Raw genomic sequence first — 252,718 nt, forward strand, 5'->3', positions numbered from 1 at the left:
TTGGCATCCACCTACACCTGCGGGCCATGTGGGGAGAGGTTTCAACAGAGGAACAATGGCGGCTGTCCTACCAGCCCTTGCCCTGAAGCCACACAACTCAGTTTCTCCCCATATGCGTCTGGTGCATTTTGAGCTGTTTCCCTTCGCTGGAGTTAAGAGAGAGTGTTTGTGAGCAGGTAAGTCTGTGTGCGGGCACTTTAAGAGGATGCCTGGGTTTCCAGCAGTCCTCTGTCTCACAGGGAGAAAATCCCCACTGATTTTCACAGCCAGATATTGTGGAGTCTACTCTTCCAGTCATTGGTGCTCTGAGCTGGGGAGCCCAGTGTGGGGTGGAGACCCCTTGTTCCTCACGGGGGACCTCTACAGCTGATATATCCCTCCCAATTCTTAACCACCACATGTGGGTGCGGGACCAGCTTGTTTTGCATCTCCATCCCTCCTACCAGTCTCAACATGGCTTCTTCTTTTTATCTTTAGTTATAGGAATTCTGTTCAGCTGGTCTTCAGGTGGTTCTCCAGGTTGATTGTTCTATAATTTAGTTGTAATGTTGATGTGGTCCTGGGAGGAGGAGAGCATAGTGTTTACCTATTCTGCCATCTTGATTTGAACCTTTAAATCGTTTCACTATTATGTATAGAACTTGTATATTATAGACACACTACCTTTGTCACTTACCTGTTTTGCAGATATTTTTCCAGTCTATGGCCCGCCTTTTCATTTTTTTATTGCTGTCTTTAGAAGAGCATAAATTTTCATTTTTGATAGAGTTTAATTATAAATTTTTCTTTTGTGATTTTTATGTTCTGTGTCCCATGTAAAAAAAATCCTTCCCAAACCATGAAGATTTTTTCCTGTGTTTCTTTCTAGATGTGTTGGCCTTTATATTTGGGACTAGAGTTTTATGGTTGGGTTAACTTTTATAAGTAGTATGAAGTAAGAGTCAAGGTTTATATTTTTACAAATGGATATACAGTACCAATTGTTGGAAAGAAAATTCTTTTAAATAGCCTTTATATCTTTGCCAAAAATCTGTTGACCTTGTGGAGTGGGTTTCTTTCTAGACTCTATTCTGTCTCATTGATCTTATACCAATACCACATTGTCTTACCACTGTAGCTTTATATTGTTTTGAAAGCAGATAATTAAGTTCTACAATTGTGTTATTTTCTTCAATATTGTTATGAATATTATGTTATGGGTGCAATTCTAGGTCCTTTTATTTCCATATACATTTAAGAATCAGCTTGCAAGTTTCTAAAAACATAAACTATTTGAGATTTGGTTGGTATTGCATTAACTATACAGATCAATTTGAGGAGAAACGATATCTTCACAACCCTGAGTCTTCAAATATATGAACATGGTATATCTCTCTATTTTTTTAAAGGTCTGCTTTAATTTCTCTCAGGGATATTATGTAGTTTTCAGAGTACAGGACTTCTATACATTTTGCTAAATTTGTCTAATTATTTTACGTTTTGATGGTTGTGTATATTTAAAATTTCATTTTCCAACTACTGTGGTTATATAGAAAGATAATTGATTTTTATATAATTTTTTTACACTGCATCTTTACTAAATTTATTTGTTCTAGTAGCTTTCCTGAAGATTTAGAACACATAATCATGTCAGAATGTTATCTAACTTGTCAAATTTATTTCATAAATTTGTTCATAATATTACTGGCAGTTTTATTATTCTTTTTTACTCTTTCGATATTTGTAGAATTTATAGTGATGTTCTCTTTTTTTATTCATATTAGTAATTTCTATTTTCTCTTTTTTCTTAATCACCTATTTCTCTGCTTCTTAAAGGTAATCCTCAGAAGCATTAGATCACATATAAACGTATTAGACATGAACATTCTTGGGCCTTACCCCACACCTACTGAATTAGAAACTCTGTGGTTGGAGTCCAGCAATCTGTGTTTTAACAAGCAGTCTGATGCGATTCTAATGCACACTAAGGTTTAGACAGCCACTGCTTTAAGTAGAAATTTATCAACTGCATGAATCTTAACATTTTTTAAAAATCGAATTTCCCTATCATTTATCCATTTTCTATTTCATTGGTTTCTTCTTTAATCATTCTTTCTTTCTACTTGTGTTTAATTTACTCTTCTTCTTCTGTTTTCTTAAGAGATAAGCTATGATAATTTTAGAGCTCTGTTCCTTTCCAATGTAAACATTGTAAATTTCTTTCTAACCACTGCTTTAACTATGTTCCATAATTTTTGATATGATTTGTTTGCATTTTTATTTAATTCAAAATATTTTATAAGTTAATTTATTCATTGGTCCTGATACTGTTTAATTTTCATAGATTTTGAGATTAATTTTCCATAAATCTTTGTTACTGATTTCTAACTTAAGTCCTCTTTTGGTCACATAGTATGATTTTTATGGTTTCAGTCCTTTTAAATTTGTTCAGAATATTTTAATGGTTAAGTATATGGTCTATAACGGTGAATTTTTCTTAGGCTGTTGAAATGAATTTTTACTCTGCTATTGTTGGATAAAGTGTTCTATAAATGTCAATTAAGTCAAGTTGTTTGATATGATCGCACATATTATTTTCTGGTTCCATATTTTTTTAATTATTGAGAGAGCAGCATTGAAATCTCTGACTATAATTGTAGATTTGTCTATCTTTTTATATCAGATTTTGCTTCATTTATTTTAAATCTTTTTAATTATGAGTATGCACTGTTAGGATTGTTATGTCTGTTGAACACATTGATTCTGTTTATCATTATGAAACTATTCTTACTCTTGATAATATTCTTTATTCTATAGCCTACTTTGTCCAATATTTATAGTCATTTTAGTTTTCTCTTTATTAGAATTTCCATTATGTACTTATTTCCATCATTTTACTTTTACTTTTCTATATAATTACGGCTTAAGTGAATTTCTAGACGGTATTTGCATTTTTTTCTGACAATCTGCCACTTAATTGGAGTGTTTCAATCATTCATATTTAAAGTAATTATCAATAAGGTTGCATCGATATTTACCAACTATTTATTTTATACTTTACTCATTTATCCTATTTTTGTTTCTTCCTTTTTCCTGTTTACTCTTTGATTGAGTGGTTTTCTTTGTATTCCATTTAGTTTTCTTCATTGGCTTTTACTTCTTTATTTTATTTTAAGGCTTACCATATGCTTTTTAAAAGTCTACCTTTAAATATATCATCCCACTTCACAAAAAAGACTCACAACAGTCTATTTCTGGTTCCCCCCTCACATGCTTTGTGCTGTTGTTGTCGCAAATTTTAATTTTGCTCCTACATATGTTTAAACCCAAAGAATTTTTTTTTTTACTTTAAACAGTAAATTATCTTTTAAATAACTTAAAAATGAGAAAAATTAATTTATATTTATTCATACATTTTTCATTTCTGGTATTTCTCATTTCTTTGTGTAATTCCAAGTATCTAGCAGGCTTTAAAGGGGATAGTTTTAAGAGTGGGCCTTTAGGAAGGATTGATAGTAAATTAGGTGAAAGAGGTCTGAGGAAACCAGATCCAGGAAGGTCTGCAGTGCCATTTTACAGACTTTAAACTTTACCTGAAAGCAATGCAGGTTACACAATCAAATTTGGATTACAGGAAGATCACTCTTGCATCAGTGGAAAAATTTATTTGAGGAGTTCTTAGCTGCCTATTGCAGTAGATCAGGTGACACTGCAATAAATCTGAGAGAGTGATGCCGATGTGGAGTGATGTCACCTCCATGGAGGTGCAGAAGAGAGGAGTGACCCAGGAGAAATTCAGGAACTAAAATCGACAGCACTAGGTGGGTGACTTGATGTTGGAGGAGAAGGCCATGGAGAAGTGGAGGCAACTCTCAGGTTTTTAGCGTGGGTGACCAAACTGATAGTTACGACACCAGCTGAGATGGCACAGAAGAGCTAATTTGAGGAGAGAGGTGGTGAGTTCAGCATCGAAGGCACTGTGTTAGTGCGTTTGTGGAAGACCTAAGTGAAGATAAATAAACACATAACTCTGAGAAGAGGTCAGAATTGGGTCTTTAAAATATAAAATAATATCTGTAAGTATATGTCAAATTAGACTTTTTACCTAAGGTGGAATTTGTCAAGGTACGTGGTCATGGCACACCTGCATCTGATTCACCTGCTGTGTCGAATGAAGTTGGATTCTCAGGCTCTCAGAGGGACCAAGGACATCCATTAACAAGTTCCACAGTTGATTCTTATCAGGTTAAAAAAACCCACCCTGATTTAAAGAGTAAGAAGAAATTGGATATACAAGGCTTCCCTCTTATATTTTTCTCTCACATACAAAAGCTGTGTGAAATCTTGAGAATTCAAATTGGGAATTGCCTGACGCCTGGTGTTAAATGTCAAGCGGAGGGTCCCCAATACAGTTAGTACATAGATCTGTAAAATGGAATGAGAGAAGGAGTTTGTAGTAGAAATAGGTTTTTATCCTCGAGCTTCAAGAAAATCATGTAGGCGGCAGTGGTAGTAATTTAAGAAATGATTGGAGGAGGTGACAAAACAGATAATTTTAAATATTAGGATGATTAATGTAAGAAAGCAGCAGTGAAGCTGTCTTTCCTAATAACAAATAATCACATCAAATAAGAACACAAGGACCGCCCATCTGGATTAAACCCGTTGTCATTCAGCATCCTGTCTCTCACAGTGGGGCAGAGGATGGATTTTTGGGACTCCATGAGGTCCTTTTTGAAGTTAACCCACAAGGTTAGAGTTTCACCTTCTTTAAGCTCTCTTTGTCTCCATTTATTGTGACTCTATCTGCTTATATACAGATTTTTATAAGTACTTATGTTACCACTTACATAAAGATAAACAGAGGAAGATGCTAAATTGAACTGATAGAGTGTGTTGGGCATGAAGAGATTGACCTTATTTATGAAACATAAAGAAAGAAGCTATCGTGTTCACATGACTTAGTATCAGTTAGGGATTTCTCTTTGAAATATTTTTGGGGGTTTCAGAAAGATGGAAACCATGTTTAACACATGAAACAATAATTCAAGTGTAGTTAAATAAAAAAGTATAAGCTATGGTTACTTTTTAGTGCCTATAAGATTTATGAGATATTAAAAACAATATTATTGAACATGTTCAATGCACTGTTTTAAATGTTTTACATATAGTAATTCCTATAAACTTCCTGAAAGCTCTACTGGAGGTAGGTACTGTCATGATCCTATTTTATAGATTAGACAGCTGAGGTAAAGAGATCACCCTGGGTTGCAAGCTGGCATTTAAATCAGAAATGTGATATAGAAACGTGCGCGCAATAATGCTGAATAAGAGAATAAAAAATAGAAACAAGATAGGATCATCAAGAAAAGAATAAAGCTAAAGAATTGAAAAAATGCTTCAAATAAATATTTTTGTCCAATAGGAAATTCCACAAGTAGCAGAGGTTAAAAGATAAATTAGAACAATATATAGCTTACATTAGAAATGAAAAGACTTATAATACAGCTGATGTGTAAGGTCCCTCACTGGAATTCTACGATCTGATACCAATAACCAAATTGTGAGGCAATCTATGTCTTGTGAGTAATCTGACATACATCATCCCCCGTGACCACTCACCGACGTTTTACCTGTAGACACACACAAGAACATGACAAGAAATAGAGAGCCAATTGTTTTAATTGGTTGAAACAACTGAGGACAAAAATTAGATGTCAAGATCACAGCGAAATAAAAATGAGAATAAGGGCGATAAAGTTTCTCAGAAAACGGGACTCAGAAAGGCATGGGGAAGTCTCTGGGGTCTCTTAAACTGTTTCTGACAATGGGAGAAACGAAGGTTTACTGAGAAACCAGCACCTGGATGGCTGAAAGCTACTGAAGACTGCTCGCTCCTGGACCAGACAGGCATGCTGCCCGGTGCTAGGAAGGCGCACTTTGTGAAAGAATTTTAATGAGATTTGGAGAAAAGGGGAAATGACAAAGTCTGTAATAAAACAAGTATTGCCCACTTTATTTAGGAAAATACTGCAGGCTCTTTTACTGCAATGGATTTAGACTAGAAAAATATTTGCAAGCATTTATTGCCCTCTAACCAGGAAGGCTAGCTGGCAGAGAGAAGCACAAGGCCCAGGGAAGCAATAAATGAATGGGGGAAGGTAGGCTGCTGGGGAACCTTCTTTAGAGAACTGGCAGTTGCCACATAGGGGTTGGAGTTGCCCTGTGCCCTCATCTGGCTGAATGGAGAACAGGGGTAGGCAACTTGGGGGCCACTGTGAAGGTGGGTGAGCTTACACCTGCATTTGTGAGTCTGGCTTTTGACTTGAAGGTTTAAGAAAGGAAACTGGGGTCATATCAGAGAAAGGCCAGGTCTCCAGTGTAGTCACTAGCAAAAGATAATAGGCATATTGAAAACTGATGTGGCGGTCACCTATAACGCTAACTACAGTGAAATACAGATTTACATTCCAGAGCGATGTAGACATATTCAATATAATCTAGCACAGAGCAACTGAGTAATTTGGAGAGCCAAATGGTAAAAAAATGTTAGAAGACATCAAGGTATACGAAAGACCCGTAAAAAGGCTAGTAGAAAAGTCGAATGGTAAAAGAGATGAAAGAAAGAAAAGAAGAATGGAGAGTTTCTGAATGTGGTCAGTTTTAATAGAGCTATACGCAAATGATGCCAGCTGGTTACGTGGCATCTTTGTTGAAGACTTTAAAAAATTTGTTTTTGTAGCAGTAGGGGTAATCTGATTCAAGGACAGATGATATTCACATTTCCTAAGGAGTAAAGAGTAATGCCTTTAAAATGCATTTTAGTAAGAAGATTGGGGAATGATAAATAAGGGACATTTAATTTGTTAGGGAGGTAGATTTTTACGAGTCATTCTCAACACATGATTCAGCGTCACAGACAAGGAGGTACTTCATAGATGTCTGTACAAATAAATATTTGAATGAGAAATATCTCAACTGTTAATGCAGGAAGACACAAGAATATTTGAATGTGTTATTTTTATTTTAAAAATCAGAAGAAAATAGAATAAAAAATGTTAAGGCATGTTTGTATAGTTCTCAAATAAAATGGGAAAGCTTGAGTAAATAGAATTATCAATATGACAATTCAGTAAAGAAAAGCATTGAAGTGAGTTTATTCAAAGCCAAAAAACTAAATATGATTTTAAATTTTATTAGAATTTCGAATTTGAAGACATTGTGCTTGAACAGATTGGAAATTTGGGCTAAATGTGCAGCAATGGAAGCATCCATCAGTTCCCCTAGTTCCTGCCCCAGCTCCACCCGGCTCCAGCTATGACGGGGCATCAGCCTGTCCAGTCTGAACCACTGCGAATCTGGCTTGGACTGTGTTAATATCTTCTTTATTAAGAATGAGGTTGCAGAGCAGGGGTTAGACAGTAAATTCTATAAATTTAAAAATAGTCTCCTATTCTATCCTTTGTCATGATGCCTACACTAGCTCTGGGTTCTCCAGTCTACCTACCCCCACCCCACCCCAACACACACACACACACTTTGGGTCAGTCTGTCCTGAAGTCTCTTCTCCATGCTTCTGGGTTTTTCTTCAGTTCTGAACAGAACCCTCAAATGGGCCCCTCAAGTCATCCCGTGAGGCACTGCTTATGAGTAGACCCAGCTTCCAGGGCTCTGACCCTGACTTATGTGGACCTTCCAGTCTCTAACTAGGACACATCTTGAAAGTCCCACCACTGTCACTCCTATGTCCCCAGACAGATGCCAACGCAGGTCAAAGTGATTTTTCATGGACTGCTGGCCTTTCTCTGCTGGTGGCTATTCCTGTCTCCCTTACTCATTTCTGGATTTCCAAGTGAGCCTTATATCAGTGCTTGTGAGTAGCTTTGGACTATCTTATAATAGAAAAATAAGTCATTCTAATTCTTTGGGAATTGATCATTTCACTGACAGAAAAACCTTTTTACCAAGGTTCTAGAGTTATGGCTGTATTAAAATCTGTATCAGTCATGGCTCTCCAGAGAAAGAGAACCAATTGGACAGTGTGTGTGTGTGTAAATGTAATATAGGGGCTGGCAAGTCTAAAATCTGGTCAGGCCAGGAGAGTGAGCTATGGCTGAAATTCAGTTGATAAACCAGATACAATGCCTTTATCGTCCCATATTCAATAGGTGGCTTGTAAGAGATAAACGCAAAGGCAACTGCTTACAATCAGATATCAAAAATATTTCTTTCATAAAAAATGTACTTTTTTTTTTTAAAAAGAACATTCTAGAGAATATATTCTCTCGGACCTCCTAATATGTCTCAAACTCGATACAAGGAATAGTACTGACGGAAAGAAAATCCATCAAACTGAAACAGGAAAATGCATTAAATTATTCATATAAAATTTATTTGATTGGAAGCTCTACAAAGCGAAATTGAAATGTTTATATAAATGAGAATATTCTGTAGATTGAGTTAGGCGAACTGGAATGTACTAAATATGCAGATTGAGAAGAATGTGTGTGAGTCAGTGAGGTACATGAAGATATAGGCTAGGAAAAGACAAAGGCTGTCAGGATTCTTTGTTATAAAGATCACAGGGTGCAAGTGAGTCAAGAATTGGGTTTGAGTCAGAACAAGCGGTCCGAGGTCTCAATTAAAAACCAGACAATGTCGGAATTACTCTTTCCTGCTCAGGAATGAAGTTCTTTCCTTAAGCTAATGACTTCTAATGAGCAGAGCCACCTGCAAATGAATGACAGGGTAGTTAGAAACGAAGCAACAATACACAAGTTTTCATTCTAGAGATAAGAGTTTGGGCGAATCTAGAAGGATTTTGAGAAGAGATGATGGAGACCATCTTGGGCATGGGGTGTGACTGCTCTTCATCACCAACACAGACAAGCCCAGTAGATTCCTGGCTTGTCTGGCACTCTCTTCTGATGGAAAAGGATCTGAGAGGATTAAATAAGATTAGGGGTATTAGGCCTGTGCTATAATGTTATTTCAGGGAGAAAGATCTCTAAGGAGGGGTTTATGGCATTCGGAATAGTTGAGGAGCATGGATTGATGTGGCTACACAGACAGCCTTGGAACGCAATCATACTTAAGGAGCACTGGTTTGAGAAGTAGATAGAGCAACCAGAACGTGGGGAGACTAAGCCAGGAGACCAAAGCTCAGAACTAGCTGAGGTCAGAGTAAATGAGTGAAGACAGAAGGTGTGCTCAGGGCCAACAGAGTGGACGAAGCCCAGTTGCTAGGGAAGGATGATGAGACTCCACGTGACAGCAAAGAAAAGGGAATGATACTCTTCTCCGACAAGAAGAATGGTAGTAAAACCGGTTTGTTCTGTAATCTCATCAGAAGATGGTGAGAAAACTTGAATGTAACTGGGGAAATAGTAAGAGCATTTAGGGATTTCAGATGACTTTATTTTCTAAGGGCAAAAGTGAACAAAGCTATATGTACGCTCAGAGTCACTCTCGGGAATCTTTGAGCCATCTGACCCTGGAGAATGAAAACAGGGCCAGAAGATGAGTGATGAAAAAAATGCTCTCCCAGTTGTGAAAAAGAGAGGGATCCTGCAAACTACACACTGGCAAATCTGATTTTATTCCAGAGAAAGCTTCTAAAATAGATTATTAAACAGATGGCTTGTGAGCGCAGAGGAGAGGAAGCAGTGACTCACTAGGCAAAGCCATGCCAAACTCATAATCATCCTCTTTCTAAATTACACTCTTAGATTGGTGGAACAGGAAACATTGGGGAAACCTTTAGAAAAGCCTGCATTTGATTCAAAAGACCATTTGCCAAAGATTCTCATAATAGCTTGGTAAACACAATAATGACCTATTAGATGGATGTTGGGACAGTCAGGTGAAATTGTGGATGATTGAACAGGAACTTTCAAAAAGTGTTGGTTAATAGGTTGGTGTCAACTGGAGGAGATGTTAAAGAGAAATGTCACATGGCTTGGTTCTTGGCCGATTTCCACATTTCATCAATTGCTTGGCTAAGGACACAGAAGGCCCCATCAATTTTGCAGATAGAAAGCTGAGTGACAAAAAGAGCTCATATGACAGATACAAAAATTGAGATCCAAAATTACTTTGACATCTAGCTCTCTAGGAAGAAACCGATGAGATAAAAATTTTTACATGGACAAATGTAAAATTCTGTACTTGAACTTTATGGACACAGAATGTTAGTGACCCGCCTAAGTTTCAGACCCCTCAGGCTGTAACTCTGACTGCAGAATCAGATGTCCCTGCTCGTTTGCTCCACTGGCATGCCCCCTTGAATTTCCCCAGACTTCCGTTGGAATGTAAGAATTCTTTTATCAGTATTTTCAGCCATAGCTCTGAAGTTATTATTACGATCTTTACTTCTACACAATGTTCACCATAACTGAACTCCTCCCTGTCATCCCATGTTCCACGGACTTGATCTCCAGTCTGTCTCTGGCTGTGGCCCTGACTCAGCTTCTCAACATTTACCCATTTGGATCTTCATGATAGTTGACAAGATGGAACTCAGCGAACCCCCTACACTGGCCCTGATTGAAAAACCATCCTTTCTCTTGGGTTCTGCTTGGACTTTTGTTTGTAGTACATAACTTCTAAGTCTGAGTGCACCTTAAGCTCTTTGCTCCCACAGCCTGGCTGGAAATATAAATGTAGGTAGAAAATATGGAAGAGATCTGCTAGGTTGAGGATGAAACCAAAGATGGACTATGATGGCCAAGGAAGCAAGCATAAACAAAGAAAAGAGCTAAGAACTGAAGTCTGAGGGAAAAGAAGGGAGTTGTGGTTAGAGGAAGGAGCGCCTGCAAAACAAACGGAAATAGGCCGGCCAGAATGATGGGAAGTAATCTAAGAAAGTTAGCAAGACAGAAGGCAGAGGTTGGACAATTTTCAGGAGAGGAGACTGATTGATAGTGCTAAGTACCGCCAAGGGGTCAAACAGGATGAAAGACTTAACATATTTCAATTGAATTTAGCAAACGCTAGATCACCGATGACACTTGCAAACGCTGCTTCTGGGGAGAGAAATGGAGGAAAAGGTTAATTACCAAAGGTTAAGAGGAAAGAGGTTTGGAGAAATGGAGATGGTGAGGATCACCTTCATAGTTGGATAAGGGCAAGAGAATAATAAGGCAGTAGCTAGAAAAGGGTAAAGAGTCAGTAGAGAGAAGGGTGTGTGTGTGTGTGTGTGTGTGTGTGTGTGTGTGTGTGTGCATGCATGCACATTCCTTGTTTTTATATGTGGCAGGAAACATGTCATTAGAGGGAGAAATAGAACTTTAATAAAATGTGTTTTTGATGTAGGAAAAGGCCGTACAGATCCAATATCTTCCTGTTTCCTCCCCTTTTTTCCTTTTTAAATCCCACTTAGCCTTCCTTCCTCTCTCAGACATTCTGTTCCTCTCTACGTCCCTTCTCTTTGGAGGTCAGGGACTACGCTTCACGTTTTTCTGTATTCACACCACTGTCGTCTCTGTCTGTTTTCTTGACTGGGCTCAGCGATGTGGCATGGCTGAATGGAGGCGTGAGCTAACATGGAATAGGGGCTGCTCAAAACACAGTAGCAACAGAATCCTGTGACCTTGTCGCTGTTCTTTGCTAAGCCTAGAAAGTGCTCGGTCTACCTTATTTCCCTTCCCAATGTTAGTTCAGAATTCTATCGCACCCTTTACTCAATACGCTTCTGAACCTCTGACCCACGCAGTGTAATCAGTGTAAACATTTGCAGGCAAGACAGAGAATCTGACTGCACATATGAGTAATCTAGTCATTTCTCTTTTTGGTGGGGGAAGAAAGCCAGTTTTCCAGTTCACTTCCCCAACTGGCATTTACAACTCTGCTGCTCTCGTGATCCTTGGGGGTAAATGTTGCAAAATATATATATATATATTTTCAAGTTCTGCAAATTTTTGTGCTTAAAGAAATTGCTTTCTAATTTTTTTTTTTTTCAGCAACCAAGACTTCAGCCAAACCCATCTCTACTGGGCTGGATGCCACAAACAAGTATCTGTGTGAGAAAAATCATTAAAAGTAGGTGTAATTTCTATGGATAGATGACTCACCTAGTGTCTTTTCCAGGTGCATATTGGTCTGCTCATTTCTTATGTTTCCTATTACTCTTACCAAATTAATCAAGAGTCATCTTTAATTTTCTGATTTCACTGTTTTGTATTGTAATAGTCATTGATCAGACGTTCTCAAAGTATCAATTTACTAGTTTTAGTAAAAGCACATTCAGTAGAATAATCAAATAGAGGCACCTGATGTGCTATGATGCTATCATGAAGATGAAGAAATTACACCCATTGAAATAAATCTTACTTTCCTTGCAAAAATTTGATGACACAAGGGAAAGAAATGACTGGATATTTGTTTCTCTTCACCATCATTCTCTTCAACCTCCGAGAGGATGGTGACAGCAATCTGAAGCATTAAAACACTGTGCATGAACTTTCTACATCTGAGAAAAGACTCACGGCAGCCAAATCAAATTAAAAACATTGAAAAGCAGATTACTGTATATCCAATGATTCTCGCTAAGGAGGGAAAACTAATCAAAAGATGTCTCGGGCATGTCTGATTCGGTCCTTTCTACCCTTGCACTTATGAGCCATGTGGGCCATTTATGTGGGACACAGAGGCAAACAGGAGTGAGAATTATCTAAGTTTGGTTTAAGCTGGTGGATATTGAAGGCCAGTGGGCCCAGTTACTAATGTCACCAACCCCTATCCGTGATCTACCTCCTAGGAGACTGTTTCTGACTTACTAGAAGAAATAAAGCCCAAATGATGCAGAAACCATCACAATTACATTTATCTGTCCATGTATAATTCTTTTTTTGTGCTTTTGCTTATAGAAATGTGAAGATTAGTCACAAAACTATCTTATAGGTGACATTTGACTTGAGTGACTTCTTTCTCTGTCACTGCAATTTAGAGGCGCCACCCAAAGTATAAACATTAGTCAGAATTCCAGTTTCCTTGTATTTGGGTATTTACTAACATAAAGCATATACACATAATGTCTTTGTAACATCGCTAAAAGTTAAATACATAGAATGTACCTTCTAAATTGATGTATTATACCCTTTACGAAAATTTAACAAAGTAAATGAATAGCGTGGACTCTCTGTTTTATTTCTAATCATTAAATATTGCCTCCTTTGTCACCGTGAACTTTCACAGGGATCGGGTCAATTACAATCGTACACAGGCCAGACTGGCTTGAAATTTCTCTCCTTGACTCTGTTTTGGTCCCTGTTTCTGGTTTCCATCTCCTTGCAGCATAATCTCTGATTGTCTACTCCATTTTGCTAAATCAGAGAATGTGCATTTTTGACTTCTTTTTTCTTTTGTTAGAAAGATTAAGTTTTTTAATTTTTTTATTTCTTTTTTGTTTTGTTTTTTTCTTAGCCCAGGTCTCCCTTCAGGTATCGAATTAGGCCTGATTCTAGGAGGCGAAGTCTGAGGGGTTGATTGGAACTTTAAAAATATTTACGAAATTATGTTACGTAAATTCATTCATAAAGAGCCACTGTGAAGAGTTGCTGATGGCTGTTACAATCATTGGGTTGTTGTTTTACTTAAGCTAAACTGAAGAGACTTCATCTAAATGAGAACTAATTCAAAATCTCTTTTTTTGGTCCTGCTTTTCAGAATACTCAAAATAAAGATTATAAAGACTAAATATCTTATCACTGCCTTTAAAGGATATGGTTTAAATATTTAATGAAGGCAGAGAGAAGTTTATATATGCAGAATTCTAGGCGTACTTAAAAAAATTGGTTTTTATTTCATTTGATCTTCATAATGACAAAGATATTCTGGTCTTTGCTGGAATCCAGTGGATTGGTCAATGACACACAGAATTTCTCATGTGGATAAATTACCTGTTTATTATAACCAGGCAATATATTAATGCGACCGACCCATAAATGATATTTCAAACACTTTTTTGGGGGAGAAAAATCTATTTGAATTTCAGCATTGTAGATTTTAGTTGATGATACTGGATTCTTTTAACTTCTTGTATGATGTTACGGATCGAATTGTGTCATTTTTCCCAACTTCACATGTTAATAACCTAACCTCCAGTACCTTAGAATGTAACTATATTTGGAGATAGGGTCTTTGCAGGGGTATTTAAGTTATAATGAATTAGATTGGACCCTAATTCAATCTGACTGGTATCCTTAAAAGAAGAGGAGATTAGAACACACAGAGAGACACCAGAGATGTGTGAGCACAGAAGAAAGATCACTTGAGGGCGCAGAGAGAAAACAGCCATTTGCAAGCCAAAAAGAGAGGCCTCAGAAAGAATCAAACTGCTAACACTTTGATCTAGGGCTTCTAACTGTGAGAAGATACATTTCTGCTTAAGCCACCCAGTTTGTGCTATTTTACCATGGCAGTCCTGGCAAACAAATACACTGATCATATCAGCTGTTGATTGATCCTATCCGTAAAGGAGGTTGTGTTGGATTATGATTAGTGTGCAGCAAATTTAGACCAAGTTGAATTTCCACACCTAGAAGGAACTAAAACATTTTGGAGTAGTCATTTTATTTCTTCTAAGCAATCCATGAAAGCTTATTCTGTCATATGACAGCAATCAAGATTCTTATTTTCAGTGAAGCAAACCTCCAACTCCACGCCTATATTTTTCCTTTTATGAAGAACCAAAGTTCTTTGTTTAAAGCCAGGAATGTTTGCTGTTAGTAACATGAGCAGTCTGGAGCTCTAGCATTTCTTGTATGTAGAGAGTTTACTGTGTGCACACCTGCTATCGGTCAGCTTCCTGCTTAGCACTTTTATTAGCCAGAGAGTCCACTGTGTGAAGTGTCCTGGTCCAGAGTGGCTGAGACGTGCCGTCGCAAGCCATCAGTGTGGCGAGTGGGCATGAAGAGGACAGGGGGGGCATCCATGCATCCAGCCACTGCTTCCGCCCTTTCGTCTCCATAGTTAAGTGCTAGGTTGGAGTTTATCTGTGCTGCAAGTAAATGGCAACATTTATTTTTAGTCTCTGATTTTTATTTTGATGTAACATGTGTCTAAAGGAGAATGAAGCCTGAAGAAATTTCTCTGCTGCTGTCAATCATTTGCAGGTTTGGTGAGATCAGGCTCCATCTCCAGCACTTAGTCATCTAACAACACACGTGACCCTGAACTTCTGAAACGGCTCCCTCTGCCAATTAACTCCACGCTCATCCTGACTTTATCTATATACTGTAGTGTATTGATATCGTCCAGAATATATATGAATAAAGTATCACCAAGTGTTTCTGAAATCCTTAACTACTTAACTCCCTTATTGCCATTAGAGCTTTTTAATGCAAGCAACAGATAGGTGCTCTGGCTAAACGAATGTACAGACACACATACACGCAGTGGGGAGGCCACAAGATTAAACAACAACCACCAAACCAAACCAAACCAAACCAAACCAAACTAAATATAGCAGCATCAATAACCAACTACTAAGGAACTAGATCCAAAAAAAAGAGAGAGAAAACAGGCAACTCCAAAGAGTCGTGATAGTAGGAACGATTTGAGTTTTGTCGGGCTTTGCTACTAAAGTTAATCAGCTTCCCAGCTTCAGTGACTTCATCACTCTTATAGGATTCTCGTTCTAGGAACAGATTAGGCTCCTGACTTGAATGGGGTCACCTGTCCACTCCTCGGCTAGAGAGGGCACAGCACCTTGAGTAACAATTTCATCCACTGTGTTCAGTGAGGCAAAGCCCACTCATGAAATGAAAATGAGAATGTAAATTTCAGAAGATGGCGGAGAGGAAGAGTACCAGCTGAAAGGCGACCAAACCCCACCTTGAACTTCTTTTTCCCTGGGGAGTTGCATTTGAGCATCACAGTTTGAGTTTGCGCACACTTCAGCTGGTGCATGTCCCCTACAGTGTTTCTAGATGCTCCTTTCTAGATGCCAGCTGGTGGCTGGCCCGCTCCCACCATCCTATGGCCGGAAAGCATCCTTTCTGCTGTGTTCTCTCTATGAGGTATCAGTTGGCTGCTCTCAGAGACAACTCTGGATGCTCCACTTCAGTTCGTTTGGCCCCACATTTGTGGCAGGCTGGTTCTAAAGTGCTTTGAGATCTTTTGGCACAATGGAAGTCTTGCTCATGTAAATATTATTATTAATAGTCGTTATCAGAAACAAGGAACATCTTGATAGCATGAGAAAAAGAGGAACCAGCTCTGGTTGGGAGCCAAGCAGAGCAGCTGTGCGGAGCAGACACAGCTCTGAGCTGCCAGACCTGCTGGAGAAGTGCTCCATTGCTCCTCTCTGTTGTTTAGATTTTTAGCAGAGTTTCTGGGGAGATGACATGACAGTGGCCCTGGGAGGTTCTAAGTGCTGGAACATGAATCCATGAACTTTAGGGCATGGCAAACTTTTCCCTTAGGATGATTGTGTTTGCAAATCTCCAGAGGACGCTGGTGACCACATTCTGTTCCCTGAGCCTTCTAAAGGAGCATGTGTGCTCCTGTGGCAGAATATTTCAGCCTCCTTGGGTCTAGAGGCAGGAGCCCATTTGTGTCTCCTCCTTCTGCTACCCAAAGATCCAGAGAGTTGGGTACCAATGGAAGGAAGCCCTCCTGTGAGTGAGAATCATCCAAAGTCACAACAAAGTGACCTTTTCTATTGTGAATATACACATCACAGAATCGAGCCAAAAATCTTTTAAAACGACACCTCCTTATTTATTATACTGTTGCATGGTTTTTAAAGCATCTAACTCTAGAAGAAGAAATGCAGTTATATCGAGTGCAATGGCATGAAACGAAGCCATATCCTCAGTGTGGTATTCATGGTGGTTTAACCCTCTCTCTACTGAAGACATTGTCAGTGGAACCAAGAGCTTCATGGCTGGGCTCCCGGAGATGGTGGACTTGGCAGAGGGAGGTGTCGCTGGGAGTTTCATGTAGCACTGGTGTCACTTCCTGCCTCCATGAGATGGAAGGGACGAGGACTGAGAGCAGGGAACCACGGAAGAAAATCACGGAGTGCCTCCTGGGAGAGTATGCTCTTCTCTGCTGTAACCACCAGGAAAGAGCAGAGCGGAGTGGAGTGCAATCTGGGCACCGGGGCGATGCATCTGGGGCGTGTCTGAGGAGTCAGACAGTTTATAGGGCAGAGCCCTGGGCCAGCTGGCAGGACTGCGATTTTGCTTCCTGAAGTACTATCCAAGGCAAAGTTCGGGGTGGAAATCAAGAAAAGGAAATTTCCTATTGTCTGACCCTTTCTCTGTGCCCCCCGCCACCCCCTGCCCCAGAGCTTGATTGACTTTAACTACAGAGAATGTCTGATGAGATTTCCAGTTGGTGTTTATTGTTTTTGAGTCCAAAAGCGAGTAGGAAATCTTACTTTCTTAGAAGGGCAATATCGGCTCCCTCCACCCTCCCTGCCCCACCCAAACATCTGCTTTGTGTCGGGTGAAAATTTTAATAAGGGAGAGAAACTCCTCCACCACTACTCCCCTGAAAAACAACAGCAAAGAGGTGTGATTCTGTAATACAAAGACGTTCAAGGGATATCTAAAGGGCTGAGCCCTTAAACTATAAGGCTGCTTTTCCTCCCTGAGTTGGGAGGGCTGGAGCTCAGAATCAGAGAGAGAGCTCAGAATCATAGGATTTTGTCCAGAGTGATGGTGATAAGGGTGGATAGAGAGTCGAAGTGGAATGACTCTGAGAGGAAGCGTTCAGAGGAAGCCAAGAAATGTCTAATGGAGAATATTATTATATGTTGTTTCTAATTCCCATCTCTTGGCCCAATTTTCAGTAGAATCGAAATGACTTCCAATGTACTGTGTGGTTGGATCTGTTTGGAAGGTGGGGCAATGGGCCGTTGGTCTCGTGTTGTTGGTGATGGTGGTACTACCTGTGTGTGTGTGTGCATGTGCAAATGTGTGAGCGTGTGTGTGGGGGAGGAGTGGGGAAGCCAAAGCCACTCAAGAGAGACCTGTCACAACTGATAACACCATTTTAGCCAGCCTCTACTCTGAGCCTACCACCATGCTCAGCTCTTCATGCATATTATCTCATTTAATCCTCATACCGATCCAATAAAGCACTAGTGTGCTTTCTGTTAAGTCTGTATCAGTAGCTTTCTTCTTCAAGAGGTTGTGAGCATCTTGCAACAGATTATGTTTTATTTATCTTTGAATCCCTATTGTCCATTTTGGAGTCTGGCACATAGAGGGTACTCTGAACATTTGTTCAAGGGAACTGAATAAAGAAGGAGACATGATTGAAGATGTAGACTGAGGCTAGATTGATTGGCAGGTCAAGTTTGGATTCAGTCTTAATTGTTGGGGTGACGAGACACATGATAGGGTGGACCACCAACACGGAAGATTTTTTGATCAAAGAGGTTTATTCTTTGTCTCGGCCTGTAAGCCTCCAGCAGGTAAGACTTACATCGTAAAGCTCAAGTTGATTCCGTACTATACATTTCTCGAAGACGTTATTTTTCTTGACACGTTACCTTTGATGATTGATTATAATGTCAAGGATCAGTCAAAGGTGAGCCCGCAAGGTATCTAGAAGCTAAAGTTTCTCTCTGAGGTGTCTTTTGGTTTGTAAAAGAGGTGAATGTGACAAAGCTTATTAAAACTCCGAGGAAAGTTATTTTTAACATTGAACTTCCTACAGAAAAATATTGGTTGATGACTGATAATAAGATTATTATTTTGACCATAACAAGAAGAGAATGGCTTAATATATCTCTTTACAGTTCCTCCCCACTTCAAGAAAACACCATTTGTTTACCTTGCCCAATTTGGCAGGAAGAGAAGAATCACAGAACTGCACAAGTTACTACTGGAGCAAGAAACACGATAACTCTCCCCAAATCTCCCGACTTCAGATGCTGCCTACATGGTAACTGGAGTCCATAAGCTTATTTCGGTTTTTTAAAGAACTTAACAGAAACCATATATTTTCTTAGGATAAGACCATGCGGGCTAACTTACATAAGCTTATTTACTTGTGGCAAATATTTTAGCAACTTGATGTGCTAATCCTCCTATTCATCTCTTGCTGACGATAAGCTCTGATTAACAGTCATATGCGTCTTTGAACAAAGAAATGAGAAGAAAATTGAAGTTATTTTATAAGTCATCCTTCTGGTGGTAAAAATATTTTCAAATACATATTCTTCAAGAAACATGCAAATAAAAATGACCTTTGGAAAGAATTGCTGGAAAGCAATTTCATTCACTCCCCTCCCTTTCACTGATGGGGAAATTGAGGTCAGAGTATTAAGTTGGCCCCAAGGCCAGTAGCCCATCATCTCTCTCACCCTCTAGAATGTCACAGATCTTTCGTTAAGATGGTTGAAAATGTATCTCCCCACGTATGTTTGTTCAATATAAGGAATATATCGTCTCCAAATTCTATCCTGGCGTTCGGCCCCTTGCAGTTTCTGGGGAATCTCAGGAAATGCAAACCCTTTATTTTCAGCACTGTAGGACGGAGATGAAAGGATACTGGTTACAAGAAACTGTGACCATGTAGTTAAGGTGACAGCAAAAGGAAGCCCCTAAATGTTTGCCAGGAACCTGGTGAAATGTGCTTTAAAGAATCACCCGTGAGTCTTTGAAGAGCTTGGTGTGCTTCTTCTCATCTCGCTTTCTCACGTGCCATTGTCCTTGCTCTCTGTGAGCCCTGCTGCTTCTTTCTGAGAACTCGGGACCTGAAACCAGAGTCTTTGCTAACACATCAGCCTGGGAAGAGCGACCTCAAGCCACTTTTAAATGTTCTTTTAACTAGTAGTTCTCCAGTGCAGTGAGAGAAAATCTTATGCTTCTTAAAAGAAACAAATTGCTGGTATTTGAATCAAAGGAATTTACACAACCAGCCTGCCTTTCAGCAAGACAGGTCGCATGGGAATTGCAGCTAATTCTAGAACATGGCATGCAAGACACGCATTACCAGTATCTGAAGGGAAGGAATGACATGTGTAAAATATTGGCCTTTTGGACAATGAAATAGAAAATGTGAAAACTCTTGAGAGTTTGATTTCAAGTTATTTGCTTCTGTTTTCATTGAAAGAAACTCAGGGCTGAGAAGTGAAACAAAGATTTTAAAAAAGCTGAAGTAAGTGAAATACAATGGAAATGACATCCTTGTATTTATTTATGTATTTAATCTAAATTTATTTAAAAATCAGCGTAGAAGCCTTTTGCAAAAGAGAGAACATGCAGAACAATGTCACCTGCAGAACCTAGTGTGTGAAACGAAAAGAGACCTCCCCACTTAGTTCATCTTAGTTACACCCCAAGCTCTGGTGGTACTGTCACATTTCAGCCAAGTCTTGTGACATTGACGGGTGATTTGGCCAGAGCAGAGCTTTACATCTTCTTTTCTTACTTGGCTTTTTCGCTTGGGATAGGAAGTTCATTTTTCAAAATAATGGTTCAGTGCAATTTAGGAAGGTTGAGGTCAGCCAGCTTCGTCTGCTCGTGGAAAGTAAGTGGAGGGATTCTCCCCAGAGGTCCCGTGAAGCACTGGTCAGTGGTGATGGAAGGACTCAGTACCCTTCCCTCCTGAGCATTTCTGTGTATTTCCGTACACACCCCTTAAGAAGCTGCAAACCGGCCTTTGGAGTCCATCTGGTCTACGTGGAATTCCTGTCTGAAATTAGGGCTGGAAATATCTGCCTCAAAGTGTCTTCGGGAAGATTTTTGAGGAGACGTATGCAAATTACGTCAGACAAAGTCTTCTGAAAGTTTCCACCTCTACCTTCTCACTTCTTCTGCCTCCCCAGTTTCTTTGCACAAGGTCTGATTTAGAAATCTCAGAGTGAAGAAAAGCTAATATAAGAAGGTTAGAAATGGAAGCTTTTGGAAGCTTCCACAATACTATTTTTAGTAAATCCAATGTGAAACATTACTGTAAATTTTTTCCCGTAATATGTTTATTTTCATTTTCTTTACCTCTTCATCAGGAAAATAATTTTTCCATAATACACTTCCCCTATCACTCTGGGAATTATTTTAATGACTCTTTTTCACCTTGAAACTCACTGGGATAGAACTAAAAGCATAGGTAATAATTCTTTGCTTAACTAAGGGGTTAATTTTTTACTATGAGAATGGCTTTGAAATCAATCAATCTATCCATCCATCCATCTATCCATCCATCCATCATATACAAGAAAGTGTGTGTAAGGTGTATCTTCCATTGGAATTTATCTGATTCATTCCATTCATTTCCATTTATCTATCATCTGACTATCATCTATCTACCTTCTCCTTTCTCTCTCTTCTCTCTCTCTCTCTTTCTCTCTCTCTCTCTCTTCTGCAGTAAATACAGGTGGCAGTGACACTGTAATCAGGTGGCATTCTGGTAGGAATTATATGCAATGGTGTGTTTGGAATTAGCTCATTCTGGGGAGGCCTATTGGAACTAATACTACCAATTCCTGCAGCCTAACACCGTGTTTTCAGTAACCAAGGAGGAGTCCTTGTTTGATGGGATGAGGTTTCCTGTTTTAATATCTCCTCTATCTTATACCAACATATTAGAATATAAAACAACATCTAATCCCACTCTTCTTTCCCTTCCCCCCCATCCCAAAGGCAAATCACACAGATATTCTGACTCTAAAAATAGATTTGAATGATCGTGAAAAAATATGAAACAGGCATGGCTGGGTCTTAAAGAATTCCATTAGTGTTATTGATGGACCACATTATACACTTTTAATGGGATCATTAGCCAAAGATGAGAATAATAAAATTTGAAAACTGGAACAAAGCTGTGGTATACTCATACAAATTATTTACTTTACAGATGAGAGAAATCAGACTAGGAGAGGTGAAGTGACTTCCTCAAAGTCACACAGTGGCAAGGCTGGGGTGAGTACCTAGTCCTGGGCTCGGCACACATCGGTATCCGCATAGATGTTTAAAGACCTTAATTAAGCTTTTCTACATTTCATGATGACATCACAGAGTTCTGATGATCTAGGGAGCAAAGATGTTTATGAATTTATGAATTCATGTGAAATATAGAAAAAAGCAAGGGCTCTCTTGTTATATACTCTTGCCATCATTAATGAGCGTTTTGGGAAAAAAAAAATTCTCAAAATTATGGCATGATGAATATCAGCCCTGAAGCTTAATATTGAAAAGCTCAGTAACTCACTAGGGACTAAAGCTGTAGCGATGTTGCCATGATGTCCCTTAATTCAATGCAGTGCTGTACGATCTGACTTTCAATTGCACTGGAAATTAGATGCCAGAAAAGGGAAGATGGAGAAGCTGACCAACTATAGGGAGCCCAAGAGAAGCAAGAGTGACAGCTGAGTGTCACACTCCTAGTGGGGACCTACTGGGGACATGCACGTGGTGCTCCAAGTTTATGTATCATCAGTGAGCGAGATCGTGACCTTAAAAATATTCAGAATTGTAAAAGTTATGGAACATTGTGTTTACTTACATCGATTTGTGCATTTGCAGATGTACTAGGAATGTTTCTACGGTTTTTTCCTCTGGTGAGTTTTTGGAGTCATAGCTGAACCCAGGTCCGTCTGACTCAGGCCCCTGAGTTCTTACTGCAAGAGAAAGTTGAGAAAATTATAGAACAAGTGAGAGGCAAAATTAAAAATCACCTACAGAACCATCATCTAGAGATAGCTGTTCTCAACAATTTGGTAGAGTTCCTTCTTTTGTTATTTTTTCTCTTACTTAAAGAAACTTTTTTTTTTGGCTTTCTCTGAATCGCTATCTCGATTCTTATCCTTGCTCTTATGTAATTTTTTTTAAAAACCATGGATATAAAACAAAGCTGGGAAATAGAAAAGGCTGGTGTGTGTGTGGTGTGTGTGTGTGTGTGTGTGTGTGTGTGTGTTGTCAGGGTGTAGGAAGCAGGGGACCTGGAGGACAATGAGGATCTCTGACAGACTCGACACTCTTTTGAAAGTGTTGCTTTTTGACGGTTGCGTAGGCTGTGGCGGGGGGAACGTTAGCGACTTATTTCCTGACGCACAGTAAGAATACAGTTTGCATCATGGCGTGTTATGTACACACATAAGCTCGCAAGCGTGCACGCTCGTGCACACACACACACAGAGGCGAAACAGATGTCTCGTGAGGCAATACTCACCTTCATTACGTGTGGCATGCTCTCATATTTTCTCTTCTTCCCTTTCCTATCCTGCTTAATTTCTTACAATGCCGATCGTGACTCACTAAGCCGATTTCACAGCCTACGAAAAATGAGTTAAAAACCCCGAGTTAGGGGAAGTCGAGAAACCTAAGAGGTCAGATAGAAAGAGGGTAGTGAAACTGCCCTCATTTTGTCTTTTCTGAATGACAGGGGCGGAGGACAAGCCCTCTCCCAGCAGCCAGAACGGCGCTATGTTTCTGACCTTAATGGAGATCCCACGGTGGGTTCAGTTTTGTTTTTTACTTTTTTCCCACGTCGAATGTGATCTTTAGTTTCAGCTCTAAGAAATAAACACAGAAACATTTGGGAGAAGATAGGAAGAATGATATTGGGAAAATATTAGTCTAAGCTAAAATTCTGGCAGTGTGTTTGTCCGTGGCCCAAGACGTCCAGAAGCGAACCGTGATGCCTGGAGCAGGGCTGTGCTTGGACCTCGGGGTGAGCTCTGTGAGCGGAGTGACTGTTCAACTGACCCGTACACGCTCACCCTCTGTGACACTTCAGCTGAAGAGAACTGACACATGTGTAGCACGTAGCATCAAGGGGAAAGGACAGGCTTCAAAATTGCATGTGTAGTATAATCTAAACCATAAAAATATTTACATGAATCATTTTTCTGTTTAACTATCCAAACGCCTAAAAAAAGACACCAAAATGTTAAAAAAAAAAAAAAGGCTTCTTTGATTGATTGGATTATGTGAAATCATTATTTTCTTCCCAGTAATATTTTGCATTTTCCAACTTTTATAAATTCTACATGTATGACTGTTTATAATCAGAAACAAAACGTTTTTTTATTTTTCCTAATGACTTTTTAGATGCTAGTGCTTCCTTGCTCTTGCGATTTATAAAACGAGTAAATCCTCCGTGAATCTTAAAGGCATCTTTTCATATCTCTGAGTGTCCATACTGGTAACAGGTCGAGAGGGGCAGCTCCTGTCCAGCCTTCTGCATTCATAAAAAACAGTCTATTCCCTCAGGACCCTGCTGCCATGGTCCCAGGCAGCATGGGTCCTGAGGGAATGGTGCGGCCACGGTCCCAGGGCCCCATGAATTAGCTCATGCCACAGCTGGATTGGGGCCATTTCTCAGTGTGATTGGACAGCGTTCTCACAATTTTTCTGCTTATCTCAAGAGCGAGCACCGGAGAGGTTGTCTTTTATCACCAGAATCTACACAGCTGTATGTGTGCACATGGTCTCAGAAACGTTCCTGTGACGTGGTGACCGTCCCCGCCGTCCCATCATCTGTTATCGGTACGAACCCCTTGCTGTCTATTTCCTTTACTGATTCCTTTAAAAAAAAAAAACCTTGGAAATGAATGTCTTTCATTGTAATTAAACAACTCAGGTGTTTCCCGCCATTAAAAAAAAAAAGGTATAAATAGAGTTGAAAACACAAAACAAGATAATGTTAGAGGCACATCATTGTAAAAAATGTAAATTTCTCAAAGCTTCCAGAAATATCCTCTGTGAAGTGTCGAACTGGAACCTGGGTGCTGTTTGGTGTGCGTGGAGCGGGGCAGGGAGGGAGAGAGAATCGTGCGGGAGGGGCCGTGGTGAGACTAACCCAGCAGTGAGGAGTCATGCGTATGTAGCGGAGCAAGAGGAAAGCCTTTCCACTCAGTCTGCCTTCTTTTACTCTTCTATAATGTCAAGGTCACCTCGCATCTCAGGTCAGGTTCTCTGGTGGACAAACTCTGAAGCCGAGACTTATGTGCAGGAGGTTTAATGGGCCGTTCTCTAGGGCATTGCACCTGGCAGGGGTGGAAGCAGGCCTGGGCCAAGGAAAGGGCTGAATGGCAACGGTGTTGTCACAGCATCTTGGCTGACCTGGAGGGAACTCTGGAGGTGGGGTGGCTCTTCAGGGGTGCCCCTCACTGAGACAAGCCTTTGTAGCCCTGCATCAACTAGTCATCATATAGGGACTGTCCCCAGGGAAGACAAGTCAGCTTCCTTCAGCCAAGGGACGAGCTCGGGGTGGGAGTTGGTTGTAAGCTATCGACAGTCAACACTCATAGCTGAAGGAGCAACATGGAGGCGTCTGTGTTCACAGCATCCGCCATGGTCCACCACCCCTTGCATGGCTCAGCTCCACTTCATGCAGCAAGGCCGCCCCATTGGGGACCGCGTCTCTGGGTTTCTGATTGGTCTCTTTCCTTGAAGGAGCTTAGCCGCAGTCAAGGCTCAAATGATGATACTCTTCACCCTCCTCTCTCCCACCTAGTCTAGATTCCACGCAGCCTGGGCTGATGACTCAGCCAGTCTTAGTGGCTTACTTGGTGAGAGGACCCAGACCCTCATACCTGAGAGAATCTTAAGTCCTGATCACCATGTTCTTCTCAGGCCGTGGCTGCTGCCTTTATGTGTTTACTGTTAAAAGTAGGCAGAAGAGTTCTAACGGATGCCACAGTGTATTGCACGGGTGTCAAAATGTGTCCCTCTCTGCCCCCAGGAGCAAGAGCAGCCCGCTGTCCTCTTGACAATGCAAGTTTGTCATTTCTGTAGCAGGGAAAATCCTTCCCTGAGATCTGATCTCGTGGCACGTGGAATCATAAGTAATTGGGCAGTTGCTCTCCCTTAAATTAAAACAAAAACAAACAGAAAAAACTCTTTTGAGGTATAATTTGCACAGAATTAAATGCATGTAGTTTGATGAGTTTTGACTCATCACCATCACAATCAAGAAACAGAATATATATATCTCATGCCAGACAGTTCCCTCATATGCATTTGATTTCAATGACTGCCCGCTTCCCCACCCCCAACACGATGAAACTGCTCATCTTCTTTCCATCACTCTATGTCTATAGATAAGCTTTGCTTTTCTGGAATTTAACTTAAGTAGAATTATATAACATATAGTGTTTTGTGTGTCTGGCTTCTTTTGCTCAGCAGAATGTTTTCAAGATCCATCCATGTTGTCGCCTGTCCCAATAGTTTGTTCTCTGTTGCTGCTGAAAAGTATTCTTTTCGCAATGTGTCTAACCATTGACCTGTTGATTGATATTTGGGTCATTTTCGGTTTGGCCTGCGATGCATACAAGTGCCATGAACGCTTGTGTACAAGTCTTTGTGCGGACATATGTCCTCATTTGTTTTGGGTATGTACCTAGGAGTAGAATCTCTGGGTCATGTAACAAGTGTATGTTCAACTTTATAAGAATCTGACAACCCTTTTTCTGAGATGGTTGTGCTAGTTTATACCCCAAGTAGCACTGTGGAAATCTCAGTTGTCTCACTCTTTTTTCCTAGATTCTTAAGGTTGAAGCTTAGATATTTGAATATAGACATCTTTTCTTTTCTAAATATAAGCGTTTAAAACTATAAATTACCCTCTAAAGGCTGCTTTAGCTACAGGCAACAGTTTTGATAGACTGATGTCTATTATCATTTAATTAACATATTTTAAAATTTCCTTGGTGATTTCTTCCTTGATCCATGGGTTATTTAACAATGTGTTGTTCAATTTATAAATAAATATGAATTTTCTAGGCATTTCTATGTTATTGACTTCTCAGTTAATTTTGATGTGGTCAGAGAGCATATTCTGTATGATTTCATTTTTTTTTCCTATTTCATTGTTTTTTCTTTTACTATTTATTTACTTTCCAATTAGAGTTGACCTTCAACATTATTTTATATTAGTCTCAGGTGTACGGCATAGTGGTCAGACATTTACGTAATTTCCAAAGTGATTTCTCTGATTAGTCTAGTACCCACCTGGCACCATACAGCGTTATTACAATATTATTGATGATATCCCCTATGCTGTACTTTACATCCCTGTGACTATTCTGTAATTGCCAATTGTATTTCTTACTCTCTTCACCTTTTTACTCAAATATCCACAGCCCCCTACCCCAATCTGGCAACCATCAGCTTGTTCCCGGCATCTATGAGACTGTTTCTGTTTTGTTTGTTCGTTGATATTGTTCTTTAGATTACACATGTAAGTGAAATCACACGGTATTTGTTTTTCTCTGTCCGACTTACTTGACTTAGCATAACACCCTCTAGGTCCATCCATGTTGTTGTAAATGGTAAGATTTCATTTTTTTTTTTTTTTTATGGCCGAGTAATATTCCATAGTCTATACTTCTCTTGGTTCAGAGGGGTCACTGAATCTGGGAATTCAAGATTCCCAAGGGCGATCGGTCTGTGTTCCCAGCTCAAGCCTCAGGGTCTCACTCCTTCCCCTCAGGGTCCCGAACTGGACCCAGCACTTTCTGGAGTGGAAAATTCAATCTTCTCTGGAGTTCCGGTCCACGTATGTCTAACTCCAGGGCTGATCCTCAGCTTTCTCCATCACGTAAACGCAGGAGATGTGAGTCTCTCTGTATGCTGGGAAGGAGGCCCCTGGCTTTCTCATCTTGCTGTGGTCGCCAGCTGAATTGCTTTCTCTTTCTCCAATGAATCCACAGCACTCAGCAGTAGCCATCTGATTCCATAATCCTTGTAATTACTATTTTCCCTAAACCTCTCTAAGCCCGAGACACTGCACCCATCAGCGCATTCCCTTCTATTTGTATCCCATTTCAGTTCATCGCCAGCGAGTTTTAAAAATTGCCCTGCTACAGTGTTCCAGAACGATCATCAGTACCCTGTCTACTGCCTGCCACCCAGTGGGTGGTCTGGCTCCCAAATTCCCACATGAGAATCTGCAAGAAGGTCAGGGAAGCAGGTTTGGATAAGAAGAGAAAGTGAACTGTGAGGCGGCTGCAACGAAAGTTTTGTAGGGAGCCTCGAGCTGTGGTGGCCCTGGCAAAACTGTCTTCCATTGAGGCATTTGCACCTCACATCGACCGAGCATTGGAAATGGGCTGTGTCCAGGGAGAGAGCATAACCTTGAGCAAGTCAGCTCCCTTTGGCTGAAGGCAATGCTGAGAGAGGCTTTTGTGAGAAATCAGCTCAGGGGAAACGTGAAGAGGTGGGAAGAGAGCATAAGGTGTGGCGTGGCACCGGCCCTGGTGAGGATGCATTTGGGCTCATGTGGCTAAACCCTTAGTCGGAGCTATGAGGGCAACAAGGACCCTCAGAAACCAGTCCACAAAGAGCACTGAGTCTGGACTCAATGGGTGAAAGCAGACACAAGCTCCACCTTCCATTCTGGTCTCACTTCTCCAGGCTCTCGTTAGAAGAGGACCTGGGTTTATCCATCTGAAAGAATGGGCAGCATGACGTTTACAAAGACAGTGTCTCAGAGAGAATGAGAAAGGCTGCGAAAGAGCAGGTAACCTCATGTTCACTGCAAATCGTGCTCGAAAAACACCTACCTTGATCTTAGACACCTGAAGCACAGCTCACACCTCATCTTCCTTTCCAAAAGACTTACTTGAAAACTGGGCAGGCATGAGTCGGAAGCACGCTTCACACTGGGGCAGAGGTGGGCATGAGGGAAGCAGGAGGAAGTAAACCAGCAAAGGGGAAATGAGTGTGTTAGTGTTAAACTTCATTTTGGTGCCAACTCTGATAAACCATTCGTTAGGAAATCTTGAGAGGGATGTGAGATTTAGTGAGAAAGATCGACATTTAGCGATGTTTTCCCGATCAGTTACCTAGCACTACCTCACATGCTAGCCCCAAACTTAGAGATTCCAAAACGACCATGTTATTTGCTCATTATTCTGTGGGTTAGCAATTTGAGTTGGTCTCAGCTGAGTGGCTCTTCTGCGGGTCTCATCTAGGGTCCCCGTGTGGCTGCCATCTTCTAGTCATGTGACTGAGCTGAGTATTCGATGATGAGCTCACTCACATGCTACCTGTCAGCCACGCCTTCCTCCACATGGTCTTCATCTCAGCCGAAGAGCCTAGTCTAGCTTCTTCCCGTGGTGATCTCAGGTTCCAGTAAGATGCAAGGTGGAAGACGCACGGTCGTTTGTGGCCCAAACTTGGAACTTCTGCAATGTCACAAGTGTTTCATTGTATTGATTTTAGCAAGTCACACATCTATTGGAGAAGATCATGCAGGGGATGTGACTGCTCTTGATCCTGGAGCTGGACCCAGGCAATAGGAGGCCCCTTACCCACTCTTGTGTCTTTGGATGTACACTCTGCCCATTGTTCCCACAGTGGGAGCTATTTTCAAAGACAACCTTGAGAGATCAATGTGCTATTGAGACCACCTGGACTGAATACATGACTGAACCTAGTTAAGACCTCCATATGCACTTTTAAGATTCTGGCATGTGGGTGCAGAGATCTCCTTGTCCTGCCCGAGACAAGCCTCGTATGTAAGTTCCCTTGCTTATTACACCTGTCACCTACCCATCTGGAGTGATCTGCCTCTCTCTTCCATCTTTCCTTTTCCTCTCTGGGTGGGGGCCAGTTTACAAACCAACAATGTCCAGCACAGATTCAAAAGGTGCAGAGAAAATCTATCTCATGATGAGAGAAGTAGGCAAGGGCACGTCCTCTGGGGAAGGAGGCCATCTTCGAAATTAAGTCACTGCATTTCCAAGGTTGATGAGGACTGGAGCAAATTTTGAGTAGGAGAATGACGATACATCTCCTAGGTGTTAATCGGTCCTGTGCCATCTGCCTTTTAACCAAGTTTGCAGATGAACCGCGAAGATTTCATTTTAAGGGAGTAAAGGGCAATCTTAATACCTAATAAACACCTAACACTCACTGTATAGGGACAGGAACCAGTGGCTCTGTCACTACAGAAAGGTTTAAATGGTTTCATGAATTTTCAGACTTTTGTATATTGCTTATCCATAGCTGTTTTGGTGATTTTGAAATCAGGTTAATGATACCATAAGAAGGACTTTCCAATACTTGTTCTGGTAAATATACAACCATAATAAATTTTTCTGGTCAATTTAATTAGACTAGAAAGGTAAACAAACTTAAATATGGCTTATCACTTTAGTCTGAGAAACGAAATCCACAAATATTCCAAATGGAAATGACTCGACCACAGGAAACATGGACCATTTTGTGAGACTTTGATCATTTCAATAGTAAAAAGGGGGAGAAAAGTAACAGGATGAAAACTAATGCTTTCTGTATACCTGTATGAGCACGTTACACATGCGTGCTCATTCCCACCTCCCGATAATTCCAAGTATTAAGTAATGTTATCACTCCTTTTTACAGATGAAAAATCTGAGGTTCTGAAAGCAAACGACGGGCCGAAAGTCATTGCGAGATAGTTCGAAGTCTAGGATTCAACCCATGTCTCCCCCTTGTCCTAGCTCCCTATCAATTTTTATTGAGATTAATACATATTTTTACATGTATTCAATTTATGCACATTTTAGTCTACTTTTAAAAATCTATAATTACACCCTAAGCAGTTTTTTCAACTGCAAGAGAACTTCACAATTATCCTCCTTAATAGCTGCATAATATTTAATATTTCTTTGATATGTTGGACCATGATTTAATTCACCATTCTCCTGATTTAGGCATCTAGGGCTCAGAATCATGAACTAGATTTAATCTGGCTTACGACAATTTGCAGGGATGGTTGTAATTTTTTTCTGGGACCAAACATTATTTTTATAACTCATCTGGGCCTTGTCAATCTTTTCTATTTTTTATTTTTTGTCATTTACCTTGAAATGATATTTATTAAAACAAGACTTGCTCCAATGATTATGGGGGATTAAGTAGATGAAATTACACACATATTTATGTGCCTAATATTTCTACTCATTGCATCCCGACAACCTCCTGCTTATTTCAAGAATGATTCCTTGCTCAGAACGAATCTGTTTAGTTTGTGGAGCAGAACCTTCAGACTCACCAGGAGGCTGAGGTGGTGGTGGTCTCCGAAGCAGAACTGGGAGAGATCAGAATGTACATCCCGCCTCCAGCCAGTAGATGTCTCTGTTTCACTCACCCTCTATTGCAGGCTCCTCCTGAATGGGAAGGTTTGGGAGCAAAACTGATGGGTGGGAGATTGTCCCATCCCTTTTGTCACCTTCCACGTGCCTCCACCTCCACTGTCACTGCCCCGCCTCCACTGCCCTGTTTCCGTGGCACTAAGGTAATTGAAACAGGAGTGTCGTTTGAGTTTAAACACTTTACCAAATCTGTTTGCAGTAGGACTGGTAACTGGAAGCAGTCTCTACAGAGCTGAGGACTTTTCTCTTTAAATAGCATCGTACTCCCAACTAAAAGCTGTATTACTGAGTCATAACAATTAATTACACTCGGAGGTGAGAAGACAGGATTTAACGCTCTAATGTGATGTGATTTTAGGCTGCTATCTCATTCCACTGCTATTTAAAACAAAATCACTTTTCCACGGAGGCATCTGCAACTAAGGAAGGTTTCAATGCTTAAGTCTGAAGACAAGTGAATATTCCTGTTTTAGCTTCCTGAGAGGTTTAATATGCACATTTGGATTTTCCAGATTTTCGTTATGAAATCATCTTTTTTTCTGCTTTGAGATTTGATAAAAGAGATCTGGGAGGCCGAGAAGGTACATTACTCTTATCGAGAATTTTCGAGGTGTGGGAGGTGTGCAGCATGAGTTATTGGAAAAGTAAAAATATCTCAAAACAGAGACCACATGACCAAGCATCTGAGATGTGTTTCCACGTAGGGCTGACACGCCAACACCTCATCACACGAGATTTACTGCTAGGTCTAGAGCAAGTGGCGGGGACTGGAGAAGGAGCTGAGAAAGTGAGTACTCATGATCTCCGGGGCGGGGAGGTGTTTGGGGGCAATTGGAGGGGAGACCTGCGGTCATCTGGGGAGACAGAGACCAGCCTCTCAGAAGCATTTCTGTGGCATTCCATAGGCTCCCAGGGCACCAGGGGGTCCTGGGCCTGGGCGGGTGGTCAGGAAGGAGCTGCCTGGGCCTCGAGAAAGAACATGGTGAGGGGCCAGAGCCCTGGGTCGGAATCGCCTCTGGGTGACTCCCTTTGGGTTACTTCATGGATCTCGTGATCCCCAAGCCTTGGGAGATATGGATTGTGTCCCCCAGAGAGCTTCCGGGAGGAGCTGACGCCCTGAGCGCTGGATTCTGGTTTGCTTTGCTGTCATCTCTGGGAATCCCTCCACCTACACAGGATCATGGACCGATTCTTCTGGACGCGGGGCGTTAATTTTGACAAGGCACAGGCTGCGCAGATGTCCCAGCGTGGTGTGTGGTCAGGACCCTTCTCCCACCAGCCGGGAGGCCCAGGGCCCCACCCCTCATGGGTCGTGGCGCCCACGCGCACGCTGTTCTCTTTCCCCTCTCCCACACCCTTCACCAGCCCCCCAGCAGCAGCTGGGCATCCCTATCCTGCCATGTTTCCCCTACCTCCAGCCCCAGATGGCTGCTCTTTTTCCAGGCGTTTCCATGGTCAGAGCAGTTAGAGATGCGTGATATCGGAGCGTGCGCTCTTTAAGCCACTCACAGTGTGACCTGAACAGTGACCTAAACTCCACAAGCCTTATTTGTCCTATCTGTAGATGGGAATAGTAATACTTATCTTGCTCAGCTGTTAAGAGGATGCGAAGGGCCAGGTCATTTTAAGAAAAATAGTTATTTCAGAGAGCAGGGTAACACCAGTTTCCCCATCCCCCCCCTCCCGGGAGCTCAGGGTGGTCCCTGGCTTATCTCTGGGTTCGCAGAGCCTCCTGCAGCACCTGGCAGAGCACAGGGGTGAAGCACCGGGGACCCTGTGTGGTCCTCCTCATGCATCCACAGGCGCCCCGTCTCTGCCACCGTGTCATTCCGCACCAGGCCCATCTTTCTGGTCTTCCTCCAGACGTTCCCAGAGCTCTCGTCCCCCTTCTTCGCTATCAGCCTTGACTCATTTTCTTCCCAATGCTTATAACCCCCTGACCTAGCACTTGGTCCTGTGTTTTCTTGGTTGTTGACCGTCTCCTCAGCTAGAATGGAAGCTCAGGGGAGGAGGGACATTGTCTCATCTTCTATCCTACGCCACTCTATGCTTAGAACCCAGCACAGGGACTGGAGCCTAATAGGTGCTCAGTGAGCTCTGTGGGCAGAATGAATGAAAGTTTGCCGTCCAGCAAGTGCCAGGCAAAGTCACAGGCGACTCAGAGATCCCTGCTGGCCAGAAGCCTGGGACCCCCCGTGAGGCAGAGGGGGTTACGGTGTCTTTCTTTGGGAAGCTCAACTCTCCAGGCCCTTCCTTGCCCGGCCAGTCTGTTCCGTCTCCCAGACCCCATCCCACCCCGGGTTCCTGCGGGGAGCAGGGCCGGGGTTCTGGCCGGGATCTAGGGGCCGCCACCGCCGCGCCCCCCGAGCCCCGCCGCGCGGGGGTGCCGGCTGCCGCGAGGGCGCCCGCCTCGGGCATGCTCAGAGCGCAGGGCCGGGGCGGCGGTGGTGGGGGGAGGAGGAGGGAGCGGTCGCCGCCGCCGCCGCCGCCGCCGCCGCCGCCGTGCGCTCGCGGCCCGGGCGGAGCTGCGCAGTCCTCTCGCAGCTGCGCCAGGACAGCCGGCGCGCGGCCGTGCCCACAAGTTGCCGGCAGCCGAGCGCGGCGCCGCCTCCTCCTGCGCGCAGCCCCTCGCGCCTACCCCGCGGCGGTGGCCGGCTCCGGGACGCTCACCCCGCTCACCCCGCCGACGCCAACCCCAGATGTAAAGCGGGGCCGCAGCCCCTCGCCCCCAGGCGCAGTCGACGGAGTCTCCTAGCGTCTCCTCTGCCAGACCCAGCGGCTGGAAGATGTGGCAGCCGGCCACAGAGCGTCTGCAGGTAAGGGGTACCCCGGCGACCGGGAGCCAGCCTGGAGGAAGAGGTGCCCGGGCCGGAGGAGCCGAGGTGGCGCCTCTGCCCACTTGCAGAGATTTTTATCCAAAACGATCCTGTGAGACGCACAGATAGGAGCATGATGCTGGCGGCTTAACCCAGCGCCGGGCGCCTGGCCGGGGCTAGGTGGTGGCAAAATCGAGGCAGGCATCGCTTCGGGCGTCACAACTTTTGGTTTGGGGCTGCTTGTGTGCGTGCTGGAATATATAAGGTTGGACTTTCTGACCAGCAGTTTCAGATCGCATTCCACTGACACAGTTTTACTGGTCTGGGGTTAGGGTTTTTGCATCCAGATTTTTTTTTTTTTCTTTTTGTCTCCAGGAAAGACAGAACAAATGATTTGTGAAAGCATCCATTTGCCAATGATTTGGAAATGTCAAGCTTGGCTTGGCTTGCTCATGGTATGCTACTTATTTTATTTTTCCTATTCGCTGGTGCTCTCCCTTCAGCTCCCCTGAACCTAAGTGCCCCCAGATGTTTGACCATCAAAAGTTCAGCTGAGGCAGGAATGATTATGTCCCGCATCGTCCATCAAAGTTTTTCACGTGCCGCCTGCTGAAATCCCTTTCATCGAAATTCTGAAGCCATGGACTTGGGAAGCCCCAGGATCAAAGTGAGAAAGAGCTGCGTTTTCAGAGGGGACACTTGGGGACCCTGGAATCGCCCGACTTGAGGTTTGATGTCGGCCTTTTGCCTGCCTCTGTTCTCAGGAGGCAGGGTAGCTACTCTGCCAGATAACATCCACTGAGTCCCACACTTAGACATTTGGCAGGCTCCGGGCCACAGTGTTCAGTGTAAACTTTGAGGAAGTGTTTAAGTGGTAGAATACAGCACAATTGGAGGCTGAGTGCTCTGAAGGGATAGGACCCTAAAGGCCAGGGGCCCTAGCTAGCTAGGGAGGTTTCTCAATGAAAACCCAAAGCTCCAGACTGTCCGTCAGATGCTGGAGGAAGCTAACCTGTGAGTTCTCATGCTCAGGATTAAGCTGCTTAGGGCATTGCATTTAGCAGAGGCAAATGCCCTGAGCCCCTGTCCACGCCTCTCCGGGCCTTAGGTTTGTTCGGAGTGGGTTCACATTAACAGAACCCTCAGACCAATCCGCCAGGGTCTCAAACAGACTAAATGAGAAAAGAGACCTTTAGTCTTGGAGACAGGGTGCTGGGTGAGTAGCCTCTAACCACATCCTTATGTTACTCGGGGAATATCGATATGGAGCTCTAGGTGATTGGCCAAAGGTGATGCACATGTGTTTCGTTTGGCAGTGGCACCGGTTATCGGTTGTGCATTTGAATTTCCCCTTCAGTTTGGGGCATGGATTCTGTCCTAGGGGAGATGGTAGCCCGGGTTGGGGGTGGAGGGTCTCCATCCAGCGAGGAAGGCAGCTCCTGGAAGTCCTTAGAATGCTGAGGCCCGAGTTCCTTAAGGTGGCTCTTGTGGCCTGGTGACCTGTGCCTTAGCAGAGTTTGTGCGTTTTGTTTCTTAAGTTATTTCTACCGGCTTGTTCCCTCCAGGGACACCTGCGTGACCCTTGGCAGGAAAGTACTCCAGCTTATGTCTGGCGTGGCGATCGCTCTTTGCTAGAAAGATCTTCCCGGCTCTTCTGTGAGATGTACACATATGCATCTGGCAAGAGTCTAGTTTATTGCAGTTCGTGTTCGCAAGGCGTTTATTTCATTTTGAGGCGTCACGTTGAAAGAGCCCAGGTTTGGCTTTTGAAAGCTCAGGTAAGCGAGGCTTATCATGAACTCAGATCGAGTCAGTGTTGGAAGGTGCTTATCCACATGGGCTCGAGCTCCTGCTCCCCAAGTTTAAATTAGCCCCGGGCTCTTTTCAAAGTACCTCTCAAGCCTCGTGATTATCAAAGTGAGCCGAATGGAGAGAAAATTTCACATTCATGGCTTTTCCCAAAGGGCAGCTTGAAGCTTCTTTCAAACACACGCTTTGCATGCTTTTGTTTTTTTGCTCTGGGGGAGGGAGTTGCCGAATGTGAGGTGATGAGTGAGCTGCTTATAATAATATTTCATTTACATTCCTTGTGGTTGTCTTTGTCACGGTCTCTGCTGTCTGGGACTTTTTTCTTCCTCTTTTTTTGCCCTCAAGGCACCGCCACATCGGAACATGGGTTTCCGAGTCCTCACTGAACGGGGCGCCTCAGCTCGCCCAAATTCTGTGTCCGTGGACGGACGTGGGCATGGAAATCGTGTTCGATGGGGGAGGTCAATGAGCCCCGCCCTCCTTACACCAGTCTTTCTGACCTTCTCCTACAATCTCATTAACTTTTTTTCCTCGTTAATTTTTAATGCAAACATTCTAATTCAGATGAGCCGGAGTGGACGCTTTCCCAGAGATTTCTATTAGGACTAAGGAGTCAATTTATTGTACAAATACCTAGAGACTAATTGGGGTGGGAAGAAGGGAATGACATCTTTTCTTAGCCGATCTGATGAGCCGATGTTACATGATGCCCATTCAGAGGGTCCGCGGCCCAGAGCGTGTGGCAGACCCTCGCCGAGGCCAGTCACCCTGCAACTAATTTGAGTCGAGCAGATGGCATCTTTGGTCCTGTTGGATGACCGTGTCCATACCCACTTCTTTGCCAAACGAAACGATGCTGATGTTTTCTGATTTGAGGTTTTGCTGTTTGACCCAGATCCAATACCGGCGAAGCGACCTGTTGCCCCGAGCGGGCCCGAGCCGAGGGATTTCTCATTCAGACGCACAGACAGCAGCGACTTCATTTGCTCCCTTGAATGTTAAAACTTTTGCATTGCGTCCCGCTGGAGCCCTCCTTGCTGAGAGCTTCTGCCGTGAGAAATACAGCAGGATCGAAAGGGATGCGCAGGTTTAAATTTCCACTCCAGATTTTAAAAATGAATAAATCCGAGTTCTATTCACCTTCTCCACTGAGCAGCGGACCTTTTTTCCTTGGAAGGACTTGGGGAAGTTTTATACATTTTTAAGGAGGCAGATTTGAAACAGAGACGTAAAGGGGACTTTTCAGTAGGAAAAGGCTAAGTATTTATCTATCTATCTATCTATCTATCTATCTATCTATCTATCTATCTATCATCTATCTTATTTACTATCTATTCATCTATCTATCTAATTCATCTATCTATCTATCCATCTATCTTCATCTTATCCATTCATTCATTCATCTATTCATTCATCTATTCATTCATTCATTCATTCATTTCTCCATCTTATTTATTTATCCATTCATTCATCTATCTATCTATTCATCTATCTATCTATCTATCTATCTATCTATCTATTTAAATAGAAGTGAGATTACACTGGGCCTCGAGATTTAAAATTTGCATGAATTTCCCGATTGCCTTAATTAGTGGGCCGGGCGGATTCATTAGAAGTGACAGAGTCATCCACGCCAGCCCATGGCCTCCCTTAGACACAGGACACTTTATGTCCCTGAGCATGTCTTCAGTGAGCTGCCAGGTACATTTTCCCGGAAGTCGGGGATGGGGGAGAGCTGGAGAAGGATGGGTGGAGACTGAGTTCAAAATGAGAGGGGCCGGCACGTCCTTGCCCTGTGGCGTGGATGGGACAGGAAGAACATTTGGGAAACGAGTTCTAGCAAATTCTAATTAGGGATCTGTGTGTAACCGTGTTCTCATGAGGCATTCCGTAAAGGTTCCGGCTTAATCGTTTTCCTGTCTCCCCTGAGATTAAAATTTCTCCAGGGCATATCCCCACGTCGCAGAACTAGGTTGTGGCTTCTCAGCCTGGGGCCATTTTCTCTTCCCCACGGCTGTCTCGTCAGGCTTGTTTCGGCCAGGGGCTCTGCTTGAGCATTTCTGTCAGAGAAAAGAGAAAGTATAGGGAGAAAACCAGAGTCTAAAGAACTTCTCTTTTGCTTTTGACTGGTAGAAAGGTTGAAGCCTTTAACTAAATAATATTTGGAGATTTTTTAGGAAGACACAGTCTTTTTTTCCCCCAGGATTGTTCTGCCCCTTCTCTTCTTTGTCATACCTGGTAGATCTCACCTTGGCTTGGAGTGTGGATTGTTCTAGATTTATTTCTCTATTATTATGCCACTTCCACTTTTCCCCTTGGGAGTGAGACAGAAGAACCCTGTAAAACATCAGCTGGAGACCTGGGCCACCAGGCAGAGAGAAAACCTGGGTGCATGTGACACATTTCTAGGCAGAATGATCTGTCAGAAGGAACACGGAGCAAGAAAGATAATGACAACAGCCCGCTTTCGTGGAGCAGGCGCCGTGCGTGTGGCACTGAACTGAGGAATTTCATTTGAATTATCCAGCGCGTTTATCTGCCACCACCACATTTATCCCCATTTTAGAGATAAAGAAACTGAAGGCTAGAGAATTCAAATGATTTGGCCAGGGTTGGACAGCGAGAAATGAGGCCGTTGTCGTTAATAAGCGGAATCGGAACAGTGGTGGTCTCACTGGCTCGGAGAGCCCGCTCTCATACTTCTCGTTGAAGCCGTGTGGGGCCCCCAATTGCTGTAGGAAGTAAGCTGCCATGTCATTCTTAAGCTGAAACTCCCAAGCGCCATTTAAGACTGGCGTTCGTTCAAACTAGAGACCTTGAAAGCTGGTACTCAAGCCTGATCATCTCTGCAGCCACTCCACGGTTAGACCAAGAATGGCAGGGGTGGCATGGGCTGGGAAGGAGGAAGTTGGGCCATTTAGGAGCAGTTGCTTAGGAATAATAACTACTCATGCAGAGGCACAGGTTTCCCGCTCAGGCTGTCCTAGATTTTGCTGTTTGTTTCACCTCTCATAGTCGAGTAAGCACAAAGCGCTGGGTCTTATCGCCAAAGGAGACCTGGAGTTAGCATGCATTTGAGGTCTCTCAGAAGGAAAATTCCATGGTACGTCATCGAGTCTTTCTCTGAGTTTGTCGGCAAAATCTCAAACAAGTGACTTGCAAACTGCTAGCCTTGGAAAAAACTTTCCGCCCCTTGGTTACCCATTGCCTGATGGGGCTGTTTCATGTTGACTGCTGGGTTATCTTGGGATGTTAGGCGACTTTTGCATTTTGTCGAAAGTTCCAGATTCGCTCTCTCCTCCCTCTTCCCTCTCCACTGACTCCAATCCACCATGTGAATCAGTCCTATAAATTGGATCCTGGAAGGGTCAGCCCTGGACAGCCCCAAGGCTATTGGAGACCAGGCTCCCTCCCTCCACAGGGCTGTTTTACTCCTCGAATAGCAGCAGTTTAGGGACTCGTTAGTGGTCAGCAAATAAAACTCGTCCAGAAATGCTCAAAGACTATAGTGTGCTTTGCTCAGCCCCCTTGGGCACAAATCTAAATGGAGGCTTTGTTTAAGTAGAGCACGAAGAAATCATTGAGATGTTTGTCCACAGACCTCCTTAGAGATCTAGTGGAATTAGTTACTATCATTTTATGTTCACTTAAAAAAAAAGTGTTGATCCCAATTTAGCTGCTAACCAGTGATAAAACATCAGCATATTCACCAGGTCCGAGCCCACAGGCCGAGACCTGGACAGGATGGGATCAGGGATGAGGCACAGACTTGCTTTGTGCCTTTGGCATATTTTGATGCTGCCAACGTCTCAGTGAGCTTCCTCACTTCATGCTGATGGCACTCATCTTTCCAAGGGCCCTTTCTCGTGCCTGATGATGGCCCAGGCCTCCTCTCTCTTCCCTCACCTGTGGCAACTGAGGTGTTATTTTGATAAGGGAAGTTACCGTAGTGAGAAAAATACCACTTCCTTTCCCTCGTCGAAGCCTCTGCATTGTTAGTTGGGTCTTTTAACACTTGCACCTTCGGCATTCTTAGCTGACATGGCTACTAAGGGACTAAAATTCAGATTCGAACCCTGGTCTCCATGTCCTCCTCATTGTCGTGGGTTGAGTTGAGTCCCCTCCCCCCAGATCTGTCGAAGTCCTCACCTCATCCGTCACCCGCGAATGTAGCTTTTTTGGAAATGGAGTCTGTGCAGATGTAATCGAGTTAAGAGGCGGTCACGCTGGGTTAGGGCGAGCCCTAAAGTCAGTGACCGGTGACCTTATAAGGAGAGATTTGAAACCACAGAGGAGACACAAGACAGAAGCCCATGTGAAGATAGAGGCAGAGAATAGAATTATGCTCCCACAAGCCAAGGAGTGTCAAGGATTCCTGGCAACCACCAGAAGTGAGAAGAATCACTGCGCATTCTTCCCCAGAGCCTTTGGAGGGAGCACGAGCCTGCCAACAGCTTGATTTTGGACTTCCAGTCTCCAGAGCTGTGAGACAATAAATTTCTGTTGTTTTAAGCCACCCCATCTGTGGTCATCTGTTACAGCAGCCCCAGGAAGCCAACACACTAATGAAACCACACGGCCTTTTTGCTGTGTTCTGTCTGCGTATTCCCACACTTGACCGCCACACGTGGGACAAAACCAATTTGTCTGTATAGCGCGCCCTTTCTATGCTGTGTGAATTTATTTATGGTGGATTTGAAAAAAATGAGAACAGACATTAGAGAATAATTACAGTATTCTCTCTCTCTCTTCTACTTCTGATCGATGTCCTAGGAAAAGGTGCAAGCGCTGAGTGTGGCAGAGGCTGTGTTGCTCGTGAGGGGGCTTTTGGAAAAATATGGTAAATTTGCTCCAAGAGATAGTTAACTTTGGTAATTAAAATTCTGGGCCGGGATGTGACAGCTAGTCACTCTTAGGCAGATCTCAGTGGCACTGTTCCAGATAGGCGGAGCCTCAAGGAGGGTTTGGTTCTCTGGCCATCCCACTGAGTCTTGCAGGTTCTTGGGGTAGCCGGCCTCTGGGGTTCGCTTTTCTCGACCAGGAAAACGCACAGGTTGCTTCAGAGTCTGTCTTAGATCGGCCTCCAGGCCAGCCTCAGAGTATGTCTGGTCGATCATTTGTATCTGGTTGAATATTTTGTTTTGTTTCCGTTTTCACTTGGTAACGGTATAAAGTGTTTTCATGAAGAACCTGTTCCTTTCCTCAAACTCACTTGTAAGACAAAAAAACAAATGTCCCGAGGAGTCGGAACACGTGCTGTCCTGAGCTAGCTCCTCTCTTCAACGCAGGAGCCACGGTGGCCCAGAAGGTTCCAGGGGCCTGGGTTACTGCAGGGCTGGCCTTGGGTTTGCATTTCGTAGTGTGAAGTCGCTCCCGTTTGAAAAGGCTGTTTGACTTTTCATTCTCCTCCTCGGTAGGGAGTGAACACTGCGCGCGTGCCTGGGAGGAGAGAGGGAGGGATGGAGGGAGACCTGCCACGAGAGAGGAGGCTTCTTAATTGTCATCCTTCCTCAGGAATAGATCCGTCCTAATCCTTTTATGACAAGTCTTTCCTCGTAGTTTCTTCATAATCGTGGGTCTGAGGATCGACACACGGATGCCGAAGCCCCTTTTGCCACCATGTGCTTCGATGCCTTCACCTCAGGATGCGCCAGCTTGTCCTCAGGTGTGTGTGTGTGTGTGTGGCAGCCTGGTGTACAAGCAACCTGTAATGCGGGGTAGTGGAAACTGCTGTTTCCTTTCGAATTCTGAGGATATTCCCTGGACGCTGAGGGGGGCTGTGGGACCCTGGTACTGATGGGTGGCTCTTTTGCTTGTGACTTAACTTCTCGGTAGCTCAGTATATTAGTTTCCCAGTGTTGCCAAAACAAAGGGCCACGAAACTGGGTGGCTTAAGCAACAGAAATTTATCGTCTCACAGTCTGGAGGCTGAATGTCTGAAATAGAGCTGTTGGCAGGGTTGGTTCCTTCTGAGGCTGTGAGGGAGAAGCTTTTCCATGCCTCGCTCCTGGCTTCTGGTCGTTTGCTGGCCATCTTCGGCATTCCTTGGCTTGTGACAGTCCTCCCATGGCGCCCTCCTGTGCGTGTGTCTGTGTGACCCAATTTCCCCTTTTTATGGTAAATACACCGGTCACATTGGATTAGGAGCCCATCCTAAGCCAGTATGATCTTATTTCTTTTAATTTAACTAATTTCATCTCTAACATTTCCAATAAGGTCACATTCTGAAGTCCTGGGGCGTTAGGATGTCTGCACTTGACTTATGAGTGATACAGTTCAACCCGTCACACTTAGTGTGAAATTTTATTTTGAGTGTCCTCTATTCACTTATATATTTCTCCCTATTTGAACTAACCATCAAAAATGGCAATGAGAATTTTTTTCAAGCGGTGGTACACATGTGACATGTCATGACTCCTATTTTAGGTCTTTTTCAGTGAAATGACACTAGAACAAGTGGATATTCATATGCAAAGCAACAACAACAACAAAAACACAACAGCATCAACAACAAACCCCCAAACTTCAATCTGTACCTCATCCATACTGTGTACAGAAATTCACTCAATATGCATCGTAGATGTACATGTAAAGCCTAAAACCATAAAACTTCTAGACAAAAACAGCAGAAAGTCTGTGACTTTGTATACGTCTGTGTAAACAATCTAGATAATGAACAGATCCACCGCACCCAAAAGCTTCTTTGGTTCGAGCAAAGATTTTTTAGAACAATAACAAAAACACACTCAATAAATAAAAGAAAAATGGGATAAATTGGACTTCATCAAAATTAAAAAGTTCTGCTCTCTAAAACGTGTTTATAAAAAAACGAAGAGATAAGACACAGACTGGGAGGAAATACTTGCAAATCATGTATCTACAATAAAGGACTTGTGCGTGGGGTATATGAAGAACTCTCAAAACTCAATAATAAGATAACCTGATTTTTTTTTTTTTTTTCGAAATGAGCAGGTGATTTGAACTAGGAAGTTCTATGGTTAGGAAGTAAACATATGAAAAGATGTTCCACGTCATTAGATTAGGGAAACACACATTAAACCGGTAATGAGATACCACTGCGCAACCACAGAATAGCTAAAATTAAAAAAGCTTCGACTGTCCCAAGTGTTGGCGAGAAGACAGGGAGAGTGGAACTCATTCACTGCTGGAGGGGATGGAAAATGATCGAAAACAGACTAATAGTTGTCTGGGGTTGGGATGAGAGGAAGGGATTCGAAAAGGGTTTACAGAAGCTTTTGGGGGTGATGGGTATCTTCAACACGTGATGATGGCGACGGTTTTATGAACTGATACATAAGTCAAACTCTCAAATTGTGCAGTTTGTTATATGTCAACTATATCTACATAAAACTGTTAACGTGTGTGGCACAGCCATCGTATGTCAGGCGCAGTGCTGGGTACTGAGGAAACTGAACATTGCATAGTTTCTACTCTCCCATCTGTGAATTCTCTGTAGCTTTCATTTTCTTTTTCACTGGAAATTAAAATTCTAATCCAGAATGTAAAGAATCAAGTCTATATTTTTCTTAGAGAGTTCCGGTCTCCCTTTTTCAAACATTTCTTCATTGAGTTCTTGAAATGACATTTTCATCGGTCTCAGCTTGCCTAAGGATCTTAGTGAAACTACTTGACCACGAAAAGGAATACAGGCCAGTGTGCGGAGAGCTGGCACCTAGTTGATCCCTCCTCCATCCGAATGCCCCCTTTCTTGTTCATACTGCCAGTGGTGCTTTTCCCTTCGCTTTCTAATGTGTTGGTTTTCCAGCTGACTTGCAGCTGGAGCAGCCTCCGAGGCCTTTTTCGGCCTTGTGTCCTAGCACCTACCTCTGGCCCAAGTGGCCGGCAGACTCGGGAGATTTTGCTGTTGAGAAGGAGAATTTCTGGGATTGTGGCCTGTGTTGGGCTGAACCACCTTCTGGCCATTCCTCCTCCCGTGATAGAAAATGTGGAATTTACCATATGAAACCACGTGTGGGTCTTGATTCCAGTGTGTGGATGTCACAGGCCTAGCAGATATAGGGGCTGCATTTTGTATGGAACAAATCTTTTTCTCAAGAATATGGCAACTGAAATAGTTAGATAGGATGCACCAACTTTATCGATGGCCGTTGAACCTTAATAAAGAGCTACTGAGATGCATTCACGAAAATAACTTCAATTTAGTTTAAAAACGTTTTTCCCCCTCAAGGAGGAAAACTTGAGGTATTTAACTCAAGCTCTTAAAGTAAAGGGTGCGGGGTATAAGACTTTGTTCAATTAGTATATACAGAGATCACGTGGCCTAGTGTCCAATCGGAGGTCAGTTGGGGTGACGGGGGCACCATTAGAAATGAACCAGAACAGCGGCATGAACCGGGAGTCCCCTGGCAAACCAGGGTACGTGGTCACCCCTAAATGTGGCAGGTAAGAGTCTAGACTTCTCCTTCTGACTGTATTTACTTCGGAGGTGGAAGACAGCAATGGAATAGCTCAGGGAGGGACGGCAGATGGCAAGAGAGTCGGGAAGAGGGGACATTGGGGAGTCGAGGGGTTAAAGGCTATGCAGACAAAAAGCGAGGAAGACATGGAAGGGTGGAGCAGGTCACGCAGGCACTCGGCACCGTCCCCGGCACGTGCACAGGCCCCACCGACGTGAGCTGTCTGTCCCACGTTCGGAGCCGTCGTCGGCTCTGATGCGTTCACGGTTCCTTGGAGCAACGGCGTCAGATGCGCTCAGCCCGCCCAGTGGTTCCCAGTGCCATGGGGGATGATCTGGTCTCTTAGAAAACAGTGTTTTTCAGATGAAGAGCCTGGAAACTTTGAGGGGAAGAATAAAGCATCTCCAAAGCCATGGGGATGGGCAGGTTAGGGGGAAAAGGAGGCGATGAGAGAATATTTCTTGGGGCTGGACGTCAGGCTCCCTGTGGCCCACACGGGTTACGGGACAGTGGGGACACCACGCGGGCTATAGTCAGGTACCGACGGGTATAAATCCTGGCTGTTCCACTTCTTAGGGCTTGCTTCAGGCCTCTGGTCTGGGTTTTCTCAGCTTTGAAATGGGAATAACAACATTTAGCTCCCGACTGTTAAATACAAAGGGCTAGGCACGGTCTTAGGCACATTACTGGGAAGCAGTAAATACTGATTTCTCCTCCAAGTTCAGATCCAAGGGTAGACTAGGAGTAGCAGCATAGCCTTGCAGAGCCAGGCGGGTAAGAGAACTTTGGTGTTTCCCAAAGTGTGTTCCATGGAGCACGTGTTCAGCGAACTGCTCGTGTGACTCAGTCTTCAGATAGGTTTGGAGAGCACCGGGTGAAGCAAAGGGAGTCTGCTTTACTGCAGCATGTCTCCCAGCCTTAAGATGCCAGTGCCTCGTGAATTTCCACGTGACAGGGGAGGATGATCCCAGTCCACTTCTCCCCCTGTCCAAGGCACTTCAATACAGAACTCACTCACACTCCTTTAAGTTGACAAACCATGGGCCTGAGGCTTGGCTCTCGCTTACAAAAATGTTTCCTTTGGCCCCTCCAGTGTATATAAAAAACTTTACAAATTAGTCTCCAAGATTGAAAAATTAGAGGAATTTATAAGAAAATCTGAACTTTCTGATTCTCTCAAAAGATGGGAGGGTCAAAGCACTGTGGGCCTAGATTCGCACGTAGCGGCCACCGACCAGCGCTGCTCCATTTGGACGGGTTCTGGCCTCCAGCTTGTCCCAGCACCTCTGGTTAATTCACATGACAGGGTGGGTGCTGGGGGTACTGGAGTCTATGACGTCGGTCTAGTTCAGCTCCTTCATTTGCCTGATGGGAGAACCGAATCTCAAGTTCATATAGCGCTGGATCCTCAGTCTCCTGACTCTTAAAGGCTAAAGTGATAAATAATTCTGTGACTAAGTTCATTTGTTCAGCACCATTCACTGCCCTCCAGGCACAAGTCTGGTCACTTGCCTTTGGCTGCCTGGGGCCCAGTTTCTCTCTCTTCTTTTTTTTTTGAGGAACTGTGTGTTGGAGTTTGTGGGGCTAGAGTGGGGAGATGCCATCGCCCCTTCTTTTCTGGGCTGATAGATGCACAGGAACCACAAGTGTCATTTCTCATTCTGTTTTCTGATCTTGAGCATCCGGGAGGGCTTCCAGGCAGAAGTGGGAGGCTTCGCCGACTTTTCTCTAAATACAGATCTGTTTCTTGCATATCCCATGCCTGGCAACTGAATTTTCTCATTGTTATGGTATTGGCTCATTTGTGGATTTTTTACTGCCAAACATTGGGACAGATGGCTTCCAAAAAAAGGGAGAATTTAGAGGATGGGGAGCAGTTTTTAATTTAATGGATTTCAACATTTTCCTCACAGATTATCAGCCTGAAAGAACCATTCGAATGCTGTTTCAGGAAGCCCAAATTGAAAGACATCTGTCATGGTGGCAACACCATTATATTTAAGAGTAGCCTTTCCACAAAAAAACGAAAAAACAAACAACAAACAAACAAAAACACTCAAAAGCACTTTGCAGATGCTTCTTGATCATCTTAGCAGACCTGTTGCTGTGTTCACTTACCTTCCCAGATGTGACACTGTTCTACTTAACTCTGCCCATTTCCTGCAGAGTTATGGGATGATGTACATGGAATTAGCCAGAAAGTGGCTTGAGCTATAAAACAATGAATGAGACCTCCCATCCTCAACCAATCTGCTTGGTTCACTTCCTGGTTCCCCAGCTCTGCATCATCCCTCTGTTAGGCTGTCTAGATGATAGGTTTGAGAAAGTTGTCTATCACTTGTGTATTTGACTGCCCCCTTCCTATAACAGTTTATCAACTTTATTGATAACACTTCTAAAAATTATTGCGCCCTGCAATCAGACGTGCCGTTAGGTCCGTCTATTGCTCATCTATCTTTTTATCCTTCTATTTAACCTGATCTAGTCTAACTTACCTTTCTTATAGTACCTCTTAAAATCAGAAATTCATCTGAGATCGTTTCCAGCACACAAAGTTACTCTGCAGTAGCATAAAAGGAGCGATGATGCTGGCTGCGGAATACGAGGACCTGGCCAATCTAAAAGCTCAGAAAACATAATTATGCATGAAATCCTTACATAGCTCTGAGAAGTTGGCTTTTGGTTGGTAAGGGAAAAAATTCAAATGCTTTTGAAGTGCTTTCCATAAAAGATAGAAATACTACTGAAACACTAAAACAAGATTGAAATAAAACCCCTCAAATAACAGTCATATCATGAAGGGAGGGATTCAATCTTACCTGAAAAAAAACCTAAACTAAGGATAGCTACTCTAACTGAGCCTGAAACTGAAACTTTTAGCTTTGAGCTTCCTAGCAGCCTAAATAAGAAAAGAAACACGATGAGTTACTTAGTTCTTCTTTGCTAGTAGAAGGAGGTATAGTCGCTTATCTGGAGCCTCAGACTTTTTCCTAATTTGAAGACCCTGGAAGTTATCATGTGGTTCTTTATAAGGGACATCATAACGCAGACTATTGGGCAAGAGCGTCAGTTGTACTTTTTGCCAAACTGCCCCCAGAAACTGAAAAAATAAACAATTCTGTAGGAATGCTAAGAGTGTTTATATAGGAGTAGAGTGGGCATCTGTGTTTTTCTCTTGCCCAGCTTCATGCTTGGTCTTCTGGTCATAGCACCCTGATTTCACTTTTGGGGACTACTCTTTCCCCCCTCCAGTGGGGGCACTTTATTCAGTTTAAAGGTGGGGGACTGTCATTTATTGTGCCCTCCTGTAGCTATGGGGTCGATGCGTGCCCCAAATGCCTAGATTAATCACATATTTTTCCAGAAGTTGGATTCCTGAGCAGGGTGACGGTAAGGCTGAAAGTAGCCCTGACTCATGGTTTTGCCCGTCACGGTCTGAAGCAACTCTGTGGTCCTGCTATGTGGACCCCAGGAGCAGTTTGATCTCCGTCCTTTCCGAGCTGTCGTTCTGCCCTCCTTTCAATCCAATGTCACTGCAATAATTTATTTTTTCTGCTCGGCTGAGCCAGGGTTGGTGTCAGTTGCTTGTGACCACAAACTCTGATGGATTTACAGGTAGAATTTTCCGTGAACCCATTGACGTTCGGTCTTCAAATTCTGTTTTACAAAATGTGATGTGTGGAGCAGAGCGTGTGTGGCCAGAAGTGAGGGAATCGTGCTCGAAGGATCTCCAAGATAACCGGAAACCCACGGGAGCATCCATGTCTCTTTTTGTGGGTCTACTTTCCTTGTAAAAAGGGTACGTGCTTAACTGCAGAAGAAGAAAGAATGCAAACATTTTTTTTCCCCTTGGAATTTTTTCTGCACATACACATATTAGTAAGCGCCACTCATCAAAAACAATTCTAGTTATCCTATAGTCCTGGCCCACAGCTTCCATGTTCTGGCCCATCATTGGAGAAAGATTTTTGTCTTCCTTGTTTATAAGGGTGTAGCCCTGCTTTGGCATCTGCTATAAGTCTTAAGGTTTTTATAACTTGGATGTTACTCTCACCTTCCTGCCAAATTTCTGTACTGAAAAAGCAAGAGTGTCATTTTAAGTAATGATGCTTTTACTGCATCCAAGATAAATAAAGTCATTTTGGTACACATTATAAAATGAATCCCTCTTGTCTCTGAGTCTGGGGTAGAAATGGTGTCAGGGATGCAAACAGCTGTTTTGGTTAAAAGAGCCGAAAGGACAGTCTCAGGCTGTCTGAGCCTCAGTTCTTGAGAAACATTTGTAGTTGTTGGTTAAAAATGTGAATGGCTCCTTAAGTTCAGCCTAGGACAATGTGGGTTCTTTAGCCCAGAAAGTTAAATACTCCAGCTTTGGCAGTCCTGACCTTCTGGGTAGAGAATGTAGTTTCTCCAGTTCGTCTTCAAGACCTGCTTTGCCACTTCGATTTAATACAAGGCGGAAATCTTCGAAACAAATCTCTGGATCCAGGGAGGGTTCATCTGGCATGGGTTAGCTTGGGCATCCCCCTCCCCTCCCTCACTCCACCCTCTGTCTTTTCTCCAGGAGCTTGATGCTTTGTAGAAAATGAATGGCTTTGCAAATTTGGGACCGTGTTGTACAACCAAAGAAAATTCAAATTAGTATTTCCCCCCCGTGGGAATCCTCTAGGGGAAATTGAAATAATATTTAAATATTCACGTGTCGAGGACAGCCAATATCTGTTTTAGGATGTTGACAGCCGTCTGAATGATGCAGTTCAATGGTTTTCTGGAAGTAAGGCGGTCTAGGGAATGAAGAAAACACAGTCTAAAAATCTGCTAATTGGTGTTTCCTTCTCTCGGCTGTGTTAATGGTAAACAGCACAGACTCAATGCCGATCGCATCGCTCCTTGGCCCAGAGAACTGGCGTTTTTCTTCATAATGTAATTTAATGCCCTTGTTGAACAGAGGCTGACCCGTGAGATAGGTGTGGGCTCTGAAGAGGCAGGGACATGTGCTGGCAGGGTACCTGGGAGCAGGGCAAGCATTCGATGAACACTTGGAGGGAGTCTTTTGAAAATAAAACTTAAGTTGCAAGGATCGCAACTCTACATTTAAGGTAGGCTTCCTCAGTGGTTTGGGGCAATACCTGTGTTTTCTCTCTCCACACCCCTCCTCCTTTTTCTTGGACCCTCTTCCTTTGTTGCTTTTCTCCTCCTTCTTTCCTCACAATGAATGGGAGTGAAGTCCCTTCCATTCCTGAATTTCTTTGAACTCTCTTGCTAAGTGCTGAGTCTTTTAGGCATTTTTTATAGCTTTCCCAAGGGGCGATCTCCACCTCTCCTTTTTCCCATCTTCCTTTTCAGCGGCTGTGGCTCTTCGTGGGCTGGAAGTCACAGCTGAATTGGACAAAGACAAATTTGGCTCTTGCTTCAAAGCCATTGCTTTTTTGGGGGCTTTTAAAAAAATTCTTTCTTTTCTTTCTTTTTTTGGCTTACGGTCAAGAGGGCATTTATCTTTACATTAGATGATCATCAAAACTCATTTCTTGGGTTGTAGGTGAGAGAACAAATGGATTCATTTTAATCCAAGAACTGGAAGAAATTGATATATTGTTGATTTCGTGTAAAATAGACTTTAAAAAGTCTGTCTTGGAACTTATCAAATGCCTGTTCTCAGTATGTTAAGGACCAAATGCTATTTCTCTTTTTTATTTCCATCAATGGCCCCTCTAAGTGAGACATTTAACTTTGATTTGAAGCTATTAATGTCTACTGGTAAATAAAAAATGTGTGATAGAATAAATTATTTTTCCTGTCTTGCATTTCTATGGGCATCTCAAGCTCAGGAGAATTTTTATGTAGCATAACAATTTCATAAGTGTTAACATGTTTTTTTTTTTTTAAGCTTCACAGCATAAATAGGAGCAGAAGCCTGCATCAGAAATTTAAAACTACATTAAAGTTGGGCAAAGCAGAAGGCAAACTCATAGTTCAGTTACAACTCACTTCCTTGGGGTTCTGGGTAGTGGGCTGACCGTGGAATAGACCCAACTAAGATGCTGTTATTATGGGTTAATAATTCTTGACTATAGATCTTGGAACTCAAGAGGGTCATGGAATTATATCGAGACATTTGTGAACCCTATGTGCATTAAATGTACATTTCTTATAGACCAGAAACATATACCTTGCAAATGTATCAACTACTTTTCAAAACCTTGAAACTGACCTCTGCGTATCATCCGCATCGCCACCATCCAAGTCTAAACGATCATCATGTCTCCAGAAACACAGCCAAAGCCATCTCACCCTTGTCTCGTGGCTGTCAGTGAGAGACACACCCTTGAGTGTTTTATTAACTGCTTATTTAAATTCGTTTTATTGATTCATAGTAGTTTTTGGACTCTGTGCATATTTTCAATTAATGAGTGAGTACTACATGTGAATCAGCAGCATTTTGGATTTGAAGGGGATCATGATATTTGAGAGTGTTGGGCGCTATAGATTTGATTAATGCTGAAATACACTGACTTTGGTTGAGATTGGTCCAGCTTCTTCTCCTCATATCCTTTTCTCACGGGCTTTACTTTCAACAAATGTTTATTGATCTTTTATTTTTGGATGAGGAGCCGAACGAAATTATAAGGTGCGTCCAAAGAAGTGGTTATAAGAAGCCTACCAGCTCAGGAAGGTTTTCACGAGTTAAATATAGAGGGACTGTTACCGTGGAGGAGACTTTCATCTGAAGACGCTGTGAATGGCAAAAGATCATCTGTCCCTTTTTATTAAGAACATGAAAGCTTTCTCTCAAGTCCTACCCAGGAGGATTCTAACACCCCAGGGACAAGGACTATGCTGCATGGGCATATATTGCTTGAGAGAGTAAGTATTTTAACTGGGCACATTTTCACCCCAAACTGAGTCAGATTTCTCTTAGTAAAGCCAAAGGGAAAAATGGCAGGCATCGCATCCTCTCTGTCACAGGTGCTAAATTTACAATAATGGCAGAAGTAGACGATGAGGTTATATAACCCCGGACCCTGTGATTTACTTTATTTGCTTTGGAACCTTTGTGCGTTTCCCCTGTGGTTTGCTGCAATCACATCGAAATCGACACAGTCCTCTGATATGAGCAATCAGTCGATTCTGGTCTGATATGGTATCAGAGGGTCCTCTAGCCCATCTTTCAATAAAAGCATTTCATCCAACAGCATATGTTGAAAATTGCCAAGAGTACTGAAAAAAGGAGACTTTGTAGTTAAAATAAAAATTGCATCTGAGGGTTCAGAAGTTTGGAATTTTTATGTTTGTTTGTACAGATGTTATTTGGCAAATTTCTTATTTGGGAAAATGTTCCTTAGTTTATATCTCTTTTTTTTCCCCCTCCCTCTTTCTGCAGTCTTTTGCACATTGGATGTGAGAAGGTTGTATGGAAGAAAGCCAATGAATTAAAATGTTGGTGATTAGGAAGAACCTGTCTTTCCTCCCCTTTGTGGCCAGTGTTTATAAAGAAGTGACCTTAGCAGATGCTAAAGGTTGCTTTGGTGCTTGAGTTCAAACCCATATACCATCTTCATCTCTCTCTTTGCGTGCACCCTGGACTATTTTCCATACTTTTGTGTTTCAATGTTTGTTTCCTTTGTTTGAAATGTTCTTCATCATCCCCCATACACTCTGCCCATCTGCCCAGGGGACCATACTCCTGCCATAGCAGATGAAACTGCCTTTCTTCTTCCTTTCCTGATCTCCAGTTGCAATCAATCATCCCTTTCTTCTGGGTGTCTATAGTTTGTTTTTATGTTATAATTACATCACTTAGCTCATTTCAGTTTTTCTGTTTATTAGAATTATTTGTGGACTTCCATCTCATAAAAGTCTCTAAGCCCCAGAGGATGGGGGTCTTTATTCCTCATCATATGTCGCATTGCACTTGGCATACTACTTGGAATCTAAAGCTGGGAACATGGTACAAGCCCAATAAATATATTTATTTATATAGTGCTTCAGTAAACTAATGATATTTTATAGTTTATTTGCCATCTGTCTTAATTTCTGTGGGAGAAAATGTGAGAGGTAGTATGGCATGCATACCTTTGGAAATCAGTGAGGATGCTGAGTAGAGGTTGACTTTTGTATTCTGTATGTGGGGGTGTGTGTGTGTGTGTGTGGTGTGTTTGTGTGTGTGTGTGTGTGTGTGTGTGTGTGTGTGTGGAGAGAGAGAGAGAGAGAGAGAGAGAGAGAGAGAGAGAGAGAGAGAGAGAAGTTCTTGTATTACCTTTAGAGCCAGCTATTAATGGAGATGCACATAATTCTTGCGTCCATGTTAAGCTCTTTGGAACATGTCCTGGATGTCCTGACATTCGTATTTATCTTGTACCTAAATTATTGCCTGCTTAAGTAGAGATATCATCTTTGTTATATTTAATATCAGGAATGCAAGTGAGGTCAACAGTCATAGCTATTATAAAGTATATTTATATTGTAAATATAATTATAAAGTATAATTAATTAAAATACAAAATACGAAATGTGTCTTGTTTAGAGTAGCTTCTGTTTTTTTCTGTAATTGATTATAGTGGAGTTTTAGATAGAAGGAATTTTTAGATTGCTTTTCTTTATGTAAGATCAACTGAACTCCAGTTGGGCATCATCGAGAAACTGGGAGGGCTCCAGAGTTGCTAACCACATTATTTGTGCTATAAAACAAGGGAGTTATCAAAAAAAAAATTGTTTTAAAAGGACACAGAAGCCAGCTTGGCTTCCATTGGCCAAATACGGCACATGTTATGCCTCAGAATAAATATCCTATTGTGGATTATAGCCCATTGAATAAAATAAGAATCTATGAGGCCATACTGTTATAAACTGATATAAACAAATAAATAAATAGGAGGAAAGAAAACTCTTCCTTCTTCTACAGTGCAACAATGCAACTAACAAATAAGGCAATAATAATAATAATAATAATAATAATAATAATAATAATTGGTCTAGGCAAGGATCATTAATGAATGCTTGATGTAGAATAGGACATTTACATCACCTTAAAGTATCTCCCCACAAATTATCAACTGAAAAAGGGAAAACAGCAACTTTTCAGTGGAGAAATCAAGTGGGCGTCACTTTAAACAAATAATAAAACGTTAGCATCACCCAGAATGGGGCAAACCATTTTCATGTGCCTCCTGATGTGGTACCCTGAGAAGGACCATTTGCAAACTATTCCTGTCCCAAGAGCACATAGTCTTCAAAATAACTGGCTCGTGCTCTTTAAAAAATATCAACACCAAGAAAGATGAAGAAAGGCCAAGGTCCTCTTCCAGGCATGACAGTCAAATGCAGTGCACGATCTTGAATTGGATTCTGGACCAGGAAAATGATTGCTATAAAATAAGACTTCCCGGAGATGGTAGGTGACATAATTTTACTACGGTTATGTAAAAATCTTCTTGTTCTTGGGAGATATATACTGAAGTTTTTGGGCATGAAGGGGGAACGGCATCTGTTTTCTTAAATGCATTTGAGGAAAGGAGAGAGGAAATGAGGAGAAAGGGGAAGGAAAGAGAGCAAGATGGAGGGCGGAAGGGAGAGGTGGAAAGAGAGACGGGCGGTAGAGAGGAAGGAGAAAGGAGAAAGGAAGGAGGGAGAAAGTGAATGAATGAGAACGAGAATATATTACAAAAGCAAACGTGGTTGTGTGTTGATGGTTGGTAGTTCTGGTAAAGGATGCAACTAGTCTTGCTATGTTTTGGTAAATTTGAAATTATTTCAAAATAAAATGTTAAAGGAAAACACGTTCTGTATACATGTTCACAAATGTCATTTCTAGTGGTTTTGGCGAGCAGTGGTCACTGAAGTCACAGACTGTTCTATTTTGTCCCTCGTCACGCCCCCAGCACAGAGCCCAGTGCCTGGCAAAAGTAAGCAGATCTGAAATATCTGGTTCATGGCTGCACGGACGCCAGAGCCTTGAAGTCCCTTAGCCACGGAATAGCGATCTTTACAGAACTGCCAATGCCGATCATTGGTTCACATTTTGGCATTTTCAGGTTCCCTTGCAGCTAGTTATGGCCGTGTAATGAGATGGTTGTAGCCAATGGGATCTTAAAGGGAGGAGACCAGCTCCTCTGTCCCTTCCTCCTCTGTCCTGGTGGGAATGTGAAGGTAATGGCCGAAGGTCGAGAGGTCCTTATAGCCCATCTCGGGGAAGCTCTGTGCTGAGGACGATGGGACAGGAAGATAGGTGGTTGGGACATGGACGCAGGAAGGTGCCACGCTAGCCCTAGGCTGCTTCACTAGACTCTGTTTATGTGAGAAAAAAAAATCAATGTCTGTCTTCTTTAAACCACCATTACTTTGCCTTTTCTTTCACTTGGAACAGAAGCTAATCCTCAACGATAGACTGTATTTTCTAAAAATCATCGCTATTTAAGTTTTGTTCCTTTCTGAGCTTTGTGTTCAGCTCATTAACTATAGAAATTCTCTGGCCTTTACAACATTTTTTTTTTCTTCCTTTCTTCTTTCTGTTTTCCCGGAGGAGACTTGTTCTTATTGGCATAAAGATTCTGTTTCTGTCCTTTAGTTGGCGGGTCATTATCTGTGTTATCAGCACGAAAAGCACCCTCCTGTCGCCCGTGTCACCGCAAACCTTCTCCATTTTGCAAATGGCTAAACCGGTCTGAAAAGATTGTGAGAACTGACTCTCCCTGGGAAAGTTCTTGTCCTGACAGACCCCGCTGGAGACCGGATATGCAGAGGTCAGCACTTGGAATACCCAGAAAATAGGAAATTTTCACTATTTCCAGTGGTCAAAAACATTTCACTCCAGTTGAAGGACTCGGAGCAGTTTTTTTAAAAGTGCTCCTTCTGCCTGCTGAGTTTTGTTCAGCAAATCTTTGCACTTTTTTTGGAATCCACTCATGTTTTCACTTGTTCAGAGGATGGTTCTTCTTTTGGAACTATTTATTGCCACTAAGGTTTGCGGTGCATTCGGTGCCACAGATAATAAACAGGTGTGTGTGCCCACAGCACAGCATAAATAGAGGAAGTGACTCCCACCTCGTTTATTGTGAGACTGGGAAGTAAGCAGCGGGCTTAACACACAATTACGTGTGTATGTGTTTCTGTTCAGTGAAATTCGGAAACTCTGTAATGGACCTTGTGAGGTATTGTACAGTGTTCAGTTATTTCCTTTAGCATATTTATTTTTTTAAGTGTTCCATGAATGAAGATTGCATTGAGTTGCATAATTCCCATACTCCTGTCGCTCTGTGATCTGACAGCTCTGTAGTTGGAAGCACACTTTCCTCCTGCTAGGCTGCGTTGACCGCTGGTGCCCTGGCTGATATGAATCTGAAAGATAACCAATAATCACTTGAATGTAAAGGATTGTGTTTGGAATTGCCGTGGGTGTGGTCTTGCAGCTCTTTCAACTCCAACTAGCTGGAAAGGAATCAGGGATTGCTGTCGTATACAAATTTTGATTTTATTTGATTTTATTCCTACAGAAAAGGGAACAAATAACTTATTTGTTTAGGGTCGACTGAAGAAGTCCAGATCATACTTTTGTCTGCAAAAAAAAAATAAAATAAAATAAATATAGTAAATAAACAAAACATCAAAGGAAGCTAACAATCAAACAGACTGAAATCAGACTGTAGGGGGATGCCTGGTAAAAATGACTTAAATATTCTCCTGTCTTGAGTGAGCCTGCTATAATGGGAACGGGGCAGAACTAAGAATCAGGAAATTTTCATTAAGTTTCAACCTCACTAGTTACGCCCTGTATGACCTTGGGCAACTTACACAAAACTCTGAGCTTCAGTTTCCCTGTATAGTAAAATGAGCCTAGTGACAGAGTCCTTCTGAATGTGGAACGAAACCATATATGTCAAAGTGATTTCTAAACTGCAAAGTATGTTCGTATATTTTTTAGCAGTCAGCTAGTTCAAGGAGTGAGGTGCCCACCCCCAGACCACCCATGCTGATTTTCCTGGTGTGGAGCACTGTAGTTTGTGTTCTAGGTAATAGTAATTGTTAAGGATTCGTTAGAATTTTTCTATAATGTGCCAAAATTGATTCTGATTAGAACGAATAACGTTTCCGTACGCTCAGGATTATTGATTGCTATTCGTAAAAGCTAACGAGAGAGAAATCAGGCAGAGTGAAACAGGTTGCCTTTCTCCCTTGCACGTGAGTGTACGCAGACAACTGTGGCATTTACCAGGAGGCTTGGATGTTACAAGAAGCATCCTTTTCAACTTGGCCCTGCTTGGAGTAGACAGGCTTGTATCCAAGAGAGAAACTGTATGGGTTCTGTGCTCCCAGACAACACAGAGAAAAGTGGAGTGTAAGAGATTTAATCATGCAAAGGAGTTTTGAACAACAGGTGGGTTTTTAAGTGAGAAGATGCGAATGCTATCATTACGCTGAACAGCTCTTTGAAATGTAAAGAAAAACACACCTACTGGCAGAGATGGGCTTTGTTACAGGACAGACTACATGTGGGATTTTGTTCTCAGACCACTGAAAAGCGAATAATGTTCCATTTATATTACCTGAAATTTCTGGTTATGGAGCTCAGCGTTTTCCATGATGGTTTCTCTATTTCCCTGAGCGCCAAAGTGGTTAATGACATGGCAGATGTCATACCATGGCGGGTGTCATACCTAATACTGCCGAAAGCAAAGCATGGGTTAGGGAGGATTGTGTAGGAATCTTCTGGTGGGAATTTGGAGAGCCGAGTCTGGGAAATAAAGCTCTCAGGAAGAAGTGAGAAAGGAAGAGTACAAGGCTTTACTTTTAAAAGAATAGAGAACCGCTTTTTCTGGTGAGACGACATGTTGAGATGATGGGGATGAAAGAGATAGTTTGCTTTTGTAATTAATACATTATATGGGGGAATATGAAATACAAACCAAAAGGAGGAGAAGATAAGCCATCTTCTTAGGGGCGGTTACATAATTTTAGTTGAGTGAAAATGAAGACAAATGAAAAGATTTTGAAGGATCGATTTAAAAAAGATTTTAATGAGGTGGTCTGCAGGATTGGAATTTCGGGAAAGAGGGTCGTGAATATCTGTTGATGAAGATGGTCGCCCTCGGGAGCTTTGTGGGGACTCCCTGCAGACAGACTTGGTTCCGTTTTCGTTTTCACAGCTGGTTGCAGTTGCTGGGGTGACGATAAGAATCGGGGATACTTGGTTCTGTGTTTGGAAAAAATGATGCTAGACTGCTTAGAAATGTGACTGGATACTGTGTACTTGAAACTAATAATAAAACAAAATAAAATGCTTAATAAAATGTGACCGGAAAAAGGCTCCTGAGTATGAGGTTCTTCTGGACTCAGCTTTGTGCTTAACAAGGAACCCTGGCTTCTCTGCCTTACATTAAAATCCCGAGTCTCATGGAAATAGTGGTTAAATGAGGTTGCACTAATTTTCTGTTGCAAACCAAAAAGTAACATATTTTGTTTACACAATGCTGGTTTTTGCTTTATTCTCATGTTTGTATTAGAAACGAGTAATTTAGTTCCAGAGAAAGTACACGTGGGGCTTTCTGCCAAGACCCAGTGCCAACATTGGTTTTGTGATTAAAGTATCCAATATTAATCTTTCCTTGACAAAAACCAAATTAAGGTGGGTTTTTTAAAAACTGTCCATCTTCTGAAAAGAAAACATTCTGACTAAAACGTCTGAGAGCTAGGAAAAGTTGAGAGTTACTAAATCAGGCTCTGACCAGTATAGATATGACCTTGATCTCATCAAAAGAAAAGATTTTCATTCCTCTTGGTATTGGAGAAATGCAGATAAAGATGACTGCGATTCATACAAAGCCCCCTTGTTTCTCGTTTTCTTTGATGATTGTCCTCGGGTCGTGGGATTTGCTGGGAGGCAAATATTGTGTTCCATTCTTTTCCATCTCTGGGCTTTAATATTCAAATGCCACAAAGCAGTAGAATGTTAGCTACAGAAATGGCAAGGCGGTACTCATTTATTAATTCAACACATATTTGTTGAGTACCTACTGTGAGCCAAATACTATGATGGGCTTTTTTTTTTTTTTTTGTCTTCTGGGAGTTCATAGTCTTGATAAATAGATGCAATAGACATATCAATGTGCCATGACAGTCCAGTGGACTAAGTGCTGTAATAAAAATAGAGAGGGGCGATTATGAACCCTGTCCTAGATGGGAACCCTTTACAGAGGAAGGGATGTCAGCTATGAAAGGATGAGTAGGCACTTGCTAGATGGCATGGTTAAGAGCATGCGTGGCAATGTGAATTCAGGCTTTTCAAAACAAGGTTGAGTGCACCACTCGGGAGAGGCACTGGGGTGAAAGAATGGAAAAGCTAAACATAGATGAGGCATGATTGGGAAGGGTCTTGTATGGGATATTTTTGAACATGGACTTCATCTTTTAGGCATTGGGAAGCCACTGACCGCTTATAGAAGACAAAGGACTCAGATATATTGGTCTTGAAAATATCATTCTGGTGGTAGCACAGAAAATGAATTAAAAGCAGTGAAACGAGGAGGCTGTTGGAAATGGTGCAGACAGAAGTGGGTGAAGATACCATTTAAAGCGGGGACTGCCAGTGGGGAGGAGGTGGCAGAGGGTTTGAGTGAGTTAAGAGGCAGAATGGATTGATAGCAGATTAGGTGGGAGAGGTCACATGGAGGGCAATGTTGAGGTCCCTGGTCTGGGCAGCTGGTGGAACGTTATGCTTCACAGGGAGTCAGCTATATTTCGTCATAGAAGAAGCAGATTTCAGGTGGCTTTAACTTGTGGGAATACAGTTCTAGTTGGTATGCGGAGTACGCTGAGTCATAGCAAGTGGTGTGAGTTTTGATTTTAGCTGGCTTCTAATTAGGCAGAACAGGAAAACTATATTTTAGTTGTTGGATTAAATTTTTTCTACCTCATGATCTGAAGGCAGAAATCTCTGTCTTTAAAAATAACTATTTACTGAGCAATAGCTCTGGACCTGCTGTTGTGTTTAAGAGGTATCTGTTATTCCAGATATTTTACAGGGAGGAAACAGATGCTTATAGAAGTTAAGAAATTTGACAAAAGTGGTGAAGATGAAATTAAATCAAGTCTGCATTTGATGCAAGCATATTCTTATATTTGATTCTTGAAAATGATAACTTTTATGGAAAAATGATTGAAAAAGTAAAAACCATTCTATTTTAACAGTAGTGGCTGAGCTGTAAGGTATTTTGGTTATTATTTGGTCATTTAAGCTGGTCATTAAAACTTTTCTGCCCATGTGGAGAAAACAAAGCTTTATTTATGCACGCTCTGGTTTTTGTAGTACTTATAAGCTCACCAACACTTCAGGAAAAAATGTGATTTGGGTATCTGTCAGAATTATAGTGGAAGAATTAGATTCCTTGAAAATCTGTGCTCACATAAAGAATGCTTTTTCCTCCTGTTTTATTTGTGCAATGCTCAGATTTTCTGTGGCTAGGTAAACAATCTTTGGCAGGCTTTTCTTCTGGGTAAAATAAAATTTTCTCTGGACTAACGGCAAATTCGAATATACCCATCTTACCAAAGTGTAAAAACCAAGCCTCTGTAAGTTCAAGGTCATTAACCAGTAACTTAACTGCTTTTAAAGCAAAATCAACATTCCTCTTACCATAGAATGACAGTAGAATCCAGAGTCCTAAAATGTATCGTCCACCATGATCAGTGTTAAAAATTTTTTTTCTGGCAGGAAATGTAACATATAGCCAAGAGAAAGAGGAATCAATAAAAACAGACCCTAAGAGGACATAGATGGAGCAGAAAAAGACTTTGAAGCAGCTATGATGTGTTTAAGGAACTGAAGTTTATGCTGTAAGGCGTGAGCAAATGGAGAATCTCAATAGAAAAATGGAAACTATACAAAAGAACCCAATGAGCATTCTAGAACTGAAAAGTAAAATATATAAAATAAAATAAAAAATTGCTATGTGGAATTAACAGCAAATTGAAGAAAGAAGAACAGGCCAGTGAAACTTGAAAACAGATTAATAGAAAATCCAATTGAAGAACACAGAAGAAAAAAAAAAAGATTGAAAAAAATTAACAGAGCATCAAGCAGTATGAGAGACTGGGGCAGAAAAAAAATCGACAATATTTAAAATTTTCCCAAATTTAGTAACAAATGTCAGCGTAGAGGTCTGAGAACCTTAGCAAAATTCAAACAGGAGAAACCCAAAGAAAACTACACTTAGGCAAATTGTAGTCAAAATGCCGAAAATCAAAAATAATGACAAAAATAGTCAGAGGGACACAATCTTTTTCCTATTGAGGAAGAGTGATGGTGACATGAATTATCAGCACGTCTCATCGGAAAGTGATGGATAGTGGGAGACAACAGGAACGACTTCTCTTAAGTGCTGGAAGGCAAGAATAATATGTCAACCCAGAGCTCTGTGTCCAGAGGGGATGTGCCACATACCTGAGAACAAGATGTTCTCCTTACTTAGTTTGGGAATCTCTGAATTAAACGAAGTTAAACAGGTTTCTGTACTGCATGAATTCTTGGTAAAGTGAGCAGTTCTACGAGGGTATCGTACATCATAGTCACTGATTTCCAAGCTTTTTTTCCCTCCCTTCTTTTTACCATGAATCATTTCTTCACACAATGTCTCAGGGGATTAGTTTTATTTGTAAAACACTTCTGGAAATATTAAACTCCAGTAATGAGATTTGATAGTGTATATTATTCATTTTTACGTTCATGATCTTGCAGGATGAAGTGATTTTGGAAATAATCGGCGGGATATCTGTTTGTATCTGTGATAATGACAATGTAAATGACATTTTACTTACATTGCATTTTCTTCCTTCTAAAGTGAAAGGTTTTCGGTTGCTGCCAGGTGAAATATTTTCCAGCAGGGCTAAATTGTTCGGTGTTGCCTCTTTAGTCTGCTTAGATATAGATGAAAATAGAACTCCCACCTAGAGTTCTCAATGCATATTTTATGAGTATAGTAGTGCCAGGAACATAGGTTTAGCTGGGTTACAATGAAATCATTATCATTTGTGTTTGTGTCTTATGAGTATTTATGTATACTCCTATGCAGAGTTTAAACATGAAGTGTTGTGAATTAATGTTGCAACAATAAGTTGTAAAGATAGTCCAAAGCTATATTGTAAATGACTTAAGCCATCTAGTTAAAATAAAATTTCAACTTCTTGAACTAATTCGGTGAAGGATTAAGTCACTTAAATTTCATTGCTGCTGAATAACGACCTTCTATTTGAGTGTATTAGAGAATGGAGCTTACGAGGTCATCATTCAAAAGGTTTGCTTTGAATTTGTTCATTGTCCTCATTTCCGGTTCCTAAGTCCAGTTACAGCTCCCCTGGACGTCTATCATGTGCTTTTTCCACAGCTGACTTTGAACTCTCCACAAGGACCACATCGAGGTTCCTATTGCATTAACATTGATTGACAGGTGAGATGGTGCTTGTCTTCTTGAGGTTGTTAGATTTCTGATGGAAATTTGTCTCTCTCTGTCTCTCTCTCTCATTTCCTTTAGGAATTTGCAAGCGTCAGTCTCTTCCCCCTCTACATCAAAGATTACTAACGAAAGGCTATAAACTTCTTATATTAAGTGGTTCTCTAATTGGTGATCCCAAGACCTTCAGCATTAATTACTTGGAAACTTGTTAGAATTGTAGATTATCGGCCTCTCCCACTGACATACTGAATCTGAAACTCTGCTTGGGGAGGCAGCAATCTGTTCTTTAACAAACTCTCCTGATGATTCTGAGCCTCACTCAAGTTGGAGAACCACTACCCTAGAATAAGGACATGCTTTTGAATAGTTTTTCCATCCTTCTGGTTATTCAACAACAAAGGTAAAGAAGAACCCAAGAGTCCTTGGTGGTGATAATGGCAGAGTGTTGAATGAGTACTTGTCAAACCAAATGAAAAGTTTAAAATAATAACAATAACAATAATAAATGCTAATCATAAAGAAATAATAGAACCTGAAATTTAGAGTATGTTCATCTGTGGGCCAAGCCCTTTACATGTCTTATCTCGATTAGTTCTCATAATATCCCTGAGGTCAGTACTAATATGATTGCTGTTTCATGGTGAGGAAACGGGTTTAGGGAAGATGTTGGCCAAGGTCAGTATGTTTAGTAGGACAGCCAGGATTATGATGCTGGTCAGACTTGTAGTAGCAGCAATGTCATGACCCATAAGGCTATAGGAGACTTCAGACAGTCCTATCTCCTTACATCCCTGCCCTTATCTCCCCTGTGAAGCTAAAGACTTATTTGTAAATTCAGAAAGTGGAGCCAAAGTTCATGTCTTTAAAGATAAGCTTGTGTCCTACTTGCTCATTTGTGACTTGCCCACTCTCCCAAAGTAAGATATCAAGGAGAGTGAATCTCATACTTTATGCCCTGTGCAAACAAATTTTTATAGCCTGTTTTCTTTCAAAAGTTTACCTCATTCTGGAAGTAACCAATTCAGGGACCTTTTATCTTTGGGCTCTAGTTTGTGGTTTTTGAAGCTTTCCAAGATCAACTGAACAATGATGTGTTTTGGCATTTTAAACAGTTAATACAGTATCGAGCTGGATGATTTTGAAAGTAATTAATGCTTGAATGAAGTCCTTATCCTACTGAGTTATGGTCTCTCCCTTAAAAAAAAAAAAAAAGCTTTATTGGATGATTAGAGGCAGGCTTTCAAATTCCATTCCTGGTAATTGAGGGATTTATTTTACCTCCAAGATATTTTTGTTTTCTTGACCAATAAGGAAATAGAACATTTTAAAGAAGTAAGATAAACCAAATTAAATGGAAAGAAAAAGGCTCTCTAAATTGAAATTTAATGTCATCATTTTTAACATGAGAGTAAAAACTTAAATGAACCTTCAAAGTTACTAATTAATTTGATGCTAACCCCACCCTTCCCAACATGTAGATTCCATTTAGTAGAGTGGTCTAAAAGAAGGACATTAATTAAAATTGGAATGATTAATTTTATTATGTGTAAGTCAGAATAAATTAATTCCAATGCCAGTATACATTAACTCCAGGGTAATAACTCCGTAAACCTCCTTTCCCTGGTTTGCTCCAGTAATTGAGAGTTTATCAGACATTCCTAAGAATTCAGAAAAAGCCTCTGTGTATTTGGGGAGTAATAAAGGGTGAACAGCATAAAAATGTACACTTATTTAAGAAATGTCACTTATACTCCGAATTCTTATTTCTGTTAGGGTAGCCTAGAGTTTTAAGCAACATATCTATTTATAATAATAAAAGTTTTTTCTTCTCCTTCTCCTTCTTCATCTCCCACTGTACCTATGTTTATTTCCCTCTCTTTCCCTCACACGCCACATACAGGTGGAAAGCAATGAACAACCTTTCACTTACCTGAGATTCGAACTGTTCTTTTTTTTTGCCGTGGCACAAAGTGGGTTATTGCAAATTATTGGTTCATCTCCAATCAAAACTATGTGCTAAGTAGGGAACGATGTTTGTTAAGTCAGTTTGGTATGGCACTATTTTTCGGGGATACTCTTAAATGAATAAAGTGATAGGCAGGGGTGTTCATATGGCATTGGTTTACTTGCTTTTCACCCAAGTAATTTGGAACCATAGTGCTCTTTTTATGGGTTGACTGTTCACTCTGCGACACTCAGGAGTGTTGATGACTGCATATTTTCTCCCAAGTTCTTTAATGCGTTCATGGAATGAATAAAAGTTTGACTTGAGTTTCTATTATTACTCTCTGTATGTAAAGGGATTTCTTAGTTCCCAAAGTGAATAATTTTCTGACATGTGACCTACCTACCGAGTTCTTCTATTCATTTTAATTTATTCACAATAGGCTGAGATTTTTTCGTTTTTGAAGAAATGCCTGTCTAGTCCTCCTATCCTTCCGCCCCTGCCTCCCTCCCGCCACCAACAGCAAAAGAGGCTGTTGTCACCTGAGTCAGCTCACATTCATTCTCTCAAAACTCTCCAGGGATCCATGGCTCACTGAGTAAATTCTGTCCCCATCTTTCTGGGGCTCTGCCGCCCTTGATCTTGTCCCAACAGACCGGGACCACGATGACCCGCCTACAAGCCCTGTGTGACCTGGTCCTGGTTCCCTATCTACCTTCACCTCCCAGTACATTCATGGCCTTGCTGACAACTCACACCGCCTGCCACAGGGCCTTTGCACTTGCTGTTCCTGCTGGATGTCCCCAGGGCTCGCTCCCTCACTTGGTTTAGCATGCGTGCACACACACACAAAGGGCTAGGCAGTAAATATTTTAGGCTTGTGGAACATTCTCTGCCATAACTCTACTCTGATGTAGTGTGAAAACAGCCGTAGATGATATGTAAAGTAATGGACATGACTGTGTTTCAATAAAACTTTATGTATAAAACAAATGGGTTGATTTGGCCCGGGCTGTAGTTTGCTGAGCCCTGCTTGGCATTAATAGCTGTGGAGTAATCTGTCCTCCATCCCTTGCCTTCCTCCATTTCAACCTATTGACCCGTTTCTTCTTGAAAAGGATCATGTGTTTTCCTTCTTCCCCATCTTTGCTCAAATGTTCCTCCTACCTTAGAATTCATCCTTCTCTGTTCAAGAGGAATGCTGCTCCTTGGAGGCTCCTAAGATGTGAGGGATACCTGGCTGCACCTCTGTTCTCAGCTGCTAACCAGGGCTTATTTGGTTGGTCTGACCGTCTAGACTGGGCTTCTCCTTTCTCCTTCACCATTCCAGGAAGGTCCCTCCTGAAGTTGAACTCTAAGCAGACAAGTGTGACCTTCTCAGATAAAGGAGGCTGTTTCTTGGTAAGGGGAGAAATAGGGCTTATGGGAGAACCATCTCCATGATGCTCCAACTGCCACTCTGTCTAAAAATGGCTTCCTTCCCCCCGTGCAAACCCCCTTGAAGTTTTCATACCGACCGCCATGAGGTGCCTCCTGCTTCTTCCTCTTCTTCCTTCTATTACTTGCTTTTCTTTGGGGTGACTTTATGTTAAGAGAAACTGTGTTCTTAAAAAAGGGCCTCTTTCTTTCGAAAGTTTATACTTGAATTGACTCTTTCAGTGACTGTCTCCACGTACATCGTTTTCTCAAAAGCCGACTCTCATTACTGATATGGTCATGGAGTAGATTGTTTACAGCCTGGTACAGGTCATCTTTGGGGTGATGTGTTGTCACCAACTCTCATGGAATGTTGTTCCAGGATGGTATTCATACCCTTTTCTCCAAGATATAGGCTTTGGTTTTCCACTCCATTAAAGAACTATTGAAGAAGAAGTGTCTTGTGTTTGCCAGCTTTGCTGGAACCTCCTTCTTGTGTCCAGCTAACCATGAGTCCCACCTGGAAGCCATCACGATGCGTCTTTTTTCAGGGAGACCCTTCTGGTTGATATTTTCTCAATTCAAATGAATAGCTATTATCCACTTTCCTTGAATGATTTTAATCTCTTGTCCTTCCAGCCCCTCCATTTGAAGTACCTAATAGGTTTACAGGGTCACTGTCGTGACCTATTCCCTTGCTCAAGAGCAACAATGATACTAGTCATTTATCGCAAAAGTAGAGGAAAATGACGACGTGCCAAGATTCCAGGGTTAATATGAGCATTAAAAAAAAAAAAAGTTGTTCAAAAGTCAGGAAAAATCAGTGAAAATAATCTTAAACTTCAAACAGAAAGAAAAAAAAAAAACAACGTTGGAAAACATCCATCCAGTCGCTGTGGGCTCTGCTGCCCGCTTCCCTCCTGCCATGTCTCCCTGGCAGCCTCTGCCTCGGCTGTCTTGGTCAGCCCACTGCAGGACTCCCTGCTGTTTCTCTCCCCTGAGTGTAACTTTCAGAACCACAACCTCTGGGCAGCTCCTCTGCTCTGCGTGCTGCTCTGGGTAGAGTTCCGTTCGTTTTGATTGATTTCTCCTCCTGAACCCGGTCTTACTTTTCTTTTCCTCTAGTGGAGAGATTCATTGCATCCAAGGGCTCCTCCCACCACAGGTGTCAACCTTTTGAGGATGAGGGGTCGGGAGTGGAGAACTGAAGCTGTAGGAGCTGCGTGGTGAAAAGGAGCGGAGAAAGCTTGGAGGGAGGGTGTTGAGGATGAGAGGGAGGAGGAAAGCCTCGAGAGGCCTGGGATGGTGGGGGAAGCTATTGATCTGAGTATGAAATAATAGTATCACAACGGACATTTCAATACTGAAAATAAAGCATGGTGTACCGATGACCAGGATGCAGAAAACTGGACTTCGCAGTCACTAATAATGTATAAATAACAGGTAATATTTATTGTCATAAGTCAGACACCATGCTAGGTACTCGAAATACCTAATCTGTTATAATAATGGCCTTTCAAAGTAGGTCTTTGTTTGACGGTACCATGGCCATCAGAAATTCCAGGCTTGCCTACCTGGTCCTGTTAGTTTGCTACTTGGTGAAAGAGATGAGCACACACCTGTGGTAGCCCAGATGGCCCCCAGAGATGTCTACATTCTAATACCAGAAGCTTAATTAAGAATGTTATATATGGTAGTTTCCTCTTACTGCTGCAATAAATCATCATGCATTTAGTGGCTTAAAATAACACGGAGTTATTATCTTATTGTTCTGGAGATCAGAAGTCCAAAATAGGTCTCATTGGGCTCAAATTAAGATGTTCGTAGGGCTGAATTCATTTGGCGGCTCCAGGGGAGAATCTATTCCCTTGGCTTTTCCAGCTTCTAGACACTGCCCTCTTTTCTCGGCTCGTGACTCCTTTTTATCTTCAAAGCTGATGGAGTCTTTCTCACCTGTATCCATCTGATCCTGAGTCTCCTGCTTCCCGCTTTCCCTTCTAAGGAACCCTGTGCTTAGATTGGGCCCAATGGGTGATCCAGGCGACTTTCCCCATTAAGGTTGTGATTGGCAACCTTACATTGCAACATGACCTATCGACAGCTTCCCAGGATGAGGATGTAGACATCTTTGGGAGCTGTTACACTGCCTACCACATTACATAGCAAAGGGGAACTTTGCAGATATGATTAAGGTCGTGAACCTTAAAATAGGGAGATTATTCTGGATCATCCAGATGGAACCAAGTGATCAAATGAGCCCTTAGAAGCAGAGAACTTTCTCTGGCTGGAGTCACAGAGATGTGGCAGCAGGGAAGGCGTTAATTGGTTCAACCTGTTCAACATTGCTGGATGCATCTCTCTGGATTTGCTTTTATTCCGTCTCATTTTTGCCTGAGGACCACAGTGACTCTCTTTTGTCCCTCTTGCAAACCCAAAGTCCTGCTTCAAAATCTAGCAGTCAGAGCACCTCTGTTCGGCTTTGGGTCCTGTGCCTGCAGCCTGGCTGGTCTCCTTGTGTTTCTGTTTCTGTCAGGGCCCTCCGAGGCCGTGTGTCCTGTATTCTCTGCCTTGATGATCTGCCTTGCCTCAATGTCTCCAATTCCTCGTCATCTTTCAAAGTTAAATTCAAGTCACACCTTATCCATGAAGCTCTAGTTAGTAACTCTGGTCAGTACGCCAATTTTTCTCTATACCATTTTTAATCTTTAATGGGTAGGATTCAACTTATTTATTAGGCATCATACATTGTTTACTGGCTGTTTCTTGCATAAGTCTTAGCCGTCCAAGGTATATGCTTCTTGAGAGTAAAGACATTTTCCCTGGATCTTCCAATATGATTTGCCATAGTTAATACTCAGCAAATGTTTACTGATTGGCTAACTGAAAGTGATTCTATAAAAATAAGTGAGACATACTTTGGTAGTAGAGGTTTTCTCAATGCATAGTAGCCATGAAAAATCTCACACACTGGAGTCTTTTGGTTGTTGGAGCATTAAGACCTTCTATTTCTATAACTCTTTCTTTTCTTCCCCTTCCCCACTATACTTTTCTATTTATTTATTTATTTATCAATTATTTTAAAAATTTATTTATTTATTTTTTTATGGTGACATTGGTTAACAAAATCCCGTTTCAGCTGTCCATTTTAACGGTAAGGCATATATGTATTTACATTGTGTATTCACCCTCCCATAGTTAGATTTCTTTGTGTCACCACACATTTGACTCCCTTTACCCCGTCTCCCTCCCCACCCGCTCTGGTAACCACTAGTCTGTTGTCCATGTCCGTGAGCCTCTGTTTGTCTGTTCTGTTCATTTGTTGCTTGTAGGTTTATATCCCACATATAAGTGATATCATGTGATTTTCGACTTTTTCTGTCTGGCTTATCTCGCTTAGCATGATCATCTCGAGGTCCATCCATGTCGTCGCAAATGGCAGGATCTCATCTCTTCTTATGGCTTGTAACTCTTTTTCTTATCTTCATCCCCACACCCACCCTGCCACGTACATCTAGAACCAAGAAGTGGTTCAGGAGTTCTTGCGATGTCACCCTGTGAAAGTTCTCATCTTACAAAATTTATTATTCTCATCCTCTCGCTCTTCCCTGCACATCGAAATCCTCTCATTTCAGCTTTGAAAAGTAATCGGATTAAAATAATTTACATTACATTATGAAAAACGGATAGGAAACTTTAACCATTCTGTTTTTTGTTTTGTAACAAAATCTTCTTTAAAAAAATTTCAACTGAGGGATTGTGTGTGATTTGTGAGGAAGTCTTCCGCTTTCTCGTCGTGCCCTTCCTGTTTATAAGAGCATCCTGGCACTTCCCGTCTGAACACTCACAGCTCAGCTTTATTGATGAACGGAACACACAATGGTTTTAGTGGCCATCTGATGATATGGAAGAGCAGACTTAGTAAACACATCCTCCACTCTCAATGCAGAGTGTTTTTCCGCTGCGTTTCACATTTAGTTTGCGTTTTACATTTCACATACATTTTCCAGCAGTTTCTTTCTTACAAGTGTGAGTTTGGGTAGATACACAAATATGTGAATAGATATATGCACATGTATATATTTCTGGCAGGATGTGGATGGGTGAGATTGAGTATGGGTGGGCGAGGTTCCCATCTCTGTGCCTAGGTGAGGAGGTTAAAGAAGGGGTGTAGTAAATGGGTAATATAAAATGACATCTCACATCTGGAATACTAAGAGGCGTCAGTGGCAATACACATTATTAAGATGTGGTTATGGAAGAGAACTGACACATTTTGGGAACTTTGGTACAGCTGAGAGTATACTGCTCTGCAACCACACGCATTTGGGTTGACTTCTGGCTTTGCCGCTCGATCCTCTGTGTGACATTAGGCAGGTTTCTAAGAGTGCTTGAGCTCTATTGTCCTCATCTGTAACAGGAGACTAGCAATACTGGCCTTGAAGTATAAGGGTTAGAGTGTAGATTAAATATCTGGGGCATGGTAGATACTAAGTAATCGGTAGACATTGTTTTGTCTGAAAGCTGGGATGACTCATGCGTGTGATCGTGTATCCCAGGATGACTTACTGTGCAAAGGGACCACTTTAAAGAGGGCCCCTTATTTTTACACAGAAGGCCACATTTGGGGCTTGGAGGGTAGTTCCCCATAGACCAAAGGCACAGTATGGGTCTGTTAATTGGATTAAGGGCTGTGTGCTTTACTTGAACTAGACCCCATCTGCTCATGGCTTGGCCTCACCGGATGCTGGTAGACTGAGAGTTTGCCCTCGAATGTGCTTTCTAGCCAGACAGATGGGCCCAGGTGTAGACCTTCTACATTGTTCCTGTTGCTTGGTGGGTGGCTTTCTGCTAGAACACTGGTTGAGCGGGGTGAGAACTCAGAGCCTCACATGGCTGTGGTTTCCCCATTGCTGGTTGGCCCCTTGTTAAAAAGTTAAGAGTCATTTGCTGATTTTCATGATTGTCTCGTGAGGAGTATTGAGGAGACTTTTCAGTTTAATAAACATTGCCCAGTGTTATGTGAAACAAAGAAAAATGAGTCAAGAGAAATGATAGTATAGTCTGTATGTGTATATACCCAAGAAGGTGCACATATATAGTTATGTGTATGTTATGTGTGTAAAATAAATCCTTTTGGAGATTATAGTGTGTTATGTTTTGAAAAGAAGACTGTGATTCGATATAAAAAATGAAAATATGAACTTTTTTCCATCCTCAGTAACTCACACAAGGCTTCACAAGCAGATATTACAAAGCCCCAAAGGCAGCAATAAATTCCTCTTGTTGATTTAAATCCCATTAGGGTTCAAGCTTGTGAAACAAATGTTGAAATCGAACAGCTGACAAATCAGACGACTTAAGGGGGCTTTGTACCAAAGGGGCTTATGAAGTTATTCACAGAAAAACTTCCAATTGTGAAAGAGATAAGCAGGCTTTGGATCTGAGTGGTGTTTAATCTGAGCGTGCAGAAAGGCCAAGAAAGGTTCAGATTGTAAAATGCAGGATTTACTAAAGAATTTCAGCACTTTAAAACCCTAGTGGTCTCTGCTTCACTGACCAAGTTTATTATTTTTTCTTTCTCCCTCTCTCCTGTTGACATAAGAAACATCCAAACCTGTAGAGAATTGTCATGCATTTATTTGAGTCAAACTGATGACTATCACTGGGAAGCAAAATCTCAGTGGATTGAGAAAATGCTCTGAAGAATGACACTTCTGCAGCTTATTTTATATATTAGAATCAAAGGAGGAGACCTAAGGAAGATTACATAAAATCCATTGGTGGTAGATTAAGGGGGCGGGAGAAGGCAAAACGGGGAAATCTCTGGGATTGGATAAAAAGTAAAACGGAGAGACACATACTTTTTTTTTTTTTTTTTTGCATTGGTGGGTACAGGATACCTAACATTTATAGCTCATAGAGATGGTACGTGGGGACAAGGTAACCATGAGGGGTTCTGTGGTCTTGTGCTCTGGTGTGTGGTTGTGCCTTTGATGGGTCTGGAAAGGAAGATTACTCTAACATGTCATAGTTGTGTTATCTGAGATGCAAAAAGACACAGACAGGCTCATTTAAGGTGAAGATTGACCTTTGCCAAGGAACCTACAGGCCTGGGAGGTGACTACCCACCAAGATCTGCTTTCAGTTAGGAATTTTTATGTTCTAACCCTCCTATGTGGTTACTTTCTGTCTCTGAGTTTGTAGGGCCACCATGTGGGCCTCTCCTGAGCTTGTCAGGTTTAGCATGTGGCCCTTTTTCTTGTCTTCACTCCTCCCCTTTTTTTTCTGATGGTGGAGTGCAATGTGGTACCCGATTTTGGCATGAAATTACAATTCCAAACACCTTTACTTTGCCGGTGGATACATCTAAAGATTCCTTGACCATATATTAGAAATAGTTACTCTGTTTTAGATTGGCACCCTTTCTCAGTCCAAGGGTAAACATTGCACTTACTCAGAGAAGCATATCAGTAATGAATTATAATGACAGAAAAATACCAAGTTATTGGGTGCAATGAGACAATTGTTTTACTTCATAGAATCTCAGCTGAGCTTTCTCCCAGCATGCCTTGTGTCTTTATAAAAGTCTTAATATGTACCATATGTGTAAATAGAAGAGCTAAATAAAACTTAATAGATCACCTGGGTGAAGTTATTGAATAAAACATCTGCTTTAAGCCAAGTTCAGATGTGCTCTTTGTAGAATCAGCATGTCATGATGTAGGCTCCATGAAGCAAAGAGGGCTTCTTATTTATGAAATCTCAAAGGTAGAATGTAGCTCCACCGTGAAAGAGGCTCATATGGGTGAAGTCGGGAGGTATATACGAGATGCCCACCTGGAAATCTGTGGATGTCCTACATTTGAGTTGTCTGTCTGGTGGAACATTTTGATATGTGGAAAATTATATAACAATGCATTTATCACCATAAACTGACCGTAACATCACCTTTAAACATTCCCTTTGTTTGGGACAATGCAAGGACATCTAATCATCTTGCAAGTTGGGATAGAAATAACCATGATGCATTTCAGAAAATGCATGGCTGTGTGAAGTCTAGGACGCTACAGTGGCTTCAGAGTTAGTTTGCTGCTAGAATTCTGAGATGAGAAAGTACGTGGTCCAGAGTGAAGGGTGGGTTCCATGAATGGTCATTCATTTATTTACTCATGAATTGTTATTCAGCTCCCACTGTAAGTCACAGTCTAAACATAAAAACTAAGTGATGACCCCAGGCTATACTAGATGACATTGGGTCTAGGTCGAAGAGGGAAGTCAGTAGACCATTTCTCCATTATTCCACGTTGATGAGACTCCAAGCTATTGCCCTCTAGAAGGACATTTGTTTCTTTGAGAAAGGTGTATTTCTCACATCGAATAATGTAAAGAACCAGCAAGAGGTATGTTTTCTCTCCAAGGAGAGTGACATTTTTAACAGGCTTCAAAACTCCCATTTTGCTAAAGTCAAAGATACTTTTTCTGGTGAGATTTCAGACACCAACAAATGGTATTTCTGTACATAAAAAGATCTTTCCATTAATCTTTAAGATCATTTCAGGAAAATGACCTACCAACATGGTTTTTGCAGATGTCTTTTGCTTAAATATGAAAGAATTTGAAAACTCCGATCCACATACATTTCCCGAGTGTTTATAAATTGCATATATATATATGTATGTGTCTGTGTAAATATATATATACACACACATATACATATATACATATATACATATGTGTGTATGTATATATACACACACACATATACATATATACATTTGTACATATTTATATACACACACATACACAAAAGGAGTATGTGCTCATTAAGGAACATTTTTAAAGCAGAAAACTTATCCCTATGTTTGCACTAAAAGATGTTTGTTAAAACTCTTTGGGATATTGCCATTTAATCTATAATTTCTCATCATACTTCTGAAAAATATGTTTATATATTTGTAATATATATGCACATGTTAAATAGTAAGTGTAAAATTTAATTTTTTTTGTGATTATGTTATCTGCTTAAATATATGTGAGCCTTGATATGAAAGTAAACAAATTCTCATTAGTGGCTGGATTGTCTTGCACTTAATGACACCAATGACTTGGGTTATGCTAGAATTTAAGACACTTAATTTGCAGACTTTACCATTGTAGATTGAGGATTATAACAGGGATACGACTGCTTCGAACGGAAACACTTCTAACAGTGATTTAAATGAATAGAGATAGAATTCCTCATGTAACAAGGGTAGAGAGGTGTGGCTGCTGGTAGTAGTTTGATTAGCTCCTCAGGTGTGCCATCAAAATGGCAGGTTCTTTCTGTCTTTCTATGCTATCGAATTCGGTGAGTTGACCTTCATCCTCATGCTCTTGCCTTTTGGTTACAAGATGGTTGCCGCAACTCTGGTCATTATATTTATTTTCAAAGATGAAGAATGAATAAGGGATGGTACCTTTATGAGGAACATAAAAGTTCTTGCAGGAGTTCCCCGTAGAGTTCTATGTACATCTTACTGGCTGGCATTGGGTCATAAGCCCAGCAAGCCTGTTGAGCATTTCCAGCCTCTGAAGAGAAAGACTGAGGTAAAGGGGGAGGGATGACAGATGCTCCCTACGAGCTCTGCAACATTAACATGTTGTAATGGCTGCTTCTGCTCTGCCATCAGTGAAAATGTCGCTGGGCATGGTGCGTAGAGCAAGGTGGTTCGGCCCAGTGATGTCCAAGAGAGCTTCCTGTGATGTCGAAAATGCTCTGTGCTGTCCAGCGCGGTAACTATTGGCCACATGTGGCTATTGAGCACTTGCAATGTGCTATTTTGATGTTTAAATTGTATTTAACTTTAATGAATTGAAATTTAAATTGTCATATGTGGAAAGGTTAAGGTCTTTCATACTGGGCAATACAAATTTGACCATTAAACCTATCTGAATAATTTTGGGGAGCAATGTTGACATCGTGTTTAAGTGTGATTTTATAAAAAAATATATGTTGCAAAATGGTTATCTCCTTATTTGTACATCTTTATTTGGTATTTATTTATTTTTGCTTTATGAAGCCAGCACAGAGATCAGTTTCTCTGATCGAGCGCAGATTTCTTAGAAAGGAAATTTCCATTCTGGAGATTGCTCTTTTATAGTTAAGAAAACATGACACCATTGCAAATTACAAAAATAATTTCTAAACACCTTGTTTTTGTCCACATCAGCACTGTGGTAGTGACAGTTTAGCTCCCTGTTTTCTGCTGTTGTACAGTCTGTAAACACATTTTTCCCCCATGCAATGGTCCCGACTTACAAGATGCGTGCATTTACCTTGGTTTTAATTTTTTATGCCTAGCAAGTTTCATGAGAGAGAAATCTTGGAGAAGACTGGGGAGTTTTCGGTCCTGGCTCTGATTTCCTTGGCCACGTGGGTGCTGGTGAACATTCTGGCAGGGCTCTCTGGCCAAAACTCTGATGAAATGAAGATGCCCACACTGGAACAGTGCAGACCTCAAATGTGCTAATGGGAAACATCGCTGAGCTTGGAGGTCTAGAATCTTCGGTGGCGTCACGTGGAATGGGGAGTTGTCATCTTGGGCTAAGTTTTGTCAGGCGATAGGACAGCAATGAGTCTATTTATCCTCCCAGTTAGAAAGTTTGTGTTACTTTTAGGTTCAACAGTGATATGTCCTTTGCTTTCGGTGACAATCCAGAACGAAAGTATCGACATTCTCTGATGTGAAATTCTATGCCCTTAAACCTGTTCTAGAAAGTTGCGACAAATGTTTACTTTTTGCCTTGGCCGCAGACCTAGGTGGGATGTGGACACTGCCACCTAAATGTCAGACCTAGAATACTTGAAGAATTGTGACAAATTTGCTTGTCCATTAAAACAAGAACTAAGATTTGTATCAGTGCCTCGGCTGAAAAGCAGCTGGCATATTAAAAGAGTCAACTGAGGCGACTTTAAGAACAGACTGTCTACGGAGTGGAGCCAGTATTAAGGGTAGCATAGGAGATAACGAAGCATGAGAGGTCAGCTGTTATGTCCTCTAGCTCCAAAAAGAGCCCAGTAGAGCCCGGGCCTCAGGAGAGAGGCCACCAAATAGAAGCTTTGTCCCTGGGCGAGGGAGAGTAGCCACTGCAGAGTAAGAGAAAAGGTTGCACCTTTACAGCGCTCTCCAGTTGCTTCTCATTTCCTTCCTCTGCCCGCCATTGCCGGCCACCTCTCAGAGCCTGAGGGCCAGTGAAGGACACAATCCACAGAGGGTGGAGAATGGCTCAGGTTGTTAAATACTTAGACACACGGTAGCCAGCTTCGTCCTCGCTACAGTGTCCATTTTACTAACGAGAAGACTAAAGCTCAGGGACGTTAGGAAGATTTTCTCAACCCCAACAGTTGGTCAGGGACCAAGTCAGGAGTCTGAATTGTTTTCAGCCTCTGGCACCAAGTTCTTAACTTCTGTCCTGTGAGAGGGACTGTGGAGATGTGTTGGAAGTTGAGGAAATATGGAAACCAAACCTTGTGGTAACAACCATCCTCCTAATAATAGGAAGAACATCCCTGCCTTAGGTTTCTAGACATTATCGCGCTAGAGCCTCACAATATTCTTGGGGTTCAACATGGTTAGGTATTATTATCTTCACTTAGCTAACAAAAAAAAAGCAAAGTTGCAGGCCAAATGACTTGCTACAAAACAGCATCTCAGAGCTGACGTTTGAATACAGGTTTTTGGATTGATAAGGCAAGCGTGACACATCGCTAATGAGAAAATGCTGGCAACAGAACAGTTTAATTGAATTAAGCCAAAAAAATAAAAAAACCTACAAAACAAATCAAAAACCATGTTAAACAGATATTCTGCTTAAATATCAGTCTCTCTTTTGCTTTATGGACTAATGTTTCATTTTGCCCACGTTGAAAAACCCACAACCAGTAACGGCCCATCAGAGAAGAGGTGGATAAATAACGCATGAATCAGAAACAAGAAGAAAGAAAATCATGGTTGAATAAATGAGTCTCAATTTCTAAAGAAAAGATTTTAATTTAAAATATATCAAACACCAAAATTAATTCCAACAGGCTCCAGAGAGACGTAAAAGCTGGTGTACGGAGAGACGGCCAGGGGACCATGTGATGGGAACGTGGAATGTCGCCGAGCATTAGGCTTACGCGCCAGATGCCATGTTAGGGTTTTAAAAGGGTTTTCTCATCTGGGTCTCCCCACAGCCTGGTGCTGGAGATTGCTCCCCACTTCACAGATGAGAAAACTGAGGCCCAGGAGCCCACTCGTGGCCCCGTGGCAGACAGTGGTGCAGCCCAGAGCCGTCAGTTTTCTGACTCCAGATTCAGTGCTGTTGACCTTGGTGGGACCTGAGGGTCATTCCCATGCTGACAATCAGGACACCATGAAGGAAGAAATTAGCAGTTAATTTTCTAGAAAACCTGTTAGATCCCCATAAAATGAACCGTTCTGTAGCTGAATGCAAATGGTAAAACAAACTGGGGAAATATTTGCATTAAATATGACAAAGGGTTAAATTTTATGACAGATACTTTAACTGATATGTGTAGGAAACATCATGTAGATAAATGGGTAAGGGGTCTGAGTATACATTAGAATATGCTTCGTAAACATTTGAAAAAATTAAGCTTATTCATAATAAAAGTAGTGCAAATTAATATAATAATGAGCGGGTGTTTTATATGTTTCAAATGAATAATAGTTTCTTTCATTTGTTTGTTTCTTTTTTAAGACCAAGGCTAGGAAAACAGGGAGGTCGTTGGTGTGGTGGCAGTGGGGTTTGTATGGCCTTTTTGGAAAAGCAATTTGGCAACAGCGATGAAGAATCATAAAATTTCCACACCCTTTGACCCAGCAGTCCCACTCCAGGGAATTTATCCTGAAGCAATTATTAAAAAGACAACGAAAGCCATGTGTAAGAAAACAGTCACTGCAGTCATGTTTATAATACTAAAAAATTGGAAGCCACCTAAAGGTCCCACAACAGGGAAATGACTCAGTAAATTAAGGGTCTGTATAGCCATCAGATTAATTATGGAAGTTATATGATACTATAAGGGTATCAATGGTGCTAATCGAAGAAGGAATGAAAAATTATATTTATACTGTGCCTTTAACTGCAGAAAAAGTCCACTGAGGGATCAGCATTGAGAGTAAACACAGAAAAATGAAAATGATGGGTGTAACACGATGAGGAGGTTGGTGGCTCGTCTGAGACCTGTGAACGCGTGGGGTGTGGGTGGCACACAGAGTTCTGGTTGTGTGAAAGGACATGTGTCTCCAAGAATAGGCTGAATAAGTCATTGAAGCTGAGTTGCAGAAAGTTTCGGGGACTGTCTCAAAGAGGTTGACCTTTGTCCTTAGAGGCATTGGACAGCCGTTGAAACTGTCATAGCGAAATTTCTGATTGAGGAATCTGACAGCACTGAAGAGCCTTAGGGTAAGAAGAAAGGACTTTTAAAGGCCTTGGCAGGACTTGGTGAGCGCCCCAGTCAGGCCTGGTGTGGCGGAGATGGCTGGAGAGGGAGAGGAGAAGAGAAAATGACCTGAGAAAAATGTCGGAGGCGGAATCACCAGCGTTTGTTGACCGTCAGATGTGGGAACATTTAAGAAGAGGGAGTGGACAGGGGAGCTGAACAGGGTTGCAGATCCAAAAGGCTGAAGTCCCGTAGGAGGCCTTTAGTTAAGTCACTGGACCTTGGATGATACTGGTTACATGGAGCATGGAGTGGGCAGGAGGGGGACAGAACCCAGATGGCTACGGGGTGAGAAGCTAAAGGGAAGTGGCGAGGCAGCACTTGACTCTAAAATACTCAAGACTGTAAGAAGCACAAAGATAGAGCCACCAGCTGTCCCGGTTTGCCTGGGGCTTGGGGACATTCCAGGGATGCAGAACTTTCAATGCCCCAATCAGGAAAGTCCTGGGCCAACCGAGACAGGTTGTTCACTCTACTTACACAAACAACGCGTAAGCTAACATTTCTGTTCTCTAGGACAGGTGAGAGCTGAACGAGGGTGGCAGATGTGTGTACACAACGCAGTCCAGGAGCAGGCAAAGGAGCAAGTCCACGCCGAGCTGCCACTTCAGTGGGACAGAGCGCTGGGGAATATTTTTGAAAATATTTTCTGGTTGTAGCAATCTGGTGAAATTTGGAGGAAAAAAAAGTTGTTTTTCTTTTAAATTTTTAGTTAAAAAAAAAAATCAAGTCATGGTGGCATAATAAAACCGTAGGAGGTAAAGCACCTGGTGTAAACAGTGACAGTTTTAAAGGAGATGGCTTCCTTATTTGAGTTTTCCAATTGCTGTGTTATTTATTTAGTTTTAGTTTTATACCAAGGGAATAAAAAGCCTGTAATGACACCTCAGTAATCTGCATGAATGGAGAAGGGCTGTGCTGATTGGTTGGTGAAAGGGTTGAGTTTATAGACATTGACGCTAACAGATTCTTGGCCATAGGAAGGATGCTGGTTATTGGTGGAGCCAGTGATTCCTATGGACTCAGTGTCTGCCTGGGCGCTGACTGCCACCACCTTCTGCTGTTAGGCCTCCAGACCCCGGTCTGGCCACCCACCCTCACGGCCTGTGGGTTCACTGGAGAATGGGGGCCACGGGGCTCCTGACTTCCGACTCTCTGTGACTAATTTTCTTCATTGGTCATGCAATCCTTTTGTTAGAATTAAATACAATGTTTGTGAAGCAAAGATGTCCCTTTGTCTGTCCTCTGGCTCCTTGCCACTTGCTGGTGCAAGTCACCCAATATTTCTGGGGCTTAGTTTTCCTATAAAAGAGGCATCAAGACCTTGTGGGGTTTAAAGTCGATACCACATGTAGAATAATCAGCTCAGTGTCTGTCCTACATTTTTATTCTCGTTAGCTGTGGCCCAGTCACTTATTGGCCACGTGACCTTAGACGAGTCCCTCACAATCCATTTTTTTCCAAGATCGGATGAGATTGGGCGCATTCAGGGTGGTATGGCCATAGACTCCATCCATTTTCTTATCTAGAAAAAATGATTTGAATTAGATATCTCTAGGGACCTGTCCAGTTCTTGAATAATGCATTTTCTCTAGAGCCTGAAGCTTGGACTGAGGATTAATATTTGTGTGTTTATGTGGTGATTTGAGAGATTGACTTCAAGAGAAGATTTCAGCCGAACACATCCTGACGTTTGAAAATGAGCATTGAATTGAGGAAGAAGGACTTTAAGAAGGCTACGCAGAAGGGACTGTGGATCAAGATAAGTTAACCCGGCTCTGCCGAGGTGCAGATAGAGAGCGTCTGTTCAGCTAATCAGCCAATGGGCATTGTGTGCCAGTGTCCCTGCCGCCCACCTTTCTATTTGTTACTGGAGCTCCTTCTCTCCCACTTCTGCATCTTGCCCATGCCTTTGGACCTCGGCCATCTGTTCACTCCTGTCTTCTCTCTGAGTCCCAGGGCATCTGTGTGTGTGGAATCTGCTTCCAGACTGGGCCTGTCCACTCTCCTGGATTTTCACGCTGTCTGCTCACCTGTCCTCCCGGACTTGCCCGCGCCGTCCTGCCTCTGGCTAACGTTTCTGCCTTCCGGGTAATTGTTGACCCCGATCTTGGCCTCTGCCCTGCCCTGTTCTGTCACTGCTGAAGCTGTAAAGTGGTTCCATTCTTGATTTCTAAAGTATGGACAGCAAGAGTTAGCACGTGATTACAGCTTGTGTAACTTGACAGTGTGTGGACGTGGGATAAACAGGAGCAAAAAGGAAATGAAACGGGAGAAGATTGTTGGTGACTTTGCTATTTTCTATTTCTTTTATCGTCATGATGTTTTTCTCTTTTCGCTCAGGAAAAAAAAATTGTGGAGAAGTTCATTTCAAGTATAAGCAAGTCATCGGAAAATTTGTATCAGTCTATGTCATGAAGTTTTATATTAATATTTGTTTTTTCAAGTGCCTGCTATGTTCCAGGCATGATCTCGGGCCCCCTTTGGGCCATGGAGAAGGAACTGGTACTTAGTGCAGAAGAAAATAATAATCGGATAATGAAAATAAAGGGCTATTGTAGAGGTATGTACAGAGGCTTTGGGATGCACGGCGAGGGGGCCAATCAGTTGTCTGCAGTGGGGTTTGGGAAATATTCCCAGAGGAGTGACATTTAGGTCGAAATTTGAAAGACATTCCAGGTTGAGAAAACGACATAATCAAAAGCTTGGTGGAGTGAACATCTGCCTGGTATGTTTAGAAAAGGTACAGGTTTGGGGTGACTGGTGGGTTTATAAGGAGAAGCTGTAGAGATGGGGCTGGGGCCATGTTTAGAAGGACCTGGGAATGCTGGGATAAGGAGATCGTCTCACGGTGATAGGGAATTATTGCAAAACCTAAATGGGTTAAGTCTAAAGTAATGAGATTCGACTGCGAGGAACTTGGGAAATAACTGTTGGTAGTTTCACGTTGGTGTCTCGGTATTGAAGCTTTCTAATTTAGAAGACCAGTAATCCAGGCTCCACTCCATGGAAGCCAGTTGTGTGTTGCTCTTCTCCAAGAGGAGATGGGCCACCTCCTGGGGCCCATCTTTCCTTTGTCAGACCCCCAATCTTCCGGTGGAGCCACCTGCCCACCTGTGCCTCCTCCTGCTTCTCTGATTCCAAGGGAGATTAACGAATCTTCTTCACTTTGGAGCCAGAGCCAAAGGAGAGGCTTTGACTAGGTTTTTTTCTGACTGTACTCCGTCCATGTGCTGTTTTCTCTCCAGAAAGGCACTATTGTTAATTAAAGCACCAACCAACAAAGCAAATCCTAAACAGCTGAGCTTCATATTTTCGAAGACCCATAAGCCTCATCAGCATAAAATAAATTGAATTTGGAGCTTACCTAGTGCAGACGTTCATTTTGATGGAGTGTCTTAAGCTTTGCTTTACTGTCTGGAAGGGAGTTTTCTGTAGTCATTCCAGAGCTCTGGTGGGTCTTCCCTGTAGATCTGGGACAGGAATGGGCTTTGTCCCCAGGAGGCTGCTCCAGCAGAGAGACTAATGGGAAGTAATGGACACTTGTGGCCTGCCTTTCCTAGGAGGCTGGAATATGGACCTCTGGGCCATGGTCATATTGTGCTTTTCTCTATTTATCTACTTAAAAGTTGAATCTGTTTGCACTTGACATCTGTACATTGCACTTTGTAAGTTACAACTCAATAAAAATTCTAGGTAAAGAATGATTTATTTAAAAAACTTTCTTTTTTATTTTAAATGAGAGCTTCTAGATGCCTTTTTTCCGGGAGAGGATTTTGAAAATCAAAGAAACGATGACAATAATAATATCATTTGTAGCTTTGAGTCAGTTACTTCTGTTTTCTGTGTATCAGTTTTCTCATTTGAAAAGTAGTATGCTAAGTTTTTGGTTTTACATCTGAGTTGTTTATTTGCCTCCATCGTAGAATCATATTTAGTAAATACTTTGCAAAATACAGTTTAAGATGTCAACAGCAGCAAGAGTTATTTACTTTTTTAGAACTTGACAGCTTGAGGATTACCCCTACATTTTTTGAGAGACCAGAATCGAAGACTTTCATCTATCGACTCCATAATTCATAGCTTCTCCAACAGTTTTCTGAACTCTTCGCTGGGTCGTGTGATTATTTAGATGCTGGCCATCTTGGTGGTGGGATATTCTTTTTGAGTCCCTGTGCTGCTTTCTTGCCCCATCATTTTGGGAGCTGAAACCACAAAGATGCTGGATATTGGGCTTGAGAAGCAGACTGGCAGTATCACACCGTGAACTTGGAGGAGAAACCTTCAGTTGACCATGAGTGTCTGCTTCTCCTACACAGCTGCCTGCACTTGTGGTCTAGGGGTATGTTGGGGGAGCATGTGACAGGCAGCATATTTGCTGTTAGTCTTTTTAAAAAGCTATCTTTGCATTTTGTTATTTGCTGCCTGGGATCCTGCAATCAGGGTCACAAGGCCAAGTTTTAATGATTTCATCTTTTGAGAGGTCTTCTTCTCAAAGCCAGTGTCCAGCTGTTGAAACTGAAAAAAGACGGACCAGTGAGGGCACATTCTTTTTCACAGGAAAAGTGGTGTCTGTTGGCTTCTTCCTAGTGGCTAGCAATGTCCACACCACATTCAGCAAAGGTAATTCGGGTGTCCTACAAGACACCTGATTTGGTTTATATATTTAAAGTGTATTTGGGTTATATATTTAAAGTGTATTTCTCCTGCTTAGAAACCATTATAGTGAGGCAGTACAAATGGCTGACCGTATTACAGGTTTCATTTTAACAAGTTGGAGACGACCAGTCCATTCATTGGAGCCCATGAGGACAAGTTGTGTTTTTAATTTAATTTGCCAATTTTACGATAAAAATTTCCCCGTCATGTCTATACACATATTTGGACTTACGATGAAATGTGTTCCTGACTAGAAGTTAGCTCTACAGCGTTTGTTTTTGAATTCAAGCCTGTACCTGTTTATATACATAACCTTGTCATGAGAACAGCCGTGATGGAGTGCGCAGTCGAAAGCAAGGAGGATCCAGGTACACCTGCTTAGTCTGTGCTCTGCTCATGGGCAAGTGGTTTTGTGAGAATAAAGAAGCATGCTGTAACCTGGTATATTTGATTAAGTAGCACTTAAAACTTTAAGGCAGAGTTACCAAAAGATAAATGACACACGGAGAAAATGTAGTGTAAAACATTTGACCAATGAAGGGTCTATTTTGCTAACATTCAAAGCACTTTTATAATCAATAAGAAAAAGACAAGTGATCCAGTAGAAAAATAGGGAAAAGACTTAGATAAATTGAGCCACAGAAAGAAAGTACAAATTTCCAGTGAGCATGCTAAAAAATGTTCAGCCTCATTCAGTTAAAGAACTGAAAACAATTTAGTAATAGTAACTCACCCTTCCACCCCCAACTGTCAGGTGGGTGGGGGTTACAAAGCGAGGTGAAGCCCAGTGCCATTGGAGTTAGGGATGATGATCGCTTTCATACCTTATTGTTATCGGTAGGAATGTAAATTGCTTTTTTTTTTTTTATAAAGAGTTGGGGTGATATGTGCTAAGAAAAATAAGGCACACTATTGATCCAAGTTCCCCCTCTGTAAATTCATTTCACAGTTGCCCCAAATAAGTGTTTTCTATGTTGTTTGTAAGAATAACAATCGTATACCCAAACTGCTAGAAACAACCTAAATATCCATACATGTTTAGCGAAATTATGTTATCGTGGTTCACTGCAGCAGTGTTGAGCTTAGAGAAGAGAAAGTGAGCGGGCAGAGAGGAGAGAATGACAGAGCGAGAGTGTGATTCGATGTTCTGTGTGCTGCTGTTTGGGAAAAAATGTTTAACATATAGTATGAGAAAAGAGTAAGCTGTAAAAATGTAATTTGGTGTGATCACATTTATATTACGAAAAGGAAACAGGAAAGAAAAGTCTCCTTACGCTTGTAACTTCACTGAAAATTGAAGGAAAGAGGTGCAAAAGAAGAAAAAAAGTAAACCAGCAACAAAAACCTGCTGCTGGTGATTGAATCTGGCATTTGACGTTGCAATTCAGAGCATTTTATATTACATTTCACTACCTTTGCTTCCGTGTTCTTCAATTTTTTTTTTTTTTTTTGACACTGGCATGTGGATCTTTAGTGATAGGGAAACTGTTTAATAAAACAGCCCTCGTGCGGTCATTCTCTGGTCATGCCCTAATCATTCTCCATATGTGAGTCTAGAATTCTATTTTTTAAAAATCTAAATACTTGTAGATTTCTTTTTAATTGACCAAGGCTTCCGCAGCCTTTGAATATACTTACTTAAGAGGTAATTACATTTTGACTGTCTTGTCCTGATGGCTCACTGGAGTCTCGGCAGCAGGAAGGGTCAGGGGACAGTAACCCCGGGGTTGTTCCCAGTCTGGGAATCCACACCGCAGGTTCTCGGTCAGGAGAAATGGTCATGACGGTGGCCTCCGGGGTCACATGACTTGGGTTTAAGTCTTGGCTCTACGAGCTGTTGGAGTCACGCCGACAGGCAGATCACCCAGCCTGTCTCAGCCTCTGTTCTGCATCTGTAAAATGGGGTTCTTACCAGCACCCGCTGCACTGGGTTGTGTGAATGAAAATGTCATAGAAGGGAATCTGGAACACAGTTCTAGTCACTCAGATATTATTCTTTCATTTTCTGTTCATGGGCATGATCACCTCGCCCTTCATGACTTCTTTTCTTACCTTTAAGACAGTTACACAAGATAAAATGGAAAGTCTCTTCCAGTTCGAAATGTAATGATTTAATAACTATTTCTGGCACACTCTTCATTAAGTCCTACATGGCTTAAGATGGTACCTAGTTGCACACTCTTCATTAAGTCCTACATGGCTTAAGATGGTACCTAGTGGTGTTTGATCGTGAATGTATTGGCTTGATTTTGAGATCGAGGTTTCCTTGGCAAGCTTGAGTGACACATTACGTGATTTACGGGGATTTTTTTTTCATTGACAAAAATCAGATATGTTCCATACCTAGCAGTGTCAAGTACTTATTGTGCTGAGGACTGAGAACGGAAAGGAGACTTAATGTCCATCCTTGAGAGGCACATGGGCATGTTGCTAGAATTCGGGGGAGGTGCTGCCCATCAAATGGACCCTGTCAGTCAACGTGATACTGAGACCATGGTGAGGGGAACATCGTGAGCAATCTGTTGTTCTCGCGAGGGGCCCCGGAGCTTCAGATGTGCAAATCGCCCTTTCCTGAATCAACCTTTCTGGATTCTAGGTTTTGCCTTTGTGTTTGGCTCAGGTCCTCTGAATTTAATGTCCCTAACTGAAAAAGGCCAACCCTGAGGTGGACAGATGGTGTGGACAGACGTATCCCTTGAAAGAAGTGGCACTGTAAATGCCCGGAGAGCCTGATGAGTTGAGTTGAATGATAAGTTGGGTCAAGTGTTGAGGCTTGGGGCCCCCAGTTTGCCTTGTTTATCTCACTTAACTCTCGCAGACACCCTATAAGGAGGCCATGTTAGCCACGAAGAAGGGAGGCCCTGGGGGTTAATTTCCTCATTCACTCGGCAAAAGTTACGAAGTTGGTAAGTCGCAGAGCCTGGATTGGATGGAGCCCCGGTCTGACTTACTCCTTAACCCCTGTATTTTTTTCTTCCTCGCTCTAGGCTCCTTGGTTAATGTCGTTTTATTTCATAAACCCAAGGGCGTATACTTAATCCCATCTCCTGACGTCATTAATTTGTGTTGTTGGTCACAAAGGGGATTAGATTTGAAAGAAGTTTGGAAAAGGAGTCTCAGATCATGGGGTTAGGGTGGGGTAACTGTATGGTGGGTCCGCTGGGACACACCTACGACTCAGTTTTCTCATATGTAAAAAGGAATCATATTACCTGTCTGGCAGGGTTTGTGTGAAATGTAAATGTCAAAAGCCTGTAGTATGCCCCACGTAGATTCTGGCCAAGTTCACTGTCTCTGCTCTGCTTTGTAAACCTTCGGATGGCAGCAACGAGCATGAGGTCCAGTCCTTGAAAAAGAAACCTCCTGGGATATATTTGTGGCCTGTTCTTATTAGCATTTTTACAAGGATATCTCTGCATGGCAATCGACTGAAAATGGCTCATTGGAAAGGACACTTCTCCAAATTTAGCCTCCTTGCCAGCTCTAGGGAGGACACAGAGATCTGCTAAAGACTTGTCTTCAATTCTTAGCAACATTCTCCACTGACATTCTCGTAGGAGGTTCCTCTTTCTGCTCCATGGGAACCTGGGCTGTGTGTCTTTTGTCAGAGGAGGGAAAAATAAGGAAATCACATACCATGTGACAGCGATAGCACATCTTTCTGTGATGGCTTCCTGCTTAATTTTCAGCTAAATTTCAAAAAGTTGTCCTTTGAAAAGGAATTATAAATTTCTCCAGAAGAGACTTTTGGACACTTGATTCAAGAGCATGGGGGACAAATCTATTTTAAACATGGCCCAGGAGACACCCTGTTTCAGGAAAAAAGAAACCAAGTAGGTAGAACTCTTAACCAGGTATTTCTTCTTTGTTTTCTATTTTTGTCCCCAGAAAATGCAAATCCTAAGGAAAAGAGGCCATAATAAAGGTCTGACTGGAAAGCACAAACTTAGCAGGTCAGGGGATGATTATACAGGGAGCCAGCATGACACCGTGGATGTTCGAGAAATTATAAAACTAAAATTGACTTCCAAAGCGTGACCTTGAGACACACTACGTTTCTTATTCATGAAGAAATCTTCAGATCCTTCAAGAATTTTATTCAACCTCAAGTTGACTAAAATACAGTTTCCTTAAAATTCTGATTAGCCAAAATTTGGTGATAATGCCAAACATTTTTCTGTGTTGCCGTTGGATGGTACGCCTAATGTTGCTTTCTTTCTTGAAAAGTTACTTTTTGACAACCTCATCCATCCAGAACACAACTAGAGTCTGGCCAGAAGCCAGTGAGAAATCCTCCTGGGATTCAGACAGCTGCCACAATGCCTGTGCGTTATGTTCTGCGAATATGACAGAGGGCTCACCAATGTATATTGAAAATCTAGCGTGGCATTGTTTGGCTTAGATACAGAGAATCGTACGTTTCTCAAAGGCCCATGGGAGCATTTCTCCATTTAAGCCCAGTAATATAATTCACGTTCACATCGAGAGTAAACGTGGTCATTAAACAGCTACATTTTACACACTCTAAGAAAATCAAAGTATGCAAATCAAGATTTTTTTTGTTCATCATAGTCCACTAAAGATCTGGCACTGGGAGATGTCAGCTTGGTATTTAGACCACTGTCCCCCAAACAGTTCTCCCTATAAATGTGCTGAATGGATAAATAAGTTAAAGGCAGAAGGAATGTAGACATTAGATTATACAGAACACGTCATTTTTCAGTTCTTGCCTACACGAAGTGTTATTGTAATTACGAATCCAGCAAAGGCTCCTTTTCTAAACCCTCCGATTTATTGATAACTTCTCCTCCCAACCAGCCTCCCATTTTTTCACAAATATTGTTGTAAAATCTTTTACATAATTGTTTCACTGGCCCCCTTCCATCTCCTCCCACTTTTGAGGAGAGAATACAACATCACCACAATAAATATTTCTTTTTTATAAGGCAGCTTTGTTTGGAAAGGGGCTTTAGAAAATACTAGTTAATGAAATTTTCAGCACAGGCTGTCTGCAGCCACAAAAAGTGTGATTAAATTTTAATTAAAGTGTACTTAATTAAATCCTATTGGCTGAAAGTAAATGGAAAAAGTGATTAACCCTCTTTAACTGTTTTTGCCAAGCTTTCAGGTGCCCTGCCTGGAGGAACAACTGCCGCTGGCAGATACAAAGGCCTGTCTGGAGGGATGGGTCTTATTCCCGACCTGCCATGGTTCACTTCCAGCTTCTAGCGCCATATTGGCACATGGTGTTTGGTCTCTTTTCTCACTTTTCCAACAAATGATCTGCCCATAAAGAAATAACATTAGAAGACAAAAATCTACATTCTTTGAATTTTATGTTAGGAACAGTTTTTGGGAAAAGTGTGTTTAAGTCACCTGACTTCTCCCACTCTGGGTTTTTGTGGCAAACACTTCCTTCTGCTCTAGAATGTCCATCCTTCCAATGTCTTTCCATATTTTAACCATTTTTTACAAGTTAATTTATTCCCTGTATGATACTAAACCTTCTGAGAGGTCATCTCAACTGGAAGAAAGAGTGATAAGCAAAGATTTAGGGAAGGGGACTCTATAAAAAGTAATCACCTTGTTTTAGGATATATTTTGTGATTTGAAAAAAAGTGATTATATGAGGATCTTCGACATTTGTTCATTTTTTCTTATAGTAAGTTTCCCTTTATAGAAATGTCATGATAATTCTGTTTCTGAATCTGATCATAAGTGCCTTTCTGAGTACTCTTGAAAAATCATAATTTCATCAATGGATAAATAAAAACTAAACTTACCTGTATAGGCATAGAGGACCTATTGTAAGCAGAATTAAAGATAGACATGTATAAGAGAGAAAAATGAAAGTATTCCATTCACATTTGAAGTAAGGACATCTCAAAGATGGTGAAGGATCAATTTTTTTTTAGAGCCAAAGGTGAGACATCCTAGGGACTATATTAAGTCAGGCTAGGTTGCGGTAACTAATAGGCCCTAAAATATGAAATGCATAAAACACTATGGATGTTTCCTTTTCCAAGTCTTGACACAAAGCCGTGTTCCTAGACAGTGGGTGTCTCTCTTCCATGTGGTGATTCAGGGACCTAGGCTACTACCCTGCCGTGGTTCCACGGCCCCTGTAAGCTCAGTGTTGTTCGTATAAGTGGAAAGGTGATCTGAAGAGGCACAGCTGCTTCTTTAAATTCTTTGCTTATAAGAGACAATTTATCTTTCTGCTCATATTCTATTAGCTAGAACTTAGTCATCAGTTCATACTTAATTTCAAGGAAGGTGGAAAAATGTGGTCCCGTGGAGAGCCCAGGAAGGAAGAGAAACAGATTCTAGTGACTATCCAGTATCCCTGCCAGAGAGACTATCTAGGTGAAGGTTTGCAAGTGGCTGGCCAGCAAGCAACAGTAGGCTTGCTCATACATTTCCTTTGGCTAACACTGTGCTTGTCAAATTTAAAAATTGTAGCAAGAGATTTGACGTAGGTGGTAAACATACAATGCAATAGACAAACAATATATTATTGAATTGTGCTCTTAAAAACTGCATAATTTTATCATAATTTTATTAACTAATGTCACCCCAAAAAACTTAATAAAAAAATTGTAGCGAATACTGAAAGACCAGGAGATTTTGTATAAGTATCTGGCCTTCTAGCTTCTCGAAAAATTTGACTTTCTGGTAGTGTTTATCTCATATTCTTGCTTGCCACTCTTGCCTAGAGTTGAGCAGCAGCTCCATGGTTAGTGTGGGCATGTGTACTTCTCTTTGCCATAGTTCTGGCCGCTCCCTGTCATCCCCCAAGAAGGCCAGGCTTTGGTTGCCACTTATCATCTCGCAGGGAGCCAGCTTTACTGCATTACTCCAGGACTAGAAACCAGAGTACTGATTCACAGCCATGATATCTTGCCCCTTTTCTCGTTTCTTCCTCTTCCTCTTCATCGCTCTATGTCTATCTCAATCTCTATTTTTGTCTCTATTTCTCTCATTATAGTAGAGGGGGTTATAGGGGACACTCACCTATAACTTAGATAGGTCTAAGAAATACTATTCTGGTTGCTTTGGAAGGGTTTTAGCCACTGTGCGTTAACCCTTGAGCTTTTCTATGAAGGGAGTAATGATTTCACAGTCATATATCACAGACTTATATCCGGTAGCACTTTGCCGTTTACTAAGCCCTGTGTAAGGACCTCAGTAGTAGGTGCTCAGGCGTCGCTGCCATACTTGAAGTGTCTGAGGCTCTAAAGATGTAGAGAGTGGTTTCCAGTTCTCACCGCAGATCAGAATCACGAGGCAAGTATTTAATAATACAGACTGCAAGTTTCCATCTCTGACCTGTTGTGTGAGAACAGCTCTGCCTAGCCGGCAGGCAGAGAAATTTGAATTTTTATGAAGTGATTATTACACGTCCAACTTGGCGTGGGTCTGAAAGTTCACGTTTGAGAAATACTGGGTGAAGTGATTTGCCTAAGGATAGATAGCAGAGCCAGGTCCAAACCCAGCTGCGTCTTCTACTCCACATTGGGTTCATTCGGCTGGAGCCAGGGTGAGACAGTTCCATAACAGAGATGGCGAGAAGAGCAGCTCATATTTGTTGAGGACCTCCTGGGCCAAAGCATTACTCACATGCTTTTATTTCATCCTGTGCTAATACCACGAACTGAGTATTTTCTATTCTCATTTTGCAGGTAAAAACACTGAGACCAGGAGTTCAGTACATCATTCATGGCCCCAAGGTTTTGTTTAATGGAAGAGTAAAATCAGATTGAAATCCAGGTTATCGGTAGGGCAGCCATACCAATGCCATGCAAGTATTTCTCTACATTTCTGCACTTTCAATCTTACTGTAAATTATGTAAAACATGGCTTTAACTTTTATGTTTATCAATTTGTTAATAATTATATTTGTAATAAGGACAGCAAAACTAAACAGAAGAATTTTTATTTCGTGCCTAATCATAACACACTTTTGACCTACCAAGCCCTAATCCAAATATGACCATCACCCACTTTGCTTCTCAAAGTGCGGGCCAAGGAGTGAAGGATCAGCATCACCCAAGAGCTTGATAGAAATGCAGACGATTAAGTGTCACCCCACACTCATTAACCCAGAATCTGGATTTTAACAAAATTCCCACATAATTCCCATACACATAAAATTCAGGAAGCATTGCACTACCCAGCAGCTGTTGGAAGCCAGATACCTCATGAAGAAATAAATAGGTTCATAGCCTCATCTCTGCCAGTGCTAACTTGTGAAGTAATGGTTGATAGAGTAGAGTTAGGGGTCCCGGTATGGAAAAGAAAATGTATGATTTGGTTGCGTTGGTAGAGTCGTCAGCATATTTAACTTATGATGTCGGGGCAAAAGAGCTAGAATTGCAACCATTGAAATTAGAACATAAAAACATACAGCAAAATATTATGTACGGATGAGTATCCAATACTTTTTAATCAGGAAGAGGTCATTGTTGCAGTTCTGCTGGGGGAGTTATAAACTACAGAGACTTGTCAAACTGAAGAGACTTGTCACATCATAGAGTCTATTTAATTCAAGTAAGTTTCTTATACTCTGACTAATACTGCTCTTTCTCAGATCTTTTTCCTGATAACTCTTAGGCGGAACATCATGAACATGGAATAAAAAGCCATATTAGTAATTGTTCGTTATAGTTTGGATCTTTCGTAGTTATACTAACGATTACATAGTAGTGATGATTATTTTTTAAATGATAATTTTTAATTTGCTTTTACGAGGCACATCGCCAGAGTGGGGCTTACCGATGAATCTGAGCAACAAAATCACTTTAGCAAATGGTTTTGTACATACTTGTATTTTTTGGTCCGAGTAAGAAAAATCTACATTTCACCCAAAGCACACAGGATCTATTTCGGTATCAGCCTGATAATGAGACAGTAATTGGTGTGTAAGCCGTTCATTCTCCGAGTTTTCTCATGGGGCATAATTTGTCTCTTGTTTGTCAGGGCTGGGTCCTGGGAAACAGCACTCTCATTCATGGCGGGCAGAGCGAATGCACCAAAACATTATCATAGCTGGGATTAGCGGTCCACTATGGATTTATGTCAGGAATGTTAATGATTTGTTTATGAATAAGTGGGCCTGTCGCATGGTGAAACAGTAGCCTGCAGAATTGCTGAATGGACAGTTTGCTTGCAGAGGATTCTTGGAGGAAATAAATACCCTTGCCAGGCTTTTTGCATCTCTTAAATCGCTACTGTGAATTGACTTGGGGACTTGAAATGGTGGCATTTACCTTAGAAAATCCTGTGCTTGCTGCTGTTGGTCTTGTAACTCTAAATTGTCTTGATATAATTTGGAGAAAGAAGATATATTTAGGAATGAATCTAATTTTTTTTGTAGAAGAGTGTGAGAAAATAATAATTTAATTAAATCTCCCATTGAGCGAATCCCTGCCCCCCGGCCCAGACTGTGTGTTCTTTTTAGAAGTACATGCAAATCTGTAAGAAGACATGAATTTTCAGTAGGTTTTAATTGCTAGATAAAAGTCAACTATTGCCAGGTAGCGTATAAGAGATGCAAAATAAATTAAGTGATGTAATGATTCATATTCACGTTCATAGGTTGATGTACACATATGTGTGTATAGGATGTGTGATGTACATATCTGTGCGTATAGGATGTATGTGTGACGTGTATGTGTGGCTTGTAGTGTAAATGTTTATGATAGAATTTAATGATATGTATTTTAGCTCCTTCTTAAACATTCACCTTTTTATGAATGATGATGTTGGCGTTCTTTTAAGTAATTTAAAGTTAAATGTTATTCTGTTTATGTAAAGAATATTAACTTCTTTTTGCTTTGGGATAGAATTAATATAGTTAAGTTTTTCTTGACTTACATTCAAAAGGTCTTAATAACTTAAACACCAAAGTAAGTTTCTATAAAGTTCTAAGTGTAATCTGAGAATTTTTTTACTGTACATATGAATTAAAGAGTATTAACATCTAGGCTCCTATATAATCAGAAACATGTACAAGATTTATTTAGTAAAAGTGACATCTGCGTTTACTAGCCAAAGAATGCCTGTAATTTGCTTGATTCTTACTGCAGTCCTGGCTGTCCTACAGTTATAAAGTCTTTGAGTCAAGCTTCAAATCAGGACCTTTTGCGTCCAGCTCTTATGTTCTTTCCATTGTACGGTATCACAGGGTGAAAGCCCACACGACCTCGTCCCTCGTGTCCTTTTCCCTCCTCCATATTGCCATCATCATTGCCCAGTAAGTGGATGAACTTCCTGAATGATGTTGAAACAAATGGTGGGCTCAGATGGCCCTCCAGGGATCAGAGAACTCCTGGACACAGTGTGAAAATCTTGAGTAAATCTTATGTTCCTTGGGCTTTATCTGATTCTTCAAGGGGTCCAAGATGTCACAAAAGGTCATTTTTCCATATGTCAAATTATTAACTCAATGTATGTCTAATCCGACTGGAGTGAATGAACATGTGTTTTTTTTTTTCATCATTATCATCATTATTATTGTTTTTTTTTGTATATAAACATGATTCTGTGGTTAAGAAACTGACCTTCCTAAGTACTCATTTACAAGCTGTACTCATTCCTGGCTCATCGTACTTTATGAAAGCTCTACCCCACTCCAACTGGCAGCTCTAGCAATAAGTGACAGGTATATAGACTTGACCTCTGACCATTCTAAAATTCATTGCCTTAGAAGGGACGGAGTACAGTCAAGTGTGTATTGATCAGGGCTCTTCCAGAATGAAGAGAAGAGTAAGTATGGCTTGTTAAATTTGTAACTTTATTAAATTTCATTTTAATACTGTAATGGACCTCAGTAAAGTCTGTTATCATTAGCTAAGTTTTTGGATTTAGAATAGAGTTGTTAGCAGACACAGATTAAATCTAAAGAGTATGTGTTGAGCGTCCACCATGGACAACAGCTTATTCTCCGTGCTTGGGGATAAGAAGGTGTATGAGGCCTGGGCAGGATGCTCGAGGAGCTGACTGTGTCCGCCCATGTGTAGATTGTAATCGTGCTCCTCTGTGTGCGCGGCTCCTTATTCCACTGCTCACATTTCCAACTCTTAAATGTTAGCACACTAAACATTTCAAGGTAAGAACATTTTACTGGAAATGTTAAATTATATTGGTATAGCATACTGTCTATGGCTTAGAATGAATATTTAGTTATTTACTTATGAATATGTAGTTATATTATTTATTTTTCTTATATTCATATATCTCAGTTTTTGGGTTTCTTTCTTCTACCCCCTCCATAGATGTGGTTATAATAAGATTGATTCTGCAGAGAGCTAAAAACCCATCCCTTCATTCTGTAACCCTACCTTTTGTATCAGGAGTTTTTCGCTTGGCTCTATTAACCTTAAAGTCTGTTGCCCTCAAGGATACTGGATCTCAAGTACTGGTGTTCGTTAGGATCACCAGGGGCTTTTGTTAAAAATGGAGATGGCTGTCTCCTACTCAGGAATCCTCTGTTGTAACCAGCACCCCAAAGGGTTCTGATGCAGACGAGTCTCTGTACAAGAACTTTACAGAGGACTGACCCCTGAAACTGTTTCTCAACTTGGCTTCTGCTCATCTTTCTAGAGACACAATCTCTTGTTTTATTTAGGTTCTCAAAGGGGTCCGAAGCCAAAAATGAGTTTATGAGCTACTGTTCCTGTGTCTGGAATGTAACCATACACCTGTTACTTTTTGAGCTGGGGAGGTAAATGGATTGAATTCACAGGCAGTGTGATGAAATCCCATTGTAATTCCAACACTATTAGAATAAATCACTTTTACTTTCAAAATAAAAAAAAAGTATACCTTTGGAACACCATTTTATGTACTTTGTCAATAGCACTTAAAAGGTAACAATAGTTGATGACCAGTTGACATTTACGGAAAGAGTAAGTGATGTTATAGATGCAGAAGTAGATTACACATACCTTACCTGAGCCAGGTGCGGTAGAATGTGCAGACACCTTATATTCTTTTAGTAGAACTGGAAACCTGAAAACCCTTCCAGACAATTCACCATCCCAGCCCAGTACCCCTGGAAGTTTTCCCTCATGCCAAACCCATCATTTACTGTTCGTTTTCATAGGAATAGAATGGTAAGGAGACATTAATAACTCAGGGCAGACAGGGTACTAGTAGAGATGAAATAATCATGTTATCAAAATAATTGACTTGAATTCCAAAAACAACTCTACTTTGAGGTTCAAAGAGAGAAATGGATAATAGCCGACTGATGCCTGCCCTGGATTCATAACCTCATCATTTCTCTAAAATTTCTTGGTAATGAAGACTTTTTGCAGAGTAGTGATAAAAACCTCGTTTTCTTCAGACATGTTTTCTATGCTTCTAGACAGTCAAATTAATAGGTAGTTTTTCTTTAGGGATTAGGTACGCTTTTCTCTTTTAAAAATATTTGACAATTGTTCCCTGGAATTGTCAGGGTACTCTCTGTGAGTGAAGATACAAATAATTTAAGTACGAACTTCGTTTCTATGTCTTTTCACATGATAGCAGGTGGCAGAGAGGGAAATACAGGTCTAAAAATACTGTGGGAGCTGCAGTAATATGGCTTCGGCTGGTTAAGACGGGAAATATTTTTCATCTCAGAATCAGGAAAAAGTGCCATAGAAGCACAAATGAATATGATTTATCATTAGGGAAATGCAAATCAAAACTACAATGAGACACCTACTACCTCACGCCCATTAGGATGGCTTTTATAAAAAAAAAAAAAAATACAACAATAAAAATCCCAAACAGAGAATAAGTGTCGACGAGGAGGGGGAGAAATTGGAATCCTTGTGCACAGTTGGTGGGAATGTAAAATGATAAGATACAGATACTGTGGAAGACAGTATGGCAGTTCCTCAAAAAATTAAAAATAGAATTACGTATCATCCACTTCTGGGTATATACCAAAAAAATTCAAAGTAGAGTCATGAAGAGATATTTGTGTATCCATTTTTATTGCTGCATTATTTACAATAGCTAAAATGTGGAAACAGCCCAAGTGTCCATTGATGGATGGATGGATGAACAAAATGTGGCATGTATATGGAATGTTATTCAGCTTTAAAAAGGATAGAAATTCTGACACATGCTACAATGTGGATGGACCTTGAGGATGTCATGCTAAGTGAAGTAAATCAGTCACAAAAAGACAAATATTATGTGATTCCACTTATATCAGGTACTTAGAATAGTCAAAGCTAGATGCTGGAGAATAGAAAAATGAGGAGTTCGTGTTTAATGGGGACAGAGTTTCAGTTTTGCGGGACACAAAGAGTTCTGGAGATGGACAGTGACGAAGGTTGCACAATGACAGGAATATACTTGCTATCACTGAACTAGACACTTAAGCATGACCAACAGGGTACATTTTATGTTATGTGTATTTTACTGCGATAAAAATATTTGGAAATAAAGAAAATGATTTAAAGGTGTTTTCACACAGTTAAAAAAATCATCAGAGTTCTCTGTCTCTTGTGGGCCAAATGCTCCTTTGAAAAGAGAACACAGAGAGCAGAGATTCAGGTCGGACCAGGGTCTGCCAGCGAAGACGCCTCAGTGAGCATTCGACACCGGGAAATGGTCACTGTATTTATTGAACAACTATTGTTCAGTGTCCTTCCACACAGGGTGTTGGCTAGAATGTGGATGGAGTTTGGATGGGGTTGGGCTAAAAGCCAGATGCATTTCTTCTTCTTTTTGAACCTGATAGTTCTACCAGGTTAAAGATGCTTTTTGTCCAAATAATTGTAATAGTCTTAGTTTTGGTTTTTTTTGACAACAGTGGTATTTTCATAGTAAGAGATTTCATGGTTTCAAGAGATATGGAAAAGAAAGCAAAACTCAATAAGGCTCTGCTGTTAATACTTTGACATCTATTCTACAGTCTGTGTATATATTTCGGCACACACATTCATTTACAAAACAGGATAGGTGACGATTTCTGCTTTGTGACCTACTTGTTTGGTTAAATATATGTCATTTGACATCATTTCGTGATAATGTGATTCGTTCTTTATTTGCATTTTTAATGGCTGGGAAGAAATTTAAGAGATTGTTAGATGTTTTAGTGAACATCATAACATTCTAATGGTGGAGGTAAATTGAGTCATGGAAAAGAAGCAGTGTGGTTGAAATGCAAGGAGATGGGGGTACTAGACAGATGCAGCAGAGTGTGAGCTTTGTGGTGGATGTTGGAGCTCAAACTGGTAGCAGAGGCAGAGGCTGCAGCGGCTGATAAGTATGGGAAGTCTAGAGACAGGAGACCTAGCAGAGACCTTGTATTCTTCTTGGATGCTGAGCCTTGTTGGAAAGTCTGGTTTTGAATTGTCTATTCACTTGACAAGCAAGCCTTGAGTGCCTACCGTGTGCTAAGCAGTATGCTATTTCTGATAATGCTGGGTTGAAAAGACGACCTCCTCACTCCGCCCCCAGAAGAGCTGCTAGTGTAGTGGGGGAGGTAGATGCAGTCACTCATAATTATGCTATGGTGGGATATATGATATACAGAGATTTGGACCACCTTTTCAACAACTAACTCAACAGATATAGGCCTGAGACAGGGAAGGGTTTCTTTATAGTGTCTATATGGTACAGGGCCCATATTGATGTTAATTCAGTCATCTACTATTTTCTCAGTGCCTTTTTGGTAGAAATAAAGAAAAAAACCTTTGGGATAAACTTCCCTGAAACAGCTTTTCGTGTATGTTCACTAGATTATTTGGCCCCTGTAAAGATGGGAGGTGCAGGCAGTTGTGCTTATGTGAGGAGGAATTATAGTAACTTCGTAGATGGCCATAGCCTTCCTTCCTGGACCCTGGATTAGTTGGGGGAGTGAAGTAGCAGAGTTAGCACTTAGCTAAATAGCTTCACAAATGAACTAGATTTCTTCCTCCACATTCTTCTTATTGGTGGAATCTGTGCCACCTGTCAGGACGAGGAGAAGTGGGCCTGAATTTTAAGTTGACCTAAAAGTGCTGATAACAGTATGATTCCCTTAAAATTATATGTATATAACGTATGTAGAATCATTTTGCTATTTGGTATCCAAATTAAATTTCTTTGATACATGATGTGTGTTTCATTATATATGCAAGCTGTAATTTACAGGATATTGAAATATTGTTGGAACACTCTTAGAATTGATTGGCTTTGATGAAAAATATCCTTTTTTATATTTTCTTATTTTTAATTAGAAATTTCCCATTCATTTTAAAGAGATATCTTCTACGGGACATTAAGCCAATTTCTTTAAATTCAGCCACGGAGTTAGTTTGTAGATTTCATAAATCTCAAAACTGCCTGCTTAAGAAAGCATACCTTCATTAACCTTAGTTTTTACTTTGTTATTTGAAAATTTTAATTTTGTTGTTTTATGATAGTCAGCCCCCCAAATTCATATTTTTTAAAAGTCTGCCGTGAGCCAGGCACTGCTGTAGGTACCCGAACAATGATTCTAATACAGTTGTGATGGAGAGTCCTGCTCTCCAGGGCCGATATTCCCATGTCAGGAGACATACAATAAATATACCAATAAAAATGGAAAAATGTAGTAGAATTATATAATGTAACCTAACCCCGGGTAACACTAGTACTGTGTAGAAGAGAAAAATGAGGTCACGTGATATTTGGTGCCGGGCTGCTTTAGCTTGGAGGGAAAAGCAAGGCCTCTTCAAAGGTGCCCTTTGAAACTTGAATAATGAAAAGGTGGTTGTCTCATGAATATTTAGGAGAGGTACACTGTAGGTAGGAGGAAAAGGACCAGCAAGGACGTTAAGTTGAGAACAAGCCTAGTCACAATGTCTAGAATACTTGGAGAGAACAGGGCAGAAGAGGAAAATGAGGTGGGGAAAGTAGCCAGGAGTTAGACCTTGTCAGTCATGGTAGGGAGTTTAGATTTTTAGCCTGTGAGTGATGGGGAACTGGTGTGGGTCTTAAACAGAGAGTTGATGTATGATCTTTCCTTCAAAAATAACATAGACTCTTGTTTTGGAGGATGGATTGGAACATACAAAAGTGGAGGCAAGGAGGCCAGTTATGAGGCTGTTGCATTGTCTAGGGTAGAGGTGATGCTCTGTCAGAGGAGATGGTGAGTAATGGTTGAACTGGGAATCTATTTCGAGTATAGATCCAACAGAATTATCCATAGATAAGGAGTGGACTGTCAGAGAAAGAGAGACATCGAGTGTCTCCTGGGATTTTAGCTCAAAGGAAGAGGTGAATGGTGGGTTCCGTTCACTGAGATGAGGAGTTCCCGGGAGGAGACGGTGGCTATATTTTAGAGAAAGAACTCTGTATTCTGTTTTGGCCATATTAAATTTAAGGTACTAATTCAGTCATCAAATTAAAGATACCGAGAAGGCAAGTATGCATGTAAGTCTAGATCATAGGGGAGAGGTCTTGTCTAGGCATATGTGTTTGAGAATTGTTGGAATATAGCTGGGATTTAAAACCACAGAGCAGAGTGAGATGACTCAGGAGAGAGGGTGGGTGAGACATGAAGACCACAGCTCCTTTGCTGGCTACACCTGTACTAAACCTTGAAACGTCGTACTACCATATCGACTGCCGCTGAGGACAGATGTTGAGGCTAGATTATTGCCTTAGTCTTTGTGAACTTTTGAAAGCTATTTATGCTGCACATATAAATCCCTAATAAATTATGAAATCTTTATGCAAAAACTTCATATGTTTTATTTTGTATCTTCCTAGTACAATGGGAGTGATAATAAATTTGGGAAGGATTTGTACGTATAGTTTCCAGGAAATATTTGTTTGAAAAACTGGGATTGCTTTCTCAGCATGGCAATATTTTATAGACTTCTGTTACCATAAATCTGAAAGGTATCAGGGTTTTTATTTGTAGTTCGTTGGATTTGTACCAAAGACTCCGAAAATTTCATTCCAGTTGCCTGGTGCTACCCTCACTTTATAACTTTGGATTTTGAGCCATCATACAAGATGTAGAATTGAGTTTTTCAGAGTTGTCTTTTTGTTTTTAATAAAAGAACAGAATGCATTTTAAATGGTTGCAAAACAGTCATAAAAGGAAAATTGGTGATTTGATAAATAGCAACATTCCATTGTTTGAAGAATAACAAAGAAAGTGTACAGCTTGGCAGGCGTTGGTGTCCTTATCCCAACACTCTGTGAATCTCAGAAATAAAAGCAATAGACACACACACATATCTTTAGACTAACCTTGATGTTTGTTTTAGTGATCAGTCCTTCTATAGCACATCTTTACTGTCCTTGGGTTCTTAATTTTAGTACTTCACTCTGCTTGCATTTTTTAGTGTATTTATAAGAAGAGAAAGAAATACATTCTAAGTACTTGCTGTCTATATACATAACCCCTTGGATGGATTTTTATTGTTTTATCAAAACTCTGCAATGCTGTAGATTAAAATATAAAAAAGACATAACCCCAGGACTATTTTTTGCAATACTGCATTAGAAAAAGCCTGGGACTTTCTTAAAATCCATAAGGTAGGGACCAGTTTAATAAACTAGGGAGCACCCATCCTCCGAATACTTTGCAGTCAGGAGAAGAAATTAAGAATGATCTCTAGGGCATATTGCCAAATTAAAAATATCCAAAGTGGGGAAGATTGTGTATAGTATTCTATTGTTTAAGAAAGGAATGGAGAAATATAAGTATATGTGTGTATATGTTTAGTAGTATGTGTGTTTGCATACATATACATGTGTGTAGACGTGTGTATATATGTATGTATTGTGTGTATATATGTATTGTGTGTACATATGTAGAATGTGTGTACATATGTACTAACACACACATATATGATAAATCAAAGAACTATAAAAATAGAGTTACTGTGGTAGAAGGAGGAACAGGTAGAGGGGCCGGGGGTAGAAACTAGAAATTTTGAAATATAGAAAAAATGTGTGGAACCATGTAACTATTTCTATGTAATTATAGATAAAATTAAAGCCACACAAAATGTGTGATCTCTAAAAATTGAAAGCAAAATTTAAACAAGGAAAATTTAAACTTTGTATCATGTTGGTGATTTAACCTCATGGAGAATTATTCGAGATGATTGTAAAGCACATTCATCTGACTGTCCATCACGAGTGAGATATAACTAAAAAACAAAGAAAAACATCTGCAAAGGTAACTTAAAATATTTTTAGTAATCATTTGCTATACTGATTTTTTATAGTAATGATATTGACATTGTTATTCTGAGCTCATTCAAGTATATATATGTGTGTGTGTGTGTGTGTATAATATTTATCTGTGTATATGCATAGTATATATATATATGCATATGTTCATAATACATATGCAAATGATCAATTTTTTATTCTAATATATCCTATTGTACAATATGTTACCCTCTATGACTCATTTGTTTTATCCTATGTGTTTATATACTCATACTCACACATACTAACAGATACATGGTAGGATATATATTACATTCTATTATGTATATTCTGTATACATTATAAAACAAAGCAAATTAATGATTATGTTAATGTCACTAAAGGACTAAGATTTTAGTAAATACACATTTCAAGTATTAAATGTAAATCTTGTACTTCTAAATTTGAATTGGAACTATCTCTGTATTTAATATAATTCTATTGTCATTTTATTTTAATTCATGTTTGTTCTTAGTTTTTAAATTCTGTTTCTTAGAGGTGGTGTCATCTTATATACTACTGAATTTGCAAAATGGTTTTCTAAAATTTTTTTCGTTTCTACAGTAAACAACACGTGAAAGCCTGCCTCTTCATCTAAGCGTTTAGAATGACATTCTCTTTTTCTTGTTCCAAGATATTTTTTAAAAGTTCTCTGTCGGTTTCTTCTTCTTCTTTTTTTTAAACAGAAATGCCTAAGTTCATAAAATTGAGCTAGTAATAAATTAGGTCTTCTGCTGCTTTAATCCAATTACTTAGTTTTTTTTTTTATGTGTTATTTTTTCCCTTCTTCTGATCTTGACATTAACTAGCCATTTTGAAATTGTTTTCCAAAACTCAGAAAGTTCAGTATACCCTTGGAATAGCTACGGGTCTGCTCTAAGCCCAGAACAACAAATTAAATTTAATTCCCTCCTAGAATTTTCATTAGGTTTTCTGGACCATCACTTGGTGGCAAGGGACTGAGGATTATTCTCTTTGTGCATGGAGGTAACACATCTTCTTTGATGATGCCTTTCCATTCCACAACTTCTGTGTGTCTTCACGGTGTTGCCTGCTCTCTTGGGAAGCCATTTTGAAAATAACATATGACTTCCCTTTCATTTTTGTGAATCCAGTGTTTAATTTGGCCAGGAGCAAATTATCCTTGACATCAATTGTAACTCGTTTTTATTTCTGGAAAAACTACTCCAAAAGACTATTTTCCAATAAGGCTAAAATATAATTTTATTAAGTGCATACTATTTATTATATGTTTATGAAGTTCCTCATACACACACTCACACATGATATGACAAATAACAAAACACAGCACTTTTCTGTAATACTCCAGAGACTTGACTTACAAGGGCGCCAGAATTATCACTTGTGTTTATGTGGGGTCTGTTTGGTAGACTAATCATGGCTGCAAATGTGTTGCTACTTTGTCCATTGGGAGATGGAGTCTAAATCCACCCCCCTTGAATCTGGGTGGGCTTTAACAATTTGACCAACAACAGGATCTGGCAGAAGTGACTTTCTGAGATTCTGAGGCTGTGTCAGATGTCTTATAACAGGCAGCATCTGCCCAAGCGTTTTGAAACATGCTCTCTGGGAGCTCTGAGTCAGCAGGTAGGAAATCTCACTACCCTGAGTTCATCCTGGAGAAGACATATGCAAGAATTGTAGCGAAAAGTCCCACTTGAACCCAACACTTTATCTTTCTTTGCCAAGACAGACACCAGATGTGAATCAAGCCAGCCCGTCCAGCCGCGGGATGTCACTGAGTCATCCTAGTTTGTATCTTCTAGAATACAACCATCACCCAGCTGAGCTCTGCCCAAATTCCTGATTAACTAAATTGTGAAATTTAGTAAAAAAAAGATCTTGTTTTTAAGTCACTAAATTTTGCAGTAATTTGTTTTACAGTAAGAGATAACCAGAACAGGATATGTTCATGATCTCTTAAATGAGGTTTGAATATGGTGACTACATGACACATTAAGGAAGCAGCATTGAGTGAGGAGCTGGATAATGTAGGTTAAAGTTCCAGTTTTGTTTTTAATAACCTCTGTGGTTGTCAGCAAATTACTTGACCTCTTTAAATTTTGTTTTTTAAGAGATAAAACAAGAGAATTGAATTGCAACAGAAACAAGAATAAAAATGATATATCTCAATATAATAAAAATAAATATTGAATGCAATTGTGCAAGGCACCAAACTGAGTGTTTTATTTACCAGGCATACCAGCCTGGTAAAGTCTAGATGGAATTATTATTATTATTATTATTATTATTATTATTATTATTATTATATACCATTTTACAGATGGGGAAATAGGCTTAGAGAAATAAGGGACCTGCCCATATATGCTCTATAGAATATTTTTTAACCTCTAGTCTTCTATATTCAGTTTCTAAGATTCTTCAAATTATTGCTTGTGAATTAGTTTCCTATTTGTGATAGTTTGAGAATTCTTTTTATTGTGCAAAAAGAAATTTCATAGTTACAAAGTAGTACAAATCTGTCATGCAAAGAGACTACGAGTCTTCGATGCAATTTATTCTGATACTGTTGGTCTATTGGGACAGTAGACAGAACCAGAAACATTAAATGTTCTTCTGGTCTTCAGTCGTATTGTAAGGAAGTCACACTACAAAGTGTGGGACACACCTTATAAACGGAAATGTATTAGTTATAGCAGTTGACACAGAGTCCATAGAAATGGATCTTGGCAGAAAGTATAATAAAGTGCACGAAGGACAACTGGTGAACTGTTTTATGTTCTCCGACATTTTTTACTATTTTTCCTGTTTTGATTTCATTTTCCTTATTTTCTTCTAATCGTTTTTCTCTGTATATTTATAGCTATAAAGATTGTGTGTCATGTTCACTTGGAGGAAGAAAGGAAGGAGGGAAAAAAGGAAGGAAGGAAGGAAGGAGGGAAAAAAGGAAGAAAGGAAGAAAAGAAGGAAGGAAATCAGGAACACCACTAATATTTATTGGGTAATTTTAATTTGTCAGACATTCTCCTAGGTGCTAGCACTTGCTATTAGCATAACACATGCTATTTCAGGTTTAAATTTTAAAGCATTAACGTTTCAGTTTTTGAGACCGATTTGGTTTTCCAAAGCTACATGGCTAGTAAAAGGTGGAACTAGATTTTGAATCTAAAGCCCTGTTTCTGACACACAATATACTTGACTATCTCTCATAAGCCTGCTCTTTAGTTGATGAGATTTATTTTACATCTGACTTACCAGTTCTTTAAAAAATTTCAATCCAATTTAAGAGTACTGATTCACATATTGCATAGCATTCCCTGGTGCTCTGAACCTATTAATTTCGGTTGAAGTATTAAGAGTGTCTAAATATAAGCTCATGAATGAACTTGCTGAGTGAATAGAAAAATACCCCTAAGCCTTTTAGGTCTTAGTTTCGGGGTGTGTCTTAGTTTTGAACTCCCATTTATTCATAGTGAAGATCTCTTTGAGACACTGATGGGTGTATTATTTCCGGTGATTTAGTGGGGATTGCCTTCTACGCTGTGGAGCTGGACTCTGTACCGTTCCCAGTGAGCCCTGGGAGAGGAGCCTGGTTAGTTAAGAATTTCCTTCGGTTCTCTTGAGACTGGATGTTCTCATCCTTGGATGCTCCCTCTTCTCAGAGTGCTGGGACACTCGGCTGAGTTCCTGGCCACCTTCATGGGATACCTGTAAAGAGTATCCTCTGGCCCAGTTCTCGAATGGGGGCAGTTTTGCCCTCCTCCCAGGAGATATTTGACAACGTCTGGAGACAATTGAGAGATGCAAATGTTGTCTAGTGGGTAGATGCCGAGAATGCTGCCAAACTCCTAACACTACAGGACAGCCTCACGACAGAGAATGATGGGGCCCAAATGGCAATAGTACCGAGGCTGAGAAACCCCACTCTGTGTTCTCAACCTTTTTTTTTTTTTTTTTTAATAATACTCTCAAAGAGCCATTTTAGACATCCCCGCACTCCCAATAATATCCTTCCTGGTGAATTTTAATATATTACAATGTATCATGGTTTATGTACTGCATTACATCTGTGTTTTGTACATAAAAATTTTAAGACTTTTTTTGGCCACTAAAACCCTTTTTTGCCTCTTTGGGGGTGAGATGCCCTTCCCCCTCTCCCATTGAGAGTATATGTCCTGGTGGGCCACCTTGAGAAGTGAGAGGCTTGTAAAGAACCCAGTCCACAGTAATTCCTTGCACAAGACAGAACACACACACATACACACACACACACATAGCAAGAAGAGCTGATATGTCTTGGGAGCACTTGGGAGTATAATGTCAGCTCACTGAAGCATCGTCATCAGTCAGGTAGGAGCTGTAGATAAGTTGATAAAAAAGATTTTCGCATTCTTTTTCTCCTTCCTCTTGAAAGAAAAAGAAGAAGCCTCCAAATTCTGCCTCCACATGTCCTCTCTCTATGTCCCCATCTCCCCCGTAGCTAGTCAATGAGCGAGTGTCTGTTTTCGTGAATTCACTTCGACAGTACTTAGTGACATCTGTCGTATGTCTGGCGTGCGCCACTGGGGTAGCAGACGTAGACCTGCCCCTCCTGCAGCCTGTGCTGAAGCCCAGTGCTGGTCCAACTCCAGTCGTCTGCATAATAACAACCAACGGCATTTTGACACCTATGCTGCCTTCACAGTTTTTACATAACCGTGGGCTAACTGAATTACTTACTCTACTGCCAAATCGGCACACCTTATTAGGTAATACATTTATTTAAAAAGAAATATTTATGTCATTGGGAAACCAATGTCACTTGCCATAAATACAAGGAAACAATAAAAATAAAGTGAGAAAAAGTACATGAGCTATTATTGCTTTCCGAAGCCTCTGAGCTTTAGCCCTTTGGGCTAAAAAGGAATATTAGTGTATAAGAAAGTTGTTCAAGACATGCTGGGACTTTCTCTCTGACATTATTTGAAAGAGAATTCAAGTGAGCATACTGGTTCTCACGAGGTGATTGAATACTATGCAATGCTGTAACTGTGCGCAACCTAAAATGACCTCATAGACCCCAGGGGTCGCTCCCACATTTTGGGATGCTTGTCAGGCTAAGCCCAGTTAACTCTGTGCTTCCCTTTCCGGCCCCTCGGCTGTCTGCCCCACATGACATCATCAAGAGTCAACTACCACCGTTTGAGATTTCTCATTTTCCTTTGTGTTCCCCGTGTCACCTGCTGTGCCTGACACAGAGCAGCAGCTAAGCTCACTGTTTACCTCTCACTTGCATGATGGAAATAAGACGTGTCTTTACGGACCATGTGCGGCCCCAGGCAGGTGATAGGTGATGGTGTGATTTAGGGCTGGCCGCAACTCCGTGGAAGCATGCTTGGTGAGTGGAGCTGTGGGGGGTTATCAGCCTCCACCAGCCATCGGCTGAGGGACACCCTTGTGCAAGAGCAGCTACACAGACACCCTGGCTGCTCTGCATAAACGTGGAGGAGATGAGGGTTGATAGGCAGGGAGAGGACTTTTGCAGGTCCTCCTCATGATTTAGAGTGAGTGGAGCAGCTCCATGTTCTTGGGTCTGCGTTCGATCCAGTCTTCATTCTGAGGAGCACTGAGGAGCAGTTACCAGTAACTGTCATTGAGATTAATATAGAAGGAACATAGACTTTACATAAATGTTTAAAAGCATGCTTACTGAAGGCCAAGGAGATTTAAGAATCAATTATTTTATATAATCATCTCATTATAGGGTAAGGATATAAAAATCAGTATTTCTTTAGCCACTGTCCTGAGTGGAACTGCCTCCTTCTTTTTCTTCTTTCCTTTCTTTCTTTATTATTCTCTTATTCCTTCCCAGCTCTTCCCTTCCTTCCCCTCTCCTTCCCTCTTTCCCTTTCCCTCTCTTTCTCTTTTCTTTCTTTCGGGGGAGAAGTAGATGTAGCCCAAAGTCTGCAGTCATGTTTTCCTACAGGACAGACTCTGGTAGACCGTGGCCGACCACCAGGAAAAGAATGGAAATCATTCACAGAAAGTGAAAGCAGAAACGGTTCAGAGTCAACTCTTAACGTTTCTGTTTTACAGATAAAGAAATGTAGAGAGAATGAATGAATGACTTAACCTCAGTCACACAGCTAGTGTGGTTGTGATCGTGTGTATTTTGTCACGTGTAATTTGTGGCGTGTATCATGATTGATGAGTTTTAAAAGCCAATAGGCATGGTAGGCATAGAAACGTGAAGGGTCAGAATAGTCCCAGGGCTGGAACAGTACCGGTTTGTTATTCAGCAAATATTTTGTGAGCCAGTTTAGTGCCATGAGGGGGCAAAAGCCTGATTAGAGTGCGTTTAAGAGAGAGTGGAACTGGAAAAAAGAGTAAACAAAACTTAGAAAACTGAGTTTTGCCGTAGAGGGGATGAGAGAAATGGAGAAGTAGCTGCTGAGTGAGGGGTTAGGTCACGGGCAATAGGTGCTGGACGAATGGGCTGAAGTCCCTGTCTGGTCGAAGATGGTGGGAATCCAAGATATTCCGGGGAGTGAGCTGGGGATAGTGGAGATTTTGGTTTAAGAGTCGGATGCTTCAAATGGAGCTGACAACTAATGGCCTCTACGTACCTAAGATTTAAAATAAATTTCCTAAAATCATTCCACTGTTGTTCTAGGGCGCCTCTTTTATTACTTTTAATTATGACGTTCAATCTCCTTGCTCTAGGCAAATTCGGTGGGTTATTAATTTTCATTACAAAACAGTGATCTTTTTATCCTGGTGATGCTGGCTCTGTTTCTTGCCTGTATCGTTTAGGGGAGTGTCAGCTCTAGTAATATTTACAGAGAGAAATACACCAGAATGTCATTTCTGAGATGCACTATTGCAATCCAATGGTGTGTGACTTCTAAATGTAAAATTAAGATGCTAAAGATAGTGTCGTTATGAATCGGAATCCTTTGATTAACGCTGAAGACTCTTTCCTTGGAGGAATATTTGGAAATAAATGTAACTTCCTGGCTTCCTCGTCATCTTTTGTTATTTATAATGCGGTAGCAAATCTGATTTCTGAAGATATTTACTGACAGATGACACTGATCGTGTCATGTCTTGTCCTCCAATTCTTCGCAACTTTCCATGGCCTGCAGAATATAGAATAGTCTTTCCTGACCTGACCCATATTTGTTTTTTTCCCATCATCGTCTTCTGCTGTTCACCTTTCTGTATGCTGTATTTCACCCAAACTAGACTACCTGCTGGTTTCCAAGTAATAAGGTTTCCTTCTTGCTGCTGGATTTTACTTCTTCCCTTCCTTGTCCTTGTCTATTAACATCCTGTTATCTCAGCTGATCATCAAGGCCGTGATCAAGGGGGATACCTTTTTAAGAGACTTCTCTTTAGTCTTGTGATTCTCGAACATTAGCACATATCAGAACCACCCAGAGGGGCTGCTAGGGCCCCAGAGTTTCTGATTTTGCAGTTTCTGAGTTGGAGCCTGAAAACCTGCAGTTCCAGTGAGGTCCCGGTCTGGAATCCAGCCTTTGAGAACTACCATGCTAGAGGGTTAAAGTCTTTCTCAGTTATATTGACACTTTTGAGACTTTTTTTCCCTTAAAGCTTCATTCCATTAAACTGCAAACATAATATTAGCAAATAGTTATTATGCAATAGTTATTTATCTAATGCCTTCTGTATGCACACAGATTATCTACGTTGGATGGATTACTCATGCCAAATAAACCACAATATTTAGAACACTTGAAATTGTATTGAACAATTTGTCTTTTAATCTTGGATGAGTCAATAGGCACCTCAGTTCTATGCGTTGTCTAAGGAGTATCATTATGAATGTCAATCACAATTTTATGGCACTCTAGAAAAAATTAGGTCATATGAACTCTCTGCAAAAGCTGATAAAGCGGAGATTTAAAAGACAGAGACTTCAGACTTGGAACTTGTATATAAAATGCATGTGGATGTAATTATTGGCATTTAATGGAACTACAGGAGATTCAGGCAGTCCTTTGGACCCGGCGCTTGTGTTTGGTGCAGATATGGGCTTGTGCTGGATGGGGGCATGTCTTCAGAGGGACTCTGCTGAGGAGAAGAGGGACAGGGTGAGTCTGGGCAGATTGAGCTGTTTCTGAGCAAAGGTCCTTATGGTCAAGAAGGGTCCAGCCTCTTGTGGCTTTCTGCTGTTCCATTTAGGGCTAAATCCAGGACAAACAAATGACCTACCCACAGCTGCCTTTGCTTAAATCAGCTGAGCAGACTGTGTTCTCATAAGCCAGATAAAATCTGGCATTTGCTTTGTATCTAGCGACCTTTGCTTTTAGGAGAACTAAAAAGCTGGGAATCTTGCATGATTGAGTTTTATAATAATGTTGCATTAAAGGGAAAATCCAATTTCCGATAGATTAATAATTGAGAATGGTTCAGTTTTTTAAAAGGGATCTATCATCTCTATGTAAATGGTATAAAAATGTAAAGATGTATTTTACTGAAAACTTCCTTTTGAGTCGCTTCTCTCCTCCAACTTCTGTGTCTTTGGTGTTTCCTGTTCATCATTCCATTTGAACAGTTTGACTTTACAGCTTTGAAAAAGAAGCATTTTCCTAATGGGGCACAAGACCAGCAGCTAGCAGAGCCCAAACCTTAGAAGAGGTGGAAGTGAATTAACTCCATTTCTGAAGGTGCAATGGAGGCTGATAGGAGCTGTGGGGGTCCCCAGTCTGCAGGCTCTGTCTTCTAGAACCAACCATTCTCTGGAACCAACTTCTCTTCCCTTTCGCCTTGGCTTGTAGGAAAGGCAAGACTTGTAAACCTTCCCTGTGTGAATATGGTGGGGCACAGAGTCTCAAGCTGAAGAGAAGCAGAGTTGAGCTCATGGGTGGCGAGGGTTGCTGAAGGTCTTGGGACCAAATAGGGAGTGAATTTCCACCCTCTCCAAACCTGTGCAAACCAGAGGGGTGAATGTGGGAACGAGCCGGTGGTTAAAGGGATCACACGTACTTTCTTTGGACAGAGTTTTGTATCTGACCTTCAACAGAGAAAGTCTAGCTTGGGTTGGGGCCTTAGTCTCTGTTAAGTCAAACTGAACTTCACCTTGAGTTGTCTTGGCTCTTTGTGTGGTCAGAGCACATGTCCTGCCATCCCTCCCCCTCCTGACTTGTGCCCAGTGCTCATGGACAGTCCCATTTCCTCTTTCATACCTTTTTCTGATGCCTCCATGCCACGAGAGACCCTTCCTTCCTCAGGATATTTAGACAGGCACAGTCTCAAGCCTATAGTTTGGCTCTGTGTAGTTGAAACTGAAGTGGTAAAAATTAATTTCAATTTGGGCAATTCAAATGTCTTTATTAATAATAAAATACGTTTAATTGAATATAATTAATAAACATTTACAAGAAATGAACATAATGTTTTTATCATGGCCAATTGTAGAAAATGAACCATGGAATTTAAGCAATGATTTCAAAGAGGATTTAAATAAGTGAGAAAGATGGATACACAATAAAAAGTAAAGATGAAAAGACAGAATAATCACCAACTGAAGACTTATTACCAGTATTTTTTCTTTAAAAAAACTAACTGAAGCAGATGTGCTCAAACCTTTATATACAACTGTTTAATGAAGATGCCTTTTGAGATCATTAGCTCACTGGTTTGGGCCAGATGAGGACTAATGACCATTAGGAGAGGCATGGCACAGAGGTGGCCTTCCTCACTGTGGTGTTTGGTTCTGTTGTGGTCACTCTCTGAGGATGGAGAACCCTGAGAGGGGAATCATGACAAAAATTTGTGATCACCTCAAGTAAGAGAGGTTCTACCTTTTCCCCTTAGCTTTTGATAATATCAAAACATAGTGGTGGAAGGATCTGACAAAAAGAATTGGTTGAATATTTTGATTCAGTAGATATGCAGTTTAAGAAAGAAGGAGAAGGAAAAATGCAGCCTAGCCTCTGAGTTGGACCTGTACATTGATACTGAAGCTGAGGTGGGCACCCTGAGGACAGAAGAAGTTCTTAGGGAGGGGCCTGGAGAAGACAAATAGCTCAGTTTGTGGCATTTTGACTTTGGGCTGCATGTGGGCTAATTTATTTCACCACGTTGTTCCTCAGTTTTGAGCTCTGCAAAGTGGGTTTAGTTATTGTTTCTTCTTCAGAAGTTTGTTTTCAGCATTTTCCAGAGTCATTACGCCTAAAATAGTCCCTAAGACACAGTTCAATAAATGTTAGTCAAGATAATGGTGATGATGATGGTGATGGTGATGATGATGGTAATGGTGATGGTGGTGATGATGATGATGATGATGATGATGATGATGGTGGTGATGATGATGATGGTGGTATAGTAAGATGTCAGGGGTTTAACTGGGTATCATTCTCCCTTATCTGTCTGATCAGCATCTTTTCATGTTAATCCTTTCTTTATCAGAAGTCAAAAACTGCGGTCTGTAGAATTCACCCATCAATATATTTATTGACCAGTCTCTAATGGAAACTGATCACTTGATGTTTCTCAGAGAGATGAAAAGAAGAAATATTGAAATCAGTGTTTAGTAAGGAAGGGAAGAATAGTAATGTGATAGCTAATTGAGAGAATGAGAAAAGCAAGAGCAAAAAACAAAACGAAATGAAACAATAATCAAAGGAAGAAAAGGAGAAAATAACAATCTTAGTAATGAAAGCCATTAATTAAGTGTAATGGTTTGCATTACGATTATGGTTAACATCCCAGCTCTTGCCCCTTGTCAGGACCTGTGCTAGCTGCTCTGCCTGTTTCACCCAGTTAATCCTCATGCAGCCGTATGAAGTGTAGGTACTAGACTATCTACAGATGAGCAAACTGCAGATTGGGAGGTTAAATGAGCTACCAAGTTCATGCATATAGTAAGAGGTGGAACCAGGATTCCGATTCAAGGAACTCTTGCTGTTGTGGAAGAAGCAAAGCTTCTTAAAAGCATTCTTAACCTACTGGTGGGGTCTTCCTGGACTACAGTAGCTAATTTCGCTTCTTTTTGTTAATTACATGATGAGGAAGAAAGCACATGAAAATGTCTGTCTTAGGAAGGAAATATCTAGGTGCTTAGGGATTATATAATTCCTTCACCTTTTTCATGGTAGGGTTGAATAAAACATTAATGGGAACAGATGACATGGAAGATAGAGACTTCCATCAAGAATTACTGAAGTCAGGTATAGCTCATCTGCCAACTGAATGTTGTAGGAAAAGGTCTTGTATTATTTAGTAAGTGTCATCAGAGCTATCAGCGTCAACTGGAGTTTTCTAAACTTGATGGAATATAGGCTTTTGAATCTGGGGGCCTAGCTATCTAATAAAAACAATGTATAGCTCATGCAGTATTGGGAATGTGTGCTGAATCTAAGAACTAAAACATCATATGCCCCCAGGGCAGAGTTGGCTGGGTGTGTGACTGTGAGCTCAGGCAAGAGAGGGAGCTCTGAGCCAAATGGAACCAATTAATGCACGCCTGGATGCGGACTTGAGGTTGTTTACCAAGCCCATTCGCTGGTGGGGAGTCAAGTTTCTTCACCCTTCTTGTCTGTAATTTAATTTGCTAATTGTCTTTAAAAAAAGAAAAAGGTTGCAGGAACTTGGGACTAAGCTGCAAAAATTCAGATTTTATGAGGCCGTTGAATGCAACTAAGGAAATATAAAGTTGTTCTAAATTTACGTGCTAAACCTGCACCTGTTTTGAATTTGTAACTCTGATTGATATTCCTTTATGGAGTCAGTTCAGGGAGCCTGTGTCAGGCTTGGGGCAGATGATGGAAGGCGTGAGGCATGGGGATGGCGAAAGCCATCCCAAGCAAATACAGAACTCCCACCTGAAAGTCCGGTTCGCCTCTGTAGGAGATTTTATGAAGGAAATTGTACCCAACTTTCCCAACTTAACCTTTGTGGCGGCAAGTACGGGAAAGCCCAGTTAGGTCTGTTTCCTGGGAGGGGAAATGAATAAACTGTGTGTCCTTTGTATCATGCAGTTGCAATAACCACAGTTATTCATGCCAGTACGGTAAAAATTTCTCTTCTGATTATCTCTGAGTCATAATATTCAGTGGCCCATGTTTAGGTCAATATTTGACTGAAGGCAGTGATTGGAAGCAATGATAAGAAATGATCTTGTTTTATATCAAAAGGTAATTTGTTTAAGACCGATGGTTCTCCTAGAGGGCGTGGAGTAGTGTGGGTGTGGGAGTGGATTATAACCCCTTGTTTACTCCTTTCCTTCATTCCTCATTCTTTTGTCCTCTAGGATGGGGGCAGGATCAGTTTGTCCACCGCGTGTAGTTGACATATTTTCCACTTGGTTCATTTCTGTTCTGAGCTACTCTTTTAGGGCTGGCTGTTTATTTTCTTTATTTGGAAGTATTTATTATGTGTCTTCCTGCTTCTTGGAAATACAGTACTGTTGTTGTTTGCCTAGAGACTGGTGATAGATTTTATTGACAAGCTAATTGACTCATAAACAAGAACAGCCTTACTTAAAATTTAAAAAAATATATATATTTGACAAGCAAAGTATGACCTATGACCCTAATAATGAATCAGTCCCTTAAGAACTACTTGTGTGCCCAACTTTTCTTATGTTTCTTAGTGTGCAACACAGTCAAAAGCAACAAATAAAGCCTGGTGTGCATCTGTGGTGACTTTGCTGTGAGATTTTATAGTTTTGAGTACTATCTATAAACATTATTTCTGGTTATTTATTACTGTATAACAAATCACCTCCAAAATTAGCTATGTAAAACAATAGCAATCACTTATTTTGTTCACACATCTGCAGTTCAGATAGAGCTCTGTGGGGTCAGCTCAGACAGCTTTGCTGGGGCTGAAGGATCCACTTCGAGATGGCTTGTTCACGTAGCCAGCAGCTTGGTGTGGGTTGTTGACTAGGAGCTGAGCTGGGTTGTCCTGTTTCTTCTCACGTGCACCTCTCCTTGGAGTTGTTTGAACTTCCTCACAGCATGGTGGCTGGATCCCAGGACTTAGTGTTGCAAGGAACAGCAGTTGGAAGCTGCCAGTTTCTTAAAGGTTGAATTAGGAGACACATAGACTCTGCCTCTTGAGGTGAGGGTTATCAGAAACCGGCAGCCATCTTTAATCTATCACAAACTAAGTTGGAGTGTTTACCTTTGCCTCTGCAAACTGTTCATTTTCATACCTTTTGGCATTTCTCAAGATATTTCTTTACTTTTATTGACTGCTCTTTTATTAATTCATGCATTTTCACTGGAGGCAAAAATTGGTTCTTGGAGAGGGAGGCAAAAAATCTTAGAAATTACTATTTTCACTGGGGGCAAAAATTAGTTCTCGGAGAGGGAGGCAAAAAATCTTAGAAATTACAACAGAACTAGCTATGTCACTGAATTTAAACATATACACAACATATCTGTGATATCAAAATTTCATGGTGATGGGAAAGGCAGTCCAAAAAGTCTAAAAAGGCTCCTTGGGGACAATATTGTAAAAAATTTTAAGAAACACAACTTTACTTCCAGCTAAGGTCTGTAATCTTCCCTTCCATAAAGCCTGCCCCGACCCAGCCCCGGCAAACTTAATTGTTCCCTTTTTATCCGCTTGCAGCCATTTCATTTGTACACATTAAAGCTGGTTGCAAGATGCCACTCTCTCCCTCACCTGACTGTGAGCTTCTTACGTGTGTATACCATGGACCTGGAGAGTGCCTGTCATCAGTATTTAGCCAACTAAATTAAAATGGACTTAGGGGAAATTAGGTTTTATCTTAGTTTGGGTTCTTCCAGAAATAGACCTTGGATAAGGATGTATGTACAGGCAGCCTTTTGGAATGTGCAGGTAATGCTGGTGCAGAGCAGGGAGGTGGGGCAGGGGAGCAGAGAGAGCTGACAGAAGGGGTGCTGTTGAACCAGCCGCCACATGTGAGGGGAGCTTAATCCTGTGGGGAAATTCTCAGAAATATAGAAAACCCGAACCAACACCAAACCAAACCAAAACATCCCAGCAACTCAGAGTTAAACCACTTGGGGAGACAGAGAGAAGCAGGTACTGATGGGGCACCCAGACGTGGGGAGACCGAGGGCCTTCCTTAGAACGTTATGACTAACACAGTTCGAAGAAAAGTGATGAATGGTCTTTGTTTGAAATGGGGGGACTCTTACTTCTCAATGTCAGTCTTGCTGACATGGAAGTTCAACTCCATGAAGACAGGAAACATGCCTGTCAACACTGTCCACCCAACAGAGTTCCTGACTCAACAAATAAGAGGATTAATGAGTAAGTGGTGAATAAACCAGCACTAGGATTTAAGAGGTGTGTTTTTCTATTGTGTTCTCATTTCAGGGAGGGTAAGACACCGCTGGTAATGAAAGCTGACAAGTGTCAGGTGCTATTTTCCTTCAGGGACTCTTAGGAGACAAACAAACTAACCACAAGGTAGATTTGTTCCTGGTAGTGGCCTCACTGCTTGCTGAACCATGAACATATTTGTGACTGAGTGGCATGGTGAGGTTCAGACAGACCTAGGCCAGGTCCTGCCCACTCACTTTGGTGTCTAGTCCTGAGGTATCACCCTGAGTCCAGGTGCAGTGAAGACAGGTAATATTGATTGAGGTGGCCAGTGAAATGGAAGGTCTACACAGTAAGTACCTTCTCTTTCTGTTATGGGCTGAATTTTGCCCTCCCCCCAGCCCCAAAGTATGCTGAAGTCCTAACTCCCAGTCCCTAGAATGTTACATTATTTATAAATAGGGTCTTGGCAGAGGTAATTATGTTAAAATGAAGTTATCCGTACAAAAAAGGGAAATTTGGACTCAGAGACAGATATACCCAGAGGAAGGATGACATGAAGACACATGGAAGAAGAAAACCATGTGTGCCTATTGATACATCTACGAGCCAAGGACTACCAAAGATCGTCTGGAGAAACCAGAAGCTGCAAGAGGCAAGAGAGGTTCTCCCCTGGCGTTGTCAAGGAGAGCATGGCTCTTCTGACCCCGTGAGTTTGGACTTCTAGATGCCATAACTGTTAGACAATAAGTTTCTGTTGTTTTCAGCCACCCAGTTTTGGTTCTTTGTCATGGCGGCCCTAGGAAAGCAGTACACTTTCTCCTCCTCCCCTTCCACTCCATCCTGTCTTTCTCCTCCTTCCTCTCCTCCTTCTTCTTCTTCATAAAGACTTTTCCAGTTGGTTTCCTTCATCCTCCCTCTTCCTACCTTTTGCTTGCTTTCTTATGTATGCTATATTGATTAATATTTGATACTTACCTACAGGTTCCCTCAGATAAGGACATTCTATTCTTAAGCCATTGGAGGAAAGCCGAGAAGTCCTTCAGATGTTGGGACCTTTTGGCTGTTACTCGCAAGGCAATCATCATTCTCACTGAGATGGTTTGCCACGTCTGCCGGGGTCCAGTGGGAATGAGCCTTTCCGCTGTTGTGGTTGGGAGAGACTGACCTAGGAGGCGGCCTGCTCTGCCTACATGTGGCTTCCCATGCTGCAGGCCCAGAGCCCTTCCTTTCCAAGGGAAAGTGTATGATTTCAGTGAACTGAAGTGAAGCCACTAGTCATGGTCTCTGTGGCTAAGGGTCATCAGCATCCTACTAGTGAGGCTGGATATCTGTCTGGCTTGACCTTCGGCCAGAGCTCATTGCCAAGGTGATTGTCAGAATGGAGCGGTCTAGTTGATGCTGGTCAGTCGTGGCACATGGAAGGGAGTAAAGGAAGATGAGAACAGTGTGACTCAGGCCTGTGTTTATTTTGAAGGCATTGTTTTCTTCATTCCATTAATGTTGCTTTCCTTCATTTACTCAATCATTTGTTTATTCCTTAAACATTCATTTAGTGACTATTCTGTGTCAGGGGCTTTGCCCGAGACAAGGGATGCAAAGAAGAGACAACATATAGACAGAACATTCAGGTTATTATTGGTGGTATGAAAATACTGATTATTGTCCAGGGTACTGTTCAGGCAAAAAGCAGACAGAGGTGGGAGCGAGGAGTTTCAGAAAAGTCTTCGTGGGTGTGACCGTAATTGAGAGGGACGTCAACAAAATATCAGAGTTGCTGTCTCCAGGTGACTTTTTTTTCTCTCTCTTTAAAAAAAGCCTCCTAAAGGTATTGTGTATAGCAAATGAATTCTCCGTCCTCTGTGGATGACTTTGCAAAACAGAGCACGCCACTGAGCCCTGATCAGAGCAAACTCTGGCTTGCCAAAGCTCTGGCATGTCACCTTCCTGACCGCTTGAAGCCTGGGGACAAAATTATTTTTAGTTTCCTTCCAACCTGCCAAGATAATGTTCAGTCCTGTATCAACCAAAACACAGTCCTGCAGAGGAATTTTGTGTAGCAAAAACAAAGTGAAAATAAAACCAAATGTGTATGTACGTAAATACGTGTATGTTTATAACGTATCTGCTGATAAACTGGATATTTACTGATACTATAAATTGGAACTTGAAGGTGTTCTAGGGGTTGACCTCAGGGACTGAATGAAGTCCCTTGGGAGAATATGAGAAACAGCCTTTGGAATCTTAAATTCATAACATTTGGTTTGGTTTCCAAATCTTACATTGTTTTGTCTGACTTCTTTTCATTCTTTTAAAAGTGTGTTTACGCTGTTCAGTTTTTATTCTCTGCTCTGTGGCCTCATTTATTGCTTAGAGGAAGATAGGAACTCAGGGGTGTTTCTTGCTGTTCACTACCTTTGATAGTCAGCTTTTTAATAGCTGCCTTGTGTTTCACTCATGTACGCGTGTGCATCGAAGAATGGCATGGATAGGCATCCACTTGAGCTATGCCTCATGTACTATTTAATTACAAGTAACATACATTAAACTTGACATAAAATTATTAGAATTTAGCTTTTTAAGTGGTATAAAATACAAATTAGCAAAAAGAAAGAGGACAAAGGGAAGGAAAAATTACATGCAATTCAATTTCCTGGAAACGGCTAATGTTCACGCTTTTGTATGCATACTTCCAGACATTTCAAAATGATCGTCTAAATTTAAATGACATAAAATGTGGAGGGAAAAGAATAAAGAAACTTTGTGTGTGTGTGTGTCTGTGTGTCTGTGTGTACACATGTGTCAGTTACTCTTCTAGGTATTTAATATACATTGTGAATAGAAAAGTTGGATGTGAGAGAATCTGAGCTTCGACATTAGAATGTCTTAGAGTGAATTGTCCTTGTTTTGTTTTTGTTTTTGTTTTTGTTTTTTTAGAATCTTACTGGAAGATAGATGGGATAATCCTTGTAAAGTATCTGGCACTCGATGAGAGCTGTGGATCTCTCTCTCTCTCTCTCTCTCTCTCTCTCTCCTCTCTCTCTGTCTCTCTCTCTGTCTCTGTCTCTCTCTCTCTCTCTCTCTCTCACACACACCAATTACTGGTTATGTTTTAGGGTAAGTCACATATTTAGACTAATGATCGAACCTAGGATTTTCTGATTCTAAAGCCTTCCATTTCATTATGTGCCTTATACTATTTATTGCAAAATTAGTTCCTTTGCAGTTCTAAAAGATGATATAGTAGCTACTTTATTGGCTCTAGATAGGGGTACAAAAATGATTTGGAATGGCATGCTGGGATGAGAATTGAACCTGGGTCAGCAGATGGCAGGGCTTCTGTGCCTGGTTGTCTTTGATGCCGGTAGTTTGAGGTGACCTTGGACAAATTTCTTCACTTTTCTGGGCTTCAGTTTCTTCATCTGTGAAATGTGAGAGTTGGTCTGGGTCATCTGGAAGGTCGTTTCTATTCTTAATGGTCTGTATTTTCTGGTAGTTACTTCTAAAGAGAGTTTCAGGGTTCATGTTTCCACATTTATTTGTGAAGAAGGATGAAGCCAATATATCTGCAAGAGGAGGTATCTGAGAAGGCAAATGGGAAGCTGACCACAACCAGACAGCAGGCAGCATCCACGAAGACATAAATATCTGAGCTGGAAAGAAACAGGGTTTGGGAGAAAGGACCTTTGTGAATTCTAGACAATGCTAATATGAACTTTATAATATTTTATGTATATCTTTCAAACACAAAGCATTCTTTAGTGCACGTAGTTTTTAACCGATTAAGAATATGAATTTGACTTCTGGCTTCTGCATAGGTTACACACAACCGGAAAGAGCCATCAGTTTTGTCGTATCAACAAACAAAAAGCCAGATAATTTACTAAATCAGAACTTCTCTTGACCCCGTCAAGACCCAGGGTCATAGTTCATCCGGCTAGCCTGAAATATATAAAATCAAGACCTCTAAAAAGAGACCACATATGAGTTAGGGCAGAGCATGGAAGGAAGATGACCTGCAATATAAGAGGGCAAGAAAAGTTTAGCTAAAATTATTAACAAATCTCAAAGGTCGAAGGTGGGCCAGTGTTAGAGTACAGAACCCTTGGTTGCTGTATATCCAAAAAGAATTCACATCAATTCATAGGCTCTTCTAAACAGACCACCGCAGGGGCTCAAGGGAAAGATTGAGAGCCAGGCTGCAGGCCAGAGCAAGCCTGGAGGAGGGGCATGCTCGCCACACATAAAGCCCTACCTGGACCTTTCTCCCCTAAGGAATACAAGACTTCTTAGCTAAGGTCCAGCGACAAATCCTGTGGCTCTTAGGGCATAGGTGAAGACACACTGTAACTGTGGAGCAGAAAAGAAAAGAAAAAAATTCTTTACATCTGGCAGTAAGTGACAAATGCTATAAGGTGGGGCTAAGTCAAGATCACTGAGAAAGCCTGACTTTTGAGAGGAAAAGACACAGGACCCTCCTGAGACTGAAATAGAACAAGAGAGAAGAACCTTTCCCTCCCCTCCCCACTGCCCTACTCCCAGACTAGAAAGCACTAGAAGGAAGCAGTTGCAGTCAACCTCTGGGGCAGGGAGACAGTGTTGGGAGAGACCCTCTTTGAGTCCCACGTGTACAGAGAAGTCTGAAATCTGAGAGTGGAGCAGGAACATTGAGACAGGTTCAGGAAACCTAAAGACAAGGTAATTTTAGAGGAATCGAAATCTGTGATACAGCAATAAAACCCAAACCCAGACCAATTCTAGACCCGACTGACTTGACACACCACATGAACCCCACATGAACAGAAGAAGGGACTTAGTCACTTTCAGGTATAAATGCTATTTGTGTCAGACTCGACTGTACACGATGTCCAGAATTCAATAGAAAATATGAGAGACACAAAAGATCAAGAGAAAGACAATCCATTGTGAGGAGACAAAGCCAGTAACACAAGCAGACTCAGAGATGACTCAGGTATGGAATTTAAAATAATTGTGATTAATATATTATAGGCTCTAGTGGAAAAATTGGAGAGCATGCACGGACATTTCATTGAAGAGAAACAAGGAAAGAATGAAATGAAACTGCTAGGGAGAAAAAGAACAAGAACAGCAAAAACAGAATAAGAGAGGTGAAGACCACCTTTAATTGGGTCATCAGTAGACTCAACACAACTAAAAGAAGAATAAGTGAACTTGAAGATAATAGATCATTGTTTTGATTGTGTTGATTTTCTGTGTTATATTTTATTAATTTCTCCTCTGATCTTTATTATTTGGTTTCTTCTACTCACCTTGGGTTTCATTTCTTCTTCTTCTTTTTTTTTAAAGTTGAAGCTGAGTTTATTAAATAATTTTCTTCTAATACTGGCATTTTGTGCTATAAAATTTCTCTTAAGCACTGTTTAAGTGACATCCATTTTTGACATGTTGCATTATCATTTTTCATTTATTTCAAAATACTTTCTATTTTACTTTTTGGTTTATTCTTTCATCTATATTTAGAAGTATGTTATTTATTTTCTATATGTTTCAAAAATTTAAAGAGATTTTTTCTGTTACTACTTTGTATAACTCGAATACTAAATTTACTGAGTTTTAATTTTTTTTCCATGGCCCAAAATTTGGTCTATCTTCGTAAATGTTTTACGTACATTTGAATTCTGTTGTTTTTGGGTGAAGTGATCTATAAATGTTGATTTGTCAAGGTAGTTTTGGTGTTATTCAAACCTTTCTCCTTGCCGATTTTCTGTCTACTCATCCTATCAGTTTTGCAGGGAGTGATATTGAATTCTCCAACAATATCTGTAGTTTTTGTCTGTTTATCCTTGTGGCCTATTAATTTTTCTTGAGTTCTTTATATTTGAAATAAATTTCTTATAGGCAGCATAGAGTTGGGTCTTGTTTTAAACAAATATCACTGTATCTGCCTTTCATTAGGACTATTTTTAATACCTTTCTTAGATTAATTTTATAGGTTTTAAATCCATCGTTTTATTATTTGCTTTCTATTTGTCTCATCTTTTTTGTTTTAATTCTTTTCTCTCTTTCTGCCTTTTTTTTATGACTTCATTTTATCTTTGTTAGTATATATCTCTTTGGTTTGTCATTTTGGTTATTGCTTTATGATTTATAGTATACACCTTTAACTTATCACAATATACCACTAATGATATTAAGTCATGTGACATATACTGTTAGATCCTACTGTTATACAATAGTATAGTTCCATTTCACCTTTTCTGACCTCTGTACTAGTGGTACAATACATCTTATTTTTGTATATGCTAAAATCCCTACCATGTCGTTATTATTTTTAATAATTTTTTAAAGTAGTCAATTACCTTTCAATTAATTTTAAATAATAAGAAAAAGTCATATTTGTCCATGTAGTTACCCTTTTATGTGCTCTTCATTCCCTTGTGTGGATTTGTATTTTCATCTTTTCTTTCTGCCTGATTGACTTTCTTTAACATTTCTGATAGAAAGGGTCTGTGATTGTGAATTGTTTCAAGTTTCATATGTCCTGAAAAGTCTTTATTTCACCTTTATTCTATATTCAGAATCCTGGCTATAGAATTCTAGGTTCACATTTTTAATTTTCTTTTAATATATTAAAGGTGTTCTACTGTCTTCTCACTTGCATTATTTTCAATGATAAGTCAACTATCACATTTATCTTTGTTGCTTGGATTATATTATGGAATTTTATTATGATGTGCCTTGGTGTAATTTTCTTCATATTTCTGTGCTTAGGACTTGTTGAGATTCTTGTGTATGTGGGTTTATAATTTTTTCAAATTTGGGAAAATTCTATCCATTATTTCCTCAACTACTTTTTCTGTTTATCCCTACTTCTCCTCTGGGATTCTAGTTATACATATATTAGACTATTTGAAGTCGTTCCTTAGCTCAATGATTCCCCCCTGCCTCATCTCTCTGTTTTATTTTGAATAGTTTCTATTTTTTGTCTTCAAGTTTACCATTTACTTTTTTGCTGCAATGAAATCTATTATTAATCATACCTAATGTACTTTGCATATTTGACAGTGTAGTTTTTATCTTCAGGAGTTAGATGTGGATCTTTTTGAATCTTCAGTATCTCGACTTACCTTTTGGAATATATGACATATAGTTTTAATGCCACTGCCTGGCATTAAACATTATAATATTGACATCAGTTCTGGGTAGATTTTGAATAATTTATTCATTATGGGTTCTGTTGTCCTGCTCTTTTGCATGTCTAGGGACTTTTGATTGGATGCAAGACATTTTGACTTTTACTTTGTTGGCTGCTGGATATTTTTGTTTTCCTGTAAATATTCTTCAAGTTTTTTGTGTGTGGAATTCTGTTAAATTTCAAAGCACTTTGATCCTTTTAGATGTTCTTTTAAGGATTTGCAGGTAGAACCAGAGTGGCACTTAGTCTAGTGCTAATTTTTCCCCACTAGACTAGTAACTGCCTTATTCAAAAGAGTTCCAGTTTAATTTTAAAAGCCTACTGGGACTAGACTTTCTTGAGTATGCTACCCAGTGCTTAAGACTCATGAGTTTTTCCAATCTGGCTGGTGGGAAGAGGCAGTGTTATTAGTCCTATGAGATCCAGCACTCTCATCTCTAATCATTCCACTGGTTCTTTTCTAGCCCCAGTTGGTTTCCTGTCATGAATACTCTGATTAAGGCTCAGCTGAATATTTAAGGAGACCCTCTTCAGATTTCCATGGTTCTCTCTCTGTGCAGATTTCTCCTTTTTCTTTACCTCCTCGGGCTTTCATCTCTGTCTCCTTAACTCTGGGACTCTTCTGGGACATTTCTGTACTTTTCTTTCCTTCAATGCAGCCTGCAAACTCTTTCAAGGTCATAAGCCGGACAGTAGTACAGTTTACCTCATTTATTTCAGGGATCACTGTCCTTCATTGCTTGATATCCAGTGTCTCACGAACTGTTGTTTCATAATTTTTTTCCAGTTTATTTGGTTGTTGTAAGGATCAATTTGGTCCCTGTTTCTCAATCTTGATCGAAAGCAGAAGTCAAAACTATTGATCTTTAGCAGTTTAATTATATTCGTGCATTGAGATTCGCTACCAGGGGCATGTGGGAATACTTTGCACAGAGAATAGGTTCCTAATTTCTGGCCCATACTCATTGTGTGGAATGACAGAAAGACATGTTGGCCCATTTATATGATAACTTCTCTCTATCAGTCACTCACACTCTCTTAGTTGAATTTTCATAATTTAAATATAGATATGACTTAGTTCAGTCGTATGTAACTTTTTTTCATGAGTGAGTGATATTTTTGTTCTGTGATCCTTAGCGTTTGCCATTTTACACCAGGGATTGCAAATTCAAATGCCTATAAAGATCAAACAATACTGTATAGGAGTGAAGTTGGTAATATGTAAAATGACTATAAAAATAGTCACTTATGTTTAGCATAGAAGAGAATGCTGGCAATGGGAGAAAGAGAGACACTGGCCAATGGCAAAGGAAAAATACCTAAGTAGATAAATAAGGGCAGTTGCAACAACCATATGGAGCTAATTTTTTTGCCATGAGGATGCAAGTTGCTTTTATAGATCTTCTGATCTTTCAAGAGAAGTGAGAATGCAAATTTTAATCGTATGTGCCTCAGTGCTGAGTACTACTTCAAATTTAAGTGAATCGAATAAAACATACCTACAGGCCAAATGTGCCTTTGAGCTGAGACCTTGCAATCTGTGTTTTATAATAGTTTAACTGTTAACATATAGAGAAATAGTTCAGAAGATGACAGCACGTGTGTATATGTGTATATTTCAGATCAGTAACAAAATAAATAAATGACTATATATACATATGTGTACACACACACACACACACACACACACACACACACACACACACCCTGAGGGAGCCTTTCACAAGTCTTGGGGTTTTTTTTTTTGCATACTCTGTGGGCATGGAGTTATTTTTGTGCCCCTCCCACATAATCTCTTGAGAGAATCTGTGATATTCAACAGAAATGCTTCCATAATTGAAACTTCATGAATAAATATGGGTGTGTGAACATGAATATTTTCAGTTTAATAATAGCTATCATTTTAATAGATATAGACAGCCTTTTAAATTTATAAGTATTTGGATGTAGGCTTTAAAAATTAAACTGGAACTTTTTTGAATAAGGCAGTTACTAGGATAATTTGCAGTAAGAAGGTAAATGCCAAGTTGGTATAGGACTTTCTCTTCTTGAAATACGTGATCAACATAAACTTTATTAAAAAATTAATCCTTGAAATCAAACAGCGTGATTTTGTATATGCCTGCTAGATTTTGGGAGACTATAGATCCCTGTTTTACTTTTAAAAAGGACAAAACAAACAAACAAACAAAACTCTTTGCATTAAAACATTTAAATAAGAGTTGAATTTAATTAAGTAAATTTCTTTTTATTCACTCAATAGATTACTCTTAATCAGATAACACATCTTTTGCTGTTTATTTAACAGGAAAATATTTTTCTTTTATTTTTTTTCTTGTGTGAAAATGCTAAAATAAGTATTTAAAAGCAGAAATCTAAGAATTTACATTAAAAAGAATAAGCAAAATATCTTATTAAGTGCCACAAAAGAGTATCACCATTGTTCCTTTTCTCATATTTGGGGCCTGAATATACCTTTTTCAAAAAATAAGTACTATAAAAATATAAGGAAAATACAACTGAGTGAATTTGGAGTAAGAAAATGAAGTGTGATTATGAACGAATGTCCAGGCCCTACTGATTTTTTACACTTGTACAGATTAGCCGTTGTGTAGTGTACTTGAAGTTTTCCATTAATTTGGTTCACCCATTTGTTCCTTGTGGCTCTCTTAAAAAGAACATTTGCAATATTTTTGAAGCTTGATTAGAGCATTCCTGACTCACTAATTAGCAAGTTAAAACTGACCATTGTAACCAGGCTTCAAAATGCAAAGATGAACCAAGGATTAAAACCTTAAAGCCACCCCCCTAATTTGAGTGAGGATAGTGGTCCAGTTACCTTAGAAAAAGAGGAAGTGGCATTTGTCTTCCAAAGATGCTTTATGTTTTAGATACAGAATAAATACAAAGGTGAGATCCACACGATTTGAATTGGTAAAATATGTAAATCCTCGCCTGCTAAACTGTCAGAGATTAATGTCTGAATAAGAGTAGGATGCACCAACTGTAAAATTATACAGAGCACGGCAGCGATTACCCCATCGCATAATGGGGCTTGATTTAGAGCCTCTATTTTAGGATCACACATAAAGCACCAAATGCAGAAATCCCAGCTTTGTTTAATTCGTCTGGGGCAGTGCGCTAATTTTCTACAACCCCATTCACTTCTTTTCTTTAAGAATGAATAACGCATCTTCTTTATGGAACTCTGTGCATCTTTCGCTTGGGAGAGGTCGCTTTTCCAGACTCCTCTATTCGGTGCCTCTTTTGTTGCCTTTTTCTAATGCAGCTGGGTTATGACATTTTAAGTTGTTTGTCTTTATTGCACTTGCTCGTCCGTGCAAAGAACAAGCAACATTTTCGACGTGATATAACATGTCAAAAGTTGATGAGAAAACTGAGGCCCACGTGGTTTTGACAGAGCTGGTTATAGCTCTGGGTCTTTGCTACTCAGGAGAGCTTGTCACCCAAATTGGGTGTCACTGCAGGTACACTGTATGACTCTCTCTTGAGACTTGGATGTTATCTCATTTTGACAGTGGCTCCGAGGGCTTTATCATAGACATGAATCACTTGGGGACTATAATACCTTCTTCAGATTATTATTCAGAGCTTTATCATTAAGGCTCAGCCTATTCAAATAACTAAGTGCAAGATTCACTTTTTTTTTTTTTAAAGATAATGTTGCTATTCATTTCTGCAGTTTAACATTTATGAAGTCTTCTTAAAAATTTCATTAGTGGCTTCATTTTATTTTCACAGATGACCTTCCATTAAAAAGTAATTTGTATTGGTGAGACTCTTTTAGTTGTAAGGATAGGACACCTAGCACAAGCTTGCTAAAGCATAAAAGGGAATGCATTGGTTCACAGTGTCAGGAAGACCACGGTTGGATCTGAGTCAGATGCAACTGGACCCGGGTGCTCGGTGATGTCAAGTCTCTGACTCTCCATTCCTCAGCTCTTCCTGTGTCTGTGTGGTCTCACAGATCGGAAGGTCAGCAGCAGCTCTGGACTCACATCACCCCGATCTAGTGACCCTATAGGTCAATCTCCGAGAAGAGTGCGTTCAGCCAATCTTGAGTTTCCTCTGAACCAATGCCTTTGACTCGGGACATGTAGTACTCAGATGGTCAAACTATGTCACATATCCGTTCCCAGTGTCAGGGGACGGACCACCTTCTTTCACAAAGCAGCGTAGAGGAGAAGTTTCCCCAAGGAAGAGGGCAGAAGAGTGTTCTGTGCACATAAGAAACGTCCGAACTTGTGGAGAATTTTTATGAGTTTATTTGAGCCAAATTGATGACAACGGACTGAGAAAATGCTCTAGAGAATGGCAGTTTTGCAGCTTATTTTCACATTAGAATCAAAGGAGGAGATGTAAGAAGGGTTACATGAAATCCATTGGTGGTAGGTTGAGGGGGTGGGAGAAAACAAAGTGGGGGTAATCTCTGGGGTTGGATTAAAAGGATACAATTATTTTACATTAGTGGGTACAGGAGAGTTAATAATCAGCGTTCACAGCACATAGAGATGGTATGTGGGCAACACCATGACAATGAGAGGTTCTGTGGTTTGTCCTCCGGTGCTGTGGCTGTCCCCTGAGGGGTCTAGAAAAGGAGATCACTCTGACATTTCAAAGGTGTGTGATCTTAGATGTACAAAGATGATAGACAGGCTCACTTAAGGTAAAGACTGACCTTTGCCAAGAAAACTACAGGGCTAGGACATGACTACCCGCCACGATCTACTTTTAGTTAGGAATTTTTATGTTCAGACCTTCCTGTGTGGTTACTTTTGGTCTCTGAGTTTGTAGAACCCACCAGGTTGGCCTCCGCTGAGCTCGTCTGGTTTAGCATGTGGCCCCGTCTTCATCCACAAGTCTTATTGGAAACAGCTGTAGCCATCACACTTCGACCACTTGAGATTTGCAAGAGCAACTCACAGTTACACAAGAATGTTAATTTTGTCTAAAAAAGGTGTGTTATTGTAGACTCAGTGATTCATCAAGTAATTCACATTGTATTTCCCTGCTTACCTTCATCCTTTCACAGTGGGCAAAAAAGGATAAGATCATTAAAAGAAAAAAAAAACACACACATTATTATTTTTGTTTTTTTTGAAAAAGGAATCATTTTCTCTATTTCACTTACAAACATTGTCTCATCCTCTCTCTTTAGTTTTTCTAACAATCTATGTCACTTGTCACATAGATTTGCAGTTGTCATTTGATTTAACAGTCTCCACCTACTGTGAGAAACCCTTTCAAAAGGAGACTAATATTTTATTTCTGTTCCAGCCATGCCTACACAGTGTCTGCATGTAGGTGTTCAGTAAAGGTGTGTAGAATGAATGGGTGAGCAAACACACCTGCCTGGCTGGAGATACCAAGGCTTTAAAGAGTTAAATACCTGAGGTTATACGACTCATTGTGTTGAAGTCGGAACTTGAACTCCGTTATCTTCCTATCCTTAACTTTGGGTTTTAAAAATGTTTGTTTATTTCTTTTACTTGGCTCCCCAACCAAGTAATCGAGGGGTCCGAATGTGTGCCAGTCTGCAACTCTCAGTCTCTCTGTGTGCTTGGAGACTGAACCAATCCAGTTAGGACACTGGATCCCACAGTAGGGACAAGAAGAAAATCTCAAAACTTCTGGGCAGTGTGGTTGTCCAAACATCTGTGAGGATAGAGTCGTTTCTAGTGCTATCGTCAAGGACTTGCTGTATAGCGGAAGTCAGGCTGAGTTGAACTGTGTTGTCATGTACCTCTCAGAGAGCCCCAGCAAAACGGCAGACAGGGAAAGGTGTCCCCACTTGCTCATGACCTCATCTTCTGAGTCGCTCTCCCCTCATCCTCCTCATCCCGTGGCCTCCACCCTTTCCCACAGAGGCAAAACAGCCTTGGCGCTCATGCTCGGCGATCCATGTTTTCCCTCCCAGACCACTTTGCATCCCCAAACCCCACACCCTCTTGGAATGGAATCAATAAAGAACAAAGACAGAAACTTTTGGATGAATATGAAAACTTGCTCTACGTAAAAAATATATATAAATCAATACTCACTGGGAAACATAAGGGCAAGTCCATTTAAAAAAATATTAGGACTGGTGACTTTGTAACTTGAAAGGTAGCTGTATCAGTCAGGGTCAAATCAGAGAGACAGAACTAGTAGGAGATATATAGTGAGATTTACTTGAGGAATTGGCTTGTGCAGTTGTCGTGGCTGGCAGGGCAGTGCTAGAATCCATAGGGTGTGCTTTCAGGAGGGGCGGGCTGAATGCTCGGGAATGAGCTGAAGCTGCTGTCTAAAGGTGGAATGTCTTCTTCAGGAAAGCCTCAGCTTACCTGTGAAGGTTGTTCAGTTGATTGAGTCAAGCCCACCCTGATTATCTAAGGTGACCTCTCTTACTTCAGTTCAACTGATTATGGACTTGAATCCCACCTGCAAAATACTTTCACAGCAACAGCAAGGTTATTATTTGATTGAATAATAGTAGCTTAGCCAAGCTGACACATAAAACCGACCATCTGAATGGCCTTTAGAGTTCCAGTAGATTCTGTGTGGGCCGTTAATGGTTGTAAGCCCTTGGGATACTTCATGGAATAAAATAGGTTTTGCTCCTATGGCATTCATATTCTAGTGGAAGATGACAGACAATAAAATAAACAACATAACTATATATGTTTATAGTGGTGATATGTAGTGGTAAGAATAATAAATCGGGAAGGGAATAAACAGCAAGGAGTATATGTGTGCAGAGCTAGCCAGCCTGCAACTCTCAGTCTCTCTGCGGGGCCCAGTGAGAAATGAAAATTCAGTGTCCCCTATTCAAAAAGTAGAAAAAAGGTGTTTTAAAAGGTACTAAAACTGAAAGCATTTTCTTTCTTTCTGTTTGTTTCTTTGTTTCTACTTAACGCTGTTCTAAGTAGAGAAAAATTAAAAGCTTAGATTGTTAACATGAATTTACCATTCATCGTTATCTTGTGAAATACCCACTGTCCCTACAAATATAAGAGCTGAATCATGGAAATGACACCATTTGCATTTCCTGCATTTTGTTCTGATGAGAGCAGTGGAAACACTCCACAGAACAAACTCACCTGTTTTAGTTTTACTTCTAATATGTGCATATTTTGTCAACACTTTACCTTTGGTTTACTGGTTAGCGAGGAGGGATTGGCAGGAGGGGGAGCTGTGACAGCCGTGCCTGTCCCTTTCCTTCTATGTAATCATTTTCAGCAAAAACGTTTGCCTAGTATAGGAAAGTCATACATATGAAAATGATATGATAGGGTTCCTTGAGCATCCATGTTTCTTAGAAGACGACTGACTTCTTTCTGCATTTGAAGCGAGTTCTAGTTCTCAAGCGTGGCCTCTTGAGGCTGTCAGTGCACCTGTGTACTGAGTCAGAGCCTTAACGTGCTTACCTTGCTCTCGCTTTGCATCTTGCTGAATTCCATACAACTGGGGATGCACATATTGTGTGTATCTCCTCTACTCACGAAATACTGCACCGTTCCATCCGACTTAGCTTACGGAACACATGCTCAAAGATAAAGTTACTAAGGATTTCAAGATAGTGACATCAAACTAAGAGCATTAAACCAAGCATAGAGCCATCCTAAGCATGGGAGAGACCCTGTGCAATTGCACAGGTTGCATGCCCATGAAGCCAGCTATGTGTATGTATATTGATGTGTATGTAAGCTATTTTAGATAATGAAGCCAAGGAAGGATTGTCTCATAAGATAACATTTGATCAGAGTCCCCAAGTAGGGAAGGAAACAAGGTTTGCAGTTACCTAGGACAAGAATAGCATATTTAAAGGTTTAAGGTACATGTCTTTGGCTTATTCTCAGAAAGTGAAGAGGTCACTGAGAGAGTTAGATCAGAGAGACAACAGGTCCCTGGATCATGCCTGGGCTCGGAGGCCAAGCGAGGACTCGGAGTTTCTCTATGAGGAAATGGGAATACTTGAAACAGCTTAGCAGAGGGATGACTTGCCATAATTAGATTTTAGAAGGATCGCTGTGTGACAAGACTCTTTACAGGGCAGGGCCAGAAGTGGTGGGACCAATTTGGAAGCTGCTACGCCAAACACAGATAGGGCTTGGACTGGGTGTTAATCACTATCTAGCAGTGATTAAATATGCTTGGATTCTCTGCATATTTCAGAACTAGCACCAATAGGAGTTGCTTATAGGATGACTCTTTAGAATCCTGAGACAGCAGATGACATGGTTCATTAAGTAGTGAATTTCCCGAAGAACTGAGGAGGCAGAGAACAGGTTTTTTCACAGTTCTTCTTTTCTATCATCTCTAGACTTTCCCCTCAGTTGCTCCTATAACATCCTCTTTTGAAAAATCTTCATTTCTTTCGCTGAATTCAGCAGGAACACATCTCTAGGATTTCTTCTGTGTCTATCACCTCGGAAGAACCTCTCAGAACAAGATTGTGGTAACTCCGCCACTATCCCACTTTTCTATGATGTCTGCGTAGGGACTGGCTGTCTCTACGGTTTCACTTTAGTAGTGTCCCAACAGATTTTTCCCTGCCCTTCGTTTCACTAAACATCTCTTGGCCTCCTCTATTAAGGCAGAGTTAATAAAACAAAGATTTGCCACTAGGTTTGATGTACAATTGCATCATGTACAATTCCAAGTGATTTAACTCAATTCAGCTTATATAATTTTCCTGTTTTTTTTTTTTTTTTTTTAGCACTTTCAGACCATGCTGAAGTCTAAACTGAATGTCCTGACACTGAAAAAGGAACCGCTTCCAGCAGTCATTTTCCACGAGCCGGAGGCCATCGAGCTGTGTACCACTGCGCCCCTGATGAAGACCAGGACTCACAGTGGCTGCAAGGTATGTGACGCATGGCCCTCTTGGTGGAACAAAAAGACATGTAGCCTTAGGACACTTCTTTCACAATGGTAACATGTTTTAAAAAATGGAAATATAAAATGACTAACAAAATAAGCTCGTCGAGAGATGGTGGTGTGATGCTTTATTTTTCTTAATGATGTGGCATCCTTCATCATTTGGGATTACGCACTGAAGTTGTACTCTGTGAGTCTTTTGGGGGGCAATTGTTGTGCATTTTTGTATTGCCTCTGCTCTCAAAATTTATACTAATATTTATGCCTCAGAATCCACTAAAAACATTTGTCATTTATGTAAACTGTAATGCCGACATATAAAGAAATCTAGACATGTATAATTTTGGTAAGCTTTTGGGTTCTTTCTCACAAGATACTCCTTTTACATGAGTTAATAAATATAGAAGTTGGTTTAGAGGGACCAGAAAATCTTTTATGCCTATTTGTCATCAGAAATGTGTTTTGAGTCACGAAAATAGAATGAGGGGCAGGAAATGGATGTTCGCCTGTGGATTTCTCTGATCACCTTGGAGATGCACCCCTTTCCTCACTGCCTTCCAGGCCAGGGAAGCAAAGGTCCACTGCTCTTTCTCCTCAGCGTTCGGTCCCCTCCCCTGTTCTCGCACGGCTGTGGTGAGATTGGGGCCTATGGCGATCTCGAGTGATGGCGGTGCGCACAGAACCTCATACACGTCCGTTCATTCCACAAATACTCGTCGGGTGCTCACTGTCTGCCCGACACTGGGGGCGGTCGTGGGCAAGATCCACCAGTGTCTTTATGGGACTTACCTGCTGGTTGGAAGAGGTGGGAGGAGAAAATACAGGTAAATGAGCATCGGCTGGTGAGAGAGCCAGTCTGTGAAGAACTTGTGGAAGAATGTTCTGGGCGGAAGGGCCAGGGAAGGCTAATTCTCGGAGGTGGATGTGGTCTTGTGTGTTTTAGAGTGGGAAGCGATGGGCCCGTGTAGCTGGGACGCTGAGAAGGTAGTAGTGAGCGATGGGGTCGGGCAGGGATCTGGGTATAAGGAGTTCACTGTCATGCCCAGTAGTTTAGATTTTTTTCCTGATTATTACAGGGAAGTGTCAGAGGGATTTAGTCAAGTTACATGACTCTATTTAAAAAAGACATTCTAAATGCTAACATTATGAAGGTGAACTTCCAACTTCCCAAGAGCAGTTGGCAGCGGCCGTGCTTGAACCAAAGAGAGTGGATCCACGGAACTTGCCTTAGGTCTCAGGGTGTGCAATGCTTTTGGTGAACTGATGATATAAAGGAGTTATAAAAATATTCACTAAATTTAAAAGTGATATGCGATCAAATGGGTTAGACTTCCTTTGGAGATTTCCTAAAGTCATTTTGAATTCTGTTCCAGTTGGGGGAAATGGTCCCTCAAAGGAAGATAAAGCCAGTAGGGACGAGTACAGGAAGAGTTTAGCTTGATAAAGTCTACAGAGTATGTTTTAATGGAAGAGAAAAAAAATGCAGTTATAAGAGTAAAAAGACTTAGCAGTCCAATCCAGATATGAAAGAGGGGTGTGCGTGTGTGTGTGTGTGTGTGTGTGCACGCGTGTATCTATATCTATATCTATGTCTCTATATGTCTCTGTCTGTCTGTCTATCTCTCTATTCGTCATCTATCATCTATCTATCATCATCTATCTAAGACATACTTGCTAAGAGAATAAAAGCCACCATTTTCCTGAAAAGGAATATAGGCTTGAGGATTCATGGCATAATTTTTTTTTCTATGTACTGCCTTAGGTCATGTTCATTTATTTTACTTCTAAAACGAAGTCGAAAAAAATAGGCATTCAGAAGAGCATGCCAAAGAGAGCGGGGGCTGCCCCTGCGTCAGCCTTTGGGGCTCGCTAAGCAAAGGGGAATCGGCCATGATTTCAGCTGGACATAGGGAAGAACCTCTGCCTTCAAGGCAAAAAGCACATTCCGCCGGGCTGTAAAATATTTGTGAACTCTCTATCCCTAGAAATCTTGAAGAGGAGATTCCAAGCATAGATCATTGTAACCTGGAATTGGGGATCTGGGCCGACACCTCTTGAGGTACTTTCCAGCTTTATGATTCTAGTTGAAGGGAGAAAACCTCCAAAGTATCATTCTTCAAATCGTATACTGTAATACACTTTATACATTTAAATTTTAACTGCAAACACACTGGGGTTACGGCCTTTAATTCTCCGGGACAATATCGCAATTGTGTTCAGTGTCATAATCTTTTGTTTAAAAAGCACAAGAAGGTTAGATTATTTTAGTCTTGATATTTCTGTTTAAAATCTCCAGATCTCCCCCTTTCCTCCCCCCTCCCCCCATCATCCCCTGGAACAAAGTGCAGTGTTTCCTCTCTGATTCTTGCGAATAACTTAGCTCACAAAATGCCAGCTGCAGAAGAGACTCTCTCCCGGGCTCACGCCTGCCAGGAATAATGAGCTCCGTGTAGCCTGAGCCCAGCCACCGGGCCAGCACCCGGGACCCTGATCTTCACACAGTGCTAGTTCTTTTTGCTTAAAGGCTCTTAAGTTGCGCTTGTATAACTGTAGATTTTGGAGAAGGGAGAGAGGCAGGAGGAAGCAAAGGGAAGAAGGAGAGTTGAAAATGGACGATGGTGAGCAGCGTCCAGGTCGCGGCCCATCTCAGAGGCCCCGTTTTTCTCTGATCTGTATTCTCCCCAGGTCCTGATGGGGTTGCCCTGCCAGGCTATTCATGTTGCGGGCAGCTGGGTCTTTGTGTGCTCTCCTCTATTGCTGCCACTTTTTTCTTTTTTTTTTTTCCTGGAGTGGAGTTCTTTTTCTGTATAACCCACTGCATACCATTAGGACGCTCCCGTCGGTACCCTCGCTGGAGCCGTTTGCAGTATCAGATGCTGTGTCTGGTTTTGCAGTGGCAGCGATGGCTTGCCATTCCTGTCTTCTGCCTAGCACAGTGGAATCCTAGGTGGCTTCGGCTCATTAGCAAACATTTATTTAATTAAAAGTTACTGAAGACCTACTGTGTACATGGAATTATGAAGAAAGGAATCAAACGGGTGTTGTCGGTGATACGACTTATAGCCAAGTAGAAGCAATAAGGTGAGAGAACCACCAAGAGCCGCAAGGACTTTTGATACTCGCGTATGTGTTCGAAATCCTGGAATTTCTGGGCCTTCTTTCCAGGGGTTTTGATTCATGCTGTCAGCTTAGACAGCAGCTTGCACTTAAAAACAGACCGTGTAATTTACATGAAGCGGTGCCTGGACCATGCTTTGAGCTCGAGGGCTTGAACCACAGGATGGAGTGTTAGGGGCAATGCAAGTGACATAAACGAGTACGTCCCCTATTAGGTGGCTGATGGGGTGAGAAATGGTAAGTAGGGGTGGCCGCACCTTGTAGGGTCAGAATGGGTTTGCCACAGGGTTGACCAAGAAGAGGCCACAGTCTAAGAAAGGGCTGAAGGGCCTGTTCTCACCTAGGATGCTCTGGTTTCTAAATCTGGCTCCTTCCCGAGTGAGGCGTTTGGCCTGGCATCCCGTGAAGCTGCGTCTCAGGCCCCTGACGTCTCCTTCCCATTTGCGAGAGGAGAAACCATGGAACAATCTAGTTTCCAATCGGGAGTTCGTGATTCTTAAACCATCACAATTTGTATATTACTCCTCTCGAGATTCTTTGCATTCGGGATCGGCAGCGATAGTCCCTTAGCTCTCAGAAAGGATGTGGCTGATTTACAGTTTCATGGGTTGGAGAAGTTTCTGAGCTGAAGGCTTGGCAGGCAATCCTCAGATCCTACCATTTCATGCACATGTCAAATGGGCAGTTTAGAAGTGAGTGCCAGAAATCCCATTTACCTTATAACATGAGCTCCTGATTTGGATTTCAATATGTTGAGAATTAGCATCACATGTATCAATTTTCTACACTTACATCTTTGTGTTTATTTGATCAGTTATGTATTTCATTAGAAATATAGTTATGTTTTCTCTTTTTTTTTTCTCATTTTAGTCATAGCCTCCGTGTTATGCTCCACAGAAGGGAGAAACATTAATTATATCATTTTGTCATTGTCATCGAACACATCTTTGCAGCCCTTCCTTGGTGTAGGTCATTGTTGGCATTGTGTGAATCCAGTTATGCTAAGTAAATATACTTTCCTCCTGCAAAATAAGTTTTTCATTTCAACATCAAGACAGAATACAAATAAAAAAGAATGATAATATATAAAGTAAGATTCAGGCCCGTGGTCTTTATTGGTTATTTTCCTCTAAATTCACAGTAGATGATAATTAATTCTTATTAATTTTCTCTTCATTCTTTCTCAGACTTCTTTGTAAACATCAGAGCATATCACGTCTGCTTGTCTTCCAACTATAGGAAGGTGAAAGTTGATATGAACTAACACCTATTGTTTAAGAGACAACCTTTTATTTTTCTGCATTTTTTACTTTGTCAACTTATAAATTTTCTCTCTCTCCTTCCATCCCTTCTTTTCTTCCTAATTTACTTCTTTCATTTCTTTCTTCATCCACAAGAATATATTATACATGTTCAGGATCGTCCAGATGTTGATAGGGACACAAAGATAAACAATGGTTTTGGATCCTTTGGGTTGAAATAGCAGAAAAACCTAACTCGAATCGACTTAAACATTGAAGTTCATTTCTTTTCAGATCTGCAAATTCAACAAGAGGGATGAGGGCAAGAGATGCTAGAGAGGCAGCAAAGGAATGTCCACTACCAAAAGAGACAGGCTTAGTGAGCCGGAAAGAGACAAGTCCACCTTGTAGGAAGAGCAGTGGCAGGAAGGGAAAATGCAGGGCTCTCAGCCTGCCGCGTGAAGTGTGCCCTTCCCTTCCATGTCATAGCCCAGCCCGTTTCCCCTGATCCTTGTGGAGGATGTTATTGCATAGATGAGATGAGCCTCAGTTTGAGGACAGGCTACTTACTCTCCCAGGGCCCCTGCACAGGTGGTTTTGGATGACTCTCAGGGGCCATGTGGTTTGACCTTCTGCATTTAGGGGCTTTTATCTTACTGGTGTGTGGGATGCTCTCATCCATTGGAGAAATCCTGAACCTCTCTCCATTCGGGCTTTCTACTCCATGTTTCTAATTTGGCAGTCCATTTTTCAAGGTTAGGATATAGAGAGAAGCACAATTTCAGAAGGGATGATGAATTGAAGCTCACAAAAGTTGAGGTATGTGTGGGACCACCACTGGGCGACACCCAAAAAGGGTGTCTTGCTATGTGAACTGGAGTTTCATGATGACCGGTCCCTCAGGGAGAATGGGCTGTGAGAAGAAGGAAGAGTGAGACAGGGAGGAACACACACAAATTTACACATTCAAACATGCACCTACCTCTAATATTTAAGGACCAGAGGGAGAAAAAAGAATTGTTGCAAAAGGAGCATTCTGAGAACCAGAAGTGCCTCCTTGCGACAGGCACTAAAACTATCCTTAGCCTTGTCTTTCTCCTTTGTCCTGCTCACAGTGCCCACTCTCCTGAACACTTTGTTCTGGTCCCAGAGGCTAGTCAAGCAGAGAAAATGGGTTCAACTCCAGAGACAGCTGACGTCCCAATATTATTGTTTTAGGATTGGTCTTGGCATATGTGTTCAAGATGCAGACTGCTTGTGCTACTGCTGTGGAACCTAGCATGGAAGGATATTTTGTTTATGGTTTGAATGTCAACTTCTTGGCCATGAGTCCCAACCTTTGACTTTGAATTCTGTACTTTGGCCTACTCACTGATAGCCGTGGTGGCGTCCACACAATTCTTTATCCTTCATGAGCTCACTTTTGTAATTTGATGACTAAAAATATTTTCGTCCTGAAAGTGTCTTTATTTCAACTGACAAAAGTATTTAGAATGTAGATTATTATCCTACCTGAATGCTTGTTGAGTAGGAGTGCCAACTTCTTTAGAGGGTCCCCCTTTCCTGTGATTGAAGGGCACAGGAGAGCTATTTTCTCCTCCGAGGTATTATCTGGGGATCCCCGACACCTTCAAACTGCTTATTTCCTGGTGCCTCCCATGCTGTGAAGGCTGTGGCTGAAAATGGCCATTTCACTCTAGGGACCAGGATTTGGCATTGAAGCTTAAGCTTTGGACTAATGTCAAAGATGATGTCTTTCAGAATCTTCAAATTTGTGATGGATGTCACTGCCTACTTGAGTCTACTTCTCACCTTTAAAAATTCTTGAGACATCAGCAAAAATTTATTGGTGAAAAATGGGAAAACAATCTAAATGTCTTCAAGAGATTTAAACCTTTGCTCCACAATACTGTGGAAAACAGGCAGTCATTAAAAATTCTGTTGTAGAAATTATACTAATGTGGAAAATGTTCATAATATATTACATGAATAACGATGAGTGCAAAATGTTATTAGAATTCGATTTTTGTAAAATAAAATAAGAGAAGGCTCATACTAACATATGAACAAAAGTAATCATTAGATAGAATTACTGGTAAAACTTTATTTTCTTAATTTTTTGCATCTTCTATATTTTCATAAATGAATGAAACTACTTTGTAATTTGTTTGTAAAAGTAATTATTAAAGAAAAATATTTTCTTTGGGTAAGAAGTTTGCCTTGAAAGATGTCTGTAAGAAACTCCATTCTAAATGGAGCATTTTGGAAAAATTTTGTTTGGCTGGAGTACATATTCAAGAAGTAAAAATTGTTTCTTGTTTGTCTGAAAATTTCCGTATTCTATTCTCATTTTTTTGAAAGTTTGACTTGGTATAGAAGTACAGATTGGAAGTAATTTCTACTTAAAATTATAAAGGTACTGCGCATTGACTTCTGTGTCTTCTGTGTCTTGGTGTGAATGTTTCCCAGAGTTCATCCAGTTGGAAGGTGGATTTGGAGGCTCTTATTTCTTGGTATCTTAGGAAACCTTAAGTAAAATTCCTATGTTCCCTCTGATTTTGGAACTGTTTGAGAAATAAGAAACGCATACAGAAGTACAGATGATTAGGTAAAAATGTCAGTTTTTTAGAACTTGCCTTGGAGGATGTGGCTTAGATATGTACACTCACTGGGTTTCCTAAAGCTCCCAGATCTTTGTTGAAACCTCTAGTATGTCAGTGTCCCCTTTTTCATTCATTTTGTCCTTTCGTACTTATGATTTGCAAATGTTCATTATGATCAGTTTAGTGGTGTTTGGAGAAGAGACAAATATTTAAGGTCAATTTGCCATCTCTATCCAGAAACCTTCTCTAAACTGCTAATTTTAGCTGTTTGAACTTTCCTTGTTTTATATCTTTATCTAATAAGGAAACAGTGATCCTTAACTTACCTTCAAGTTTAAAGAGATATTTATAAAGTACTCTGAACTTTTTGCAGGAACAGAGCTGGATAATAAAATACTCTCGTTATTCAAATATAGCTTCACTTGGTTTGAATGGAAAGGCCAATGAACTATAGACAAAGTGGTAGCAAATGAAGTGTAGATGTTAAAGTGGCAATAAATACCCCATATCATTAAAAGGTCATAAACTTTTCTCTTAAATATAAATAACTATTCTTATTACATTTCTGAGTATTTCAGCTCCTGACTCCCCAGCAAGTAAATTATGAAAAACACTTTGACAGCAGGTGCAGATGTGTTCCTTGGTATGCTGGCTGTTCATTTCTTTGTTTTTACTGAAAATATTGTACATTCATTTCTTGGCAAGAGAAATGGCGTCTGGGCTTCTGTGCGTACTGAGTTCTCTAAATGAGACATTAGTCAGATTGGCATTTATGAGTCACCAGCCATCTTCATAAGCCAAATCCAAGAATTATAAAATAATTTACTCAGGAAGTAATTGGAATAAATGAAATTTATCATCTGGGGAAATAGGAAAGCTACCTTGGGGGCTAAAGATCCTACTGAAATTAGGTTTCACCGTCACACTGATGAATTAACGCATTCACTTTAAAACTTGTTTTTGTGACACTTATGAAGAGTGCTAGAATTTTCATATGTCACCATCTAGCTATGCCTATAATATTCGTTAGGGCAGGAAAAGTGCTGTTCATTGTCACAAAGACATTTTCCTTTTAGTCTATTCATAGGATGATGTAAAACAGGTGCTTGCTTTTCTCCTTAGAGAGCTCGCCAGTTCGTTCAGAGGCCCCCACTGTTGTGTGGAAAAGCCCCTTCCCCTCTGTTCCCTCTTCCTCGTTCTCATTCCAAAGGTTTCTTAAAGTCCTTTTGCTCCTTGGCTCTTCCTTGCAGTCCCATCTTGCAGGGGTCCTGGCTGATCAGGAGTATCTGCTTCAGGAGTAGGGGAAGTGACAGAGGGCTTCAGGGCCCTCCATGTAAATCCAGAAGGCAAACACATTTTTTATCTCGATGGTAAAAGTGGAGGTCTTTCCATAGCAAAAATCTGGTTCATTCAACAGAATCTCGATTTTATTTCTCCTTCTTGGCAAAGGTTAACTCTCAGAAAATTGGAAAGAACAGGGAGGGAGGTAACTTATCCTGCCGTATGTATACTGGAGTCATTCTGAGAAAAAGGGTCGAAAGAAGGGAATTTAGAGACCCATTAGAACAAGTAAAACATGAATTTATTCATTCCTGGTCATTAAAATCCCCTACTAGGGACTTTATGCATTTTTTTTTCTTTTAAAATTACACATTTTTAAACAAAATAAATATTACCGATAACTATAAATTTACTAATGTATAGGTTATATTTGTATACTGGATACTAATATATTGTAGATATTTTAAATTTGTATAAAATGGAAACCTATAATGAGCTAACTCTGAAATAAGTAATATTGTAGGTATATATCGTCAATTATGATGGCTTCACATTATCATTAGTTTCAGCAAGGTTCTTTTTTTTAAAATAATAGTAGATAAAATATTAAGTGGCTTTGATAATTTCAGTATCATTTAGCTGATCCTGTCAGATCCAATAGAATCATCAATTTTCACCCCAGAATGAGATAGAAAAGACCATGTGCCAGAGCAGGAGGTCTGCCATTTTCTCATTGTCTACTTGTGTGGACATTTCTTTTTCTTACCTTAATTCTGTCATGTATCTGTAAGAATCTTGGCCGGGTTTTGTTAAAACCAGATCACGTGACCCGTACATCCACTGAGAGGGGCAAAGATGAACAGTAACGTTCTGGGCAATCGTGTGAGTGAGGTGCCCCTGCCAACTCTTTTCTACCACACAACTCATGCCTTGCAAGACTTATAGTTCTGTAAGGAGCATCTGACACATGGACTGGCTGAGGGCGCCAGTGTCAGTCTGTAGATAAGGAATGCTGAATTTATTTCTTACTTAAAGATAAAAGTAACTATAAATAGAAATTCGAACACATTCAGTCCCTAACCAGGGGATTATCTTGTGGAGTATACATAGTATACTTTGGAGACGAGCAGAAGACCTTGAAGTGGCTTCTGGGCTTTGCAGAAGAGCGTGCCAAGATCATTCATTAATGTGTGTTGTTGTTCCATGGAGAGAAAGTGATGGGCTGGCGTCCAGTATTTAGATCTAGACCAAATTCCTCTCCTGGATCCCATGAGGTAGACAAGAAAACCTAGACCTGTCAGGCAGAATGATGTTAACAAATGGATGGAAAATCGGAATTCCCATTTAGCTTTCTTCATTTCTGGACCAATCCTCCAGCGACACCACTCTTTCTTATTATATCATGGGACAGATAAGGAAAGAAATCGTAATCACTAGTGTGGATGTTAAAGAGATCAAAATGAAATGAAGCTTGTCTGGCTTTGGCCAAACACTGAGATTTATGGGCAGCTAGCAGCCAGTTATTGGTTCATTAGCTAGGACAAATGCCATCGATCTCAAAGTTTCTTTGCAGGAAGTACAGACTTTCTCAATGCTAGAATATTTAGACTTACGTGATCTTGTTTTTATTTTTTATCTTATTTTTGTTCAATAGGTCACAGCATACATTCCTGGAAGAGAAAGATACTAAGATCAGCACTACCCGAAATATGGAAAATTCTATGAAAGGAGCAGAATGATATTGTCGTTGCATTTGTGGGATAAATAGGGTCTTCGCATAGCTCATCAATCCTTAGAGGTTTGACTTTAGGCTTTAGCATTTGACTCATTAACTAATGGTTATGCCATCCTGTGAAGGAGGTGGTGTTTGGGACACTGCATCCCTTTTCCTTTCTTTTAAGTGTAGCTAAATATAGGCGGAGTGTGTTGACAATGATGTTGCAGCAAGATTAAGACGATAAGCATTCCAAGGGAGGGCTTGCTATGGGAAAGCGGCATTTTCCCCTCCCCCACTTCCTTTTCTTGCCCTTCTTCCTCTGTTTTATCTTAATCTCACCCTCCCCTTCAGTCTCCTTTTCTCTTTTCTTGCCTTCCCCTTTCTTCCCTTTCCTATTATTCTCTTTTACCATGTTCTCTCCCCACTGGCTGTTTCCTGTCCTGCTCCTGTGTCCTGGCCCTGGATCTTATCTATTCAACAAAAGCATGAAGATCCTCTGATTCGCTAGGATTAGGTCACCTGCCCAGCCTAAGCAAATCGTTTGGGCCCAGGGGAAGTCTGTGCTAGCCCGGAAGCTTTTCCTGTGGTGGAGCTGGGCCTGGGGCAGCTTATTCAGAACTATCTGAGGGAAATCAGATGTGTTGGGATGGCTGAAGGGAAAAATGGACCCCACAGAACAACAGCAAAATGTCGACAGCAAATAGCCCCTTTGTTTTGCACAATTATATGCTGTGAGATGACGATGTGGAACATTAGATTTTAGGCCACTGGGTGTCTTGTCTCCTCTCCAGTTTTGGTTCAATGATCACCTAATAGTCATGTGGGTATTTTAGTGAATGCAGAGACGATATGCAGGGAAGTCTACAGCACGCTCCTGGAACCCGTGGAGAAGAGTAGAGATTTAAGTTGGGTTTGGGTGATGGACAGGTAGAGGAGGAAGACGGCATGAGGAATCTTGAGAAATTTGTGACAATATGGATGGACTCGGGGGACTTTATATACTAAGTGAAATCAGCCAGATGCACAAAAAACAGATATCATATGATCTCACTTACAAGTGGAATCAAAAATAGTCAAAATCATCAAAGCAGAGAGTAGAATGGTGCTTGCCAAGGGCTGGCGGGGGGTGGGGGGCAGTGGGAAAAATGGAGATGTCGGTCAGAGGGTCCAGAGTTCCACTTCTGCAAGATGAGTAAGTTCTAGGGTTCTAATGCACAGCATGGTGACTATGCATGACATTGTCGTATTCATACTTGAAATTCGCTAGGGAGGCAGCTCTTGTGTTCTCAGCATAGCACCTGAGAAGGTCACCTCTGAGAGGTGATGAATATGGCAATTGGCATTGTCGTGGTGATCATTTCACGTGTGCCTTAAATATGTACGATTTTTATTTGTCACTTATACCTCAGTAAAGCTCAAATGCAGTTTAATAACATTTTTGCGAGCGCCGAGGCTGTTTAGAAGACAGCTTGTACACCAGTTGCTCTAGTCTGCATGTGCCGACGTGAATGTCATCACAATTCCCTCCCTCTTCTAGAGGGTCCAGGGACAGGGCAGGGGCGTTTTCTGTGCAGATTTGACAATGGAGGCAGCAGGCCATTTGCTGTCACTTATCCTCTAGGGCTTTGAGAACTTTTTTGCCTCTCTCCAGGCACGAGGCTTCTCACTTCTACTGGCTGCGGGTCCAGTGAATTCTGTGGAGTGGAGTGTGAGGGAGCCCCCGCCCCCTGGTTTGCGTCTGGCACTCTTCAGATGTTGGCACAAAAGAAAAGCTTTGTCTGCTCCAAGTAGTGCACTGCCGGCGTGTTTACCTTGTGCTCCAGCAAAGTCTCTCCCATGCTTTATTCGTTTCTCAAACAGAACGATGGGGGAACCCATCCAGTGGCCTTGATGTACATATGTATATTAATTAACCAAACAACGTGCTTCGTTTATAGAAAGCATAACTGTTCTTGCTGGTTTCTAGAGCTTCGATTACCTGCATAATTGAGGCTGATGCATTAGACATAAACCCATCTATTTTACCCATTCCCGCATGGAGGTGTCTGCTTGCCTTTATTGTTACTTTGTTTATTTTTGTCTTTTAGCCCTGGAAGATTGATTACAGTGTATTGAGTTCAAGACTTTGTTCATTTCTCTGCCTCTCCATTCGGAAAATATTATATTTAAACCATTAGCATCCAGTTAGAAACATCAGACTGAATTTAGTATCCTTGATTTGAAATTTAGTTTTTTTGGTAAGAGCTAAATGTCATCTCTTCGGTTAGAAATGAATTTAAATATGGTTTATGGTAATGATAAAAAGATACCATGATAATTTATTTTCCATGCACTTAGGACCCCTGTTTTTATTTATTTTTTCTTAAAACACATATGTCACAAGTCAGCTACTTAACTCATACAAATATGCATAGCTTAATTGACAGAAATCATTCTATTCTTGCTGCTCTTTTGTTCCTGGGGCTTCCTCAAATGTATTAAATAGAGCAAGTTTTTAATGAAGAATCAGAAAAGGGCATTGCCTTTGCAGTTTATTTTACCTGAAATTGATGACATATGCAAAGGTTCGTGATAAAAAAAAGGGTCACGAACTTAATTTATTAAAGCTCCGAGCTCCGACATGTAAAAAAAAAAAAATATTTCTCTTCTTCTCTTTGCATTTTTCCTTCATTGTCATGAGCAAAGCTTAGTAGGAGGAAATACCCATTTGCCTTAAGGGAGTTGAATTTTTCTGCTGCATAGGCTTTAGTTTACGGCTCATTTCTCCAAGAGAAACATGTTTACCATTAAGATCTGTGCTGAGCTCTGGAACAGGATGTATGAACCTGCTACTTAATGTTTTCCATCACGGCAGTGTTCTCCGTTACCACAGCATGTAGTTTTAGGCTGAGAATTTTGAGGGCCCGTTTGTCTGAATTTTCTCAGGGCATCAAATGGTACTAATAGTTTCCTTAGTCGAGTTATGTCCCTGAAGTTCAGCATAGCCAGCCAATAGATTTAAATCAAAGAGAGAAAGTGCCGATCTTTAATTGATTTTTTTTTTTTAATGGAGGATAAACAGTCCATTATCCTTAATTCACATAAAGAGGCAGAAGAAGCTATTTTTACATATAGGAAAATTGTTTAGAGGCATTAATCTATGGCTCAGTCCGTGAGGGAGAAATATTAAGCGTCTGAAATCATTCTTTTTATTAACCAGTGAAATATCGGAAAACTCCGTCGTACTAGTGATCTATTGCTGCATAAAAATTAGCCCCAAATTAGTGACTTAAAGCAACAAACATTGCTTCCTATCTCACAGTTTCCGTGGGTCAGGAGTCTGAGTGCAGCTTGGCTGTCTGCCTCTGCCTCGGGGTCTCTCCTGTGGTCAAGACTTTGGCCGGGACTGCATTTTCTTCTGAACACTCAACTGAGAGGGGTTCTTCTACCCAGCTCACTCAGGTGGCTGATGGCACCTTTCAGTTCCTTACAGGTGGTTGGACCGTGGGCCTCAGTTCCTCTCTGGCTGTCTGCCGGAAATGTCCTCAATTCTTGTCGCTAAGAGTCTCTCTGTTGGGCAGCTGTCCACATGGCAGCTAGCTCCCTTAGAAGAAGCAAAGGAGGGAGCAAGAGATAATGAGCAGGATGGAAGACAGAGGCTTTTTGTAGCTTAAACTTGGAAGTGGCGTCTCAGAAGCCAGTCGTAACAAGGTCCAGCCCACACTCGAGGGGAAAGGATTATACAAGGGCCTGGGTAGGTACCAGGAGGTGAAGCTAGTTGGGGGCCATTTTAGAAACTGCCTTCCACATTTGCTGACCACTTTTTCAGATCTCGTTTCATTAATGAAGCAACAAGCATAAACTGAGCTTGCTGTTTACAGTCTAATAATCTGAGTTGTATGTTTTACTCAATTCCTCTTCTTCTTCCTTAAAACACACCCATCCTCAGCTTCAGGTCTTCCTTGCAGCTCTGAAGTTCCGTTTTGATTCAATAAGATGCTTTCATACCATGCACCACTGCGCCCACCCCCACTCTAGTTTAGTGTTGTACTGAGTAGCTGGACATGCTAGAAACTGGTCATTCTATAGCCCTAGGTTTTGCTCTCATTATATCCTAAGCATTTTGTAGAGTACTTTTGCATCAGTTACCACCAGGGAGGATGTCACTCCTTCATAAGATTGCCTGTTCGGGTATAAATTTGCAGAACACACAGCTCACATGTACCATTGTTTTTCTGTATGCGGAGCTCCCATTATTCCCATCAGGGTTGGAAGGAGGTGCTAGTGTAATTTATGATTGACTGAGCCCAACAGGAACTACGTTAGAGAGCCCTGTCCAGGTCATGAGAAGTAGATATTGGTGTATGTATAACTAGGGAGTCAATGCTGGTGGCATTAGCTACATTACTTTTTCTGTATAACAGAAAAAATAGGCAGTTGACTAAGGGTTGACCCATTGTGAGCTAATGAATTAGTCACGAAATATTAATGAAAGTTCTGTGTATGAGGTGTGTTGGTTTATTAACTATTCCTGTCTGTTTGCCATTTGGCTCTTGAGAAAATATAATTTCTTCACTATGGTGAAAAGATACTCGTATTCCCACTCTCAATGCAGCGTTATTCACAATAGCCAAGGCATAGAAATGACCTAAGTGTCCATTGTCAGATGAATGGGTAATGATGATGTAGTATGTATGTACATGGAATATTATTCAGCCATACAAAGAAGGAAATCCTGTCATTTCTGACAACGCGGATGGACCTTAAGGACATTATGATAAGTGAAATAAGCCAGACAGTAAAAGACAAATACTTCACATGTGGAATCTGCAAAAACAAACTCTTAGAAACAGAGCAGGTTGATGTTTACCAGGTGCTTGGGTGGGGCATAGAAGAAATGGGGAGATGTTGGTCAAAGGGTATAAACTTTCAATTATAAAATGAGTAATTTTCGGGGATCTAATATACCACATATTGACTACAGTAAACAACACTGTATTGTATATTTCAAAGTTGCTGTAAGAGTAGATCTTAAATGTTCTCACTGTAACAACAATAACAAACTGATAATTATATGAGGTGAAGGATATGTTAACCAACCTTATTGTGGTAAACATTTTGCAATATATAAATGCATTACATCATGACACTGTACACCTTAAACTTACACAATGTTATATGTCAACTATATGTCAGTAAAGCTCAGGAAAAAAAGAGAAAAAATGATTTCTGAAGTCAGTCATATATGCATAAAACTTTATGTGATTTTTTCCCCCATGATGTTTACTCCTAGCCTTAAAGACCTAGCTAGTTAATTTGGTTGATAACGTCTCATTTAGCAAAAGTGAGAGATTAAGGCTTTACTATGCTAATGAGATGGTTGTGGATAAAGGATTTAGAATTCTGTGTTCTATGTTTTTATCCTTTTTTTTCTTTCCTGCTGAGAAATAGTGCCTCCTTTGAGATGAGAAATTTCAGTCAAGCAGACAGTGTAGGGACTTTTCTGCTTTCCTAAACGACTCTGTGGGTGACCTGTGTCTAGTTCACTCACTAGGCTAGTAGTACATGTGTACAGCCATAGTCAAGCATTTTATCCACCTAGTTAATCTGGACTTGTTCCCTGGCCATTGGATTTTGGAATCAGAAGCCAGTTCTAATTCACCTGTCCCTGAGAAGGTTAGCCTTCTGAGTCTCTCTTACGTCATCTGTAAAATGGGACCAGTATTCAGTTGGCAAAATTGTCAAAATTGTTGGCTAAATAATATATATGGTGGGTAGAGGGCGCTCAACGAGATAGCTATTATTTTTCTCACTTTTTATTTATTTTTTAAATCAACTCAAAATTTTTTTTAAAGAGGTTCTTTTATTATTTGTTTCATGCATGACTTTTTAAAAACAGATATCATAGAATTTTACCATTTTTAACTATTTTAAAGTACTTCAGTGCCAGTGGCATTTAGTACGTTCAAAATGTCATATAACCATCACCATTATCTAGTTCCAGAACATTTCGTCCCCCGCCCCTCCCCCCAAAAGCTAGTGCCAATTAAGAAGTCACTCTCCATTCCTTACACCCCAGCCCCTGGCAACCACTAATCTACTTCCTCTCTATGAATTTGCCTTTTCTGTTCTGATACTTCATATAAAATGAATCCTACAATATGTGGCCTTTTGGGTCTGGCTTCTTTCACTTAGCATAATGTTCTCAAGGTTTCTCACTTTTGTTTTATGTAGCCGTTTCACCAGCTCGTCACAGGAAGACCTGAACGAGTGAAAATAATTTAAATCGTGTGCTCTCTGAATGGTGAGCAAGAGCAGTATGAGCTTTGTAAGGGACCAAACAGATGAACCATCCAAAGACAGAGAGTAAACGTGGGACTCACGCCAGCAGACCCATTCCTGCGTCAGCTCCTACTGAAACTGCCTTTCTCTTAACCCTCTGACTTCTCCCATCCATTGTTCCCTCTTCTCCCTCTGGTCCCTTTATTCCTCATCCCTTCATATTTTTCCTTCTCTCTCTCTCCTTTCCTTCCATTCCTTACCTCCCCCTCGTTCATTTGCCCCCTTTTTATTTCTTCATGCCCTCTTTTGTTCTCTTTGTGGAAAAGCAGAACTGCAATAGGTTAGTACTCAAAGTTTCTATTTGTGGAGATTTATTCCAAGAACATAGTGAAAGTAATTTACATTAACCTTTGGGATCAGGTAAAAAGTCCAAAATAAGAAATTGGTTTAAAAACGAATGATCTGTCTCTTGGAAAAAATACTATATAGCCATAAAAAATCATGCTTAATTTTGTATTTAGTGATAGAGTATATATTTAGAGATGAAAAGACCTTTTTACAAAAGAGTCTTGCTATATGGTCCTCAGATTTTAATAACTGATTATTACATGTACTCTATATGCATCTCCATGCAGAAAAATTAAGATGATATCCTTAAAATTAAGTAGTCTTAGCATGGTACGGAACAATTACTGGTGGCTTTTAGTTTTCTTACGTGTGCTTTCTCTAGCTTCAGAATTTTCAACAGTGCATGTATAGCAACCGTTGGAAGCAGATCAAAAGGATAATAAACACTGTTACCACAAGTACACTAGTGGTCTAGCTCAATCCTTGACCGTGAAGCCGGAGACCAGTCTTTAGTCCAAAGGAAGAGCACTCATTGGCTGGGAGCTCTCAAATGGGATGAATTTGTCCCCAGGGGCATTTGACCATGTCTGGGGGCATTTTTAGCTGTCACAACTGGGAAGGTGCTACTGGCATCTGGTGGGTAGAGGCCAGGAATTCTGCTGAACATTCTAAAATGCACAGGATATCCTCTCTCTGCCACCAGCAAAGAATTATCCAGCCTGAATATCCATAGTGCCAAGGATGGGAAAGCTGCTGATTGGCTAGTTAAAATATTTTAAATTAGTTCATTGGATAATATCAATGGAAGAGGTGAAATCACTTTGGTTGTCTCTAATGGGCATAGAGAATTAGTTTACTTTCAAGTGACACTATGCTGACCTAATTATCTAAGGACCTGAAATGAAATCAAGCTTTTTTCCTACTCTCGTACCCGCTATCAGCATGATTTTTTTTTTTTTTTTTTTTAAATCTTGGCTGTGTATCTCAAGGAGAAGAAGCCAGGCAATGTATTCGAGGTTAGTGTGTTGATACTAATTTAGGTCACAGAATTCCATGGAAGAAATGAGTAAAGGTAATTGCCATGTCAACTTCTCAAGGCACACATAATGAAGAGAGAGTTCTGGCTGAGGGAACAGTGCCACCTACTGAATTATGTTTGTGTTTTCTCCAGGTTCTAATGTATGCAGGTTTATGCCTGGAATTGCTACTTTCAGTTATTGATCTTGCGCATTTTCTTAAGCAGTTACCACCAGTACTTTAAACAATATTCAGTTATTATTGGATCAAGGTGTAATTAGAAACAGCTGTGAGCACTGCGTGCCATCCGGCTCCTGAAGTAGCAAACTGGATTGCACGTGAAGATGTTGGAGTGACTAATAGAGATTGTATCTGGCAGTGCAAACAAATCTGCTTCTGGTTTGAATGCTACCAGCCAGTCCCACTTTACTAAGATAACCAGAAATATTAACAATACATTACATGCACCATTTCCAAACATCACCAAGTTTTTAAAAAAGAAATGAAAGCACATAGTGTTTGCCATAACAAAATTGTCAACATTTCATCTTTTTTCTAGATTTTCAGCTTTGATCTTTACTCTCTGTATATTTTTAAATGCACATTTTAAATACCCTCATCCTTTGCCTAAGTATTTAAAAAAAGTTTCCGCATTACAGTACAAACATTTTGATATATCTGTTTAATAATGACTGTATTTTTAGATAACTTAAAAATCATTTTGAATTACGTTTTAAATTGGTTGGGTCAGATAATTTGTTACCATGGTGAATTTCTTTATTGGGATTAAACAGCTTGTCTCATAAAATTATATGCCTCTGTGTAATATGTTAATTCTTGCTTCTAATCAAACATTTAATTACATAATGAGCTTGGATTAATTTGTAACCTGAATCTAAAAGCTCATTTGTACAAAATTCAAAATGGTACATATCAGAGAGAGAGAAGCTAAGAATTTCTAGCATTTTGTTTCAAAGTTTTAGCAATAGGTGCTGATAGTAAACATGAGGATTTGTGACACATTCAAGGCCAGCAAAGCATACAGTGATAATGATGGCAAAAGCTGAGCTTCTTATGTTTGTTTGTTTATTTATACGGACTTGTTGGTTTGAAAGCCAGTTTTATGTCATTGACCATTCACTTGATTTCTCTGGAATCGTGACTGCCTGTCAGGTGAGCACAGAGGTGCCAGCGTGTGCAGTGGGTCCCTCTTCATGATGTCGTACTTGGAAGTGGGATGGGGGGTTGTGGTCCTCAGAAGGTTATTGGAGACATGACTTTGAGAAGATGCGAAAGGACCATATTCCTCTTCTAATCCTCTCTTCTCTGAGATAAGTGTACCCTTCCTTTCCTGTAGCCAATTTCAAGTCTTCCTTCTCCCAGAAGTGAGCAGTCTGTACGCCTTTAAAAGGAGAAGGTCCTACTAAGTTCTAGTAAGTAAATGAGAAACAGAACACCGTCTGGATTCCTAGGTAACACACATTAATATGCAAGGATTGGATCCAAGGACAACACGGATGTGTGTCAAATTGTTCTTTTCAAAGACAGCTCCATCCTCCTCCAGAGAGGATTTGCTCCCAGCCCCAAAGATGGTGTTACTGGATCATAACTATCCTCCCCACTCTCATCAAAGTTGTTTGAGAGTGATCGATTTTGAGATAGATAAATATTTAGTTTCTCCTTTCATCCTAGGCTGAGCCTTGTTGCCTCTTTCATAAAACATTGAGCCTCTTTAAGAACTGAATTTTGCTTGATCGACCTTTTGATTTATTCAGAATAACATTGACTCCTGAGACCTTGGCTTTAATTGCTAAATAGGATTAATTAGTGAAAATCATGGCTGGCATGAATATTTCCTGGTGCCTTTTGGGAGAATGGACATCTTCCTGACCTCTGGTCTCCCAGGCAATAAATCACTCTTGAAATCTGGCTGTCATGGTAATTTTTGTGTGTGAATAGGATTTTTTTTACTCTTTTCGTGTCTTTTTTTTTTCTTTTTGCACAGAACAATATAGTGTTTATTTAAAGTTTATTTATGTCCATGTGTTAAAGGTTGAATTGTCTCCCTCACCAAAAAATTAATATGTTGAAGTTCTCACCTCCAATACCTCAGAATGTAACCTTATTTGGAATAGAGTTGTTAATAGTGTTAATTAATTTGGTTAATTAATTAATAGTGTAGTTAATTTGGTTAGGGGGGAGTTCCATTAATGTAGGGAGAGCCTCTAATCAAATATGACTGATAAAAAGGGGAAATTTAGGCACAGACACTGGGCAAATGCCTTGTAACTGTTGGAGCTATGCTGCCACAAGACAAGGAAGTTCCAGAAGCTGGGAGAGAAATCTAGAACAGAACCTTCCCTAGCATGGCCCTACCGACACCTTGATCTGGGACTTCTGGCCTCCTCCACTGTGGGACAATATATTTCTGCTGTTTAAGCCACTCAGTTTGTGGCATTTCATTATGGCAGCTCCAGGAAACGAATACATCAGACATTACGAATATCGCCATTTCTCGTTAAGTTCCACTAACGTTTATGAGAATCTACTTTGTGCCAGAAGCTGAGCTAGGTGCCAGTGACACAAAATGAATAAGCCTTCCAGGAACCGAGTCCTGTGGGAGGGGTGGACTGAAGTGGATTGAGAAGTTTGAAGTCCCTCTAAGTTCATAGCCACAACTTTAAATAGAGACATGAAATTACCTAAGAAGCCTACTAGTTCCCTCATTCACTTAACCACCTTCTACAGTGACTGTTCCAATCCCCACTGTCCTCGCCTCCACTCAACACACGACTTTCTACTCCCTGTCATGTGATATTTCAAATGATATTTTTAAAGACTTATAGTATTTTCTTTTGAGAAAGAAGAGAAGAACTTTCCAATGGTTAGAGTTTCCTTTCCCTGCTGTCAACATCACACAGGCATCACTTTGCCCCTTTTCACTGTGGCTCCGAGCTTCTCATCGCTTGGGTCCATTGCTGGGACTTGCACAGTCAGGAGTGAAAGTTCTGCCGGCCACGGGAACATGAGGCTACACGAGGATTTCAGATGGGCTGAGGGCTGTGGAGCTACGAGAGGACCCTATCCCGCCCCTCATGGCCTTGTTATTCAGAGCCTTTGTTCAGTTGGAACTAAGGTTCAAGTATATTATGTTCCTCAGCTTTTAACACCGGCCGAGAAAAGTGAACTGACGTTTATTTTGGTGATGAAGCTGAACAGACGCTAGATCCCAATGGCTACTTAAGAGCGAAGTGTCCTTGAGAAATAATCCTTCTTTGTGTGACTGCTTCAGTTTCTGGGTGGAGCCACTCTTGCTTCTTTGCTGTAATTTGTGTGAGCGATGTTGCTGGAAGGTTGCCATGGTTACTTGAGCCCACTGGGCAGCAGGACAGATTTTCACTGTAATTAGTGTGAACACATAGCCCAGCCCTGGGTGCTGATATGCCACCTCCCTCGTTAGCTCATGCAGTCGCTCACAGGGAGGAATGAGAAAGGGAAGCGTTCTTTTTTGTTCTGTTCTCTCTGCTCACACTCTTGGGGAAGAGACCATGACCAGCTTGGAAGATAAAGACAAATCAGATCGTGTTAGAAATAATCGTGCTTCTTAATAATACTCTTTGCATAAGCCACTATTCCGAGAGAGTAATGAATTAATACCGTCTAGATACCTGGGATTCAATCTAATACACCGACGTACAACTTAGTATGTTATCTGGTCGAAGAGAAGTGCAGGACAGGAAATGAAAACCGAAAATACCTATGACCATGGTGACATTTAGACATTTGGTGGACAGAAGTGCCCGTGATTGCCAATATGGAATTTTCAATAAGTTAACTTTCTATGGAGCCACTGTGGCTTGGTGGAAATAGCACAGACATGGCGGACTTTAGAGTCAGGGGGATTCGGGTTCAAGTCCTAGGTCTGTACTTACCTAGCTTTGTGTTCCTGGGTAAATCACTCACCTTTCCTAAGTCTCCATTGTTCATCTTTTAAAAATGCAATATAAATACCTGTTTTCAATGTATCTGTAAGCATTAGAATGAAATGGTGATTGGGGATTAAATCATAGACACTCAATACATGGTGGTGATTATTATTATTATTGTTGATATTATTATTAGTTTTTAGTTTAAAAATTAATTGACTTAAACAAAAGCTCATAGTTCTTAATATGGTATTAGTGTAATATTCATTAAATACCTTTAGTTTTCCAACTATCGTCATCATGGAGTAAGACTACCATATTCAAATAAAAGGATTCTTTGGCTTTGAACAATTTTACCCCCTTATCAAAGGTTCCACTTTTAGCAATGAAAGTAATAAATGAGTCCCTTTGTACATTTCGACCCGATACACTTGGAACTTCTTACAGTGACACCAATTTCAGAGGACCTTTTCCTGGTTGCTGCAATGCAACAGCTAGTTAAAGGGAGAAAATCCAGTGCCACTATTTGGACCAAGATTTTTACCTGTTTTTCTGAGTGTTTAGAGGGAATTTAAAGGGAATGCATTTTCCTAAGCTGGATTATGCTTTTAAAAAGTGCCCTGTGATGAGGCTGCAACGTGGTGTCTCTTTCCCACCTCCCTAGAATGGCCCTCAGCCGTTGCGAAGACGTGAAGTTTTAGGGACTCTTGTGTATGAGTCCCAATTTGTTTACCTTCAGTTGGAAGCATGCTTAGTAATTTACTCCCTAGCGAAATGTGTAGCACTGATCTTCCAGGGGGAATTGAGATGCAGACGGAGCCCCTGACAGCTCTCATCCTACAAGAAAGACTTGTAGCCTCATCACTGGTTCTGACACATCTGAAACAAGCACGTCCTCCGGGCAGGACAATCTGTGTAGAGACTAGATGCAGGGGAGCCAAAGAGCAGACGCATGGCAGCGTTCTCCCGGACTGTCCAGGAGACAGAGAGAGACACAAAGCAGGTAGACAGACAGGCATCGTCTCTGGGATATAGGAGTTTTCAGCCACATACTGGATCGAGTCAGTTCATTATGCTTTTTCGTAATCTAGAAGAGTGGTTCTCAAAAGTGAGGGGTGCCATTTGGTCTCCCAGGAAATTTTTGGCAACATCTGGAGACAGTTTTGGTCTTTACAACTGGGGAAGTGTTGATGGTATCTAGTGGGTAGAGGCCAGATGTTGCTAAACATCCTTCGATGCACAGAACAGCCCTGCGACAAAGAACGATGCAGCCCGAGATGTCACTGGTGCTGAGGTTGAGAAACCCCGGTCACCTGGTCTATGACAAAAAGCACACTTGAAGACTGGCCCGTGTCCTTTCCTCTTACTTCTGCTTAGAATGTCACTTTATGCTGGCTATTTTCTTTCTTTTTTTTTTTTTTTTACATTAGACACCTTGACTCAAGAAAGATTGTCATAGTTAGCTTAGACTGCCATAAAAAAATACTGGAAACTGGGTGGTTTAGAAATTGATTTCTTACAGTTCTGGAGGCTGAGAAATCCAAGATCAAGGGGGCAGTCAATCTGATGTCCGATGAGAGCTCTCTTCCTGCTTGCAGATGGGTGTCTTCTTGCTGTGTCCTCACTTGGTGGAAGGAGCTGGCTCGCTCTCTGTTGTGTTCTTATCGGGGCGCTAATCCTATTCATGAGGGGACCACCCTCATGACCTAGTCACTTCCCAAAGGCTCCACTTCCACCTAGATTGCATTGTGGATTTTTACATAAGAGTTTTGGGGTACATGAACATTCAGTCCATAACAGGGGTGTCCTAGTTGGCGACTGGTAAATTCTAGCTTCCAATAAAAATAAATCATAATCTTGCTCATTCATAAGTCCTTTAGACTTTCAGTTCAGAGTCTGGTCAGTTTTGGATTCCTGGAAAAAATGGAGTAAGAATAATAATAATAAGTAGGTACAATTTCTATGCCATGTTATAGTACAAAAAACAAGGAGGTTATATCTTAAAGGAGCAAAGGAGTCACCAAGTCCTTTATCTTTCCCTTCTGGACACATAGCTAGATCAATTACATTTCTCAGTCTCCATGTCAAGTGCGTGACCCGTATGGCCGAGTTCTGACCTCCCAAGTGTGGGCAGATGTGGTCCTGCAACACAGTTCTTCTTTGTCTGAGTTGGGCCCATTCGATGTGCAGATGATCCTCCATTCTCCTTCTCCTACCAGTCAAGTGGAGAAGGTTCCAGATTTGAAGAGGAGGATGAGCTACAAGCTGAGGGAAACTCAGTTCTCAGCCCACCACTTAGAGGACCACCATCTGACCTTAGCCTTGGAGTGTTGCATGAATAAAAAATAAAGCTTTATTTTTTTAAGCCACTAAAATGTGGGGCATTAATTGAAGAAGTTGTTAGCTTATTCTGACTAACAAAACAATGAAAAAGACAAGTGCACTCTGGCTTGTGGCCATCTATCTGGGACTACGTGGAGAAATTCATCTTAACCGAATGTGCAAAGGTACAAAATTAATGATGTTTCTATACATGCTGGTGTTTATATTTGCACATGTCAGCTTCTGAATCATGTTTTTGGATCAAAGTATTCATTAAAACCCCTTTATCAGTATTTTCCAAGATGCACGAAAACTTATTATATCTTAGGCAGTCAATTTAGTGACTTCAAGTTCCTAAATCCAGCAGGGGGATTCATAAATTAACATATTATTCTATAAATGCTAAATGTTGCATGTGAGTCTGGGATTTAGCTGAGAAATGTGAAAAACAAAGTTTTATTTTATTTTATTTTTTTGCTAGACCATTCCCAGTTGATTGTGCATCTTAGGAGCCAAAACTTCTTACTCTCCAAGTAGTAATTTAAACTTGTTAAATTGCCTCCAGATCCATCTTTTTTCATGGAATATAACAGAAAAAACTCAGTACTTTGGCTCCAAACATCTTTCTCTTTCATTTTTCTATCTCTAAAACCCTACCTCCATCGGGGCCACCGTCATTACTTCATGGAAACTGGGCAGTGCCATCTTTGTACAAAAACTTTTTGTTTTTCTGTGATTTTTTGAGAGACATTTGCCATCGCATCTGGCAGGTGGTGTGGCTCCTTTTGAGAGTCTTTCAAACTCGTGATGTTGATTTTAAGATCTTTGTGGGATGGCTGTAAGGAGAAATCAGTCTTTGTAACTATGCAGAAAATTGACCTGGTAAACACATTAGGCATAGGTTATTTTCCACTGCTCACTAATTAGCACCTGAAGCATGTGTCATCTGTGGACATTTCAGAACCTAGCAGGAGCTTTGTTGCCGAGAAAGTTCAAATTTTGCTCAATATGCTCAGTGTACTTCAATGGAAAAAGCCTTCAGTGGTGTACCAGCTGCCTGCATGAAGGCCAGCCTCCCACAGACACATGATACACTTGGAAAAATGTGCATGGAGTATATATATCAATTATGGTAAATACTCCATGTCCCATATCTAAGTATTTAAAGAATGGGATGATTTTCAGAAAAAAATTGTCTATTCTCATGTTTTACTTTCGTGACTGTGAGGCTCTACTATATATCTTTTGGACATGGGAGGCAAAGGAATGGATGTACCACTTATACATTTCAGTGTAGTGGAACCTATATTCTAGGCAGTTTTAATCTTGGTGTTTTTTTTGTGGTCCTGCAACATGGTCAGATCAAGTTGAATTTGGGTTGTCCGTTGCCTAGATGATTAATGGAGAATATTTAAGGGTGTTGAAGAGGAACTGGACCCAAATGAAAGCAGCTTTTTTTTGCTGCTTGTGTTAGTCAGGATGGAATGTTACGCTGTGGTAAGAAACATTCCCCAAGAGTCAGTAATCAAAACAATGCAGGTTTATTTCTTACTTACGCCTGATGGAGGGCTCCGATTTATGTAAACTGTGCTTTGAGTTCCAGGCTTATGGAGGCTGCTTCATACGGAATTTCACAGGGTGCAATGATGGGGAATGGAACATAGAGAAGCACTCATCGGTTCTTCAATGCTTCAGCAAAAAAGAGACGCATATTACTTTTGGTCAATTTTATTTGCCAGAGCAAGTCTTATAACCAAAGCTAATCGTATAGAAGAAGGGGGATGTGATTGTCTTGGGTACCGGAATCTGGATATCAGTAACAGTAGTAATATTTACTTCATGTCCCTTCCTAACAGACACATAGTACACACTTTTAGATGTTTAACCCTAAGCCCAATTATGAAATTGGCTCCTAACAGAGAAGTCTCAGTCGGGGCACTTTTGGAAACGTAGCTCAGAATAGGAGCTAAACGGAGTCAGATTCTTCTGATTCAGGAATCTTTAGTCAGGAGGTGGTGGAAAGGCATCCTGCGGTAGGGGCCCCCCTATATCCTAGACTCAATTATGAACCAGCTCGATATAATCCCCGAACTGAGACTGGATAACTTAGAAATCTTTCTTTGAGAAAATAAATTAAGTACAGCTCAGACTAAATTTTGATTTTTCTTTTAATTTTCTTTTAAAACAGCAGGTCAAATATCAGTGAGAAATACATCCACAGGTGTGAGACATTTCCACTGAATCTCATTTTCAAGGTCTGTTGAATAGACTAAAGGGAAATATGAATCATGAGAAAGAGGCTTTACGTGTTAATATAGAGTTAAAGGTGATATTATCAGAATTACTGCCACAGTTAGAACCTCAGTTCTTTCTTGTTTGTAACTGTTTAAGGCATTCAGATAATCTCTTATCAATTTGTTCTTTTCCTTCTTTTGTTAGAATTCTTAAATTTTTTTAAATTTACCCCAAAATAAGCAAAATGCCAGTTGCCTGGGGGGCAATCAAAAGGAACACCACGGCAATAAAATAGAGCTACCCCAGGTTGCGGGTAGCCAAGGCAGATGGATAGAGTATGATGAGGGACATCGATATGCTAATATCTACCTAATGCAGCCAGCAACAGAAATGAAGCTCTGGACTTCTCTTTTCAAACTCATTAGTTCAAAAAGAAAATAGTAAAAGTAACTCAGCATGATGACTGAAGAGCAGACATTTCAATTTTGTCTATGCCCCAGGTTTTAATTTATCAAGCTTATACAGAGAAAGTTACTCACCCTGCCATCAAGTCTTGCTGTGTTTTATTTAACATACAGCAGAGCCTGACAGAAGTCTGACCTGCCAAGGTAGCATTCCCTAAGGGAAGTTCATTACTTGGCATTGGTCTACTTTGCAAATTATGTAGCCGATAAGGGATTTATATTCAGAATAATATCAATAAATCTCACATCCGAGTAATAAAAAAGACCAATGCCCAGTTTTAAAAATGGGCAAATAATTTAAATAAACGTTTCTCCTGAGAAATATACAAATGGTCGATATGCACATGAAAAGACGCTTAGTCTTTTAACCCTAGGGAGGAGATGCAAATCACAACCGCAAGGAAATACCACTTCACACCCACTAGGATGGCTAGTATCGAAAAGACAGATAATAACAAATGTTGGTGAGGATTTAAAGTGAAACCCTCATAGACTGCTGATAGGAATGTAAAATAGTACAGCCACTTTAGAATACACCCTGGCAGTTCCTTAAGAATTAAACTAGAGTTATCGTGTCACTGAGCAACGCCACTCCTTGCAATATATGTACACAAGAGAAAGAATTCCAAATGAAAAGAAAACATATGCTCTTCAAAAACTCGTACACAAATGCTCATAGTAGCGTTGTTCACGATAGCCAAAAAAATGTAAGCAACCCAAATATCCATCAACTAAGGGATGGCTAAAAAAAGAAGCACTATATCCTTAAAATGGAAAATTACTTGGCAATACAAAGAAATGAAGCACTGATACATGCTACAACATGGATGAGCCTTGGAGGCTAAGTGAAAGAGCTAGTAACAAAAACTGTGTATTACGCGATTCCGTTCATGTAAAATGTCCCAAATGGACAAATCTGTAGAGATAGATAGTTGATTAGTGTCTGCTGGGCTCTGGGTCGGAATGCGTGGGTCGTGGAAAGTGACTGCTAATGGGAAAGGTTTCTTTTTGGAGTGATGAAAATGTTCTCACAGCTCTGTGACTATACTAAAAACTATTGAATTATGTACTTTAAATGAGTGAATTGTATGTTACGTGAATTGTATCTCAATAAAGCTGGTTAAAAAAAAAATAAGGTGCATTTCACCTAGCTCCAATACTTAAACAACTCTGTCTGGTGGGGGTAGGATTTGCTGGCTCCGTAGTTGATAATGTTGTGCAGTGAGTTCCAGTTTTGGGTTCCAAATTGCCTACTAAGGAACTGGTAATAGCATTTTTCCAATGATCCCCTTTTCAGCATCTCTCTCTGATTCCATTCCACACCATCTATACCGAGATATCTCATTTCAGAAGGTTGGCTAAAAGCTCATAACATTTGCTAATGAACTTGCTTGAAATACAGTCTGTAAGCTCCCAAACCTGATCTCCACTGGTGATCATGGTAGACTTGCTTTCCTTCTGGATGCTCCACAAATGCTGGCTGCCTGTTTTGCTAATGCCCTCTGCTGGCTTTGCGATGCTGGAACTGTCTACAGCTTATCTAATCTGAGTGCTATTGGTCTGTATCTTGGTTTGGCTACAGGGTGGCACACACTCCCATGGCCAGTCAGAATTCTCCAGGCATGGTGGCCTCGGGGAAAAGGAGTGCAAAACGTCTTTTAGAGAGAAGAGTAACTTCCTGCTTGGGATTTCAGTGGAAAACCAGCCACTGCTGTGTGCCATTGTACTCTATGCAATGCCATTGGCCTTTCCTTTGGCAGAGCCAGATGTAGACATGGCTTTTTAAGCCATTAAGCCTAATATTGTATGGACTGTGCTTATTTAACCATTGTAGGCACATAATAAACTTTTGAATTCATTAATAATTACTTAGAAACCATTTCCCTGTTTTCTGCAAAAACCTTGAATTAGTATAAATTATCTAAAAATTTTCCATTAACTTTTTAAAATAATTTTTTATTTTCGATTACAGTTGACATGCAATATTATATTAGTTTCAGGTGTGCAACAGAGTGATTAGACAGTTATATAACTTACAAAGTGGTCGCTCTGATAACTCTAGTGCCCATTGGACACCATGCATAGTTTTTCAATATTATTGACTATATTCCTTATGCTGTACTTTACATCCACATGACTACTTTGTAACTACCAATTTGTACTTCCTAATCCTTCCCCATTTTCACCCATCCCCCCAACTCTCCTCCCATCTGGCAACCATCAGAATGTCCTCTGTATCTATGGGTTTATTATCTCAATGAGGATTTACTATAAACAACTATAAGGAAAGTAAATACTGACTCTCTTAGAAATGTTTGTGGAAATAACATTTTTATTAGAAATGACAGTCCGGATATTGGTACAGCTCATTCTCTGACTTCATTCAGGACTCTTCTCAAATGGGACCTATTTTAGACTTCTGCCCTGATCAGCCAGCCTGTCGAAACCCACAGAGTCCCTATTACTTGCTATCCCTGTGCCCTTCATTTTTCTCTATAGCCATAATCACTCCCTGTTTTCTTTTATATTTATATCTTTATTGTTTATCTCCTACATAGAATGTAAACTTCATTAAGGCAGGATCTCGTTAATCTTATTTCCTGGTCTTTCCCTAGCTCTTAGATCAGTATCTGGCTTTTTGTAGGTACTCGATAAAAATTTATTGAATAAATAAACAAATACCACCACACACATGTATATATACTTTTCTTCCTAAAATACAGTTTGAGAAAAAGAGTCTCACAGAGCATATAGCAAATGAATAAACCCATTCTCAATGGTAAATACTCATTGTCCAACTTCCAGAAACCTAGGGTCATGCAGAAAAAAGTACAGAGAATGTAGATGTTTGATGCCTTTTTATACAACTATCAAGACTGAGAGAACACAAGTAGTGCAGGGCCTTTCCCTTGGTGATGATAAAAGTGAGTGAGTGACAGAATGAGGACTATGCCTCGGATGACGTGATTCCTTGGTGCATAGTTCTTGAAGTTAGAATGTGTAGAAAAATATGGTTATCTTGGAATATTTAGTCCTCCTAATATTTACTAACCATGAGGGTTGTATTATAATCGCAACCCTGATGTCAGTGGAGAACCTTGCTCCTTTGAGATTCAAAAACAATTGGCTGAGATCTCACCTCCTGTGTGGTACTCTCTTCAGAAATTTGTAGGTATAGGGAGTGGTGGTCTGTACCTACACCTTTGCAGTTAGTTCAAGTTCATTGACTTTTCCTGTATATGCTGTTCCTTTGCCAACTCACCTTGTTCCAAAGTAGTCTCTCTAAGTATTTTGCTAAACCAAAAGAGAAGTTATATCTTTGCCGTAGGAAGCAAGAGTGGATTCTATCAGTGATGAAAGTGATCTGTTATAGAAAGCCGCATGCAAATAATGTCATCTTTGCTGTTGCACACATTTTTATGGTAGTTTTATTTCTTTAGAAAATGACTATATGAGTTCCCTCAGCTTCCTGTCCAAGGACATTTCATACCAGATGAAACTCTGAAACCCTTAGGAGTGAAAAAGGCCGTTCGTGTAAAGCAAATGAATTCTGTGTAATAAGTTAGAGAGCAACTGGAGAAATAGTCTGCCCCAACGGAACTTTTTCTGAGCAGATAAGTGTCGTTTCATAAGATCAGCTAAATACTTTTGTTCACGACTCTTGCTCCCGAGATGTACCTGATTTCTTTTCATAGTTACACTGCTCGAGATCCTAGTATGTCACTGACTCCGAAAGACAGTGTTTCATAGGCAGAGATCCTGCCCTTCTCAGTAGGATTAACATATTTTGCCTTCTGGATATATTTTACTTAAAGTCTTTTTATGTTTACTAATTTTCTCCAAACGAACAACATGTCAACATTGTTCGAATAGACCAGCAAACACATTTGTGGCTTTTGACTCCTTTTTCATTTGCGTGGGATGGATAGTGGTTTCTCTTCCCTACCTTTTCTCATTATAAAGCATTGTCATAATTGCATCTCAAAATATAGGATCATTAGGATTGCCTTTCCCCTTCATAGAAAAAAGATTGGGACATAGAGCTATCAACTAACTTACCCTTAGTCTCAGAGTCTCAGAGCTCGTTAATGACAGGTAGGATTTTTTTCTTCCCTGTTATAATACTAATGACATCTTCTTGTCTTTCTTCTGACATAAAGGTATGTGAACAAGTAGAGGTGACAACTTTAAGTCTGGAGAAATGGAGAATAATATTTTAGTACTCTTCTAAAATAATATGGTTTTTGTCATCAATCCTAAGTGGAGTAGTCTTTCTATTCAAGCCACCAGTTTCTTTTTTATTAATTTGTGCCTACATTGGGAGAATGAAAATGGATAGTTTGAAAGCAGAAGAAAACAGAAAAAGAAAATGAACAAATCTTATTCCCTTCCCATTGATCCATCCATTTATTTATTTACTCGTCGAGCATTTTTGAGTGCTACTATGTGCCAGGCTCTGTTTGAGTCATTGAAAATACAGGGGTAAAGCAAACAGGAAGAGTTCCAGCCTCATGGAACTTCCAATCTGTTGAAACAAACAGGCAGGCAGTGCATCATTAACCACTCAATAACTATGATTGCAAGAGAGGTAAATGATTGACAGGACAGTAAAGGGTACCATGAGCCCATCTGGTAGGCCACCTCGACTGAGCATGAAAGTTCAGGAAAGAGTCCTGAAGAAGTTCTTTAGCTGAGATTAGAAATATGAGTAGCAGCGTGGCAGATGGTGGGGGCTTGATGGCGGGGATGGCAGGAAGAGTACAGGCAGGTCCTGAGGCAGTAATAATCTTGGCATAGTTGAAAAACAGAGAGGTTTGCAGTGAGGGAGCAAGTGGAAAGAAGTAACAGATTTAAGCAGGTAAGAGCTACTGACGATCTTCGGTCTTGGTCTCGGAAGAGTCTTGGTGATGATGTAGATGATTTTGACCTCTGTTGTAGAACAATGTGAAGTTATTAAAATGCTCTGACAGGCAGGGGCATCAACACTTTGCAAAGAAAGGAGGAATGGAGAAAGGGAGGGGTGCATGAGAGACGTGTTAAGAGATTTTTTGCAGTAATCCAGGCAAGCAATAATATTGGCTTTGGCTGAGGAGGTGGCAGTGGAGAGAGGCATGATAGATCCGAACTATATTGTGAAGGCACACTGGACTGGAGGTGAAACCTGGGGGCGAGGAAGATTTGGGTGGTAAGTCCCCAGATTGAGGCATGATGGTATGGCATGATGGCATTTTATTGATGAGAGGATGCTTATAAGAATGCTTTTTTTTGGTGTGTGTGTGGGGAGGCGGGGAGGGATTAATACAAGAGTTAGCTTTTGGACGTACTAAGTTTGATATGTGGACTATCAAAAGAGAGGTGTCAATCTTGACTGTATTGATCCAGGGCTCGGAATAGAGAAATGGGCTGATTTGTCTACTTATAGATGGCATATAAAACCAAGTGGAAGGATGAAGTCATCAAAGATAAAAGGCAGATGAGAAAAGAAGGGGGTCCAGGACAAGCCCCAAGGAAGAGCCAGCTTGGTCTGTTAAGATAAGCATCACAGGAGATCTTCTCTGGCAAAGGCTAGGGTGGGACGTCAGGGTTGACAGCAGTGTTCAGAGATCAGAAAGAGAACCTCGCAGAGGAAACTGAGGATAAGCATCCGGGGTGGTAGGTACAAATCTAAGACAGTGTGAGGTTTTGTAAGGCAAAGGAAGATGTGTGTGGATGATGCTGACGGCATGGGATGATGTGATACCATTGGGATAGTGTAGATAACCCAGTTCAAAATGGGTTCAGCACTAAAGCGTAAAGTCTCAGGACCTGATTTTTCTCTGATAACTCAATGCCACGTTACTAAGCTATGTAGAATTCCCTACACTGACTATTTCTAATGATTAAAATGATTGATTTATTTTTTTTTAATTTTTGAATTCCACTTGGAAGCCAGTTGGAAGGTAGAAAGAAACATGAAGCAATTAAAAAATGATCTCAACTGACTCACCTCTGGATATGGGGCCAGCAGAAAATCCAGGTGGTCACTTTTTACAAATATTGTTTCTGGACTGTTAAGTTGAAGACCTTGACAAAATAAAATATTGAAAATAGCTTTTCCAGTATGACAAGATGATGTGGGACATGTCTGGTGTGTCATTATCGTGAATTGATGTTCCTGTGGTTTCCTGATAGACTTTTGAGTCCTGACTGAATAGGGTCAGGTCTAAGGAACAAGATTTAACTGAAGATTTAAAAAATACAGATTGGGAAACAATATTCCTTGAAAGATCCATACCATGTATTTTCTCTCCTTACATTCTGCTTTGAAAGGTGTAATTTACAGTAAATTTTTGAAAATGATCACATTTTTGGCTGGTTTAATAGGACCTCCTTTAATTCTAAGTACAACACAGTTGAATGAAGAATGTAGCAGCTTGTTTTGGTTGATGGGTTGGATTCTTCACATAAAAATGCAGTGTAAAATAAGAAACTGGATTCTCAGTTGGATATAAATTCCATATATTCTATTATTCTTTCAGTTAAGGTGGCTGAAAAGCTAAACTGATATTTTTTAAGTCTCTCAATAACATGAGAACAATAATATGTAAGGAATTAACCAAATTTTACCTTTCAAATTAAATTAGGTCTATCATTGATTGAGAATCAGGATACTTGATTTTTATAGATCCAACACAATTTTGTGAAAAATCTACTATGCAAATTTCTAGAGATTCATAAGACACAGTTTCGGGTTTCAGGAAGCTCACAGATGAATGGGGCAAGATGAGTGTATACAAACAGGCATACAGCAAAGAGATAATGTCTATTACAAAGATGAGTTTCAGGAACTCGGAGGAGGAGCGTGGAATGGTATAGGGAAGGATTTGCAGCAAATGTCACAATGTGAACTGAGTCGCATTGGGTAGTCAACATGAGGAGGAAAGTCCCAGAAGAAGGAAGGAATCATTTGTTGTGTCCGGCAGGAAGTTACATCTAGTGAAATGGAGGGAGAAGTCAAGGTAGAGAGGACCCAGATTACGAAGGACCAGCAAGCCAAGTTAAGAGGCAACTGCAGAGTTACAGGCAGTTGCTGGATAGGTTATTTATGTAGGATGGGAGATTCACCTGTCTCACGGGTTAGAGTGGGAAGCAGGTTTGCAGACGAGGGACTGAGAAAGATACTATCGCAAGGCTCCAGGTGCGGCACAGAGTGGCACAGAATGGGGCAGTGCAAGATAAAATGAGCAGTGGAAAGATGGCTGCACCTCTTCAAAAGCGTCCCTCAAGAGTGAGAGAAAAAGATCTGGGTTCTAATTTTGATTTTCTACCTGTTTTAGTATTCTCTAGGGAATAGAGAGATTTATTTAAATGACTTGGTCGACATGATCGTGGAGGCTGACAAAATCGGCAGGGGTTCAGCAGGCTGGAGACCCAGGGGAGAGGTGCTGTTGCAGTTCAAGTCCAAAGGCAGTTTACTGGCAGAATTCCTTCTCCATAGGGGAGATCAGCCTTTGTCTATTAAGACGTCAACTGATTAAATGAGGCCCACCCACACTAAGGAGGATAATCTACTCAAAGTCTGCTGATTTAAATGTTGATCTCAACTAAAAAAATACCTGAACAGAAATAACCAGAAAAATGCTTGACCAAATATCTGGGTACCATGGCCCAACCAAGTTGATGCATAAAATGAACCATATCAGTAACTAAAGGCTTAACTGACCCTCGACAAATTACTTTTGATTTCTGGGTCCCCTCCCAGCTTCCTCATGTATAAAATGATGACATGAGACTAAATATCATCTAAGATGCATCCTAGCTTTGAACAAGAATACTTCGGTTCTTTCTTTACCATGGAGTTGAGAATGGATGTGATTCTAGAATTTTAGATCTGGAAGCTACCTTTGGTATCTATGCCAACACATTCATGTGATGTAAATTTGTAAGAATTTGCTTAAATTCTGACAAATAACTGACTCCATGGCTCTCATTTCAGGATGCAGTACATATGTTTTGGCAAAGCGCAATAAATCAAATTTCTATAGCTTAAATCATGTTTGAAATGTGCTAGGAAGCTTTCCTACTTAAAACACTGTTCACCTCAGCTCTGGTGGGAATTCAGATGTTAGCATCCATTCTTGGATTTTTGTTTGTTAGACATCTTTAGCGAGGAGAGAGAGTCTTCCAACAGCAAACACAAAGCAAAATACTGTTCACATTATGAGGCCGAATTAACTGAGACTGGAGAATAGGGGTTTCTTACACTGCAGCAACATCTGTGAGATTTTAGGGTTCCATTGCCGCCCATCAAGTGGGAGCCTTTCAGAAACAGACAGAATGGCTCTTTTTTCTTAAAACTATGTTAGGAACACTTTGCCTCTTCTATTTACAAGAAGTATTCCTAGGTGTGAAGTGCAGTGATACAGCTGAGCTTGTCGGTAGGAAAGTTTAGAAGAACAGAAAATAATCATGAAGCATATTCTTGTTAACGGAGAGACTAGGAAAACATCTAATCAATTCAAAGCTTATTATTGTTCTTTCCTACTCGTTTTGGGTGAGAGTTGGTTTAGTTTTGTTTTGCAAAAACTATATCTGGACCGGGAGGGGCTGACAGCTTTGTAAGGATGACATAGTTCTAGCATTGAAATAATAGAAGAGAAACTCTCATCACGGCTATTGGACACTTTTGAGTTAGTTATCACATACTATCCAATTGGTGAGCAGTTTGCAATTTACCGTATACAGCTCTAACGCTATTAGGACCTTCAGAAACTCATCTTTTCCCCTAAATCACAGCAATTCTGACATGATTCATGTTGTAAGGCTTTGTTCAGCTTTTCTCTTTCCATGCTAAGTTCACTAGAATTTTGTCTCTGACATTTTGAGACGGTTTTTGAAAGATCATTTTAAAGTTACTCCAAATTACTTTCATTCTTATTTTGATGTTATTTAATTTATCATATAATCAAGACTTAATGCTGCCCTTAGGCTGTTTTAAATCTATTTTACTTCTCAATCAATATGTATTTTATTGAAAGGCTTAAAATGATTTCTAAAAAGTCCATTACAATTTTTAAGCCTCTGTTTCATCTTGGAATATTGTTTCTGAAGTTTCGTTGACAGAGAATATTCGATCTATTCAGAAAAAAAAGGACAAGAAAAAATTTATTTTCTATTACTTAAATTGGGATATAGGGAGTCAAAAGTAGCCCTGTTTGAATTCCTTTGCCTTAATCCTGTATCTTTTCTCCATCCCTTTCTATTTTTTAAAAAGCACATTTCAAATAAATATACAATGCTTCAGCTGAAGATTTCTAGGTCAGAAAATATCTTTTTATCACTGTCATTCCTGAAGTAATGAAAATTTCAGGCTAAGCCAATGTTGGTTTTGTAAAGAAGACCCATAGGAGATGATGCCTCTACTTTTATTTGAAACTTCTCCTCCCCTGGAACCCCATCTGTGCCATTATCTGGATGGGGGTAGCTCTGCCTCTGTCGCTGGCATCTGCTGCTCTGCCATCTTTCCTCGTGATCTCGGGGGGCTCTCTCTTGACTGTCTAGGTGTGTCGCAGGGGACCTGGGTACAAAGGAGGACAGAGGGGATGCAGAAAGGAGGAGGAGATGCCATCGCATTGACTACTCATCCTCACCTCTCACACCCAGGAAGGGCTAGACCATTCCTTAAATGCGACAGGCTGGAGTCTATTTAAGGTTTTTTTTGTTTCTTTGTTTGTTTAATTCCCAGGGAAAGTAAACAAGATATTGTAGTTATGAATTTTTTTTTGAGAAAGTCGGAACTTCAACCCTTACAGAAATTATCAATCCTATTATTACACCTTATGTTATATATATATATATATGTATATATATATACGTATATATATATATATATTTTATAATAATTATAATATCATGTAATGTTTCATTTAGAGATTTAGGGTTCCTTATCTATCTCATATAATTGATGATTCTTTTCTCTATTTTCATTTCTGGTAAATAAATTTAAAAAAAGTTTTGCGCCTTTTTGATTTCAAGTCTCTGACTTGTGCCCATGAGCAGAATGATTCCTTCCTGTTCGGCCCCATGAGGATCCCTCCCCACGCTGGATCCGGGACCTGCTCCCGGCCTCTGCCTCCCATCTTCCCAGGGACTCTTCTGCCCGCTCCCTCTTCACATAGTCTTGCCTTCCCTTGGGACAGACTTTTCCTGTTAGATGGGACTGTCATCCTGTCCTCACCCCTCCTGCGTCTGGTTCCTGGTAGCTCATCTTTGCCTGCAGTGGGTGTCCTGAGGTCACACCCAACTCTGGCTTCAGGATCTCCAGCCCAGCTGAGCCCTGATCCATACTGATGGCCAGGACGATATTGGGCCATCCCTGGCACATGTCATAGGACAAGGAACAAAGATACAGAGTACACAGTTATCAACCCTTTAAAACCAGCCTGTCTGAGAGTGTCGCTCCATTTTAGGGAGATATGGGTCTGCTGTAGGGGGACGTGAGAATCCAGATGTCTGCCCAGCGGACGAAGCAGACACTCCTGCGTGTCTTTCCAGAGAACACAGGAAGGTGGAGTGACTCCTCCAGCTATAGAGCAACTAGTGGGAGTTCCCATGTTCCTAATGGACGTGGAGAACCTTAAACAGCTCAGTATTTAAAGGCAAACAGATTGGCGTATAACAGGATGCTGCAATGGCCGGGTCCGCACACCCCGACGCACTGCGGCCCTGGCTGGACAGCAGATGCAGCCACAGTGTTTCACCAGACACCGGTCGGAGGCTTTGCTCTTTCCTGTCTCGAGCCCACCCGGGACGCCAAGCCTTGCCATGGCATATGGGACTCCAGGTATTGCATCCATGTCCTTTGAAAGCATGTGTTCTAGTTAAAGATATAAAATATAATTGTGTCGGATAATCATAACAGAAATAGATCACACCTCAATTTCCATTCATGAGGAATATCCCGCTGGCCCACCCTGGGTGACGCACCCACCGTGGTGATTCTGGGGGTGATGTTGATGGACGTCGTAAATCACCCATCGTCCCCGCCTGCTGTTCTCCGTGATGGGCAGCTGGTGGGAGGGAATGGCGCAGTTGGTGTCTGGGGACCGCCCCGCGTGCGGTTCGACACCACAACCCGTGATACGTTCCCGGGCCAGCTAGAGTGCAGCTGACACACAGGCTTTTCTATTTCCCTAATCACCTGGAAAATTCCATGTTATTTTACTGACTTGCCATAAGCACACAAAGGTGGACTGTATTAGAACTCAGAGGTTTCTGCGGCCTGAAGAAACGGGGTTTGCACGCGCCCCAAACACCTCAGTGCCTTATCTTAAAAAGGTTCAAAGAATCTCCTTAAATAGGCAATCTGGCTGCCGAATCACCACAAAACCGTCGTCGTGATTTTTGGGCAGAGAATGGTTTTAAGGATTGAAATCTATTGTCTGCATTTCTCTGCTCATAATCACCAGGGCCTGCCAGTCTGTGTATTGGTGAGATTCTTCTTATAACATTGTATCACACTGAATTATTATTATTATTATCATTATTAATAATAATATTATTACACTGAAGTAACAATGTCATATGACCTAAACATTTCCTATGTTTTATACTTTATCATCATAACATTTAATTGATAGAGGTGTCTCTTTTAGAAGTGTCTCAATTTTTGCTAATATTACATTAAGAATACTCATGGTTTCATGATCTATTATCGAGCCTGGTTTGTGAGATACTCCAGAAAGGGAGAATTCAGGCTTTTTATTTTCCACCGGCAGTAGGAAGGAGATGAGCTGCTGTCCCTCATTCGACAGTGTCCTGCCTTCCTAGCACGGACTCCGTGGCTCTCCCCATGGTCTGGCCTCTACCCACCCCCCACAGCCTCACTCCCCTCACTCTCTGACTCCTACTCTGTGCTCTGTAGTTGCCAGAACCCCAAATTCTTTCACGCCTCTGTGCCTTTGCTTATGCTGTTCCACCCCGCTAGACTGCCTTTCTCTACCTTCTTCACCAAGACTCCTCTGACTCATGCTTTAAGACTCTGCACAGACAGCATTTTCTCCAGAAAGTAGTCCCCACCACCCCCATCCCCCTAAGGTGGCCCCTATATGCACCCGGGGCTGCCTTCTGTTACAGCACCTCCTCCCCATGCTGAAACAGATCGTGTTCCTCTCGCCTCTGCCTCGTACGGCGTGAGGTCACCATTTGCTGATCAATGCATTGGAGTCACCTGTCACCCAGGGCGGTGAGCTCATCAGTGGTGGCTGCAGAGGGTGATCACCAGCTGAGCTTCATGGGAGCATTGGGCTCTTCTAATAACCTGAATTAATAATAGATCAAAGCCACAGCTGAGAAGATAATAAAAACGTACTGCTTCTGATTCCTTGGATTTTGGGGTTTAACCCTTTCCTAGGAGTCTAACCCGGTTCGAATATATTGCATTCAATTCATATAGTGAAACGATTTAAATATTCTTTCTCTTTTTTTAAATTTTCAAGACCGTGCACAGTTTTTGCCAAAGTCAAAAAGCTCAGAAGGGTAAAGCATTTGTGTACATGCATGTACACGTTTCATGAGTTTCTTGTCATTCTTGCTTTAAGATGACATCATTTCACGGCCATTGAAAAAGTTGTCGAGTCTGTACACTGGAAGAGAGCATCTCAAATTTTAATGTCTCAACCGAACACCTGGGGCTCTTGTTAAGCATGCAGATTCTGACTCAGCTGGTCTGGCAAGGGACCCACGATCGTGCATTTCTAATAAGCTCTTAGGGGACATCAATGCTACCAATCCATGGACCCCATTTAGAGCAGTGAGGCAGTAGCATTCAGATGGTGTCTCAGTATTTTTATCCAGTGAGACTTTTAAAGCAAAATTGTTTCCTTTGGTTTCAAAATTCTCAAATAAAAAACAAAAACCACTGTAGCTGACTCAATTTTAGGAAAGTTGAGCAAAGTGCATATGGCCTGTCTAGGCTTCTGCAGGACATTTTAGAACCTAGGCAAGCTCATGTCACATAAATAAGATGTGAGGCATCTTGATTACTTTCAGTTCGTTTTCCCAGTGGTCTGGTTTCGAGTGAAAGGAGATACATCTCATCATTCTCTTTAGTAGAAATTCACTAAGAGTATCTGGTCACTTTATGGCATTTCCTAAATCAGTTCATTACCTCCCATTCCCATTGGGTGAGGGGTAGACTACTCTGTAAGAGAGTATCCTTGTATCTAGAGATTAGGAAGCCTTTCCTGCTGGTTCCAGAAAACCCCTGTGCATTAGTTTTGTAGGGCTGCAGAAAATACTGCACACTTGGTGGCTTTAAACAACAGAAATCGATTCTCCCAGTTCCGGAAGCCAGAAGTCAAAACGAAGGTGTCAGAGGGCCTTGTAGTTGTGGTCCCTTCAGAGGCTTCAGGGGAGAATCGTTCTTTGCCTCTTCCAGCTTCTGGTGGTCCTGGATTCCTTGGTTTGTGGCTGCATCACTCCAAGCTCTGCCTGCATCCTCTCATGGCCTTCCTCCCTGTGTGTCTCTGTGTCTTGGATCTCCCTCTCATGTCTCTTATAAGGATGCCAGCCACTAGATTTAGGACACACCCTAAATCCAGGATGATTTTATCCCTAGATCCTTGGTTATAACTGCAAAGACCCTATTTCCAGATAAGATCACATTCATAGGTACTGGAGGTTGGGATTTGGAGGGATTCTATTCAACCCACTACACCCCAGTTCCCTGAACCCATTGTGGATCTGGAATATCAAGGCTGGTGCAGGAGAGTAATATAGGCAAACGCTCGATGCTGTGCAGGGCAGAGCGGGAGGTGCTTTGTTCTTGTGTGTGTTGGGGGGTTAGGAAGGTGCCTACACCATTGCTCCAGCCCCCCCAAGTAACTTCAATGAGAATTAGAGAAACAGCAGTGAACAGGTATTAGATTTTCATATGTGGCAGAGCCTGCACAAAGGACTTCTTAAAAGTTTTCATTTAATCTTCGCGTCTGAAATACCTGTTAATTGAAAGATATTACACATTGCTTTCTTCGTTTATAAGGTTGTCTTTAAGATAATCATCCTCTGTTTATTCATTTCTTCCTTTTTCCCCCTTTTTATCTATTTCTCTACTTATGTAGCAGCCTCTTTATTACTCTTTTCCCTTTCTGACTACCGGCTGACCAAGCCAACTAGCTCTCCACCCGGCTGTCTACTGATCTATTCAGTTATTTTCACTCCATCTTATTCCAGAAAGGACTAAAGCATTTTTCAAGAATATGGATTATTCATGCCTGTAAGTCTTGACTCTTCATTAATTATTTAGATAATAAGAAGAATTTAGTAGCTGACACTGTATGTATACAACATACAATGCATGATCTATGATTCCCCTTGCATAAAGTACATTTTGTATTTTACCACCTATCTCTTGGGCTAGCTAGGTTTACAAGGGGCAAAATGGTGGGTGTGAAATAAATTCTTATTATATCATTTCTCTAAAGTCTCCTGAAGATATAAATGAATTATTCAGCTGTTTGCCGTTAGAGAATTTGGTCTTATCTTTCAAAGCAGTGGCTGGATAACAAATGAGTTCACAAGCAGCCACTGGAAAATTAATGGAGGGCCAAGTGCTTAGTGCCTGCTCAGATGGCTCAATACACTGTGTCTCAATATACTGAGCCCCCGTCAGCCCTAAGCTTTCCCACAGGATTTAGCTGTTTTATTTTAGGTTTTATCTCAGGATCTGGAATCAGTTGAAACCAAAATTTCCAGAAATCAATATCATTGCATAGATAGGATTCCAAGATTCTAATTGTGTCCACTGAAAGGAATATACATACAATATATTCATGGGTGGACAATGAGAACCAAACCAGAATTGAATGATGTTAAATGGCTTTCTTTAAAGAAGAGAGTATGTATCTTATGCCAGACTTACTGCTATTGAAAGTCCATCACCAAAGAAAATGTGCTACTCTGAGTTTTCCCATTATTTGGTCCTAACATATGAACTTGAATTTATGTGTAGGTAGTAGAGCCTTTAGCAAGATAATGTATAACCTTTAAAAATTTTTTCAGTAGGTGCTTTCCAATGTATCTAACTTATGCAAATTTCATTACACAAAAAAAGAGGTAATACATTGTACAGCGTGGTGTTTGATGGTACACTGGGCTCTGTCTGCCTGGAGCAGATCCACCAGCTCTACGGCCTTGGGCAAAGCACTTCCACCATCTGTGCCTCAGTTATCTCATCTGTCAAATGGGGCTCTTTAGAGTTTCCATGTTATAGGGCGGATGGGATGGTTAAATAAGGACATACATATGAAATGATAAGCACAGCTACCCTAAGGCAGCTCCAACCAATAGAAATGTAATCTGATCCACATTGGTAATTTAAAATTCTCTAATGGCCTTGTTAAAAAGTGAAAAGAAAGAGGTGAAAATAACTTTTAATACTATATTTTAATTAACCCAACATATTCAACGTATTTTCATTTCAACATGTGATCAAAATTATGAATGTGATGTATTACTCTACCGCTTGCTGGCCCCCACCCCCAGAGATTGTGACTCGGAGGGTTGGGGTGTGTTTGCAGACCCCCCAGCTGATTTAATATACAGACCAAGAATCAGAGCAGTGTCCTCCATGAATCACTTTAGCGTACCTACTAAGCAGTTGATGCTGTTGGCTGCAACATCTTCACAATGTTATCGATAAGAATCAAATATGACAGTGATAATGATAAAAAGCCACAGGAATGAAAGAGCTTTGGTTATTCATAATTATGTCAAAACATGGACGAAAGGCAGTCCTCAGTGGACTTTCCTCCTGGAGAGATGCAAAGGACCTGTGCTGTCTCTTTTTCTTGAAAGACGGTGCGTGTTTTAGCTACAACTGGCGTTTCCTGCTCACTCTCTTTGCACCGGGCTGTGTGGGTAATGGACAGGGCACTGGAGGCAGGCGCCAGCTCTGGCCGCTTAGTAGCATTCACTGGGGCTGTTTCCTTATCTGTAATTGGGATGATTTGTACATAACTGGGCTTGTGTGAATACTGATTTAAATGATGGACATAAAGCATTCAGCTCAGGCTCTGACCTCCCTCCCAGGCATTCGCTGGGCACTGCACGTGGGTGACTCGGGGACCGCTGATACTTGTAGCAGTTTAAGTCCTGAGTGATGCTCGAACAATTCCAATAGCTGGTGAGCACATACATGCCCCCCAGAGCCCACACTCCTTGGCCCTCCTCTTCTGCTCATGTACACGGGAGCTCTTTTTTCCTTCCCATATATGAGATCCTAGGAGATTTGGTCTAATCCATGTTCAAATGGACTACTTCCTTTTGTCTTGAGGGGAGAGATTTGGGTTACTGTGGCTGAATTGTTTATTCAGCTTTTAACTGCCTGCTGCCGGAAGGGAGCCCTCTGTTGCCGACAGCTTCTCCCCCGGGAGGGAGGGACGCTGCCTTCCCACTCGGTGCCGGGCTGGCGTGAAGGGGGCTCAGATCAGATTGGAGTCCAGGCTACAGGAAGTGCCTTCGTCTCCCTGGCTTATGGAAATTCCTTCTTATTATTCTAAAACTGCAATAAATTAAGCAATAACGTTACAGCATTCTGGGCTTTCTTGCATGAAGACGTTTCAAAAGCCCGTTAGCTAATTAAAATTTTTATTTATTTTTTCTCCAAAATACATCCAAGACATAACCATTCTGTGACTGGCTTACCACAAAGTCTGTTTACCGTTTGAGAACTTTGTTGGAGCAGCGCAGGTGGTTCTGTGATGCCAGAGAGACATTTGTGTCGGTGCCTTGCTCTGTTTTTCTAGGTGAAGAGATTCAGGCCCATATAGAGAGTTGGGGACCCACCTATAACCATACACTCGTGGTGCTTATAGCTAGCGTTTGTGAATGGCCTCCTTAGCCAAGAGGGGTGTGGACTGTCTCGTGTGGGTTATCTCATTTCATTGTATCTCTATAAGTTAAGTACTGATATTATATCCATTTTATAGGTAAGACATTCAACTCAGAGAGGGGAGGTCACTTCTCCCAGGTTTCATATCTAGAAGCAGCGAAGACGAGATGAGAACCTCAGAATCTCAGGGGGACATTTCTGAGTGAGCACTGCCTGTGTTGGGTTTATGTAAGTAGGAAGCTCACTGTGCTGATTAACAGTTTACTATGGGTTCAAAGCAAATGAGAAGGTGCCATTAGGTAGTGTATGATTAATTACTAATAAGTGACATAGTCAGTAATTGCTATATGAATTCAGACCAATTCGTGTCTAAATTATTTTTTTTAAATCAGATAAAAAATATAATTGGGTCTTCACAGCTTCACAACTCTCTACATTTTCTATCAGGGAGTCAATTCTTAGTTGAATTGTCCCATAAGCTACTCACATGAAACTTTTTTTGACAACATTTACATTTACAGTGTTGCTTTGTCAGGCTAATTAATAGCTTGTATGGGTCAGGGCCATTCGGAGGCAATTTAGTTGAAAGATTGTCTATAACAGAGGCTGAACCAAATAAGCACATGACCATGGCGGGAGATGCGAATTCATTCATTCTTTCACCGTTGATTGAATCTGACTCATTTGATAATGTCACTTCAGAGGAAGAAGTGGAAGGATAAATTGGACAGCTGCCTCTGAGAACTCAGAGTCTTGTAGAAACGATGAATGAGCCAGCTAAGGTAGAGTTGCTTGAACATGGAGATAAAAAGCTTAATAAGTATCAGACTCACAAAGAAGAGCATCTTACATTCTCTGATGACCCAGGGGCAGAAACTGCTTTTAGCAGCTACTGACCCATCTGTCTTGGAGAAGTTCCTTGGTTTGTAAAACTCAGCACATGCGTCCAGGCTCTTTCTGTAACCAGGGGCCTTGCTACTCAAGCAACTTAACGCATGGAGCCTTCATTGCTTGTGCCCAACAAAGTCCAATTTAGATGGTCGCCGAGAGGCTCCTCTCCAGGGTCCAGATTCTTTGCTCTTGTCATCTGGTCATTCTGTTTACCATGCCCAGAGGCTTTGGCTTCCTCCCCTGGGTGCTGGGAGGAAGAAAGTGTGGCTCGTATACCTCTTCCTCAAGGCGACCTATGTCAGCTCTGCCCTCATCCTGATGGCAAGTGCCAGTCATGCTCCCCCACCTTGCTACAGGGGGCTGGTGACTGTCATCCAGCAGACTGTACAGGTCCAACGAGGGATTGGCACAGGTAGGCACCGGAAGTCTCTCCCACACCTACAGTTGTTGTTTTTGTTGTTGTTGTTGTTTCTTAAGAGAAATCTACAATGATCTGGAGCACGTTCCACCTTAAAGTGAGGAATTTTAGCCCTAAAGAGGTTAAGCCCTGTTAACGTGTGATGTCCGATGAACAAGGCTTATCATCCCTGCCTGTCGGGTCTGAGGCTTGAACACTGGGGGAACTTCCTCTTTATCGGGTTCCTTGATCCCAAGAGACTGACTAAGCTCTCCGCTAAAACCGCAAGGAACCCTGAGATGCCAGCACTCAGCAGTGACACTGTCTCTACCGCCTTACTGAAGCTGCGCCGGGAGCCGCCCTGCGTTCCACGCTGCCTGGCGGGCAGAAATCAGCTTCGCCGGCCTCAGTCCTTCCGGAATGCTCTGGACCTGGTTTTGCCCACTCTGAGCATCAGCCTTGACTCGCATTGCCAGGTAGAGGCCTCCCAGGACAGATGCTCTCTACAGAACAATACCTAGTGGGTTCTTTCCCTGTGGATTCTCTTAAGATGACAGAGGGGTTTGAAGAGAATGACTGAGCCGTCGGTCTGTGACGAGAACAACAGACATCTCCCTGCCTAGTTACGATCAGCGCCGAGAATGACCCCGAGCAGCTTCTCACAGCCATCTTCCCTGAGGAAAAGCGCCAGCTCTGAAGCAGTTTGGGGAGGAACTGTCTTTGCTTAGATCTTACCTTCCTCCTTACCTGTGGGCCCGTGTGGTTCTTCCTCCTCCTCTTCCACTTCTTGCTTTGAGACCCTAATTACTGTCAAACTCTACATTAATTTCCTGTTGCTGCTGTAACAAATTACCGCAAACTTAATGGCTTAAAATGACGCGTTATTGTGCAGTTCTGTAGGTCCGAAATGGTTCTCAAGGAGCTGAAGTCAAGGTGACAACGTGGCTACATCCTCTCCGGAGGATCGAGGGGAGAAGCCGTTTCCTTGCCTAAAGGCCACGTGCACTCCTAGGCGTGTGGCCTCTTCTTCCATCTCGGAAGCCAGCAGTGGCCGATCCATCCTTCTTGTAATGCATCACTCCGACACTCACTCCTCTGTCCTCCTGTCCCTTGTTGTTACCTCTGGCCCACCTCCGTGACCCTATTTTAAAGTTGGATGATAAGCAACCTGCGAATCTTGAACCTGTGACTATGTTACATTCCATGGCAGATGGCCGTTAGGGGTTTCAGAAAGTAGGATGTGAACATCTTTGGGAGGCTGTTATTCAGCCTAGCACAGGCCCCACAAACCTCTTTGGTCTTCCATGTACCAGTTTGAGACTAAGAGACTTTTGAAGCTGGTGATAGCAGCCTCTGGCATCAGAGGACCTGGGATTTCTTGCCTTCATAAAGGACTGTCTTTGTGACCTTGGGCAAAATAGCTTCTCTGGGTCTCTGTTATTTGAATTATATAATAGACATGATCATAGGACTGTTCTTATAGCCTCCTCAGGGTTTTAAATGAGATAATACATGCAAACATTTTGCACAGTGTTTGGGCCATAGTTAGAGCTAATGTACCAGCTCGTAGTAATTACTGAATTATTGTCGCTCACTCAGGCCGTGGCTGTGTCCCGTGCAGCTCTTGCTGCACACACCCGCACTGGCATTTGCATTCTCTGGCTGGAGGCAAAGTCTTTTTTTTTTTGAGAAGCATGAAAGCCCTGTTAGAAGTAGAAACTATATTTGTTACTCTGTCCTAACACTGCATAGTGATGAGTTTTCATCCTACGTCCAGAATCCTGTGTTCATGCCAAGGCGGAGACCCCCTGTTTTATACTCCCCAAGTTTCTCTGTGGAAGGGAGCCCTTGCTGGTCAGTTTCACCGAATGCTTGGATTGTGCAAAACACAGACTGTTTCTCGGGCGACAGACCGCTCGAGGATTTATTCGCCAGAAACAGATCAGCTGAATTTTCTGGGAAGCGTAGCTAGTGCCGTGGGTCTGTTCGGTGGAACGAAGAGCTTCGTTATCGCTGCCAGTCCTTGTTCTCTGACGTCAGACTTCCCTGAGCCTCAGCTTGCCAAGGAGCAGGTAGGAGCAGGCGAGGGTTTCTGACTTGGAGGCTTTTGTCGTGGATCATTTCTGGCAGAGCGGCCCTGACTCTGCCTCCAGTTTTCAGTCGCCCATTGCCAAAGCAGGTCTAGGGTAGATTTCATCCGAGCAGGACTTTTAGTAGACTAAACAGTCTTGGGAGTCAAAGGACCTTGGATCTATCTTTTTATAGAGAGTGATTTCTCTAAATTCTATAGAAGTAGTTGACAGAAGATGTAAGAATCTGGCATGTGTGTGTGTGTGTGTGTGTGTGTTTAAATATTATTAAATTGTCACTTATGTCAGAACCAAGAAGATAATTTTTTTTAACCTGAGCTGTACTATTGTTACATGTGACAAGCCTGGTTTTTATCACTAAGGAGTCATCGTTTTCTTTGTAGTTTTCTAATTTCTTTTCCTCGAAATGTTGCTTGATGTGAAAAGAACCTATTATACATTATAAATTAGCACATATAAGCATTTCATTAAAGTGTTAACATATATGATCTTACTATAAACTTTTACAGTCCTATTGAGTTTGGATTATAAAATAAATATGAGAGTATGATGTTCTAGTTTTATAATATGAGAAGAAAAATTCCATAAAGAGAAGAGGGAATGATTACAGGGAATGATAGAAGAGGGAATGATACTTTCTAATGTGAGTGAGATCAATGAAGTCTGTTATCTCAATTACTTTATACATCTTTCAATTTGACCCTTTTAGGCGATGAGGATTCTTAACTCGGAGGCAGGTTTTCTAGAAAAGAACTCCAAAATTCAAGTTCCATTCAAATGGTGTGACTCTCACCGTCATTTCTTTTCAGGCTGAATTTTAACTCACGTCCAACAGTCATGTTCAATCAGAGTGTCGATCTAAAATAGGGTTTAAATTTTACATCAATGCCCACTTCTCTGAATGTCTTACATGTCTTTCTCTGTACATTTTAGTTCAATATTGATGGAATCCTACAATAAGTTGAGCTATCAGTGCCCTGCCTTCTGGTATTGGATTTCTTGCCTCGAAATGATCTGCGTCAAAGGCAGTGGGTGCGAATCTGCCCGTGTAAAGTGGTTAATAAAAACCACATCTGCTGCCTACTACGTAGGAAAGTAGGCAATAAAGTAGGAGTCAAGTCTAGGTTTCTACCCCACCTCCTCCATCTCACCCCATCCCTTATTTGTCTTTGAGTTAAAATTAAATTTTTCTTCTCTCGTAGGCACACATTCTAAGAATTCCTCAGCTAGTTTCTAACTTATTATAAAGTTCAAGATTTGGGGAGTGGGCGGAAGCAGGGGTGAGGGGAGCTCGATCTTTTAAACTGTGTCCGTGATCGAATGAGGCAAAACTTATTGGGAAAGAGTTCCCATTCCAGAAAGTTCCCAGGCATACGCCAGCTTCCCCAGTGCAGCACAGAGCACTGGGTAGGACCCGAGCCTCTAGCTGTTTGCTCTGGCAGGAAGAGAGAAAGTCCTTAGCATCCCTTCAGCCTCAGAGAAATGCAGTGGTGCAGAAAGCCAAAAAATGATGATGAGATACAGTCGGGAAAAGGAAGAAAGAAAACTAGAAAAAGGCATGAGCACGGTGAGAGCAAATTGCCCCAGGCTGCCAAAGAAAACAGTCTGTTAACTCCTAACTTTCTTTCAATAGAAAACCTGTGGTGCACATAGCAGGAGAGTTGCTATCTCAGACAGAATGAAGGAGAGGAACTTTGGAAAGGCCAAGTGAACTTGATCTGAGAAAGGGAAAGAGTTATGAGCCCCAGGGGGCGGCTGTTGGAGTAGACAATGAATGGAGATAGATTGGAACTCCACCCTCGCATATTAAATTTTACTAGAGATATCTTATTATCCCAATTCCTTTTTCTCTAATCACAGGAAAGAGCATTTGCTATATGGTTAACCATGGGGAGAATGTTTCCTCTGAAAGAGAACATTTGGGGTACGTAGCAGGCACTGACAACATGTGGCAAGTACTTAAGAATGTTTTAATATGGTTTATATATGAGTACATTGGACAAAGAGGCTTTATTGAAGGGCACTGATAAGTCCTATCATGGAGAAACATTGCCCTTTACAACAGTTTTCAAACTGATTGATTTAACCATGATGTTCCTTTTCCTTTCTTTTATCTTTTGCTTTTTACAAAGGCACTGGTCGCCGAAACAAATGTAGAGAGAAAGCTCGTCTTGTCATTTAACACGTGAAGGGATGGGCGAGGAGAAAGCGTTGTCTAAGATTCCTCTCTCTGAAGAAGAACCGAGCTAAGGTTAGAATCCCGGGGTACCGTCCAGATTCCAGCCATCGTTAGCTGTTGGCTTGTGAGGCCGATATGAGTCCTGGCCCCCAGCGGGAGCGCCCTCTGCATGGCACTCAGCAACACAGACTCATACTTCAATGGGGCCCTGAAGGGTGGTTTTGTACCGAGCAAAACTTTTGTTGGACTCAAAGCTCATGCCTGTGGTAAGAGACCCAAGAAGCCCTGGCAGTGTCACAAGAGCTTGACCTCACAAAATTCATAGCTCTTGTTTCAGAGTGATTCAGATCGATCTTGTGCTCCATCCAACTTCCAGCAAAGTTTTTGCTTATTGAAAGCGGATCGTCCAAAGATTTCCCACTGCTTCTGTTTTCCGTAGAACCAGACCATTATGCTTTCCATGCAGGCCCCGTTGTTGCCTCTTCAGTAAGAATAGAGAGGAAAGCTGTAGGCTTGTTGGGTTAAGAAATGAAAGAAGAATTTGTAAATGCTACTTACCAGGGAAAACGATGTTGAGAAGATGCTTCTATGGGATGATCCGATATAGCCTCAGTAGCTCCAATGGTTTGTTGGAGACCGTTTCTAATGATGCTTCCTACTTTAAGATGCTATTTTATTTCTTCAGAACTGTATTCGACATTGTCAACTAAATCTTTTTTTTTTTTTTAAGACAGAAAAGCTGTAGGATTTATATGATATCTGATTCTCACAGTTTAGGTGAAGGTAATCGGGAAACTCAGTGACTTCTAATTAAGGGCATATATTTTCCCTCACAACTGCAGAGACAACCCGAGGTGGCTATGTTAGCAATAATATCCCAAGTTAATATGCTCAGGGTTTTAGCCAAAATGTTCTAGATGCCCTTGTTTACTAACATTAAGTGAGATTTCACACATATGGTCAACAGAACTTTGTTTTCATAAATATTTCATGTATTTCTCTCTTGAAAGTTCCTTACAGGCTTCATTTTATCTTATAGTGGTGGTGAACTTCAAACATGGCTGTTTTTGTAGAAATGTTTTATTTTTTAATCAAACACAGAGCAATCTGAACAAGCTATTTTCACAGCTGAGTTCTCAGTGCTGGGGATTTATGGTGTGTTTCATATGTTCTTACTCTGCTCTCTCCTCTTGACTTGTTTATTTTTCATAACACATCTGAATGCCTTCTTCTAAGCGGGACCCTATTCTTGAGATCCAACTGTGGGGTTATTAGTACAAGGGCACCTTACAGGGATCCTTAGTGCGGGGTTAAGAGACACAGTTCAGAAGTTATTTTCTTTTCTGACCAAACATATGCATGATATTTTCCTCCCATGGAGATATAACCCAGACTTGAATTTCTGAAAGCTTTGAATACTTAGGACTTTGGAGCTTTTGATATAACCTGCCTGATCCTCCTTAGAAAGCCTCACATCCTTATCTTCCAGCTGAACCCCTAGGTAGGAAATAAAGAATTCTCAAGCTTAAGTTGAGAACTGTAGTGCAGCCATAAGTCTGCTGGGGGATTGTAAAGCTGTCTTCTTTAGGTCACGTGGTCAACTTTTAGTGAAATTACCTGATGACATGCACTTTAGGTGGGTGAGGTCGAGATGTCTTTGTTGATGATCTGTTAAGGGAAAATCGCTGAGTAAAGAGTCTTTCTTTTGAATGAAGGTTATGAACTGTCTTCACTCCATTTAGCAGAGATAGTGCCTCCAAAACAAATTATTTAGACTAACGCTGACACAGCCCAAAAAGTGTCATGCCCCGTTACTCAGTAAAATGAGAATATAAAGGAATGTATTAGTAAATGCTGGTACTGTGATTTTCTTTCCTAATTCAAATTAGAGTTTTCTTTAAGCAAAAGAAACAAAAGCACAGTATTTCCTTAGATCTAGCCTCTAAATGAATGTTTGCTTAAACTTGTAAGAGTAATTCTACTACAAATAGGGCTACCTTGCTTATAGACAATTAGACAGTTTTCCTTACAAACAAAATTATAGACTTTGCTTATAGACATATCTTTATCTATTACTTATGTGAGTATTCTCCACCATCATGTGACATGCTTCCAAATTTTCCATGAGTTAAAAGTCACATGTAATGGGAAGCTCTTATAATTTACTTTTTCTCACATTGGATTGAAGCGAAGATATTCTTTTCAACTTCAAAGATTGGATATCAAATTGGGTAGAACTAAATGGATAAAAAAATTCCTGTAATTGGCACACATTTGAGGGTGAGTGGTAACTTTATGAGGATAAATCAAAGATGTTTTATGGCTATGCCTATACCAGAAGCAGCATTTTTGTCAGTGAAGGACTGATGAATCTATCTGGAATTGAGCAAATGTTGGGTGCAGTGTGCCTGTGCAGTGTATGATGACAGATTCTAATGTCTATAATGAGCTTTTTTTTGTATGAATGGTTTCTCATATGAAAAGAAATTTGCTCATCAATGCAAGGAAAACCATTGGTATGTTAATTTTATGCAAGCATTTCTTCACTTCCTAATTCACTCCTCCCAGTAACTGAATTGTAATTGGATTTCTGAAGGAACACGCATAGAAAGCAATTTAAAAGTAACTTGTTAATCAGAAATTACTCCAAATTTGTGCAACGAAAAATGAGGACACGTAGCCTTTGTCCCAAAATGCAAAAAGGGGAATTTTCCCTAAATATTATAATTTGATGGAGACTTACCTACCACAACATGTAAGCCTCAGTGATGCTTTAAATTCTACCATTAGAGAGTGGAAAATTTCATCTCTTTGTGTCAAGCATTTTTCTCTCTCCTTGGCCTTGAGATGCAAAAACCTAAGATAGAGGCAACATATCAAATCTTTAATACCTTAATCTTCCTAAATGTTTTCTATTTTTGTGTCCCTAAGGGGAGAAACCAAAGTCTACCTGTGTTTGTATGGTTTAGGGACTAGGGAAGGACAGGAAATGGAGCTCTGTGGTCCTTCGAAGCCAGAAAGGGGAGGGAATCACAGCTCTGTGACTCACTAGCTGTGCGGCTTTGGCATGTTTCTTAATTACCTACTTCATCTGGAGGATGCTATCTACCTTCAGAGTGTCGTGGGGTTTTGATCAGATGATATGTGAAACGTAATGTATAACATAGCACCTGGTTCTGTAGTAAAGGGTAATTCAACTAAAACCCTCCAAAGATAATACTTGAAAAGTTTGAGGCAAAAAGTAGTTTTATAGGTGCCTTTTACAAATAATATTGCTGTGAGTAAAATTTATGCCAATAAATAATATGAATGTGAGTAAAAAATTATAGCAGTTTACGCTTATTAATAAGTGTTTACTCCATACTGGGCTCTTTGCTCTTCTACCATTTTATTTTATACTCATAGCGATCTAATGGAGCAGGTGCGCTTAAGTAACCCCAACTAATTGATTAGTTGAATGAGTGTTTCTTGCAAGCAGGAGTAAGCTCTCAGATGTGGTGGGGCGCAAAAACGGGAAGACCTCAAGGGTGATAGCTCTTGATTTTCTCAAGCTCGGTCATTAATTGCACCAAAGATAAGTCCAAGGCTTCTTATCTGAGAAGGAACTAATATTTACTGAATTTCATCCATTTCAATTAATTGAATGCTTATATCATTTTTGAGAACGGTCATGTTCCAGATGCATGGCTGAGGCTGAGAGGGGACGAATGTGTGGCTAGTGGACGCATAGCTAGTAACCTACAGACACTGAACTGCATCGAAGACCTACTGACGCCAAACCCACGTGCTTTCCTGAGACTGTGCTGAGGTGACTGAGACAGTGATGGTGCCACTCACAGTAACACGAACATCTCAGACTTACTTAGGTTTAGAGATAAATTTGATGAGAGTGAGTTTTTCTGATAGATTCGAGGAGCCATTATAATGAGATTGGCCAGGTGGCAGTTGGATCAGCTCTAAGAGATGTGGATTTGGGGACCAGTCCCAGACCAGTGATCATAATGGCCAAAGGAGTAGGAAAAATCCCTCTCACTCTCTGTCTCTTTTAGTGTGTGAGTTCGGATGCTCACTCATGTTTCGGGGTCTCTCAGCCTCGGCACTAGGGACATTTTGGCCTGGGTAACAAACTCTTTGTTGAGAGGCTGTGCCATGCATTATAGGATGTTTAACAGCATTCCTGGGCTCTACACATCAGATGCCAGTACCACCCTTACCAACACCACCCAGTGTTCCAACAACCAAAAATGTCTCCAGACATTGTCAAATGTCCTCTGGTGGATGTGGGGAGAAACTGCCCTGGGTTCAGATCTACTGCTGTGCTGCGTATGTGTGTGTGTGTGTGTGTGTGTGTGTGTGTGTGTGTGTGTGTGTGTTTCTATATGCATATGTGTTTTGTGTAGGGGCATGTACATATACATGTATGTAGTGCATACACGTACCTATGAATTATTGGGAAGGGGAGTGGGTAGTCATATTAATAGCCTTGATCTCCTATTCTTTTCCTCTTTCTATGTTTGTGCCCTCTGAACTGTCACTTTACAGTTTCTCTCACTAAAGAGACAGAGTCTACCACCCTACCCTTTCAATCTGGGCTCACCTGTGTGATTGTAAGTTCAGTCCATCGGCCTCGAGAGGCTGTGTGTGTCTTCCCTTGCCCTCTCACACTATGGCCAACACCACGAGAAGGCCATGACCGACATGCCGCAAACAAGACAAAGCTGCCCAGCTAAGGTGTCCTAGTCAAGCCAGGTGAGAGCAGAGTCTCAGCCAATATGTAGACACATGAATGAGTTCCACTGAGATCCACAGACCCTGCCGAACCCCAGTAATCGGATGTGTAAAAAATAAATATCTCTTGTTGCAGTTCACTGGTGCTTCTGACATTTTTGTTACACAATGAAAACAAACTGGTATGGGAAGGGAAGGAGGCGAAAGACCAGAAAAGCAGAGGGATAAACAGGATTGAGTAAGGAGAACCAGAAAAGGGAGCACATCGCAAACCATGAGAAGGGACGGACGAGGAGAAGAGGACCTGCATCGTTAACTTGAGCTTCATTTTTAACCTTGAAAGAGAACATCTTCAATGGAGTTGGGCACTAGGACTGGAGCAAGAGTCAGGATATAAGAGAGTGAACCAGCAGTGAAGCAGTTTAAGCAGGATTTGTAGCCCGGTCATACCCAGAGCTGGGCAAGGAAGAAAGGGTTTCAGAAAGATATACAGGCACTGATAAAGGTTACTAAAAATGAAATGGTGTCATGAGCAACGTGATCAATTTTATTATTATTTTTTTCCAAGGACATATTTAGGCATGAGTCCAAGCGATTTGTTCTTCAGGGCCTCTCCCAGAGTGCTTCTGGGACCCGTGTTATCTCGAGAGTCGTGAGCTGAAGCCACGCGTGAATTCAGGAGCTCCGGGTCAGCGCTGGGATGAGAGGGAATGGTTGAGCTGCTAGATAACTGACAGCAGTCTCGGGGTTTACGCTTTGCATGTCGCCCCCAGTAGTTCAGATGAGTGGGAAACTGGATACTCTATCTCTCGGCTTCGACTGTGGTCAGAGTGCCACCTATCACAGGAACTAGAGAGGGAAGACCCACGGGACTCTTCAAGGAAGGTCACCTGAATCAGTCTCGGCTCTTTTCCTTTTAACTAGTTTCTCCCCAATACAGCTTTTCCTTCGTTTCCTCTTTTTGCAGTAGGAAAACGTTGGAGTTGGGTAGTTAGTTAGAGTTCCTAAGCCTCTTTCGTCTTTGTTTTTTACTTGTTTCAGACAGATACTCTGTGCTGGGCTGTCTGACTCCCTCGCTAGACTGAATACTTCTTAAGTCACGATACTGCGTTTCCATCCTGTACCATCAGCTTGCAGCGGGGACCGCTAGATGACAAGGCACTAAATAAATGTTTACATATTCAGACCTTAGTTTGGGGATTATAAACCCATACCTGAAACAAGCAGAGCATTCTTTTGTGTGATACGTTACATAGGATAAACTGTAATAGATAACAGAGAGGATGGGTAAAAGATGTGGAGATAAAGGCGCACCAACCGGTCATCGGAGCTTCCGAACCTGGCACACAACAGAGGAGACGTAGCAAGAGGGTTTAACGTGAGCGATGCTCCCGGTCCTCTCTCTCACTCCTGCCACCACCCTGGCTCCTTACAAGGTCAAAGTTATTTGGCAGTAACCCACTGCCTGGCACAGGGTACATGCTTGATAAATATTTGTGTGGATGAAGAATGTAGTGAATGCATGCATGACGAAATAAATGACGACAACTCATCGACTGGCTTTTCATCCTCATTTCTTGCATGGCTTCCATTTCAAACCTAGTTTACTGAAACACTGTAACAGTTAAGATTAATTGCAGAAAACAAAAAAGCACTATGTATGTTAAGTGGAAAAGGATCTAATGCAGGGGGTTGGGTGCTTAAAAACTGCAGGAGTGGCTGGAGCAGTAGGATTCTGGAGGCCAGAAGCTGCAAGCCTCTGGCACTGTGATTGTACCTTGACAGCCATCCATCCTCCACGGGGTGGAGACCAGGAGGCACAGCCGAAGCAGCGGGACAGAGATCTCCATCACCCTTCCACATGTCATGGGAGGGTAGAGAGTAATAGGACCTAATTCTCATTGTGGCTGACTCAGTGCTGTGAATGCATTCAAATAGTCAATAAAAGTTGGTTAAAATGAATTTAATATAATTCTTCTGTTATTCCACAAATTCCGAGTTTGTCTTACTTGAGTGTTTTTTATAAATTCTCTTCTTTATTTCTAAGTTGATGAACTTATATGTTTAGACATAAAATAACGACCAGGAACACATTACCAGTAAGCTAACATTCAGGTCTTCTGATTGGGGACCACATGAAGAAATTGTTGGGGATCATTGTCTTTATTTTAGGGATATTTGAACAGAGAGCTCTGGATTGAGTTTTGAACTTTGCATGGTAATTACAGCTGAGATCAGATTTAACTGGGATAAATTAAATAATAACCTTTGACCAGGAACTAGCAGCAGGAACCGCTCACTTATGTTACATATTTGGGGTGCAGAATTGTTTCAACCAATGGGTCTTTGACTTAGAGAACCACAGGCCACAATCAATCTCAATTTCAGTCTCCTTCTCTCTCATTTATTTTCCTTCTTTTTACCCTCTGCCCCCATTTATCCACCATGGAGGGTTTTGCTGCAGTCCATACAGAAATATACCTTTCAGTGCCGATAACTGACATTTTCCAGCTGGCAAAACAACTCACCAGTGCAGTCTCCAAACCACATTGCCTTTCTTTAGAAACAAAAGCTCCTTTCCCAATGAATTACCAAGAATTGGCTCCTTAGTATTTGAAGTATTAAGTGTATCCCATTTGGTAATTAATTATGTATTCCATGTATGTTTAGCAGTGCCACTGTTAATTAATATTCCTCCCAGCACTTTACGGATTTCACAAAATAAAATCTGCAAGAAGAGTCCCCTCGTGTAAAGCATTGGAAAAGCCTTTATGTTTTTACTTAATTAGTGTGACAGTAAAAATTGCTCACTTGAGGGAAATGCGAGTCTTGAGATCAAGGTTATTACAATGGCGTGATTATTACATTTTCTTTCTAACGAAGCCCAGTCTATTCAAGGTTGATACAATGAAAATCTTAGTAGAGACGAAACCCATGGGGCTTAAATCATTGAGGATCAAATATAACTGAGAAACTGAGGAAATGGGTTAAAACATGGGTTAAAACATATTCTAACCCGTGCGTTTAAAAGTGTATAAATGAGCCAGTGCTTCCACACACCTTCAGAAATGTAATGTTTCGCCAGTATCAGCCAAGTGACAGCTGCAGGCAAGCAGCCCGGGGACGTCATTGATGACCGGCTACAGCTACCGATGGAAAGAAAAGAATGAACAACTCTGAAATCCCTCTCCCCTCGCATCTTTATTTTACTTTTGAATGTCTTCTAGTACGAAAATCGAAGCTCTTTTTCTTCCTGTCTTCTGTATGCTGAGTTGAAGTTAGAATCAAGGTATCGAATGGACTTTCAATAGCAAAGACTAAGAAGAATCTTCTGAGGAAGTTTTGGAAGTCACCGATGCCAATGCTACTTTGTTCTTAAAAGCGACAGGATTTATTTTGGTGGTTCTAATATTATAAACTACTGTATGGCTAATAAATTTAAACAGAAGAAGACCTCGACAAAGATAAATCCCTATAAAGTCAAGAAAACAATCTCGGCAGGATTCACGGGAACCAGTGAACTGGCCTTTGGTAATTACTCAGGAGGTTGGAAATAGGGACTTCTGTGGATTTGTTGCCCCTGATTTTTTTTTTTTTTTTTAGTTTATGACAGTAGAATACAACTAGAATTAAGGGCTTGGTGTGATTTTGAAAACTATGGTCAAATGTTTGTGTATTTAGCCACGAACACTATATTTTGGCTCCATTTCAGCCACATGGTACCAAATTTCTTTCTCTGATGATGGAAGGTTGAGAGGAAGATTATTTCTTATTGTTCAAGGGCTCTCCTTTCTACTAAGAGGACGTAGTTCGTCCGCACCTTCATTTCATCCCAAATACTCTCTTGTCTTACTTCTTTCTTTTCGTCTCCTTATAAGGGACAATTCTTGGGGTCAGGGCATTATTTCCTCCACATTCTATCCTCAGGGCCTGGCATATAGTAATTGCTCAAGAAATGTATTCATGATGAAGACATGTGCAAGAGCAAAAATAAATAAATCACTGCTGACCTTCCCCAGATGCCTGTCCTTTCACAGAGACCCACCTATTTCATTAAGGATCCTTGCAACCTTTAGCATATACAATGATCAGGAACTCCTAGAAGTGTTTGTGAGAAGCTGTTTGTGAGAGGATCCAAGTTCTGCCTCTTGGGGGTTGGTTCCTGCTCTTGGCCTTTCTCGTAGACCTCGTGGAAGGAGAAGACTCCTCTCTAGCATCCACTTTGGGGTTCCTGCACAGAGTAAGGTTCAACCGATGGCCACAGGACCCTGCAGCTTTCTCCTCTGGGGCAGGCTCTGACTTCTGCTCTGTGCTTCCAGGGGGCTGTCAGGTAAAATGGCTCTGAGGTCAGGGACGTCTGAGGTCCGAACCCTTCTCCTCCTCTTGACTGGGTGGGCGGGGCCATTTCCTGACTCAGACTCTGCCTTCTGTGGCTGAACAGCTATTGTTATGATATTGTAAACATTTGAATAAGGAGTAAAATCTTGGCTTTCGAATGTCTCTCCATTGTAAACTTTTAATGTCATGACAAACGGAGGATCGGAGTGTAAAGGACAAAACCCCTTTGTACTTACTTCTTTGAGTCTCCGCTCATTGAGAACATATAGTGCATAGGTGAGCGCCATCCTGACTTTCAACAGCATCTGTTAGAATTTGCCTGTTTTCGAACTACAGGTAAATGAAATCCCACAGCAAGTACCCTTTTGTGTCTGGCTCTTTTTATTTAGCATCATGTCCTTAGCAGTGACTTTTAAAATTATGCCAAGTTCCACTGCATTTGATTTAAAGAACATGTGCATTCTCTACATCATGATAGGCTTTGTTTTTTGGCAGTAAATATCTGGTGTGATAATCATATCATGATCCTTGAGTCTTCCAGCTGGGGGAAAACAACTAGTGTAATTTGGTAAACAGTTTTCCAATACATTTGATCAATGTCAAGAACAGTGTGCATTCCTCAAAACCGTGACACCTTAAATGCATAAACTGTCTTCTTTTCTCGAACTGGTATTATTTGTAGTTATTTGGAAAGCTAAAACATAATATTCAGTCTGATAGCAGTTTATGGCTGGAGTTACATGGTCGTCATTGGCTATCTTCTTAGCGTGTGTGTCTGTCTGTGTCTGTGCACGTGCACACATGTGTATTGGTGTTGGGATGGAAAGGATGTCACGTGCGTACAGATGCTCTGCAAATATGAAGTATGCTACCCTGAAAGATGCTATTTCTGTTTCAAAGAGTAAGCCTTAGAAATATTGTGTGTAAATCGCTCTTTCTGTCTTGCCATTCGCATCAGGATGCTTTAATTGGCATCTTTAGCTAGGGAATCTTTCTTAGTTGTCACTTAGACTTCCATCTCACTCCCTGTAAGACCCTGTTAAGTTTTTTACAGAGATGAAATATAAGTTTCCGCGGCATTAACAATTGTGTCCTTTAATTGCATCCCAGCCTTTTGGCTAAGATCAAGCGTAGTACCTGTTCTTATCAGCAATTATATCATTAGATTCTCTCTTTGTTTTATTTTTACAAAATCTTAAAAAAAATAATGGAAAATTAGGCTAATAGGAAATGCAAATAAGATATCATCTAAAGCTAATTATCTTTTTAAAATAAAGATGTATTGTTTTTGTATGTATGTCGACTATATTTTTGAATAGGTCCTGAATTTAAATACAATTAGGCAGCTCAAAAAAGTATATGATAGAGTCTATAAAATATTGGCTCTTCTTTTTAATGTCGTTGACCTGAATATAATTGTTTTTAAAATAAAAGACAATTTGCTCCTAAATTGATTTTTCAGAAGCCATAATCAGTTCTCTTTTGAAGGCCTCCTCATGCTCCCAGTAAATTTCAAGTTTACTTGATTTACAGTATCTCATGGATTAATGCAATTTGGCATAATGCAGATCGACTGAAATTGAAAAGAATTTTGTGGACTGATGAACCATATATCTGATTGACTGACTAAAGGACAAAGCAGCATACTTAACTAGTGAAATTTGCTTTTCCATTTATTTTACAGGTTACTTGTGTTATCAAGATATCACAAATATATATATTAAGCAATGTTTGTCCATGAGTGTCTTCTAAATATCATTTGTCTGACGTTTCCACAATAGTTAATCACATCCTACAGTTTCTAAAATGCTTCAGAACCTAAGTGCCATGATTGGTTGGCTCATCAGTTCTTTCTTAGTTTAATTTAACCTAACACACTTCAACCAAGTACATCTTAAAAGGACAAGGCATGGGATTGATGGCAAGGATGCAGAGATGAATGAGATTGCCTTTCCAACTTTAAAGACTTAACGCTTTCATGAAGATCAGAGAAATCTAGAACCAATTCATAGGATCTTCATGAACTTTCTGAAGGACCTAGGAAGTAACATCAACATTGTGTGATTAAGTTTCCCTCATTCTCATGATGACAATACTTGCTGTTTGTGTTTTGCAAGGATATATAGTGTGAGGATGAGAGAGATGTGTATGCAATAGGATTATTATGGTGTTTTTTTTTTAACCATTAAAATAATCATGATAGAATAGATGCAGTTATTATAGTTTATTTATGAAGAAAATGTGGTATATTATTTTATTTCATTTTAATAGTTAGGGAGTTTTATCTTAAGTTCTTTAAAGAAAGAGAAATTCAGAATCTAGAAACAGTATGGAAAGAGAAAAGTAGAAAAAAGAAAACATCTTTTTAAAAAAGAGGTGACTCGATTTCCTACTGGCATAAACCATCTCCTTTGAACTACAAAGGGAAATGAAGAAATATTTTTCTTGGGCCATATCCTAAGAGAGAAGTGAACTTTATCTGTGAATTATGCAGCTTTAATACACTGGAGAGATAATATATGCTTTTCTCAAGGCAACTTGAGAGTTAATGCTTTGTATTTCGTGTAACGTACGATGTTGGGTTAGAGTTTGCCTCCAAGTCCCCATCTTACCCTTTGTTCTTGAAAGGTTTGCCATCTCTGCTGTGAGTTCGGTGAATCTTTTTTTAATGGTTATAAAACAAATGTGGCGATGGCTGGGAATCGATTGCCTTAGTCTTGCTTCAGAGTCTGCATCTCCACATTTGTTATTAATCAGGAACATAATTATATTTGGAGCAAGGGAAAGAAGTCATTTACTGTGGCCGGCCAGGATGAGACAGTTCTAATTCGTATGGCTGCAAACCTACCAGTTGAGTCAAATCATTATTGCCAGCTCAATCATTTTAGGTTAACCTGGAGGCAAAACAGAGAACTTACAACACCGTTACTAGTTAGAAAGAAAATATATTTTCCCCACTTTATTGGCACGCCGAACATAAAAACGTCCCATATATATATGCCAAGAGACTATTTCATGTTGTATGCAGTGATGGCTGTGTGGGCATTTGATAAACAACAGTGATGATGATAAATAACACAAAAGGTGGCCAATAGAAGCTTTAAGCCTGACCTTGTGCCCTTTAACCCTGTGGTAGCCAGTGGCCAGAACAGGGAAACCTGACACCCCCATTGTGTGTAGATCAAGTTTGGACTTTGCTTGGAGCAACCTCAGTAATAAACACTGGGTCTATGTCAGCCAGCAGAATGTAAATATTTAAAGGGTCCGAGGGCAGTGAGCTGTTTCAAGAGCCTTCTGTTTATAATCATCATTGAAGTAAATGTTTCCTATTATACAGACAGCATGTGGCAGGGTACGGAACTTCACTGCCTGGCTAAAGTTACGGTAAGAATGTAAAAACTTGGCAGCCACTGAATGTCTTCTTCAATATTCAGCCAAGCCGGCACATCTTTATGCCACGAGGGTTGCCCCCGTGGCAGGTCCCATGTGGCGCTGGCTTTTTCGAGATAAGGCATGTGACCCAGAGTGTTGCAATCTGAAATATCTTTGACTGCTTGCTTGGGTTTATAGGCAGTGATTATACTTGGAATAAACACGTTGGCTCTGAACAACCAATTGCTTTCCTGGGTCAGTTTTAGTTTCCTTGGATCCAGAGCTCTTTTCACGGCAGAATCACTTCTGATCGTCGCCAAGGGATGATAAAACACCCACATACTTTGAGTGCTTAACCAAAGAGATGGTTCTGAATCAAGTATGTGTGTGCCGATATCATGCTTTTCTCTTATATTTTAAATAACAAACATTTTGCCCTTCATTTTAATTTTGATTGCCCCAAGTTCTCTGCCTTCATGCTACTGCTTATGCCAACACGGATTCAGCTTTTGGGCAGACTCTGAGACTACTCTTTCCATTATCTAATTCAACATCCTATTTGCTGGTAACTTTGAAGCTCGTTTTTCTTTACCTGGCACGGGCAGTGATGACATGCAACATAGCGAAGTAGGCGTCTATGACCTTGTACTCCTGACGTGAGTGTGGCGCTTGCTCCATAGTTAGGTATAAAGTAGCTACTCAAATGCACATTGGATGAATGAATGAGTGATGAAATGGATGGGGCCCATGTTCGCAGAAAATAAGGTGTTAAATTAGATCATGGAAAGGAATGGATTCTCTGAGCGGCGGGGCAAGGATTGTGCCTATGGGGCCACATTCGCTTCTGTGCGCCTTTCCCACATTTGCCACCCTCAATGTCCCGTCCTTCTTTTACTTCCTGTTTTTTTTTTTTTTGTACCGTTCATATGCTTTATGAAGTTGCATTAGGCTGATGTGTTTGTTCCATCCGAAGACCTTCATGACATCAATTAATATATACTGATCTGATAATAATTTTTGGAGGGTCACCTTCAAAACAGCAGCGGTACTGGCATACTTTTACACTTCAGATCTCTCTGACTTTTCTCACTGATCCGTGACCTTAATGACCCTGGCAAAATCCCTTTTGCCCTGCAATGTGACATAATGACATGAATAGCACCGGGGAGGGAAGTCAGGGGCTCTGTCTTCGAGTTAGGCAGTCAATACCAGGTTAGATGTGCATAGAGGGTTTTTTCTTTTTCACTCACTGGCAGTGGTGTGCGTTGTGGCTTCCTTTCCGACCTTACAGTCCACATTTCAGCGTCATCTTCTTTGCTTCCAGTGTGTGAGGGAGGCTCTGAATTACTTACAAACACGAGCGGTTGCTCAGCGTGCCATGGCGACATTTCGGAAACTCCTGGTCTCACCTCTGTGGCAGCTCTAGACTTGGGAATGTAATTTCGAGATGTCTTAAAGAATACGGAAGTTTCACGCACATTTTACATTAGGTTAAGCTGATGATTTCGTGCTTTCCTCATTTGTCTTACGTATGGCTGAGGTTAAACAGTTTCTCTGGAAAGCCGAGTGTGCTTTGATCTCTCTGATCGCTCCTGGCGTGGAGAATTCTGTGATGTTTTTCCTGAGCTCTCGTGCAAACTCTTCCGCTTTCAGGTGCCTTGCGCAGCCGACGCCACGTGCACTGCCTCCCGCAACCCCCCGCCCCGCCCACCTTCAGCTTGTTCCGCGTTTGACTTTATGTTGCATGCCTTCCCTTGATGAAATAAACACCTTTAATAGCAAGGTAGAAAGGCTCATGCTGTTCTTCCGGACTCGAGAGCTTAGGGGACCTCGTATAGTGGCTTCTCCTTGCTCCAGTGGGTTCATCGCGTCACTGCGAAATGGCTCTTCCTAAAATACCATTTGCGTCAGCATGCCTTCTCTCCTGGGCTCTTCAGACTGCCCAGTCAGCTCCAAGCCTCCTGGCCAAATTTATTTCTCTCTGTTTCCCAGACTATATAGCTTCTGCTATATAGTCAGGTTATATCTCAGAAGTTTCTCTCGTGTACTGCTCCTGAATCTCTTATGTACCATAGCACTGTACATCTTATGCTGCGTTATTATTATGCCTTTGCATGTTTGTTCTCTCCTGCACGACCTAAAGCGTCTTAAGGATGGTCACCACATCTTACCTTTCTTTATCGCTTTGGAGTTTGTATAGGGCTTCCATGTGGTAAGTCCTCAAAAAACATTGGGTAAATTTGAATATACCTATGAACGGTTTTTAAAAAAAATAAATGTTGATTAAGTTCCTATTGTGTTCCTGCACTGTACTAATGGCTGAAAGATGCAAGGTGACTGGAATGTGACTTTTGGCCTTGAGCAGACCCTGGGTGCCCGATGACACGGATTAGATAATTCCATGATGAGATCTCTAATCAAGGTGTGTGTGTTACGAGCACGGAGGTCAAAGCTCCTGATTCCACCTGGTGTGTTAGGGGTTAAGAGGAGAGGGCATTCGCAGGGTGAGTCGTGAAGGTAAGATGGAGGGTGGGAAAGCCATTCCAGGATGAGAACACAGACGTGTGCAAGCGTAGGGGTGTGTAAGGGCATGGTGTGATCAAGGTAATGTGCCTAATTTGTTAGGGCCTGGGAGCCAGGGGTGAAAATAAGGCCGGAAGAATAGACAGAAGCTGGATTATAAAATGATTCAAATGCCTTGAGCTTTGTCTAGTAGACAATGAGCAGCCAAGAAAGGGTTTTCAAGAAGTAAAATGATGAGATTAGAATTCTTTTCTTTCCTTTTTTCTTTTCTTTTCTTTCCTTTCTTGTTCTGTTCTATTCTATTCTATTCTATTCTATTCTATTCTATTCTATTCTGTTCTGTTCTGTTCTGTTCTGTCTGCACCTTGTCTCTGTCTGCTGCCTTCTGTTCTGTTCTGTTCTATTCTATTCTATTCTATTCTATTCTTTCACATGAGCCATGGGAAGAAAAGAATTTACCTGAGTCTACTACTGGCCAGGCAGCCTTCTGGAGGCACCTGTGCTCCACAGTGTCCCTGCACTGTGGCCCACGAGGGGTGGACCGGAGGAGGTGGAGATAGGAGAGGGCAGGGCCTGTGTCCTGGCTGGTTCTGCCTTGCCCGTCTCTGTTGCCCACTGTGTAGCTGCCTGTAGCTTGGTTCTCTTGTTCACTCTGGCAAGTAGACTCCTCAGCAAGGCCCCTGCCTGGACCAGCCCCACAGATGCTGTGCTGACTGCTCCTTATCTACTTCCTTCTTCTCTGCCTTCTGTGGCTTCAGCTTCGCTGCCTGGCTCCAGAGCACCCAAGTCTGTTTCTGCTTAAAGATCCTCTTCTTTTCCCCATTCACTACATGTGAAGAGCGATAAATACTTGATAGATTCAATTCAGTCATTGAATCCGTGGCTCTGTTCTTTCAACGTCTGCATTTGATAGTTGAAAGAACACAGAGAAAGATTTGTCTTGTCTGATTTCCTTCCATGCTGCTATTTATTTCCTCAAATGAAATATCTGGAGATGCTAAAAGTCCTGTTCTTGAACTTCAGGGAAGGGCAAGACACATCTAGTTCTCAGCCTTCCCTCATGTGCCTTGAGTGTTGGAGGCGCTCCATCAGTACCTGTGCCTGAATGGAGAACTTGGGGAACAAATTATAAAAACCAAAATGGAGCTAGAGAAGATAAAACGATGCGTAGTCATGTGACAGAAGGAAGGGGCCCAAAGGGAGTGCTTTTATGAAGTCCTTTTAGAGCTTTCTCATCTTTCGCTCCTCAGAGGACATTTTTTTTTGACAAGTTGAAAAACTATTTAATAGAGATGTTTATTTTTATAAAAAAAAAACAAACAGAAACCACCCTTTAATCATTGACAAGTTCCAGTAAATAGGGAAAAATAGAGACAATGAATAAATATTTTGATAAAACAAACCTTATAACTGTCATGGCGAGTGAGGCATGTTCCAGAGAAGCGTTTCTGGATCTCAGATCGAATTCTAGAGCTGATCCAGCTGCCCCCACAGTCACACGCATCCTCCGCTTCGATTCATAAATTTGTTTTGGTTCTTGATTTACAATAACTTGAAAAAAGAAAAAAATCAGAAGCTGGTTTTTTAAACGAACTCCTTTTTGGCATTTTTCCATTTATTTTCTCCTTTCGTATTTCAACCCGGGGTTCCCACAGGTATTTGATATTGCAAACCATTTCACCGTGGAAACGGCATTGCTTGTTTTGTTTAATCGATGTTATAAAAGCATTTTTATTTGAACTACACTTACCTCAGCGTTTTTGCCAATTTTCCTCATTCTTCTCTGCGAAGAGATTTTTATTTTCTTTGCAAGGAAGTTAGGGAGCAAGAGTAAGAATTCATTATGACGTGATATCAGTGTACATTTCATTAGGCAACCAGCCAATATGATGAATTTTCAAGTTTTATCTCTCTGGAAGAACTTAAATTTAATATTACCACATTTCATATTATGTCACGTGAATAGGGCTGTTCAGTTAGATCTATGTCTGTTTGCCTTTGAAAATCACATCATTGTGTTTATATTGGCCTTTGATTATGTACCACTATCTATGTTGCCTTCATGTTACATCTCCTGCCTCAAACTCAGATCTTCAAGGGCGAGATCTGAGGCTCTCTGGGTACCTGGTTGCATTCAGCATGGTATTCTGAGTCAAGTGGGTATTCAGGAATACATAAATGTATTTTCCTAGAGTTGCATATGTATAACATTACATCAGAAGAAGAAAAACTAGCTTACAACAGAAGAGAAACTAGCTTAAAGAAGAAAAGAGTTAACAATATATTTTGGACATACAAAGTCGGAGGTGATGGCAGATAAATCAGGGCAAGTAAATTTCAAATAAGTCATTTGGATCCAGGGCTAGAGTTTAAGAGAAAGATATGTATGTTTTGGAAATACACATTTGTGACTTGGCAATATGAAAGTCTTGGAAGTCATAAGAGGGTGAATTCCTTGAAAAGGAAGTTTTAGATGACAAAGAAAAATGAGAAAGAGGATGGATGAAAAGGAGGATTCAGCCCCAGAGACCACCACATGGAAGGACAAGCAGGAATCAAGGGCAAACGACAGAGAATTGCTCTAAGAGGTGGGAAGTGACGGGAGGATGGTGGCATCTGTAAACACAAGAAAAATCTCACAAAGGGCAGCAAAGGGATCCAAGAGAGTGAATGAGAAAAAAAAAATGGCTTGGGATTTGACAGTGGGAAAGTTTTGAGTGTCAAGGAGAAGATTTAAAGGATCTTCAGAAGTAGTAGCTATTGATAGAAACTGCATATCTTAAACATTATTAATGGAACAGACTGGAGCATTTGCTGAAGCTTCTCGTGCTGTTTTTATAAACAGGTTTTATCATCGTATTTGCTGTTTTATCGGCGTATTTGCCCTGTAAGATCTAAACGTGAATTGTAGTTTGTCAGTCCGCGGCCATTGATTTATGCTTTGATGATTTCTAACGACGATACATTTCATTTGGATGATGCAGGGAACGTGAGCTCTGTTATGATGGTGCAGAAATGACACTGTTTATATGTACTTGCACGTTCTGATTCCCCTAGGTCACAAAATAAGAAAATAAAGTTCATTTTGATATAGACTTATCTTCTTTCAGCTTTATTTCAAATAGCCAAAGTCTTTAAGAATGCAAAAGTTCTGGCTTCCTTCAAAATTGCTTTAAATGATAAAAAATTATTCACCAGCTTGGGGCAATTAATGTTAACTTTAGTTTTGCTTAAATCCAGCAGAGGTTTGTTTGTTTCTGCCACAGCGTTTGTTAATTTCATTAAAAAGTGGGGCTCTGGTTCTCTTGTATCCACGATGTCTAGACTTCCTGCTGAATATTTACAAGTTAGAACAGGCAAGTCCTCTGTCTACCTTAAGGGATGGTGTTAGCTCAGTTAGACACAGGAGAGTTTTGATCTTGTGAGGAGACATGCTAACTCTAAACTCCAGCAAACAGAGCAGGGCAGTGCCTGAAACCACAATCTAATCCTCCCATTTTTGGGTAAAGCTTAGTTTTCTCAAAAAATTGTCTTTTAAGCCATCTTTAGTTATTTGGTCAAACGCCAAAGATGGCGTTAAGATGGTAGCAATTACCCAATTTGTGAAGATAACCCCATTTCAGGCCCTGCAATTTAATTTAAGCACCTTGTTGAGTGGCGCTGTCCGTCTGACAACACGTGGATGATGGAGAGAGCTTTTACGCTTGGATTCTAATTTTGAAAGTAGTCCAATACGTTCTAGAAGCCCCTTATTTTCCAAGAACCACGTTTTGCACCGTTATCATCTTTCCGACCTAATTCAACTCCAGTCCCCGGGCCCACGGGTGTGTGCTAACCCCGCATTAAGTTTGGCGAGTACGTTAGCTTGACAACAGCAGAAGCACAACTGCCAAATCCATACAAATACACGTTTTTAATGTGCCAACTTTAAAAGAAAGCCACAGCCAACACATCAGCGAACCTCCAAGTCTATGACTAGATTCGAGCCAAATTTATGGTTTTATACAAAGTTAGTAGACATCTGGATAGTAAAATGACAAGAGTGGAATCTGTAAGACTTTTAAAACTTCCATTTCCACTCTCGGCCTCTTATTGTTTATGGACTTTTAAGAGTATAAAAAAGTGTCCAGTTCATAATGAAGCAGAGTTGCGTTATTTGGTTCCTTGACATTGCTAGTGCTATGTTGATGTCCTCGTTCCTACTATGCTTTTGAAAATGCAAATTCTGACAAGAGAAGAATGTAATCATTATTTGTGTAGATTTGTATACGATCCCATGGGTGTTCAAAACTATGGAGAATGATCCCGACTATTTGAGAATATCGAATGAAAAATGTCATTATAGCTGTGACAGATATTAAATTACTTTCATAAAGAGGGCGTGAAAATGTTTCCATTCACTGAGAAATGGTGTTTAGAAACATAACAGGCTTCTTATAATTGGCCATTTATTCTTCACCCTAACAGCTTTTGCCCCGTCAATTTCAATCGTTTCAAAAATCTGGCTATGGTTCTCAACTGGGAGATGATGAAGCATTTTCTCTTGCTGTGGCTCTTCTTTTTGAACTCTATATCAAAGTCAGAGTTATAATTTCCTCCTGATGGGTTTAATCACCTAAAATACAACTTAAAATGTCTATGAATCCATGTATGGCAGAAAAATGTTTATAAAACAAAACATCACTGCTCATATATATGTAGTTAAGGAATGGCCAGCTGCATTCCACCTGTTCTCAGCTTTCCCGGTCTGTAAAATGGGACAGTAATAGCGTTTACCTCCTGGGGTTGTTATTAAATGACACAATGCATATAGAGTCCTTAACCAGGGGCCTGGTGCTTAGCAAATGCTCAGAAAATAGGCAGCAATAACCACAACAAAAGCAAAAGCAACAACCACCGCAATAAAATCTCAACAAGGAGAAGCCCCCTCATTTGAAGTGTGGTATAGTCACTTAAATGTGCTGTTGCTCCAAGGATTCTGCGGTGAGAGAAGGGACTGTTGCAGGCGGGACGGTGGCTTCTCTTCCAGTTAGCTTGGTGACAGTCCGCCTGGAAGCCTGTGGATGAAGTTCTTCAACTCAGAAGTGCCTCTTGCTCCGCGTTCCTTATTTTTAAATTGCAGTGAAGATATACATTTAAAGAACGTTGTTTTCTACTCTTCTTTACTTTTTAGTAATAGTTACTTGTTTTCAAAAAAAAATGAACCCAAGAAATTTAAATGTCGATATGCACGTTTATTTCCCTTTGTGGAACAGATGCGTGGAAAGGCAGGGGTAGATTTGAAAATCACAACATGTGAAACATGCCGGAAGCGCAGGCTGCTTTTCCCTGAGCCTTACGTGGATTATTTCAGAGGGTTTGTACGGGAAGCATCTGACTCTGTTTTTTTTGAGTTCGACTGCTGGCGGCCTTTAAGTCTTCCTCCCACATCTGGGTTAAGGCGGTAGGAAAGCCTGGCACGCCTTCGTCCAGAAACCACTCTCAGAATCCACACTCCCGTCACAATCTGGAACCACTTTAGAAACCTCAGACCACTCAGTCTCCTCTCCTTGTCTCTCAAGCCACTGCCGGACCTTCTTCTGAAGGCTTCCTGCTCTCCCCAGACGGCCTGTTCATACCCTCCTGGTGTGTGTGGGCTATCATTGGTTTTGACATTCAAACCCAATTTTGAACGAGGTCCATCTTCTCCCTGCTCGTGGCCACAATGCGAGATGTAAGATTTATTATCAAAGCTTCATGTCTGCATTTTGCATCATTTGTGGGTTTTAAACAGGGGCAGGAAGAAATAATAGTAATGACAATATAAACTTTCTGCTAAGTATCATATGAATCCTCTCCACGGACTAATTATCTTATTTAATCCCCATGACAACCATATAATTTCATCATCCCATTGTCAATGACAAAACTGAGACTCACAGGATTAATAACAATGTCAGCGTCACCAACTAGTCAACGGCCAAGGCAGGTTTTGAACCCAAACCATGTGGGTTCAGTACATCTACGCCATGTTGCCTCCCCTTTTGTATAAACCGAGTATGCAATCTTCATAATATGCTTTTTTGGGGAAGTCATGCTCGTGTTTCCTTTTTTTTCAGCCTTTATTTAGAAAAGATTATAGCATATATCTGAAGCTCCCTACATATTGTGGTCTCAAACCAATCCTTATGCACCAAGGGCAAGGCCTGCTTCTCTGGATTGTCTTCTTCCAAGTAGACAGTGATCCTATGCCTAGCAGGTGGCCAATAAATGTTTTTTAAAGTGAAACAATATGCAGAACTTTAGGTAGAAGTGCTTTCTGCCTTCTGTTTGTTTTTCCTCTTGACTTCTCTTAAGAATTCGTCTTGTTTTGACAGAACAAATTATTGATTCGTGCTCACGAGTGAGACGCTGGTCCCAGAGGAATCAGTTTGAATAATAGAGCCGATATTTTAAAAATTGCTTACTGAAAGGACTATATCATTTGCCTCATAAAGCAGAAACGCTTTTTGGTGTTTGGCACTTCCACGGTAGCTTGTGTTAACAGGTCACTGGAATTACACCTATTTGTCTGCATGTCTGATTTCCCATCCGGGTGGTGAGCCTGAGAATACAAGGCCAACATCTCACTGAATCCACCATCACCCACTGCGCTCACAGACCTTCACACATGGTCGCCTCTCAGTAAAGGTTGGTTAAGTTGTTAAAGCACTTATCCAACTATGTCTAAAATGCTTACGTTGTACCTGGAAAAAATAGCTACCAGGAATCCCCAGTTCCATTTACTTTGTGCTTATCAACTCTGGTCTGTACAACAAGGTGGGACTGTTTTTTTTTTTGTTTTTTTGCTTGGGGTCTCACAGGTAGTGAGTCCCCAGGCATCGGTGTCACAGCAGCCATACCCTCTACTGTGCCTGCCGCCACTCTGCCTTACTAGCTAAAGTTGAAGTCTTGGAACCGTACACTCACTAGCCTTTGAGAGAAAGATTTAAAAAATATATTCAGCTACATTTATTATAAACTTATCTGAAAATACTTTGTTTTTAAAAAGATGGAATATGGGAGAAGATTAGGTCATTTCCCTCTACCCGACCTACTTCCCCCTCTCATCTAAACCACTCTCATTAAAGAAAGGAAAGAAATTTCGATTATGGTTATTTAGGGAATAACATTTAAAAACCATTTTAAAACCGGAAGTGGGATGATTAGTACGAGAAAGACATCCCTCCCGGATGAGAGAAAGGGCAGAAGACAGGGGGCTTCTGGGCAGAACTTCTAGGCATTCAGAGAGGGAGGTGCTGGTAGGTACGGGCTGGCCATGCCGTGGAAGTCGCTTAGACTTTGGAGCCAGATGGTCAGTCCTGGGTTGGAACGTCAGCCTTTATTTTCCTGAAAGCAGCAGACTCGCCTGTGGGCAAGTCACTTGACATCTGTGAGTCTCTTTCTCTTCATCTACAACATGGAGACATGGACTCTCACTGGCAGGGTTGTCGTGAGGAGGAAAACGGATAATACCTATGTAGCCCCTGATTTTCATGGAAGGGGCCCTCTGCCTACAATCCTCCCACTAGGGTAGGTCTGTGTGTCCGTGAAACATAACTACTCTCACCCCTTCGATGCCAGATGTCATGGGAACTGGCCCACATTCAGACCGAAGGCACATTTGACCTCTACAAAGTCAGAAAGCTCTGCTACTGTTTCCCCAGAAATGAAAGAGAAACACACTCATTTGAGCTAAATTCCTATAACTGACAAAATAACTCAGTAGAAGGGAAAGCTGACCCTGCCTTAATTACTTGTTGCTTTTTATAAAGGATGTTTGTCTTCCGGAGGAAACTATATTGAATCAAAGACAAGTTGCTGTATTACAGCTGGACAATGTAATTTTGTAAAAAAAAAAGAAAAAAAATATTTTTTTCTGTGTGCTGTGCTGATGAATAAAAGTAGAAGGTGGAGACAAACCTCATGCACCCAGCATTGAAAACCAGACCGAGAGTCATCTTTTGCCTGACACATTGTAACTCCCTCAGTCACATTCACATCCTCCTGGAAATTCTTTCTAGCACTTGTCCCTTTCTCAACGCCAGCACACCAGGGACATGGCAGTCACTGTGGTGGACAGCTTTACCACTGACAAAGGGCCAGACCCAGATATCCAAATGCTCCCAGTACAATGTGGGAGTAAGACTTCTAGACAGGACAGTCCACAGAGCGGCCTAAGTGTCGTGGGACTGTTTAGCCTGGGAAGTTACATGCGCACAGAGAATTGAAGGCTTTGGAACTGACCTTCGCTTCAAAAGGATGAGTAGAGAGAGCCCATTGCACAAAGTGAGGTCGGCCATTCCAGCAGATGGAACAGCCCGATCAAAGGCCCAGAAGATGGGACATAGTACAGTGCGTGCAGGGATGTGGGCGCAGCGTGGGAGCGCATGACAGAGCTTCCAGTGTGAGGTCACAGCTGGGAGAGGAAATGGATGTAGGTTATGGATGGGTTAAGGAAAGTCTCGTTGGCCATGCCATTCTCCCATGGGTGGGGAGGCATTTTAGATCTCTCCCACCGCTGACTTCATGGAAGGTTGGCTAGAGAAGGGAGGTGGTTGGAAGGAGGCAGGGAGACAAGTGTCCAGCTAGTAAACCCTTACTGTCCTCCACATGAAGGACAGTGAGGGCCTGCAGTAGGGCAGAGGGGCCGAGAGGGTGGTGCATGCTGCAGTGATGGACGCTCGGCTGCCTCAACGTCACACCTGAAGAATAACCGAGTACAAAGCTGGTATGCTTCTCTCCCCTCTACCTGGCACATCGCGTTAAACCCCTTGCGTCATTTTTGCAATAATTTTGAACTGAAACCAGGAGTTATTATTTTTTTAAATTAATTAATTATTTTTTTTATGGTGACATTGGTTAACAAAATGCGGTAAGTTTCAACTCTAAAAATCAGGAGTTATTTAAAGGTAATTATACTATATATTAAATTCTGGTTACGATCAGTTCCGATGGAGTTAGAAAACAACCTGTAGAGAGGTTTGTGGGTGTTAGTGGGCCTAATATGGGGGTTCAGGCAAACCACACTTGCTATTAAGACTACTATTAAGACTTCCCACAGGGTGGCCGCGGTGAAACTTCAGCCATTTGTTGGGTTCATGGAAAAGTGGCAATTGTTTAATACTCAGATAGGCGTCTTCAGTATGCATGTAACATATCCCCCAGGTAGAAACTTGCTCTTTTCCAAATGTCTGCCTCCGAAGGGCCAGAGGATCAGGAGTGGGACACCCTGAGTATGTTCAAATCCAGCCCAGGTGTCATCACACTGTTAAAAGGACTCAGCATAAGGAAGCAGTAATGGTGCCTCTGAATTCAGCTCGGATACCAAGGCCAGTGTTTCAGAGCATTCTTCTACATATAAAAACAAGAATGGTTTTCAAGGAGTGAGTGTTCTAAGTCTAGTTGGCTAGCTCCTATGTAGCCTTCAAATTTTAGCTCAGGGGTTACCCCTCCGAGAGGCTTCCTTTGACCTCTCCACTCCCACTGAAAAGCTTCTCCTCTGTCACATGACACTTGGCAAATGGAATTGGGATTCCCAAGACGTCTCTAAACCAGGGACTATTTAAGTTTTGTGCTTTCACCACTTAGTGCCTGGCGCAGGTTAGACATTCGATGAATGAATGAATAGATAGAATCTTGGATTCTATCATGTGCCAGCTCCTATTGTGCTTATTTTGATAATTTAGTTCTAGTTATGTGTTTTTGTTTTTTTGTTTTTTTCCTTTGTGAATCATGTAGATTTCTTTGGGTTACATGAAAAAATGCAAACTATGCTGCTTCTGTACTCATGAACTATTTTAGTTGGGGCTTATACGTACATTAATAGCTTACTGTTAGGCATACAAATTAGTTGCGAGTACGTGTGGCCACAAGAGCAGAATCCTTGGAAATATTTTTGAAGAGATTATAAGGTGGCCGAAAAGGAGCCGCTACAGAGTGCTCACCTGAGCATCCAGGTTCATGCCTTATTCAAGTCTCTGATTTTTCTAACTTTTGCTGTTTTTTTAATTTTTTTAAATCACAAAAGACCCATTTGCAGCTTTAGTTTAAAAAGAAATATAATGAAAAGAATCTTTTCTCGAGAGGAAATTATGACCTCATTAACCTTGGAAAAGTCTCCTTATGGTTTTTATTCGTTTAGTTTAAAAATTGCTATGCATGTGTGTGTCTGTGTGTGTGTTGCATGTGTGTGTGTTTGTGTTTTACTTGGACAGGGCGTGTAAAGTGAGGAAAGATTTAAGAAATTATAGCACATATGGAGTTAATATTCCTCATGACAGCAGATACCACCAGCACACAACAAAGCCAACCATTTCTACTTCTTATGGAATCTTTGTGCAAATTGGTTACAAAAGTAAGAGAAATAGTCACCAACTTGTCATGCATGTTATATCTAGTCTGTGTTGGAAAAGGGAATTTTTTTTTCCTGTCTCACCCAAAGACTGTTCTAGAACTTTACACTATTTGTCACATGAAGGGAACTGTAGAATCCCGGATTCTTGCTGGAGTCAGAAGAAGAATTCCCCTCAGGGTGCTCGAATGAGTAGTTTAAATTGAAACCAAAGTTTCTGAATGTCACAGACACTTGCCGCTCGGCCAAGGCCATTCTTTCCGAGCACCTTAGGGAATGTGCTGTTCATCTGTGCACGCCGTTAAAGTCGAAAGCAAGCTGTCGATATGTTGCCAGTGACTGGCATCTGGTTATGGCTCTCTGCAGCCTGGTTCACTTGAAAGGCTACTCCTGGCTCATCATTGTTCACAGTTGTAATGGTCACGATTCATTCACTGCGTGGAATCGCTGTACCATGCCATGACTCTCACACATTTTCCATGACGCTGGCTTTATAAAGCCTACATTATTATATGGGCTCTCTTTGCAATCGGCATCCAAACAAAGTAGATTTTATTTGTCTTTAATTATGTTTTCAACCCTAAAAGTAAAAGATGAGTGTAGAAGATTCTAGAATGATTATGTCCTCTGACTTTCCAAAATTCCTCTATTGAAAAGAGAATGGTCACAGTCTCAATAATTGTAAGCCATTATTCATAGTGGGCAGTTGTAATGGGCTCTTTAAAGACACCAAAAATAAATAAAAAAAATAAAATAAATAAAATAAAATAAAATAAAATAAAATAAAATAAAATAAAATAAAATAATATAAAACAAAATAAAATAAAATAAAAAATAAATAAAATAAAATAAAATAAAATAAAATAAATCAAATAAAATAAGCTCCCCGCTGCTCTCTGATGTAGCAACTTTTTATTTTGTTGTTAAAAATTGTAGAATTTATAGATTTAAAGAATTAATCATGAGACAATTAATTACTCATGTTTTGAGGAAGTTGAAAGTGCAATGCTTATTGCCATTTAAAAGAATTTCTTGAAAAGCACGATCATTTATATGCAGCCCAGACTGTCCCCTTGTTCTCTAGACTGCCTGGTAGAGAAACAGAGTGGGCTGATCCACAATCGAATTTATTATCTCCCTTTCCCATTTGTTCTGTGAGAGGTACTACCTTCCACTCAGGCCCGTGTTCTAGAAGACATCTCTCCCAGTGCCGTCACCCATGGTCACCAACATCTAGTCGATCACGAATCCGTTTGATTTTACTTCCCACCGACTTCTCATCCCCACCTCCCTAATTTTTACTACTGTTCTCTTCAACTCTAACTGCTCCAATGGCTTTTTATTTTGCCGGCCTGCCGCCAGCCCCCCAGTCCATTCACCCCATTGCAATCAGAAGGACCCTTCTCAAATCGAAAGATCTGTGAATGCTGTTTGCCTGCTTGAAACTCCTGAGTGGCTGCGCCACTGAGTTCAGGGTAGATCGTGAACTTCCTCCTGTGACTTACACACCAATTTCTTCTCCAACCTCAACACTTGGCACGTGGTATTCATTTTCTCAGCAAATGTCTGTTGAATGAAGGAAGTTTCACTTTGGGGAGATGTTACAAGGTGAGATTAGAATGTCAAGCAACAGATTTTGCAGTTGGTTTATCAAATTATATTTGCTGGAATCCCCATGGGACGTGAAGGCATCAAGGCACTTACACAGTAAACTTGTTAGCTGAGACCATTTGGTTTGGTTTCGTGTTCGGTTCTGTGGCGTGGTTGAATATAAAGCACACTGAAACTGGATTTGGAAAATGCTTCGGTTCACGCCCTAGTGACATCCCTTAGACTGTGTGACTCAATAAATCAATATCTCTGAGACTCAGTTTCCTCCTTTGTGAAATGGAAGTGATAATGATCCTGAAATTTACATGTATGTTCATATGTGACAACCCTTAACCAGGTGCCTAGAACATAGTAGGTATTTAATAAATGTTAATTTTATGTATCGTAATGTTAATTTTATGTATCGTAATGAGTGAGAGCTAAGAAATACATTTCATGTTGGTCAAAAAGTTCCAGTATTTATTACATAAATTCAAGTCACTGTGTGACATAATTTACCAGTTTTCTCGTAGTGTCCTCATTTTCCTTTAAATATTAATAATACAACTTTAACCATCTTAACCGCTCCCCCCCCACACACAGTCTCACTGTTTTCATCAATTCCATTCTGTTTCTTTTCTGTTTCCTCATTTCTCATCCATTTCTCCCTTTGTATCTGTAGAAGATGCACATTTTGCCTCAAAATGAGGACTAATTCTGCTCCTAAGTTAGCTTTGTTTTGTTTTGTATCGAGCTAAGGAATCTTGAAATGCCTCAAATTTATATCTTAAATATTATATTGATGCTGAAGAAAAACTTTAGTGTTACTATCCTACAGCTAATTCCCCAGGTGTTGTCTCCTTTTTAAAGTATTATCACACTTTTTGGTTTTTTGACTACCTTGCTTTTTGTGCCTTTTGGAAGCAGTGGTAATAGAGCTTTTTTTTTTTTTCTAGTTCATGGTTGACTAATATATCTTAAGGACATGATCCCATCGTGGTAGGAAAAAAACAGATTCAGTCTCTGCCCTCATGGAGCGCCCCCTCCCTTTTTAAAAATTTACTCTCAATTTAATTAACTTAATGAATAGGATCGAAGGCACATCTATTGACTTGGCATTCTAAGCAAGCCTCTTTGTAACACTAAGGTTGAAAGAAGATGAGAGGCTGGCAAAGACCTGGAGTTCTAAAATATGTACTCAGAAGAACCACTTACAGAGTTATAGAATGTATGTCAGCAGGAATGTCTCTCAGCTGGGCATTTTTACAGTATAACCGGTTCCTAAATTGAAACACCCATTTAACCACAAGAAGACCCTTTTTCTCTCCATCACCAGCACTCGCTCAAGTTGTGTTTAGTAATGATACTATTGCAGTGCCTTCTCTGCTGAAACACCAACAGCTCCTGCCAGGAACCAAACCAAACAAAGGAAGAGCATTGGAATGTTTCTTCTGTAAACTCATTTTTTTTTTCCTTTCCAGAATGTAGCATTTTCCACTAAAGAAATAGAACACTTTAAAGGTAGTGGGTAAAGATGCTAGATGTGGTTTTGTTGATTTCCTAAGGAGACATTCAACGATAGTCTATTGTGTGTGCATTCTGGGTTGATATAAGGGAGAGTAGGATTGGCAAATAGTTCTCTCGTATTTAGGTGTCCATGCACAGAAGCAGCCCTTACAAGCGCACAGGAATCCTGTTTGTTCTGGCGCGTCTTTACTGAGGGGACACATTCACTAAGGCATAATCGACCTTGCTAATTGTATCCTGCCTCTGAGGAAGAAAGCCTTTGCATTTCCAATTGCCTTTTAATTCTTTCGTAAACATTTAGGCCAGCGAAATATTACTGTCCTATTTCCAATGCATTTTGAATACTAATTTAAAATATCTTCTGCTCCTATCCAGTTTTTAATGAATGTGGGAAGAAAAGGGATATTCCCATTCTCTGTGCAATGATAATTTTGAGAAATTCTATGTATGAATTTTCAAATGCCTTCGCAACTTCTCTCTCTGGAAGGAAAGAAAGGCCCACAGATAGTTCTTAAGGCTGACCAGTTCTACCAACCAACAGAATCTGTAGTATCATTTTTGCCAGACTCTCATTCATTGATGATATTTCTAATATAATATTTAGGTATTTGACCTGCTAAATTCTGATCTTTTTCATAGATTATTTTAGCTATCATGGTATCGGGCATTTTCTTATTCAGATTAAATCTGTTTTCAGTATTTACTTTCATTGAGATGAAGCAAAACGCAGCTGCATGTTTGCAGGAGACAGGAGCACTAGACAGAACCAATGATGAAAAAAATGAGTGTTTTTATTAACTTTTGTGTTCTTCTGGTTTGTTTGTGTTTGTCTGTTTCTGATGTTGCCACAGTGGTATTCAGCACATCTTGAGGTCAGCAAAAATAACAGTTTCTGTCTGTTATGTTAAAATGGTGTATATTCCTTTTTATTTGGAAAAAAAATTCTTGGAAAAATACTGTGTCCAGTGAAGCCGGCAGTCCTTCAGCTGAATAGACAACTTGTCTCTTCTTCCTCCAAAAAAGGAACAGCCCCTCCTCTGCTGTATGGGGACCAGGAGATTCTATCTTCTTTTCTTTCCTTCAGGCCACGAGTATCCAGGAAATAAGAGTCTCTAATATTAGAGTATATTAAAGGATGGACCACTAGAGACACTGATGTGAATTTATTTTAATCACGCCGGCAATGCAATTTATTACCCTGGAAGATGATTTTAGCAAGAAGTGTATGAACATCTTTTGAGTCTCAGATTGCATGTGGGTTGTACTAGGAAAGAAAAAAAAGGAGCAAATCAGATGAAAAGAATTAATTTGATTTGGGGCTGTAGTCAGGGATAGATTTTTAATTTTTTTAAGATTCATTTCTATCGTATTATTCTGAGGCCTTATTAATGTGTTACATTGAGCATTTCAAAGTTCAGTTTTCTAAAGAGGGACCGATTAATCATCCAAGCTACTCTTCTTCCTAGAGAGAATGCGTTCAGACATCACGGACAGGCAGGTAGTATGCCCAGCAAAAGACAGAGCGTATCAGTTATCTATGGCCACAATGTTACCGCATAACAAATCACCCAAAGCTCGGCGGCTGCTTATACAGCACTATTGTGGACCTGCGAAGGGTTTTGCCATTAGCTGGGGCTGTGAATCAGTCAGTCTCTCACAGGGCAGTCTTTCTCTGTGGGTTTCAGACGACCACAGCTTTCTCGGGCTCGTCTGGATTCAAGGGCTTTGAAAAGGATCCCTGAGAGCAGCCACTGGGATATCATTTGAGAATCAGGAACAGTACCTGGGACTAGAAGTGCCCTACCACTCAATATTATGTACAGCACACAGATAACCTGCCTTTTCTGGTTAATTAAGAGTTCACTGGAATTTCAGACTTTTCTGGATTTGAATTACAGTTCTGGCCAACCAGTTGTAGCCACTTGGGCAAGCCACCCGATTTCTCAGCCTTGATTTGCCCATATGTGCAATGGGAACCTTGACTTCCAAGAGTAGAGTTGAATGTAATATCCTGTGTGGAAGTGCTTTGCAAACTTCAAGGGCTGCCAGTGCGTTCTTGTCATTGAAATTAGGGTGCGCGCTTATAAAAGTTCCAATCCAGCATTTGCGGCTATATCCTCAGGCTTCATTCGGGGTTTTAAAGCAAAACTGATGCTTGTGTTGATAAATTTGTTTGTTTAGAGATGAGCATGTTGTTGTCTTTATGACATGCTGTATTTCGTCTATCGAAACAAAAATTCATTATATATCCAGATAACTTGAAAGACACCAATATTTGGTTTTCTCTTAGTTTGGTTCTATGATGATCGGGAGAAGCCACAGTTAAAATCCGACTCACTTTCTAATTATCCACATGTTGATGAATCAAGTGAGGCAATTATATACCTTTTCTCTTTTTCCTGACAATACTTTCTCCTCTGTTTATATTTTAATTCTCTCTTTAAAATGGCGGCTTAGCAAGACACAAGGAAAGCCTTCTAAACATGTTAAATTACCCTTGTTTTTCTTACCCTCTTCTTCTTGGGATAGGTTCGAAGCGGAGAAATAAGTTTACCTTTAATGTGAGACTGGTATTTCGCATTCAAGGAGGTCAGCTGTGAAGGAGGAGCCGCAAAAGGAACATGGCAGGAAGCTAAAGTGCTTGAACAGCTTTGCCTCTCTTCCCACACCAGGCACCTGTGCAGGGTCTTACTGTTTACTGAAGATTTGTGAATTTTGCACGCAAAAGTGCCCATCATGAATAATAATCATGGTGAACTGAGAGTCATTCACAATATCCATTCAGTCACCACATCTTGTCCCGCATTTTCTTCGAAGAGTCTGGTTTCTTCTCCTTCCAGCTTCAGTGACACTGACCTCTGTCGAGGTACCCAGGACTGTGCTATGACTTTATCCTCCAATAGAAATTTCTTCAAAAGGCAAAACCCCAACTTTCTTACAGGCAGGAAATGAACGCGTGTTTAGATTTTGTTCTACTAGTCAGTCCATCATTGCGGAAACTAGGCAGATGCTATAGCCAGTTCAAAAGAGAATCTCAAGAACAGCCTCACTCGGGGAACTGTCCTCTAGAGTCTAGATAATGCATAGTTTTCCACTGAGGCACAACATTTCTCTGTGACCGCCTGGTCACATTATGGTTGACTTTGACTACCTCTGCCAGATTAAATGTCCATAAATACTGCTTTCATTTGACTCACTCCCGCCAAGTTTTCCTTGGCTTCTTGTCATTGATTCTGTCTGGTCTGAACCCTTCCTAGTCATCAAGTTCTTTTATGATCTTTTACATCTTCATTACTACATGCCACTTTTCTCCAAAACACAAACCTTACTTTAGTTAGATGATCTTCTGCCCTCTCCATGTACACATGTTTAATTCCTCAGCCAAATCTTATGTGGAATCTTTTTTTTTTTAACCTATCCAACCCCTCGTTCAAGGCCAGCTCACCTCAACCTTGTTAAAGCTTGTCACTTTCTGACTTCCTGTTGGGCATATGGGTTGTACTGAGCAACCATCACTTAATCACCTGCTATCTTGTATTGTCGTGGATCACTTTATATTTGTCAATACCAACTTGATTCCAAAGTCATGTCTTATTTGATTACACCCCACTCTGCCTAGCATCGTTACGAGCATATAAAACCATTCATTAGATACTTACTGATCTGTAATTATTCCATCCTTGGTCACCATCCATTTGTATGGTTAAAACAAGAATTAAATAAATGGGGAGAGATGGAGACATTTTTTTATTTCTTAAAGTTGTTCTTAGATTAAAAGGAATTTTTCTGAATCTTAATCCTTAAACCTTCTCCTGGGCAGACCCAGGAGATCTCAAAACCTGGGTCTGCCTTGACTTTTTGCTTGGGTCGTCCCTACTGGCTTAACCATAGGAAGAGCAGTCACTTAATACTTCATTATTAAGCACTTTCAGAGCAACTGTTCAAGGTAACCATGATCCCCCAAATGACATTTTATGTTATGTCCAAAAGCGATAGTCCAGTGGAAGGTAAAAAGTTACCTTCGCCTGGTATAAAATGAAGTAACCTTGGACCTGAGTGCAATCTCTGGGCCTTTCAGGCCACTGCAACCCTGGGAGTGGCTGGGGCCACCAGTTTTAGTTTGGTCAATAGCAAGCGAGAAGGTGTAATTTTTCTTTTTCTTTATGAAAGCAGAGATTTTTGACTATTATATTAACTCGTGTCTCTCTCTACATGCCTACAAACAGCCTCTGGCGTATTTTAGATGCTCAGAACATGTTTGATATTGAGTGAACAAATGCTTATTTTTCATTTTCTAATCAGTGTAGCATATTTATAGTTTCTGAAGTTACGGTTTTGGCAAATCCTATTTTGGTGGTGTTCAGATTAAGCTGTTTCCCCTAATAGATATATAGAGACTCAGACAAGAATATAAGTTTTATGAGAAATGTTCAGTCAAGAAAAAGAGAAATTAATATAATTTGAACCAAAATGTGGCACATTTTTATTATACATTTATATACATTGATGCACCCACCAATGTTTTAATTGGTAGAAATCTATCTTCTACCTAGAAGTGGTTATATTGTATTCATGTTTACTAATGAATATTCTATTAGATTTTTGTGGCATAAGCTTTTATTCCTTCCAATCATAGTTGGTTAAAATATCACTTACAATCATTTACTTATTGATATACAGTTTTCACAATAATTATATTTGGCACACATAAAAGAATAAAAGTTGTTTGAGACAAAGATGTGTTTTAGTGTTAGATCCTTTTATCGAATGCAGTTTCTGTTTATAAAGGAAACTTTCAGATGGTTTAAAGTAAAATTCTGTGATTTCTTTCTCTCAGTCAACTATCAATATTCACATGGAACTAGCTCCTGGAATTATTATTGAAAACCCTTTCCCCTCATGTCAGCTAGCCTCTAGCTAGTTATCAGGCCAATGTTTTTTCTTCTTGCTTGAAATGAGCATTTCCCACAGGTCAAATTAGACAATGGATTACCAAATAAATTTATTTCATGTATGAGGGCTCCTGGAAGAGAAAATAGCTGAGCACATAAATTTGTCTTCAAAGTAGCAAGTGCTTTATCGATCTCCATTTGGTGAAAAAGAGGCTCTCTCAGCCCAATTCCATCTAAAACAGCAATTAGATAGAAAGGCCCTCGGTAGCAAGTAGAAATGGTCAATTAGCTCTTTAGAGGAGTACAAGCTTAATGTGGAAACTTATTGCTAATAGTAGTTAAAAAAGAGCTATCTTTAAAAGAGAATTTAACTGGAGAGATTTTCCCCATCTCCAGCAATATAACATGCCTAAAACTTCTTGGACAGGAACACACAAACATGAGTACTCTCACAGGTATGTGCATATTTCTATGTGATTTTTTCAGTAGCCTCAAGAAGATGACTTCCTGTCTGTACATTCTTCTGAGCAGTAGTAACCTTGAGACTCATTGATGCTTACAGATATAAATTACGTTTCTTCCTATTGCTGAATATTTAGCATTATGCTACTGTTAAGCCACTTTAGCAAAATGATCTTTTGGAAGTAGGACGTGGAGGGCAGAAACTAAACAGTGTCCACCAGACGTAATCAGCAGCAGCGTCCTGAGTCAGGAAGATTCTGGACCTTCGTAGATCTCTGAGCCTATACATTTCTTTGTCCTCCAGTTGAGCTGGAGACTAAAGGACACTTCTGACCTAACACTAGACAGCTAGGGCTCTTCCAAAGGAAGCTAGTCTGGGTTTGCCTGTAGACAGGTTGGGAGGGATTTAGGCAATTATTACAAGAGGAAAATATTACCTACCAAATGGCCCACAGGATGGGAAGAAGGTGGCTTTGGGAACTGCAAGGGCAGAATCCAAGCTGGACAGCAAGCTGAGCCACATCGATTTGCAACAAGCATAAAGCAACTGCCTCCAGCCCGGCTGTTCTTTTGAGACTTTATAGAGTGCTGGACAGTTATTCGCATCACTTCATTTAAATTCCTCCCTGTAACAATCCTATACTGCAAGTATTGGTATTTTTGTTATGTAATGGACTGCTGGCTTCAGTTATCTTTTTTTTCCTACTGCTGTATTCTTAGAGTCTGACAGAGAGTAGACACTTGAACAGTTGTTGAATGCATCCTCATTTAGTAGATGAGGAAGCCAAGATTGAGAAATTTGCCCAAGACCATGCATCAGTTAATTAGCCCAGCTACGTGCCGTCAAGTTCATGATTTGGATTACAATATGGATTCAGATATCTTAGGATCTGAAAGCTGTTGTTTTATGCATATTTATTTGTTTAAATGGGTTAAAATTTTCTTTCTGTTCCTGTCTTTTTTTTTATAGAAAAATAGAAAAAAAAATAGGGGTTTTCACGTGAAATAGTCACTAAGTAAGACTAGTGTTTCTGAGCTGCTCAGGAATTGTGGTGGTAGTCGGGGGTGCACATAGAGAAACCTAAAAGAAAATTAAAAACTCGGAGACACTAGAATCAAACCATTTTTTTGATTGGCCCTCCTGCCAATTTCTGTTCAAGCTTTTCTCTTATATGCATCGCTCATCTGACAGTTTTTCAATCTGCTATGGGTACAAAATAGTTATTTTTTTTCATATCCATCTTAGGAGATGCTCAAGGACTTATCATTTGAAGAGCAATGATCGGCATTGAAGCATGTGATTTTTTGGTTTTAAATTACAACCCCGAGTCCACTGCCATACTATTAGTGGTGTCATGGCTTATTAGAGGGCCTATAGTGACTTCTGTCCAGTTTCACTGCTAGTTAGAGGTGGGACATGGAACGGCTACATGGCTAATGCCAGGACGGGTATGTCTCTGAAAGAGTCCTGTGCAAGCACAGACAGTCCCCGACTTACAGTGGTTCGATTTATGATTTTTTAAACTTTACTTACAATGGTGTGGATGCTGGGCCACGGCAGTGAACCACAGCTCTCAGTCAGGCAGGTGATTATCAGGGCAAACAGCCAGTGGTCTGCAGTATACTGTGTTGTAGCGGTTTTTGGATATTGTGTTCTGAGCACGTTTAACCCATCTCCCATTTGCCCCGAGAATACTCACCAGTGGCACTTAGGGCTGTAGCGTTTATCTCAAGATAACTCGTGGATTGCAGTGCTAACTTTACCCTCAAAGTTTGCCATGAAATTTCGTGCTTTTATTATTATTTTTACATCACTCGAGTATATTGCTAGTCTTTGGAAACAAATGACACCATTCTGTGTTTAGCATTCTGTTTTTAGTAGTGGTCTTCACATTTACAAAATATAGTAATTCTCGGTCACTGAAAATGTCAGATCCTAGGAAACATTGCATCCCTACGTGTAAAGTTAACATGGTTCTTAAACCATTGTTAGCTGAAGATTCATTTGATGAATCCAATTTATGTATACATTTCTGTTACATTAGGATTAGAGACAAGTTGTGTTTAGAAATAACTCCAAGAACAGATTTTACATCTTATTTTCACGTTGAAAACCAGTCAGATATGCTTCAGCTTCAAAGAGCATGTTTATGTAAAATTAAATTAATGCTGGCTGTGAGCTGCACTTTTTTTTTTCTAAATAGAAAATGGGTTAAGGCAGGCTAGAGTAAGCTACGATGTTCAGTAGGTGAAGTGTATTAAATGTATTTTTGACTTATGATGGGTTTATCAGGAAGTAATCCCATCGTATGTCTAGGGGCATCTGCCAACTGTACGCACACACCAGCATACACATAGCATATAGGTAGAGTGGCCACAGCTTCTTGGGAGATTTGCAAATCCATGATTAGTTGGCAGTTGCCATGCTGTGAACCAAGAGTGTACTTATCATGTAACTATTTGGAAAGATGGACTTTTTATGAAAGAACTGTTGTCGGGGATGCAGCATAGCCTAAAAACTCTCCAGATGAGTAGAGTCTGTCTTGCCTCTGAATAATGAGTTTACTGCCACCGCAGTCCCAAGCCCTCAATTCCCCAGTTTAGAGCTGACACGGCTTGGGAACTCTGCTGGAGAGGCTATACATTTTGACAGCTCGAGAAATCCCCAAGGTCTTCATCAGTCATGGCTTTCATTTTGTGTCATAATATGCGAGGGAGGTGTGAAGCTAATGGCTGCGTGTTCTGATTTCACAGATATGGCCATAGTGCTTTTTGCATGGTTGGCTACGTTTTCAGTCTCATCTTGCTTCAGGAAATGCACTTCTGTTGAGATTCACAAAAGGATAACCTAAAGAATCAGGAGCCATCTTTTTGGAGAATTTCTGATTTATTGTTTTTGGCATTCTTTCATATTTTTCCTCTTCCGTAATCAATATTTATAGGATTTTGACTGCACAAGGTTAATTACACATGAATGTATGCATGTAGATATGAATGTGTCTGTCTACTTATGCGTGTATATATGCATATATCTCAGTATATCAATTTTTCCTACGAGTGATAAACTAAGTTGATTGATAGAGAATTAGATGCTTCTGGGAAAAGGCTGATCAATATCATGACACTCTAATGCAGCAAATTATTCCCAGAGTTATGCATGTTCTTTGTAGGTTACTTTTTCTGATTCCCACCAGACCTGGTTGAATTTTAAAACAGTGTGAACATGCTCAGAAAACTTCCTAAGATCTTCTGAGTGCTAGGGTATCTGAGATGTTAAACTTGGGAAAAAAATGAAAACATCCCTCTTTCTTTTCTATAATAAGCTCTTGGCTCTCAGTTATCTGAGCTACTGATAATTGATCACTAGATAACACAGAAGTTGTTGAAATGCCTTTGGCTGCTTATATTTGCTCCTGGATGTGTTTCTGATGTTCTGGAATTGCCCTGCATTTCAAAAATTCAAGCTACAGGCCAGAATTGTCATTGTCACTAGGATGATCTATTATCGTGCTGGACATATTGGCCAATGGAGCGATAGGTGAAACAAAGCGAGATATAGATATTGGAAAAAAGATAAACAACCCTCTACAGAAACAAAAAGGAGCAAAGAAATTGAACAGGTCATTTAGTGTTGAACGGATGAAACAAATTAATCTTACTAGCAATGAAAAAATAACAGGGTAACATTTTTCATCTGTCAGTTTGGGAAAGATGCTAAAAATGTTGATTGCCATTGTCGAAAAATGTCTGGTATGTGGAAAGAGTCTCACGAATAGCTATTGGGAATATAAATTGGCAAAATGTTTCCAAAAAGCAGTTTTAAAATATACATCAGAATCTTAAAAACGTTGATATTTATTGCTTCGTAGTTCATAGTTCTACTTCTAAAAATTTATTATGGGCAGTGTCTTTGCATTGCACATCCCTTTGAGAATCTGACTGAAACGATGACTCTTGGAAAAACACAAATGTACAATCAAGTTTGTGCTGAATTTCTCGGATCCTGTCGTGATGGCTAAACTCCAGTAAAATGACAATACCTTATATTGCAATATCAATGCTGCATAACACCCCCAAATACTCTTACTTTAAACATTATAAAGAATTAATAAAGTAAGATCTCATATTTAATATTTCATGTATAAAATTACCAAAATTAACCATAAACTAAAATCTTTCCTTTATAAAAAAAAAAAAAATAGCACAGCATGTGTTATCAGTTCAGTACACATTATTAGCCATGGCTTCTGCTCTTCCTTTGCCTCTGCCCCACCAGAGCTGCAGCTTTTGTGGGGATGGTGGGATGTCAGCCCCTTCCTGCTCCAGTTAGAGCCCCTGAGTGAGGCTCTCAGAACTAATCTTTGGGCCCCTTCTCCGGGCTAGCCAGTGCTAGCCAATACCTTCAGTTGCAAGTTTGGCTTTGTTTCCTTTTTCCTACCAAGGAGAAGTATTTGTGAGAGAATAAATAAGTGCCCACCCAGGAGGACTCTAACTTCCTTTGTAAAAGAGAGACCTTCGCCCTTTAGAGGGACTCGCCCACCAGGGCCAGGTGCAGCCTTTTGTTAATTTTTTCAGGGAGTGCTGGCTGCAGGGAAGATTGGCAAGAACAAAGCTTAGTAAAAAGGCTAAGATATGTTGATGGTGCTCTTCCTTAAGGGGATCTCAGATGGGGCATTTTCCAGGACTTAGGTCAATTCGGAGGGTTTTTTGAATGAGGGGAAAAAAATCACTAGATCTTATTCCATGTGGCTTCGACTCATTTATGCACACCCAGGAAGAGACTGTCTTTTAGACTGATCATTCCTGGTATCATGAGCAAGACTATAACCTGCTGCTATAGGGCTCTTCCTTAAAAAGCAAAGGCTGTTTAAGTTAACGGTGTATATCAGAAGGGGCGGTTTGGTTTCTTCATATCCCTAATTAGTATGCAGAGTCTAGTGCTTTTTTTTTTTTCCCTTTTGTGATTGTACCATCTCTGTTTGAGATCAGCAAGGGTGTCCGAATGCAGATCCCATTCAGAAAAGTGATATGATTGGTGCTTAAGAGCTGGGCTTTGAATGCAAACTGCCTGTGTGACCTCTGACTCAATGACTTAACCTCTCTGTGCTTTAGTTCCTTCTCTCTAAATTGGGAATGATAAGAAAGAATGCTTATCTCACAAGGCTACTGTGACAGTGTAATGAGTTCTACATTAGGCACATAAAACAGTGCCTGGTAGTTATCACTTCATGAATGTTAGATGCTATTATTATTTTTGTATTTTGGATGAGACCAATAAATAAAATAATGAGAAGTTTTAACAATTTTGTTTTGATTTAATTCTCTGGTGATATAAAACTCAATATTATCTTTTCGAAATTTCATTTTGTTTTTAACCCTCCCTCTCCCTGCCCAATTTTTTCCCACCAATTTTTTCCCTAATCAGTTCATTACTTAGGACGGTACTGGCTTCAAATGAAGAGGATTAGGCTTTGTTTTGTTTTCATCTTATTGTGGGGTCAACAGGTCACCTATACCTGGCTGAACTGGGGCCCAGAAGTGGTTAGTATGAAAATCATTGCCTGCCCTGGCCTCCCAGGGTCCGAGGGCTTCCGTTTTGAAATAGAAGGAGTTGGGTGGAAGAATTTGCTCTGGACACATTGGACAGGAAGGAAGTGTGGGAGGATGGCGTGATGTCTGCTTCCAGCCCAGACCTTTGGCCTGGATTTCAATTCCTTTTGCTGAAAAAGTGAGGGCCAGATGGAAGGATCGACTCGAGAGAAATGGCATCACTCTGAGCCCAAAATGGAACTGTGTGGGTCCAAGTGCCTGAGGGTGGCCCCGAGTGGGAAGGAGCCCTTTTTCCTCAGTTGATTCTAACCCAACACAGTTCTGGAAGCCCCAGGTTCAAAGCTGGGGCAGGGCCCTTGCCATAAACACTGGTGTGACCTTCATGGACACCAAGCTGCTCTAAAGGCAAACATACTAGTGAGGGCCAGACCTGGGGAGCAAGCACTCAGGGATGCCACATGGTCGATTGTAGAATCTGCGGGAGCAATCCTGCAACAATCAAGATGATAGGAGATCTTACTGCATTCATCGTGGTGAATATAAGCTCTGTGTGTGTGTGTGTGTGTGTGTGTGTGTGTGTGTGTGTGTTACAACTACAGACTAATGAAGATTGGAAGATATAAGTTTCATGGGAAGTCAAGAAGGAGTAGACATCGGACTGTAGGTCAGACGGCTTAAGTTGGTGGGATTCCTTCTACATTTTGAAAGCAAGACAGTATCATCAAATTATAATTTTTTGGTCCCCAGCAAAATGGAACAGAAAAATCAAATATTTTGGGAGGTGACTCTGTTTTGAGTCTTTCTTTGAATCTAGGGTTCTAGCTGTGAGTGTTTATGTGCCATTGATTTGACTCTTACACCCGGTGACCCTATGAATGAGTGATGTCCACGATGTCCTGTCCTCAAAGGCCTTGCTCAGCTCCTGCAGACTCCTGACTATGGAGTCAGTCCATCTCATAACTGGTCTTCCTCTTTTCCTGCTGCCTTCTATGTTTTCCCAGCATTGAAAGAATAAAAGATCTCACCTGTCATCTGCTTTTGGAGGATAATTGAGGGTAGTGGTGAGTTTAATTAGTTTAGAAATAATTTTTCATTACTTAGGGCTTAAGTATGTTTTTATTTCATATTTTTCTGAAAGAAAATCAAGGAGAAGAAATTAAGATGTTTTTTTCCATAAGATTTAGCTAGGTTTATTAATTTTCCTACTTTATACTTCTGCCAGAAGAAAAACTGGAATATGTTTCTTTGTGCGACAAAGTGTATTTCCTCCCTCTCTCTCTCTCTCTCTCTTTCTCTCTCTCTCTCCCCCCCTCCCCCTCCCTCTCTTCTTCTCTCCCTCCCTCCCTCTCTCTCTCTCATACATGTGTGCATGTGTGTGCACACCCAAACCACACACATTTTTAATTTAGCTGTGCTGAAGTTTTGTTTTTAGCAGTCACACACACACAAAAACAACTTTGCAGGGAAAGAACTTTAGGCAGTTGGTGAAGTATATATATCTGTATATTAAGTAAGGTTTGACTATTGGGAAAATGCAACATCCCTCCCAGCTTGCTTATTTTTTCACTGACTATTTGTTCAGTGGAAGGAAATACCGCCTTGCCGCAGTGTGGACCCCGGCGGGGTGGGCGGGTTCTTGGATGGACTCAGAAGCTCCAAGGGCTGTTTTTGCTTTTAGCCAAAAATTAAATTGGATTAAATTGCCACTGAGCAGAGAAGAGCAATTAGACAGAGACAGACCACATCAAGTTTGATTTAGGTTGTGGACACTTGAGGCGGGCAGTGGAGGACTTCCTGTCACAGAAGAAGCTTATCTGCCAATTCTGTGATTGCACAAGTTCAAGGCATGTTAAGTGACAGTGCGGGGGGTTTACTGCTCTTGACATGGGACACCGAGACTGTAAATGGCAGAGAAGGGGATAGGAAATGACTAGGAAAGGCTGATCCACAAAGGAGAGTGCCAGGGAGGTAGAGCTTGGACTTGAGACATCTGCTGTGTAGTTCTAGCTGAACCAGCACCAGCTCTGCCGATGACAGAACCTTGAACTCCTGCAGGTCCATAGACTGTCCTTTAATTCCTTTGAGATCTTATCACATTAAACGACTCAGCCTCCCTGTGAGGCTGGTGATGGAGAGACAGGGAGAATATAGAGGTACACCAGAAGCCTGTTGGAAGAGTAGTGAGATGGCCTCATCGAAAAAATCACTCTTCTATGACTCATATATAAGGTCCAGTTAATTTAAAGAGAAGTTTTTCACCTTTATAAGGTGATATTTCCCAAAACAATGGAAAAAAATTGTTTTAAAAAAATGGAATCTGTTTTTCTGGCCTGACTGCGTGAGCCATGGTTTCGACATCTTTGCTATAGGAGTTTGAGGTCTCTGGGCTCTAGAGAGTCAGACAGTCTCCTTTCAAAGGGCTTCAGAGGATATGGACTGGGCATTTTCCTTCTTCCTTGTTGGCCTTCTGGTACTGTTCACAAGTCTTTACATTAGTTGCTGGGCTGCGTTTTCTGCTTACCCGGGCTGATGGCCTCTATGGCTCTATCCTTCTGCTGAGCGAATCACAGAAAAGCAATTCTGAATCTGTCTACTGGACCGTGATTGTACGCTTTTCACTGCTAGCTACACTCAGCTATGGCTGAGCTATTGCTCAGCAGGTGCTTCTTGAAAAATAATGGAAGAGCTTCTTGCTTTTCCTTAATCCAGCAACATTTGAAACCTTTGCTCTGATGCAAGTGTACTCTTACTAAAAATAAATGTCCTCGCTCAAGTGCCATTCATCTCAACAAAACCCTGTGAGTCTGCTTTATTTCTTATTCTTATTTTCCCAGCATTCAAAGAGAAAGAAGTTTCTTTCTTTTGACATGTCCTAAGAATACTTATCAGCAGTGACTTTACTCAGACATCCTTCAAAGTATGTACACCTCTAGATTTTAAGTACCTGCTTCTGTATTTCTATTTGAAATCACTCTCCTTTCTTAAATCTAGGAAGAGAATCAAATCCTGTAGAATTTTTTTTTTAAAGTAATAATTCTGATTGGAGATAAATAGTAACAATATTATCAAATAGTCACGATATTTCCTTGGGTTGAACTTAGTAGTTAGATATCAAGAAGGCTGTGATTCCAAGATGATTTTTAACTAAGCATGTAAAAACATGATGGGCTAGTCCTTACAAATTACTTTCATATCATGTGTTGGTTTCTATTTAGAAACAGAAGTTAAATATGACATTTAAAGCTGTGGAATGATTACAGATTTGAATGCCAGTGGTGTTATTTCATAAGAGCTGCTGCTTGCTTATGGAAGATAATTTAACCTGTCATATATCCTCTTAAATTCTTGGATATAGGTGCACTAGGACAGTGTGACTAGAATTTGTCTTGTATCACTAAAATAGCTTGAGAGGGCAAACCTTGACCACAAACAAGTTCTAGGCTGGATGGATGTATTTAAAAACTAAATTTACTCTTCAGGGTACAAATATTGTTTAGTCAACTACATATGCTCATGAAAATGTTTTTATTTTCCACTTAAATTAGCACTGAGCCAGCGGTAAATGTATTCATTGATTTTTTTTTTTTTAAAGTTTTTGGTGTGAAATAATTTCAGACAGAAAAATGTTGAAAATTTATTATAAAATATTTCCATGCGTGCCTTTCACCCATATTTCCCGGGTATTTATTCAGTTGATTATTTATATTCTCTCTCTCCCTTTCTTTCTCTCTGTCATGATACGACCTTATGCCCCTATATTTTGGAGTGTAGTTCTTACAAACTAGAATATTCTTGTTATAATTATCATAATCAGAAAATTAACACTCATAAAATACTGTTATCCAATCTATAGACCTTATTCATATTTTGATAATTATGAACTAAAGTACTTTATATCAAAAGAAAAGTAAACGATGGTCAGGATCCAGTCAAGGATTCCAGGACTAGTTTCTTTAGCGTCCTTTAATCTAGCGTAGATCCTCGTTCTTTCTCTGTCTCTCTGATCTTTATATTTTTGAAGTTTAAGCAACGCCCCTTCATTTGGGTTTGTACCGTATCTCCATGATGAGGTCAGGTGATTGGCAGGGGAGGTCACCGAAGAGATGCTGTGTCCTTCACAGAGGACACCATTTCCTCGTTTGGTTGTGACAGGGTCTGTCAGGTTTCTCCACTGAAGATTTATTACTCTCCTCTTGTAATTAATAGCTGTCTCGCAGGAAGATACTTTGAAGCTATATAAAATCCAATTTTTCATCAGACATTTAGTCCCTAGTTTTAGCATTCATGGATGCTTCTTCTTGCCTAAAACATCTATTACTATGGTAGTTGCTTGGCAAATGGTGATTTTCCGATCTCTTCATCTTTCCTCCCTTATTGGTTTGCATCCTATTGTAAGAACTTTTCTTTTCCTTCCATTAATTTATTTATTTACCTGTTTATATCAACATTAACTCGTGGATTCTTTCTTATTTTGTAGGTTATAATCATGATTAACATTATTTATTTTGATGGTCAAATTGTCCCGAATTTGGCCATTGGGAGCCTCTTTGGACAAGATTCTGTCATTCTTTGAACACTTTCTTACTTTCTGTCACAGGAGCATCTCGTGCTTTTCATGTGCCAGCCCCGGAATCAACTATTTCTCCAATGGGGGCTGGTTCCTTTCCGTGGAGAATGATATTTGGAGAATGATATTTAGAAACCAAGATTTGGTCTTTACATATGGTCATCACATTGATATGTCACTGCTTACAGAGTCCCTTAGTGGGCACCGCTAGGAAATATAGGTACGTGGGTGTATGAATGCATGTATACACAAACACACCTCTATATTGGTGTTAACTTTGACCTTTCTGTATATATTGAAAAACATAATTTGTTTCGATTACTACAATTCCAGTCTAACGGTTCTTTCTAGCCTTCTTTTTCATACTTATAACTTCCTTCTCCAACAGAGGGAAACCTGGTCCTCAGTATTTACAATAGAGTTTTTTAGCGTTGAATCCTTTAGCACACAAAAAGTACATTCAGAATTACAAATCAATACCATTTTGGAAAACAAGCTTACTAACTAAATCTCAGTCTTGGTTTGGAATTCTGTCTTTAACCTGAGGGCATGTAGTCAACATACTGTGTTAAAATGTCACCTGGGTCTGTTTTCTCTCCCTTTACAGTAGTTATACAATCGGTTAGATTTGCTCATTTTTATTTTTGTTCCATCGTGAATTTTTCCTCCCATCCCTCTGGATTGCGTTATTGTTTATCGATATGGTTCTAAGTCATAACTATACAAAAAGATATACTTGGAGAAGCGTCGCTTCTCCATCTCTTCTACCCAATTCCCACACCCCCATCATTTTATCCCTATTTCTAATCACCCTCTGTTGGCAACCGATATCTGGTTTTCCTTCTTGTGTTTCTTTTTTCACAAATGAGCAGACAAAAATATATGTTTTTACTTCCTCATTGTGCTTACGTCAAATAGATGGGCTTTTTCACTTTGCTTCTTTTCCCTGTAGACCCTGTAAAAGAATAATGTAAGCACATCTGTAATAGTACATCAGATAGATATAATTTATTCAACTGCTTTCTTTTGTATGAACATTTCGATTGCATATTTTGTATATATTTTATAATGGCAAATAATGCTATAATGGATAAACTTGTGATTATATATTTTCGTATTGATGGGGGGTAGGGCGCTGTATTTTCAGGGTAAATTCCTAGGCAGGGCATTGCTGGGTCAAAAGGCATGCATAGTTTTGTCGTATATTGTCAATTCCCTAACAGAGGTTGTATCAATTTGCAATCCAACCAGCAATATACAAGACTGTCTGTTTCTCCATAGCCTTGCCGACACGGCATGTGCCATGCTTTTTAATTTTCACCAGTTTGATAGGTGAAAAAGGTATCTCAGTGTAGTTTTAGTTTGCATTTCTCTAATTATAAGTAAATCTTTTAAATGAGAACCAGTCAGGTAAGTTATATCCTAGGAGTTTCATTTGGTTTTCTACAAAGTATATTCGTATCCTATTGACCATACATTTTTAAGTATATAGTAGGTATTTCCATCATATGTTTAAATAGTTGCCAAGGATATAATCTCTATCATATTTTATATACTGTGATTTTAAATAATATTGCTACATGGCTCTTTAAAATATAGCCAATATAATCTAAATACCCAAATAGCATCTTTTAAAAAAATAAAATCATGAACAAACTCTTCTTTAACAATCATAAATTTTATAACTTTTCCTTTCTGATTTCTAATAGCCCTTCTGTTCCCTCTCCCACCCCTCACACAGATGTCATCCTAATAAATTATAGTTGCGTGCTTGAAAGTCTTCTATTGATTACCCTGTGAGATTACACAAAGAATTAGACATTCAAATCAGAAATCTCATCTAGTACCAAACTTTACAAATGGTTTCAGAGAAACAATCAAAAGATGCAAGCAAAACATGGTAAGATTTGGGGCTGTCAGAGCAGCTTTCTTGCAGCATCATAAGTGGCCTAGTCCAAATTAACGCAGAAGATATCTCATATGGTATATGGTTATAGATTAGGACTTGCCTGCTAGCAAACAGTGGAAGATCTGTCATTAATAAGTTGACAAAAAGATATGACCAGTCATTTCTTTTTTGGGGGTGGGGAGGCTAGCTCTTCTTTCCCTAATGAATAGAGGGAACAGAACTGTTTTTTAATCATTTATTTCCCACATTATTATATTCCCTCTACAAGAAAACAATATAAATAATTGGAATTTTCAAAAAAGGTGATTTTATTAGAAAAATAACTCTGAATGAGCTGAATAAGATGGACTTTTTAAAATTAAATGTATTGAGGTGACACTGGTTGACAAAATTATATAGATTTCAACGGTACAGTTCAACAATATGTCATATGTACATTGCATTATGTGGTCATTGCCCAAAGTTGATTTTGACTTTTTTCAATTGAGAGTTCTATTGAGATGATTGATTCATATGCAGTTGTTAAGAAATAATGCAGAGTCTATGGCCATGCCGCCCTGAACAAGTCCAATCCCGTTTGATCTCGGAAGCTAAGCAGGGTTGGGCCTGGTTAGTACTTGGATGGGAGACCACCTGGGAAGACCAGGTGCTGTAGGCATAAAAAAAATGAGAGATTGTAAGCCGACAAGGTCCTTGCAATCTGTGAGGTCAACCTAAACAAACAAACAAACAAACAAATAAATAAGTAAAAGAAATAATGCAGAGAGGTCCCATGTACACTTTACCAAATCCTCTCCAATGATAATGCTTTGTAATACTATAGTATCATATCACATTCATACAATCTACCAGTTTTCTGAAGATGTTTTGTTTTACTTGTACTCGTTTATGCACGTGCGTATTTAGTTCTATACAATTTCCACACGATTGTAGATTCACGTGTCGCAGCAGTGACCGCTCCCGTTGCCCTTTTATAACCACGCCTACCTCTCACTCTCCCCTCTCCTCCCATCCCTAACTCCCGGCAACCTCTAATCTGTTCTCCATTTCCAGAATTTTGTCATTTCAAAGATGATGCGTAAATGGAATCAAACAGTATGTAACCTTTTAGTTTGTTTGTTTTTCACTTAGCAGAATTTCCTGGAGATTCATCCAAGTTGTTCCTTCTATCAATAGCTCATTCTCTTTCATTGCTGAGTAGTATTCCATGGACTGTACGTACCACAGGTTACTAGCCATTCACCTGTTGAAAGACATCTAGAATGATTCAGTTTTTGACTATGACAAATAAAGCTGCTCTGAACATTCACGTAAAGGTTTTCGTTTGAACACAAGTGTCCATTTCTCTGGAATACTTGCCAACTCCATGGCTCATTAGCTTCTGGGTTACCTCTCTTGTCTCAAACCTCCATTGGCCTTCTCTTTAGAGCTCTAGACTTGTAGCCAATAGATAGATGTGTTGATTTTGTTACCGCCAACCAAATGTCATCTCAACATTATTCTTTCTAAGAGTTTAGTGTCTTCACTGGCTGTTCCTGACAAGTTGTACACTAAGGAAAATGAATTGATAAGGTGCTACAAGGACAAAAATTGGTAACATTTCTCACCTGCCACATCGTTTGTCCCATGAATCCATTCGTCAGGGAACTGCTCAAGCAGTGAGCTTGATAGCGATTTATCATTTCTAGAATTTTCTCATTATGAACATTTTAAGGCTCTGCTTAATTTCTCTACCTTTCTAGTATATTCTATTGATTAGAAAGCAGAAAGGGAGATATTAGACTTGTGTTGTGGGAGATATTAAATTGTTCTTGTGCCACTGAGTGGAACAGCATCAGGTTCGACCATCACTGGGCCAGCTTACCAGAAGGGGCCAAATGAGGGAATGTATGTTTTATTGTGGTGTCATTTTTATTAAGTGACTTTGTTTTCAGGGGCATACTTCAGCACCTTTCAGATAAATCACTCCTGTCTGTGACAGTAACAATGACAGTATTTTCAAGCTTCACACATCTAAGAAGCTCATGGACAAACTGCACATTGGAACTCCTTTGATAACCACAAGATGAGACACAACATTTCAAATCACTGAATCTTTGGAACTAAGTCATAATATGAATAACAGAAATAAATCTGTCACTTAACTACCTAATCGTGAGACATATGCTGTATTTAACAGCTGAAGCAATGTTCATCTCTCTGTTAGAGTGTAAAAATAGTACTTAATTATTCCTCAGTATTGGGTCTTAGTAAATTTGCTTTTCCTCCATTTTATTTACATAATAAAAAGAAACTATATTCTCTAGTTATATATCTATTAATATTTTATAGATTTTATCAACATTACCCATGCAAATACTTGGAAAGAACTGCTAAACAATAAAAAATATTCTCAATATCTGCGACCTTAGGAAAGTTCCTGGAATTAAAGAAAATACATCATTAAACAAAGGCATATATGTAAATGTGCCCCAGAAAATGTGCACTTTAGAAAAGTTGCATTCTACTGCCAACATTGTTGCTACTATTAAAAAAAAAATTAAGAATAAATCCATAAGCCTTTCTGGGTCTCACCATCTCCTTCGGGGATGCTGTTAACATAAGTCTGCTGTTAACAGTTGAGGCAGGCTTACCCCAGGCAGCCAGGCTCACCTACTCTTGGTCAGCCAACCAAACTGGGTCCACTCTTACGCTGATGAGGGTGAGATAGATCTACCAAAAAATTAGACTCCAGAATGGTACCCATGACCCACTCTGGAGAGAAAGGAAACCTCGTTTTGATTCAGAATCATCTGGGTTTCTGGGATATGACCCATGGAAGCACAAGGGTCTAAGGAGCAGGACCCTGGAGCTGCTGCACCCAGAGAGGATGCCCAGGTCTGCTGTGAGCTGCAGGCCTCTTAGGCTGGCCTCCCAGGCTCACGACTGCCTTCGTGAAGAACGTGCAAAGCCCTGCCCACCATGGCGTTTGACACCCAGCGGACTTTTGCATCATGCGTTGTCTGGCATGTTGGTGCATGACCCACAAGAGCAGGTTTGGGGCCAACTTAGCACATGTTTGATATTTGCTCTGTGGAATTATTCTTTGAAGTCGAGATTGTTTTCTTGGTAAAACAGCCTTTCAAAGCTCTTTGAGAATGCGATATCTGAATATTAAGTATGCAGTCTTATCTCCTTCCATTACTGATGCTAACATTGTAATTTAAACCTCTGGGCTACACAAACACATATCAGGTTAAAGACACTCAAAGTCATGATAATTATATTGCAGTTAATTCCTGATGAGTCAAGGGTATATCGTTATCATAATGGGCGTTTTAGAACTAAATGGTGCCATTCGTGCCAAACTAACACCATGCCTTTGAGGCAGAAATGATGACTCTGATATCTGAGGAGATGAGGACACTTGCCCCAGATCATCTTGCTCAAAAAGCAAGACATGGAACAAAAGTCCTCCGCCTCAAGGCCAAGGCTCTTTCCACTACTCCAGCGTATTTCCCTGACAGGTATCATCCAGACCCCTTACTTTTTATAAAATCTACCTTCTCTCTGGCCCTTTCTTCAAATGTCCACCCTGAGACCAAAGTCTGATCAGGGATGTAGAAAGGTGACAGGTACTCTATCAGGGCTTGTTAAACATTTTGAAAAGGGTTTGGAGTCATGACTTCGAGTTTAAATGCTGGGCAAATCTGCTAGTCAGTTCTCCACACTAAAGAAAGAAGAGACTAAAGACGAGTAGAATAGATGCTGCCTGGCGCTCTAAAACAGTTCTCAGTTTTGCTGCGAGGCTATAACGAAGGCAAATCAGTGTGATGTGCCCGGAGCATCCTGAGCATGAAAGCGAAGATGCTGAGTATGGCCAGGCACCCTGTCTGTCCAGCCTTCAGGGCAAATGTGCTGCCACTGATGGCTTTCTAGCGGCCAGCCCATCCTGTTTGGGAGGCAAAGTCCGACTTCATCTCCTGCCCCAAAGTCGTTCCAGCTCCCACGTGCCTTTTCCCTCTTCCCTGGGGCTCTTCCAAAACTTCTCACCTGCTCGCTCTTCTACTTCAGCAGCGTCTCAGGAAGCCAAACCACAGAGCGCGTAAAGGCTAATGAGCAATCATAGGACACAGTGTGATCCAAGGAATGAACCCCAAATGGGGATTTATTTTATTTTTTTTTTTTGGTCCTTTTTGTGCCATTTGAAAGGAAAGATCTTTTGAACCCAAGAGAAGTTTTCTGATTCATCGAAAGTGCTCCTGGAGGCAAGTGTGTGCCACACGCTCCTTAGGCCAGCCTTGACTGTGCAGTGTTGAGTTCTGTAAACTTGGTGGTGAGCACCAGCTGTGTACTGGGAAAGTAAGCCCCCAAGAGGGCAGAGAGTTGTATCAATTTTGTTCACTAATATACCTGGTTCCTAGTAGGTGCTCGACAAACCCTTATCAAATGAATGTATAGCTAAAGACATTTCATTTTCAAGCCCCAAACTTATCACTTTTACATTTCTCACACCAACTTCATAGATTTCACTGTGACCAGCATTTGTCCTTTAATACCTTCTTCATGGCTTAAGCATGTAATGCACGTTCAAGGTCATGAATAGCATTGTGTTTGTGTTGTGGGTTAGGTACTTGGCTTGTGGATCCATCCCCACTCTTCAAAGTGGCTAGTGAATTCCTGCTCCTCCTTGGCCAGCAAGGAAGGGGTACATTCAAGCTCGGATCCTAAATCCCAGGGCTTTGTTCCTTCCCCTTTCTCTGGAATATGCAGGTGGGAATTGATGTCAGAGCAGAAGACCTTGACTCTGGTATTTGGCCCTGGGTTGATGGCCACTCTTGTTCTCATCTTCGCCTTGTAACCCGAAGGCTATTAGTATTCCCAGTTCTGCTGTCTCTGTTTTGTGTTCCTATCACGTTATTTTATGTCAGCTGGGGAGAGGAAGTCTCCTAGACACAATGGAAGAATAGCCAGACCTTTTATACCCCAGGAAACGCCTCTGGAGAGTCTTCATTCTTGACATATCGTCCAGGAGAAACCCCACGGTAAACTGACCAAAGCCAGGCTGGTGAGGTTGTGAAACTCAGGAGGCTGTGAATTTCGAAGATCCCCAGAAAATCAAGTGGTTGGCGTCATCCGTGATCATCCATCCCATCCCATGTCCTAGTTTAGGGGCCCCTGTCATTGCCCATTTCATCCCACTGTCCTTTAAGGTGAGTCAGGGTCCTAGACAAGGGTTTTTCAGGTCAGAATGCCACCAAGAGGAAGGAATGCAATGGTGCCAGCTTAGCCAGAGGACGCATGTCAGGCAACCAGATTTGTTTTGCCAGACACGAGCAGGGAATGGTGACTCACCGATGGAGAGCTGGCTGGGCTATCGGAAAACTCATGGTGGGAAGGAGAGATCTGAGGACATTGGTCTCCCCTGACCTGACACCGTTAACACTGCAGACACTCTGGCGGGGCCATCGGTTCCATGGCCTCTATGTATTTTCACACGCTGTGAATATTCTCAAATAATTTCTTCTAGCCTTAGCCCATTCACACATATTGCAAACGTCTGTGTCTGAGGCATCGGTTTATGCCATTGAATGACACATGGGGAAAAACTTTCATTCTTCGCTGTTTATTTCTCTCAGAATGATTCATTCTTAGTAAGTTTCTTGCCCAATGCCTGTTTCTGCGACCATAGAAAAGATGCTAGTATTTACTGCGTATTTTCAACTGGTTATTACTCATTTTGAAGACTCTTCTTGTCTTCTTCCAAGTCCCTTTGTTCCAACACCCTGGGAGGTGACAGCTTAAAATAAAATCTGTCTACCATTTTGGACATTTAGTGACCAATTTCTTGACTCGGTGTTTCTTGTCTACTTTGTGGCTGCGGAATATTGCAGCTCTTCAGGATAAGGCCCAGAAAGGACTTATTCACCTAGAAGACATTCACCTCTTTCACAGATGGACAGGAGAATAAGATTCTCATTAACCAGACCTGGCAGTGATGCATGACTGTGCTGGCGGTGGAACCTCCCGAAGCAGCCTTGCACGTTGAGTCCTGGGTTCTTACTCAGGGGGCAGCAGTGGCCACAGAGGGGTGGGGAAGGACGTCTCTGCGAGGGAGACTGGCAGGAAGTGATCTCTCTCTGTATATTTAAACTGCCGCAACAGTGTTGACACAGCAAGATACAGGAATAACGCCCGTGTTTCAGGGTTTCTGTTTATTGAGACACACAGACGCTGTGGTCTCATATCCACAGAGCATGGCTACCTGCACAGCATAACCGAATCTTTGTTATTCTTTGACAAATAACTTAGAAAGAGTTTCTACTCTCTTTCCCATGAAAAGCAGAGCTGTAAGCTACATTTCTACTAAACTATGTATTTTTTTCACTTATTTTTGAGCCCCAATAGCTGTTTTTTTTTTCCATATTTCATGTTCCATATTTAAGGAAACTCTAGATTATTCTTTTTATTCCATTTCTAGAAAAACTATTCAGATAATATTTTCCCTATATTTCTTTAAGAAGTGCCAACTTGTTAATATTATTTATTTATATTTATGTAATCTCATGGGATTTCAGACAATATTATCAACTCCACCAAAGTAACAAAGGAAGAGTTTCATCGATTGCCAAGGTTCACCCAGTTAGACCCTCTGACTCGTCTTTGGTGTCGACCAGGGACGAGAGAGCAGCTCCCTACCGAGACGGCTCAGCAGGTTTGGGCAGGATTAGCGCCTCTTCATCGAGGAGGAGGCTCAGCCAGGAGTCTTGCCAAGGCCTAGGGTGAGGAGAGCACAGTGCTATCAAGCTGCAGGACTGGCTGCTGTTCCTGGAGAATCGGCCATTTTCTGGCATTTCAGGAGCGTACTTGCTAACCCTGACTATGGAATAGTCAGGGTTAGTTACTGTAGAACATGTTTATGCCTCTTTTTTCATAGAAAACTTATGGAAAAAAGCCCAAAGCCCAGAGCTCTTGAGATTAAGTTTTATTTTGATTTCATTTTAAAAATATTAAACCATTTTTTTGTTATAAAAAAAAGATCATGTATATTATATAGCTAATATATATCATATATTAGGTATTATATATTAAACACATTTAATATATAATAATATTATATAAATATTTTACTATTTTTGCTCCATTTTACCTGATAATTTTAGGTTCTGAACTTTACTTCGTGCAGTGGTAAAGTAAGAATAAATTTTTAAAGAAATGCCTAGGCCTGTATTGTCACAGAGAGGAGTGTCATTTACAAAAGTACTAGGCAAAAGAATGCTGTTCGTTCCTTGGAAGGATCCACTATATTTGGATGCTCATATAAATCCAGAATTTCTCGTACAAGCTAAAGATGGGGAAAAACGAATAAACCACTCAAAAGTGAAATCAAATGTAAATAGCTCTCGTCTGATAGCAAAATGGTCCAGGAATTCAACAGGTGTCATTTTAGACTGTCTTTTCTATGCAGTTTTCTTCACAAATAATCAAAATGTTCCTGAAATCTCAACACTTTGCAGCATAAACTGTGTACCCCAGCGTTACCACCTGACCTATGGTTCTCATCTTTAAACACGGGGTAGTGGTAATAACATTCCATCTTGACTAACGGGATTGTTGACGGAGCTAATGGATACAAAGCGCTTTTAACCTAAAGTGTGATGCAAATATTAGTCACTGCTATTCAGGTCTGTGTGGCTTGACTTGGCTGCGAATGTATGTAAATGGTGACTTGGGACCTTATGCTTGAGAGGTAGTGTGTTGTTCAGGTGACCCTAGTGAAACTAGACCAGTGAACAAAAACGATTTTCATAATAAATGTAATCCCTCAAAATTACATCTATGTGTCCTGTTGTACTTCTGTTTTGAAATTGTTTTTATAAATGTCTACATATTATTAAGTAGCTTTTATCATTGTCTAATAAATGTTTTGAGCACTAATCTCTGCTCCATTCATCTCTTAAGCACACTTCCAAAATAAAACTTTGTTCCTTAAAATCTCTAGTTTTTAAGTAATCAATATTTATAAGAGAGGAATACATTTTGTCTTTGTTGTCAGAACTTTACTACTATGAAATTGCTTTCTATTGGAGGGAATCATTTACGCTTCTAATAATGCTTTTTAAACTCATCCTTTAGTGATAACATGATAGAAGGTGCTGCATAATTTTTTTTTTTTAATGTGTGTGTGTGTCAGGGGTGGGGGGAGCGTATACAAGCTTAGAGCAAATCAAAGGAGAGTTCCTCACTCCGAAAGATCTTTCTATCAAATATAGTCATGTCTTGTTTCAGCGGATAGTAAAAAATAAGGTACTTTCAACTTCGACACTGAAGCTAGTTTTCCTTATTTGCTTTTAAACTTCCAAAACTAAAGATGTCGTAGGAAGGAATGAAATACTGAGACACAGTACAACTTGGATGAACTTTGAAAACTTTATGCTAAGTGAAAGAAGCCAGACAGAAAAGTTCCTGTATTATATGATTCCAGTTACATGAAATATGAAGAATAGTAAATCAATAGAGACAGAAAGCAGATTGGTGGCCGTCGGGGCCTTGGGGGAGAGGATAGGAGAGAATGACCACTTCGTGGGTGCTATGTCACCTTCAAGGGTGATGAAAGTATTTTAAAATTAGTTAAGCCTGATAGTCGTACACCATTTTGACTACTAAATGCCACTGAATCGTATACTTGAAAATGGGAAGTGTTACGGGATATGAATTTAACGTCAATAAAGAAAAATAATGCTGTTCAAAAAGAATGAAGGTATCGTAAAGTACCATATGCAAAAAGTTCAATTTCAGTACATAGTATTTAAGAACCCTGTATTGTGCATTTTTATACCTCTTTATTATCTGACTCCGATCCACAGCGACAAGGAGCCATTCAACCAGTTCCTTTGGGGGACCGTAAGCAGCCACAGTCACTTTTCCCTTTCGATGTATTGCCAGGTGTCACTTTTATCTGTCGCATGTTCCCATCTGCCTCCTTCCGTCCTTTCCCACCTTTCGTCTCAGTTCAGGCCGCCCTTACCTCAGGGCTGTGCTGCTGCAACAGCTTCTTGCCTGAGCATCCTGCTCTTGGCCCTCCCCATCCGTCTTCGTGGCATCAGTCAGGTCTTCTGAGTTCACGCCCTTGACCGGATCCAGGCCTTCCTTGGACCGTAGATTGTCAGTGGCCTTCCTTCAAGAACAGAGAAGTCCCTCCTCCCCAGACTGAACGCGGGGCCGTCCCCCGATGTTCGGTTTATTTTATCCAGCAGTCGTGGACCTTCTGTCTCTTCGCCAGGACTGTTAGGCCACGGCCCACAGTGTGGTCAGGCTCAAATGGCCTATTTGCCCGAGCAGGTGGGGGCCCTTGCCTTTCTGTCCCCTCCTTTTCTCACCCCCTTGGCTTGCTGGGCTTCTCTCCAGCTTCTGAGGCCCCGGTGGCTTGAATTCCAGTGACTGCCCTCCCCGAGGCCTTCTGCTGGCAGGGTACCATCACTCCCTCTCCTGATTGCTCGGGGTACTTTGTGGCACCCCTGCCTGCCTGCTGCACGGTCTGCCTTATATCATAGTTATGTCTGTGCAGGGGCAGAGGGTTGGTGTTGCATCCAGAACCACCCACCTGGTGACCTGCGGAGCGAGGGTTTAAACCTCCACTTCGCCTGCCCAAAAGACAAATATTCAGTTCCTTCCTTCCTGTTGATCTTCAGACCTCTTTATCTTCGTTCTCCCCGCCTCCTCTGTCCACTTGGCACACAATCATTATGTGTAATAGGTTCCAAATAAATATTTCTGGAATGTACAGCACTTATACCTCTTTATTCAGAAGTCGTGGTTTTAAAGGGACTATTCGATTAATTCTTCTTTAAGAGATGAAACACGAGAAGAAGCAGCAGTACTTAACGTCTGTGTCCTGAAATTTTTGTGTGTGGCCTTTGCGGTCCCATTAAATATAAATATTGATTTGGAATCACTGTGGCCAAGAGGCCTTTCTCAGTTGGTACCATTTCCATGGATCTTTTTCTGGTCTTTTCCTCCTCAAATTCATGGTATGTATACCTGTGCCACTAATTTCGAATCTAATTATGTACTTTTTGTGTGCTGCTTCTTAAACAATTTATTCAGAGTTATGCATTTCCATAATAGTAGCAATTCTACTTGGATGAATGAAAAGAAAATTAAAGAATTAAAATCTTTTCTTGGTATATCGTAAACATGGTTTCAAAAAGACACCATTTGAATCACTTGGAATTATGTTCCTTAGTTTTAGTACAGCCTATCTAGCTATTGAATAAGGCAGCATTCTGGTCTCAACCATCTGGTAATCTTTCATACATTATCAGCATTACCAGATGCCCATCAGTGGAAAAACAAACAAGGTTGAAAAACAACTGTATTGCTGTATTTTCAGAGATTATCTTGGAGAGAAAACAGTCATGTTTTAGGCCATAATTTAAACAAACCATTTGTGTGTGTGCGTTCTTGGCATTTGCTAGAAGCGAGTAGCTTAAGGGAAATCAAGCATTGAGAGACTTGGAAAGAGAACCAAGCTAGGAGATAAGTTTCATAAATATTTTGCTTTTCAGATGCACCGTCCTTTTGACTTCTGCATCTCATTGAATTCTGCAGGTGTTTGGTTGCAAATAAACTTCAAGTGGCCTTATAATTTCAAAGCGATGCCAAATTATGTACAAGGTCATCGTCAGTCGCTCTGATATGAATGTAAAAATATGGTGGGAGGAAGAGAGTAGTTTTCTACAAATTAGATTTTAAAATCCAACTCTATTTAAAGAATATCAATACCTTTGTCGAGTGGGCAATTTGTTAAGGAGAAACGGTAAAAATTCTGATAACAGTTATTCATTTAGAGAGCAGGAAAGATGTCTCCCCACCTTCTCAGTGTGACACCTGAGAACATCTGAATGAGCCACGGAATAAGAGCTGTCTTTTGACCTCTCCCTTTTTCTTTCTCTCTTCCCTCTGCAGGTTACCTATCTGGGTAAAGTCCCCACCACAGGCATGCAGTTTTTGTCAGGCTGCACAGAAAAGCCAGTCATTGAGCTCTGGAAGAAGCACACATTAGCCCGAGAAGACATCTTTCCAGCCAACGCGCTCTTGGAAATCCGACCATTTCAAGTGTGGCTCCATCACCTCGACCACAAAGGTGAGGCTACCGTCCACATGGATACCTTCCAGGTGGCCCGCATCGCCTACTGCACTGCCGACCACAACGTGAGCCCCAACATCTTCGCCTGGGTTTACAGGGAGATCAACGATGACCTGTCCTACCAGATGGACTGCCACGCTGTCGAGTGCGAGAGCAAGCTGGAGGCCAAGAAGCTGGCCCACGCCATGATGGAGGCCTTCAAGAAGACTTTCCACAGTATGAAGAGCGATGGCCGGATCCACAGGGACAGCTCATCCGAAGAGGTTTCCCAGGAAATGGAATCCGATGACGGCTGAATGAACTTAGGATGCTTCAGCAAAGGCAGCATTGGTCAAGGAATTCCAGACGATAGATGAATAAGCAACGATTCAAATTTGGGATGAAAGACTGCCAAACTATTGGCCAACCAAGCTTTTTAAATTCAGAAGAGCAATTCTAAATCTAAAGAAATGTATTATTAAAGTAATTACGTTACATTGAAATCTGCTGCTGCTGTGACTGTGAGGAGGGTGGGAGTGTGGATGGGGAGGAAAGTTCTAGATTCTTTTTTTTTTTTTTTTTTTTCTTGTTTCCCAACGCCTTCCTGTAGGAGAGTTCCATGCTGATTTTCACCGCTCTCGGGCAAATACACTGAGGCTGTTATTGGATGGACTGTTCTAGTTTGCCTTATGAAACCCAACAAGAGCATTAGATGCAGCCATGGGATCCCTGGTCATGGGGGGCAGGGGGTGACAGTGCTCATGCTGGTGTGAAAGGTGAAGGGCTGAAGGAAAACCTCTGATGGATCTGATCCTGGGAATACCTTTCTCGCGTCACGTTTTAGATCCTCTCCTCAGTAAACAAATCGGCACAGTCTTCCTTGAGCTTTACAACTAACAGCCTGATAGTCGGCAGTTAACTCACAGTTAAAGATAATGCTTTTATTTACATGAATATAACAAGTAGTACCCTTTTACTGTATTCACTGCATCTATTTTCCTAGAATCCTTGCAACTACTAATAACCCCTCACCTCCTCCTCCTGCCCCATCCACGTCTTTCCCCTTCCAACCCATGCCAACATCCCCACAGGGATGGATTCTCAACATACACTACAGGACACCAAAAGGGAAGAAAATAACCAACAGATAAAATTAACCATCAAACCAGCTAGGAGTTTAAAACCACCACCACCGTAACAGAAACCTTGGGCAAATGTTATCGGTAACTGAACAAACTCTACGTAGACTGTCCTTTTTTTCGGCCCTGATTTGTGGTAACTTATTTAGTGGGCGGTCCTGTCTGATGAATCCTTCATGGCGAGCTTCAAATCTGATTTGGTATCACCAAGAAAGCCTTGCCCTCACCACTCAACATTGCACTCAGATAGGGAGTGAGTGCTGTATCCTTGGCTTGTCTAGAGAACCTATGTCCGTCTTCATCTAAAGAGAAATCTGACCTCGTTATCTTAAAATTGGTAACCTCTCAGGGTCAGGGTTGCTAGGGTGTTCACTCTTTCTAATGAGAATTTCTCACTAAGAGAGCCTGAGATTTCTCAGTTTCATGGCACTTTCAATGTCATAAACGCCAAGGGTCAAGGTTGAATGAAACTGAAAGTATTTCTTAAAAGACACACATTTAAGGCTGAGAGCAGATCGTTAGTTTTCCAGATAATGCTGCTCATTTATCGAAGTCTGTTTTTAATCCTGATAATCTTAGGGGCGCTGGGGCACCTTACAGAAGCCTTAATGAGAGCTAATCGCATCCAGAGAACAATGGTGTTGGTGTCGTGGCCTGTGTATCCATGTGTCCCTGTGTGTGTTTGATTGTGTGTACGTGCGCCCCTGCGTGTGGGTCTGAGTTTAAGGCATGTAGAATAAGCATGGAGTCAAACTGAGGAAAACCCACCTCTTGGAGATTCGCTTGATGCTTTCCAATACATGTAAACTATTCCTTAGCATAAATGCATTCATTCTTTAATAAAAAATACATTTGCATTAATAAAGCTGAGGAGTTTCATCCTTTATGTCTTTCCTTTCTTAAGTAATGCAAACCTGAAGGACAATGTAGATCAGATTGAGTAAATGGGGAATTCTGTCTAAAATATATTTGAACGTGGTCATAAATAACCCATTCCTTGATTGTGTTTAAAAATCGCAATTTATTTTCTAATATTCAGCTTATATTTAATGATTGCTTCTTAACTGAGACGGTAACGTGTCAACAATGAGAACGGTTATTCAGTGTGCTGAACCGATTTCAGAGGGGAATCTTCCGGAACATTTTGCCAATGATTGGTAGTTGTTTATAAAATTTCACCCATGTCTTTGCAGAACCCGCACTGAAATCCTGGAAGGTAAACATGGAGTGATTCTTTCTGACTAAATTGGTTCAATATGTCTCCTGCAGGTCACGGTTTCTCCAAATGGCCCATTAATTGAGCAAGGCAGGTGGCCGTGGAGCCTGTGTGTGTTGAGCAAAGCCCTTCATGGAATCAATAAAAAATACAAGTGCTTTTAAAGTGAAAATATGGCGGCCTGCTGAGGAGGTGAATCGTAGTAAGAATTGCTACCTGACTCCTCGAATTAAAATGGCATTTTCTCTCAAGTTGAACTTTTTTTCAATTTTGGTTTTCCTCCATTGTCCTTGAATATGCTTCTAAAAAGGAGGGGAAGAAAGAAAGAATAAAGAACCCAGCCAGTACATATTTCTAAACAGTGCCGCTTTCTCTCAATAAACGGTGAATCCCAAGAACACATATGGTTATATATTGCAGAAAGCGTGTGTTGCTGTTTTTTTTCAGGGTACTGTGTGTGATGTGCTAAGTAATTGGCTCCGATAATACCGGCAAGAGCTTTTGCTTGAGGTGATTAGTGGGCAATTTAAGGATAAATACACAACGGCATCTTTCGAAGAGCTGAAGAAGTCTTTTGAGAGCTGATACTAATTCCCCTCTGAGCTGTGATTCAGACTTGCATTATTGTTTTTTATGCTTTGTACTCTCTCCTTCTGTACTATACTCTCCACACTGGCGGTCGCAAAGCACTTTCTGTACATGAACTCATATGCCCCTCAGAAGGATCCTGTAGGTGGGTATGGCAGTTACTTTAGAGATGAGGAGACTGAGGTTCAAAGAGGTTACATAACTTGGCCAAGGCAGCACAGCTAGGACACGTTGGATGAAATCTAGAACCCTCTGAAATCTGGTCCAGGGCTATTGTTCTGTTTAGGCAAAATTCACCTCTTTTGGATTGTTAAATTTCCATTCCTCTTAAAACCTTCTAGTTGATTTTAAATTAGTATACTAAACCGCTATAAAGAAATATCTTTGCTATCTATTTTTGACATATTTTCAATAGCAATAGAAAGAATTTTAAAAGCAAAGGCTGAAAAAATTCTTATTTGAGCACAAATAACATCATACAAGATGTTTCTTAAATATTGTATTGGCTATGGTTAATAGACAAAATACTCTCTCCAACCTCAAAGAACCGAAATGCATGTTTTGTTTTGATTTTCTCAGGACATGTTCAAACTGAATCAAATTCTTCTATTACAGAATTCTAAAGCATCCCATCATCTCCCTTCATGTCATTTGTTGCAGTTTTTAATTATATATATATATATATATATTTGTAAAATTATGTAAATATATCTTTAAGCCTCTGGGGTGTCAGTATTTTTAAGGTGGTAATTTTGCCCCATTTGTTCACATTTTATCTTCAGCTCCTATCACAGGGCCAGGCACATAGAGAAAACTTGATAAGTTTTTGTTAGCAGGATGGATGGAGGGATAGACAGATGAAAGAAAAAAATCACTATGTGAGTCTTTGATTGTCAAGTTCTAGCACAGAATCCTGGAAGGAATGATAGAGACTCTCTTGCCCACTTTCTTCAAGGGTGAGCAAATGGCTTTTTACTGAAGAAAAACACCTTACCTCACCTAATTCTGGAAAGACTTGGTGGCTGCTTATAGATGGAAAAATATTGTTCGATGTCAGCTACATGATCGAAATAGAGCAAACGTGATCCCTAAGAAGTAGGGGAGATAATGTGTTTTAAGACACCTGCACTTAGTAGATTACAGAATTCTTGCCACATTTGTTTCTGTTTATTTCTATCACTGAAGAAGGGAGGAGGTGTGTGATGGGAAAGGACATTTTTATTTTCTGATTATATGAAGCATATGAATCTGACTGGTTTTCTCCAGATTTATATTTTAGCAAACATTATTATGTTTTGTCTTCTTCTATTTTTCACTTTTCCCTTCTTTCCCCCTCCCTCCTTTCCCACATTAACAATTTAATTATTTACATGACACCATTCCAGACTTTCTCTGATTTCAGCAGAGAAGTGCACATGTGCTCTGCATCGGAGATCACATGTTTTGGTTCATGATCCATTGACACGAAATTTAACAACGCTGTCTAACACTGCAGATTACCCAAAATTGCTCTTATTTGTTATTATTATTTTTCAGTCAGATGGGGCATGGTGACAATTTAGCTCTTCATAGCTTACTATTTCTTAAGCATTCCAAAAAAAATGCTATCTTTTCATCTCCTAGATAATCCCTAGATTGAACTGGAGTGAAGACCCCTATAACTGCCAAAGTCATATTGATCTTTCAAGAAACGTCTTGGTAGATGGCAAGATTTGGCTTTTGGAATGCATTGTTCAACTTGAGAACTTTGGATGCTCCTTCTCAAGAGGTCCCAGCTGATAAAAGTCACCAGCAGGAAACTATATATGATGCAAAACCTGAGCTTAGAAAGAATAACAATGGGTTGGGTTAAAGCTCATCGCTAAGGGAAGGAAGATCTAAACCATCTTAATTTGGACCTTTACAAATAAACTATATTTGTTGAAAGGAATCTAAGACATGGCCTTGGACTCTTGAGCAAAGCTGACATTCTGAAAGAGATTTAGAGGACATGTTTCTCTTGGAATGGCCTAGTAAGAGTACCTTGGGTTTTGCTTATGTACCCAAAATTGGACATTCAAAAAAAAAAAAAACAAAAAAAACTGGAGAGTTTTTGCTTAGGAAACTTGTAGATTCCACTTAAAAATATTCTCTCAAGTTTCTACTAAGTTTTTAATAGCTTGGCTCAGAGACCACTGTAAGAAAATACTGATGTGATCTGAAAATAGAATTACTGAAGTATTACACGTATTTTCAACCCCTTCATAATAAATCACTGATAATTATCAATGCTTTCATGTCTATAACATCATATAACAACTATTTTCTTAAAAATGTTTTATTTCCTTTATCTAAACATACATATTAGATGGTGTTAGGTCATTTGAAAACATCATGAGATTTTTGAAGTAAAACATGATGCTATATAGGACTTGTTGGATTTCAAACCTGTCATTACGTGGTCCTGGTTGCCATTCCAAAATTTTTTTTTTTTTTGTCTTTTGGGGGCAAAGCTTAAGAGAAACATTTAAGGAAACGCCCACTTGCAAAGAAAAGCCAAGAGTTGGCTCCAGTTCAGAGTCACGTTTTAATGTAAATTTGTTATCAGCCAAAACCAAGTCTCATCCCAAATATGAACATAGTGGCTCCGATTCCAATTTTGCACACAAAACAAAATCTAGCAATAAATTTCATTATGTTAATAATTGGATTATCTCCATGTAGATGTTATTATGGCTATAAAAATATTTTAATTGGGGGCTTAGGATGGAATTAGACCTTTAATTCAGCCTTTTGCCAAGTATCTTATTGCTGTTCTCCATTTTAATTGCAATAGTTTTTCTAAAATTTAGTACTGCACTTTTAGAAATTAGTACAGTAAAACCTCATTAATTTATATAAAGCTAATTAGGAGCTTGTGGTTTTGGCCTTGTAAAGCTCAAGTTTTATGCTTGTTTTTAATAAAAAATAAATAGAGTGAATAACATTATTGAAAGTGTTGGCCTACTTGGGAAAACACTTCATCTGCATATTAAAATAACAATTTATTAGACATATTGTAATTTTAGGATAAGTAGAAACTGGTACAAGTGAAATGGAAGCTTTGATGTGCTAGTTTCAAGCCATTTTTTTTTTTATTAAAGTGGTTTCTCTGATAAGCAACAGATGATTAATGCAATTCTCATGTTCGGAGCCCTTAACCAAACCAAACCACCTCCCCGCAAAAAACCTGAAGAGTCTAACTCTTCCTGTTTCTCATAGCAACAGCTATTAAAATAATTAAAATAATTTTTCTGATGATCCAGCTTTAATAATGTTCTCTTTGTTACTGGTTTGTGTTTCTTAAATTATCAAAACATTCTATATCACGGATCACCTTAAGAGATTCAGCACCTCATCAAGACGGTATAATGAGTCAATGACAGCCAATTATATTCAGCAGTCTGCTTTGCAGTCGAAGTTTTACATTTAATAATTTTCAGATCCGTGGATGTGTTTGTGATTTGCAGTGATCCGCTACCACTCTGATCATCACGTTAGTGCCTTCTGAATGGCATGTGAGACTCTGGAGGTGACTGCATGCAGGTGGAGCAAGTGCCTTGCCCAAGCACATGTGAGAGAGAGGACCACGCAGACTACACTGGGGACCAGCCCATTCTCTTCTAGCGTGTTTCTTGGCATAGGGGATGGTGTCAGTCCAGAGAAAAAGGCACCTTTTTGTTATCCATCAGCCGAGTGAGGTGCCTTTGTATAATTATCTTCCTAGAAGGTAGATTATGTTTCTATCAGGGTAGAAACTTTATATACATATAGTTCGCCTTAAAATAGCAACTATGAGTTTACACGTATCTTAGTTCTTAATGTATTTTTTTCAGACACATCATATATGAAATGATGGACAGTGTGCCACATGTTTCACAAGTGGAAACAGGGTACCTGGGGGACCACCAGTGACTTTTAAGGGAACTTTGACAACTCTAAGGTCATATTTTGGAGAAGAGCCATCTAATCTAAAGTTGCCTAACTGTTAGACTCAGATTTAAAACAATCGTGAGTTTTGAACCATCACATTCTAAGTGCGATTGTATAAAAAATTATTTTAAAGAATCGACATCATGGCTTTCTTAGAGCCTTTTCTTCTTAACACTCTCAAAAGAGGGGTGTGATGGATCCCACACATTAGGCAGCCTCAGAAAATGGAAAAAAAAGAACATTCAGAAAGCTCTGGAACCTGAAGGTAAAACCTGACATCACTCTAACCCCCGAGGTAGACTTCCAAGGTCTTACTTATTTCTTCTGCTGTCTCAGTCCTGCCACTGCCACAGCCCTTCCCAGGCCCACAGTGTCCTGGCAGGAGTAAGCTGTCAAAGAACACAGGAGGGCAGACGGGAGGGAAGAGCCTGGTATCATCCCCAATTTGGTTTCAGTCAAACCAGCTCTGTGTCCTCAGATCACTTTGTCTTTTGTCTACCAAGTGCCTCCTGAGAGCACAGCACCCCTCAAAGGCCATAGTGACAGAAAGCTCTCCAGATTACTCTTCTATTTCCAGACAAGGTAAGAGATTCAGCTTCTTATCTGAATACCGAATCTCCAGCCCCACCACTCCTCATGGCCTCCTGTTGTTCTAAAACTCAAGTTTGATTATACCAGACTCTCTCCGTGACCTCCTCATTGTGTGTGAGAGAAACTAAAGTCTTACCTCACTCCCTTTCTGCCCTCCTTCTTTATTTTTATATGTTAGCATGATAAACAAGCTCCTTTGAAAGCTGGCTCTCACCACATGTTTTAGGCTCAAGTTTAAACCCTTATTCTGTGTTGCCCTTGGCAAAGAACTTTTCATCGCAGGCCTCAGTTTCCTCATCTGTATATGAGAACCAAAAGTTCTAACTCAGGAAGCTGTAATGAGAATTTAACGAGTGAATGTATGTCAAGCACTTAGCTCAGGGCTGGCACCTTACGAGGGTTCGGTTAATGCTGCCATCATTGGTTTTTCACTTTTTCCTCTCCCTCCTTCACAGGGACCTGGCAGAGAGCCCAAAGAGCTCTTTGCAATTCCTCAAAAGGGCCAGACTCTGGGCCTTGTCTGCTCTGCTCCTATGTCACATAACGCTCCTCATTTTGGCTGATTGGGCTCCTTCTTTCAGGCCCCCAGAGACTTACAGAGACACTACCCCTGGTCTGAGAGCTCCTAGAGAAACTCTCACCTGCATAGCAATACCATCAGGGACACGTGTGATTCGATTTTTTCTGGTAGCCAAATTAAAAAATTACAAAGACACCGAAGAAATTAATTTTAGTAATATATTTTATTTAACACAAATATTTAAAATATTATAATTTCAACACATCAGTATAAAATGCATTAATGAGATATTTCACGTTCTTCTATAAACTCTTTGATACTGAGTATATATTTTAGACTCTCTAGCAAATCAAGGGCTCAATAGCCACATCTGACTAGTGCTGCTACGTGAAACCACACAGTCCAGGAGGTGGACCCTATGGCCTCATTCTCTCTGCATCCACAGAGCCCACCTAGGGACTGACACACAGGAGGCACTTGTAAGTGCTCGTGGAATGAATAAAATGGTGAATATAAACAACTTTATCAGGTATGCAAGCATATTAGTTTGCCAGGGCTGCTGCAACAAAGAACCAGAAACAACTGGGACCTCACAGTTCTGGAAGCTAGAAGGCCAAGATCAAGGTGTTGGCAGGATCGATTCCTCCTGAGACTGTGAGGGAGACCAGTTTGAAGCCTCTGCCCTAACTTCTGGTGGCTTGCTGGTACTCTTTGGTGTTCCTTGGCCACTTCTCATCATCTTGCTCTCTGTCTTCATGTTTACGAGGCCTTCTCGTGTGTGTGTGTCTCCAAATTTACCCCCTTCATAATGATGCCAGTCATATTGGATTAGGACCTCATTTTAACTATCTGCAATGACCCTAGCTCTAAATAAGGTTACATTCTTAGATACTGGGGGTTGGACGCTCAATATATGAGTTTGCGGGTGACATAATTTAACTCGATGAGGTTTGTGACAACATTAGCCAACTCTTAAGTTCATGTTTCCCAGGTTGGGCCAATCCTGGTCCGAGCCAACCCTGGTCCGAGCCAACCGGCGAGTTGCCTCGTGGAGCTCCCTGTTCTTTACGCTGGGAACTGGTGTTTTCTGGGCATCTCAGTATGATCCAGCTACAATCCCCACATCACAAACCGAAGAAGCCTTTGGAGGCCGGAAGCTGGGATTTGCCAGCGAGACAGGAACTGTGGTGCATTGCTGTGCCTGCAGCTCCAGGTCACATGGTTGCATCTACCTGTGTCTTATGAGCGTGTTCTCCGTGCCACACTGAAGAATCAGATTCCTTTACCTCATTGTGGAGACACATCTTTCACCAGCCCTTAAATAGCATCTTCTGTGCCACTCTGTTAAGATAAGCTCGTACCAGTATTCGACTGGCCAGCAACCAAAGAAATTCTGTGCAGCTGAGAGAATTTCTTACTAAAATTATTTTCCAGGCTATTATTCGATTCTTTCTTTTAAAGGCCAGACTTTGTTATATTATGATTAAAGTTTCCTTTTTATAAATTGCCTTTTTCTCTATATAGGGGTAGCAGTAGAGGACTTGAAAAAGTTTTTCTTTCTCCTTTTTCTCTGAAAAATTAATGAGTCTTACAATTTCTTTCACCTTAATAGTTTGAGTAGTGCTAAACTTTCTTTTTGTTTTTAGACAAATCCCGCTGACACCGTAATATATCCAGTCTCTTTGGGGGCTGTCTCAGGAGATATTTAAGCATTAGGATGTGGGATTTGAAGTAATATGTTCTGGGATTTCTGTTTCAGGCTCAAAATATCCTAGTAAAGAAACTCGGGGAAGCATGTTTGCAGGCTCTTTCTGAATATGTTCTTGGAACATATTCAATGAGATGCGCCATGGTAATTAAATGGTTATTTCTTTCATGCTCAAAACTGCCCATGGCTGCTCCAACACTGCACCCAGGGCAGAGGCTGATGGTGGAGGGTAGAGACAGAGGAGGGTTTTGAAGGAACCAAAATAATAAGAGCTGACACTTTTGAGCATATGCGAGGGGCGAGACGCTTCAAATACATCATCTCATTTAATCCTCACAGAACCTTTTGTGGTTGGAATTATTATTCCCTCATTATGAATGAACAGCTGATTTTGAAAATGCTTAAGGAAGTTGGCCGAAGCCCCCAACTACTAGGATTGCCATTCTGGTTCCGAAACCTGTGATTTGCCTACATGTTCCAATGACACTCTCACGTGGTAACAGTCCAACCACATGGCCTTCGGGTCTCCCAGATTGGGTCTCAAACTTTTCCAGCAGACTGGAGTGCCGCTGTAGCTCAGACGTGACTATCATGCCTGTGTCTTGTGGCTGTTGATGGACTAGCCCTTAGTGACTTTTCACAGCCTCCCCACGACACTGTGCGGCCAGTGACTCCCCACAACAGTTCATCCCTAATAGGGCCCTTTTCCACAAAATACAATGCTTGATTCTCCTGGACAACTTTGAGGGTTCTTTTTAGACCCTAGCCTGGCACCCAAACGTATTTCCTTAGTCCAATCAGACGGCACATTTCCATCCTCCTTTTCTTCTACCCATGTTGGGAATCTGAACTCAAATCATATCAGAGTTAGATAAAACTAGAAGCAAATGTTTACTGAGAGCTTACCTTGTATCAGACTATAAGTTTTTTTACTGTGATTTTCTAAGTTAAGGGACTTCACGAAACTCATATACGAAGAGAACTATATATTATTATCTTTATTTTATAGTTGAGGCAAGTTAAGAGAGGTATTTGATAAGTGTCACCATTCTAACGGGGTGGTTTGACTCCTGAGTGTATGTTTTATTCAGCATCCCAATTGAGTGAAAGTCTTTGGCCCAGCATCTGGCTCAATCCGGGTAAGTCACATAGATATTTCTTCAGCCTCTCTGTCTCCTAAGCCACTTCTATTAAGCTAGCACCTTTCTTCTTGGTAAAATAAATTATACCTCGGAGCCCACTTTAAAGGACAAAAGATAGAGAAGAAAGATTTACCAATGTCTTGGGCATCTTTACATATTACTTATTTAATACCAGGTGTTGTTAAAATGTTTCAGACAATAATATTGAGACCCGTAGAGATTAAATGAATTCTCCCACTTTACACAAATTTAGACTGAGACTCAAGTTGCTCCTTCCAATTCTCTGTATGGATGGAATCTTCTGTGACATGGCAGAGATTATCTCTAAATTATTGAGGTTATGCATGTCTAATATACATCATTTTTTGTAAGTTTCCTTAAAAGGTTGAATTTTCTTCTAGGAGTTCAATAGTGGAAATGAAGAATCTATCGTGAATCAAGGACTCTAGAGGTAGGGAACTCTATTGTGTCTCATGTATACTGTGTCTATTGTGTCTATTGTGTCTATTGTGTCTAGTGCTATTATTCAAATAATTAGAACATAGAAAAAGAAGAAGAAAAGCACTGGAACTATGCTGAGAATACTTGGATCTTAATAACTGGATCTTTGATTATTTCCCAGACTCTTTCATTATTATAAATGCACTGCCATTTAATTAAACATACACCATGTACTCCAATGAACCTTGAATGATATAACGCTAATTTTCATAACTTCACTAAAAATGTAGACCATTGTATCACGATTATTGTTCTGTTTTTGAAGGGCTACAGTTTTCAGGACCGATCATATCTAGCTGCTATCAGCATTTTTGTACATATCAGCCTCCAGTTCTTTAGCATCATCTCCTCTTCAGTATTTTATCTTTGGTTTCCAGATTTTAAAAGAATACATTGGTATTTACAACCAAGTTGTTTTTCCAGAGGGAAATATCACAACTCTGGCTTTACTTTGTGGCGTTCTATTTTATAACTGCATTTTATACTCTAAGAAAACAGGTTCATAATAGCGAAGAAAGAATTTAGTAATCTCAATATATTACCATGTCAAGAATGACCTTCTCATGTTGATTCAATTAGTGAATAATCATCCCTTCCCAAATTTTTCTCATGTTTGATAATGAACATGTAATTTAAGAATTACTATGGTTGCTCTTTAATTTCTGAAAAAAAAAAAAATACAAACACAATGTTAGTTTTCCTGGTGAAAATTCTTCCCAGAAGACACAATATGGTATGAGATATTCACTAACAGCAGGTAATCTACAGAGCCATTTCTACTGGAAAATATACCATCTGGAAAAAAAACAATTTGTGAAAATGCGTTTCAGCATGATTGTTTTATCCTAGGTTATGATAATGGTAACTGCCTCGCCCAAGCAGTTTTTTAGTAGGAAATGGGATCTGGAAAGAACCATTAGCAGAGACTTTAGCATTTGGAAAGAACCGTTGTGCAGAGACTTTAGTTAAACTTTCTGGCAACTGCTTCGGGCAGAGACTGAACCAAGACCATGCTACTGTTTCCACGTGCTGAATAAAATGCGAAAAGAGGGATAAAGGGAGACTCGAGTCTTAACATAACCAAGGAAAGAGTTTCTTAGAGTTATCGTTAAGTAAACCCATGATGAACTGATCACAGTCCTGTGGTTGTCTGTGCCTCAGTGTCCTGGTCACCATGTTAATCCTCATATACTCACACCGATGGCTTTTGTACATGTTGTTTCCTCTGCCTGGAGCAGCGCCAGCTTCCTGTCCTCAATGCCCCAGTCTTAAACCCAATGACATAGATAATACATCTTCAGCCATCGAAAGCGTGGTCAAAAGTCCCACATCGTAACCTACTTGTGGAGCACTGTATTTCCTTCCTAGCACTTATCATAGTTGTAATTATGCTTTTGTTGGCACATTATATGAATAATGGCTATCGATTCTGTGCTGAATCGATACCCTACCATTTAGACGTGACCCATGAATAGTTGCTGCATGAATTAATGACTTAGCTTTAGAGCAGTGACGACTGTGGCCTCGGGCCACCTTCCTGAGGTTCACCGCTAGTTTCACTGAGCAGCAGTGTTTGGGCCAGTGGGCGGCATGTTCTGCTGGCCGCATTCAAGCATGGTTTGTGACTGCGGAACAGCGATTTCATCTGTTTGAAATTCTCCGGGTTGTGTGGGGATCAAAGTCTGCGGGATTAGAACAACTGATTCCTTGATCAACAGAGCCAGAATGACTTCAAAGAGATTTCTTCATGGGAAAGATTGGGCAAGAGTACAGAGGAAGGTCAAAGCCTGGATGTAGGAAACGTTAAATCTTCTGTTCCGACTTTACGAAGCTCTGTTTCTACCACATTGCAAATGTTTTCAGTTTAGTTACAGGCATGTGCCCAAAGAGAACAGTAATGACTAGAATTACAAGTTTCGAGAACTAGGAAAGGCCTTAGAAAATGGTTTAGCACTTCTTTCCTAGTTGGAGACCTAGAGAAACCCAGTGACTTGCCCGCCATTCCTGGACCGATGACAGGGTCAGCATTCTTTCCATTGGGCTAGCCTGCTGATTCTTATGATGGCAAATCTGCTCCTTTTAAGCCTGGAGCCACTCATTCATGTGCCTTGCCACGTAGAAGAAGGGTGACCTGGGTGAGCCACTTAACCCTTTGGGATCTCAGGCTTTGATTTCCCACACGTAAAATAATGGGTCATCCTAGATAATGTCCACAGTACCTTTAAATTGCAGACTATATCTTGTTTTGCACCAGCCCTCTGTTCTTTCCAAACTGTGATTCGTTGGATAGCATTTGTAAATCCAAGCCCTGTACTACAAAGTGTGATGCGGAAGTTCAACATGAATAAAAGTGGCACTCGTACCGAACTTACGATATCCTAGATGCAGTTCTGATCACGTATAGTAACTAATTTAATCCTCATTGTGACCTCATGGGATATACTATTAATTATTTTCTCCCATTTTATAGATGGGGAAACTGACACCCCCAAACCTTCCATGTTCTATCCAAGGCTTCATAGATTCTAAGTGGCAGGGCTAAGCTTCTGAGCCAGACAGTCTGGTCCAGAGTTTGTGCTGACTTGGTTTAGAAACAATAATGTGTGCAAAGTGGACTCGTCTTTCATATTTATTTGTTTACATATTGCTCGTTTTCCAAAAGAATATGCAGTCCCTTACAGATGTACACATTATACCACAAACAAAATATATGAATAAATAAGGGGGAAGGAAAATTGATGGATCTAGTCAACACCAAAAATCTTTGAACACTTTACTAAACAAGAGCTTAATTCTTGGCTCTGGATGTCCTAGTAGTCAATGCAAATGAACAAACAACAAACAAACAAAAACAAACAGAAACTCACAAATTTCCACCATCCATATGAGACAGGATTTAGATAAATTACTTTTAAGAATCTCCATTGAATTGCACAAGTTTCCTATATATTTTGGAGATTAATCCCTGGTCAGAAATATTGATTGCAAATACTTTCTCCCATTCCATCGGCTGCCTTTTCACTCTGTCGATTGTTGCTTTCGCTGCATAGGTGCTTTTCAGTCTGATGTAGTCCCTTTTTAGTTTTTTATTGTCTGTGCGATGGATTTAACGTTCATGAAATCATCGCCAAGACCAATGTCATGAAGAATTTTCCCTACGTTTTCCTCTAGGAGTTTCTCAGTTTCGGTTCTTCCATTTAAGTCTTTAATTTACCTTGAGTTGATTTTTGTGTATGGTGAAAGATATGGGTTTAATTTCATCCTTTTGCATGAAGATATACAGTATTCTCAACACCGTTTGTTGAAGAGACTCTCCTTCTCCCATTATTCTTGGCTCTCTTGCTGAAGATCATTTACTTTCCTGACCCACTCTCCAGCCTTCTCTGTAGTGAAGGTTCCATCCATTTGGCTCACGTGACCACGGGCAGCACCTGGTTTCAGGTAATGGGGAGCACTAGCCAGAGACTGGAGGGTGACAGAGGGTGATGACAGTACATTAATTCCCCTGGCTTTTCCCCTGCAGAGTCATCCTGAGTGAAAATAATTTTTAAAAAATTCTCCAAGCTTTTTGTTTTCAGTATTATTATTCTCTCTCTCTCTCTCTCTCTCTCTCTCTCTCTCTCTCTCTCTCTCTCTGCTCATATATATATATATATATATATATATATATATATCAGAGGAGAGAGGAAACTTCCTTACATTAGATTTCATTTCTATGTAAGATATGAGGTAGGAATCCATTTTAATTTTTTCTATATGGCTACTAGTTCACTCACCAGTCTAAATCCAATTATTTCCTACTGATCTGAAATGCTATCGGATATGCAACATCTCAGTTTTTAAAAATCTCTTTTGTTTTGTATATTTTTGTGATAAGCATTTATATGTTTCTTCTATTGCTTACTTTATTAAATATCATATTCATCTAATACCCTTAATTCTCTATTTTGTTACACAAAATTTATTTCTTCCTTATTTTGAATAATAATGAAATTAGTAAGTATTTGTTTCTTCCTCTTTATCCTCTCCTCTCCTTCACCATTTAATTTTAACTATATTATTTTTCTCAGTGTTTACCTTTACATACTCCTCTTTTACTTGATTCGTTGATTTTAAATGCTCTTTTTTGACCACAATCTATGAAATAGTTGGAAAGTTGTATATTCATATACCCATCCTACCTTCTCTCCAATTTTCTCTCTTGGCTTTTGTCAATTTTAATTCTGTAATGTTGAGATTTATTACATGTACAGATTGTTCTACACTCATAATTTGTCTTGGGCGAAGTTCTGACCTTATTATAAATTAAAGCTTACCTTGAATTCTTTTTCTATCATTTTTCTGTTTAAATGTACTATTTGCCCAAGAGGTTTTTATTTCTTTTTCTTTTTCTTTTTTTTTACTTAAGAAATTTCTTTAAGAAGAGCTATTGAATATTTTATTCCCTGCGTTCTTACATGTCCAGAATTTTTGATACCTTTACTCAATGGCAGCGTATCTTGCTGTATAAGTTATTTTCAATGTTTTCGTTCCTTAGGACTTTGTAGAGAGTACTCCACTGCCTTCTTGCACTGACAATCTTCTCAACCTGATATGAAATGATCAGACAGTATGTAGCCAGCCAGCTTTCTCCCCTCGTGCTGATACAATTTGTCAATTGGCTACCTAATTGTTTCTTTATCACAAAAATAAGTAACTTGTCCTTAATAGCTTTAGTTTCAATGTTGACTTTCTATTCCAGTGGGACATCGTCAACCCCTATAATCTGTAGAGACATATTTTCTTATATTTTGGGAAATTTTTCTTTAAGTATATTTTTAAACTGTTTTTCCTCTGTCATCATACCGTCTCTCTTCATTGGGGACATCAGTTAGATTTTTTAAACTTTTTCTGCTTCTTAATTTTGTTTTGCTTTTTTTTTTT

The 252,718-nt window shown here is 40.7% G+C and overlaps 1 protein-coding gene, 1 non-coding gene and 1 pseudogene across 3 annotated transcripts; all 3 read left to right on the plus strand.

Moving 5' to 3' along the window:
* The first annotated feature begins 33,566 nt into the window (after window positions 1-33,566).
* PID1 (phosphotyrosine interaction domain containing 1) lies at window positions 33,567-238,443 on the plus strand. 2 transcript variants are annotated; one of them, XM_039855836.1, is made up of 4 exons: window positions 33,567-33,840; window positions 34,216-34,295; window positions 130,383-130,529; window positions 236,280-238,443. In XM_039855836.1, the coding sequence occupies exons 2-4, from the start codon at window positions 34,230-34,232 to the stop codon at window positions 236,754-236,756; spliced, it is 690 nt and encodes a 229-aa protein (XP_039711770.1). In that variant the 5' UTR covers window positions 33,567-33,840; window positions 34,216-34,229; the 3' UTR covers window positions 236,757-238,443. The 2 variants fall into 2 exon arrangements, with proteins under 2 accessions (XP_039711770.1, XP_039711771.1); XM_039855837.1 differs by lacking the exon at window positions 34,216-34,295 and having other exon boundaries at window positions 33,569-33,840.
* On the plus strand, window positions 189,667-189,766 carry LOC120597499 (uncharacterized; annotated as a pseudogene).
* Window positions 225,872-225,990, plus strand: LOC120597284 (5S ribosomal RNA). Its single transcript, XR_005651365.1, has one exon. It is a non-coding gene; the product is annotated as a 5S ribosomal RNA (ribosomal RNA).
* Window positions 238,444-252,718: the final 14,275 nt, after the last annotated feature.

The sequence above is a fragment of the Pteropus medius genome, unplaced genomic scaffold (genome assembly GCF_902729225.1).
Source record: "Pteropus medius unplaced genomic scaffold, Ma_sr-lr_union100, whole genome shotgun sequence".
NCBI lineage: Eukaryota > Metazoa > Chordata > Mammalia > Chiroptera > Pteropodidae > Pteropus > Pteropus medius.

Bases quoted from the DNA above. Each gene is read 5' to 3' on its own strand.
- PID1 (XM_039855836.1), top strand. From the start codon at position 34,230: ATGATTTGTGAAAGCATCCATTTGCCAATGATTTGGAAATGTCAAGCT. The intron at 34,296-130,382 runs GTATGCTACTTA...TTTTTTTTTTAG, and splicing joins CTTGGCTTGGCTTGCTCATG to CACTTTCAGACCATGCTGAA. The intron at 130,530-236,279 runs GTATGTGACGCA...TTCCCTCTGCAG, and splicing joins GGACTCACAGTGGCTGCAAG to GTTACCTATCTGGGTAAAGT.